At 42.1% G+C, this 257,140-nt stretch overlaps 2 protein-coding genes and 3 long non-coding RNA genes across 5 annotated transcripts; 1 reads left to right on the top strand and 4 right to left on the bottom strand.

Moving 5' to 3' along the window:
* Nucleotides 1-36,049: 36,049 nt before the first annotated feature.
* On the top strand, nt 36,050-37,078 carry LOC117519536. Its single transcript, XR_004563334.1, has 3 exons — nt 36,050-36,078; nt 36,413-36,423; nt 36,954-37,078. It is a non-coding gene; the product is annotated as an uncharacterized LOC117519536 (long non-coding RNA).
* Nucleotides 37,079-39,974: 2,896 nt separating this feature from the next.
* LOC117518881 lies at nt 39,975-43,035 on the bottom strand. The gene is made up of 3 exons (XR_004563110.1): nt 42,911-43,035; nt 41,734-41,868; nt 39,975-40,092 (listed from the first exon to the last, which is right to left on the bottom strand). It is a non-coding gene; the product is annotated as an uncharacterized LOC117518881 (long non-coding RNA).
* An 11,098-nt stretch (nt 43,036-54,133) lies between these two features.
* Nucleotides 54,134-169,185, bottom strand: ptprc (protein tyrosine phosphatase receptor type C). The gene is made up of 30 exons (XM_034180122.1): nt 168,800-169,185; nt 130,497-130,663; nt 130,242-130,344; nt 130,075-130,092; nt 129,669-129,923; nt 125,945-126,175; nt 125,740-125,850; nt 123,695-123,823; nt 123,449-123,589; nt 121,479-121,679; nt 116,269-116,477; nt 110,694-110,754; nt 110,472-110,580; nt 109,220-109,257; nt 104,087-104,196; nt 99,880-99,970; nt 99,673-99,749; nt 98,912-98,948; nt 98,721-98,818; nt 98,388-98,513; nt 98,120-98,277; nt 94,767-94,902; nt 94,321-94,470; nt 90,655-90,745; nt 67,843-67,979; nt 67,556-67,690; nt 58,335-58,457; nt 57,841-58,007; nt 56,654-56,789; nt 54,134-54,985 (listed from the first exon to the last, which is right to left on the bottom strand). The coding sequence occupies exons 5-30, from the start codon at nt 129,685-129,687 to the stop codon at nt 54,701-54,703; spliced, it is 3,306 nt and encodes a 1,101-aa protein (XP_034036013.1). The 5' UTR covers nt 129,688-129,923; nt 130,075-130,092; nt 130,242-130,344; nt 130,497-130,663; nt 168,800-169,185; the 3' UTR covers nt 54,134-54,700.
* Nucleotides 71,686-90,209, bottom strand: LOC117518882. The gene is made up of 3 exons (XR_004563111.1): nt 90,131-90,209; nt 79,390-79,398; nt 71,686-71,695 (listed from the first exon to the last, which is right to left on the bottom strand). It is a non-coding gene; the product is annotated as an uncharacterized LOC117518882 (long non-coding RNA).
* On the bottom strand, nt 72,226-81,614 carry LOC117518879 (receptor-type tyrosine-protein phosphatase C-like). Its single transcript, XM_034180121.1, is given in 9 exon segments — nt 72,226-72,330; nt 75,545-75,702; nt 75,813-75,937; nt 76,144-76,181; nt 76,184-76,240; nt 76,332-76,368; nt 77,093-77,169; nt 77,300-77,389; nt 81,484-81,614. Coding segments are annotated over 7 exon segments (426 nt in total). The 5' UTR covers nt 77,361-77,389; nt 81,484-81,614; the 3' UTR covers nt 72,226-72,330; nt 75,545-75,671.
* Nucleotides 169,186-257,140: the final 87,955 nt, after the last annotated feature.

The raw sequence follows: 257,140 nt of genomic DNA, 5'->3' as shown, positions 1-257,140 counted from the left end.
AGAAAGACAAAAAATACTGTATAATTTGCCAGCATTAATCAACAAGAAAAACAGAAGAAATACTAAGGTGATCGCCGGCCGCTAGCCCTAAGCTTCACTAAAAGACCCAGAATTTAGGTGAAGTTGAGGCCACGGCCCACCCCAATTACTAATAACATGAATTAAAAGAGTAAAAAGCGTAAAACAAAACTGTACCAGTATGCTAGCCATATGAAAGGGAAAATAAGTGCGTCTTAAGTCTGGACTTGAAAGTCTCCACAGAATCTGATTGTTTTATTGATGCAGGGAGACCATGTCCACAGACAGGGGCGCGATAAGAGAAGCTCTGTGACCTACAGACTTCTTATTCGCCCTAGGGACACAGAGTAGTCCTGCACCCTGAGAACATAAGCCTGGGCCGGTACATAAGGTTTAATTAGGTCAACTAGGTAGGGAGGTGCCAGTCCATGAATAATTTTATAGGTTAGTAGCAGAACCTTAAAATCTGATCTCACTGGGACAGGACGCCAGTGAAGAGACGCCAAAATGGGTTTAATGTGGTTGAATATTCTGCTTCGTGTCAAAAGTCTGGCTGCAGCATTTTGAACCAATTGGAGATCCCTAATGCTAGACTGCAGTAAACCAGAAAATAGAACATTGCAGTAGTCCAATCTAGAGGAGATGGATCAGGGTCTCAGCATCAGCCATAGACAGGATGGGACGAATCTTCGCTATATTTCGCCGGTGGAAGAAAGCAGTCCTAGTAATATTTCTAATATGGAGGCCAAAGGACAACAAAGGATCAAAATTTACCCCAAGGTTCCTCACTTTGTCAGTGTGATGTATGACACACAAGCCTAGGCTGAGTGTCATACTGGTCAAATTGATGGCGATGTCTCACTGGACCAAGAACCATCATTTCAGTCTTTTCAGAGTTTAAAAGTAGGAAGTTTCTAGACATCCAACTTCTCGCTGCTGCAAGGCAATCTTCTAAGGATTTTATGTGAACGAGTATACAGCATTATCGGCATATATAACTGAGTATCATCTGCATAGCAGTGAAAGGTAATCCCAATACGCCGCAATATGTGCCCAAGGGGTGCTATATAAAGGGAGAAAAGCAGGGGGCCTAAGAAAGACCCCCGAGGAACCCCAAATTTCATGTCACTAAGGTTAGAGGTAGTGTTGCTGTACAAAACACAGTGAGAACGACTGGTCAAGTATGACATCAGCCATGCAAGGGCACTCCCAGTAATCCCAAAATGATTTCCAGCCTATCAAGTAGAATATGATGATCCACTGTATCAAATGCAGCACTGAGATCTAACAGCAGCAGAACCGTAGCGGTGTCCGAGTCCATTGTAAGTAGAAGATCAATCACCACTTGAGTGAGAGCCGTCTCTGTGGAATGATATTTTCTAAAAGCACACTGCAGTGGCTCAAAGACATTATTCTCAGTAAGATAGTCTATGAGCTGTCGTGACACCACTTTTTCCAGAATTTTAGAGCACAATGATAGATTTGATATCGGCCAATAGTTTTTCAATACACTAGGGTCAAGATTAGGTTTCTTAAGTAATGGTTTAATCACTGCAGATTTGAAACATTTAGGAACAGATCCAGAAGTTGAAGAAAGATTAATAATTTCCAGCACAATTGGCCCAAGAGTGGGCCACAGGTCCTTAAACAGTTTTGTTGGTATAGGATCAAATAAACAGGTTGTGCTTTTTGTTGACATTACAAGTTTTGTCAGCATGTCTAGAGAGATACTATCAAATTCTGTAAATCTAGGTAATACCTCAGTAGTAGCGCCCACCTCAATAGCAGGGTGTAGTGGCTAGGTTAAAGCATGCTGGGATGTGTTCAGCCTAATGTCATCTATTTTCTTCTCAAGGTAATCTAGGAAAATCTTGTGCTATAAAAGGACAGCGAGCTACAGGTGGTTGTCCATGAATAAGTGTTGCCACCATGTCGAACAAGAACTTTGAGTTATGCTTGTTTTTGTTGATCAAATCAGAGTAATAGGTCCGCTTTGTAGCCAATAATGCATGCTTATAGTCTAAGATAGCATCACGCCACGCAAGGTGGAATACTTCTAATTTTGAATGATGCCATTTCCGTTCTAGACCTCTTGCTTTATGCTTGAGGTCACGCAGGTAATCATTGAACCAAGGTGACTGCGATATGCGGGAGCGCAGTTTCAACACAGGTGGTGCAATCATGTCGAGTGTCGTTTTGAGCACTGAGTTTAAATATTCGCAAGTCTGTCTACTGACTGGGTATTTGTCAAAAGTGAGGCTAAGACATCAGGCAGTCTAGCTTCTAGTTCAGTCTTAGTTCAGGAGTTCATGCATCGCTGCAGTGATAAATAAGGTTGTTGTTCCACTAAACATGGCAGCGAAACTGTAAACTTAATAAGTGAGTGATCAGAGACCACTGATGTAAGAGGCATGATGTCAATATTCTTGACAGTAATACCACGTGCAAGAACCAGATCCAGGGTATTTCCACTAATGTGCATCGAGTCCCAAATGCATTGCCGAAATCCTAATGCATCCACAATTTCCATTAATGATTTGCAGAGGGGATCAGAAGGCTTATTTATATAAACATTAAAGTCATCAATGATCAGAATGTTATCTGCACTAGTTGACAAGTTAGAGATGAACGCACTAAATTCATCTAAGAATTCAGAATACGGGCCAGGAGGCCTATATACAGTGACAAAGTAATACGGCTGATTTTATTCTGACCTTGGCAATGCCGTAATATCCTGAGCCTATATACAGTGACAAAGTAATACGGCTGATTTTTATTCTGACCTTGGCAATGCGTAATACCTGAGCAGAGTGGAGAATCAGATGCTCAAACGAGTTATATTTGTGACCCCAACAGCTAATAAGCTAAACCTAGATTTATAAATAAGAGCAACACCCCCACCTTGCTTCGTATCACGAGGGACGTGACTAAATGTATATGCTGGTGGGCAGGCTTCATTTAAGGGGAGGACAGCTGTAGGTTTCACATAACCCAATCATATCTAAGTGATGATCAATAATTAAATCATTAATCAACAATGATTTTGAGGACAGTGATCTTATGTTAATGAGACCCAGTCTAAGGACCTCAGTGGGGTTGACAGTTGAACTGTTTGGGTTTAGGGGTGGTTCCAGAGTAGCATATATAAGATGCCTAGAAGTAGGTTTAGGTTTGAGACATTCCACGCGCGTTGTAGGTAGCAGACACAAAATCTTTGCTATTACTGGAACAACACTGGCCATCCTCAATTTCAACATGATCCAATATAGTAATGGGTATTAAGTTTGCAAAGCATATCCCTCTATGATTTTTATGGACACGTCTACGGGAGCAGGCCACAGACTCAACTTGTTGAATTTCCCTCCCTGGCAGATAAACTGCACTATCACCATAGTGGATTTTCTGCACTAATTTCCCCGCTAAGCTAATGGATTCCACACCCACATTTGTCATAAGCCTTGCAGGGTCTCTAATCACCTGCTCCGTGGCCTGCTGTAGATTCCTAATGTTACCCTGCCTGTAGAGCTCTATATATGTTCGCAGATAAGATGGCGGCGCCTTCCCCAGTAGGGTGGAGGCCATCCAGCATCAGCAGGCCACGGCGGCCCCAGAACGAAGGCCAGTTATCAATAAAGCTAAAGCCTTGCTGTTGACAAAACTGCGCCAGCCACCTATTTAATGATGTCAGCCTGCTAAACGCCTCATCACTACCCCGGGAGGGGAGGGGACCAGAGACTATTAATCGATGCCGACACATCTTTCTGGCAAGGTCACAAGTCCTCTCTGTGTCCAATTTGTGACCTCTGAGTGCTTCATCCTGATATCATTGGTGCCAACGTGAATAACTATGTGACTATATCTCATGTCATGTTCCTTCATCTGGCTTCCCTTCTGCAGCTTCAGCACCCTAAGATGGGATGCAATGTCAGGAGTTCTGGCCCCAGGAATACATTTAACATCAGCCGGTGTCTGTAACCTGACTTTGCGGGTGATAGAATCCCCTATCACTAAAGTCCAGTGTTTCGGCCTGGAGATAGGAGTGGAAGTCACTTGTGGGCTCGGAGAATTCACATCAGGTAAATCCAAGGGGGAGAACTGATTCACAGTTTGCAGTGGCGAGTGTGATCGGGGTGCAACAACCAGGCACCAAGCCCTACGGGGCTTCCTCCGCCTCGCCACAGTCCGAAAACCATCCTCCATAGCCGGCGTTTCTAGGCTGATGCTAATCACTAGCTGGCCCAGCACTAACCTCATCTGGAGTGCCCGTAACATCTAACTCCACTGCGTGAAGAAGCTGCTCTAACTTACGGACACGGCTCTCTAAGAGATCCACCCTATCTTCCAAATCACGTAGGATTTATGGAGGGTGTAAAGTAGGTAAAGTAGTGTACTTTGTGCACTAGGAAATTCAAGAGTATAGCCAAGCAAGCACAAGCTAACCAATAATGGATAAGCTAACCACTCCTAACCAGGTAAAAAGAACCTGTTCTGTGTGCCGACGCGGCCCGGAGGACCCGAACCAGCGTCTGACCGGACCCAGCGTTAAAAGAACAGAGAGCGGTTTAAAGAAAACAGATTTATTAACCAACTGTGTGATAATGTGTAAAAGGGAGCAGCGGTCTGGCGTGGGAGGACGGCGCGCGCAAATGGACCGGAGCCACAAATGTTCTGGACTCAGGAACCCTGCCGACACCCCCCCAGGCGGCTGCACGGACCACCGAGTCTGTGAAGAGGAGAACGAGGTTAGTCAGCCCAAACCTTCAATTCAGAGGGAAGTTCACACAAGCATATACTCAGCAAACACTTCCAGGCTTACGTTAAAGGTAGCCAACCAACACTTTCCATGAACGGCGGTGAGGAGCGAACCAAACAATTAACGTAACACGCTCAATTACAGCTGTTAATTATTAGAAACCATAAACATTAAGGTACCTCAGGAAGTGCGCAGTACAGCTTGAGAACCTCACTTCTCCTCTCTCACAGACACGTGCGTCAAACCCGGAGCGGTCCTCAGCGTCTATTGTAATGAAGCTGATCTCTCCAAGTCAGCCTCACACGGATGGCACAAAGGTAATCCTCTGGCAAAGAAGCCCTGTATCTTCAGGGCTTAAATCCAGCAGGCCTCATCAGGGAATGCACTCCAGCTGTTCTCCTGTTGATCTGCAGGTGTAGACCGGCAGCAGGTGCAGGCAATGAGTAAGGTTCTCTGATCCTCTGCACACTTCACCTCTTCTTAACTCAGGACCAAATGCAAACCACCTGGGGAGACAGAGAAAAACAGGGCCAGCCAAACACCCCCCACTCCATGACAATAACCCCCCCCCCCCCAGAACCACCTGGGGAGACAGAGAAAAACAGGGCCAGCCAAACACCCCCCAATCCATAACAGAACCAGCTATAAAAATAACGACGGGTGGGAAGGGAGGAGACGACCTAGCTAGTGAAAGCTAAATGCTAGCGAATGCTAACTGCTAGCGAATTACAACAGGACTACAGTTAAATAACGTTCAGAGTAGATACAATTAATAACCAGAAGAGTGCTAAACAGAAATAAAAGAAACTTATACAACCATGTGAAGTTCAGAATAGCGTCACAACAACAAACAATCCATCGGAAACAAGTTGCCAGATCTGTGAGCCAGCGTCAGCAGTTCGAGCCTCTTCACACAGTGCAAATTTGGTTGATTTGCGCATAAAGTGCACATGAAGCAGGAATCGTATGCAAAACATGTAAAATCGTAGCTGCCTCGTAATGCTGTTGCTACAACTATCTGCCCACACCAGCGGCTGAAAGACAAGAGTGTGCGCTATAAGAGCCCATCAAACCCTCTCACAGCAGGTGTCGGCCAAATTCCAGGTGCCACACACAAACATCTAACACCGCTCACATGGCACTTAGAAAATGTGTGGCCATTCACACTGTCACCACGAAAACAGTCTGCAGACAATCACTGTCAAAGTCAGCTTTATTGTCAAATATGCTATACATGCTCGACATACAGCACAGAATAAATTTCAGTCCTCTCAGACCCATGGTGCAGAGTATAGAATAAAAACTACTACTAAGCTAAGTAAAAAATTTACCTTAAATATTACTGATTTACAAAATAAAATAAAAATAATATAAAACAGTATAAACAGTGTAGGTCATGTAAGTATAACAGTATGATACTGTTGTGCAAATGGCAAAAGTGTACTATTGTAAACAATACGAACAGTATAGTACAGTGGTGCAAGTGGCAGTAGCTGATGATAGTGCAATGACTGTATACTAATGTACCAGTATCAGTACAGGCGGTCCTGATGTGGATGCAATAGTGCAATGGGGGAGGATAAAGTGAGGTGTGTGTGGGCATGCAGGGTCAGTGGGGGGGGCACAGGGGGGTGAGTGGGGGCAGGGAAGAGAGGGAGTTGAGCATCCTGACTGCCTGGTGGAGGAAACTGTCTTTGAGCCTGCTGGTTTTGGCCCGGAGACTCTGCAGTCTCCTCCCCGATAGCAGAAGGGTAAAAAGACTGTGAGTTGGGTGGGTGGGGTCACCTGTGATCCTGGTGGCTTTGCAGGTGAGGCGGGTGTGGTAGATGTCCAGCAGAGAGGGGAGAGGAACACCGATGATCTTCCCAGCTGCTTTCACAGTGCGCTACAGGGTCTTGCGGCAGGATACGGTACAAGCACCGTACCACACAGTGATGCTGCTGGTCAGGATGCTCTCGATGGTAGCCCTGTAGAAGGAGTACATGATGGGGGTCAGGGCTCTGGGGTAGGGCTACTGTAAGTAGCTGGAAGAGGTGGTCCCTCGCTATAACGCGGTTCACCTTTCACGGCCTCGCAGTTTCGCAGATTTTTTTTTTGTGCAATTTTGCATGCTTTTTTTCTTTTTTAAGCAGCGCATTGTGTTCTGCGTCCATATCAGGCGGGCCGGTCGCGGCACCGGTTGGCATCACCGCGATCACTGCCTCTGATTCGCTTACTGAGTCTGTGGGCTTGGTAAACGCAGCAGCGGGCCACTCACACTGCACTCCTGTCTGCTGTGCGGAGTTGTGGCCAAAATCTGGCAACAGGTCCAGAGACTACGCTCGCTGTTTTCATGCGGATGTTGACCACAGCCGCAGAGCTCCGTGGCCACCGAGAGAGGACTTGGATTCTTTGCGGGTCCCGCATCCGTACCCCTGGAGGCAGTGAGCAAAGGGAGAGTATGCGCATTGTGTTCTGCGTGTGTCTGTTTATAATCTTCTCGCCCAGAAGAAAAAAGAGTGTGTTTACACAGGAGAGAAAAGTGAGAAAATGTTAATGCCTGTTTGAGAAAAGTGTATAAAGTGTGTAGTGAGGGGTTTTACAGCCTTAAAACATCTATAATAATTGTAAAAAATAGCGCTGACTACTTTGCGGATTTTGGTTATCGCGGGTTATTTTTAGAACGTAACTCCCGCGATAAACGAGGGACCACCAAATGTTGATACGGCTGACATCCTGGCATCAACAGGCATGTAGCCTGTTATGCTTGGCCCTATTTACCATTTCCCTCTTCGCTCTGTCTTCTTGAAAAAATATCTGTGAGCTTTGCATACTTGGTAGCATCTTCCTCCAAAGCTTTTCTTTTTCTTAATCTATCTTTTTCAGCTCTAATGAATGCATAGGGGTGTTAAACGTGTAATGGGATGTCTCTGCCTTAGGCTTTGGAAAAGATAACAGCGTTGCAAAAGAAGCAGTCTTATGTTATTTTCTTGTGAATTTTCGTGATTGTAAAACATTTCTAACATTTAATGTCTTCTCTTTAAGATACAGCAGCCCAAGTGTCTTGCTGTGTAGCCTAACAGTTAGTGATGGTCATATAACACCCCCTCACAATGGCCCCAGGTTGGACCAGCCCACCGGGAATTTCCCGACTCTCCCGATTACCCAGCAGGTAGTAGGTAGTCATTGTAGCAGGAGGGAGATGACTTCTTCTGGACCGGGATGATGGTGGTGGCTTTGAGGCATGTCGGGACAACAGCTTGTCTCAGTGAGATGTTGAAGATGTCCGTGAAGACATCTGTGAGCTCCTCAGCACAGTCTCTCAGGACCTGACCAGGAATATCGTCAGGACCAGGGGCTTTCCTCGCGTTGATCCTTCTGAGCATTCGCCTCACACTATCCAAAGGTAGTGACAGCACCTGGACGTCAGAAGGGGGAGGGATCTTCTGTGCTGGAATGTTGTTGTCTACCTCAAAGCGAGCGAAGATCTCAAATTTCTCATTGTGAAATTTTCAAATTTCACATCCACTGTTGAGGTGGATGTGAAATTTGACTAAGTTCCCACGAGTGTGGCTTGCAAACAGACACAGTGGCACGTTGGTATTTGTGCTGAACTGACAGGAGGTGTTCCTGCTGAACAGGAGCAGCTGTGGGGAGCTGTGGATCTGGAAGTCACGGCTGGGGATGGCTGGGGACGCTGTCCTGCGGTGCGCCATCCACAAGACACGCGTGTTGGGTAGGACACACGCGCGGGGCCATCTGCACACACCGACAGCAAATGTGGACATGATAAGAGCACCCTGCTTCTCATTCATGTCATTTCATGACTGTACGTCTGTGACCATGGGTCATCTACAGAGGAACAGATAGATCATATTTGTATTGCCTGCTTGATAAGAGGAATTCAATACAATGCAGTGTTTTTATATGGTTTGTGGTTTTATTTTTTTTTAAAATACATCCATGTCCTTCCTGATATCAGGCAGTTTCCTGCAACTTTCACAGAACAGTGATGGTAGCTCAGTGGTAAAGTTTCTGACTGGCAGTCAGAGCTATTGGAAAGTGCGAGTTTGATTCCTGTGGGTGGCATGTAATTTTTATATTTTTTTTTATTTTCACATCAGCTGTGAAAAGCTGCTGTGTTCCTGCATGCATGGAACTGTCACAGCATGTATTTTTAAAATGTTTTATTTATTGTTTCTTCACAGCAGCTACACGATGTGTGACCTCATTGTGCAGCTGCTGGCATTGTTTTCCCGCGTGCATGAACTGTTGCACCAGGATCGTGCACGCCTGCCCATCGGCGCAATATTTTGTGGTACGCTCATATTTGTTGTTACAATGTGAGTCGCCCTTAGTTGTACATATTCGCCCTATGTGTGAAGGGGTTCTAACAGAAAACCAAAGCTCACTCCATCTGCATCAGCACACCGGTGGAGTGCACAACGGAGCATATGGCAGACTGTCACTTTTCTTACCTTGAAAAAGTACTGCAGACAAAGCCTCTCTGTACTTCTGCTCATTCATGAATTTGTGTGAAAGGTCATCTGAAACAACGTCTTACGTGTACGCCCATGAATATGCAACAGGTTTTAAAGAACACAATATGCTTATGTTGTGTCACCAGAAGTTCTCTCCAGTTTAAAGGGAATAACAGTTGACACTGACTAACTTTATGTTCGACCTGTGACCCTCCCTTGAAGACTGAAGATGATATACCCAAACTTTTTGGTTTGAACTTATGTTAAAAATGTTTCTTAATGAACATGCTTGTTAATGAGGCCTTACTTGATATGTTTTCATAAAATTTTATTCCATTGATTTTGATTACAATCTTGTATGTTAAAGCTATTGTGTGTAAACAATAATGCAAATTAAAATTATTCTGATGGAACTAATTTGATTGTACAAAATGGAACAATACAGGTGCAAATTGTTTGCATTTTAAATGAAACAATAGTTATCCATTTGTTTGACCGTAGCTGAATTTTTAAAATTGTACTGCACATCATCACAATTAAAGTTGCATTTATAGGTTGGGCCTATAGACATTTGTGTAGTGTCTGTAGTTCTCGTTAGCATTTTTTTTTTTTTTTTTTTTTTGAGGCATCTGTTGTGTGGGCCGCTGAAGAGGAGGTACTGCTGGCCCACCACCACCAGAGGGCGCCCTGCCTGGAGTGCGGGCTCCAGGCACCAGAGAGCGCTGCCGCCTCACGAGAGCAGCCAGGGTGACAGCTGTCACCCATCACTGGACACAGCTGTTCCACTCAGCAGGGAGGTATATCAGCAAGACGGCGTCTCCACCTCAGTGCCGAGATATCGCCTTGAGATAGAGGTAACCTTCTCTGCAGCATATTCTGTGTTATCTGATAATACTTGTTAAACCTTTCAGGACAGCTGACTACCGAAAGCCGAATGCTTGGATAAGTACTCACCTTCCTGCTTTAATGTGACGAGAGGTGGAGGCGGCTTCTTCCCTCTCCGTGTTACTGGGTGCAGCCGCATCCACACCTGTGTGTTTATTGCTCTCTCTTGCCAGCAGTACCGGATCCGACGAGCGGAGGCAGTGGCCACCTGGGAATTCGGGACTTGGCGGTTCCAGTACTTCCAGGGTTCGGTGGCAGAGGAGATCTGGGTGGTTCCGGTTCGACTTGGACGGACGTCTCCTACCTTCGAGCCTGCCCACACGACACCAGCAGGATTCGGCTTAACCCCAAATTGTTGATTGTTGTATTGGTTGTGCTCGTTTCACAACAGTAAAACTTGTTATTTACCTTCCTCCATTGTCCGTTCATTTGCGCCCCCCTGTTGTGGGTCTGTGTTCCTACACTTTCACAACAGGATATCTCGGCCAGCGTCATGGATCCCGAGGGGCGTCAACCGGCTGTTGAACGGCCAATGGAAGAACAGGGCGCGTCGGCGTCTTCGGGAGGGGTAATCGGTGAGTTGCAGCGGATCCTCACCGCTTTCACCACTCGGATGGATTTAATGACCGAGCAGAACGTTCTCCTAAACCGCAGGGTGGAGGCTCTCGCCGCACAAGTGGAAGCGCGCCCTCCGGGCGCCGCTGCGGCTCTCCCTCCCGAGGACCCTGCGCGTAATAGTGACGTTCCACTGGTCGTTCAACGGCCCCTCCCTCCGTCCCCAGAAGCATACATAAGCCCTCCAGAACCGTACGGAGGCTGTGTGGAGACGTGCGCAGATTTCCTTATGCAGTGTTCGCTCGTCTTCGCACAGCGTCCCGTGATGTACGCGACTGACGCTAGCAAAGTAGCTTATGTAATAAACCTGCTTCGCGGGGAGGCACGCGCTTGGGCTACAGCGCTCTGGGAGCAGAACTCACGGCTCCTTCATACATACGATGGGTTTGTGCGGGAGCTCAGAACGGTGTTCGATCACCCCAATAGAGGAGAGACCGCTTCAACCGTGCTACTGTCAATGAGACAGGGGCGTCGGAGCGCAGCTGCCTATGCAGTCGCCTTCCGCATCGCGGCTGCGAGGTCCGGCTGGAATAGCACTGCCCTCCGCGCCGCCTTTGTAAACGGACTGTCACTGGTCCTAAAGGAGCACCTGGTGGCGAAGGACGAACCGCGGGATTTAGATGGGCTCATTGATCTAGTAATACGACTTGACAACCGGTTAGAAGAACGCCGTCGGGAACGAGGCGAAGGGCGTGGCCAGGCACGCGTCGTCCCTCTCCCTTCCGGTTCCGACCGAGCTCCGCCCTCCCCACGCTCCCCTGTACCTGCGCTCCGTGCGGCTACGGCCTCCCCCTGCTGACGACGCTATGGACACGAGCAGGGCAACATTTAGGGTGCCTGGAGCACAAAGGAGGCGGGCCCACGGAGCTTGTTTTGTTTGTGGCTCGATTGAGCATCTTGCAAACGACTGCCCCGAGCGGTTAAACTCCAACGCCCGCCCCTAGAGACTGGGCCAGGGGTGGGCCGAACATTCACGTGGGACACACCCACATTGCCACACGACTCCCAGTCACGATCCTGTATGAGGATTCAACCCTGAAGACCCAGCACTGGTGGACACAGGCTCTGAGGGGAATCTGCTAGACAGTAGATGGGCCAGGGAGATAGGGCTCCCTCTGGTGGCTCTTACCTCGCGTGTACAGGTTCGGGCACTAGATGGCTCCCTACTCCCGCCGATCACGCATAAGACACCACCAGTAACTCTGGTGGTGTCAGGTAACCACCGGGAGGTGATCGAGTTCTTGTGACTCAGGCCACCTCCCGTGTGGTTCTGGGTTTTCCCTGGATGTTAAAGCACAATCCCGGATCGATTGGCCGTCCGGGGTAGTGGTGCAGTGGAGCGAGACCTGCCATCGGGAGTGTCCTAGGTTCCTCGGTTTCCTCCCGGCTCCCAAGCTAAGGAGGAGGTCAGAGTCCCGCCCAATCTGAGGACGGTGCCGGCGGAGTACCACGGTCTTGCGGACGTGTTCAGCAAGGATCTGGCTCTCACGCTTCTCCTCACCGCCCGTATGATTGTGCCATTGATTTGGTGCCAGGCAGTGAGTTCCCGTCCCAGTAGACTGTACAACCTCTCACGGCCAGAGCGCGAATCAATGGAGACCTACATCCGGGACTCATTAGCTGCCGGGTTGATCCGGAATTCCACCTCTCCGATGGGTGCTGGTTTCTTTTTTTGTGGGTAAAAAAGATGGCGGGCTTCGTCCATGCATTGATTACAGGGGGTTGAACGAAATCACGGTTCGCAACCGATACCCGTTGCCCTTATTGGATTCAGTGTTCACCCCCTTGCATGGAGGCCAGGATCTTCACCAAGCTTGATCTTAGGAATGCGTACCATCTGGTTCGGATCCGGAAGGGAGACGAGTGGAAGACGGCATTAACACCCCGTTAGGTCATTTTGAGTACACTGGTCATGCCGTTCGGTCTCACTAATGCTCCCGCGACCTTTCCAAGCGTTGGTAAACGATGTCTTGCGGGACTTCCTGCAACGGTTCGTCTTCGTGTATCTAGACGATATACATCTTTTCCCCGGATCCTGAGACTCATGTCCGGCATGTCCGATCAGGTCCTACAGCGGTTGTTGGAGAACCGCCTGTTGTGAAGGGCGAGAAGTGTGAGTTCCACCGCACGTCGTTGTCCTTCTTGGGGTTCATCATCTCCCCGAACTCCGTCGCTCCTGATCCGGCCAAGGTGGCGGGCGGTGAGAGACTGGTCCCAACCCACAAGCCGTAGGAAGCTGCAACAGTTCCTTGGCTTTGCTAATTTCTACAGGAGGTTCATTAAGGCTACAGACAGGTAGGTTAGCCCCTGAACAGCCCCTGACCTCACCAAAAGTACCCTTCACCTGGTCGGACCGGTGCGATGCGCGTTCAAGGAGTTGAAACGGCGCTTCTCGTCTGCACCCGTTCTGGTGCAGCCCGATCCTAGCCGCCAGTTAGTGGTTGAAGTGGACGCCTCGGACTCAGGGATAGGAGCGGTGCTCTCCCAGAGCGGGAGACCGATAAGGTCCTTCACCCGTGTGCCTATTTTTCCCGCAGGTTGACCCCGGCCGAACGGAATTATGACGTCGGCAATCGAGAACTCCTTGCGGTGAAGAGGCCCTCGAAGAGTGGAGGACATCTGTTGGAGGGAACATCCGTGCCATTCCCGGTTTTCACTGACCATCGGAACCTGGAGTACATCAGGACCGCCAAGCGGCTCAACCCCAGGCAAGCCCGCTGGTCACTGTTCTTTGGCCGTTTTGACTTCCGGATTACCTACCGTCCCGGGACCAGGAATCAGAGATCGGATGCATTGTCCCGGGTACACGAAGACGAAGTCAAAGCGGGAACCGTCGGATCCCCCGGATCCCATCATCCCGGAGTCCGCTATCGTGGCCGCCCTCACCTGGGACGTGGAGAAGACCGTCCGGGAGGCCCTGACCCGAGACCCGGACCCCGGAACCGGACCAAAGAACAGACTCTACGTCCCACCGGAAGCCAGAGCTGCAGTGCTGGACTTCTGTCACGGTTCTAAGCTCTCCTGTCACCCTGGGGTGCGAAGGACCGTGGCAGTCGTCCCGGTAGCGCTTCTGGTGGGCGTCCCTGTAGGGCCGACGTCCGGACTACGTCCAGGCCTGTACCACCTGCGCCAGGGGCAAGGCCGACCATCGAAAAGACCTCAGGGCTGCTACAGCCGCTGCCCGTTCCACATCGCCCCTGGTCCCACATCGGCCTGGACTTTGTCACGGGTCTCCCGCCGTCCCAGGGAAAACACCGTCGTCTTCACGATAGTGGACCGTTTCTCCAAGGCGGCCCACTTCGTGGCCCTCCCGAAGCTACCAACGGCCCAGGAGACAGCGGACCTCTTGGTCCACCACGTCGTCCGTCTGCATGGGATACCATCAGACATCGTCTCCGATCGCGGTTCCCCATTTTCCTCGCACGTTTGGAGGAGCTTCTGCCGGGAACTGGGGCCACGGTCAGCCTCTCGTCCGGGTATCACCCCCAGACCAACGGGCAAGCAGTGCGGGCCAGCCAGAACTGGAGCAGACACTACGCTGTTGTGACAGCTGCGCACCCGACGGCCTGAGTACCCACCTGGCCTGGATCGAGTACGCCCACAACAGTCAAGTGTCGTCAGCCACCGGCCTCTCCCCTTTTGAGGTGTGCTTGGGGTATCAGCCCCCCTTGTTTCCGGTGGTTGAGGGAGAGGTCGGTGTGCCCTCGGTCCAGGCCCACCTACGGAAGTGCCGTTGGGTGTGGCGTGCCGCCCGTTCTGCTTTGTTGCAGGCCCCGGACGAGGGCGAAGAAACATGCAGACCGGCGGCGGGCCCCGGCCCCTACGTATCGTCCTGGGCAGGAAGTGTGGTTATCCACCAAGGACATTCCTCTGCAAGTGGACTCCCCAAAACTCCAGGAACGATACATCGGACCCTTCAAGATCCTTAAAATCATCAATCCCGCCGCAGTGAGGCTCCAGCTCCCGGCCTCACTGCGGATCCATCCAGTATTTCATGTTTCCCGGATAAAACCCCATCACACCTCACCCCTCTGCACCCCGGGTCCGGCACCACCTCCTGCCCGGATCATCGACGGGGAACCGGGCTTGGACTGTGCGCCGGCTCCTCGACGTCCGTCGAATGGGCCGGGGTTTTCAGTACCTGGTGGACTGGGAGGGGTACGGTCGAAGAACGCCCTGGGTGAAGACGGGCTTCATCCTGGACCCGGCCCTCCTGGGCCGACTTTCTACCGTCGCCATCCGGACAAGCCCGGTCGTGCGCCAGGAGGCGCCCGTGAGGGGGGGGGTCCTGTGTGTGGGCCGTGAAGAGGAGGTTACTGCTGGCCCACCACCACCAGAGGGCGCCCTGCCTGGAGTGCGGGCTCCAGGCACGACGAGGCGCTGCCGCCTCACGAGAGCAGCCAGGGTGACAGCTGTCACCCATCACTGGACACAGCTGTTTCCACTCAGCAGGGAGGTATATCAGCAGGACGCGTCTCCACCTCAGTGCCGAGATATCGCTTGAGATAGAGGTAACCTTCTCTGCAGCATATTCTGTGTTATCTGATAATACTTGTTAAACTTTCAGGACAGCTGTACATACCGAAAGCGATTGCTTGGATAAGTACTCACCTTCCTGCTTTAATGTGACGAGAGGTGGAGGCGGCTTCTTCCCTCTCCGTGTTACTGGGTGCAGCCTGCCCACACGACACCAGCAGGATTCGGCTTAACCCCAAATTGTTGATTGTTGTATTGGTTGTGCTCGTTTCACAACAGTAAAACTTGTTATTTACCTTCTCCATTGTCCGTTCATTTGCGCCCCCCTGTTGTGGGTCCGTGTTCCTACACTTTCACAACAGCATCCTTGAAATACTGGGAAAGAACAAGAAAAAAGATTTTAGCAAGTCAACTGTTCTTAAGGCTCGGTTCCACTGGCGTTTAAGAAGATTTGCACATGAATGGCGCACACAATTGGTTTATAGGTGCCAAACATCCACATTATCCATGAAACATGCTTGTATGAGTCGGCCGACATCCACACACATCCGCAGTTATCCACAGAGGCACGTTTTTCCATTGCCAGGATTTTTGGGCTTCACAAAATTTTGGTTGTGGATGACAGCCTCCTTACATATGCATAATCTATGCGCTGTATATCCGTCGTTATCCGCTGATATCCGCAACTGACGGCAAATTGCGGCTTGGCAGCAGACTGGGACAGTGTGTAAAATGGTTATATAGCGTGCCTATCACGTCCACATCACAAACTAAAATAAGCTGCAGCGACTGTATACAGATTGGCCACGAATAAAGCGTTTGTATTACGTCTGCTTTGCATCTGATTTGCGGACAATTTGCAGTCCAGCTGTGGAGACGTACAGATGTAGTTATGGATCCCCAAAGACATAGTGTGACAGTTGCTGCCATCCAACAACATACAAATCAACATGTCCAAGTCCAGCAATTGCTCCAGAGGCTGTGGTGTTGGTGTGAATAGTGATGCTGACAGGCCCGAGTGTGCTTCTTTTATGACTGCGATGCAGATGCCAAGCATGTGCAGTACAGCCACTGTTGCCGCAACATGTGCGCGATGCATTCTCATTATGTCTGTAATATTTCCATGATAATCGCAATGCGTCCATTCCGTTTCCTCAATACATGCGTGATACATCCGTTGATTGTGCATCATATATTCGCTATTCATTATTAATGTATCTCAGTAAGTCATACTGAGTAATTTGTCATTATTGGTCAATTTTGTTGCAGACGACAACGAATGCCCGACATTTGTATACTCAATTCTTGTGTAATTAATCCTCTCCCCAGTGGGACTGGGCCTTTAGACCCGGGGACCATCTCGTCACAAAATTTCATGAAAATCTGTACTTTGAGTTATTGTATACACAAACAGCTGACCATCGCAGCCGATCAGCGTCTGATACTGTTAAAATATGGATCTGCTCTTGTTGCTGTGCAGCAAGCCCATTAGCAGTCTTGACAGTTAAAATACTGACTGTGGCAATGAGTGACTTTCATGCTGTAATATAAAGCAGTTATTTAGTTAGAATATTTTCTCTCCTGCAGCATTTAACGATGCAGTAATTGTTTCCAAAATCTTAAGTTTTCATAGAAACAGTCTTAGGAGAAATATTGTACTAATGGAGGCGCAGATTGCTGCAAAATGATGACATATTAAAACTATGCAGTGGTTTTAATAAGCTATTAAAACAGCATGGAAGTGATATTTTGACCTTCTGTGAGGATTTTTAGCTCGTGTGTGTGGAGTTGAAACTATTCAGGGTGAGTGTTTAGATAAATAAGAGGTGTGTCTGTTATTTGACCATTGCAGCCGCGTTGAATGGATTTATATTAACAGTCGTGTTCTGCAATAATTCAGTTATTTAGAATGTGTCACAAACTACTACAGCCAAGAACATCAGATGTTTGTAAAGTGTTGTGGCAAAACTTTTTAAAATTGCTTTCTCAAGCTTTCAATAAGGTCCAATTAATTTCATATATGGATGATGAAATTTTATTTTCTGATAAAGGCTACAGACAGAGCTCAGAGAAGCTGACCAAAGAATCTGCAAATTGATGTCAATGATCTGAAAAATGCAACAAGTGATGTCAAAATAAATATAAAATCAACACTTGTTTTTAACTCCCATTTTACATGAGTTGAAGTCAAAGATCTAAGATGTCTGTTATGCACACAAAAGGTTACATTTCTTAAATTTTGTCCACAAATTTGTTAACATCTGTGAGTGAGTGCTTCATCCTCCTGGCAGGTGTGTATCAAGATGCTGATTAAACAGCACAATTATTGCACAGATGGACTGAAAGGTGAAATGTTGATTAACAATGATTTTAACAAATTTGTGAACAGAAATCAAGAGAAATCTTTAAGTGCATAGAATTTTTTTTTTACTTCAGCTCATGCAAAATGTGAATGAAAACAAGTACCATCTTTGTATTTTTGTTGATTGTATTTAGCTCACAATGTGTTAATAAGTTTATTTCATACAAAGAAAAAAAAAGAAAAAACTTATCAGTACAACATCAAACAAAACAAAACTGATTTCTCTATTAACCTAAGCAACCGAAAGGGTGTACGTGGAAGCAAAAGCTTATATCCATCTACCCCCTTTTACCTCAGTAAATTTTAGTCCTCACAACAAAAGCAAAATGACTAGAACAAAGCAAAGCACAAACATTTAAAGCTAATCAATCAACTTAAATTTCTCATCATAACAAAATAAGTAATAGTAATAAGTAATATCGCACAATCCAAAAATAATAGTACAAAATCCATCCATCCATCTTCTACCGCTTAGTCCAATTAAAGGTCGCGGGGGGCTGGAGCCTATCCCAGCAGTCGTAGGGCGTGAGGCGGGGTACACCCAGGACAGGATGCCAGTCTTCCGCAGGGCCACAAACAGACAAACAAACACAGACACACCCACACGCACACCTAAGGACAATTTAAAGATTTAAATCCACCTAACCCGCATGTCTTTGGATGTAGGAGGAAACCGGAGCACCCGGAGGAAACCCACGCAAACACGGGGAGAACATGCAAACTCCACACAGAAAGGCCACGGGAATTGAACCCACAACCTTCTTGCTGTGAGGCAACAGTGCTAACCACCAAGCCACTTAATTGTCCATACTGTAACCAGAAAAAAAAATGAGGTGGGCTTCATAGATAATTGGCAAAGCTTCTGGGGAAAACCTGGTCTTGTTAGGAGAGACGGCATCCATCCCACTTTGGATGGAGCAGCTCTCATTTCTAGAAATCTGGCCAATTTTCTTAAATCCTCCAAACCGTGACTATCCAGGGTTGGGACCAGGAAGCAGAGTTGTAGTCTTACACACCTCTCTGCAGCTTCTCTCCCCCTGCCATCCCCTCATTACCCCATCCCCGTAGAGACGGTGCCTGCTCCCAGACCACCAATAACCAGCAAAAATCTATTAAGCATAAAATTCAAAAAGAAAAATAATATAGCACCTTCAACTGCACCACAGACTAAAACAGTTAAATGTGGTCTATTAAACATTAGATCTCTCTCTTCTAAGTCCCTGTTAGTAAATGATATAATAATTGATCAACATATTGATTTATTCTGCCTTACAGAAACCTGGTTACAGCAGGATGAATATGTTAGTTTAAATGAGTCAACACCCCCGAGTCACACTAACTGCCAGAACGCTCGTAGCACGGGCCGAGGCGGAGGATTAGCAGCAATCTTCCATTCCAGCTTATTAAGTAATCAAAAACCCAGACAGAGCTTTAATTCATTTGAAAGCTTGACTCTTAGTCTTGTCCATCCAATTTGGAAGTCCCAAAAACCAGTTTTATTTGTTGTTATCTATCGTCCTCCTGGTCGTTACTGTGAGTTTCTCTGTGAATTTTCAGAACTTTTGTCTGACTTAGTGCTTAGCTCAGATAAGATAATTATAGTGGGCGATTTTAACATCCACACAGATGCTGAGAATGACAGCCTCAACACTGCATTTAATCTATTATTAGACTCTATCGGCTTTGCTCAAAATGTAAATGAGTCCACCCACCACTTAATCATATCTTAGATCTTGTTCTGACTTATGGTATGGAAATTGAAGACTTAACAGTATTCCCTGAAAACTCCCTTCTGTCTGATCATTTTTAATAACATTTACATTTACCCTGATGGACTACCCTGCAGTGGGGAATAAGTTTCATTACACTAGAAGTCTTTCAGAAAGCGCTGTAACTAGGTTTAAGGATATGATTCCTTCTTTATGTTCTCTAATGTCATATACCAACACAGAGCAGAGTAGCTACCTAAACTCTGTAAGGGAGTTAGAGTATCTCGTCAATAGTTTTACATCCTCTTTGAAGACAACTTTGGATGCTGTAGCTCCTCTGAAAAAGAGAGCTTTAAATCAGAAGTGTCTGACTCCGTGGTATAACTCACAAACTCGTAGCTTAAAGCAGATAACCCGTAAGTTGGAGAGGAAATGGCGTCTCACTAATTTAGAAGATCTTCACTTAGCCTGGAAAAAGAGTTTGTTGCTCTATAAAAAAGCCCTCCGTAAAGCTAGGACATCTTTCTACTCATCACTAATTGAAGAAAATAAGAACAACCCCAGGTTTCTTTTCAGCACTGTAGCCAGGCTGACAAAGAGTCAGAGCTCTATTGAGCTGAGTATTCCATTAACTTTAACTAGTAATGACTTCATGACTTTCTTTGCTAACAAAATTTTGACTATTAGAGAAAAAATTACTCATAACCATCCCAAAGATGTATCGTTATCTTTGGCTGCTTTCAGTGATGCCGGTATTTGGTTAGACTCTTTCTCTCCGATTGTTCTGTCTGAGCTATTTTCATTAGTTACTTCATCCAAACCATCAACATGTTTATTGGACCCCATTCCTGCCAGGCTGCTCAAGGAAGTCCTACCATTATTCAATGCTTCAATCTTAAATATGATCAATCTATCTTTGTTAGTTGGTTATGTACCACAGGCCTTTAAGGTGGCAGTAATTAAACCATTACTTAAAAAGCCATCACTTGACACAGCTATCTTAGCTAATTATAGGCCAATCTCCAACCTTCCTTTTCTCTCAAAGATTCTTGAGAGGGTAGTTGTAAAACAGCTAACTGATCACCTGCAGAGGAATGGTCTATTTGAAGAGTTTCAGTCAGGTTTTAGAATTCATCATAGTACAGAAACAGCATTAGTGAGGTTACAAATGATCTTCTATGGCTTTGGACAGTGGACTTATCTCTGTGCTTGTTTTGTTGGACCTCAGTGCTGCTTTTGATACTGTTGTCCATAAAATTTTATTACAGAGATTAGAGCATGTCATAGGTATTAAAGGCACTGCGCTGCGGTGGTTTGAATCATATTTGTCTAATAGATTACAGTTTGTTCATGTAAATGGGGAATCTTCTTCACAGACTAAAGTTAATTATGGAGTTCCACAAGGTTCTGTGCTAGGACCAATTTTATTCACTTTATACATGCTTCCCTTAGGCAGTATTATTAGACGGTATTGCTTAAATTTTCATTGTTACGCAGATGATACCCAGCTTTATCTATCCATGAAGCCAGAGGATACACACCAATTAGCTAAACTGCAGGATTGTCTTACAGACATAAAGACATGGATGACCTCTAATTTCCTGCTTTTAAACTCAGATAAAACTGAAGTTATTGTACTTGGCCCCACAAATCTTAGAAGCATGGTGTCTAACCAGATCCTTACTCTGGATGGCATTTCCCTGATCTCTAGTAATACTGTGAGAAATCTTGGAGTCATTTTTGATCAGGATATGTCATTCAAAGCGCATATTAAACAAATATGTAGGACTGCCTTTTTGCATTTACGCAATATCTCTAAAATCAGAAAGGTCTTGTCTCAGAGTGATGCTGAAAAATTAATTCATGCATTTATTTCCTCTAGGCTGGACTATTGTAATTCATTATTATCAGGTTGTCCTAAAAGTTCCCTAAAAGCCTTCAGTTGGTTCAGAATGCTGCAGCTAGAGTACTGACGGGGACTAGCAGGAGAGAGCATATCTCACCCGTGTTGGCCTCCCTTCATTGGCTTCCTGTTAATTCTAGAATAGAATTTAAAATTCTTCTTCTTACTTATAAGGTTTTGAATAATCAGGTCCCATCTTATCTTAGGGACCTCGTAGTACCATATTACCCATTAGAGCGCTTCGCTCTCAGACTGCAGGCTTACTTGTAGTTCCTAGGGTTTGTAAGAGTAGAATGGGAGGCAGAGCCTTCAGCTTTCAGGCTCCTCTCCTGTGGAACCAGCTCCCAATTCAGATCAGGGAGACAGATACCCTCTCTACTTTTAAGATTAGGCTTAAAACTTTCCTTTTCGCTAAGGCTTATAGTTAGGGCTGGATTAGGTGACCCTGGACCATCCCTTGGTTATGCTGCTTTAGACGTAGACTGTGGGGGGGTTCCCATGATGCACTGTTTCTTTCTCTTTTTGCTCCGTATGCATCACTCTGCATTTAATCATTAGTGATCGATCTCTGCCCCCCTTCACAGCATGTCTTTTTCCTGGTTCTTTCCCTCAGCCCCAACCAGTCTCAGCAGAAGACTGCCCCTCCCTGAGCCTGGTTCTGCTGGAGGTTTCTTCCTGTTAAAAGGGAGTTTTTCCTTCCCACTGTAGCCAAGTGCTTGCTCATAGGGGGTCGTTTTGACCGTTGGGGTTTTTCATAATTATTGTATGGCCTTGCCTTACAATATAGAGCGCCTTGGGGCAACTGTTTGTTGTGATTTGGGGCTATATAAGAAAAAAGTTGATTGATTGATTGATCTTACTACTCATCACTAATTGAAGAAAATAAGAACAACCCCAGGTTTCTTTTCAGCACTGTAGCCAAGCTGACAACGAGTCAGAGCTCTATTGAGCCGAGTATTCCTTTAACTTTAACTAGTAATGACTTCATGACTTTCTTTGCTAATAAAATTTTAACTATTAGAGAAAAAATTACTCATAACCATCCCAAAGACGTATCGTTATCTTGGGCTGCTTTCAGTGATGCCGGTATTTGGTTAGACTCTTTCTCTCAGATTGTTCTGTCTGAGTTATTTTCATTAGTTACTTCATCCAAACCATCAACATGTCTATTAGACCCCATTCCTACCAGGCTGCTCAAGGAAGCCCTACCATTATTTAATGCTTCGATCTTAAATATGATCAATCTATCTTTATTAGTTGGCTATGTACCACAGGCTTTAAGGTGGCAGTAATTAAACCATTACTTAAAAGCCATCACTTGACCCAGCTATCTTAGCTAATTATAGGCCAATCTCCAACCTTCCTTTTCTCTCAAAAATTCTTGAAAGGGTAGTTGTAAAACAGCTAACTGATCATCTGCAGAGGAATGGTCTATTTGAAGAGTTTCAGTCAGGTTTTAGAATTCATCATAGTACAGAAACAGCATTAGTGAAGGTTGCAAATGATCTTCTTATGGCCTCAGACAGTGGACTCATCTCTGTGCTTGTTCTGTTAGACCTCAAGTGCTGCTTTTGATACTGTTGACCATAAAATTTTATTACGGAGATTAGAGCATGCCATAGGTATTAAAGGCACTGCGCTGCGGTGGTTTGAATCATATTTATCTAATAGATTACAATTTGTTCATGTAAATGGGGAATCTTCTTCACAGACTAAGGTTAATTATGGAGTTCCACAAGGTTCTGTGCTAGGACCAATTTTATTCACTTTATACATGTTTCCCTTAGGCAGTATTATTAGACGGCATTGCTTAAATTTTCATTGTTACGCAGATGATACCCAGCTTTATCTATCCATGATTTTGGCTCTCTGTTGGGACTGTTTACACAGAGACTGCTACCTGCTGCTTTGGACTTGAATTAACAGTCTTTTTCAAGACTTTTTTACTTTTTTACTTTTTTACCTTTTTACTTTTTTTTTTTTAACTTTTTTACTGTGCTCCAACGCCTAAGGAAGACCTCTAACGGTCGAAACATCGCGACGGAGCACTTTTATCAGCTAACTTTCATCAGCGTTGGCAAGCTAACTAGCTTGCTAACGCTTTCGTTTTTATTGTTTTTATTTTTTTTTTATTTTATTTTTTTTTCTCTTTTAGCAGTGTTGTCGTGCGTTATCTGTGCTGCTCCACAGCGTGTTTAGTTGATTTTTATTTTATTTTAGCACCGTTGTCGTGCGTTCGCTGTTGTCGTGCGTTGCCTGTGCTGCTTCATGGCCTGTTTGGTGCCTTGATTGGGGCACTCCTTCTGCTGAATCACCTTTAAATTATTTACACATTATTCACTTTGTGTGTTTTTAGGAATCCGCTAGGTTGCGTAGCTACTAGCTCTTAGCCGATTTAGCATGGCGGCTTCTCCTGTCTCTCCCGTACTTTTCTGCTCTGGGTGTGAAATGTTTAGTTATTCCTCGGCCTCCTTTAGCAGTAACGGTACTTGTAATAAGTGCAGCTTATTCATAGCTTTGGAGGCCAGGCTGGGCGAATTGGAGACTCGGCTCCGCACCGTGGAAAATTCTACAGCTAGCCAGGCCCCTGTAGTCGGTGCGGACCAAGGTAGCTTAGCCGCCGTTAGTTCCCCCCTGGCAGATCCCGGGCAGTCGGCAAAGCATGCTGACTGGGTGACTGTGAGGAGGAAGCGTAGCCCTAAACAGAAGCCCCGTGTACACCGTCAACCCGTTCACATCTCTAACCGTTTTTCCCCACTTGACGATACACTCGCCGAGGATCAAACTCTGGTTATTGGCGACTCTGTTTTGAGAAATGTGAAGTTAGCGACACCAGCAACCATTGTCAATTGTCTTCCGGGGGCCAGAGCAGGCGACATCGAAGGACATTTGAAATTGCTGGCTAAGGCTAAGCGTAAATTTGGTAAGATTGTAATTCACGTCGGCAGTAATGACACTCGGTTACGCCAATCGGAGGTCACTAAAATTAACATTAAATCGGTGTGTAACTTTGCAAAAACAATGTCGGACTCTGTTGTTTCTCTGGGCCCCTCCCCAATCAGACCGGGAGTGACATGTTTAGCCGCATGTTCTCCTTGAATTGCTGGCTGTCTGAGTGGTGTCCAAAAAATGAGGTGGGCTTCATTGATAATTGGCAAAGCTTCTGGGGAAAACCTGGTCTTGTTAGGAGAGACGGCATCCATCCCACTTTAGATGGAGCAGCTCTCATTTCTAGAAATCTGGCCAATTTTCTTGGATCCTCCAAACTGTGACTGTCCAGCGTTGGGACCAGGAGGCAGAGCTGTGGTCTTATACACCTCTCTGCAGCTTCTCTCCCCCTGCCATCCCCTCGTTGCCCTATCCCCGTAGAGACGGTGCCTGCTCCCAGACCACCAATAACCAGCAAAAATCTATTTAAGCATAAAAATTCAAAAAGAAAAAATAATATAGCACCTTCAGTTGCACCACAGACTAAAACAGTTAAATGTGGTCTATTAAACATTAGGTCTCTCTCTTCTAAGTCCCTGTTGGTAAATGATATAATAATTGATCAACGTATTGATTTATTCTGCCTAACAGAAACCTGGTTACAGCAGGATGAATATGTTAGTTTAAATGAGTCAACACCCCCGAGTCACACTAACTGTCAGAATGCTCGTAGCACGGGCCGTGGCGGAGGATTAGCAGCAATCTTCCATTCCAGCTTATTAATTAATCAAAAACCTAGACAGAGCTTTAATTCATTTGAAAGCTTGTCTCTTAGTCTTGTCCATCCAAATTGGAAGTCCCAAAAACCAGTTTTATTTGTTATTATCTATCGTCCACCTGGTCGTTACTGTGAGTTTCTCTGTGAATTTTCAGACCTTTTGTCTGACTTAGTGCTCAGCTCAGATAAGATAATTATAGTGGGCGATTTTAATATCCACACAGATGCTGAGAATGACAGCCTCAACACTGCATTTAATCTATTATTAGACTCTATTGGCTTTGCTCAAAAAGTAAATGAGTCCACCCACCACTTTAATCATATCTTAGATCTTGTTCTGACTTACGGTATGGAAATAGAAGACTTAACATTATTCCCTGAAAACTCCCTTCTGTCTGATCATTTTTTAATAACATTTACATTTACCCTGATGGACTACCCTGCAGTGGGGAATAAGTTTCATTACACTAGAAGTCTTTCAGAAAGCGCTGTAACTAGGTTTAAGGATATGATTCCTTCGTTATGTTCTCTAATGTCATATACCAACACAGAGCAGAGTAGCTACCTAAACTCTGTAAGGGAGTTAGAGTATCTCGTCAATAGTTTTACATCCTCTTTGAAGACAACTTTGGATGCTGTAGCTCCTCTGAAAAAGAGAGCTTTAAATCAGAAGTGTCTGACTCCGTGGTATAACTCACAAACTCGTAGCTTAAAGCAGATAACCCGTAAGTTGGAGAGGAAATGGCGTCTCACTAATTTAGAAGATCTTCACTTAGCCTGGAAAAAGAGTTTGTTGCTCTATAAAAAAAGCCCTCCGTAAAGCTAGGACATCTTTCTACTCATCACTAATTGAAGAAAATAAGAATAACCTCAGGTTTCTTTTCAGCACTGTAGCTAGGCTGACAAAGAGTCAGAGCTCTATTGAGCTGAGTATTCCATTAACTTTAACTAGTAATGACTTCATGACTTTCTTTGCTAACAAAATTTTGACTATTAGAGAAAAAATTACTCATAACCATCCCAAAGATGTATCGTTATCTTTGGCTGCTTTCAGTGATGCCGGTATTTGGTTAGACTCTTTCTCTCCGGTTGTTCTGTCTGAGTTATTTTCATTGGTTGCTTCGTCCAAACCATCAACATGTTTATTGGACCCCATTCCTGCCAGGCTGCTCAAGGAAGTCCTACCATTATTTAATGCTTTAATCTTAAATATGATCAATCTATCTTTGTTAGTTGGTTATGTACCACAGGCCTTTAAGGTGGCAGTAATTAAACCATTACTTAAAAAGCCATCACTTGACCCAGCTATCTTAGCTAATTATAGGCCAATCTCCAACCTTCCTTTTCTCTCAAAAATTCTTGAAAGGGTAGTTGTAAAACAGCTAACTGATCATCTGCAGAGGAATGGTCTATTTGAAGAGCTGTGGAACCAGCTCCCAATTCAGATCAGGGAGACAGATACCCTCTCTACTTTTAAGATTAGGCTTAAAACTTTCCTTTTCGCTAAGGCTTATAGTTAGGGCTGGATCGGGTGACCCTGGACCATCCCTTGGTTATGCTGCTTTAGACGTAGATTGTGGGGGGGTTCCCATGATGCACTGTTTCTTTCTCTTTTTGCTCCGTATGCATCACTCTGCATTTAATCATTAGTGATCGATCTCTGCCCCCCTTCACGGCATGTCTTTTTCCTGGTTTTTTCCCTCAGCCCCAACCAGTCTTAGCAGAAGACTGCCCCTCCCTGAGCCTGGTTCTGCTGGAGGTTTCTTCCTGTTAAAAGGGAGTTTTTCCTTCCCACTGTTGCCAAGTGCTTGCTCATAGGGGGTCGTTTTGACCGTTGGGGTTTTTCATAATTATTGTATGGCCTTGCCTTACAATATGGAGCGCCTTGGGGCAACTGTTTGTTGTGATTTGGCGCTATATAAGAAAAAAGTTGATTGATTGATTGATTGATTGAAGCCAGAGGACACACACCAATTAGCTAAACTGCAGGATTGTCTTACAGACATAAAGACATGGATGACTTCTAATTTCCTGCTTTTAAACTCAGATAAAACTGAAGTTATTGTACTTGGCCCCACAAATCTTAGAAACATGGTGTCTAATCAGATCCTTACTCTGGATGGCATTACCCTGAGCTCTAGTAATACTGTGAGAAATCTTGGAGTCATTTTTGATCAGGATATGTCATTCAAAGCGCATATTAAACAAATATGTAAGACTGCTTTTTTGCATTTACGCAATATCTCTAAAATCAGAAAGGTCTTGTCTCAGAGTGATGCTGAAAATCTAATTCATGCATTTATTTCCTCTAGGCTGGACTATTGTAATTCATTATTATCAGGTTGTCCTAAAGGTTCCCTGAAAAGCCTTCAGTTGGTTCAAAATGCTGCAGCTAGAGTACTGACAGGGACTAGAAGGAGAGAGCATATCTCAGCCGTGTTGGCCTCTCTTCATTGGCTTCCTGTTAATTCTAGAATAGAATTTAAAATTCTTCTTCTTACTTATAAGGTTTTGAATAATCAGGTCCCATCTTATCTTAGGGACCTCGTAGTACCATATTACCCCATTAGAGCGCTTCGCTCTCAGACTGCGGGCTTACTTGTAGTTCCTAGGGTTTGTAAGAGTAGAATGGGAGGCAGAGCCTTCAGCTTTCAGGCTCCTCTCCTGTGGAACCAGCTCCCAATTCAGATCAGGGAGACAGATACCCTCTCTACTTTTAAGATTAGGCTTAAAACTTTCCTTTTCGCTAAGGCTTATAGTTAGGGCTGGATCGGGTGACCCTGGACCATCCCTTGGTTATGCTGCTTTAGACGTAGATTGTGGGGGGGTTCCCATGATGCACTGTTTCTTTCTCTTTTTGCTCCGTATGCATCACTCTGCATTTAATCATTAGTGATCGATCTCTGCTCCCCTCCACAGCATGTCTTTTTCCTGGTTCTCTCCCTCAGCCCAAACCAGTCCCAGCAGAAGACTGCCCCTCCCTGAGCCTGGTTCTGCTGGAGGTTTCTTCCTGTTAAAGGTGTTGTGTGGGCCGCTGAAGAGGAGGTACTGCTGGCCCACCACCACCAGAGGGCACCCTGCCTGGAGTGCGGGCTCCAGGCACCAGAGGGCGCTGCCGCCTCACAGGAGCAGCCGGGGTGACAGCTGACACTCATCACCTGTGACAGCTGTCACCACTCATCTGATCTGCATCGGTATATCAGCAAGACGTCATCTCCACCTCTTTGCCGAGATATCGTTCTACCTGAAAGGTAATATCCTCAGCCTGACTGCTTGATAGAAAGCCCTTTTTGTGATTTTTCTGAGTGATAACAGACTTTTTCTCCAACGAGAGGTGGAGGTAGCTTCCCTGCCGTGCAGATTGCTGGGTACAGACGCACCCACGTTTAATTGTGTTTTTGTTCCTCGCCAGCAGTACCAGGTCCGACACACGGAGGCAGCGGCCACCTGGGAGTTCGGGACTTGGCGGCTCCAGTATTCCCGGGGTCTGGTGGCGGAGGAAATCGTGTGGTTCCGGTTCTGCTTTGGACAGGCGTCTCCTATCTTCGAGCCTGCCCACACGACACCTTGTAATTTGACCTTTGATCTATTGTGTAATCTGTTGTGTTTGTTGTGCACGTTCGCAACAGTAAAGTGTTGTTATTTGACCTATTCCATTGTCCGTTCATTTGCGCCCCCTGTTGTGGGTCCGTGTACTTACACTTTCCCAACAGGATATCTCGGCCAACGTCATGGATCCCGAGGGGCGTCAACCGGCTGTTGAACGGCCAATGGAAGAACAGGGCGCACAGGCGCCCGCAGGAGGAATGGCAGGAGGAATGATCGGTGAGTTGCAGCGGATCCTCACCGTTTTCACGGCTCGGTTGGATTTAATGACCGAGCAGAACGTCCTCCTTAACCGCAGGGTGGAGGCTCTCGCCGTGCAGGTGGAGGCGCGCCCTCAGGGCGCTGCTGCGGCTCTCCCTCCTGTCGACCCTGTGCGTAACAGTGACGTTCCACTGGTCGTTCAACGACCCCTCCCACCTTCCCCTGAAGCATACATAAGCCCTCCAGAACCGTACGGAGGTTGTGTGGAGACGTGCGCGGACTTCCTTATGCAGTGTTTGCTCGTCTTCGCACAACGTCCTGTCATGTACGCGACTGATTCTAGCAAGATAGCTTATGTAATTAATCTGCTTCGCGGCAAGGCACGCGCTTGGGCTACAGCGCTTTGGGAGCAAAATTCACGGCTCCTTCTGACATATGATGGGTTTGTGAGGGAGTTCAGAACAGTGTTCGATCACCCAAATAGAGGAGAGACCGCTTCAGCCGTGCTGCTGTCAATGAGACAGGGGCGCCGGAGCGCAGCTGCTTATGCAGTCGACTTCCGCATCGCGGCTGCGAGTTCCGGCTGGAATAACACTGCCCTCCGCGCCGCCTTCGTAAACGGACTGTCGTTGGTCCTAAAGGAGCTCCTGGTGGCTAAGGACGAACCGCGGGATTTAGACGGGCTTATTGATCTCGTTATACGATTAGACAATCGGTTAGAGGAACGCCATCGGGAGCGAGGCGAAGGATGTGACCGGATACGCGCCGCCCCTCTCCCTTCCGGGTTCGAAAAGGGGCCGCCCTCCCCACGCTCCACAGCCGCAGCGCTTTGTGGGGCAACAGCTCCCCCTGTTGACGTTGTTAGGGAGACGCACAGGGCCAAAATGGGAAGGCTGATCCGTGGAGAGTGTTTTCTCTGCAGCTCAACAGAGCACACACAGAGAGACTGCCCCAAACGGCCAAAACGTCAACACTCACCCTTAGAGACTGGGCTAAGGGGGGGTCAAGACATTCAAGTGAGACACACACAAATTGCCACACGACTCCCAGTCACAATCCTGAGCGGGGATTTAACCCTTCAAGCCCGAGCACTGGTGGACACGGGGTCAGAAGGGAATCTGCTAGACAGCAGATGGGCAAAGGAGGTAGGGCTCCCTCTGGTGGCGCTTCCTACGCCATTGCAGGTGCGGGCACTAGATGGCACCCTCCTCCCTTTACTCACACACAAGACACCACCAGTAACTCTGGTGGTGTCTGGAAACCACCGGGAGGAGATTGAGTTTTTTGTAACTCCTGCCACCTCCCGCGTGATTTTGGGCATCCCATGGATGTTAAAGCACAATCCCCGGATCGATTGGCCGTCTGGGGTGGTGGTTCAGTGGAGCGAAACCTGCCATCGGGTGTGTTTAGGATCCTCGGTTCCTCCCTGTTCCCAGGCTAAGGAGGAGGTCAAAGTCCCGCCCAATCTGACGGCAGTGCCGGTTGAGTACCACGATCTTGCTGACGTCTTCAGCAAGGATCTGGCACTCACCCTTCCCCCGCACCGTCCGTACGATTGTGCCATTGATTTGGTTCCAGGCGATGAGTTCCCGTCCAGCAGGCTGTACAACCTCTCACGACCTGAGCGCGAATCAATGGAGACCTACATCCGGGACTCATTAGCTGCCGGGCTGATCCGGAACTCCACCTCCCCGATGGGGGCAGGTTTCTTTTTTGTGGGCAAGAAAGATGGCGGACTTCGTCCATGTATTGATTACAGGGGGCTGAATGAGATTACGGTTCGCAACCGATACCCGTTGCCATTATTAGATTCCGTGTTCACCCCCCTGCATGGAGCCAAAATCTTTACTAAACTGGATCTTAGAAATGCGTATCACCTGGTTCGGATCCGGAAGGGAGACGAATGGAAGATGGCATTCAACACCCCATTAGGTCACTTTGAGTACCTGGTCATGCCGTTCGGCCTCACAAACGCCCCCGCGACGTTCCAAGCATTAGTTAATGATGTCTTGCAGGATTTCCTGCACCGATTCGTCTTTGTATATCTAGACGATATACTCATCTTTTCTCCGGATCCTGAGACTCATGTCCGGCATGTACGTCAGGTCCTGCAGCGGTTGTTGGAGAACCGGCTGTTTGTGAAGGGCGAGAAGTGTGAGTTCCACCGCACCTCTTTGTCCTTCCTGGGGTTTATCATCTCCCCCAACTCCGTCGCTCCTGATCCGGCCAAGGTTGCGGCGGTGAGAGACTGGCCCCAACCCACTAGCCGTAGGAAGCTGCAACAGTTCCTCGGCTTTGCTAATTTCTACAGGAGGTTCATTAAGGGCTACAGTCAGGTAGTTAGCCCCCTGACAGCCCTGACCTCACCAAAGTTCCCTTCACCTGGTCGGATCGTTGCGATGCCGCGTTCAAGGAGTTGAAACGGCGCTTCTCGTCTGCACCCGTTCTGGTGCAGCCCGATCCTAGTCGCCAGTTAGTGGTTGAAGTGGACGCCTCGGACTCAGGGATAGGAGCTGTGCTTTCCCAGAGCGGGAAGACCGATAAGGTCCTTCACCCGTGTGCCTATTTTCCCCGCAGGTTGACCCCGGCCGAACGGAACTATGACGTCGGCAATCGAGAACTCCTTGCGGTGAAAGAGGCTCTTGAAGAGTGGAGACATCTGTTGGAGGGAACGTCCGTGCCATTCACGGTTTTCACTGACCACCGGAACCTGGAGTATATCAGGACCGCCAAGCGGCTGAATCCCAGGCAAGCCCGCTGGTCACTGTTCTTCGGCCGTTTGACTTCCGGATCACCTACCGTCCCGGGACCAAAACCAGAGATCGGTATGCCTTGTCCCGGGTACATGAAGATGAAGTCAAAACGGAGTTGTCGGATCCACCAGAACCCATCATCCCGGAGTCCACTATCGTGGCCACCCTCACCTGGGACGTAGAGAGAACCGTCCGGGAGGCCCTGGCACGAAGCCTGGACCCCGTAACTGGGCCGAAGAACAGACTTTACGTCCCACCAGAAGCTAGGGCTGCAGTCCTGGACTTCTGTCACGGCTCTAAGCTCTCCTGTCATCCAGGGGTGCGAAGAACCGTGGCAGTTGTCCGGCAGCGCTTCTGGTGGGTGTCCCTAGAGGCCGACGTCCGGGATTATATCCAGGCCTGCACCACCTGCGCCAGGGGCAAGGCTGACCATCGTAGGGCTTCGGGTCTGCTCCAGCCGCTGCCCGTGCCCCATCACCCCTGGTCCCACATCGGCCTGGATTTTGTCACGGGTCTCCCGCCGTCCCAGGGCAACACCACCATCTTCACGATAGTGGACCGATTCTCCAAGGCGGCCCACTTCGTGGCCCTCCCGAAGCTCCCGACGGCCCAGGAGACAGCGGACCTCCTGGTTCACCACGTCGTCCGGCTGCATGGGATCCCAACAGACATTGTCTCAGATCACGGCCCCCAGTTCTCCTCGCACGTCTGGAGGAGCTTCTGCCGGGAACTGGGGGCCACGGTGAGTCTCTCATCCGGGTACCATCCCCAGACCAACGGGCAAGCAGAACGGGCCAATCAGGAGATGGAGCAGGCCCTGCGTTGCGTGACAGCCGCGCACCCGGCGGCCTGGAGTACCCATCTGGCCTGGATCGAGTATGCCCATAACAGCCAGGTGTCGTCAGCCACCGGCCTCTCCCCTTTCGAGGTATGTCTGGGGTACCAACCGCCTTTGTTTCCAGTGGTTGAGGGAGAGGTCGGTGTGCCCTCGGTCCAGGCCCACCTACGGAAGTGCCGTCGGGTGTGGCGTGCCGCCCGTTCTGCCTTGCTGAGGGCCCGGATGAGGTCAAAGGCCCATGCAGACCGTCGGCGGACCCCGGCCCCTGCGTATCGGCCAGGGCAGGAGGTGTGGTTGTCGACAAAGGACATCCCCCTCAAAGTGGACTCCCCCAAGTTACAGGACCGTTACATCGGTCCCTTCAAAATCCAGAAGGTCATCAGTCCAGCTGCAGTGAGGCTTCAGCTGCCGGCCTCACTGCGGATCCATCCTGTATTTCACGTGTCCCGAATCAAACCACATCACACCTCACCCCTCTGTACTCCGGGTCCGGCACCGCCTCCTGCCCGGATCATCGATGGCGAGCCGGCTTGGACTGTGCGCCGGCTTTTGGATGTCCGTAGGATGGGCCGGGGCTTCCAGTATTTGGTGGACTGGGAGGGTACGGACCTGAAGAACGCTCCTGGGTGAAGAGGAGCTTCATTCTGGACCCGGCCCCTCCTGGCCCGATTTCTACCGCCGCCAACCCGGACAAGCCTGGTCGGGCGCCAGGAGGCGCCCGTTGAGGGGGGGGGTCCTGTTGTGTGGGCCGCTGAAGAGGAGGTACTGCTGGCCCACCACCACCAGAGGGCACCCTGCCTGGAGTGCGGGCTCCAGGCACCAGAGGGCGCTGCCGCCTCACAGGAGCAGCCGGGGTGACAGCTGACACTCATCACCTGTGACAGCTGTCACCACTCATCTGATCTGCATCGGTATATCAGCAAGACGTCATCTCCACCTCTTTGCCGAGATATCGTTCTACCTGAAAGGTAATATCCTCAGCCTGACTGCTTGATAGAAAGCCATTTTTGTGATTTTTCTGAGTGATAACAGACTTTTTCTCCAACGAGAGGTGGAGGTAGCTTCCCTGCCGTGCAGATTGCTGGGTGCAGACGCACCCACGTTTAATTGTGTTTTGTTCCTCGCCAGCAGTACCAGGTCCGACACGCGGAGGCAGTGGCCACCTGGGAGTTCGGGACTTGGCGGCTCCAGTATTCCCGGGGTCTGGTGGCAGAGGAAATCGTGTGGTTCTGGTTCTGCTTTGGACAGGCGTCTCCTATCTTCGAGCCTGCCCAAACGACACCTTGTAATTTGACCTTTGATCTATTGTGTAATCTGTTGTGTTTGTTGTGCACGTTCGCAACAGTAAAGTGTTGTTATTTGACCTATTCCATTGTCCGTTCATTTGCGCCCCCTGTTGTGGGTCCGTGTACTTACACTTTCCCAACAAAAAGGGAGTTTTTCCTTCCACTGTCGCCAAGTGCTTGCTCACAGGGGGTCGTTTTGACCATTGGGGTTTTACGTAATTATTGTATGGCCTTGCCTTACAATATAAAGCGCCTTGGGGCAACTGTTTGTTGTGATTTGGCGCTATATAATAAAATTGATTGATTTGATTGAAATTATACAGTTTTTTATAGTCTTTTAAAGTTGACTAAAGTATAGCATAATTTATACCCTTGTGAAGTTGTTTCAAATGTGTATGCCTTTTACAGAGACACAGTGACTTTTTTACAGTAGATAGAGTCATTGGTTTATCAAATATCAATATTCCTTTCAAATTATAACTGGAGTTCTTCATTTTACACAGATTTTGGACATGTTGTGGTAAAAGTTTATTTTTTGCTTTGTACATATTTGTATTGTAACGTAATCAGCTAAGTCCATGATTTCAGAATATTTAAACAAATAAATAATGGGTGGTTGGCTCACGGTAAGGTTTATACTGATAATTCCTATGGTTTTTCTTTTGCAATATAAATATTGAATTAGTATTTGTTTCATATGTGTTTCCCCCACACCTCAATACAATAAGTCATATATGGAAACTATTCATGCATAATATAAAGTAATCAATGAATATTGAGAGAGGAAATCTTGAGCTTTGTACAGAGTTCCAATAGATTTTGACAGTTTGGATTTAACAGAATTTATGTGTTTTCCAACTTACTTTATTATCAGTAATAACTCCAAAAAATTATTTTCAGTTACAGTTTCACTTTCAGAATCATGTATTATTAGTTTCTACTTGAATTCCTGGGCTTATTTTCAAATATAATACACTTGGTTACCAAGATAAAGTGATAGTTTGTTTGAATTAAACTATTGTTTAAATTTATGTAATTCCTTCTCCACCATGTCCAAAAGCTGACCCAAATGATCCTCACACCAATTGCATCATCAGTAAATAAATTTACTTCAGGGACTTAGAAAGCAAAGTATATGTTAATGTCAATGTCAATGTCAATTTATTTATATAGCACATTTACAAGCAACAGCAGCTGCCCAAAGTGCTTCACAGTAAAAACAATATAAAAAAACCATACCACCAAAACAGAGCATTTAAAATTCCAAAATATACGAAAACACATAAACCAGGACACACACAGTTTAAATGTATTAAAAGCCAAAGCATAAAAATGAGTCTTAAGAACAGATTTAAAAGACTCTAGAGATGGAGCAGCTCTGATATGCAAAGGCAAACTGTTCCAGAGTTTAGGCGCAGGCCACCGAAAAAGCCCGATCACCTCAAGTTTTTAATCGAGATCTGGGCACATTTAATAAAAGCTGGCTTTCTGACCTCACTGATCTGACCGGAACATAAGGAGTCAAAAGCTCAGAGAGGTATTCGGGAGCCAAAACATTTAACACAAGCAGCAGGATCTTAAAATCAATCCTGAATGTGACTGGGAGCCAATGGAGCGAGGCCAACACAGGGGTGATGTGCTCTCATTTCCTCATCCCTGTGAGCAGTTTGTGCAGCAGTGTTCTGAACCTGCTGCAGACGCTTTAGAGACGACGGTCCAGTCCACAGTAGAGTGAGTTACAATAATCTAAACGAGATTTTATAAACAAATGAATAACTCGCTCAAAATCACACGCTGGGAGGTAAGCCTTCACTTTTCTCAAAATTCTAAATTGGTAGAACTGGCCTTTACCACAGAATTAATTTGCTTGTCCATTTTGAAGGAGCTGTCAAAAATGACCCCCAAATTTTTGACAGAATCATGCACGCAGGAAGACAAAGGACCAAGCACATCACATGAACCAGATGATCATGCAGGGCCAAAACTAACTATTTCAGTTTTATTCTCATTGAGAATTAGAAAGTTTTGAGCCAACCAAGTTTTTCACTTCCTGCAGACAATTTACCAAAATAGAGAATTTGATGGGAGCTTAAGTGGCAGATAGATTTGCAGGTCATCAGCATAAAAATGAAAGGCCAAGTTGTATTTTCTGAATATGGTGCCGAGTGGCAGCATATACAGTGAAAAAAGAGCAGGACCCAAAACAGAGCCTTGTGGAACACCGTAATTTAAGGATGCTGAGCTGGACGGGTATATAAGCAGCCCCAGTCTCACATTTTTTTTCGTCCTCCCGTCACGAAATGAATCAAGTTTTTCGTGACTTTTTTTTAAATCCCTATTATTAGCCCTACTCCTACCCCCAACCCTAACCTTAACCATAACCATAACCTAATCCTACTCCTTCTCCCCGCCCTTTATCACCAGATTTGAACAGTGGTATCACTTTGGCTATTTTCATCTTTGAAAGAATTTTTCCCAGTTATTAGTGACAGATTACAAATATAAGAGTTTAGCTGTTATGTGCAGATGCAGGTTGAGGAGCGGTACCAACGTCTGACCGAACCCAGCGCTAATAACCAGAAAGCGGTTCCACAAACAAAACCGATTTTATTTACCCCTCTAGTGCAATATTAGTGTACCACATAAATGTGGTTTGTCTGGTGGAGTGAAGGACGGCGCGCTCTCCAGCGCCCAAAGGATCGAAGCCTCAGCACTTCTGGACTCAGATTCACCGCCAACACCCCCCAGGTGGACACGACAAACTGACTCTGTGAAGGATGGAAAAGGTGAGGTAAGTCAACAGAGCTACAGCAAATATCCCTCAGAGGCACACACTCTCAGCAACACATTAGGTCTGAATTTAAGCTTTATGTAAATGAGCAGCCTTCTCACAACAGGTGGAGGATCATCAGTCCGTACGCCACGGCAGTGAGAAGCAAACTGCACAATTCTCATCAATGTTCAAATACACTGCGCAACAAAATACCAAATTACTATTAACGATCATTCAAACAATAATCACCTCTGATGTGTGCTGACAGCATGTGTCCCTCACCCGTCCTCCTTCACAGGCACGATGTGTCAAACCCTGGCGCGGTCCTCAGCGTCTCACAAACGAACGTCACAAGGTCGAGTTCCCGGCAATTCTGCTTGAACCACTCATGTCTTAAATGCAGAACGCCATCTCATTATCTGCTTCAGCTGAAAGTCTTCAAGTTTACACGTGAGCATCATCCACAGGTGCAGCTAATAATGCTGATGAGGGTGAAGGACTCCTCTGCCAGCCCTTCTCCACAGACAAAACCGTTTGCATACCACCTGGAGAGCAAAGAAAAGAAAACAACACAAAAACATCCAGCCAAACCCCCCAACACAACATTAGCAATACAATCATAATACTTTTTATCAAAGACATATCAAAATTATAACTGTCATTGATTTTTTTAACCTTATAATTCATGAACTATGTCAATTATTTATTTTTCATACGTTTCTTTAATAAACATTGAATCCAAAATTATATTAATTGTATTGTATTATCCCCGTAAAAATTTTAGGGGGTACAATTGAATTGGCTAGATTTTTACCTACATTGACAAAGTACTCATTGAATTGATCTGCTATAAGCTTATTTTCCTTAATGTCAGTAGTTGTATGAAAATAAGCTGGATAATTTTTAACAACTTTTTCTTTTAATGATTTAATTTAAAATCTTCCAAGTGCATTTAGTAGTGATTAATTTTTTCCTAATAATTCACTGTAATACTGCTTCTTGCAAGATCTCATAATACTAGTTAATTTATTTTTGTATTTCTTATATTTACTTTCAGCATCCTTAGTTCTGAATTTTAAAAATTACTTATACAATAGATTTTCTTTTTACACGCCTTCTGTAGCCTCTTTGTTATCCAAGGTTTATAACATACCGTTTGTTACCAACTTTAGCCACAAGTGGGCAGTGCTGATCGTATTATTTGGAAATGATTTAAAGGAATGATTCATATGATTTGTCAATATCCTCAACATGTCATACCAATTTTGATGCAATAAATCTATTCTAAGATTTTCAATAGTTTCATCAGTTATTTTCCTTACTAAATTACTAGTGTCATTATGATCATTTTTATCAACAGGTAATTCAAAGACAGGAAAAACAGGTAAATGATCACTGACATCAGTTATAAGTAATCCACCAGTTGAGTTCCCTTCAGTAACATTTGTTTATATTATCAATAAGTGTGGCTGTATTCTTAGTTATCCTGCTTGGATGTGCCATTGTTGGATACAGTCCCAAACAAAACAGTTAATAAATTTAAAATTAAAAAAAGTTAATAAATTCTGTTATTTATGATTGACTATATGGATTTTAAAACTCTATACTGAAATCTCTACAAACAAACAAAATCTTATTTCTTTTGATGGTGTTATACACTATTAATTTGTCCTCAAAACTATTAATGTTTGAACCAGGAACTCATAAATACAACTTATAATATTTTTTGATTTTTCACACTTAATCTCTGCTGTGATACATTCTATAATATTTTCTAGGTATAAAGGACATACCCTGTTTGTAGAAAAAAATCATATCCCTCAAGCTGGACATCATCCTCCTGGTCATTTTTTAACCATGTCTTGGCAATTGCAATAGCTGAAAAATGTTTATTGGAATTTTTTAAACAGATCTGAATTTTTGGAATGTTCATAGAGTTAGGGTAATCCTTAAATTGTTCCTCAGTGAAGTATTTGTAATAATGAATCATATTGTTTAGGAAAAAACAATCCGAGTCAATATTCAATGTAATGGTGTTCCACATAATAGGTGACCTATTTTGGTGTAGTCAAAAGTTTTCAGATTGAGCTCCCATGCAGAGGGAATCATTGTTCTTAAACTGTTGGACTATTTTTTCACGTAGTTCTTCACAAAGTGGTGATACTCGCCCATCTTTGCTTGTGAACAGCTGAACCTTTTGGGGATGCTCCTTTTATACCCATTCATGACACTCACCTCTTTCCAATTAGGTGTTCTTTGAGCATTCATCAACTTTCCCAGTCTTTTGTTGCCCCGTCCCAACTTTTTTGAAATGTGTTGCAGGCATCCATTTCAAAAGAGCAAATATTGCACAAAAACAATAAAGTTTATCAGTTTAAACATTAAATATCTTTTCTTTGTGGTGTATTCAATTGAATATAGGTTGAAGAGGATTTGCAAATCATTGTATTCTGTTTTTATTTACATTTTACACAATGTCCCAACTTCATTGGATTTGGGGTTTTATTTTGTATGACAGAATTAACTCTTCTTTATTACATGTCTTTATGTGCCTTTGACAACTACTTGTTTCAGAATATTAATTTAATGAAAGTAAATGAATGTGATTTGCAACCTTTATTTTGTGAAGTGTTTTAGATTTTAACTTTGTTCTGTGGATTTTCAATGACCATGTGTTGTTTTATTTTTATTTTAATTTCCGGGGATTTGTTGACCCTCTTTTTAAGTAAAGTAAAAGTTAAGTGCTTTGTCCAAGGGCACTCCAGCAGTGGATGTATTGGCTCCATTAGATCTAAAATTGTTAATCTAGAAGATTCAAACTACTGACCTTTGTGTACAAACCTGCTTTTCTTTTTATTATCACTCATTAAGACCTGCTGTCAAAAACTTAAGATACATAAAAAGAAAGACTTTATTATCTATTTATTTAACAAATTTGATACATAATCCACTTCAACATGCGGCAATAATAATCATCTGTACCTTAAATTTAGCTTTGAGATATTTCTTACAGTAACTCCAAGTAGTTTGACAACAGCATTTCTCAAGGTAAACTTCATCAACAGAAAACATTATTTGCATCCATTTAACGTAAAACTATTTATAAATTACTCTGTAATTTATGCCATATTGATGTTCCCGATTAGAAAAGGTGTCCTCAAATTCTGTAATAAATCTGCCAAACCCACTCTGCATTATAGCTTTACATTGTGCATACATTCATGAAGTAATTTAAAGCAAGAACTCAAATGAAACATATACACACGCGCACACATACACACACACACACACACACACACACCCACCACACACACACACACACACACACCACACACACACACCACACACCACACCCACACACACACACACCACACACACACACACATCTTCAACCTATCCCTGCATGCTCCCTCAAAGAAAAAGGCAAAACGCCCCAGTATCCCCGCCCCTGTAGCCCCGCCCCTCTCAGACCTACAGAGGAACACTGGAACCATTACTGGTGTCCTCCAGTGGTGTCGTTTTGGAGCTGCTGGTCGCCTCAGGCTCATCTTCACTGTCTTCATTTCCTGTGTCTGCTGCCCCCTGCTGTTTGTTGCTCGTATTACCCTGGCTGCTCAGCTTGCTCTGGTGTTTTGGTTTCACTGACAATCTGGATGGAGTCAGGTTGAGAGGCAGACACTGCTTTCAGGTCCCCATTCTGGACTGGGAAGGCCGCCTGCAGCGTGTCATACAAGAACTGGTACTGATCCTGTGGGGGACACAGACATCATCAACATCATCAACACTTCAACATCAATCTTCCGATGATGTAACAACGTCAGAATATAACATGGCTATGACACTGAAATGTGGTTTGGTTGCTCATGTGTATTTTGTTCTATTTTAAATTTCTGTCAGACACCCACAGTAAGTAAGACCCTTCAGCTGCGCCATTGTCTGCACTCGGGGTCGCCACAGCAAATCCAAGATGCATCTGCACATTGATTTGGCACAGGTTTTACATTGGATGCCCTTCCTGACGCAACTCCACTTACATGGAGAAATGTATCATAACAAGTTGCTCTAATGTTAGGATTTCTGCATGGATCCACTTTTCAAATCCAAAGTATTTCCTATGTTGATTCAATGTCAGACTTTCAACGTGGATCAACACAATTTTGCCTGCTGGGAAAATAAGTTTTAAAAGGTCCTCATAACAACCTCCTTCCCTCAGTAAGAGCATTGAAGATGGGTCATGGCTGGGTCTTCCAGCATGACAGTGACCCCAAACACACAGCCAGGGCAACTAAGGAAGGGCTCCACAAGAACATTTCAAGGTCCTACAGGAAGAAGACTACAGGAACTACAGGAAACATCTGACCTCTATAATTGCAAATAAAGGTTTCTGTACCAAATATTAAGGTCTGTTTTTCTATTGTATCAAATACTTATTTAAAATGCAAATTAATTATTTAAAAATCACACAATGTGATTTTCATATATATATATATATATATATATATATATATATATAATATATATATATATGAAATGAAATATATTCTTCTGTCTCACAGTTAGTACCTACAATAAAAATGACAGACCTCTCCATTCTTTGTAGGTGGGAAAACTTGCAAAATCCACAGTGGATCTAATACTTATTTGCCTCACTGTATGAGTGTGATGCTCATTGTATTTTTTTTATCAGACAAACTAATTTCCCTTTATAGGTAATCTGGAACATAATGGTACTTATGTTCACAGACTGACATCTAAAAACAATTTAAACACACCCAGACAAAGTCATCTTCACCGTTCTCCCAGGCGCCCCGTGTGTGTGCAGTGTAGCAATAAATAAACACAACAATGTGCCAGTTCAGTGGTTCTGCACAAATGACCCCAAAACGGCAGCGTATTCTCAATTGTTGTTACTCTGTATAAAGGGACTCTAGTGTTGGTGCATCTGTGCTGCCCCTGCTTGGTCAAAGTGAAAACATCAATGAAAGACTTTTTTAAATTTTTTTTTTTAATAAAATAAAACACTAAATAATGATAATTTTACAATATTCCATTTAAATGGCACAGTAATATGTATTTCATATTGTCATTATTTATTTCATAGCAGAATGTTTCCTCTGAAACATCAGCAACATGAAAAGTTTTAATTGATCCAAAACAACCAATAACAAAACTCCCACTCAACTATTTATTTTTATTTAAACACACACACACACACACCACACACACACACACACACAACACACACACACACACACCACACCACCACACACACCACACACAGTAACAATGATTCCACATGATCATACATTAAAAACTGCTTTGTGTATGAAGTGAAGATGATGATGAGGAAGAGCTCGCCGTTTGTGCAGAGGAGCACAGACGTGCTTACCAGTGAGCTGATCATGCCTTGCTCTCCTTACGCAGAGCTTTGGCCACCTGGAAAACATCCAGCATTTTCTCCATCTTGGCACTGTCCAGCAGGTTCCACAGAGCACAGAAAACTCCAGACTGGCTCGAGCCATCGCTGAGCAGAGAGAGGACACAAAGGTCAAAGTCATGATGATGTCATTCACAGTGAAGTCACAAAGCGAACAGTCCTTCACGCCTAAATCAGCCAGATAACCACACTGTTCCTTCCCTGATACCTCTTACAGCTCCTTTGCAAAGTTACACCAAAGTTGGCACGGGTATGTAGGTGCAGACTGCAACTGACCAAACTAGGTCAAATTGGCCAAAGGTCAATTGTTGGGGTCTGTCTATTTGTTGACCTCCACCTCCCAGGTCCTTTTGCTGATTTCTACCAAAACTTGCTTTGTCAGTGAAGACAGACCCAAAATTGTCCTCAAAGAATGAATTTTGGCAAAGGTTATGGTGAAAGAAATTTTATTTTTAACCAAATGTGTCACACACTTTTGTGAATTCTAAAATTGCTGTGCAAGGTCACTCAGAGGCCGTTTGTATGAAGGTTGGGGTCCTTACAGTCAAATGCCATTTTGCTGTGGCAAGGAACATGGTCTCTTGATGGCTTTTCGATCTGGAGACACCTGTGCCTGGGTTTGTTTAACGTGGAAATGTTGTTGCCCGCCAACAAACATGCAGTCCTGGAGAGCCCCTTAGCCTCGTCTGATGGCTGGGAAATCCCAGATGATCGGGTCTGAGCACATGCTGCAGCCTTGATTCACCTTCACAACTGCTGGGTTACAAACCATCACCACTCCGCCTGAACCGCCTTTGAGGACCTCTTGTTTCACCAGATCCCTGTTAGCAGGCTTGTGTTCAGGGTTCCTGTGGGGCCACGGGGCAAATAATCCCCACCGTATTTCACTCATTCCCCTACTGATCAGCCACCCTGGTGTCACCGTGTGGATGAGAGGTTGGATTCTGACACCCAGCCCCATAGCTAATATACCTAGTTTTTAACATTTTTATGTACTTATGATTTTGGGCTTTGACTTAATGGACAGCTCTGCACAATTAAGTTCATTCCAGTAGGTGCTGTGCACCATAGTATTCACACACAACTGCACGTGAGCTGGTGCACAGCAGAGCGTGTGACGCTGTCTCACCTGCAGTGCACCACGATGGGCGAGCTCCTCTGTGATCTGCTGCTGTCAAAGCCGCTGACCTTCTTCATGTCTTTGATCATGTTGATCAGACCGTCGGGCTTCTCTGGCAGCGCCGTCTTCCCCCATTGTGATTTTTCTGAGTGATAACAGTTTTTCTCCAACGAGAGGTGGAGGTGGCTTCCCTGCCGTGCAGATTGCTGGGTACAGACGCACCCACGTTTAATTGTGTTTTGTTCCTCGCCAGCAGTACCAGGTCCGACACACGGAGGCAGTGGCCACCTGGGAGTTCGGGACTTGGCGGCTCCAGTATTCCCGGGGTCTGGTGGCGGAGGAAATCGTGTGGTTCCGGTTCTGCTTTGGACAGGCGTCTCCTATCTTCGAGCCTGCCCACACGACACCTTGTAATTTGACCTTTGATCTATTGTGTAATCTGTTGTGTTTGTTGTGCACGTTCGCAACAGTAAAGTGTTGTTATTTGACCTATTCCATGTCCGTTCATTTGCGCCCCCTGTTGTGGGTCCGTGTACTTACACTTTCCCAACAGGATATCTCGGCCAACGTCATGGATCCGAGGGGCGTCAACCGGCTGTTGAACGGCCAATGGAAGAACAGGGCGCACAGGCGCCCGCAGGAGGAATGGCAGGAGGAATGATCGGTGAGTTGCAGCGGATCCTCACCGTTTTCACGGCTCGGTTGGATTTAATGACCGAGCAGAACGTCCTCCTTAACCGCAGGGTGGAGGCTCTCGCCGCGCAGGTGGAGGCGCGCCTCAGGGCGCTGCTGCGGCTCTCCCTCCTGTCGACCCTGTGCGTAACAGTGACGTTCCACTGGTCGTTCAACGACCCCTCCCACCTTCCCCTGAAGCATACATAAGCCCTCCAGAACCGTACGGAGGTTGTGTGGAGACGTGCGCGGACTTCCTTATGCAGTGTTCGCTCGTCTTCGCACAACGTCCTGTCATGTACGCGACTGATTCTAGCAAGATAGCTTATGTAATTAATCTGCTTCGCGGCAAGGCACGCGCTTGGGCTACAGCGTTGGGAGCAAATTCACGGCTCCTTCTGACATATGATGGGTTTGTGAGGGAGTTCAGAACAGTGTTCGATCACCCAAATAGAGGAGAGACCGCTTCAGCCGTGCTGCTGTCAATGAGACAGGGGCGCCGGAGCGCAGCTGCTTATGCAGTCGACTTCCGCATCGCGGCTGCGAGTTCCGGCTGGAATAACACTGCCCTCCGCGCCGCCTTCGTAAACGGACTGTCGTTGGTCCTAAAGGAGCTCCTGGTGGCTAAGGACGAACCGCGGGATTTAGACGGGCTTATTGATCTCGTTACGATTAGACAATCGGTTAGAGGAACGCCATCGGGAGCGAGGCGAAGGATGTGACCGGATACGCGCCGCCCTCTCCCTTCCGGGTTCGAAAAGGGGCCGCCCTCCCCACGCTCCACACAGCCGCAGCGCTTTGTGGGGCAACAGCTCCCCCTGTTGACGTTGTTAGGGAGACGCACAGGGCCAAAATGGGAAGGCTGATCCGTGGAGAGTGTTTTCTCTGCAGCTCAACAGAGCACACACAGAGAGACTGCCCCAAACGGCCAAAACGTCAACACTCGCCCTTAGAGACTGGGCTAAGGGGGGGTCAAGACATTCAAGTGAGACACACACAAATTGCCACACGACTCCCAGTCACAATCCTGAGCGGGGATTTAACCCTTCAAGCCCGAGCACTGGTGGACACGGGGTCAGAAGGGAATCTGCTAGACAGCAGATGGGCAAAGGAGGTAGGGCCCCTTGGTGGCGCTTCCTACGCCATTGCAGGTGCGGGCACTAGATGGCACCCTCCTCCCTTTACCACACAAGACACCACCAGTAACTCTGGTGGTGTCTGGAAACCACCGGGAGGAGATTGAGTTTTTTGTAACTCCTGCCACCCCCGCGTGATTTTGGGCATCCCATGGATGTTAAAGCACAATCCCGGATCGATTGGCCGTCTGGGGTGGTGGTTCAGTGGAGCGAAACCTGCCATCGGGTGTGTTAGGATCCTCGGTTCCTCCCTGTTCCCAGGCTAAGGAGGAGGTCAAAGTCCCGCCCAATCTGACGGCAGTGCCGGTTGAGTACCACGATCTTGCTGACGTCTTCAGCAAGGATCTGGCACTCACCCTTCCCCCGCACCGTCCGTACGATTGTGCCATTGATTTGGTTCCAGGCGCTGGAGTCCAGCAGGCTGTACAACCTCTCACGACCTGAGCGCGAATCAATGGAGACCTACATCCGGGACTCATTAGCTGCCGGGCTGATCCGGAACTCCACCTCCCGATGGGGGCAGGTTTCTTTTTGTGGGCAAGAAAGATGGCGGACTTCGTCCATGTATTGATTACAGGGGGCTGAATGAGATTACGGTTCGCAACCGATACCCGTTGCCATTATTAGATTCCGTGTCACCCCCCTGCATGGAGCCAAAATCTTTACTAAACTGGATCTTAGAAATGCGTATCACCTGGTTCGGATCCGGAAGGGAGACGAATGGAAGATGGCATTCAACACCCCATTAGGTCACTTTGAGTACCTGGTCATGCCGTTCGGCCTCACAAACGCCCCCGCGACGTTCCAAGCATTAGTTAATGATGTCTTGCGGGATTTCCTGCACCGATTCGTCTTTGTATATCTAGACGATATACTCATCTTTTCTCCGGATCCTGAGACTCATGTCCGGCATGTACGTCAGGTCCTGCAGCGGTTGTTGGAGAACCGGCTGTTTGTGAAGGGCGAGAAGTGTGAGTTCCACCGCACCTCTTTGTCCTTCCTGGGGTTTATCATCTCCCCCAACTCCGTCGCTCCTGATCCGGCCAAGGTTGCGGCGGTGAGAGACTGGCCCCAACCCACTAGCCGTAGGAAGCTGCAACAGTTCCTCGGCTTTGCTAATTTCTACAGGAGGTTCATTAAGGGCTACAGTCAGGTAGTTAGCCCCTGACAGCCCTGACCTCACCAAAAGTTCCCTTCACCTGGTCGGATCGTTGCGATGCCGCGTTCAAGGAGTTGAAACGGCGCTTCTCGTCTGCACCCGTTCTGGTGCAGCCCGATCCTAGTCGCCAGTTAGTGGTTGAAGTGGACGCCTCGGACTCAGGGATAGGAGCTGTGCTTTCCCAGAGCGGGAAGACGATAAGGTCCTTCACCCGTGTGCCTATTTTTCCCGCAGGTTGACCCCGGCCGAACGGAACTATGACGTCGGCAATCGAGAACTCCTTGCGGTGAAAGAGGCTCTTGAAGAGTGGAGACATCTGTTGGAGGGAACGTCCGTGCCATTCACGGTTTTCACTGACCACCGGAACCTGGAGTATATCAGGACCGCCAAGCGGGTGAATCCCAGGCAAGCCCGCTGGTCACTGTTCTTCGGCCGTTTTGACTTCCGGATCACCTACCGTCCCGGGACCAAGAACCAGAGATCGGATGCCTTGTCCCGGGTACATGAAGATGAAGTCAAAACGGAGTTGTCGGATCCACCAGAACCCATCATCCCGGAGTCCACTGTCGTGGCCACCCTCACCTGGGACGTAGAGAGAACCGTCCGGGAGGCCCTGGCACGAAGCCTGGACCCCGTAACTGGGCCGAAGAACAGACTTTACATCCCACCAGAAGCTAGGGCTGCAGTCCTGGACTTCTGTCACGGCTCTAAGCTCTCCTGTCATCCAGGGGTGCGAAGAACCGTGGCAGTTGTCCGGCAGCGCTTCTGGTGGGTGTCCCTAGAGGCCGACGTCCGGGATTATATCCAGGCCTGCACCACCTGCGCCAGGGGCAAGGCTGACCATCGTAGGGCTTCGGGTCTGCTCCAGCCGCTGCCCGTGCCCCATCACCCCTGGTCCCACATCAGCCTGGATTTTGTCACGGGTCTCCCGCCGTCCCAGGGCAACACCACCATCTTCACGATAGTGGACCGATTCTCCAAGGCGGCCCACTTCGTGGCCCTCCCGAAGCTCCCCGACGGCCCAGGAGACACGGACCTCCTGGTTCACCACGGGTCCGGCTGGCATGGGATCCCAACAGACATTGTCTCAGATCACGGCCCCCAGTTCTCCTCGCACGTCTGGAGGAGATCTCTGCAGGGAACTGGGGGGCCACGGTGAGTCTCTCATCCGGGGTACCATCCCCCCAGACCAACGGGCAAGCAGAACGGGCCAATCAGGAGATGGAGCAGGCCCTGCGTTGCGTGACAGACGCGCACCCGGCGGCCTGGAGAGTACCCATCTGGCCTGGATCGAGTATGCCCATAACAGCCAGGTGTCGTCAGCCACCGGCCTCTCCCCTTTCGAGGTATGTCTGGGGTTACCAACCGCCCTTTGTTTCCAGTGGTTGAGGGAGAGGTCGGTGTTGCCCTCGGTCCAGGCCCAACCTACGGAAAGTGCGTCGGGTTGTGGCGTGCCGCCCGTTCTGCCTTGCTGAGGGCCGGATGAGGTCAAAGGCCCATGCAGACCGTCGGCGGACCCCGGCCCCTGGTATCGGCCAGGGCAGGAGGTGTGGTTGTCGACAAAGGACATCCCCCTCAAAGTGGACTCCCCCAAGTTACAGGACCGTTACATCGGTCCCCTTCAAAATCCAGAAGGTCATCAGTCCAGCTGCAGTGAGGCTTCAGCTGCCGGCCTCACTGCGGAATCCATCCTGTATTTCACGTGTCCCGAATCAAACCACATCACACCTCACCCCTCTGTACTCCGGGTCCGGCACCGCCTCCTGCCCGATCATCGATGGCGAGCCGGCTTGGACTGTGCGCCGGCTTTTGGATGTCCGTAGGATGGGCCGGGCTTCCAGTATTTGGTGGACTGGGAGGGGTACGGACCTGAAGGAACGCTCCGGGTGAAGAGGAGCTTCATTCTGGACCCGGCCCATCCTGGCCGATTTCTTACCGCCGCCACCAGGACAAGCCTGGTCGGGCGCCAGGAGGCGCCCGTTGAGGGGGGGGGTCCTGTTGTTGTGGGCCGCTGAAGAGGAGGTACTGCTGGCCCACACCACCAGAGGGCACCCTGCCGGATGTGCGGGCTCCAGGCACCAGAGGGCGCTGCCGCCTCACAGGAGCAGCCGGGGTGACAGCTGACACTCATCACCTTGTGACAGCTGTCACCACTCATCTGATCTGCATCGGTATATCAGCAAGACGTCATCTCCACCTCTTTGCCGAGATATCGTTCTACCTGAAAGGTAATATCCTCAGCCTGACTGCTTGATATAAAGCCATTTTTGTGATTTTTCTGAGTGATAACAGACTTTTTCTCCAACGAGAGGTGGAGGTATCTTCCCTGCCGTGCAGATTGCTGGGTGCAGACGCACCCACGTTTAATTGTGTTTTTTGTTCTCAGCCAGCAGTACCAGGTCCGACACGGCGGAAGGCAGTGGGCCCACCTGGGACGTTCGGGACTTGGCGGCTCCAGTATTCCCGGGGTCTGGTGGCAGAGAGCATCGTGTTGGTTATGGTTCTGCTTTGGACAGGCGTCTCCTATCTTCGAGCCTGTCCAAACGACACCTTGTAATTTGACCTTTGATCTATTGTGTAATCTGTTGTGTTTGTTGTGCACGTTCGCAACAGTAAAGTGTTGTTATTTGACCTATTCCATTGTCCGTTCATTTGCGCCCCCTGTTGTGGGTCCGTGTACTTACACTTTCCCAACAAAAAGGGAGTTTTTCCTTCCCACTGTCGCCAAGTGCTTGCTCACAGGGGGTCGTTTTGACCATTGGGGTTTTTACGTAATTATTGTATGGCCTTGCCTTACAATATAAAGCGCCTTGGGGCAACTGTTTGTTGTGATTTGGCGCTATATAAATAAAATTGATTGATTGATTGAAATTATACAGTTTTATAGTCTTTTTAAGTTGACTAAAGTATAGCATAATTAATACCCTTGTGAAGTTGTTTTCAAATGTGTATGCCTTTACAGAGACCCAGTGACTTTTTACAGTAGATAGAGTCATTGGTTTATCAAATATCAATATTCCTTTCAAATTATAACTGGAGTTCTTCATTTTACACAGATTTTGGACATGTTGTGGTAAAAGTTTATTTTTTGCTTTGTACATAGTTTGTATTGTAACGTAATCAGCTAAGTCCATGAATTTCAGAATATTTAAACAAATAAATAATGGGTTGGTTGGCTCACGGTAAGGTTTATTACTGATAATTCCTATGGTTTTCTTTTGCAATATAAATATTGAATTAGTATTTGTTTCATATGTGTTTCCCCCACACCTCAATACAATAAGTCATATATGGAACTATTAATGCATAATATAAAGTAATCAATGAATATTGAGAGAGGAAATCTTGAGCTTTGTACAGAGTTCCAATAGATTTTGACAGTTTGGATTTAACAGAATTTATGTGTTTTCCAACTTACTTTATTATCAGTAATAACTCCAAAAAATTATTTTCAGTTACAGTTTCACTTTCAGAATCATGTATTATTAAGTTTCTACTTGAATTCCTGGGCTTATTTTCAAATATAATACACTTTGGTTTACCAAGATAAAGTGATAGTTTGTTTGAATTAAACTATTGTTTAAATTTATGTAATTCCTTCTCCACCATGTCCAAAAGCTGACCCAAATGATCCTCACACAATTGCATCATCAGTAAATAAAATTTAATTCAGGGACTTAGAAAGCAAAGATATATGTTAATGTCAATGTCAATGTCAATTTTATTTATATAGCACATTTACAACAACAGCAGCTGCCCAAAGTGCTTCACAGTAAAAACAATATAAAAAAACCATACCACCAAAACAGAGCATTAAAATTCCAAATATACGAAAACACATAAAACCAGACACACACAGTTTAAATTGTATTAAAAGCCAAAGCATAAAAATGAGTCTTAAGAACAGATTTAAAAGACTCTAGAGATGGAGCAGCTCTGATATGCAAAGGCAAACTGTTCCAGAGTTTAGGCGCAGCCACCGAAAAAGCCCGATCACCTCAAGTTTTTAATCGAGATCTGGGCACATTTAATAAAAGCTGGCTTTCTGACCTCACTGATCTGACCGGAACATAAGGAGTCAAAAGCTCAGAGAGGTATTCGGGAGCCAAACCATTTTAAACACAAGCAGCAGGATCTTAAAATCAATCCTGAATGTGACTGGGAGCCAATGGAGCGAGGCCAACACAGGGGTGATGTGCTCTCATTTCCTCATCCCTGTGAGCAGTTGTGCAGCAGTGTTCTGAACCTGCTGCAGACGCTTTAGAGACGACTGGTCCAGTCCACAGTAGAGTGAGTTACAATAATCTAAACGAGATTTTATAAACAAATGAATAACTCGCTCAAAATCACACGCTGGGAGGTAAGCCTTCACTTTTCTCAAAATTCTAAATTGGTAGAAACTGGCCTTTACCACAGAATTAATTTGCTTGTCCATTTTGAAGGAGCTGTCAAAAATGACCCCCAAATTTTTGACAGAATCATGCACGCAGGAAGACAAAGGACCAAGCACATCACATGAACCAGATGATCATGCAGGGCCAAAACTAACTATTTCAGTTTTATTCTCATTGAGAATTAGAAAGTTTTGAGCCAACCAAGTTTTCACTTCCTGCAGACAATTTACCAAAATAGAGAATTTGATGGGAGCTTAAGTGGCAGATAGATTTGCAGGTCATCAGCATAAAAATGAAAGGCCAAGTTGTATTTTCTGAATATGGTGCCGAGTGGCAGCATATACAGTGAAAAAAGAGCAGGACCCAAAACAGAGCCTTGTGGAACACCGTAATTTAAGGATGCTGAGCTGGACTGGTATATAAGCAGCCCCAGTCTCACATTTTTTTTTTCGTCCTCCCGTCACGAAATGAATCAAGTTTCGTGACTTTTTTTTAAACTCACTATTATTAGCCCTACTCCTACCCCCAACCCTAACCTTAACCATAACCATAACCTAATCCTACTCCTTCTCCCCGCCCCTTTATCACCAGATTTGAACAGTGGTATCACTTGGCTATTTCATCTTTGAAAGAATTTTCCCAGTTATTAGTGACAGATTACAAATATAAGAGTTTAGCTGTTATGTGCAGATGCAGGTTGAGGAGCGGACCAACGTCTGACCGAACCCAGCGCTAAATAACCAGAAAGCGGTTCCACAAACAAAACGATTTTATTTCCCCCTCTAGTGCAATAATTAGTGTACAACATAAATGTGGTTTGTCTGGTGGAGTGAAGGACGGCGCGCTCTCCAGCGCCCAAAAGGATCGAAGCCTCAGCACTTCTGGACTCAGATTCACCGCCAAACACCCCCCAGGTGGACACGACAAACTGACTCTGTGAAGGATGGAAAAGGTGAGGTAAGTCACAGAGCTACAGCAAATATCCCTCAGAGGCACACACTATCAGCAACACATTCAGGTCTGAATTTAAGCTTTATGTAAATGAGCAGCTTCTCACAACAGGTGGAGGATCATCAGTCCGTACGCCACGGCAGTGAGAAGCAAACTGCACAATTCTCATCAATGTTCAAATACACTGCGCAACAAAATACCAAATTACTATTAACGATCATTCAAACAATAATCACCTCTGATGTGTGCTGACAGCATGTGTCCCTCACCCGTCCTCCCTTCACAGGCACGATGTGTCAACCCTGGCGCGGTCCTCAGCGTCTCACAAACGAAGTCACAAGGTCGAGTTCCCGGCAATTCTGCTTGAACCACTCATGTCTTAAATGCAGAACGCCATCTCATTATCTGCTTCAGCTGAAAGTCTTCAAGTTTACACGTGAGCATCATCCACAGGTGCAGCTAATAATGCTGATGAGGGTGAAGGACTCCTCTGCCAGCACCTTCTCCACAGACAAAAACCAGTTTGCATACCACCTGGAGAGCAAAGAAAAGAAACAACACAAAAAACATCCAGCCAAACCCCCCCAACACACAACATTAGCAATACAATCAATAATACTTTTTATCAAAGACATATCAAAATTATAACTGTCATTTGATTTTTTTAACCTTATAATTCATGAACTATGTCAATTATTTATTTTTCATACGTTTCTTTAATAAACATTGAATCCAAAATTATATTAATTGTATTGTTATTATCCCCGTAAAACATTTTAGGGGGTACAATTGAATTGGCTAGATTTTTACCTACATTGACAAAGTACTCATTGAATTGATCTGCTATAAGCTTATTTTCCTTAATGTCAGTAGTTGTATGAAAATAAGCTGGATAATTTTTAACAACTTTTTCTTTTTAATGATTTAATTTAAAATCTTCCAAGTGCATTTAGTAGTGATTAATTTTTTCCTAATAATTCACTGTAATACTGCTTCTTGCAAGATCTCATAATACTAGTTAATTTATTTTTGTATTTCTTATATTTACTTTCAGCATCCTTAGTTCTGAATTTTAAAAATTACTTATACAATAGATTTTTCTTTTTACACGCCTTCTGTAGCCTCTTTGTTATCCAAGGTTTATCAACATACCGTTTGTTACCAACTTTAGCCACAAGTGGGCAGTGCTGATCGTATTATTTGGAAATGATTTAAAGGAATGATTCATATGATTTGTCAATATCCTCAACATAAATGTCATACCAATTTTGATGCAATAAATCTATTCTAAGATTTTCAATAGTTTCATCAGTTATTTTCCTTACTAAATTACTAGTGTCATTATGATCATTTTTATCAACAGGTAATTCAAAGACAGGAAAAACAGGTAAATGATCACTGACATCAGTTATAAGTAATCCACCAGTTGAGTTCCCTTCAGTAACATTTGTTAATATATTATCAATAAGTGTGGCTGTATTCTTAGTTATCCTGCTTGGATGTGCCATTGTTGGATACAGTCCCAAACAAAACAGTTAATAAATTTAAAATTAAAAAAAGTTAATAAATTCTGTTATTTATGATTGACTATATGGATTTTAAAACTCTATACTGAAATCTCTACAAACAAACAAAATCTTATTTCTTTTGATGGTGTTATACACTTCTATTAATTTGTCCTCAAAACTATTAATGTTTGAACCAGGAACTCTATAAATACAACTTATAATTATATTTTTGATTTTTCACACTTAATCTCTGCTGTGATACATTCTATAATATTTTCTAGGTATAAAGGACATACCCTGTTTGTAGAAAAAAATCATATCCCTCAAGCTGGACATCATCCTCCTGGTCATTTTTTAACCATGTCTTGGCAATTGCAATAGCTGAAAAATGTTTATTGGAATTTTTTAAACAGATCTGAATTTTTGGAATGTTCATAGAGTTAGGGTAATCCTTAAATTGTTCCTCAGTGAAGTATTTGTAATAATGAATCATATTGTTTAGGAAAAAACAATCCGAGTCAATATTCAATGTAATGGTGTTCCACATAATAGGTGACCTATTTTGGTGTAGTCAAAAGTTTTCAGATTGAGCTCCCATGCAGAGGGAATCATTGTTCTTAAACTGTTGGACTATTTTTTCACGTAGTTCTTCACAAAGTGGTGATACTCGCCCCATCTTTGCTTGTGAACAGCTGAACCTTTTGGGGATGCTCCTTTTATACCCATTCATGACACTCACCTCTTTCCAATTAGGTGTTCTTTGAGCATTCATCAACTTTCCCAGTCTTTTGTTGCCCCGTCCCAACTTTTTTGAAATGTGTTGCAGGCATCCATTTCAAATGAGCAAATATTTGCACAAAAACAATAAAGTTTATCAGTTTAAACATTAAATATCTTTTCTTTGTGGTGTATTCAATTGAATATAGGTTGAAGAGGATTTGCAAATCATTGTATTCTGTTTTTATTTACATTTTACACAATGTCCCAACTTCATTGGAATTGGGGTTTTATTTTGTATGACAGAATTAACTCTTCTTTATTACATGTCTTTATGTGCCTTTGACAACTACTTGTTTCAGAATATTAATTTAATGAAAGTAAATGAATGTGATTTGCAACCTTTATTTTTGTGAAGTGTTTTAGATTTTAACTTTGTTCTGTGGATTTTCAATGACCATGTGTTGTTTTATTTTTATTTTAATTTCCGGGGATTTGTTGACCCTCTTTTTAAGTAAAGTAAAAGTTAAGTGCTTTGTCCAAGGGCACTCCAGCAGTGGATGTATTGGCTCCATTAGATCTAAAATTGTTAATCTAGAAGATTCAAACTACTGACCTTTGTGTACAAACCTGCTTTTCTTTTATTATCACTCATTAAGACCTGCTGTCAAAAACTTAAGATACATAAAAAGAAAGACTTTATTATCTATTTATTTAACAAATTTGATACATAATCCACTTCAACATGCGGCAATAATAATCATCTGTACCTTAAATTTAGCTTTGAGATATTTCTTACAGTAACTCCAAGTAGTTTGACAACAGCATTTCTCATACAAGGTAAACTTCATCAACAGAAAACATTATTTGCATCCATTTAACGTAAAACTATTTATAAATTACTCTGTAATTTATGCCATATTGATGTTCCCGATTAGAAAAGGTGTCCTCAAATTCTGTAATAAATCTGCCAAACCCACTCTGCATTATAGCTTTACATTGTGCATACATTCATGAAGTAATTTAAAGCAAGAACTCAAATGAAACATATACACACGCGCACACATACACACACACACACACACACACACACACACACACACACACACACACACACACACACACACACACACACACACACACACACACACACACACACACACACACACACACACACACACATCTTCAACCTATCCCTGCATGCTCCCTCAAAGAAAAGGCAAAACGCCCCAGTATCCCCGCCCCCTGTAGCCCCGCCCCTCTCAGACCTCCAGAGGAACACTGGAACCATTACTGGTGTCCTCCAGTGGTGTCGTTTTGGAGCTGCTGGTCGCCTCAGGCTCATCTTCACTGTCTTCATTTCCTGTGTCTGCTGCCCCCTGCTGTTTGTTGCTCGTATTACCAGCTGGCTGCTCAGCTTGCTCTGGTGTTTTGGTTTCACTGACAATCTGGATGGAGTCAGGTTGAGAGGCAGACACTGCTTTCAGGTCCCCATTCTGGACTGGGAAGGCCGCCTGCAGCGTGTCATACAAGAACTGGTACTGATCCTGTGGGGGACACAGACATCATCAACATCATCAACACTTCAACATCAATCTTCCGATGATGTAACAACGTCAGAATATAACATGGCTATGACACTGAAATGTGGTTTGGTTGCTCATGTGTATTTTGTTCTATTTTAAATTTCTGTCAGACACCCACAGTAAGTAAGACCCTTCAGCTGCGCCATTGTCTGCACTCGGGGTCGCCACAGCAAATCCAAGATGCATCTGCACATTGATTTGGCACAGGTTTTACATTGGATGCCCTTCCTGACGCAACTCCACATTACATGGAGAAATGTATCATAACAAGTTGCTCTAATGTTAGGATTTCTGCATGGATCCACTTTTCAAATCCAAAGTATTTCCTATGTTGATTCAATGTCAGACTTTCAACGTGGATCAACACAATTTTGCCTGCTGGGAAAATAAGTTTTAAAAGGTCCTCATAAACAACCTCCTTCCCTCAGTAAGAGCATTGAAGATGGGTCATGGCTGGGTCTTCCAGCATGACAGTGACCCCAAACACACAGCCAGGGCAACTAAGGAAGGGCTCCACAAGAAGCATTTCAAGGTCCTACAGGAAGAACTACAGGAACTACAGGAAACATCTGACCTCTATAATTGCAAATAAAGGTTTCTGTACCAAATATTAAGGTCTGTTTTTCTATTGTATCAAATACTTATTTAAAATGCAAATTAATTATTTAAAAATCACACAATGTGATTTTCATATATATATATATATATATATATATATATATATATATATATATATATATATATGAAATATGAAATATATAGATTCTGTCTCTCACAGTTAGTACCTACAATAAAAATGACAGACCTCTCCATTCTTTGTAGGTGGGAAAACTTGCAAAATCCACAGTGGATCTAATACTTATTTGCCTCACTGTATGAGTGTGATGCTCATTGTATTTTTTTTTATCAGACAAACTAATTTCCCTTTATAGGTAATCTGGAACATAATGGTACTTATGTTCACAGACTGACATCTAAAAACAATTTAAACACACCCAGACAAAGTCATCTTCACCGTTCTCCCAGGCGCCCCGTGTGTGTGCAGTGTAGCAATAAATAAACACAACAATGTGCCAGTTCAGTGGTTCTGCACAAATGACCCCAAAACGGCAGCGTATTCTCAATTGTTGTTACTCTGTATAAAGGGACTCTAGTGTTGGTGCATCTGTGCTGCCCCTGCTTGGTCAAAGTGAAAAACATCAATGAAAGACTTTTTTAAATTTTTTTTTTTAAATAAAATAAAAACACTAAATAATGATAATTTTACAATATTCCATTTAAATGGCACAGTAATATGTATTTCATTATTGTCATTATTTTATTTCATAGCAGAATGTTTCCTCTGAAACATCAGCAACATGAAAAGTTTTAATTGATCCAAAACAACCAATAACAAAACTCCCACTCAACTATTTATTTTTTATTTAAAACACACACACACACACACACACACACACACACACACACACACACACACACACACACACACACACACACACACACACACACACACACACACAGTAACAATGATTCCACATGATCATACATTAAAAACTGCTTTGTGTATGAAGTGAAGATGATGATGAGGAAGAGCTCGCCGTTTGTGCAGAGGAGCACAGACGTGCTTACCAGTGAGCTGATCATGCCTTGTCTCTCCTTACGCAGAGCTTTGGCCACCTGGAAAACATCCAGCATTTTCTCCATCTTGGCACTGTCCAGCAGGTTCCACAGAGCACAGAAAACTCCAGACTGGCTCGAGCCATCGCTGAGCAGAGAGAGGACACAAAGGTCAAAGTCATGATGATGTCATTCACAGTGAAGTCACAAAGCGAACAGTCCTTCACGCCTAAATCAGCCAGATAACCACACTGTTCCTTCCCTGATACCTCTTACAGCTCCTTTGCAAAGTTACACCAAAGTTGGCACGGGTATGTAGGTGCAGACTGCAACTGACCAAACTAGGTCAAATTGGCCAAAGGTCAATTGTTGGGGTCTGTCTATTTGTTGACCTCCACCTCCCAGGTCCTTTTGCTGATTTCTACCAAAACTTGCTTTGTCAGTGAAGACAGACCCAAAATTGTCCTCAAAGAATGAATTTTGGCAAAGGTTATGGTGAAAGAAATTTTATTTTTAACCAAATGTGTCACACACTTTTGTGAATTCTAAAATTGCTGTGCAAGGTCACTCAGAGGTCAGCCGTTTGTATGAAGGTTGGGGTCCTTACAGTCAAATGCCATTTTGCTGTGGCAAGGAACATGGTCTCTTGATGGCTTTTCGATCTGGAGACACCTGTGCCTGGGTTTGTTTAACGTGGAAATGTTGTTGCCCGCCAACAAACATGCAGTCCTGGAGAGCCCCTTAGCCTCGTCTGATGGCTGGGAAATCCCAGATGATCGGGGTCTGAGCACATGCTGCAGCCTTGATTCACCTTCACAACTGCTGGGTTACAAACCATCACCAGCTCCGCCTGAACCGCCTTTGAGGACCTCTTGTTTCACCAGATCCCTGTTAGCAGGCTTGTGTTCAGGGTTCCTGTGGGGCCACGGGGCAAATAATATCCCCACCGTATTTCACTCATTCCCCTACTGATCAGCCACCCTGGTGTCACCGTGTGGATGAGAGGTTGGATTCTGACACCCAGCCCCATAGCTAATATACCTAGTTTTTAACATTTTTATGTACTTATGATTTTGGGCTTTGACTTAATGGACAGCTCTGCACAATTAAGTTCATTCCAGTAGGTGCTGTGCACCATAGTATTCACACACACACTGCACGTGAGCTGGTGCACAGCAGAGCGTGTGACGCTGTCTCACCTGCAGTGCACCACGATGGGCGAGCTCCTCTGTGATCTGCTGCTGTCAAAGCCGCTGACCTTCTTCATGTCTTTGATCATGTTGATCAGACCGTCGGGCTTCTCTGGCAGCGCCGTCTTCCCCCACGGAACAAAGTGGAACTGTTTGACCTGCCGACTCTCTTTCCTCTGAGGATGAAAGTGTGGATCAGTGACATGTTCTGACTTTTGCAAATGTGATTACCGCAATTGTCCAAGAAAAGAAAATATTTCAGCATTAATTTGGCTCAGTTAGTAATTTAAATAGCTGTCTGCTTCATTTAGTGTTTCATTATGTGTTTTGTAAGAGTCACTTTATGAAAGAATTACTGTAGTTCATTTAGGACTTCAAAACACTGTCTAATTCTGAAGCAAAATAAATAAAGAAATAGAACTTTTGGGCCGTGGCTGTGGGTGGCACATTTTGGGAGAGGGTTAAACCTGAAATATCTCTGCCTTTGTTAACGCTGAGCGCACCTTGATGTGACTGATCAGCAGGTTGCGGGTGATGTAGGTCGGGGAGGTGTCTGTACTTGTCACCTCCACCTCAATTTCACCAAATGTTTTCTTCTCTGTTCCCCAGTAGACGCTGTCAGACTCCTATCAACAGAAAAACACACATTCACATTATAGACTATATGAAACATAAAATGTGTCTGTGCACTGTCGTTTGGGGCAGAACCCCTCCCACAACTCTGCAGGCTTCTCTGTATTACTCTGAAACTCTAACACAGCGATGAATCAGGCATTATTAAATATAATGTTTGATTTGGTGTGACGTGGTCGAGTCCGTAGGTTAAGATTTGACATCACGTGTGTCATCAAATGTCTGACTGAACACTCGTGTGCTGTGGATGGAGGCGTTACAAAAACAGACATCGTAGAGGTGATCACTCACAAAACCTGTTTGCATCTCTGTGGGGTTTATTGTTTTAAGTCAATCTCACTTTGGGAGGAAAAGATCAGATTCCATATGAGGTGTTTTTTTGTATTTGACAGTGAAACATGCTAGATATTTAGTTCTCAGTTCATTTTTCAATCACAATTTTTTTTTGTTTTTATGGCCAGTATCTTGATTATATGTTCATCCATTGCACATTGAAAGATACACTCATCATCATCATCTTCAACCGCTTTTCTGGGTTCGGGTCGCGGGGGCAACAGCTCAAGCAGGGGACCCCAGACTTCCCTTTCCTGGGCCACATTTACCACCTCTGACTGGGGGATCCCGAGGCGTTCCCAGGCCGGTGTGGAGATATAATCTCTCCACCGAGTCCTGGGTCTTCCCCGGGGTCTCCTCCCAGGTGGACGTGCCTGGAACACCTCCCTAGGGAGGCACCCAGGGGGCATCCTTACCAAATGCCTGAACCACCTCAGTTGGCTCCTTTCAACGCGAAGGATCAGTGGCTCTACTCCGAGCTCCCCACAGATGACCGAACTTCTCACCCTATCTCTAAGGGAGACCCCAGCCACCCTCCTGAGGAAGCCCATTTCGGCCACTTGTAAGAAAGATTTATTTTATTTATTTTTGTAGTTTAGGGTTTGTTTGTTTTTTTTTTTCCATTGATGAATTGACAAACCAAAGTGTTCATTTTCACATTAGGAACAATTTTGGGGTCAGTGTCTTGCATAGATCCCCAGTGAACTATAGTCACAAAACTGACACTGAAAGGGTAGTTGTAAAACAGCTAACTGATCATTTGCAGAGGAATGGTCTATTTGAAGAGTGTCAGTCAGGTTTTAGAATTCATCATAGTACAGAAACAGCATTAGTGAAGGTTACAAATGATCTTCTTATGGCCTCGGACAGTGGACTCATCTCTGTGCTTGTTCTGTTAGACCTCAGTGCTGCTTTTGATACTGTTGACCATAAAATTTTATTACAGAGATTAGAGCATGCCATAGGTATGGCATTACCCTGACCTCTAGTAATACTGTGAGAAATCTTGGAGTCATTTTCGATCAGGATATGTCATTCAAAGCGCATATTAAACAAATATGTAGGACTGCTTTTTTGCATTTACGCAATATCTCTAAAATCAGAAAGGTCTTGTCTCAGAGTGATGCTGAAAAACTAATTCATGCATTTATTTCCTCTAGGCTGGACTATTGTAATTCATTATTATCAGGTTGTCATAAAAGTTCCCTAAAAAGCCTTCAGTTAATTCAAAATGCTGCAGCTAGAGTACTGACGGGGACTAGAAGGAGAGAGCATATCTCACCCATATTGGCCTCTCTTCATTGGCTTCTTGTTAATTCTAGAATAGAATTTAAAATTCTTCTTCTTACTTATAAGGTTTTGAATAATCAGGTCCCATCTTATCTTAGGGACCTCGTAGTACCATATCACCCCAATAGAGCGCTTCGCTCTCAGACTGCAGGCTTACTTGTAGTTCCTAGGGTTTGTAAGAGTAGAATGGGAGGCAGAGCCTTCAGCTTTCAGGCTCCTCTCCTGTGGAACCAGCTCCCAATTCAGATCAGGGAGACAGACACCCTCTCTACTTTTAAGATTAGGCTTAAAACTTTCCTTTTTGCTAAAGCTTATAGTTAGGGCTGGATCAGGTGACCCTGAACCATCCCTTAGTTATGCTGCTATAGACGTAGACTGCTGGGGGGTTCCCATGATGCACTGTTCTTTCTCTTTTTGCTCTGTATGCACCACTCTGCATTTAATCATTAGTGATCGATCTCTGCTCCCCTCCACAGCATGTCTTTTTCCTGGTTCTCTCCCTCAGCCCCAACCAGTCCTAGCAGAAGACTGCCCCTCCCTGAGCCTGGTTCTGCTGGAGGTTTCTTCCTGTTAAAAGGGAGTTTTTCCTTCCCCCTGTAGCCAGTGCTTGCTCACAGGGGGTCGTTTTGACCGTTGGGGTTTTACATAATTATTGTATGGCCTTGCCTTACAATATAAAGCGCCTTGGGGCAACTGTTTGTTGTGATTTGGCGCTATATAAAAAATTGATTGATTGATTGATTGATTACCCCCCCCCCCCCCCCCCCCCCCACATACCCAGAATTGTCCTCTTTGAGCAGTAATTGATATTTTTCCCGTCTAAATCACTTCATTTGGACTTTAAACATAGTTTTCTCTTTAAATCTTTCTTAAGGAGTCTCCAATTTATTTAATTACATTTTTCCTTTAATTTGTCCCCGATCTCATACCTTAGAAATATTCTTTTTTTTTCATGCTCCCTTTAGGACAGGGTGGTGACCAAGTGGTTAGTACACTTGGTTTCAACCCCCACCACCTTTCTCCATATAATGTGGAGTTGCATCAGGAAGGGCGTCCGGTGTAAAACATGTGCCAATTTAACATGCAGATCCACCTGGGATTAGCTGTGGCGACCCTGAGTGAGAACAAGGGAGCAGCTGAAGGGACTCACTCTTGCTCTCTTTAGGCGTTGCCCTAGTAGAGCATCCCTCTCCATCCCTCCTCTCCACACCACCCATCTGCATGGTCTGCCTGTTTGCCTCCTGCCTGGTGGCTCCATCCTTAGCATCCTTCATCTTTTATAACTGTCGTCCCCCAAACCATCTCAGTCTCACCTTTTTGACTTTATTTCCAAACCATCCTACCAATTTTATCAGCTCGGCCAATTCCAGCTTCACCTCCTATCTTTTTGTTAGAGCCATGGCCGATAAGCCATACACAACATAGTAGCTTGTAACCTTTGATTTTCACTCTTGCAGATACTCTTCTATCATAATCACTCCTGCCCCTCTTCTCTACCTTTCCTGCACTTTCCTCACCTCTCTACCACACTCTTTGAACAGCTGACTCCAAATATTTAAACTCATCTATTGCCACAACATTCACTCATTCACAAACGTACTTTTTCTTGCTCTGACTGACTTTCATCTCCAGAGCATACCTCTACCTCGCCAGGCTTGTCCCAGCCTACTCTCTCCTCTCAATACAGATTACATTGTCATCTGCAAACATCATAGTCCATGGAGACTCCCATCTGATCTTGTCCATTAATCTGTTCATCACCAATACATATAAAGAAAGGGCTCAGAGTTGATCCTTGATGCAATCCCACATCTAGCTTGAGACCAGAGCCCGTAGTCTAGTTTGGGGCGGGCGCTAAAGGGGTAAAATATGACGCATATGACGTAATTTCTCTACTTCTGGGGGACCAACCACGGGATTTTCAATGGGTTTCTGGGCAAATTACACACAAACCAAGTGAAAATGCAAAGAAAAAGTGACGATGCGGTGGAAAGTGGACAAGTGTTGTGGTTTATTTACGATCCGGAGCTCAAAAGTTTAAAAGCAGTTTTGCAGGTGAGAGAACACAGCTAGTCCGGTTAGCTGTGTAGGCTAACACTTACCGACACAACATATCCCACTAGCTTCATCTTTTCTTCTCCACTGGGAACCGAAAACAAAAAAATACTTTTCGCGATTGCTTCAGTGATTGCAGCGGAAAACAAAACAGTACACCATTTATCTATGTGAAGGTATGCTCTGTATATATTAAATGGAGGCCCCCATTAAGTGGCCAAATCCCGCGATATCATGGAGGGTTCAAACGAGATTGCAGTCTCCTATCCCTACTGCGCATTTCACCACTATTACACTGTCCTTATGAATATCCTGCACCACCTTCACATACTTCTCTGGCACTCCAGACATTCTTGTAGAATACCACAACTCCTTTCTTGGCACTCTGTCATAAGCTTTCTCTATGTCCACAATCACATAGTTCAACTGCTTTAAGCCTTCTCTAGTCAGCAATCTCAGCACAAACACTGCATGCGTAGTGCTCTTTCTTGGCATGAAATCACATTGCTGCTTGAAGATATTCACGTCTTTTCTCAGCCTGTCTTCCACTTCCACTCCACTTTCCAAAATGTATTTATTTATTTATTTTAAACAATATGGTTAAAAAAAGCCCTGTGATAGACTAGCATCCTGTCCAGGGGGTACCCTGTGTCACACCCTATGATTGCTGGGATTGGCTCTAGCCCCCCCATGCAGAGGACTCACCCCCAACCGGGGTGCATGCCAGTTTGGGGGCCCCATGTCTCTCTCTGGATGAATTTAATTCATCCAGGAACACCTTAGAGAAAAATCCACACTTTGTGTCTAATCACATTGCACCGTCATCATTTACAAAACGGCCGATTTTTGATTATGACTTGGGAATTGTCTTTACTGAGGGATTGGAATGGAGTGAACGTGGAGTATGTGGTTCTATGGCACCTTCCCTGAGCTCATAATAATGAGATCTGGAACTCATAATAATGAGATCTGGAACTCATAATTACGAGATCATTTCTCTAATTACGAGATAAGGGTTTTAATTATTTTATTTTTTATTCAGTGAATGCAATGTGCTTCCATCGCTGAGGACCTGAGTGAGGAGAGCAGTGATTCACTATAGAGTTAATGTCATGACTTGCTCCTGCTCAGTACTCAACAGTTATGTTTTCTGTCTTTATTGAGTTCTTTTGTCTGCTTTTTTGATCACCTGTTTATTTTGCTTTTGTCACAGCTGCTTGTTTTCTGCTCCTCACACATCAGCCACATCTTGAGTTCCATTCTGGTTTAGATTAATTTAATTTAATTTAATTAGCTTATAATGCACCAAATCACAGCAAAAGCCGCCTCGAGGCACCTTACACAAAATAATTCAACATAAAATTTAAATAAATAATTAAAAATGAATAAAAAATTTCAAATACATAATTAAAAACAGAAGTAAAAGAATAAAACAGATACAAAAAAAAAATATTCATAAGAAAGAGAATAAAAATAGGTTTTCAGTCTTGACTTAAAAATGTCCACGGACTCTGACTGCCTCATGGTCGCAGTTTAGTCTTTGATCCACTGTCTTTGATTTTTGTTCATCATTGCTTTTGCCACAGCTTGTTGCTTTTTGTTCATCACACTTCAGCCACATGTTGAGTTCCATTCTTGTTTAGTTTAATCTTTGATCCAGGGTCTTTCATTTTTGATCATGGTTGCTTTTTGTCACAGGTTTTATTTGTCACGTTGTTCATTTGAGTCGTTAGTTATATTTTGTGTTTTACAGCTCACCACATGTCAGTTCCATTCTAGTTTCAGCTTTTGATTTTCTTGTTGCTTTCTTTTCTATTTATTGTCAAGGATTAATCTGTTCTTGTTATTCCATGCAGACTTTGGTTCGAGTTGTTCTTCTCTGTCTTGCTAGTGTAGTATAGTTTGATTATGGGTTTTAGTCATGTCCATGCTGTCACTGCACTCCCATGTCTGTCTCTTCTCATCTTGTTTCTCATGCGTTCACACGCAGTCTCATTTGTTTCACAGTCTCATCCTTTGATCACTGCACTCTCTTGCCTTTCACCAGTAAATCCTCATCTCTGTTGGCCACACCCCATTTTGTTTGTCATCTCCTCATCCACCTCACACTCTGATGAGCGCCACTAGCTTAGCTTATGACAAGCTAAAAGTGGACTCTCTCGTTATGGCCGAACAACTGTACAGTTTCTGGTTATTCTGTGTTAATACGCGCCCGTGGCCGACGTGCTTGATGAATTCCTGCACAAAAAGTAGTTCCCAGATAATTGTGATATATTCTTGTGAGATAATGAGTATATCTCATCTAAATTAATTCTAAAATTTACCAGTAATAAAATTATAAAGAGAACTGAAGTTTTAAGAGTGGCCATAATAAATATTTAAGAAACTTAAAGTTTATGAGCAACTTCACCTGTTATTGCTCAAGCACACTGTAAACATTGACATGATGGAGTTTGATGCGGAAGAGTTCAGAAAGATACGACTGGAATGGTTTGATGACATTTACATTTGGCAATGAAAGACTTGGGTGTTAACTTTGTGGTAAAGTCAGAACAAGAAGCTGCACTGAAAGAGATCTATCTGGGACAAAGAGACACATTCTGTACATTGTCGCTCCAATGAGAGCGGCACACTGAGCAGGGTACATCCACCTGTCACAGCACTCTCTTGTCTCACAAAGTTGCCTCTCATCTTTGTTAGTCTACGCCCTCCTCCTGCCCGCTCACCACACCTGCTTCAAATCACATCCTAATTAAACCACTGTGTATTTAAGCCCTGCTACTTTTCTTTTCACTTGCTTGTTTGTTCCTATCTCTGTTCCAGCTCATGTACCATAGTTCTTTGTTCCTAGCCATACTTCCTTGTTGCCGACCGTGCCTGTTTTTCTCGACCTCGCCTTTTGTCTTGCCCTTGTAACTTTGACTGCCGTGCTCTGACCTCAGCCTGTATTTTTTGATGACGTTCTTGCTTTACACCTGCCTGTGCCTTTGCCTTGTTGACTGCCTTTTTGTGTACCAGACTCTCTGCCAGTATTTTCGATAAAGCCTTTATATCCTACCACCTGCTTGTGAGTCTGCATTGTGCCTCCTGCCTCCTGCTGTGCCCAGCTCTCCTGAGAATCATGACAGTTAATCATTCACTTGTCTTGAAAAGTCACTATAGCGGCACATAACAACATGGTAAAGGGCTACGCTAGCATGACAATTCGCTAGCATCATATAACATGATGCTAATAGGCTAATGTTAGCATGAAAAAATCACTAGCATAACATAACACTATGCTAATGGCCTAGCAAGAAAAGGGATTTATAATGTGCTTAAAACAAACATACTTAGGATCATAATTTTGCACATTTTTGTTAATTTTACATGCCTCCTGAAAAAATGATGACCTAACTATGGATTCTGGGTTTTCCATAGGACAGAGTAATGAACTAACTAATAACAGACAGACAGATTCAGACAGTTACAGTCTAGACGGGAACTTCCCACTAGTCATGGAGAGGGTCCACTAGTCCCAGTCCTAGTATTAAGGAGAGCATGTTGACATTGTTTTTAATTTATGGTAGGCTATATGTTACACTAAAGTAGGTTAAGTAATGTGACAAAAATCTAAATGAAAAAAACCCCCATTTAATTATGGTGAATTACCATTATTTGTTGAGTTTCAATTCAACAGATTTATAGACAACAGTACAATTAAAGGTGATTAATGGTGTATGTTAACAGAATCATGTTTTTTTGTAAATTGAATAAAACTGGATCTGGTTTGTTAGCTATTTGAAAGTATTATATTTATTTGTGAACTTTAAAATCAGTTTAGGGTTGTAATATACACAATAAAACAATATAAAGAGGCTAGGACCAGTGGACCCTAGGACTAGTACAACCCCTGGCAAAAATGATGGAATCACCGGCCTCGGAGGATGTTCATTCAGTTGTTTAATTTTGTAGAAAAAAAGCAGATCACAGACATGACACAAAACTAAAGTCATTTCAAATGGCAACTTTCTGGCTTTAAGAAACACTATAAGAAATCAAGAAAAAAAGATTGTGGCAGTCAGTAACGGTTACTTTTTTAGACCAAGCAGAAGAAAAAAATATGGAATCACTCCATTCTGAGGAAAAAATTATGGCATCACCCTGTAAATTTTCATCCCCAAAGCTAACACCTGCATCATATCAGATCTGCTCGTTAGTCTGCATCTAAAAAGGAGTGAACACACCTTGGAGAGCTGTTGCACCAAGTGGACTGACATGAATCATGGCTCCAACACGAGAGATGTCAATTGAAACAAAGGAGAGGATTATCAAACTCTTAAAAGAGAGTAAATCATCACGCAATGTTGCAAAAGATGTTGGTTGTTCACAGTCAGCTGTGTCTAAACTCTGGACCAAATACAAACAACAGGGGAAGGTTGTTAAAGGCAAACATACTGGTAGATCAAAGAAGACATCAAAGTGTCAAGACAGAAAACTTAAAGCAACATGTCTCAAAAATCGAAAAATGTACAACAAAACAAATGAGGAACGAATGGGAGGAAACTGGAGTCAACGTCTATGACCGAACTGTAAGAAACCGCCTAAAGGAAATGGGATTTACATACAGAAAAGCTAAACGAAAGGCATCATTAACACCTAAACAGAAAAAAACAAGGTTACAATGGGCTAAGGAAAAGCAATCGTGGACTGTGGATGACTGGATGAAAGTCATATTCAGTGATGAATGTCGAATCTGCATTGGGCAAGGTGATGATGCTGGAACTTTTGTTTGGTGCCTTTCCAATAAGATTTATAAAGATGACTGCCTGAAGAGAACATGTAAATTTCCACAGTCATTGATGATATGGGGCTGCATGTCAGGTAAAGGCACTGGGGAGATGGCTGTCATTACATCATCAATAAATGCACAAGTTTATGTTGATATTTTGGACAATTGAAAGGATGTTTGGGGATGATGAAATCATTTTTCAAGATGATAATGCATCTTGCCATAGAGCAAAAATTGCAAAAACATTCCTTGCAAAAAGACACACAGGGTCAATGTCATGGCATAGGGTCAATGTCAATGAGCAGATCTGATTTGATGCAGGTGTTAATTTGGGGGATGAAAATTTACAGGGTGATTCCATAATTTATTCCTCAGAATTGAGTGAGTCCATATTTTTTTCCTCTGATTGGTCTAAAAAAGTAACTGTTACTGACTGCCACAATCTTTTTTTCTTGATTTCTTATAGTGTTTCTTAAAGCCAGAAAGTTGCCATTTGAAATGATTTTAGTTTTGTGTCATGTCTGTGATCTGCTTTTTTTCTACAAAATTAAACAACTGAATGAACATCCTCCGAGGCCGGTGATTCCATAATTTTTGCCAGGGGTTGTAGACCCTCCCTGTATAAACTGTATGTGTGCACACCTTGTTGTCTTCACTGCCATCAGAAAACATGACAACTATCAAGGTTTTTTTCTGGTAAATCATCATCAAGAAGTCAGCAGTGGTTTCTAGCAGCGGAGTTTGTGCTGTGATGAAGCTGCGTGGGCCCCAGTATCCCTGTGTGGGCAACAAAACACATCCATTCATTGTTGTACATCATGCATACAAATAAGATCTGTCAAGATTTTTGTCACTTGGATTCATATCCAACCAGCCAATTACAGGAATGCGCTGTTAAAGAAACTGTGAGCGTTGATAGAATAACGTACACTGATGTGGGAGGCATTGATATATTTAGTGGACTCCTCGTCATCTTCATCAGAAGAGTATTCCTCGCCGTCTTCGTCATGGTAACTCTCCTCACTCTGCTCCTCGCTGAGCTTCACCAACACTCTGTTGTAATCATCTACACGCATCAGATCAAAGTGAGTACAAAACGAAGACTTTAAAAATGTGTATGAGTATCACTTTTTTATGTATACAGCATCATGTATACGTTTACTCACATGGAATTACAGATGGTGAACGATTTTTCTTTTTGTTTTCTTCTGTCACTCCTGTGTTAAATGTCCTCCAGTTTTTATAGGTGGGGAGTCTCTGCAATGCAAAAGAGATTTTTTAAAAAGTTGGTCTGTATGGAATGAATTGGCGGTGTTCTATACATTAACTTCATTTTAATAATAAGAGAGGTGGGAGATAATCCAAAACTAATATGCAGAAAAGTCACCAATATCCTCAACATCAGAAACAAAAACTGGATTCTTACATTATTTCCTCTGCCCCAGTTATGTTTTCATTGCTGTTTATGTGTTTGTCTGTTTTCAGCACGTTGCCCCATATAAAATTTTCTAAAAGTATGCCCTTTAAGTTATTAGTTAAAATAAATCTCTACAGCATGACATAAATTAAACAACAAAGTCAAAATAATGGAATGCATAAACATGAGCTGTCGTTAGTATATAACATAATCACTTTTACAGACAGTTTTCTTTCAATGACTCAGGGGATGGATACAGTTGTGCTCAAAAGTTTAGATACCCTGGTAGAATTTTTGATTTTGTGGCCACTTTTCAAAGAATATGAATGATAACACAAAAACTTTTTTGCACTCATGGTTAGTGGTTGTGTGAAGCCATTTATTGTCAAACAACTGTGCATACTCTTTTTAAAACATAATGACAACAGAAACTAACCAAATGACCCTGATCAAAACTTTACATCCTCTGGTGATTTTGACCTGATAACATACACACAAGTTGGCACAAATGGGTTTGAATGGCTACTAAAGGTAACCACCCTCACCTGTGATCTGTTTGCTTGTAAATCATTGTGTGTGTATAAAACGTCAGTGAGTTTCTGGGCTCCTGACAGACCCTTGCATCTTTCATCCATTGCTGCACTGATGTTTCTGGTATCTGAGTCATAGGGAAAGCAAAAGAATTGTCAAAGAAAAGGTAATTGAACTGTATACAACAGGAAATGGATATAACATGATATCCAAGGGACTGTGAATACCAATCAGCAGTGTTCAAACTCTAATTAAGAAGTGGAAAATGAGGGATTCTGTTGGAACCAAACCACAGTCAGGTACACCAACAAAAATCTCAGCAACAACTGGCAGGAAAATTGTCCAGGATGCAAAAAACACAACAAAACAAAAAACAAAAACACAAGTAACTTCTGCTGAAATACAGGACTCTCTGAAAAAAAGTGGTGTGGCTGTTTCAAGATTGGCACTTGAAGAAAAATGGGCTGAATGGTGGAGTCGTCAGAAGAAAGCATTTACTACACAAATGCCACAAAGTAACCCACTTACAATATGCCAAACAGCACAGAGAACAAATTCATCTGGAATGATGAGACCAGACTTTATCATTTGGCCACAACCATAAATGTTACATTTGGAGAGGAGTCAACAAGGCCTTTGATGAAAGGTATACCCATTCTACTGTGAAGCACGGAGGTGGATCACTGATGTTTTGGGGATATGTGAGCTACAAAGGCACAGGAAACTTGGTCACAATTAATGGCAGGATGAATGCAGCATGTAACAGAAAATACTGGAGTAAAATTTGCACTCATCATCTCAGAAGCTGCGCATGAGATGTATTTGAACATTCCAACATGGCAATGATCCAAAACACAAGGTCAAGTCGACCTGTCATTGGCTACAGCAGAATAAAGTGAATGTTCTGGAGTGCTCATCTCAGTCTCCTGACCTCAATATCATTGAGCCACTCTGGAGGGATCTCAAATGTGTACTTCATGCAAGACAGCCAAGGAATTTACAGGAACTGGAGGCTTTTTTGCCAAGAAGAATGGGCAGGTTTACCATCAGAGAGCCTCATCCATAACTACCACAAAAGACTCCAAGCTGTCATTGATGTTAAAGGGGGCAATATGTAATTTGCAGCACGGTGGCTTAGTAGTTAGCACTGATGCCTCACAGCAAGAAGGTCATGGGTTCGATTCCCACCTGTGCAGTGGCGCCAGCAAAAAAATTCTAAGGGTGGCTAGTGGGGGTAGGCAAAATCTTAGGGTGGCATACCCGACCAAAAAACAAAAAACAACAAAAAAAAAAAACTATTTGATATACTGAATTTACAGTATATTCATATATTTAAACAAGGTGCGGAGGACCCCATTGTGCTCTGTTTCTTATTCTTATTATATATTATTATTGTTGTTGTTGTTGTTGTTGTTGTTGTTGATGATGTTGCTGTTGCTCTTGTTTTAACACCATTTTCACATTATTAACTGTTGTGATTTAAAATACATTCCCTAAATTCACACAAATCCAATGCGCCCTCATGTGGTGGCTGAGGGGTGGATCAGAGTAATCTCGTGGTGGCTGTAGCCACCCCCAGCCACCACATGGGGGCGCCACTGCACCTGTGGCCTTTCTGTGTGGAGTTTGCATGTTCTCACTGTGTTTGCTTAGGTTTGTTCCAGGTGCTCTGGTTTCCTCCCACATTTAAAGACATGCAGGTTAGGTGAATTAGAAACTTTATAACTGCCCAGGTCTCCCTGCTTAAATGAAATATACGGTATTAAGAATTGGGGTATGTAAACTTTTGATCAGGGTCATTTGGGTAGTTTCTGTTGTTGTTATGATTTAAAAAGCGTAAACACAGTTGTTTGACAATAAATGGCTTCACACAACCACTAACCATGAGTGAAAAAAAGGTTTTGTGTTAGCATTCATATTGTCGGAAAAATGGCAAAAAAAAAAAAAAAAAAAACAACACAAAACAATTCTGCCAGGGTATGTAAACTTTTGATGACAACTGTACATGCACATTCCAGTTCACTGAATATATGACGCCTTTTCGCTGCATGTTATCTTCTCAACTTGATTCATCTGTATCTCCCTATTTTCGGTTTTCCATTGTCCAATCCTGGTACCTAGTACCTGGTCCTGTTATTGGCGTCACCTCCAATATGGTTCCACGTGAGCTGAGAGGAAAGCAAAAGGTGATGTGAAAACAATGCAAACTGCTGACTGGTCAGAGAGATTCGTCACAATTACTGCGTCATCACTGTGCGAGACAGGAGACAAAAGACGTCCTGAAGAAACCTGCCATCTTTAAAATATTGTGATGCAAGTAGACCTGTCCATGCTGTACCATAACACAAAACCTGAACACACTGATTATTGTGTTGCATTGAAGATGATGTCACGGCTGTTTCACCCTGCACTGGCTTGATGAGTTATGTGTAAGAGGTACTTGATACCAAAACCAACTGGAGTTCAGTACAGACTCAACTCTAGTCGCTTGTTGAGTTCAGGTACTATCTGGTGGAAACTGCATGATAAGTCTTGAACTTCATTTCCACAAAGTATTAAGAAAATATAAACAGTATGCGACTGTACCAAAATTCGGCCTGGAGTCGGCAAAACCATGCAAACCAGAGATGGGTACAGCATATACTGCAGTTGTGGCATAATCTCAAGAATCACACCTGATAGTCAGAGCAAGGTCAGGTCTGGGCAAAGGTATGTGCTCTCTGAGTGCCTCTAAGTCTGAGTTTAACTTTCTCCTACATAATCAGACAGATCTAACACAGACTGATGGAGCTCCGTCAGGTTTTTAAGTCAACTCTTACACTTTGTAGAAGCTGCTGAAAGTTGAGCTGCCGCCATCATTAAAATGAGACAAATGCGACTGTGTCTTCACCTCAAACTCGTCCTGCAGTAACATAGGTTCGCTGTCTGAGTTCTCCTGTTTGAGTGTGCTCAGTGTACTGTGCAGATCACAGAGGGCGATCTCAGTCTCTCCAAACTGGTTGTGTTCCAGCAATGCCTGGTGGATCAGGATGTACTGGGCCTAAAAGACAACAAACAGACCCGTGTAAAAACAGACAGATTGTGTACAGTTTGGACAAAGAACTCCATGGGACAACTGCTTTTGACCTGCAGCACCTTATCAAAAATACTGATCTCAAATTGTTGCAAAACAACAATGTGATTAGTGCAGGTTTATTTAATGCACACCAACCTCATCACAGCCATTTGTGCAAACACAGATTTCTTAAAATGAACCATATTTATTTTTAAATAGTTAATAAAATGCATAGCACATGCACGTGTGCCTGAAGCATGATGTAAAATAATGTTTTACCTCCACTTGAACCATGAGGCATCTCTGTTTGCGCAGTCTGACCACATAACCGTAGATGTCCACTCGGCCCTCAGCCTCCAGACCCTCCATCATGGCGTCGATTCCAATGTAGGTGCCGTCCTGCCCACTCCAGCACTACACATCACAGATGGGGTTATTTCAATATTTTTTGTCTGTGTAGTTCTGTAAGAGGCAAGTTTATTTATAACTAAGAAAAGAAGGAAAGTAGATTTGGGAGTCTTGGCTTCTTCTTTTTTTTCTTACTGTTATAAATAATTCAGCTGCCAGTTGTCCAGTTACTTACTGGTCTGTTAAAAACCATGCACAGAAAATGCCGACATTTCTACAAATCCACTTAATTAGGATTTAACTACTGTCAAATTTAAGATGACAGTCTTTGATCCTCTTCATTCTTTGTTTTGAGCATGAATGTGTTGCGATAGACAGCTACAAATGTCCAAATATATTTGGACCAAAATGTATATGTCAGTGGCTACATCATAATTAATCAATAAATAAAATAAAAACACAACTTAGTGTGGAGTGACAAAATAAAGTTGTATAATTGGCTGTCTCAGGTAGGGCAAAAGTCAAATAAATAATACATAAACCAGTGGCGGATCCACGTTTTTTTCTTTGTGTGGTGTGACAGGCTCATGATTATTAAATGGGGGAGTGACAGAATTTGAAATAAATGTGTAAATATGCATTTGTTTTGAAGTACATTTGAAGTGTCTGTGACATACCTGAAGTTCTTTTATGCACATATTACACACAAAAGACAGAATTAACAAAAGCAATAATTGGTTATAACAAAAATTACTCTTCCATGAGGACACAAATGTAAATTTGGACAATCTGAACTAAACTTTATTCATAGAGCACTTTCAAACAGCCAACTGAAACAAAGTGCTGTACCTGGGGTCACAAAAAACAAGGCATCCCAACAACAATAAAAACAGCAAGGAACAAACAAGAACAACTATCATTAAAATTTAGGAGGTTTAGGACCCTGTCCCACTGGGGAGAGGATTAATTGTGCATGAATTGAGTACACAAAGTACCGGCGTTTGTTGTCGTCCGCAACAAAAAAAGGCCAAAAATGACAAATGTCCTAGTATGAATTACGGATATATTAATAATATATAGCGAATATATGATGAACAATCACGGTTGTATAACGCATGTAGTGAGGAAACTGATCAGATGCACTGCGATTATCATGGCAGTATTACAGGTGTATTATGATGCATCGCGCACGTGTTGTGCATGCATGGCATCTGCATTGTGGTCATAAAAGAAGCGTACTCGCTCCTTTCGGCATCACTATTCACACCAGCACCACAGCCTCTGGAGCATTTGCTGGACTTGGACAAGTTGATTGGAGTAAACAAGCAGTGAACAGGGCGAATGATGACGTCAGCAGATCGCACCAGAGCACAGCTCATCTGCACGATTATAACAAGAAGTTAAATCTGTTATAAACAGGAATAAATACTGAACAGCTGCAGACAAGAAGGAACAAACACGCAACTGTTTTATCAAGCCTTGACAATGTAAACAAGTCAAATAATTACTTTTTTAGACGACTCAAAATGCTTTCTGCAGCTGGGCCATCCTCTGTGATGCATGAGGTGATTACAGCCGTTTTCAACAGCCAATTTGCAGAATAAATGATAATGTGCCACGAAATAATTATTTTATATAGGCAGCATCTAGCGCAAAGCGCATGGCAGCCGATAGAACAAAGAACGGCATCAGCTGTGAACACAACACATCTGATTTGCATCCGCCGCAAATCAGATGCAAAGCAGACGTAATAAAAACGCTTTATTCGTGGCCAATCTGTATGCAGTCACTACAACTTACTTTAGTTTGTGATGTGGACATGATGGGCACGCAAAATATCCGTTTTACACACTGTCCCAGTCTGCTGCCAACCCACAAATCCCTGTCAGTTGCGGATATCAGCAGATGACAGCGAATATACAGCGCATAGATTGAGTATGTTTGAGTATGTACTGAGTATGTATGGAGTATGTAAGGCGGATGTCATCCGCAGCCAAAATTTTGTGCAGCTCAAAAATCCTGTTAACGGAAAAACGTGCCTCTGCGGATAACTGTGGACGTGTGTGGGTGTCGGCCAACTCATACAAGCGTGTTTCACGGATATTGCGGATGTTAAGAAAATATGAGTCAATTTTGTGAGCAATCCATACGCAAATCCTCCTAAACACCAGTGGGACAGGGCCCTTAGAGCCATTCAGGCCTTAATATTCTCAAGACATGACAGCAAGGGTTTGAGAGAAAAGGCATCAGGGGGACATATATCTGGGTGTCTCAGCAGAACAGTGAAAAGCGACACCATGTTTTCTGAGGATAGACCCTAGGGGAAGAATTTACTGGGAGAAACGCAAGGGAGATGATGGTCTAGTGGTTAAGGTGTTGGGCTTGAGACTGGAAAATGACTAAGGCCCGCTATTGCTCCCGGTGTGTAGTGAGCGCCTTGTATGGCAGCACCCTGACATCGGGGTGAATATGAGGCATAATTGTAAAGCACTTTGAGCGTCTGATGCAGATGGAAAAGCGCTATATAAATCCAGTCCATTTACCATTTCATTACTAAAATTGAACCCTGTGGGACTCCATTTAAGAGTGGAGTGGAGGAGGATTCACAAACCCCAAGACCAACACTCATAGTGCTGTCTGCTAAGTAGGACCTAAACTGTGAAAACTCTAAAAATATACTATCCTACACAGCTAACAACAAATGGCAAATCAGTATGGGGTTGCTCTCCTGTAGGTGGAGCTATTCTCAATCGCTTCTTTATCATTGTTTGACTGTTATTGTCCATTTCACATTTTGGTCAGATTTTGGTTCTTGGATGGAATTATTTTAGGAGGAAATGATTTATTTTCAAACATAACCAAATAAATGGGATGAGGAAATAAATATAATTCCTGTGGTATGGATTTGCTCACTTGTACAAATAATGTCTCACAGTGGCTTATGGAAATTGAGGGTGGGGGCATTATTGTGTAGCTCCGGTCAGTCAGAGAAGGTGACAAATTGTGGCTGATAATGAAAGATGTTGCATCTCAAATCAGGTTTCAACCTCATAAAGCCCTGCTCAAGTGCCTCCTATGTACCAAATATATTTATTTATATTTAGAATGCAATTATTGGAAAACAGTAGTGAACTCTGTATTGAGCCCTGCTGTGACAAATATTAACATTTTTTTTTTTTGCCACTTTCAGTACTGAATGAAATGATCGTATCATTTACTGTAACTGTGTGCCATTTTAACTGTGCTGATGTTGGTATTTGATACTTTTCTTTGACTGTACCTGCAGTGGATGATGATGGGGCCACTGAACACGTTCTTGAAGGTATTGACACGCCGCCTCAGTTTCAGCAGCAGATGGGGCTCATCTGGAACGCCGTGATCTGGCCAACTCATGAACTGGATGTGGGTCACCTCTCGCTCAGAGTTCTTCTCTCTCTTCTGAGGAGAAACACATTTATTCATCTTCACTGCACAGTTAAATAGATATTTGTGTGCAGCTCCTGCAGTGAAGGTCTTTGGAAGTTGTAATAACCCAAATTTTTTCTCACATAATCAGGTTGAGGTGGCGGATGGTGTAATCAGGACAGCAGCTCTCTGCATTCAGCTTCACAATGAACTCTTCAAAAATCTCAGCCTCTCCTAGCATGGCTGGCCAGTACTGTGCACACTTCACCTTTGAGACAACAAGTGAGAGAAAAGAGTCAAAACTTTCCGACCAGCTTATTAGCAGTCAAGGGAAAAATGTAGGTTAAAGTTGACACGTGGGGCCTAGATTCTGCTCTTGCTTTTGTTTTTATTTAGGTATTTAGTTATTTATTTTTTAATTGACTGCAATAGTGCATCGTCACTAAAATCAACAAAACAAACTGCTGTTCTTACCTTGTTTCCCTCTTCGCAGCGTGTTACCATGACAATATTGAAGACTGCTGCTCCCAAACCATCCTCCAGAATGCACTAACAGTCTCATCCTTTGGTCCTGTACATGCATTTTAATTTTTACCATAAACCTCATACAGGTGCAGTGCATAGGTGTGTTAAAAAGGGGGGTGGGGGGAATCAGTGTTCACCTTGAGCTGCGATATACTTTTTACATTCCTTGAACCCCTGAAGGACAAAAACAGTGAAAGTATAGTTTGTGTTACAAGACATTGACAACATTTACCTACAGATGTGATTTCTGAAATGTAGCATTGTGTACGTTCTGCCAGGAAGACTCAGATTTCAAAGCTTTCATTCAGCTTTACCTAATCAGCTGTACTTCTAATAGGAAGCAGCTGGTATGTATTTTGGTCATCAACTCATGGCCAATAGGAAATGTGCCATGCTATTTAAAAATATCAACTCACCTTTCTGCTGCTTGCAGTCGCTGGCTTGAACGCTACCTCCTCCACACCACCAAAGACTGTTCTAACATTCTGTACTATATCACTGTAGAGCAAAATCTTTTACTGTTTCTTGTCTTCTGACTCTTTATGCCAGAACTTACTCTGCCAACTCTTGCATAAAATGTATTTTATTCATGGGAATACAGGCAGAGGTAGAAAATGTTTGCTGTTAAAGCTCTGACCTCATCACTCCCCACAATATTTATGTAAACTTGTGCAGAAAGAGACAGGGGAGTGACCTGAATACTGTCAGACCATACAGATGGGTGCTTGGGAGGGCAAAATGAATGTGTAGCAGGATAGCAGCATTGTGTTGCATTGGACCTTTTGTACAGCATATTTGCATTAGCAGCGACACTAATAAAAAGATGTCACAGCATTAGTAAATGCAGTACTAATAGTAGCTGATGTAGTACTAGTGTAATACATGTGTTTTTCCATACATCAATGAAGCTGGCGTTGATGTAGTCACATCCTGGTTCACCATTTCCTGTGGTCAGGTGGACTCGGTTCTCATCATCTGAAATAAGAAAACATCAGACACCTCAGTGTGTGCATGGGTGTGTGAGTGCTCCAAACTGCAATGGTATGCAGGAACATGCTCATTGTTCATTACAAACAAACTGATGGCATAAGCAGAAATCACTCACATGGCAGAATATCCACATAGCGGTTCTTGGAAGTGTTGCAGGGCTTTTTAGCATCTTTCATTGGGAACCTGGAGAAATTCTGGGGATGCTCTAGAAAGAGAAGAAGGAAAACGGACCACAGATCGAGAGCAAAGTAACATTCACACCTTTGTAATATGAATGAATGAATGAATTTAGTCGGCACACAAATTCAGCATACAAAACTCACTCACTCACACACGCATCTTCAACTGCTTACTCATATTAAGGGTCACAGGGGGCTGGAGCTTATCCCAGCAGTCATAGGGTGTGAGGTGGGGTACACCCTGGACAGGACACCAATCTGTTGCAGGGCCACATACGAGGTCTGTCAATAAAGTATAGGTCCTTTTCCTGTGGCGGAGCGTCACGGCGGCTGCGAGCCGACGCTGCAATCCGCCCGCACGTCTTTCATTTAAAAAATCTCCTTTAACAGTGGAATATCCGGATAAAATGCTGAAACCGACTTCTTCTGAAACTTCTCTGTTCTCTCATGACGTCCTGGATCAATAGAGCCTGAAATGTGGAGGTTTTCAGCTTGAAACAGGCTGACGACGGCGCCTGAGAGCGCTGCACGACGTCTCCCACCGTGGGAAGTCCTTAAAGCGACAGTATCACCTCAAGATCTCTCATCAGCCGTTAAAATTTTCACTGAAAACCAGCTTAATTTTTCGAACCGTGTCCACTTCGATGTGTCTCACAGGTTTAGAAAAAATTTTGATCAAACAAGCGCCAGTCTCTCAGCAACTTCTCAGACAAAGGAATTCCGACGAGGGGCTGGACGACTCCTCCCACAAGGAGTGCTCACAGGCGAATGACGTCACCGACAGGCGTGGAAAACTCACGCATGCTCACGAGGGTTCAAGCATGTCTGACGTAAAAACATATGAATGAAATCCATATAGTTTTTGAAAAAAATAAAAAGGACCTATACTTTATTGACAGACCTCGTATAAACAAACACATTCGCCACCCACACGCACACATACAGACAATTTTAAAGTTTTTCCAATCCACCTAACCTGCGTTTGGATGTGGGAGGAAGCTGGCGCACCTGGAGGAAACCCACACAAACACGGGGAGAACACACAAACTCCACACAGAAAGGCCAAGGGTGAGAATGAACCCATGACCTTCTTGCTGTGAGGCAACAGTGCTAACCACTAAGCGACCGTGCTGCCAAACAAAACTCATTGTCACAAAAAAAAAAAATACAGTTAATACATGTGGCAGAAAGGGTGTAGGCAGAAACAAAAGCTTATATCCCACCCCTTCTTTTACCATAAATAATATAATATTAATTATAGTAAATACAGTGCATCAGTACATACATTTTCCAGCAGGTAATGATGTGACAGACACCTACATTTGTCAAGTTTTCAGTAAAGTATGAGGTTGTTTTTTCCTTCGAACAGTGCTTCACCGTTTCCACATTTTATGATACAGCCTTATTCCAAAATGGAATAAATTCATTTTTTTCCCCTCAAAATTCTACACACAACACACACCTCATAATGACAACATAATTTTTTTTTTAATTCTTTGTCAATTTATTAAAAATAAAAAACTAAGAAAGCTCCATCAGCTTGGATGAGGAGTGTCAGTGCACAGCCATTTTCAGATCTCTCCAGAGATGTTTAGTCAGATTCAGGTCTGGACTCTGGCTGAACCATTCAAGGACATTCACAGAGTTGTCCTGAATCCATCCATCCATCCATCCATCCATCCATCCATCCATCCATCCATACATACATACATACATACATACATCCATACATCCATTTTCTTCCGCTTTATCCGGAGTCGGGTTGCGGGGGCAGCAGCTCAAGCAAAGCCGCCCAGACCTCCGGATCCACACACACCTCCCCCAGCTCCTCCGGGGGAACCCCAAGGCGTTCCCAAGCCAGCCGAGAGATGTAGTCCCTCCAGCATGTCCTGGGTCTTCCCCGGGGCCTCCTCCCAATGGAATGTGCCCGGAACACCTCTCCAGCGAGGCGTCCAGGGGGCATCTGGAAAAGATGCCCGAGCCACCTCAACTGACTCCTTTCGACGTGGAGGAGCAGCAGCTCGACTCCGAGCTCCTCCCAAGTGACCGAGCTCCTCACCCTATCTCTAAGGGAGCGCCCAGCCACCCTGCGGAGGAAACTCATCTCGGCCGCTTGTACTCGCAATCTCGTTCTTTCGGTCATGAGCCAAATCTCATGACCATAGGTGAGGATCGGAACATAGATCGATCGGTAAATCGAGAGCTTTGCCCCCCAACTCAGCTCTCTCTTCACCACGACGGTCTGATACAGCGACCGCATCACTGCAGATGCTGCACCGATCCATCTATCGATCTCACGCTCCATCCGTCCCTCATCGTGAACAAGACCCGAGATACTTAAACTCCTCCACTTGAGGCAAGGACACTCCACCAACCTGAAGAGGGCAAAGCACCTTTTTCCGGTCGAGAACCATGGCCTCTGATTTGGAGGTGCTGATTTTCATCCCAGACACTTCACACTCGCCTGCAAACCGCCTCAGTGCACGCTGAAGGTCCTGATTTGACGAAGCCAACAGAACCACATCGTCCGCAAACAGCAGAGACGAGATTCTGTGGTTCCCAAACCAGACCTCCTCTACCCTGGCTGCGCCTAGAAATTCTGTCCATAAAATAATGAACAGAACCGGTGACAAAGGGCAGCCCTGGCGGAGGCCAACGTGCACTGGAAACAGGTTTGACTTACTACCGGCAATGCGAACCAAGCTCCTGCTGCGGACGTACAGGGACCGGATAGCCCTTAGCAAAGGACCCTGGACCCCGTACTCCCGGAGCACCCCCCACAGGGTGCCCCGAAGGACACGATCGAATGCCTTCTCCAGATCCACAAAACACATGTGGACTGGTTGGATGAACTCCCATGAACCCTCGAGCACCGATGGAGCATGTAGGACGAAAACCACACTGCTCCTCCTGAATCCGAGGTTCGACCATCGGTCGAATTCTCCTCTCCAGTAGTGGAATAGATCTTAAAGGAGTGGCTTCAGGACAGCGTCCAGCCCCTCCTGAAGCCACTCCTTTGATATCTTGGCTGTGTTCTTAGGGTCACTGTCCTGGTGAAAGTTGAACCATCACTCCAGTCTGAGGTCAAGAGCGCTCTGGAGCAGATTTTCATCTAGGATGTCTCTGTACATTGCTGCATTCATCTTTCCCTCAATCCAAATCATGTCCAATCAACTCAATTTACACCAGCTGTAGAAACATCTCAAGGATGATCAGTGGAAACTGGATGCACCTGAGCTCAATTTTGATCTTCATTGCAAAGACTGTCATATTTAGGGGTATGAAGAAATGGAATTAATTACCGGAATGCATTAAACTTATTTCAAATGAATGTTCTTTTAAGGAACTTCTAAAGCAATATTTACTGAAATAGCTAGCAATCTATTTATTTATTATTTTTATCATTTACAGACAAGTTTTCGTATATATTATATATATATAATATATATATATATATATATATATATATGTATATGTATTATATATATAATATTATATATATATATATATATATATATATATATATATATATATATATATATATTATCTATATATATTGACCAGATGTGATGATTAATTTGATGGAAGTTGATTGGTTTTGTTTTATTTTTTCCTTTATTATTTTTTTTTATATATTTTTGAATGCATTTTTGATTTTTGATATTGTATATTGTGGTTGTTGTTTTGCTTTGCTGCAGCTAATGGGGATCCTAATAAATAAACAAAAACAATAAACTGTGATTACTTATGCACATGAGATTTCTTAGTTTTTATTTATTTTTTTAATTTTCAAAAATCAAAAGAAAAAGGTTCTTTTCATATTGTCATTATGGGGTTTTGTGTGTAGAATTTTGAGGGGAAAAAATTAATTTCATCCATTTTGGAAAAGGCTGTAACATTAAAAAAAATGTGGAAAAAAGTGAAGCGCTGTGAATACTTTCTGGACGCACCGTACACTTGACCTTCAGGGTACAAATCCAATCCTTGAGCTTTATGTGTTATTGCCTTGTTTTTTATGCTATGTCTCCTTATGGGAAACCATCCACCAATTTTAAAAAGCTACCAAAAAAATTACCCCATCTTTCAAAAAACAAATGAACACTGAAAGGCATTAAATTACCTGAAACTCTGCCAGAAAAAGACGCCCATCATCAGCAAGCTTCCTCTTGTAGGTTTCCAGCAATAACTCTGCAGGTATTGGCTGCACATTCATCAAGTTCTCCTCGTCATCTACGAAACAAAACCGCTCAGCCAATCAGAAACCACTTTGAATAGAATTTTTAGTGTCATACAAGCCTTACGTGTTTATCTTAAATGAAACACAGGTAGGTGGGGCTAAAGTCAGTTCAGCTGTACTTTTGTGAGTTTGGCAGTTTACAAAACAATACTGCAACATAAAAAGCGCAATCAACTTTGGAATAACTATGACATTTTCACAAACACACACACTCATCTTCAATGACTTATCAAAGATCAGGTCTCAGGGGGCTGGAGCCTATACCACCAGTCACAGGGTGTGAGGCAGGGTGCACCTTGGACAGGACGCCAGTCTGTCGCAGGGCCACATATAGACAAACACATTCACACCACACTGACAATTTAAAGGTTCCAATCCACCTAACCTGCATGTCTTTGGATGTGGGAGGAAGCTGGAGCACCCAGAGAGAACCAACACAAACACGAGGAGAACATGCAAACTCCACACAGAGAGGCACAGGTGGGAATTGATCCCATGACCTTCTCGCTGTGTGGTAACAGTGCTAACCACAAAGCTACTGTGTTACCTATGACATTTTCAACAAGCTGAAATGAAAGTTAAAGCATAAGTGCAAACAAGATAGTATCTGGCACATGCTAGATGCTAGACAGTGTGGAAGTGATAGCGTCCAGTACTCATGAGACAGAATCTGAATCTACATAATATCCCCGAGTGTATATTATTGACCGTGTACAATGTGTCAGTGCCTCTGTAACAATACCCATAGATTTGATGGAAAAATAGGTTTGAACCTCAAATGGGGTGTTTCCAAATGGTGCCATCTTTGCAGAATGTGACTGCATAAACCCTGGCCAACCCATAAATGAGTAAAGAGGTGGATGGACAAAACCAATGCAACATCGATGTGATGAATGAAGCCAGACCCCCACATCTACAACCCCTGGCACAAATTATGGAATCACCAGCCTCGGACGATGTTCATTCTGTTGTTTAATTTTGTAGAAAAAAAGCAGATCACAGACATGACACAAAACTAAAGTCATTTCAAATGGCAACTTTCTGGCTTTAAGAAACACTATAAGAAATCAAGAAAAAAAGATTGTGGCAGTCAGTAACAGTTACTTTTTAGACCAATCAGAGGAAAAAAATATGGACTCACTCAATTCTGAGGAATAAATTATGGAATCACCCTGTAAATTTTCATCCCCAAAACTAACACCTGCATCAAATCACATCTGCTCGTTGACATTGACCCTATGTCATGAAATTGACCCTATGTGTCTTTTTGCAAGGAATGTTTTCACAGTTTTTGCTCTATGGCAAGATGCATTATTATCTTGGAAAAATGATTTCATCATCCCCAAACATCAGAAAAGTGTCCAAAATATCAACATAGACTTGTGCATTTATTGATGATGTAATGACAGCCATCTCCCCAGTGCCTTTACCTGACAAGCAGCCCCATATCATCAATGACTGTGGAAATTTACATGTTCTCTTCAGGCAGTCATCTTTATAAATCTCATTGGAACGGCACCAAACAAAAGTTCCAGCATCATCACCTTGCCCAATGCAGATTCGAGATTCATCACTGAATATGACTTTCATCCAGTCATCCACAGGCCACGATTGCTTTTCCTTAGCCCACCTTGTTTTTTTTTCTGTTTAGGTGTTAATGATGGCTTTCATTTAGCTTTTCTGTATGTAAATCCCATTTCCTTTAGGCGGTTCTTACAGTTTGGTCACAGACGTTGACTCGTTTCCTCCCATTCGTTCTAAAGCGCCTTGGGGCAACTGTTTGTTGTGATTTGGCGCTATATAAAAAATTGATTGATTGATTGATTGATTACCCCCCCCCCCCCCCCACATACCCAGAATTGTCCTCTTTGAGCAGTAATTGATATTTTTCCCGTCTAAAATCACTTCATTTGGACTTTAAACATAGTTTTCTCTTTAAATCTTTCTTAAGGAGTCTCCAATTTATTTAATTACATTTTTCCTTTAATTTGTCCCCTATCTCATACCTTAGAAATATTCTTTTTTTTTCATGCTCCCTTTAGGACAGGGTGGTGACCAAGTGGTTAGTACACTTGGTTTCAACCCCCACACCTTTCTCCATATAATGTGGAGTTGCATCAGGAAGGGCGTCCGGTGTAAAACATGTGCCAATTTAACATGCAGATCCACCTGGGATTAGCTGTGGCGACCCTGAGTGAGAACAAGGGAGCAGCTGAAGGGACTCACTCTTGCTCTCTTTAGGCGTTGCCCTAGTAGAGCATCCTCTCCATCCCTCCTCTCCACCACCATCTGCATGGTCTGCCTGTTTGCCTCCTGCCTGGTGGCTCCATCCTTAGCATCCTTCATCTTTTATAACTGTCGTCCCCAAACCATCTCAGTCTCACCTTTTTGACTTATTTCCAAACCATCCTACCAATTTTATCAGCTCTGCCAATTCCAGCTTCACCTCCTATCTTTTTATTAGAGCCATGGCCGATAAGCCATACACAACATAGTAGCTTGTAACCTTTGATTTTCACTCTTGCAGATACTCTTCTATCATAATCACTCCTGCCCCTCTTCTCTACCTTTCCTGCACTTTCCTCACCTCTCTACCACACTCTTTGAACAGCTGACTCCAAATATTTAAACTCATCTATTGCCACAACATTCACTCATTCACAAACGTACTTTTTCTTGCTCTGACTGACTTTCATCTCCAGAGCATACCTCTACCTCGCCAGGCTTGTCCCAGCCTACTCTCTCCTCTCAATACAGATTACATTGTCATCTGCAAACATCATAGTCCATGGAGACTCCCATCTGATCTTGTCCATTAATCTGTTCATCACCAATACATATAAAGAAAGGGCTCAGAGTTGATCCTTGATGCAATCCCACATCTAGCTTGAGACCAGAGCCCGTAGTCTAGTTTGGGGGCGGGCGCTAAAGGGGTAAAATATGACGCATATGACGTAATTTCTCTACTTCTGGGGGACCAACCACGGGATTTTCAATGGGTTTCTGGGCAAATTACACACAAACCAAGTGAAAATGCAAAGAAAAAGTGACGATGCGGTGGAAAGTGGACAAGTGTTGTGGTTTATTTACGATCCGGAGCTCAAAAGTTTAAAAGCAGTTTTGCAGGTGAGAGAACACAGCTAGTCCGGTTAGCTGTGTAGGCTAACACTTACCGACACAACATATCCCACTAGCTTCATCTTTTCTTCTCCACTGGGAACCGAAAACAAAAAAATACTTTTCGCGATTGCTTCAGTGATTGCAGCGGAAAACAAAACAGTACACCATTTATCTATGTGAAGGTATGCTCTGTATATATTAAATGGAGGCCCCCATTAAGTGGCCAAATCCCGCGATATCATGGAGGGTTCAAACGAGATTGCAGTCTCCTATCCCTACTGCGCATTTCACCACTATTACACTGTCCTTATGAATATCCTGCACCACCTTCACATACTTCTCTGGCACTCCAGACATTCTTGTAGAATACCACAACTCCTTTCTTGGCACTCTGTCATAAGCTTTCTCTATGTCCACAATCACATAGTTCAACTGCTTTAAGCCTTCTCTAGTCAGCAATCTCAGCACAAACACTGCATGCGTAGTGCTCTTTCTTGGCATGAAATCACATTGCTGCTTGAAGATATTCACGTCTTTTCTCAGCCTGTCTTCCACTTCCACTCCACTTTCCAAAATGTATTTATTTATTTATTTTAAACAATATGGTTAAAAAAAGCCCTGTGATAGACTAGCATCCTGTCCAGGGGGTACCCTGTGTCACACCCTATGATTGCTGGGATTGGCTCTAGCCCCCCCATGCAGAGGACTCACCCCCAACCGGGGTGCATGCCAGTTTGGGGGCCCCATGTCTCTCTCTGGATGAATTTAATTCATCCAGGAACACCTTAGAGAAAAATCCACACTTTGTGTCTAATCACATTGCACCGTCATCATTTACAAAACGGCCGATTTTGATTATGAATTGGGAATTGTCTTTACTGAGGGATTGGAATGGAGTGAACGTGGAGTATGTGGTTCTATGGCACCTTCCCTGAGCTCATAATAATGAGATCTGGAAACTCATAATAATGAGATCTGGAACTCATAATTACGAGATCATTTCTCTAATTACGAGATAAGGGTTTTAATTATTTTAGTTTTTATTCAGTGAATGCAATGTGCTTCCATCGCTGAGGACCTGAGTGAGGAGAGCAGTGATTCACTATAGAGTTAATGTCATGACTTGCTCCTGCTCAGTACTCAACAGTTATGTTTTCTGTCTTTATTGAGTTCTTTTGTCTGCTTTTTTGATCAACCTGTTTATTTTTGCTTTTGTCACAGCTGCTTGTTTTCTGCTCCTCACACATCAGCCACATCTTGAGTTCCATTCTGGTTTAGATTAATTTAATTTAATTTAATTAGCTTATAATGCACCAAATCACAGCAAAAGCCGCCTCGAGGCACCTTACACAAAATAATTCAACATAAATTTAAATAAATAATTAAAAATGAATAAAAAATTTCAAATACATAATTAAAAACAGAAGTAAAAGAATAAAACAGATACAAAAAAAAAATATTCATAAGAAAGAGAATAAAAATAGGTTTTCAGTCTTGACTTAAAAATGTCCACGGACTCTGACTGCCTCATGGTCGCAGTTTAGTCTTTGATCCACTGTCTTTGATTTTTGTTCATCATTGCTTTTGCCACAGCTTGTTGCTTTTGTTCATCACACTTCAGCCACATGTTGAGTTCCATTCTGTTTAGTTTAATCTTTGATCCAGGGTCTTTCATTTTTGATCATGGTTGCTTTTTGTCACAGGTTTTATTTGTCACGTGTTCATTTGAGTCGTTAGTTATATTTTGTGTTTTACAGCTCACCACATGTCAGTTCCATTCTAGTTTCAGCTTTTGATTTTCTTGTTGCTTTCTTTTCTATTTATTGTCAAGGATTAATCTGTTCTTGTTATTCCATGCAGACTTTGGTTCGAGTTGTTCTTCTCTGTCTTGCTAGTGTAGTATGTTTGATTATGGGTTTTAGTCATGTCCATGCTGTCACTGCACTCCCATGTCTGTCTCTTCTCATCTTGTTTCTCATGCGTTCACACGCAGTCTCATTTGTTTCACAGTCTCATCCTTTGATCACTGCACTCTCTTGCCTTTTCACCAGTAAATCCTCATCTCTGTTGGCCACACCCCATTTTGTTTGTCATCTCCTCATCCACCTCACACTCTGATGAGCGCCACTAGCTTAGCTTATGACAAGCTAAAAGTGGACTCTCTCGTTATGGCCGAACAACTGTACAGTTTCTGGTTATTCTGTGTTAATACGCGCCCGTGGCGACTGCTTGATGAATTCCTGCACAAAAAAGTAGTTCCCAGATAATTGTGATATATTCTTGTGAGATAATGAGTATATCTCATCTAAATTAATTCTAAAATTTACCAGTAATAAAATTATAAAGAGAACTGAAGTTTTAAGAGTGGCCATAATAAATATTTAAGAAACTTAAAGTTTATGAGCAACTTCACCTGTTATTGCTCAAGCACACTGTAAACATTGACATGATGGAGTTGATGCGGAAGAGTTCAGAAAGATACGACTGGAATGGTTGATGACATTTACATTTGGCATGAAAGACTTGGGTGTTAACTTTGTGGTAAAGTCAGAACAAGAAGCTGCACTGAAAGAGATCTATCTGGGACAAAGAGACACATTCTGTACATTGTCGCTCCAATGAGAGCGGCACACTGAGCAGGGTACATCCACCTGTCACAGCACTCTCTTGTCTCACAAAGTGCCTCTCATCTTTGTTAGTCTACGCCATCCTCCTGCCCGCATCACCACACACCTGCTTCAAATCACATCCTAATTAAACCACTGTGTATTTAAGCCCTGCTACTTTTCTTTTCACTTGCTTGTTTGTTCTATCTCTGTTCCAGCTCAGTACCATAGTTCTTTGTTCCTAGCCATACTTCCTTGTTGCCGACCGTGCCTGTTTTCTCTACCTCGCCTTTTGTCTTGCCCTTGTAACTTTGAACTGCCGTGCTCTGACCTCAGCCTGTATTTTTGATGACGTTCTTGCTTTACACCTGCCTGTGCCTTGCCTTGTTGACTGCCTTTTTGTGTACCAACCTCTCTGCCAGTATTTCGATAAGCCTTTATATCCTACCACCCTGCTTGTGAGTCTGCATTGTGCCTCCTTGCCTCCTGCTGTGCCCAGCTCTCCTGAGAATCATGACAGTTAATCATTCACTTGTCTTGAAAAGTCCACTATAGCTGCACATAACAACATGGTAAAGGGCTACGCTAGCATGACAATTCGCTAGCATCATATAACATGATGCTAATAGGCTAATGTTAGCATGAAAAAAATCACTAGCATAACATAACACTATGCTAATGGCCTAGCAAGAAAAGGGATTTATAATGTGCTTAAAACAAACATACTTAGGATCATAATTTTGCACATTTTTGTTAATTTTACATGCCTTCCTGAAAAAATGATGACCTAACTATGGATTCTGGTTTTCCATAGGACAGAGTAATGAACTAACTAATAACAGACAGACAGATTCAGACAGTTACAGTCTAGACGGGAACTTCCCACTAGTCATGGAGAGGGTCCACTAGTCCCAGTCCTAGTATTAAGGAGAGCATGTTGACATTGTTTTTAATTTATGGGTAGGCTATATGTTACACTAAAGTAGGTTAAGTAATGTGACAAAAATCTAAATGAAAAAAACCCCCATTTAATTATGGTGAATTACCATTATTTGTTAATTTTTCAGTTCAACAGATTTATAAACAACAATTAAAGGGGATTAATCGTGTATGTCAACAGAATCCAAGTTTTATTTTTGTAAATAGAACAAAACTGGATCTAGTTTGTTAGCTATTTGAAAGTATTATTTATTTGTGAACTTTAAAATCAGTTGGAGTTATAATATACATAATCAAATAATGTATAGAGATTAGGACCAGTGGACCCTAGGACTAGTACAACCCCTGGCAAAATGATGGAATCACCGGCCTCGGAGGATGTTCATTCAGTTGTTTAATTTTGTAGAAAAAAAGCAGATCACAGACATGACACAAAACTAAAGTCATTTCAAATGGCAACTTTCTGGCTTTAAGAAACACTATAAGAAATCAAGAAAAAAAGATTGGTGCAGTCAGTAACGGGTTACTTTTTAGACCAAGCAGAAGAAAAAATATGGAATCACTCCATTCTGAGGAAAAAATTATGGCATCACCCTGTAAATTTTCATCCCCAAAGCTAACACCTGCATCATATCAGATCTGCTCGTTAGTCTGCATCTAAAAAGGAGTGAACACACCTTGGAGAGCTGTTGCACCAAGTGGACTGACATGAATCATGGCTCCAACACGAGAGATGTCAATTGAAACAAAGGAGAGGATTATCAAACTCTTAAAAGAGAGTAAATCATCACGCAATGTTGCAAAGATGTTGGTTGTTCACAGTCAGCTGTGTCTAAACTCTGGACCAAATACAAACAACAGGGGAAGGTTGTTAAAGGCAAACATACTGGTAGATCAAAGAAGACATCAAAGTGTCAAGACAGAAAACTTAAAGCAACATGTCTCAAAAATCGAAAAATGTACAACAAAACAAATGAGGAACGAATGGGAGGAAACTGGAGGTCAACGTCTATGACCGAACTGTAAGAAACCGCCTAAGGAAATGGGATTTACATACAGAAAAGCTAAACGAAAGGCATCATTAACACCTAAACAGAAAAAAACAAGGTTACAATGGGCTAAGGAAAAGCAATCGTGGACTGTGGATGACTGGATGAAAGTCATATTCAGTGATGAATGTCGAATCTGCATTGGGCAAGGTGATGATGCTGGAACTTTTGTTTGGTGCCTTTCCAATAAGATTTATAAAGATGACTGCCTGAAGAGAACATGTAAATTTCCACAGTCATTGATGATTATGGGGCTGCATGTCAGGTAAAGGCACTGGGGAGATGGCTGTCATTACATCATCAATAAATGCACAAGTTTATGTTGATATTTTGGACAATTGAAAGGATGTTTGGGGATGATGAAATCATTTTTCAAGATGATAATGCATCTTGCCATAGAGCAAAAATTGCAAAAACATTCCTTGCAAAAAGACACACAGGGTCAATGTCATGGCATAGGGTCAATGTCAATGAGCAGATCTGATTTGATGCAGGTGTTAATTTGGGGGATGAAAATTTACAGGGTGATTCCATAATTTATTCCTCAGAATTGAGTGAGTCCATATTTTTTTCCTCTGATTGGTCTAAAAAAGTAACTGTTACTGACTGCCACAATCTTTTTTTCTTGATTTCTTATAGTGTTTCTTAAAGCCAGAAAGTTGCCATTTGAAATGATTTTAGTTTTGTGTCATGTCTGTGATCTGCTTTTTTTCTACAAAATTAAAACAACTGAATGAACATCCTCCGAGGCCGGTGATTCCATAATTTTTGCCAGGGGTTGTAGACCCTCCCTGTATAAACTGTATGTGTGCACACCTTGTTTGTCTTCACTGCCATCAGAAACATGACAACTATCAAGGTTTTTTTTCTGGTAAATCATCATCAAGAAGTCAGCAGTGGTTTCTAGCAGCGGAGTTTGTGCTGTGAGAAGCTGCGTGGGCCCCAGTATCCCTGTGTGGGCAACAAAACACATCCATTCATTGTTGTACATCATGCATACAAATAAGATCTGTCAAGATTTTTGTCACTTGGATTCATATCCAACCAGCAATTACAGGAATGCGCTGTTAAAGAAACTGTGAGCGTTGATAGAATAACGTACACTGAGGTGGGAGCATTGATATATTTAGTGGACTCCTCGTCATCTTCATTCAGAAGAGTATTCCTCGCCGTCTTCGTCATGGTAACTCTCCTCACTCTGCTCCTCGCTGAGCTTCACCAACACTCTGTTGTAATCATCTACACCGCATCAGATCAAGTGAGTACAAAACGAAGACTTTAAAAAATGTGTATGAGTATCACTTTTTTATGTATACAGCATCATGTATACGTTTACTCACATGGAATTACAGATGGTGAACGATTTTTCTTTTTGTTTTCTTCTGTCACTCCTGTGTTAAATGTCCTCCAGTTTTTATAGGTGGGGAGTCTCTGCAATGCAAAAGAGATTTTTTAAAAAGTTGGTCTGTATGGAATGAATTGGCGGTGTTCTATACATTAACTTCATTTTAATAATAAGAGAGGTGGGAGATAATCCAAAACTAATATGCAGAAAAGTCACCAATATCCTCAACATCAGAAACAAAAACTGGATTCTTACATTATTTCCTCTGCCCCAGTTATGTTTTCATTGCTGTTTATGTGTTTGTCTGTTTTCAGCACGTTGCCCCATCATATAAAATTTTCTAAAAGTATGGCCCTTTAAGTATTAGTTAAAATAAATCTCTACAGCATGACATAAATTAAACAACAAAGTCAAAATAATGGAATGCATAAACATGAGCTTTCGTTAGTATATAACATAATCACTTTTACAGACAGTTTTCTTCAATGACTCAGGGGATGGATACAGTTGTGCTCAAAAGTTTAGATACCCTGGTAGAATTTTTGATTTTGTGGCCACTTTTCAAAGAATATGAATGATAACACAAAAACTTTTTTGCACTCATGGTTAGTGGTTGTGTGAAGCCATTTATTGTCAAACAACTGTGCATACTCTTTTAAAACATAATGACAACAGAAACTAACCAATGACCCTGATCAAACTTTACATCCTCTGGTGATTTTGACCTGATAACATACACACAAGTTGCACAAATGGGTTTGAATGGCTACTAAAGGTAACCACCCTCACCTGTGATCTGTTGCTTGTAAATCATTGTGTGTGTATAAAACGTCAGTGAGTTTCTGGGCTCCTGACAGACCCTTGCATCTTTCATCCATTGCTGCACTGATGTTTCTGGTATCTGAGTCATAGGGAAAGCAAAAGAATTGTCAAAGAAAAGGTAATTGAACTGTATACAACAGGAAATGGATAACATGATATCCAAGGGACTGTGAATACCAATCAGCAGTGTTCAACTCTAATTAAGAAGTGGAAAAATGAGGGATTCTGTTGGAACCAAACCACAGTCAGGTACACCAACAAAAATCTCAGCAACAACTGGCAGGAAATTGTCCAGGATGCAAAAAAACACAACAAAACAAAAAAACAAAAACACAAGTAACTTCTGCTGAAATACAGGACTCTCTGAAAAAAGTGGTTGTGGCTGTTTCAAGATTGGCACTTGAAGAAAAATGGGCTGAATGGTGGAGTCGTCAGAAGAAAGCATTTACTACACAAATGCCACAAAGTAACCCACTTACAATATGCCAAACAGCACAGAGAACAAATTCATCTGGAATGATGAGACCAGACTTTATCATTTGGCCACAACCTAAATGTTACATTTGGAGAGGAGTCAACAAGGCCTTTGATGAAAGGTATACCCATTCTACTGTGAAGCACGGAGGTGGATCACTGATGTTTTTGGGGATATGTGAGCTACAAAGGCACAGGAAACTTGGTCACAATTAATGGCAGGATGAATGCAGCATGTAACAGAAAATACTGGAGTAAAATTTGCACTCATCATCTCAGAAGCTGCGCATGAGATGTATTTGAACATTCCAACATGGCAATGATCCAAAACACAAGGTCAAGTCGACCTGTCATTGGCTACAGCAGAATAAAGTGAATGTTCTGGAGTGCTCATCTCAGTCTCCTGACCTCAATATCATTGAGCCACTCTGGAGGGATCTCAAATGTGTACTTCATGCAAGACAGCCAAGGAATTTACAGGAACTGGAGGCTTTTTTGCCAAGAAGAATGGGCAGGTTTACCATCAGAGAGCCTCATCCATAACTACCACAAAAGACTCCAAGCTGTCATTGATGTTAAAGGGGGCAATATGTAATTTGCAGCACGGTGGCTTAGTAGTTAGCACTGATGCCTCACAGCCAAGAAGGTCATGGGTTCGATTCCCACCTGTGCAGTGGCGCCAGCAAAAAAAATTCTAAGGGTGGCTAGTGGGGGTAGGCAAAATCTTAGGGTGGCATACCCGACCAAAAAACAAAAACAACAAAAAAAAAAAACTATTGATATACTGAATTTACAGTATATTCATATATTTAAACAAGGTGCGGAGGACCCCATTGTGCTCTTGTTTCTTATTCTTATTATATATTATTATTGTTGTTGTTGTTGTTGTTGTTGATGATGTTCTGTTGCTCTTGTTTTAACACCATTTTCACATTATTAACTGTTGTGATTTAAAATACATTCCCTAAATTCACACAAATCCAATGCGCCCTCATGTGGTGGCTGAGGGGTGGATCAGAGTAATCTCGTGGTGGCTGTAGCCACCCCCAGCCACCACATGGGGGCGCCACTGCACCTGTGGCCTTTCTGTGTGGAGTTTGCATGTTCTCACTGTGTTTGCTTAGGTTTGTTCCAGGTGCTCTGGTTTCCTCCCACATTTAAAGACATGCAGGTTAGGTGAATTAGAAACTTTATAACTGCCCAGGTCTCCCTGCTTAAATGAAATATACGGTATTAAGAATTGGGGTATGTAAACTTTTGATCAGGGTCATTTGGGTAGTTTTCTGTTGTTGTTATGATTTAAAAAGCGTAAACACAGTTGTTTGACAATAAATGGCTTCACACAACCACTAACCATGAGTGAAAAAAAGGTTTTGTGTTAGCATTCATATTGTCGGAAAAATGGCAAAAAAACAAAAAAAAAAAAAACAACACAAAACAATTCTGCCAGGGTATGTAAACTTTTGATGACAACTGTACATGCACATTCCAGTTCACTGAATATATGACGCCTTTTCGCTGCATGTTATCTTCTCAACTTGATTCATCTGTATCTCCCTATTTTCGGTTTTCCATTGTCCAATCCTGGTACCTAGTACCTGGTCCTGTTATTGGCGTCACCCTCCAATATGGTTCCACGTGAGCTGAGAGGAAAGCAAAAGTGATGTGAAAACAATGCAAACTGCTGACTGGTCAGAGAGATTCGTCACAATTACTGCGTCATCACTGTGCGAGACAGGAGACAAAAGACGTCCTGAAGAAACCTGCCATCTTTAAAATATTGTGATGCAAGTAGACCTGTCCATGCTGTACCATAACACAAAACCTGAACACACTGATTATTGTGTTGCATTGAAGATGATGTCACGGCTGTTTCACCCTGCACTGGCTTGATGAGTTATGTGTAAGAGGTACTTGATACCAAAACCAACTGGAGTTCAGTACAGACTCAACTCTAGTCGCTTGTTGAGTTCAGGTACTATCTGGTGGAAACTGCACGATAAGTCTTGAACTTCATTTCCACAAAGTATTAAGAAAATATAAACAGTATGCGACTGTACCAAAATTCGGCCTGGAGTCGGCAAAACCATGCAAACCAGAGATGGAGTACAGCATATACTGCAGTTGGTGCATAATCTCAAGAATCACACCTGATAGTCAGAGCAAGGTCAGGTCTGGGCAAAGGTATGTGCTCTCTGAGTGCCTCTAAGTCTGAGTTTAACTTTCTCCTACATAATCAGACAGATCTAACACAGACTGATGGAGCTCCGTCAGGTTTTTAAGTCAACTCTTACACTTTGTAGAAGCTGCTGAAAGTTGAGCTGCCGCCATCATTAAAATGAGACAAATGCGACTGTGTCTTCACCTCAAACTCGTCCTGCAGTAACATAGGTTCGCTGTCTGAGTTCTCCTGTTTGAGTGTGCTCAGTGTACTGTGCAGATCACAGAGGGCGATCTCAGTCTCTCCAAACTGGTTGTGTTCCAGCAATGCCTGGTGGATCAGGATGTACTGGGCCTAAAAGACAACAAACAGACCCGTGTAAAAACAGACAGATTGTGTACAGTTTGGACAAAGAACTCCATGGGACAAACTGCTTTTGACCTGCAGCACCTTTATCAAAAAATACTGATCTCAAATTGTTGCAAACAACAATGTGATTAGTGCAGGTTTATTTAATGCACACCAACCTCATCACAGCCATTTGTGCAAACACAGATTTCTTAAAATGAACCATATTTATTTTTAAATAGTTAATAAAATGCATAGCACATGCACGTGTGCCTGAAGCATGATGTAAAATAATGTTTTACCTCCACTTGAACCATGAGGCATCTCTGTTTGCGCAGTCTGACCACATAACCGTAGATGTCCACTCTGCCCTCAGCCTCCAGACCCTCCATCATGGCGTCGATTCCAATGTAGGTGCCCGTCCTGCCCACTCCAGCACTACACATCACAGATGGGGTTATTTCAATATTTTTGTCTGTGTAGTTCTGTAAGAGGCAAGTTTATTTATAACTAAGAAAAGAAGGAAAGTAGATTTGGGAGTCTTGGCTTCTTCTTTTTTTTCTTACTGTTATAAATAATTCAGCTGCCAGTTGTCCAGTTACTTACTGGTCTGTTAAAAACCATGCACAGAAAATGCCGACATTTCTACAAATCCACTTAATTAGGATTTAACTACTGTCAAATTTAAGATGACAGTCTTTGATCCTCTTCATTCTTTGTTTTGAGCATGAATGTGTTGCGATAGACAGCTACAAATGTCCAAATATATTTGGACCAAAATGTATATGTCAGTGGCTACATCATAATTAATCAATAAATAAAATAAAAACACAACTTAGTGTGGAGTGACAAAATAAAGTTGTATAATTGGCTGTCTCAGGTAGGGCAAAAGTCAATAAATAATACATAAACCAGTGGCGGATCCACGTTTTTTTCTTTGTGTGGTGTGACAGGCTCATGATTATTAAATGGGGGAGTGACAGAATTTGAAATAAATGTGTAAATATGCATTTGTTTTGAAGTACATTTGAAGTGTCTGTGACATACCTGAAGTTCTTTTATGCACATATTACACACAAAAGACAGAATTAACAAAAGCAATAATTGGTTATAACAAAATTACTCTTCCATGAGGACACAAATGTAAATTTGGACAATCTGAACTAAACTTTATTCATAGAGCACTTTCAAACAGCCAACTGAAACAAAGTGCTGTACCTGGGGTCACAAAAAACAAGGCATCCCAACAACAATAAAAACAGCAAGGAACAAACAAGAACAACTATCATTAAAATTTAGGAGGTTTAGGACCCTGTCCCACTGGGGAGAGGATTAATTGTGCATGAATTGAGTACACAAAGTACCGGCGTTTGTTGTCGTCCGCAACAAAAAAGGCCAAAAATGACAAATGTCCTAGTATGAATTACGGATATATTAATAATATATAGCGAATATATGATGAACAATCACGGTTGTATAACGCATGTAGTGAGGAAACTGATCAGATGCACTGCGATTATCATGGCAGTATTACAGGTGTATTATGATGCATCGCGCACGTGTTGTGCATGCATGGCATCTGCATTGTGGTCATAAAAGAAGCGTACTCGCTCTTTCGGCATCACTATTCACACCAGCACCACAGCCTCTGGAGCATTTGCTGGACTTGGACAAGTTGATTGGAGTAAACAAGCAGTGAACAGGGCGAATGATGACGTCAGCAGATCGCACCAGAGCACAGCTCATCTGCACGATTATAACAAGAAGTTAAATCTGTTATAAACAGGAATAAATACTGGAACAGCTGCAGACAAGAAGGAACAAACACGCAACTGTTTTATCAAGCCTTGACAATGTAAACAAGTCAAATAATTACTTTTTTAGACGACTCAAAATGCTTTCTGCAGCTGGGCCATCCTCTGTGATGCATGAGGTGATTACAGCCGTTTTCAACAGCCAATTTGCAGAATAAAATGATAATGTGCCACGAAATAATTATTTTATATAGGCAGCATCTAGCGCAAAGCGCATGGCAGCCGATAGAACAAAGAACGGCATCCAGCTGTGAACACAACACATCTGATTTGCATCCGCCGCAAATCAGATGCAAAGCAGACGTAATAAAAACGCTTTATTCGTGGCCAATCTGTATGCAGTCACTACAACTTACTTTAGTTTGTGATGTGGACATGATGGGCACGCAAAATATCCGTTTTACACACTGTCCCAGTCTGCTGCCAACCCACAAATCCCTGTCAGTTGCGGATATCAGCAGATGACAGCGAATATACAGCGCATAGATTGAGTATGTTTGAATATGTACTGAGTATGTATGGAGTATGTAAGGCGGATGTCATCCGCAGCCAAAATTTTGTGCAGCTCAAAAATCCTGTTAACGGAAAAACGTGCCTCTGCGGATAACTGTGGACGTGTGTGGGTGTCGGCCAACTCATACAAGCGTGTTTCACGGATATTGCGGATGTTAAGAAAATATGAGTCAATTTTGTGAGCAATCCATACGCAAATCCTCCTAAACACCAGTGGGACAGGGCCCTTAGAGCCATTCAGGCCTTAATATTCTCAAGACATGACAGCAAGGGTTTGAGAGAAAAGGCATCAGGGGGACATATATCTGGGTGTCATCAGCAGAACAGTGAAAAGCGACACCATGTTTTCTGAGGATAGACCCTAGGGGAAGAATTTACTGGGAGAAAAGCAAGGGGAGATGATGGTCTAGTGGTTAAGGTGTTGGGCTTGAGACTGGAAAATGACTAAGGCCCGCTATTGCTCCCGGTGTGTAGTGAGCGCCTTGTATGGCAGCACCCTGACATCGGGGTGAATATGAGGCATAATTGTAAAGCACTTTGAGCGTCTGATGCAGATGGAAAAGCGCTATATAAATCCAGTCCATTTACCATTTCATTACTAAAATTGAACCCTGTGGGACTCCATTTAAGAGTGGAGTGGAGGAGGATTCACAAACCCCAAGACCAACACTCATAGTGCTGTCTGCTAAGTAGGACCTAAAATGTGAAAACTCTAAAAATATACTATCCTACACAGCTAACAACAAATGGCAAAATCAGTATGGGGTTGCTCTCCTGTAGGTGGAGCTATTCTCAATCGCTTCTTTATCATTGTTTGACTGTTATTGTCCATTTCACATTTTGGTCAGATTTTGGTTCTTGGATGGAATTATTTTAGGAGGAAATGATTTATTTTCAAACATAACCAAATAAATGGGATGAGGAAAATAAATATAATTCCTGTGGTATGGATTTGCTCACTTGTACAAATAATGTCTCACAGTGGCTTATGGAAATTGAGGGTGGGGGCATTATTGTGTAGCTCCGGTCAGTCAGAGAAGGTGACAAATTGTGGCTGATAATGAAAGATGTTGCATCTCAAATCAGGTTTCAACCTCATAAAGCCCTGCTCAAGTGCCTCCTATGTACCAAATATATTTATTTATATTTAGAATGCAATTATTGGAAAACAGTAGTGAACTCTGTATTGAGCCCTGCTGTGACAAATATTAACATTTTTTTTTTTTTGCCACTTTCAGTACTGAATGAAATGATCGTATCATTTACTGTAACTGTGTGCCATTTTAACTGTGCTGATGTTGGTATTTGATACTTTTCTTTGACTGTACCTGCAGTGGATGATGATGGGGCCACTGAACACGTTCTTGAAGGTATTGACACGCCGCCTCAGTTTCAGCAGCAGATGGGGCTCATCTGGAACGCCGTGATCTGGCCAACTCATGAACTGGATGTGGGTCACCTCTCGCTCAGAGTTCTTCTCTCTCTTCTGAGGAGAAACACATTTATTCATCTTCACTGCACAGTTAAATAGATATTTGTGTGCAGCTCCTGCAGTGAAGGTCTTTGGAAGTTGTAATAACCCAAATTTTTTCTCACATTAATCAGGTTGAGGTGGCGGATGGTGTAATCAGGACAGCAGCTCTCTGCATTCAGCTTCACAATGAACTCTTCAAAAATCTCAGCCTCTCCTAGCATGGCTGGCCAGTACTGTGCACACTTCACCTTTGAGACAACAAGTGAGAGAAAAGAGTCAAAACTTTCCGACCAGCTTATTTAGCAGTCAAGGGAAAAATGTAGGTTAAAGTTGACACGTGGGGCCTAGATTCTGCTCTTGCTTTTGTTTTTATTTAGGTATTTAGTTATTTATTTTTTAATTGACTGCAATAGTGCATCGTCACTAAAATCAACAAAACAAACTGCTGTTCTTACCTTGTTTCCCTCTTCGCAGCGTGTTACCATGACAATTATTGAAGACTGCTGCTCCCAAACCATCCTCCAGAATGCACTAACAGTCTCATCCTTTGGTCCTGTACATGCATTTTAAATTTTTACCATAAACCTCATACAGGTGCAGTGCATAGGTGTGTTAAAAAAGGGGGGTGGGGGGAATCAGTGTTCACCTTGAGCTGCGATATACTTTTTACATTCCTTGAACCCCTGAAGGACAAAAACAGTGAAAGTATAGTTTGTGTTACAAGACATTGACAACATTTACCTACAGATGTGATTTCTGAAATGTAGCATTGTGTACGTTCTGCCAGGAAGACTCAGATTTCAAAGCTTTCATTCAGCTTTACCTAATCAGCTGTACTTCTAATAGGAAGCAGCTGGTATGTATTTTGGTCATCAACTCATGGCCAATAGGAAATGTGCCATGCTATTTAAAAATATCAACTCACCTTTCTGCTGCTTGCAGTCGCTGGCTTGAACGCTACCTCCTCCACACCACCAAAGACTGTTCTAACATTCTGTACTATATCACTGTAGAGCAAAATCTTTTACTGTTTCTTGTCTTCTGACTCTTTATGCCAGAACTTACTCTGCCAACTCTTGCATAAAATGTATTTTATTCATGGGAATACAGGCAGAGGTAGAAAATGTTTGCTGTTAAAGCTCTGACCTCATCACTCCCCACAATATTTATGTAAACTTGTGCAGAAAGAGACAGGGGAGTGACCTGAATACTGTCAGACCATACAGATGGGTGCTTGGGAGGGCAAAATGAATGTGTAGCAGGATAGCAGCATTGTGTTGCATTGGACCTTTTGTACAGCATATTTGCATTAGCAGCGACACTAATAAAAAGATGTCACAGCATTAGTAAATGCAGTACTAATAGTAGCTGATGTAGTACTAGTGTAATACATGTGTTTTTCCATACATCAATGAAGCTGGCGTTGATGTAGTCACATCCTGGTTCACCATTTCCTGTGGTCAGGTGGACTCGGTTCTCATCATCTGAAATAAGAAAACATCAGACACCTCAGTGTGTGCATGGGTGTGTGAGTGCTCCAAACTGCAATGGTATGCAGGAACATGCTCATTGTTCATTACAAACAAACTGATGGCATAAGCAGAAATCACTCACATGGCAGAATATCCACATAGCGGTTCTTGGAAGTGTTGCAGGGCTTTTTAGCATCTTTCATTGGGAACCTGGAGAAAATTCTGGGGATGCTCTAGAAAGAGAAGAAGAAAACGGACCACAGATCGAGAGCAAAGTAACATTCACACCTTTTGTAATATGAATGAATGAATGAATTTAGTCGGCACACAAATTCAGCATACAAAACTCACTCACTCACACACGCATCTTCAACTGCTTACTCATATTAAGGGTCACAGGGGGCTGGAGCTTATCCCAGCAGTCATAGGGTGTGAGGTGGGGTACACCCTGGACAGGACACCAATCTGTTGCAGGGCCACATACGAGGTCTGTCAATAAAGTATAGGTCCTTTTCCTGTGGCGGAGCGTCACGGCGGCTGCGAGCCGACGCTGCAATCCGCCCGCACGTCTTTCATTTAAAAAAATCTCCTTTAACAGTGGAATATCCGGATAAAATGCTGAAACCGACTTCTTCTGAAACTTCTCTGTTCTCTCATGACGTCCTGGATCAATAGAGCCTGAAATGTGGAGGTTTTCAGCTTGAAACAGGCTGACGACGGCGCCTGAGAGCGCTGCACGACGTCTCCCACCGTGGGAAGTCCTTAAAGCGACAGTATCACCTCAAGATCTCTCATCAGCCGTTAAAATTTTCACTGAAAACCAGCTTAATTTTTCGAACCGTGTCCACTTCGATGTGTCTCACAGGTTTAGAAAAAATTTTGATCAAACAAAGCGCCAGTCTCTCAGCAACTTCTCAGACAAAGGAATTCCGACGAGGGGCTGGACGACTCCTCCCACAAGGAGTGCTCACAGGCGAATGACGTCACCGACAGGCGTGGAAAAACTCACGCATGCTCACGAGGGTTCAAGCATGTCTGACGTAAAAACATATGAATGAAATCCATATAGTTTTTGAAAAAAATAAAAAGGACCTATACTTTATTGACAGACCTCGTATAAACAAACACATTCGCACCCACACGCACACATACAGACAATTTTAAAGTTTCCAATCCACCTAACCTGCGTTTGGATGTGGGAGGAAGCTGGAGCACCTGGAGGAAACCCACACAAACACGGGGAGAACACACAAACTCCACACAGAAAGGCCAAGGGTGAGAATTGAACCCATGACCTTCTTGCTGTGAGGCAACAGTGCTAACCACTAAGCGACCGTGCTGCCAAACAAAACTCATTGTCACAAAAAAAAAAAATACAGTTAATACATGTGGCAGAAAGGGTGTAGGCAGAAACAAAAGCTTATATACCCACCCCTTCTTTTACCATAAATAATATATATATTAATTATAGTAAATATACAGTGCATCAGTACATACATTTTCCAGCAGGTAATGATGTGACAGACACCTACATTTGTCAAGTTTTCAGTAAAGTATGAGGTTGTTTTTTTCCTTCGAACAGTGCTTCACCGTTTCCACATTTTATGATACAGCCTTATTCCAAAATGGAATAAATTCATTTTTTTCCCCTCAAAATTCTACACACAACACACACCTCATAATGACAACATAATTTTTTTTTTTAATTCTTTGTCAATTTATTAAAAATAAAAAACTAAGAAAGCTCCATCAGCTTGGATGAGGAGTGTCAGTGCACAGCCATTTTCAGATCTCTCCAGAGATGTTTAGTCAGATTCAGGTCTGGACTCTGGCTGAACCATTCAAGGACATTCACAGAGTTGTCCTGAATCCATCCATCCATCCATCCATCCATCCATCCATCCATCCATCCATCCATACATACATACATACATACATACATCCATACATCCATTTTCTTCCGCTTTATCCGGAGTCGGGTTGCGGGGGCAGCAGCTCAAGCAAAGCCGCCCAGACCTCCGGATCCACACACACCTCCCCCAGCTCCTCCGGGGGAACCCCAAGGCGTTCCCAAGCCAGCCGAGAGATGTAGTCCCTCCAGCATGTCCTGGGTCTTCCCCGGGGCCTCCTCCCAATGGAATGTGCCCGGAACACCTCTCCAGCGAGGCGTCCAGGGGGCATCTGGAAAAGATGCCCGAGCCACCTCAACTGACTCCTTTCGACGTGGAGGAGCAGCAGCTCGACTCCGAGCTCCTCCCAAGTGACCGAGCTCCTCACCCTATCTCTAAGGGAGCGCCCAGCCACCCTGCGGAGGAAACTCATCTCGGCCGCTTGTACTCGCAATCTCGTTCTTTCGGTCATGAGCCAAATCTCATGACCATAGGTGAGGATCGGAACATAGATCGATCGGTAAATCGAGAGCTTTGCCCCCCAACTCAGCTCTCTCTTCACCACGACGGTCTGATACAGCGACCGCATCACTGCAGATGCTGCACCGATCCATCTATCGATCTCACGCTCCATCCGTCCCTCACTCGTGAACAAGACCCCGAGATACTTAAACTCCTCCACTTGAGGCAAGGACACTCCACCAACCTGAAGAGGGCAAAGCACCTTTTTCCGGTCGAGAACCATGGCCTCTGATTTGGAGGTGCTGATTTTCATCCCAGACACTTCACACTCGCCTGCAAACCGCCTCAGTGCACGCTGAAGGTCCTGATTTGACGAAGCCAACAGAACCACATCGTCCGCAAACAGCAGAGACGAGATTCTGTGGTTCCCAAACCAGACCTCCTCTACACCCTGGCTGCGCCTAGAAATTCTGTCCATAAAAATAATGAACAGAACCGGTGACAAAGGGCAGCCCTGGCGGAGGCCAACGTGCACTGGAAACAGGTTTGACTTACTACCGGCAATGCGAACCAAGCTCCTGCTGCGGACGTACAGGGACCGGATAGCCCTTAGCAAAGGACCCTGGACCCCGTACTCCCGGAGCACCCCCCACAGGGTGCCCCGAAGGACACGATCGAATGCCTTCTCCAGATCCACAAAACACATGTGGACTGGTTGGATGAACTCCCATGAACCCTCGAGCACCCGATGGAGCATGTAGGACGAAAACCACACTGCTCCTCCTGAATCCGAGGTTCGACCATCGGTCGAATTCTCCTCTCCAGTACTGTGGAATAGATCTTAAAGGAGTGGCTTCAGGACAGCGTCCAGCCCCTCCTGAAGCCACTCCTTTGATATCTTGGCTGTGTTCTTAGGGTCACTGTCCTGGTGAAAGTTGAACCATCACTCCAGTCTGAGGTCAAGAGCGCTCTGGAGCAGATTTTCATCTAGGATGTCTCTGTACATTGCTGCATTCATCTTTCCCTCAATCCAAATCATGTCCAATCAACTCAATTTACACCAGCTGTAGAAACATCTCAAGGATGATCAGTGGAAACTGGATGCACCTGAGCTCAATTTTGATCTTCATTGCAAAGACTGTCATATTTAGGGGTATGAAGAAATGGAATTAATTACCGGAATGCATTAAACTTATTTCAAATGAATGTTCTTTTAAGGAACTTCTAAAGCAATATTTACTGAAATAGCTAGCAATCTATTTATTTATTTATTTTTATCATTTACAGACAAGTTTTTCGTATATATATATATATATATATATATATATATATATATATATATATATATATATATATATGTATATGTATATATATATATATATATATATATATATATATATATATATATATATATATATATATATATATATATTGACCAGATGTGATGATTAATTTGACTGGAAGTTGATTGGTTTTGTTTTATTTTTTCCTTTATTATTTTTTTTTATATATTTTTGAATGCATTTTTGATTTTTGATTATTGTATATTGTGGTTGTTGTTTTGCTTTGCTGCAGCTAATGGGGATCCTAATAAATAAACAAAAAACAATAAACTGTGATTACTTATGCACATGAGATTTCTTAGTTTTTATTTATTTTTTTAATTTTCAAAAATCAAAAGAAAAAGGTTCTTTTCATATTGTCATTATGGGGTTTTGTGTGTAGAATTTTGAGGGGAAAAAATTAATTTCATCCATTTTGGAAAAAGGCTGTAACATTAAAAAAAATGTGGAAAAAAGTGAAGCGCTGTGAATACTTTCTGGACGCACCGTACACTTGACCTTCAGGGTACAAATCCAATCCTTGAGCTTTATGTGTTATTGCCTTGTTTTTATGCTATGTCTCCTTATGGGAAACCATCCACCAATTTTAAAAAGCTACCAAAAAAATTACCCCATCTTTCAAAAAACAAATGAACACTGAAAGGCATTAAATTACCTGAAACTCTGCCAGAAAAAGACGCCCATCATCAGCAAGCTTCCTCTTGTAGGTTTCCAGCAATAACTCTGCAGGTATTGGCTGCACATTCATCAAGTTCTCCTCGTCATCTACGAAACAAAACCGCTCAGCCAATCAGAAACACTTTGAATAGAATTTTTAGTGTCATACAAGCCTTACGTGTTTATCTTAAATGAAACACAGGTAGGTGGGGCTAAAGTCAGTTCAGCTGTACTTTTGTGAGTTTGGCAGTTTACAAAACAATACTGCAACATAAAAAGCGCAATCAACTTTGGAATAACTATGACATTTTCACAAACACACACACTCATCTTCAATGACTTATCAAAGATCAGGTCTCAGGGGGCTGGAGCCTATACCACCAGTCACAGGGTGTGAGGCAGGGTGCACCTTGGACAGGACGCCAGTCTGTCGCAGGGCCACATATAGACAAACACATTCACACCCACACTGACAATTTAAAGGTTCCAATCCACCTAACCTGCATGTCTTTGGATGTGGGAGGAAGCTGGAGCACCCAGAGAGAACCAACACAAACACGAGGAGAACATGCAAACTCCACACAGAGAGGCCACAGGTGGGAATTGATCCCATGACCTTCTCGCTGTGTGGTAACAGTGCTAACCACAAAGCTACTGTGTTACCTATGACATTTTCAACAAAGCTGAAATGAAAGTTAAAGCATAAGTGCAAACAAGATAGTATCTGGCACATGCTAGATGCTAGACAGTGTGGAAGTGATAGCGTCCAGTACTCATGAGACAGAATCTGAATCTACATAATATCCCCGAGTGTATATTATTGACCGTGTACAATGTGTCAGTGCCTCTGTAACAATACCCATAGATTTGATGGAAAAATAGGTTTGAACCTCAAATGGGGTGTTTCCAAATGGTGCCATCTTTGCAGAATGTGACTGCATAAACCCTGGCCAACCCATAAATGAGTAAAGAGGTGGATGGACAAAACCAATGCAACATCGATGTGATGAATGAAGCCAGACCCCCACATCTACAACCCCTGGCACAAATTATGGAATCACCAGCCTCGGACGATGTTCATTCTGTTGTTTAATTTTGTAGAAAAAAAGCAGATCACAGACATGACACAAAACTAAAGTCATTTCAAATGGCAACTTTCTGGCTTTAAGAAACACTATAAGAAATCAAGAAAAAAAGATTGTGGCAGTCAGTAACAGTTACTTTTTAGACCAATCAGAGGAAAAAAATATGGACTCACTCAATTCTGAGGAATAAATTATGGAATCACCCTGTAAATTTTCATCCCCAAAACTAACACCTGCATCAAATCACATCTGCTCGTTGACATTGACCCTATGTCATGAAATTGACCCTATGTGTCTTTTTGCAAGGAATGTTTTCACAGTTTTTGCTCTATGGCAAGATGCATTATTATCTTGGAAAAATGATTTCATCATCCCCAAACATCAGAAAAGTGTCCAAAATATCAACATAGACTTGTGCATTTATTGATGATGTAATGACAGCCATCTCCCCAGTGCCTTTACCTGACAAGCAGCCCCATATCATCAATGACTGTGGAAATTTACATGTTCTCTTCAGGCAGTCATCTTTATAAATCTCATTGGAACGGCACCAAACAAAAGTTCCAGCATCATCACCTTGCCCAATGCAGATTCGAGATTCATCACTGAATATGACTTTCATCCAGTCATCCACAGGCCACGATTGCTTTTCCTTAGCCCACCTTGTTTTTTTTTTCTGTTTAGGTGTTAATGATGGCTTTCATTTAGCTTTTCTGTATGTAAATCCCATTTCCTTTAGGCGGTTTCTTACAGTTTGGTCACAGACGTTGACTCGTTTCCTCCCATTCGTTCCTGATTTGTTTTGTTGTGCATTTTCAATTTTTGAGACATATTGCTTTAAGTTTTCTGTCTTGATGCTTTGATGTCTTCCTTGGTCTACCAGTATGTTTGCCTTTAACAACCTTCCCATGTTGTTTGTATTAGGTCCAGAGTTTAGACACAGCTGACTGTGAACAACCAACATCTTTTGCAACATTGCGTGATGATTTACCCTCTTTTAAGAGTTTGATAATCCTCTCCTTTGTTTCAATTGACATCTCTCGTGTTGGAGCCATGATTCATGTCAGTCCACTTGGTGCAACAGCTCTCCAAGGTGTGATCACTCCTTTTTAGATGCAGACTAATGAGTAGATCTGATTTGATGCAGGTGTCAGTTTTGGGGATGAAAATTTACAGGGTGATTCCATAATTTATTCCTCAGAATTGAGTGATTCCATATTTTTTTCCTCTGCTTGGTCTAAAAACGTAACCGTTACTGACTGCCACAATCTTTTTTTCTTGATTTCTTATAGTGTTTCTTAAAGCCAGAAAGTTGCCATTTGAAATGATTTTAGTTTTGTGTCATGTCTGTGATCTGCTTTTTTCTACAAAATTAAACAACTGAATGAACATCCTCCGAGGCCAGTGATTCCATAATTATTGCCAGGGGTTGTACTGTTAAGTCTTCAATCTCCAAACCATAAGTCAGAACAAGATCTAAAGTATGATTAAAGTGGTGGGTGGACTCATTTACATTTTGAGTGAAGCCAACTGAGTCTAATAATAGATTAAATGCAGTGTTGAGGTTGTCATTCTCAGCATCTGTGTGGATGTTAAAATCGGCCACTATAATTATCTTATCTGAGCTAAGCACTAAGTCAGACAAAAGGTCTGAAAATTGACAGAGAAACTAACAGTAATGACCAGGTGGACGATAGATAACACCAAATAAAACTGGTTTTTGGGACTTCCAATTTGGATGGACAAGACTAAGAGTCAAGCTTTCAAATGAATTAAAGCTCTGTCTGGGTTTTTGATTAATTAATAAGCTGGAGTGGAAGATTGCTGCTAATCCTCCCCCTCGGCCCATGCTACGAGCATTCTGACAGTTAGTGTGAGTCGGGGCTGTTGACTCATTTAAACTAACATATTCATCCTGCTGTAACCAGGTTTATGTAACGCAGAATAAATCAATATGTTGATCAATTATTATATCATTTACTAACAGGGACTTAGTAAATGACAAGGGTTGTAGTACTTACCAAACAAGCAGAGGCTAACAGATTCATTTTGGCTTAAGTATTTAATTAACACATGTTTTTGTGGACTGGATGGTGGTTTTCATAACTGGTGGTGGCTTGGGTGCAGGTGTTAACAATTATGACCAGAATATTGCCTCAGTAACAACAACCAGAGCGACCATATCACCAGCTATCAATACCTGCTAATGTTGCCAGTGGCGGTCCTAGAGTGATTTACTCCCCGGGCAAAACCCCCTGCGTGCGCCCCCCCCACCCGCGCACACTAACGTGGCCACCACCTCTGCCCCACCACCCATGAAAACACTAACTTCGTCTAGAACCCCCACAATCCCACAAATTAACTCACAACAGCTATTTTCAAGAACAAATTTCCAGTTTTAATGAATACTGCAATAACAAACACAAAGAAATTGGCACAGTCTAATGTGTCATCACCCATGGACTTATCTGCAATGATCATCTCAAACGTTTGCAGGAGGGCATCATAATTGTTTGCCACAGTGCTCACTATCCGTGATGTGAAATTCCATCGAGTAGGAGCATTTCTGGGCAACCTTGAGCAGCCTGCAGACTCAAGAAAAGACATCCTCTTTGTGGATTTTGAGAAAAATGTGGCAAACCCATAGAGTGTTGCAAAAAATATTCTGCACTCAGATAAGCATTTAGCCCCCTGAGACAGAACCAGGTTCAGTCTGTGTGCATAGCAATGCACAAACATTGCACTGGGGGCTATTGCTTTAACTTTGGCCTGCAAACCATTGAGAGATGAAGCCATGACAGCAGCCATGGCTTCTTCGTAAGGAAGACTATCAAATGGCTTTGCCAAAATCCGGTCCACAACATTCAAATTGTCTGCCATTATATGCAGTTTGCTACCTAGCTAGCTCATTAGCTGGGACTGGCACGAGGCTAATGTGAAGTTTGTCCGCCTGTGAGTGCTTTGTGACGGTGAAGGAGCTCAGCAGCACCCGCTGCTCAGTAGGGACAGAAACTGCGATAGAAGTCAGAGTGATAGAAGTCAGTCAACAAACACAAGCAGCTACAAAAAAAACACCAGAAATAGAAGCTCGATTTGTCGCTAGTCGTTTTTAACAAAGAAAATGCCGCTAAGAGGATTAGGAAAGTCTCCGGTTCAACTCATAAAAGAATGAAAATTAAAAAATGCTCCCACGGATGTTTACACCAAAAGATCGCTGATTCGCTCATTTTGCTGTCAATCAAAAAGGGATTCAGCCTCAGACAGATCAGCCAATCATCATGCAGAAGCTGAGCGTCCGGGTCAGCCGAGGCCAGCCCACTGCCCCATAGACCCCCAGACACGCTGAGCGTCCGATGGGCGGGACAAAGCCCAGCATTTATCCAATGACTCGTCTCGTTTCGCTGCAGTCTTTGTTTCGCTACCGTTTATAGCACTGTGAAGCTGCGGGAATGAGTGAGAGGAAAGCCGCCATGGGACGGGAAGGTGGGGGGCGCCGCTCTGCCGTAACGTAACGTAACCACGAACCCCCCCGTCAGGACAACCCCCCCACCCCCTTTTTTTTTTTTTGACCGTTTTTTTTTTCCGCACGGTCGTGCCGCCTCCAGGACCGCCCCTGAATGTTGCTAACATACAAATTAAGTAATAGTAAAATTTCAATAAAAGGAAATACTGGAGCACAGATGTCTTTGATGGTGTGTTAGTACAATTAACTACACAGAAAGCCATATTATCTTAGATACTTGTAATAAAAAGCTCAGAACGGGAAAACACAGCTGAGTGTACAGCAACTAGCAGTGGCTTCAACCCCCTGATACGCTAGCTGTCACTGAAAAGGACTACATCACTAATTATTTCCAACTTTATGGCTTAAAATAACTAGATGAGCTATAATAAAATCTCCCCCACGTGTAGAATTATACAATTGCTATATGTAAGCTAAACCATCACAGTAAGGACTAAAAAGTTGTGCAAAGTTTCTCAATATCACCACTAGGAGTCACCAAAAGCACTACTACAGTACAAAGAAGAATCTAAATCAAACTCACTTGCTGTCTGAATGAGCATCATGCTTTCAGTCATGTCACTGTGAAGAAATCAAAATGTTTCACGGAACTTAATTTATACAGAATATAAAACAGAATAAACTGGTCAGCATGACACATTTTTAAGGCATCCACATGAACAACAGACATGAATACTGCCTAATGCCGCGCTCACACCGGGCGCGACGCGAGCGACAGCAGCGACAGGTTGCCATGTAATCCCTATGGAAGGAGGTGTTGTGGCGCCAAGCCACGCAATGCGATGCAATGGCCGCGAATGAAGCGACGCGAGTGAAGCGATTTTGAGTGATTGGCGCATTTGTGGCGCGATATTGTGTTGCGTCACATTGTGTTGCGTCACATTGTGTTGCCCTCCTCCCCAAGTTGAAAAATCTGAACTTTTTCATCTTGTCGTGCCGCGATGACCAATCAGGGACTGGATATGTAGTGACGTGGAGATGTCTGGAGTGTGACTGAGTTGGATGTGAACATGTCCTGTCTCTGGTAGCCAGCCTGTGAGCAGGACTTATGTCCCTTTTGTCCTTTATTTCACAATTATGACAGAGTTTGGGGGAAGAGCGAGCTGCAGCTCCGCAGCAGACAGCGGAGAGTTTCTTTGGTCTTTCACATGCGCATGCGAGCGAATCATCCGTGAAGATTTTATTTATTAACTACACAGATGTGTAATAAAACCAATGGTGACTGGTTTATAACACAATTATGACAGACTTTGGGGGAAGAGCGAGGAGCAGCCCCACAGCAGGGGCAGCGGAGTTTTTTTTTTTATTGTTTACATGTGCGTGCGTGAACGGGACAGGAGGTCCTCAAACTGCGTCCTGCAGAGGCGGAAGGACCGCTGAAAGCGGCCGTCATCCAGACACAGCTCCTGCAGCAAATAATGATACTCCCCGTGAGGATGTTTTGAATCCAGAAATGGCGCCGCTGGCGACATTTGTCAGCTTTCCACAACAATTAAGAGCACAGCAAGGTCTGTCATGCTAACTTGACTGACAACCGGAGCTGGTGAGTGGAATGGAAGCTCCTCCTATTTGATGATGCACTGGGGTGAATTTTTGCAGCGAAACGCGATGGACGCAAATTTATGGCGTCTGGTCGCGCCCGGTGTGAACGCGGCATAACAATGCAATCAAACGCCATTCAGTGGAAAGCCACAAACACGAACTCACAGAGGGGGTTTTTTGTGTACAAAAATCAAAGCATAAACAATGAGACTGAGGAACAAAACGATCTTTACTGGGACTTTCTGTGCTTCAGAATGAAGATCTTGTAGATGACCAGAAGAAGAGCCACAGATGTGAGGATGATGAGGAAGATCAGAAAACCAATGACAGCTTTGTTATTGTCTGTAAAATAATAACCATAAGAACAGAAAATCATCAAAGGGTTGGCTGAGATCTACACTGTTTGAATGAATTAATGTGAAGAAAATAGTGACATGACATTAAATAGAACATACAGGTAGTTGAAACAGTAGTTCTCTTGGAGTGGCTCATAAAGCGCCCATTGAAGGCAAACACCTGGGTGGGGGATTAGAGAAGCATATTTCTTTATTATGTGTTACTACAGTTACAGCAGCATTCAAACATTTGGGACCTTTTGGATTTTTACATATTTGAATTTCTTGATGACATCAAATTACAAGAAAGAGAAAATAATTCACCCGGTCTCACACAAGTAAATCTGTACTTTTACAACCAGATTTTTCAGGCAAGTCAGGGGATGGATACATTAACATTTCAAAGTCACAAAATACATTTATGGCTTCATTTGCGTCAATTAGGGATGCACCGAGCACTTTTTTACAGACTGCGTACAAGTACATACATTTGAGTACTCGTCGATACCGAGTACCGACAAGAAAACTCAATGATACCATTACAGTTTTATGATGACTTTAAAAACATGCTTTATTCATCAGTTGTTCCTTACTTTTTGACTGTAACTGCTATCAATATCATTAGCTTTGTTTTTATTTACAAACATTTCACTTAAATCATGTAAATTCACTTTTTGATGACAACATGCATTTCTCCTGTCGTGAATGTACTGAAAATACCCATAATGCACTGGACACAGCATGTCTACACTAAAACCTTAAAAATTAGTGCATTACTTTAAAACTAAAACATATATCAGATATTTTCACTTTACAAAACTTCAGAAGTGACGTTAATTTAAATAACGTATCCGAAATTAGTTTGGTTAAAATTTTAAACATAAGTTAAAACTGTATGCCTCTGGATGACTTGGGTGATATTGCCAGCAACCCAGTATACAACCCCTGGCAAAAATTATGGAATCACCGGCCTCGGAGGATGTTCATTCAGTTGTTTAATTTTGTAGAAAAAAAGCAGATCACAGACATGACACAAAACTAAAGTCATTTCTAATGGCAACTTTCTGGCTTTAAGAAACACTATAAGAAATCAGGAAAAAAAAATTGTGGCAGTCAGTAACGGTTACTTTTTTAGACCAAGCAGAGGGAAAAAAATATGGAATCACTCAATTCTGAGAAAAAAAAAAATGGAATCATGAAAAACAAAAGAACGTTCCAACACATCACTAGTATTTTGTTGCACCACCTCTGGCTTTTATAACAGCTTGCAGTCTCTGAGGCATGGACTTAATGAGTGACAAACAGTACTCTTCATCAATCTGGCTCCAACTTTCTCTGATTGCTGTTGCCAGATCAGCTTTGCAGGTTGGAGCCTTGTCATGGACCATTTTCTTCAACTTCCACCAAAGATTTTCAATTGGATTAAGATCCGGACTATTTGCAGGCCATGACATTGACCCTATGTGTCTTTTTGCAAGGAATGTTTTCACAGTTTTTGCTCTATGGCAAGATGCATTATCATCTTGAAAAATGATTTCATCATCCCCAAACATCCTTTAAATTGATGGGATAAGAAAAGTGTTCAAAATATCAACGTAAACTTGTGCATTTATTGATAATGTAATGACAGCCATCCATTGATAATGTAATGACAGCCATCTCCCCAGTGCCTTTACCTGACATGCAGCCCCATATCATCAATGACTGTGGAAATTTACATGTTCTCTGCAGGCAGTCATCTTTATAAATCATTGGAACGGCACAAACAAAAGTTCCAGCATCATCACCTTGCCCAATGCAGATTCGAGATTCATCACTGAATATGACTTTCATCCAGTCATCCACAGTCCACGATTGCTTTTCCTTAGCCAATTGTAACCTTGTTTTTTTCTGTTTAGGTGTTAATGATGGCTTTCGTTTAGCTTTTCTGTATGTAAATCCCATTTCCTTTAGGCGGTTTCTTACAGTTTGGTCACAGACGTTGACTCCAGTTTCCTCCCATTCGTTCCTCATTTGTTTTGTTGTGCATTTTCAATTTTTGAGACATATTGCTTTAAGTTTTCCATCTTGACACTTTGATGTCTTCCTTGGTCTACCAGTATGTTTGCCTTTAACAACCTTCCTATGTTGTTTGTATTTGGTCCAGAGTTTAGACACAGCTGACTGTGAACAACCAACATCTTTTGCAACATTGCGTGATGATTTACCCTCTTTTAAGAGTTTGATAATCCTCTCCTTTGTTTCAGTTGACATCTCTCATGTTGGAGCCATGATTCATGTCAGTCCACTTGGTGCAACAGCTCTCCAAGGTGTGATCACTCCTTTTTAGATGCAGACTAACGAGCAGATCTGATTTGATGCAGGTGTTAGTTTTGGAGATGAAAATTTACAGGGTGATTCCATAATTTATTCCTCAGAATTGAATGCGTTCATATTTTTTTCCCTCTGCTTGGTCTAAAAAAGTAACCGTTACTGACTGCCACAATTTTTTTTCTTGATTTCTTATAGTGTTTCTTAAAGCCAGAAAGTTGCCATTTGAAATGACTTTAGTTTTGTGTCATGTCTGTGATCTGCTTTTTTTCTACAAAATTAAACAACTGAATGAACATCCTCTGTGGCCGGTGATTCCATAATTATTGCCAGGGGTTGTAGGGAAAGAAATTAGCTTTTTTTTTCTGTGACCAGTTTTCCTTTGTCTGCAGAGGATAGAGTGATTTCTCCTGGAACCAGCTCTCCTCTGTTTGCAGAGGATAAAATTGTACATCTACTACAAAACATTGAACAGGTAGGTACTCAAATCTTTGATACCAGACTTCATAAATATTTGCAACTGTAAAGCTTTGTTCACCACACTTACAAAAATATGTTAGTGATTTAAAAATTATCAGACCAAAATTTATCGGAAGATAATTAGTCTGCTGATGGTTTTCAAAATTAACTGAAAAGCTAATCCGATAATGAAAACATCAGCTTCGATAATTAGCGGTTAGCGGATTAGCGGAACTGTGCCCACCACTGCTGTTGACATTAATCGTGTTTTTTTTTTTTTAAACAGACATGACACTGCCAGACATTTCACTGAACCTGTGGACTTCAACACAACAAAATATGCCACACCAGGAACAGAACTGAAACTGTCCATCAATAACTTCATTTATGTCTGTGAGGACTAAAAGCCTTTTTTGAAAACGTGAGGGACAGATTCTTTTTGATGAAAAGAAATTTCTCTGCGTTATCAGCTGTGAGCCTGTTTCTGTTTTATCTGCAATCTACAATGTGAGACACTGAGCTAAACAGCCTTTCACTCTCCACACTATTTTTTTAAAACTTTTAATTAGATACGTACTGGTAACATACACAAACACAAACCGTATGTTTTTTTGACAGACACATTGACAGACACATTTCAACATATGAGTAAATTACATGAAAGCCTGTAAAAATCCATAAATTAGCTGCATCATTGTTAAGCCGCAGTGTTCAAAACGTATAGAAAAAAGTAGCAGCTTATGGTCCGGAAATTACGGAGCGTGTGTGAAAATCCCAGCCCAGTCTCACGTTTTTTTTTTTATGCTCCTGACACGAAATGATTCAAATTTTCGTGACAGGTTTTTTTTTTTTAACTCACTATTATTAACCCTACTCCTACCCCCACCCTAACCAAAACTACCCCAACCCCCCGCTTCACTTTTAATTTCATGCAGCCATCATGGAATGTATTAGAATGAATTTGTGCTGCCGTGATGAAAATGTGGCGCTTTTCATCAGAATATCACAAACCAATAGATTAATGTTATGTGTCGGACGCAGCTCGGAGAACCGACCAGCGTTTGAAGGACCCAGTATGAAATAAGCAGAGCACGGTACAAAGGATAACTGAATTTAATACATAACAGTGATACAAAAAATAACAAAAGAAAGTGCGGTCTGGCGTGGTGCGCTCCCAGCAGCGCTAACGGTCCGGAGCCAGAAGCTGTTCGGACCCAAGGACCCCGCCGACACCCCCCAGGTGGCTGCAACAAACCGAGTCTGTGAAAGAAGGAACCATTATGTGAGTCCACACTCTACACACAGAGAGAACACTTAAAGGTGTACAAACAGCAAACACTTCCTGGCTTGATTACTAATCAGCTTCCCAACCTGCAGGCATGGAACATCCAGTTCACAAAACTCCACTGCAGTGGAAGCCGATACATGACTAACGTACAGCTCAATATAATAAGGTGTGAGGGACACCACATTTACTGACTGTATAAACGTTAGTCACAAAATCTAACATACCTCAGGAAGTGTGCTGACGAGCGTGAGACCTCACCCCCTCCTCTTTCACAGACCGTGCATCAAACCCTGGACGTTCTCTGCATCCACTGATGATGAGATGGCTCCTGAGACGACGATCTCACCCGTCTGGTCACAAGGTCGAGTCTCTGGCAAATACACACTGTATACTCCAGTCTTAAATGCCACCATGTTCCAATCCATATAGATGCACCTCAGCTGTGAGTCCTGACGAGCCGCAGGTGATCAGGGTGAGGTCCTGATAACCTCAGCAACACAGCCACTCAGTCCCAAATGCAAGCCACCTGGAAGGAAAAACAAAAGACAGAAACAAAAAGGCAGCCAGGCCCCCCAGCCATACAACAGATTAATGTATGTTTTGTGCTGCTGAATCATGACTTGCCGTGAGACTGGGTTGGAAAATCCTCCACTGAGAGGTTGACGTCATGCTGCTGTAAAGAGGTATCAGGTGTCGTAGTATCGGAGAAGTTTTATGATTACAAGTACAAGTAAATGGATACAGGATCGGGACAATACCCAATACTGGTATCAGGATCAGTGCATCCCTAATGTCAGTCATTTAAAAATAGAAACAGTATGGTACTGCTGGGTAAATCTGTCTGGAGTAGACAGTTCTGTGACTGTGCAGGAAGGAAACTCATGAGAGAAGCCACTGAGATACCCATGACAATTCTGAAGGAGTTATAGGCTTTTTGTGGCTGTGATTGGAGAGACTGTGCAAAATGCAACTTTTGTATGTTGCACCACCACTTACACAACTTCGTGGTGATGTGGAACAGAGAAGGACTTTGTTGAAACAAAACAGATCAAATCTAGCATCCAGTGTCCTGTGTGTCAAACAGCAAACAGCAGCTGAAAAGTCAGAGGTTCTTTTTAAGAAAATCCTTCTCTAATCCACTAAACCGTGAAGATGAAGTTACACTGTTTGCAGTTTCTCCAATTACAGCCACAGAATCCTATATCTTCTTCAGAGTTGTCAAGTGTGTCTTGGTGACTTCCTTCACAAGTCATCTTCCACAGTCAGTCAGTTCAGTGACGTGGAAGTGTTCCTTTATCCATCCTGTGACTTGTCTTCAAAAAAAGCAAAAAAAAAAAAAAAAAAGTCTGTAAAAGTGAAATTTTTGTTCTCATACACAATACTCCCCATATATGCATTCCATTCCATTGCCATAAAGATTTGATTTAAATTGCATTGTGTGGTTGAGATTTTTTGTCACTGTGTGTTTAAAGGACATAAGGTTTTTAACATTGTAATATTTTTAACACTTATGGTTAAAAATGTACACGTGTAAAGCACGAAGGTTCCCAAATGTTTGTATGCAACAGGTAAACAAATGTGAGGAAAACTTACAAAAAATATTTTGTAGCAAAGAGCAAAAAGTGAAATTATACAAACCTCCACTGTGTAGGTGGTGTGGTAGCTTAGATCCCGGAATTCAAATTGGCATTCTGTTTGGTTATTTGTTTTTAAAAATGTGTTATCATCATAAATTTTTGCCATTAATTTCCCATCAGATGCATAAAAGGTTCCGGAATGCAAACAGGATACTGATGCCGCATTGTTGTCTGACAGTTTCGCTGACAGATTTTCAACAGGGTCTGGCACTGCATCAACATAAAGAGGAGTTCCACACTTACTGTCAGATAAACTGAGTTAACATTTTACAATGGTATTAAACAGTAACTTCAACTATAATCAGCAAATACTCAAAAAAAAAATGCTTCTTGGCATTAGTTTGTATAAATTGAATTACTGAGTATTTCAGCATGAAAAAACAAGGTTTTTGCATATTCACATTTGAGCAAGTTGATAGCTTAGAAAATGTTCACCATTTTAAAAAATATTCACCATTTTTAAAAATAGTTGGACATAGGTTGACAATGGTTTTAAAATAAAAAGTTCTATTCTAACACTGGAATTGCAGCGTATAATTCCTTCTGATTTAAGTGAAATAAATTTAAAACAAAAAAAATTTAACATAATTTGCATGGACATTTCTAAGTAGACTGGAAATAAAATAAAGAAGTTAGAATAACTTAAATTAAATAAGTTGGCTACCTAATGACACCAAAACCATTTAATTAAGTTGCTACAACTTAGTTAACCTTGTGGAGGACAAAGCAAATCAAGTGTATCAAACCACTTAATGAAATATTTTGCCAAACTTGAGTTAGTCTGATGATAAAAGTCTCATGGCATGACCTGGAATTACTTAAAGATTCATGCAATTTATTCCATATTTTTAAAAAATGAGCAGTGTAACATTTTTAGAGTGAAGTTGATCCAGCAAATATAAGCATATAAACTAAAACTTAGTTATTTAGCATTCAGTTTTTGTCTATATTTTGTCTGCTCTCTCAGTTCAGTATTAAGAACCTACAGAATTAGAATGCATATTTCTATGTTGTCCTGATTGTAAATACTGCATTTCAGACACAACACTAAAACCTGAGAAGTTAGTTGTACTCATAAATACTGAGGACAGCGGTACCTCAAATGTTTTGAATTCAATAAACTCAAATGATTTGAGAATCAAAATGTATTTTATTATTTAAAACAAACTTGGTTAATTAGTGCTGAATTAACTTAGAGGAGCAAGACAATGCTCCTCTAATACGAGGAAGAGGAAACCTTGACCTGGCCGGAGGAAGTCCGGGGCCCCATCTGGAGCCAGGCCCGGATGGAGGGCCCGTCAGCGAACACCTGGTAGCCGGGCTTGCCACGGAGCCTGGTTGGGCACAGCCCGAAAATGCAATGTGGATTTTCTGTGTCCACAGGAACCGCTGGGGTCAGGTGCGTGGTCCCATAGATGGCAATGAAAGTTGAGGGCCTCGATGGACCAGACCTGGGCGGCAGAAGCTATCTCTGGGGGCATGGAACGTCACATCAATGTGGGGGAAGGAACCAGAGGTTTGCGGGGGTGGACGCTATCTGGTGGGCCTCGCCTCCATGCACAGCTGCGGCTCTAGAACCAGTCTCCTTGATAGGGGTTAGACCTTATTCCTCTGTGGAGTTGCCAAAGGGTGTGAGGCACCGGGCGGGCGTGGCGATATTCACAAGTACCCGGCTGAGCGGTGCTACATTGGAATTTAGATGAGAGCGCCACCTCTCTGCACCTTCGGGTGGCAGCGGGAAAACTCTGACTGTTGTTTGTGCATATGCACCAAACAGCATTTTGGAGTATTTGGCATTGTTGGAGTCCCTGAATGGAGTCCTGTATGAGGGTCCAATAGAGGAACTCCATTGTCCATTGTTCTGCTGCAGGACTTCAACGTATACATGGGCATTGACAGAGACGCCTAGAGAGGCATGATTAGGAAGAACGGCCTCCTTAACTGTATCTTAACTGGAGCAGTTGTTTGCTGTTGGACTTCTGTGCTAGTCATGGCTGTCCATAATGAACAAGGATGCTCATAAGTGTATATGGTACCAGAGCACCCTAGCCCGAAGGTCTCTGACTGATTTTGTGATTGGATCATCTGATCTGAGGACACATGTTCTGGACACTCAATGAAGAGTGAGGCAGAGCTGTCAACTGATCACCATCTGGTAGTGAGTTGGATCAGAGGGTGGGGGAGGACTTTGCACAGACCTTGCAAGCCCAAACAGATAGTGCGGGTGAACTGGGAACGTCTGGAGGAGCCCCACTGTCCAACAGATCTTCAAGTCACACCTTCGGAGGAGCTTGTTTGACATCCCTGTGGAGGTTGGGGGCATTGAATCAGAATGGGCAATGTTAAAAGCTTCCACTGCTGAAACTGCAGCAGGGAGCTGTGACCTGAAGGTCTTAGGTGCCTCAAGGGGTGGCAACCCTCAAACACTGTGGTGGACACCGGTGGTCAGGGAAGCCATCCAAATGAATAAGGAGTCCTTCCGGGATATGCTATCTAGGAGGACTACGGAGGCAGTTGCAAGGTACCGACAGGTCCAAAGGGCGGCAACCTTTGCTGTGAGGGGTGCAAAGCAGCGAGTGCGGGAGGAGTTCAGAGTAACCATGGAGAAGGACTTTCTGTCGGCACCAAGGTGCTTCTAGCGCACCGTGAGGCACCTCAGGAAGGGAAAACTGGGAACCATCCAAGCTGTCTACAGTAAAGATGGGACTCTGTTGACCTCAACTGAGGAGGTAATTGGGCACTGGAAGAAACATTTTTGAGGAACTCCTGCATCAGACTGGAGTGCCCTCTATAGTTGGGGCAGAGCTGGAAGCTGATGGGGGATCATTATCAATTTCTCTGGTGGAAGTCACTGAGGTAGTCAAACAACTCCACAATGGCAAAGTCCCTGGGGTTGATGAGAACCATCAAGAAATACTGAAGGCTCTGGGTGTGGAGGGACTGCCTTAGATGAGATGTCTCTTCAACATTGTGTTGAGGTCTGGGACAGTGTCTAAGGAGTGGCAAACTGGGGTGGTGGTCCCCATATTTAAAAAAGGGGACCAGAGAGTGTGTTCCAATTACAGGGTCATCACACTAATCAGCCTCCCTGATAAAGTCTACACTAGGGTGCTGGAAAGGAGGGGTTCGGCCAATAGTTGAACCTCAGATTGAAGAGGAACAATGTGGGTTCCATCCTGGACCAACCAACCAGCTCTTCACTTTCACAAGGATCCTAGAGGGGCCTGGGAGTATGTCCATCCGCATGTGTTTGTGAATTTGGAGAAGGCATATGATTGGGTACCCCGGGAGATACTGTGGGAGGTGCTGTGGGAGCATGGAGTGGGGGGGGGGGTCCCCTTCTCAGGGCCATCCAATCTCTGTACTCACAAATTGAGAACTGTATTTAGAACCTCGGCAGTAAGTCGGACTCGTTTCCGGTGGGGGTTGGCCTCCGCCAGGTCTGCGCCTCGCCACCAATCTTGTTTGTGAATTCATGGACAGGATAACAAGGCGTAGTCGGGGGGAGGAGGGTCTTCAGTTTGGTGGGCTCAGGGTCTCATCACTGCTTTTTGCAGATGATGTGGTCCTGTGGGCTTCATCGGCCTGTGACCTCCAGCACTCACTGGGTCAGCTTGCAGCCAAGTGTGAAGCAGCTGGGATGAGGATCAGCACCTCTAAATCTGAGGCCATGGTTCTCAGCAGGAAGCCGATGGATTGCCTACTCTCGGAACGGAATGACGTCTTGCCCCAATTGAAGGAGTTCAAGTACCTCGGGTCTTGTTCATGAGTGAGAGGACAATGGAGCGTGAGATTGGCTGGAGAATCAGCACAGCAGGGGCGGTGTTGCATTCGCATTGCCATAGTGTTGTGACAAAAAGGGAGCTGAGCCAAAACGTGAAGCTCTCGATCTACTGGTCAATCTTCACTCCTACTCTCACCTATGGTCATGAGGGTTGGGTCATGACTGAAGGAACTAGATCACAGGTACAAGCGGCCAAAATGAGTTTCCTCAGGAGGGTGGCTGGTGTCTCCCTTAGAGATGAGGGGAGAAGCACAGTCATCTGTGAAAGGCTGACAGTACAGCAGCTGTTCCTTAGTTTTGAAAAGACCCAGCTGAGGTGTTTTGGGCATCTGGTAAGGATGCCCCTGGGCTCCTCCCAATCTGAGGAGTTCCAGCCACGTCCATCTTGGAGGAGTCCCCGGGGAAGACCCAGGACTAGGTGGAGAAATTATATCTCCACACTGGGCCGGGAACGTCTCGGGATCCCCCAGTCAGAGATGGTTAATGCGGCACGGGAGAGGGAAGTTTGGGGTCCCCTGCTGGAGCTGTTGCCCCTGCGACCCAACCCTGGATAAGCAGTTGAAGCTGATGATGAGCATGAGCAAGACAATGCTAAAGTCCCAATAATTTTAACCATTTCGACATAAACGTGGAAACAGGCAGATATTGAGATGATGGCCTTTTGGACTGAGGACAAACTGTAGCACCAACTGAATCATAGTCATCAATTTTGAAATTAATTTCTTCCACATCTGTTTCTTTTTTACATGTCTTAGTGAGGCAGGAAAAAAATTCAAATAGATGTAACAATTTTGGCACAATAGTTCTCAAAGGTATTCTGGTCAAATCTGCCATGCCGGGACCAGTGCTAGGTGTCTCTTCATAAATAAATAAATAAATAACTAAATAACATAAATTTTATATATATATAAAATTATAAAATATATATATATATATATATATATATATATATATATATATATATATATATATATATATATATATATATATATATATATGTGTGTGTGTGTGTGTGTGTGTGTGTGTAAATTTAAAATTGATCTTCACTAACACTCACTGTAGCTGTTGCTGAAGTCAAATTTAACTAAATATGTTTACTTTAATTGTAGTGAGACATATATGATGAATATTCAGATGGATTCAAGAGAATTTTTGAGTGTTTTCAGAAGGATGTTTATTTGACATTGTACATTATCCTATTTCAATATTTTGTATTTATTTATTTATTGTTTATTATTTAGTTATTATTTAATTTTATTAATTTTTATTTATATGTATTATTCATGCTAAGCTATGATAAGAATTGTCCACAATGCTTAGAACATTTCTTGCCACTAGGAGGGCGCTGTTATATTCTTGAGCATAGCTAACTAATCACTGATTAATCTTTTTACTACATAGGTCATGAAAGTATGGTGATTACTTACCTCCAATATCAGTTTTGGTGTCCAATTCTTTACGTTCGGCAACTTTTTCATCATTGTAGAACGGTTGAACAAAACACTTATAATCGATGAATGGTGTCAGTCCAGGGACCTTACATGTTCCTTCGTTTGGATTTTTGCTCTCTGCATCTGTCATAGAGTTTGGATCTTTGCTCTCTGCATCTGTCATTGAATTTCCATGAACTGTTTTGTGTGGAAAAACAAAATAAAAATTTTGAGAGATTTCAATCAACAAAGCAAAGATTGGTCTTTTGTTATTTTGCACATTAAATATGAAGCTCTGCAGTTCTGTAACAGACTATTCACCGTAATGATTAATAGCAGGTGTTATGGCATGACTTCAAATTCATAAGAACTTTAAGTGTGCAATATTCAAGATCTACTCCACTTAAAAATATATAAGGATTTTAACATATTTCTTTTTTGCTGTGATGTTGGACCGGACAATGACAAAAAGTGCCTTCAAATAAGTCAATACGCTATTGTAATAATTTCCCTTCAAATTATGAATATGGCTTTGTGTCAGTAATGACTTCATAAATAATTTAAACAATTATAATAATGTAAAATGCGTGAGTTTTATGCAGTATTATTAGAATGAGCTTTCCAAGTAAGATGTCTGATGTTACTAGCGTTATGAGAAATCAGCTTCTCTGTTTTCTTTGTGGTAATGTTTGAATGTGACTGTATTTGCTCACCAATGAAAACTACATTATTATACTTTAATGTAAATTTGGAAGTGGGTCAAATAAAACACACTAGATTTCAGAAATTAGCTGAAGAAACTGGCAAAAAGGCAGGTGCCACTAACAACGTGTGTCTGGGAATTAAGTAGCTAACACTACCATAAACAACAACGTTACCATTAGCAATTCATTGAAAATGTCATCATCAGCTTGTAAAAGTGGCATTAACATCAGCAGTTTTTTAATTTGCTCATTGACTTTCAAACTCTCACCTTTTGGAGAAAGTTAGATAACATTCGTTTGATAATAGAAGGAGCTAACTCACAGATGGACAAATTAATTAAAATTTTTTTGTTGTGCTGCATTTCAATAAGAGTGTGATGAACTGTCTTTGGAATTTTGTTTTATGTACATCCTCTGTGTCATGTTAATGTATTAGATTATACAGTTGAAATTGGTCTTTTATGGATCAGATATAGTAGATTAAGTCCTTGGTGAAGTTTATAATTATTTGTTTTTAGCCTAGGCTATAATTCATTAGTATGATACCACCTCCAATAGGAGGTCTATGGATAGCGTTTTAATCCTAGACCCTGAAAAACAAAGTCTGCTCTTAAAGTTGGCCCCATGCTGGATAAGTGTGGATTATCTCAGTTAGCTGCAGTTGGGTTGGTGGGTTAAGACGTAGTTATTCTGCATTCATATGGATATTTTAATCCATGCATTTGTCATTGGTGTAGACATAGCAGAACATATGTGCTCAGGTTGATATAATACAAAAGCAACTATGCAAACTAAAGTATGTGATACAAAATCATAGTTGTAAATGTTGGCTTGTGGGCTTTAGAAATATAGTTCTGACATTTTTAAATATATGGCCACAAGAGAGAACATTATAACAACAACAACAAAAAAAAATTAAAAAACTATTTCTGCAGTGGCTCATTAATTAGCCATGCGTAAATGCTTATGTTGTTCAAACAGGTTAACTCTGAGGAGTACATTTGTGTCATATTTCACCTATATTTTCTTAATCTCCTACAAACAACAAATCTATCATGTAGAGAATGATCTCAGACAACTTGCACCTGATGGTCACTCAGCATGTGAACGCTTTAGTACTAACGGCCTGGAGACAATTAACTGTCTCTGAGTCACTTATTGAGTAAGTTGACAAGCAAGCCTACTTACAAAAAAAAAAACCTTGCAAGGTGTGTTCCTGTTCAGTGAGAAACATAACTGAAAAGTAAATATAAAATATTTCACCTGAATGACTTGTTTTGCGATCACAAAAACATTTATATGAAAGCCCCTGCAGACCAGAAAGTTGACAATTCTTGCTGTCCGTGGTCCAGTCCAGTGCAATGGAGGTATTGGAAGGAGTAGCAATTACGTTTATGTTTAGATCTGTTATAACAAAAGGTGTGACATCATTGATCAACTGTCATTTATGACACAGCATTCGATGGCATGAGCTATCACTTCAAGGACATAAAGTGAGAATCAACTTACCACATTTAATGTAGACAGGGATTTCTGCTACATTTCCTATTACAGCATTGTCTTTCTTGAGCTGACCCTTGCAAGAGTAATTTGTAAATGGCTCCAGTTCAGACACATTTTTGTGAGAAATCTTCGGTCCTAAGGAGACAAAATAAGCGTGACACCATGGATTAACTTATGAATGTAATTTCAGACACCCCTAAAGTGGATAAAGTGTACCATACTATTTGTTAATGAGGTGATGGCCAAGTGGTTTAAGCAGTGGCCTTGTGACCAGAGGATCCTCAGTTCAAATCACTCAGAACCTTTGGACAAGGTTCTCAATCATCAAGTTGCTCCTGGTATGTAATGAGTTCCTCACATTAACACCCTGACAATGGTGTGTGAAAGTGAGGCACCGCTGTAGTTTCTAACTCTTCACTGAAGTCATAGTTTAACACACACTTGCACACAATTTGTTGTGACAATCTCCACCCATGTTCCCAACTGGATGCCGTGCTTTGTTCCACTGGATGCCCTGCACTGTGTGCTGGATGCTGCATATATAAAATAAATATTTCGTAGCGGATTAATCATTTTGTCTTTGAGGTGGCTGTTGACAATGGCTCTAATCACTTCCAGAATCAGAGAGGGCTGTTCCAGCTGCCGCTTCTCTCTCTCTCTCTCTCTCTCTCTCTCTCTCTCTCTCTCTCTCTCTCTCTCTCTCTCTCTCTCTCTCTCGTGCGCTTAATGAGGTGGAGAATGTACTTGGAAGCACCTAAAAGGTAATTATTTGTAATGTTTATATTGTAATAGCTTGGTAAAACAGTTGCATGTTCTTCCCTTCTTGTGTGCAGCTGTAAAAGTACATTTATGATAGATTTAACATCTCATTATAATCGTTCAGATGAGCTGCGCTGTGATGTGGTGCGCTGACGCAATCACTCGCATTCACATGCAGTGTTTTTGAATTGTTTGCGCAATGTTCACTTGAAGTTCACATAATTAATGCGCAATGGCGCGATTGTACATGCCGATAACTGCGGGAAATCTCACTCCCATAAAATCCCTGGAGGACTGTCTTCTATCAGTGAGAAGTTGGATGTCTAGTAACTTCCAACTTTTAAACTTTGATAAGACTGAATTGATGGTTCTTGGTCCAGCGGGACATTGGCATCAGTTTGACCAGCTGGCGCTCGGCCTGGGTTCGTGTGTCTTACATCATAAAATGAGGAAACTTGGGGTAATTTTTGATCTCACGCTGTCTTTTGACCTCGGACTGCTTTTTTCCATCTGTGAAAGATAGCGAGGATCTGCCCCATCCTGTCTATGGCTGATGCTGAGACCCTGATTCATGCTTTTGTTTCTTCTAGATTAGATTATTGTAATGTTTTATTTTCAGGGTTACCGCAGTCCAGCATTAGAGGTCTTCAGCTGGTTCAGAACGCTGCCGCCAGACTTCTGACACATAGCAGAAGGTCTGAACATATCACACCCATTTTGGCATGTTTGTACTGGCTCCCTGTCTCTGTGAGAGCAGATTTTAAGGTTTTGTTATTGACTTATAAAGTTGTTCATGGACTGGCGCCTTCTTATTTGTCTGATCTGGTGGAACCTTACATGCCGGCCCGGGCTTTGCGGTCGCAGGATGCGGGACTTCTCTGTGTTCCCAGGGTGAAGAAGAAGTCAGCAGGTCAAAGAGCCTTTTCTCATTGTGCACCCACCCTGTGGAACAGTCTTCCTGTGACCGTGAGGCAGTTGGAGTCCGTGGACATTTTTAAGTCAAGACTGAAAACCTATTTTTATTCTCTTTCTTATGAATAGTTTTTTTTTTTTTAATCTGTTTTATTCTTTTACATATGCTTTTAATTGTGTATTTGAAATTTTTTTTTATTTATTTTAATTAATTTATTTAAATTTTATGTTGAATTGCTCCGGTAAGGCGCCTTGAGATGGCTTTTGCTCATGCTAGCTTTGTCATTGTATAAGTTACATTCCTCCTGACAGCTTGTCTTCATCAACAGGTGGTGGCACCTCATCACGTGAAACTATCTGAGAGTCTGAATCTCACTCACCCTGACAGGTGTAATCTACAGTGAGATTTGCACAGTTAGGTAAATCTGTTGATATGGTTGCAGGAATTGTTTCGTTGACAGTCGGAGTTAATGCAGTCACATCCAAGAAATCTGTGAGAGGGGAAAAAGCAGCAAAGTAAAATATGAAAAAATGAGAGTTATGTCACGTGCAATTCAAAATGCACTTAGACTATGCTCTACCTACCGATCGTGATGTTTTCAGTGATTTCAAAAGAACAGTTTGCACCGGGTCCTGGAGTGAATCTTACAGGTAATACTGAGCAAATTTGATCCTTCTTAGGACTGACACAGATTACGTTTTTATTAGTTTGGCATGATTTAGCTGTGGATACTGCAGACATGATGTTCCACTCACTCGAGTAACAAATATGTTTAACCATGTCGGCACAGCTGACATATTTAATGTCATCTTTATCTGGAAAAAAATAAAACAAAAACAAATGGTGAAGCACTACATTTAATCAAATTGCTTTTTGTTCTTTAACAAGAAGGTTATGTGATAAACTCACCAGACAGTAAATATAAATTGATATAATACAAAGATTACATGCTAAAAATAAAACCATTGCCACATCTTTAAGAAAAAACCTGCTCAAGAAACAATCTGTCTGACACTTTAAAGGGAAAGGAGCTGCAACTGGACACCTCCCCCCCTCCTAGGGGATTTTTAGGGGGGACTACTCGGTCAGTGTCACCAGAGAGTATTCACAGTGCTTCACTTTTAACACATTTTGTTATGTTACAGCCTTATTCCAAAACAGAGTAAAATTCATTTTCCCCTCAAAATTCTAGTCACAACACCCCATAATGAAAAGGTTCTTTAAAAAAAACTTTTTCATATTGTCATTTTGGGGTATTGTGTGTGCAAAAAAAAAAAACGATTTTTACCCATCTTGTAATACGGCTATCATAACATAAAATGTGGAAAAAAGTGAAGGGCTGTGAATACTCTCTGGATGCACTGTACGAGGACTGTGAGAAAAGTATCCGACCTTATTATTTTTTTAAAACCCATATGGATTTGAATCACGTGTGATTACATCAGCCAAGCTTGAACCCTCGTGCGCATGCGTGAGTTTTTTCACGCCTGTCGGTGATGTCATTCGCCTGTGAGCACGCCTTGTGGGAGGAGTGGTCCAGCTCCCTCGTCGGATTTTCATTGTCTGAGAAGTTGCTGAGAGACTGGCGCTGTGCTTGATCAAAATTTTTTCAAAAACTGTGAGGCACATCCGAGTGGACACCATTCGAGAAATTCAGCTGGTTTTCGGTGAAACTTTTAACGGCTGATGAGAGATTTTGGATTGTTTCTATCGCTGTAAGGACTTCCCACGGAGCGGGACATCGCGCAGCACTCCGAGGCGACGTCGTCATCCTGTTTCAAGCTGAAAACCTCCAAATTTAAGCCTCTGTTGACCCAGGACGTCGTGAGAGAACAGAGAACTTTCAGAAGAGGTCGGAATCAGCAGTTTATCCAGACATTCCACTGTTAAAGGAGATTTTTTTAATGAAAGACGTGCGAAACGGATTGGCGCGTTGGCTCGTAGCCGGCGCGGCAAAGCCCCGCCACAGGAAAAACAACCTCCGTTGGAAACCTTAAGGACAAGTTGGAACATGCCCTGCTGTTAAACAATTCTCAGATACTCACTCAACTGAAAACCACCAAAAGCCGCCTGGATTTACAAAATGGTTAACACGGAGGTGTTTTTTCTTGTGGTGGGCGCGCCGCACCGGCTGCGAGCCGACGCGCCAATCCGTCCGCACATCTTCTTTTAAAAATCTCCTTTAACAGTGGAATGTCTGGATAAACTGTTGATTCCAACCTCTTCTGAAAGTTCTCTGTTTCTCTCACGACGTCCTGGGTCAACAGAGGCTTAAATTTGGAGGTTTTCAGCTTGAAACAGGATGACGACGTCGCCTCGGAGTGCTGCGCGACGTCCCGCTTCGTGGAAGTACCTTACAGCGATAGAAACAATCCAAATCTCTCATCAGCCATTAAAATTTTCACCGAAAACCAGCTGAATTTCTCGAATGGTGTCCACTCGGATGTGCCTCACAGTTTTTGAAAAATTTGATCAAGCACAGCGCCAGTCTCTCAGCAACTTCTCAGACAATGAAAATCCGACGAGGGGGGCTGGACCACTCCTTCCACAAGGCGTGCTCACAGGCGAATGACATCACCGACAGGCATGAAAAAACTCACGCATGCGCACGAGGGTTCAAGCTTGGCTGATGTAATCACACGTGATTCAAATCCATATAGTTTAAAAAAATAATAAAACTGTCGGTTTCTTTTCTCGCAGACCTCGTATACAGTTGAAAATAATATAATATTTATAAATAACATAAATAAGTACTGAAAATGATTACTAAGCTAAGGGTTACACCCGCTACTCTAGCTTGGAGCATGCAGCCATCAAGAGGCGGCAAGGAGTAGGGGTGGAAAAACATAATGACATAACAACAAATGCTCTGTAGTCTAGACTTTGTCATTTTTTAGCAGTTTGTTTCAGCCTTCGCTGTCGCTGTCATGAAGCCTGAAGAGCTTTGTAGGACACAACCTCTAAGAAGTATGCGGACTCTGAATTGGGACACAGCCACAAGCTATTGGATGTAAAGTTGGCGGCCATAATGTGAGGGCCAAATGACAAAGAAACACATGATTGTCCATTAAATTTGTTGTACAGCCAAACAATGACATATGGCTTATTTAAAAGTTCATTCCCTTTCTATACCCACTTATTTCAATTAAGAGTCATGGGTGTTTGGAGTTTATAGGGTAAGAGGCAGGGTACCACCCTGGACAGGGCGCCAGTCTATCACAGGGCCACATGTAGGCAGGAAAACACATTCACACGTGCACGCACATCTACGGATAATGTAAAGTTTTCACTTCACCTAACCTGCATGTCTTTGGGTTGTGGGAACCCACGTGAACACGGGGAGAACATGTGAACTCCACACAGAAAGGTGGGAGGCGATCCCAGTTCTAACCACTCAGCCACCAAGCCACATTTATGTAAATTCAATTTCTCGGTATAAGTTGAGCAGTGTAACAGACTTTGATGCTAAGTAGTGACCTCAGCCAAGGACGAGATTCTTTGGTTCAAGGTCTCTTTGGAGGATCCTTGGGTACCACAGAAATGACTTTAGTCAAACGAATGAACACTTTGGGAACTCAGACAAGGAGCATCACTTATATTGTGAGGATCCTCAGCAACTGTATGACATTTGTGACGATTGGCATGTACCCTGGAATGATCTGGCAGCAGAGGTGTCAAATCCACTTCAGAAAGTAAAACACCTCCCATGTGTTGCTTCTACATGTGTCACCTAAAACAGGTGATCTCAATAATTAGCTCATCCACCCCCTGCCTGAAGAGCTGAACTAATTACAATCAGTTGGTTTATTGGGAAGATGGAATAAAAATGTGTCTGGACTTTTTACTTTCTGAAGCTGATTTGACACCTCTGTCGGCATCAGGTATCTCGGTGTTGAACACAGCAACCGAGCAGGTATGCACCATCAACACGGCCCCAGCCTGATTCAGCATAATTTGTAGAGTTGGAATTTAAAACGGAAAAAAAAGCCCTTTTCAGTTTCAAAAATTTGGGGTAAATTAATATGTTTTAAACAGAGGTGGGAGTAAGTCACCATCCAGTCACTCTCAACTCATCAATCTGCAAGTCCCAAGTCATAATGACCACCAATGTTTTGGAAGCTGACTTGGGACTTGCAGATTGATGACTTGAGAATGACTTGACAGTGACCTACCCTCACCTCTGGTTTTAAAGCTCTTGTATGAAATCCAACCACATTTAACTGTAAAAGGTGGCCAAAAATGTATTTTACACATTATGGCCGTTTTAAACTTAAAAGAAATTACAATGTAATAAATTGCTTTACTCACCCATTTTAGTTGTCTTCATAGTATTTGTTTCCGTTACAGTGGGTTATCATTCCACCATTGATCAATGGTCATTTCATGTTTGTACTCGGTGCAAGGTTTCATATTTTTACATCACATGGGATTCCTCTCCAGGGATGAGATGAATTGTCATTTTTTCTTCAGTGAGGTGTCAAACAAGGTGATGCTGTAGGTGCCAGGGCTTGCATTTATGAATCGACCTTGAAGCCATATTGACCGCTTTAATATTGTAATCACCTGCACAAATACAAAGACATAAACACACAAAAAGTTTTAAATCTCTTGCATTCTGCTCATGCTGGAAACAGACTGTATAATCTATTTCAATGGGATCCTATCACAAACCTCAGAGTATTGTAAAATGATAATGTAAAAAATATTTACTTACATGTCGGAAGACCTGAGGCTGATTGTCAAATGAGATGATAGAGTAGAAAAACACAGAAACCCAATAGATGATTATATCTCAAGTGATTTAAAAAAAGTATTTCTTTACCTGCAGTGCTAGTGCATGATCGGTAAGAAAATATCAGCTTAAATGAGGAAAATGCCAACCTTTGGTGGTGTGGCTAATCGAGGTCATGGTGGTCTGAGCAGTTATGGGCTCGGGAGATTGTGGTTGGAGTAGTGACTGAGGTATCTGTAGCAGCAGTAATGGCTGTATAATGGGAAGACATGCTTGCTGTCACGTTCAGACAAAGACACTTTAGTTTTCAAAAGCCTTAAATAAGATGACACTAAGCGAATATTTCAGGTAATCCGGTACTGACATTGGAATAAAAAACTTCAATCTGAGGCTGAATACTTTACCAGACGTGGTATTGGCTATTTGGACTCCTGAGCTGGAAAGTCTGAGTGAGATTTTGAAGAGGTGCGTGGAGGATTGTGGGCAGGGTGTTGGTGGTGAGTGGACGGGTAGCTGAGGAAGTGGCAGCTATGGTAGAATGTGTGGAGGAGGGTGGAGGTGTGGGGCTTTGCTACCAGGACAACAAAAGGACAAACAATATCACAAACACCCTGTTAACTCATTCGAGGTGATACCTAGAAATGTCTTTCACTGTTTTAATACAACAGCGTTGATCTTTGTGTAACCTTTCCTGGCAGAGAGCTCATAAGGTGTGTCTCAATTCCAGGCCACATCCTTTGAAGGCTGCATTCTTTGTGCAGTCTTAGGTGGCACGGCTAGGTTATCTAATTTTTGAAGGCTCCTTGGAATACGAATGATGAATGCAGCCTTCTTCCCCCGAATGAAAGATACATAGGCCATCCCAAGAGTCATTTCACAATTTGTTGTTTGTTTGTTTATTATTTAAGACAAAATGTTGGTAAATTCCAAAACAACTAAATAAATAAAACCTAAAAAAGGACAATTTCCGGTGTTGCCGCACGAACAGTCCCCCTAAAAATCGGTTTCGCCCTGCCTGCACTGTGCATACATCATTTCTGTGCGTCAGCCGCGTTTCACGGATATCACATCGTTTCTGCTTAAAAACTGCACTCAGTCATCATCGATCTCAGCGACAGATATCTGAAACTTTTGTACAACAATCATTTCCACATAAATTCAGCGTTATTTCATCATAAAAGATGAAGGATCAGAGCGTCGCAGCCAGAGATTGCTGTTGATGCTGCATTTCACTGTGCCTCCGTCATTTCAAGTGTCAGCAGCGACTCACAATTATCGCCTCGTTTCTGCTTAAAACTGACTTTAGAATGATTAAGAGGTTTTACCTTGTTATCTGATGGTTAATAATCACATTATTCCTTTTGATCGCTTTGGGTGTAGAGAGTCAGACGAACTGCTATGGTACCAATGATGCATGCTCAGTGAAGCAGGCGGACCAATTTGTAGGGGGGGCCGTTCAGTCTATGACACTGGCTCATATGTACAATTATAATAAGCAATTTTATAAGTAAAGTATGAACAAATATGAAAAGGAGCTAAGTCAAATCAATTAAAGATGATTACTTACACCCACACTGCTAGGTTGTCACGTACAGCTGTCAAGGTTTGCTGGGTTGAGAGTGGTGGGAAGGGGCAAGGGTAATGATACAATTACAAAATGCTCTGTTAGCTAGAACATCTCATTTAAGAACGGCTGATTTGGCCTCCATGACCTCAGAAGGCCAGATCTTCATAGACTGCAGCCTTCAAAGGATGTGGGCCCTGAATTGACGGCACTGCCAGAGTGTTTATTGGTTATTGTTTATTGTTTGTTTGGATCCCCATTACTCTTCCTGGGGTCAAACAAATTTACAATATAGTAAATCAAAATACATTCAAAAAATATATAAAAATAAATGAAAATATAAATCACATGTCAAAACCAAAAACATATTCAAATCAAATTTATCATGGTGAAAGGGTTGACTCAGATTACTCCTTATACCGATAAATACTGTTTCAGATGTTTTTAAAGAAACATTCATTGCAATGAGTTTGATGTGATCCGGTAATAAATTCCATTCCTTCATACCCCTAAATATGACAGTGTTCTTGCTGGCATTGGTTCTAGCTACAGGTAACATAAAATTTTTCCACCACAGCATGTCTGATTCTGTAGTATGATTTTCTGAATTAAAAGAAAATTCCTAAACAAAATATAAAGGTAACTTATTGACAATAATCTTTCTAACAAAATGATCAGCGGATATAAAAGTCTGTCTTTGACTAACAACCAGTTTAATTTTATATTCATTGTGATGATATTTGTCCTGTAACTGTAACCAAGTGCCAACGAGCAGCCCTATTCTGAATAATCTGCAATCTGTTTATAATTTCTCCAGTAGCATTTGACAAACTACTGGGCAATAGTCCAAATATACTGATATAATGTGTAATAGCAGTTTCCTTGGAGTGCAACTTAGATAACCTTGCATGTCTTCTCATAACTGATATTCCCCGGCCCATTTTTACAAAAATATTATTTATAATATATAATATTATTTATTTTGAATCTACCACTACACCCAGCAGCTTGGTCTCATGCACTTGATTTATTATCATATTATTAATCTTAATGTCTAATATGGGGTTTTTCATAACAACACAGCTAGATCGAATAACCATGCAGTTACTCTTCTCTGTATTTAACACTAACTTATAGATGTTACCACTCACCATATTATGCAGTTCCAATTTAAAAACAATTTTGAGATCATTGCGTGAGTGTGCTGGTGTATAAATGGTTTGAATCATCTGCATACATTGCTATACTAGTTTTATGTAAAATATATGGTAAATCATGCATGAAAATTGTGAATAATAAGGACCGGGCAACTCCTTGTGGCACTCTGCATAATACCCTTCCTGGTATTCGAAAAATTGCCATTAAAAAACGTGTTCTGTTAGATAAGTAACTATAGAGCCAAGTCAGAAGCTATAGCGCAAAACCATAAGAGGCAAGTTTTTTCAATAACAAATCATGATCAATAATATCAAAAGCAGCAGAGAGATCGAGAAACACTGTACCAACTATGTTCTTCCTCTTTCAACCTCTCTGAACCAATTATCCGACATATGAGTCAACGTCGTGGCAGTTAGTGACTCTTCTGTACGCAGGTTGAAAATCAGTGATTAAGTTCTTAGAAGTAAAATAGTTATTAATTTGTTCATATACAACAGATTCCATCAATTTTTGCTTACAGTTCTTCTAAGCGGCTCTGTACTTTATCCAGGCAACACAACAACAACAACAACATTGTTAAAATAATCAAATAGAATAGAATAAATTATTTTTTGCACATTGTGAGCCCCAACATTGGTACCACAACAAAAGCTGTAGAAATAGCATTTGTCATGCGTGAACAATATGGACACGATGAAAAGAAAGACAGGCAGTGATAAAAAGAAAGGCACGCGAGGAAATGTAAACAATTACAAACTTTGTGAGTGGTTCAACAGGTTAAATAGTGTAACAGTGGAGAAGCATAAGAGGACAGCAGTGGCAGGTGTGTGCTAATTAGCTAACATTTACTTTAGCCAAGTAATACCAATGTATTGAGCCAACTAACAGTACTTCTGTTATAGTTAGCTTGCTAATTTTAGTGAATTTGGAAAACAACATCAATGAAATATTTGTGGTATTTGACTGAAATCTAAGAGATTTAGAAGGAGAAAACATTTCTGGAGTTGTAAGTTGATATACCATAATTTGGAACTATAGAGCAACACCGTGAATATTAGCGCACCACCAATTATAAAAAGAAAAAAGAAAGGTGTACATAAATAGGCCACTGTCTACAACCCCTGGCAAAAATTATGGAATCACCGGCCTCAGAGGATGTTCATTCAGTTGTTTAATTTTATAGAACAAAAGCAGATCACAGACATGACACAAAACTAAAGTCATTTCAAATGGCAACTTTCTGGCTTTAAGAAACACTATAAGAAATCAAGAAAAAAAGATTGTGGCAGTCAGTAACGGTTACTTTTAGACCAAGCAGAGGAAAAAAATATGGAATCACTCAATTCTGAGGAAAAAATTATGGAATCACCCTGTAAATTTTCATCCCCAAAACTAACACCGCATCCATATCAGATCTGCTCGTTAGTCTGCAGCTAAAAAGAGTGAACACACCTTGAGAGCTGTTTGCACCAAGTGGACTGACATGAATCATGGCTCCAACATGAGAGATGTCAATTGAAACAAAGGAGAGGATTATCAAACTCTTAAAAGAGAGTAAATCATCACGCAATGTTGCAAAAGATGTTGGTTGTTCACAGTCAGCTGTGTCTAAACTCTGGACCAAATACAAACAACATGGGAAGGTTGTTAAAGGCAAACATACTGGTAGACCAAGGAAGACAAAGCGTGTCTCAAAAATCAAAAAATGTACAACAAAACAAATGAGGAACGAATGGGAGGAAACTGGAGTCAACGTCTGTGACCGAACTGTAAGAAACTGCCTAAAGGAAATGGGATTTACATACAGAAAAGCTAAACGAAAGGCATCATTAACACCTAAACAGAAAAAAAACAAGGTTACAATGGGCTAAGGAAAAGCAATTGTGGACTGTGGATGACTGGATGAAAGTCATATTCAGTGATGAATCTCAAATCTGCATTGGGCAAGGTGATGATGCTGGAACTTTTGTTTGGTGCCTTTCCAATGAGATTTATAAAGATGACTGCCTGAAGAGAACATGTAAATTTCCACAGTCATTGATGATATGGGGCTGCATGTCAGGGAAAGGCACTGGGGAGATGGCTGTCATTATATCATCAATAAATGCACAAGTTTATGTTGATATTTTGGACAATTGAAAGGATGTTTGGGGATGATGAAATCATTTTTCAAGATGATAATGCATCTTGCCATAGAGCAAAAACTGCAAAAACATTCCTTGCAAAAAGACACATAGGGTCAATGTCAATGAGCAGATCTGATTTGATGCAGGTGTTAATTTGGGGATGAAAATTTACAGGGTGATTCCATAATTGTTTCCTCAGAATTGAATGATTCCATATTTTTTTCCTCTGCTTGGTCTAAAAAAGTAACCGTTACTGACTGCCACAATCTTTTTTTTTTGATTTCTTATAGTGTTTCTTAAAGCCAGAAAGTTGCCATTTGAAATGACTTTAGTTTTGTGTCATGTCTGTGATCTGCTTTTTTTCTACAAAATTAAACAACTGAATGAACATCCTCCGAGGCCGGTGATTCCATAATTTTTGCCAGGGGTTGTATAAGCCGCAGATCTCCACGTTGTAACATGAGATATTTACACATAAAGATGTTAGAAAGATTTTTTAACTTTTAATTAAATACGTACTGTAAATGCTTTTTCCCTGAAGTGTTACACATAAATATTGACGTGCATGTTATCCAGCACGCACACGGTGTCTCTGCTCCACACAGAGAACTGAGTAATTTTAACTTTTCCTTTTTCTAACTTTCATTGCGTGCAGCCAGGATTGGATGGAGTTTGTGGTAAATGAGACGTTAATGAGGCGCTGTGACTTTTTCGACTTGTTGCGCCAAGACAGAGAACCAGTTTGGAAGGGTGGGGGGGTGGGGGGGAGGCTCCGCTCCGCTGATCTTACGGAGCAACTGTGGAGCAAAGTGCCAGAGAAGGACTTTAATTTCTTCACTAAAACAAACAGGTAAGACCTTATATTTACACTGTCTGCAGCTTTCAGGAAATCAATTGACAGCATCAACTGACGTACACTCAACAAAAATATAAACGCAACACTTTTGGTTTTGCTCCCATTTTGTATGAGATGAACTCAAAGATCTAAAACTTTTTCCACATACACAATATCACCATTTCCCTCAAATATTGTTCACAAACCAGTCTAAATCTGTGATAGTGAGCACTTCTCCTTTGCTGAGATAATCCATCCCACCTCACAGGTGTGCCATATCAAGATGCTGATTAGACACCATGATTAGTGCACAGGTGTGCCTTAGACTGCCCACAATAAAAGACCACTCTGAAAGGTGCAGTTTTGTTTTATTAGGGGGGGATACCAGTCAGTATCTGGTGTGACCACCATTTGCCTCATGCAGTGCAACACATCTCCTTCGCATAGAGTTGATCAGGTTGTCAATTGTGGCCTGTGGAATGTTGGTCCACTCCTCTTCAATGCCTGTGCGAAGTTGCTGGATATTGGCAGGAACTGGTACATGCTGTCGTATACGCCGGTCCAGAGCATCCCAAACATGCTCAATGGGTGACATGTCCGGTGAGTATGCCGGCCATGCAAGAACTGGGACATTTTCAGCTTCCAAGAATTGTGTACAGATCCTTGCAACATGGGGCCGTGCATTATACTGCTGCAACATGAGGTGATGTTCTTGGATTGGCACAACAATGGGCCTCAGGATCTCGTCACGGTATCTCTGTGCATTCAAAATGCCATCAATAAAATGCACCTGTGTTCTTCGTCCATAACAGACGCCTGCCCATACCATAACCCCACCGCCACCATGGGCCACTCGATCCACAACATTGACATCAGAAAACCGCTCACCCACACGACGCCACACAAATGCTGTCTGCCATCTGCCTTGGACAGTGTGAACCAGGATTCATCCCTGAAGAGAACACCTCTCCAACGTGCCAAACGTCAGTGAATGTGAGCATTTGCCCACTCAAGTCGGTTACGACGACGAACTGGAGTCAGGTCGAGACCCCGATGAGGACGATGAGCATGCAGATGAGCTTCCCTGAGACGGTTTCTGACAGTTTGTGCAGAAATTCTTTGGTTATGCAAACCGATTGTTTCAGCAGCTATCCGAGTGGCTTTTCTCAGACGATCTTGGAGGTGAACATGCTGGATGTGGAGGTCCTGGGCTGGTGTGGTTACACGTGGTCTGCGGTTGTGAGGCTGGTTGGATGTACTGCCAAATTCTCTGAAACGCCTTTGGAGACGGCTTATGGTAGAGAAATGAACATTCAATACACGAGCAACAGCTCTGGTTGACATTCCTGCTGTCAGCATGCCAACTGCATGCTCCCTCAAATCTTGCGACATCTGTGGCATTGTGCTGTGTGATAAAACTGCACCTTTCAGAGTGGCCTTTTATTGTGGGCAGTCTAAGGCACACCTGTGCACTAATCATGGTGTCTAATCAGCATCTTGATATGGCACACCTGTGAGGTGGGATGGATTATCTCAGCAAAGGAGAAGTGCTCACTATCACAGATTTAGACTGGTTTGTGAACAATATTTGAGGGAAATGGTGATATTGTGTATGTGGAAAAAGTTTTAGATCTTTGAGTTCATCTCATACAAAATGGGAGCAAAACCAAAAGTGTTGCGTTTATATTTTTGTTGAGTGTATTTCAACTTATGAAAAAGCCTGTAAAAATCCATAAATTAGCCGCATCATTGTAAAAGCCACAGTGTTCAAAGTGTGTAGTCCGGAAATTACGGTACATTATTATGACTGATATAGTGTACCTAATTTTAGGTTTATAGAAATTACACAGTATTGTCAATTAAGGTTCTACTTAGTATAACATTGGTTACAGAACCCCAGGGATTAAAATAGGCTTCCACTCTCTGCCATAATCAATTGGTACTTCTATGTACTGTTGGCCTGGTTCAGTCACTGGTTTCTTCAGCAATGAGGCATGTCACATGCAACACTTTGCTACACATTGCCAGCGTGACAGAGACCAGCAGGAATTGCTGTGCAATAGCAAACCTCACTCTCAAACAGCTAAAAGGATTCTCTGGTCACAAGGTCAGAGCTCTGGGTTTTAGCATTCTGGTTAGAGAGTGCACTTCTCAAGCCGGAGGGGAGCGAGTGTGAGCGGGAGGAGTCAAAATCACAACACAATGCAGAGCATACCGCTATACTAGCAACTGTCATTGCTAGTTTCCAGTAGATAAAGTTGTCATTTTCATACCCACATTGTCTACAGCACAGGTGGCCAAGTTCGGTCCTTGAGAGCTACCTTCCTGACACTCTTAGTTGTCTCCCTGCTCCAACACACCTGAATCCAATGAAAGACTCGTTAGGAGACTTTTAATGAGCCTTTCATTGGATTCAGGTGTGTTGGAGCAGGGAGACAACTAAGAGTGTCAGTAAGGTAGCTCTCAAGGACGAAACTTGGCCACCCGTGCTGTAGACAATGTGGGTATGAAAATGACATCTTTATTCGCTTCGTTCGGTCGGCGATCAAATATTATCCCAGCAGAGCAAAATGTACTGTGTAGAATCTGTAGGCACCTGTACCTCCAACAATATTTAATTGAAACAAAATTTAAAATGAATAAAAGTGCAAACTAAAGTTGTAAGAATATTTTCAGGAAGCTTTGATGGCTGCTCCTGTAAATGATCCACCCATGCACTTTGACATTTTGCATGCAGTTCTGTTTTCTCGCCAGAAAAACCTTTCACACCTAAGTAGCAATGCACCCGGTACCAGCACCCCTGACGCTTAAAGGAAATGACAGGTGACAGTCTGATTCTTTATTTCATGTTATGTCCAACACACACAATACAACCTTTTTCTGCTTTGCACCTGATTTTGCAGCCCAAATGTACTTGTGCAATGCTTTATACCTTGCACTATAGATCATCAAGGTAGTTCCCTTCATCTGGCCCTCCTGAAGTAACCAGTGGTAGGATTCTCCAGAGGTACCTATGTGATAAAATGACATATCTTTGTGGCAGGGCCACAGTGGGGGTTGAACACCAGACTGCTCATATTTAAGACCAAGGCTCTACCTGGTCAGCCAAAGGGAGATTCCTCACTAGCCAAGCCAGCACGGACATCTTTTCAATCTCACTCACTCATTCATCTTCAGCCTTCAATATTCAAGGGTTGCGGGGGGCTTGAGCCTATCCCAGCAGTCACAGAGCGGAAGGTGTGTCTGTCGCAGGGCCACATATAGACAAACAAACACACTCACACCCGCACACACCTCTACTGACAATTTAAAGTTTCCAGTCCTTGGATTCAGGTGTGTTGGAGCAGGGAGACATCTAAGAGTATCAGGAAGGTAGCTCTCGAGGACCGAACTTGAGCACCCCTGGTATACGCTGTGGCATTCATGACTTGTCGTCGTTATGTGTAAACGCAGCATAAGCTGCCATTCAATAAAAGTCTATAATCGCTAAGTGGTGGTTTAATTTGTTTGGCATCATATTGTCACCTTTAAACACTGCTCTAGTTTTACAGGAGTCTGATCCCGAAGATGAATATTCTCGAGGTCAGCGCCATGTTGGCAGGTTTCAGCCCTGATCTGGGTTATGATTTTGTTTATTCTGGGTTATGATTCTCTTTCTTTGCATCTTACTTTTGTCCTTAGTTTTGTCCTTGGTTCATCAGTTATTCTCTGTCTAGTTTTGCGTTGCCATTTTGTATTTTTATTACTTTTTAGTCGTTAGCCAGTCTGTTTTCATTGTGTTATCATTAGTTTTATCCCTTGTTTGTTTTTGTTTATTTTTGTTTGTTCTTGTGTGATATTATCTGTTATACTGTAGTCTCGCCCTAGCCCTGTCTGTACCATTGCTTCGCTGATTGATAACCTGTGTACTGTTCCTTGGCCTGAATTAAAGATTACAAATTCTTTTACTCCAACACCTGGTCTGGGAGTCTGCATAGTCCACCCACTTCTGGTGCCATGCATCCTCACAGCCCGACAGAACAAACTGGCCATAACATGGACTCTGCGGACTCCACCCTTGCCATGAACTCTTTCACCATGAACCAGGACATTGGGGTGGCTAGGCTTTATGACATTTTTGCACGTCACCACTGGTGGTCCCTACTGGGGGAACCTTGACACAGTCCCCTGCAGAGACCTCCACCTCATCTGCTCTACCTGCCAGCTCAGCCTCAGCGTGCATGGCTGTAGCTTCACCTGCGGTACCGCCCAGATCAGCTTCCTCGGCAGCGTCAGCCAGCTCTGCCTCAGCGCGCACAGTGGTAGCTATACCGGTGGCGCCACCTGGCATCACCTCGTTCAGCTGGTTCCATCTCAGCGCGCACCACAGCGCCTCATCTTCACCATCTACTGAATCGTCACCTGCACACTCTGGCTCATTGTCGCCTGCTCTCGACTCAGCTTCCACACACACTGCCACAGTTTCACCCATGGCACCAGCTAGGGAAGCCTCTACATGCTCTGCTTCACAGCCAGCGGTAGCACCTGTGGGTGTGATTCACACGCACATGCTGTCAAACAGTCCCAGAGCTTTCTCATCCAGCTCCAGCTTCTGTGTCGATCCTGAAAACGACCACTGAGAACAGTAAAAATGGGATGGTTAGTAATTTTTCATTTTTGCATATGGTTTATGCTGTCCTGTTTTGTACTTCATGCATTTGAATCTTTTGGTAATCTGTTTAAGGCATAATGCCAGAGTCTCAGATGGTTTCCATGTAAGCTTCTCATGAAATGAATGTGCTTAATGATGAGCTACAGAATTGTTTCATTCTTCGGGTCCTCTCCGTGGGCAAGGTGCCATTTTGTGGGAAAGAACTCCACTCATGGTAGAGAAGCTTGAATCTTCGACTGGACTGGGTTGCTTGACGTGAGGACGTTTCGCTTCAAATCACAGAAGCTTCCTCAGCTAAAATTCTTGCTCTGGTAGTCTGACTTCTGTCTTGACTCTTGTAGAAAAGAATAAACCAGAAGCCAACAAAAGCTGGAGTTTTTAACCTAACCAGACCCCTCCTACCGAGAGGCCGACTGCTATAGGCTAAACAACAGCTCTAATTAGCACCTATTGTGCACTCTCCTAATGATGGGATGGAAGCCTCCCTGATGGCTCCCTTGACGACTCTCCTGATGACGTGAATGACTCATTACCATGCCTTGTTGGCTTCTGGTTTATTCTTCTCTACAAGAGTCAAGACAGAAGTCAGACTACCAGAGCAAGAATTTTAGCTGAGGATGCTTCTGTGATTTGAAGCGAAACGTCCTAACGTCAAGCAACCCAGTCCAGTCGAAGATTCAAGCTTCTCTACTATGGAAACCACCTGGACAACTGAGAGCCTACACAGAAACTCCACTCATGCTTTAGCAGAGTCTTTTCACTGATTCCCAAATTGTTTTTCCTCTTTTGAGTATGCTATAGATTTTTCTGGGCGAAAACTTTATTTTTCACACTTTTTCAGGGAAAAGGATTTCCAAAATAGCTCACTGGCTGGTGGGATTTCTTTTCTTTGGCTGGGTACCAAGTCATGCAATTGGGTGCTGTACTTTTTGTGTTTTTGGATTAAGCATCTTTGTGTCTCATATAAGCTTTCCCTTGGTGTTCACCTTAGCACTTTAATTAAACTGTTAAGGCCTCATCTGGATGCATTAGATTACTGGTTCCCATACAAATTGTGATTTTTCCTCTCATTGGGTGTATGGGATGATCTGGGTTCTGCTTCTTCATCTATTTCAATGGCTTCCCCGTGTGGTGAGCCTCACCTTTAAGTGACTGGTTCTCTCCCTTTGTGGTGCCAGGTGTTTCGGCCTTAAGTCTGTTCCTCGATGTTCCTCTGACTCCACCTTAAAGGTCAGTCTCCCCAATAGTCAGTACCCTGAGTCAGTCTTGCGCTTTGATAAGCCTCATGGCCGCCCTCCAGACCTAGCCTTAAGCCGGTTCCCTGGCATACCGATGCACCAAGTTAAGCCTGGTGGCCGACCTCCTGCTTGGACCTCACACCCTGTTTGCTGCCCAGTGGTTCCCGTACCTTTATTTTGTAGTGTTGTCAGTCATCCTTCTGGTTCCCCGTCTTATAGGCCTTTTTGTATGGATTGGGTCTCTGTTTGCCCTCCGTCCTGTTTCCCTCACCTGCTGTCCAGTGTCGGTGTGCCTGTTGTGGGTTTGGGTGGCCGTTGGGGATGTCTGCCTAGGGGAGGGTATTGTAAATCGACTGCAATTACATAGTGCTTTTTCATCTGCATCAGAAACTCAAAGCACTTTACATATTAAGGCCTCACATTCACCCCGCTGTCAGGCTGCTGCCATGCAAGGCGCCCACTACACACCGGGAGCAACTAGGGGATTAAGGACCTTGCCCAAGGGCCCTTAGTGAGCTGGATACAAAGACCACTGAAATGTGAAAACAAAAGCCATGTACATACAGTGCATCCAGAAAGTATTCACAGCACTTCACTTTTTTCCACATTTTATGAAACAGCTTGTTTCCAAGATCAAATCAAATCAAATCAATTGTATTTATATAGCGCCAAATCACAATAAACAGTTGCCCCAAGGCGCTTTATATTGTAAGGCAAAGCCATACAATAATTACAGAAAAACCCCAACGGTCAAAACGACCCCCTGTGAGCAAGCACTTGGTGACAGTGGGAAGGAAAAACTCCCTTTTAACAGGAAGAAACTTCCAGCAGAACCAGGCTTAGGGAGGGGCAGTCTTCTGCTGGGACTGGTTGGGGCTGAGGGAGAGAACCAGGAAAAAGACATGCTGTGGAGGGGAGCAGAGATCGATCACTAATGATTAAATGCAGAGTGGTGCATACAGAGCAAAAAGAGAAAGAAACACTCAGTGCATCATGGGAACCCCCCAGCAGTCTAAGTGTATAGCAGCATAACTAAGGGATGGTTCAGGGTCACCTCATCCAGCCCTAACTATAAGCTTTAGCAAAAAGGAAAGTTTTAAGCCTAACTTAAAAGTAGAGAGGGTGTCTGTCTCACTGATCCGAATTGGGAGCTGGTTCCACAGGAGAGAAGCCTGAAAGCTGAAGGCTCTGCCTCCCATTCTACTTTTACAAACCCTAGGAACTACAAGTAAGCCTGCAGTCTGAGAGCGAAGCGCTCTATTGGGGTGATATGGTACTATGAGGTCCCTAAGATAAGATGGGACCTGATTATTCAAAACCTTATAAGTAAGAAGAAGAATTTTAAATTCTATTCTAGAATTAACAGGAAGCCAATGAAGAGAGGCCAATATGGGTGAGATATGCTCTCTCCTTCTAGTCCCTGTCAGTACTCTAGCTGCAGCATTTTGAATTAACTGAAGGCTTTTCAGGGAACCTTTAGGACAACCTGATAATAATGAATTACAGTAGTCCAGCCTAGAGGAAATAAATGCATGAATTAGTTTTTCAGCATCACTCTGAGACAAGACCTTTCTAATTTTAGAGATATTGCGCAAATGCAAAAAAGCAGTCCTACATATTTGTTTAATATGCGCATTAAATGACATATCCTGATCAAAAATGACTCCAAGATTTCTCACAGTATTACTAGAGGTCAGGGTAATGCCATCCAGAGTAAGGATCTGGTTAGACACCATGTTTCTAAGATTTGTGGGGCCAAGTACAATAACATCAGTTTTATCTGAGTTTAAAAGCAGGAAATTAGAGGTCATCCATCTCTTTATGTCTGTAAGACAATCCTGCAGTTTAGCTAATTGGTGTGTGTCCTCTGGCTTCATGGATAGATAAAGCTGGGTATCATCTGCGTAACAATGAAAATTTAAGCAATGCTGTCTAATAATACTGCCTAAGGGAAGCATGTATAAAGTGAATAAAATTGGTCCTAGCATAGAACCTTGTGGAACTCCATAATTAACCTTAGTCTGTGAAGAAGATTGCCCATTTACATGAACAAATTGTAATCTATTAGATAAATATGATTCAAACCACCGCAGCGCAGTGCCTTTAATACCTATGACATGCTCTAATCTCTGCAATAAAATTTTATGGTCAACAGTATCAAAAGCAGCACTGAGGTCTAACAGAACAAGCACAGAGATGAGTCCACTGTCTGAGGCCATAAGAAGATCATTTGTAACCTTCACTAATGCTGTTTCTGTACTATGATGAATTCTAAAACCTGACTGAAACTCTTCAAATAGACCATTCCTCTGTAGATGATCAGTTAGCTGTTTTACAACTACCCTTTCAAGAATTTCTGAGAGAAAAGGAAGGTTGGAGATTGGCCTATAATTAGCTAAGATAGCTGGGTCAAGTGATGGCTTTTTAAGTAATGGTTTAATTACTGCCACCTTAAAAGCCTGTGGTAGATAGCCAACTAATAAAGATAGATTGATCATATTTAAGATCGAAGCATTAATTAATGGTAGGGCTTCCTTGAGCAGCCTGGTAGGAATGGGGTCTAATAGACATGTTGATGGTTTGGAGGAAGTAACTAATGAAAATAACTCAGACAGAACAATCGGAGAGAAAGAGTCTAACCAAATACCGGCATCACTGAAAGCAGCCAAAGATAACGATATGTCTTTGGGATGGTTATGAATAATTTTTTCTCTAATAGTTAAAATTTTATTAGCAAAGAAAGTCATGAAGTCATTACTAGTTAAAGTTAAAGGAATACTTGGCTCAATAGAGCTCTGACTCTTTGTCAGCCTGGCTACAGTGCTGAAAAGAAACCCGGGGTTGTTCTTATTTTCTTCAATTAGTGATGAGTAGTAAGATGTCCTAGCTTTACGGAGGGCTTTTTTATAGAGCAACAGACTCTTTTTCCAGGCTAAGTGAAGATCTTCTAAATTAGTGAGACGCCATTTCCTCTCCAACTTACGGGTTATCTGCTTTAAGCTGCGAGTTTGTGAGTTATACCACGGAGTCAGGCACTTCAGATTTAAGGCTCTCTTTTTCAGAGGAGCTTTATTGTGGACAGTCTAAGGCACATCTGTGCACTAATCATGGTGTCTAATCAGCATCTTGGTATGGCACACCTGTGAGGTGGGATGGATTATCTCAGCAAAGGAGAAGTGCTCACTATCACAGATTTAGACTGGTTTGTGAACAATATTTGAGGGAAATGGTGATATTGTGTATGTGGAAAAAGTTTTAGATCTTTGAGTTCATCTCATACAAAATGGGAGCAAAACCAAAAGTGTTGCGTTTATATTTTTGTTGAGTATATCTTTGAGTAGTTTTGCTCATTCCTCTGTGCAGCACCTCTCAAGCTCCATCAGGTTGGATGGGGAGCGTCGGTTCACAGCCATTTTCAGATCTCTCCAGAGATGTTCAATCAGGTTCAAGTCTGGGCTCTGGCATTCACAGAGTTGTCCTGAAGCCACTCCTTTGATATCTTGGCTGTGCGCTTAGGGTCATGGTCCTGCTGAAAGATGAACTGTCACCCCAGTCTGAGGTGGAGCAGGTTTTCATCCAGAATGTCTCTGTACATTGCTGCCTTCATCTTTCTCTCAATCCTGACTAGTCACCCAGTTCCTGCCGCTGAAAAACATCCCCACAGCATGATGCTGTCACCACCATGCTTCACTGTAGGGATGGTACCTGGTTTCCTCAAAACATGACACCTCACATTCACACCATAGAGTTCAATCTTTGTCTCATCAGACCAGAGAATTTTGTTTCTCATGGTCTGAGAGTCCTTCAGGTGCCTTTTGGCAAACTCCAGGCGGGCTGCCATTTTGCTAAGCAGTGGCTTCTGTCTGGCCACTCTACCATACAGGCCTGATTGGTGGATTGCTGCAGAGATGGTTGTCCTTCTGGACCTAAGCAGTGGGTCACTTCCAGTCTGGTCTGCTTGAGGTTTCTTCCACAATACCATCAAAGGGAGTTCTTCTTTCCCACTGTTTATTATCATCATTATTATTATTATTATCATTAACACGTTTATTAATAAAGCATATCAAATTTTCACAAAGTTTGACTCCATACATTGCTTTTGCTTTATCAAGTACAAATTTTGGTTTCAAAGAACACTCAAACCTGGGAGGGGGTGGTGGGGCCAAGGCAGCCAAACCACAATCATACCACAAGCATTAAGATGTGTACATCATCAATGATATAAAGCAGTGGTGTTCACAGAGAGTCAGACCTAATAGGCTTTACATATTTCGTCCACTAGGGCCATATGCAGTAGAAAATGTCCATCTGTACTTTGAGGGAGAAGGACAGTTTTTCCATAGTGTATATCTCTTGGACAATGTTTATTCATTTCTCGATTGTTGGTGGCTCTGGTTTAAGCCATCTACTTGTGAGGGCCTTCTTACTTGCTGCCAGTAAAATATATAGAAGCTTCTTATCTTTAGAAATCAATATGATTTCCTTACCACTGTCTCCTGTGTGCTTGCTCTAGGGGTTGGTAAGGTTAGACCTTACTCCTATGAAGCGCCTTCAAGCAACTTTCTTGAGATTTGGCGCTATATAAATGAAATAAATTGAAAGTTAAATTGAAGTGATATCCTGTACTGTCAATCACTCTACCGTTTCAGACACATTTTGACCTGGAACTGAAAAGACAAAAAAAATCTAAATCAACTGCAGATGTTGCAGAATTTTTGACATTGCAGATGCCATAAAAGCTGCCTTTTCTCTAAAAGTGTCACACTTTACAATATTTTGCCATTCAAACCAAAAAGGACTTTCTTTAGCTTAACTATAAATTTGTTGTGTTTGTGTTTAAATTAAGGATTTCAAATCTTATATCATGAATATGAACATAATTTACCTCATGTGCCCATGTGGATTAAAATTCAGTGACAAACACAATAACACACTTTCTGTGGTGATGTCATAAATGACTTGGGTGTGGTTTTTCACCATCGAATAGCAAGCTAGGTGAAGCCCCTTACGATTTTCAACAAAATGGAATTTCTATTGAACTCTCGTTATTATTACACTTTTGTTTCTGTGGTGTATTGGAAATCTACAGCTAATATTATTGTTAGTAATAGATATATTTTGGTGGGAATTTGTGACAAATATCGTGACTTTACTCTGTGTGATCTCAAACTTACATCTTGGAAAAATACATACCAGTGCATATTGTTGTTGGTCAACCCACAAACAGCATGGTGTCTCTGCATGCCTTTCACCGATCAATCAGCGCTGCTAAGCTACTTATGCTAGTGTTAGCAACATGGAGGTGAAGGAATACAGTAGACTTTCAAATGCAATTTAAAGTGCAAAAACAAAGAAACAAACAAAGGACATAAAATTAAAAATTAAAGCAGAAAGCAAACTATGGACACAACTAATAAACACAGACAACCAGAGATTCTGTTGTCAACAATCAGGATTAAACTCTGGACAAATATCACACACACATTTTCCAGGACAGATAAGACAAAAACACTCAAAGAGCCAGTTGTCAATACAAACATCAGTTACAGTACCAATTTTTAATTTTTTTAATTTTAAGTTCTTTTTTTTTTTTTTTTTGACTGCACAATGAAGTGGCTTTTCATGGCGTTTAAACAGCCTCGGAACAGTGACGTGGTCGGTCCCATCCCTAACTAGTATACCATATCTCCTTGGAGTATTGAATACAATCTTGGATAGAACCATATAAACTTCTAAATTTTTGAAAATTACTAGGCCTAGAATTGAGCACAATATGTGCGGTCTTTCTAAGGGCCTTACACCAGGAAATACAAATCTCATTGTAGTCAATATGGCAAAATAAATAAATAAATAAATAAATCACTGAGTAATATATTAAATTGTTTTCAAAACTGACCAATTGCCACTCTAGCCATACCTGTGATATCCACAGAGCTGAGTGTATGTCCAAGGTGGACTGCCTTATCTGTTTTATAAATGTTTGAATCATTAACACTCACAAGCCTATTGTATTATAAACTGCAAAACTAATTCAAATCCTATATTTTTGCTTCAAAAGAAGGCTATAAGAATTATTAGTAAGAAATCATATCATGATCCGACAAATCCATTGGTTGTCCTGTTGCATATTTTGAAATTTTGGTATTTGATTGACTATATCATAATACAAATTATGTTTAAAGTTAAAAATAAACTTCTACCACAACATGTCCAGGACATTTAAAAAGAGGGACTCCAGTTGTTGTTTGCGAGGAACATTATTATTTCAGAAATCCTTTAAACACCATAAATATACTCTTTTTGCCTTTAAATGTAAGATAAAAATTTTGAGGCATAATTTTCAGATTTAAATGAGATTTTGAAGACCCCATTTTGGTAGTAGGGTTAAATCATTAGCGTAAATCAAACAACCGACAAAATTTTTAACAATTCATCGTTGTGTACAGAGAAAGGAATGGGAGAAAGAGCATAGTGAGACCATTTTACTTTAAGTACCTGATTGGTGGACACAAAAAAATAAGCTAAGTACAATAGGAGAAATGAGTCATTCCACAAAAATGGCACAATTTGAGTCCCTCTCATCTCTTGAGGTGTATTTCATCTATTGGGTCACTGAAATTTATATTTAAAAAGCTTGATATAAACTTTTAAATATGTCCTTTAAAACATTTTAAAAACATGGACCAAATTAAAATTTTTTTATGAGAAATAAAAACATTTTTTCAGTTAACACCATCCATTTTGTCACGTCCCTCATGACCTCAGTGAAAGTATACTTAATAAATTTTGATATCAATGAAAACATATATTTGTGTTTTTGCTGGTGATGTTTTTGTTTTAATTGTTACCTAATCCTGAAAGAAGAGAGAGATACCTGCAGTGTGAACATGAGCGATGGAAAAAGAATGTAGAGGTACAGCAAAAGAAAGCAATCAAAGACCTGAGCGAAAGAGAACAGCTGTCCAGATCAGGGAGATCAGCCAGAGCAGCTCTGCAGCAAAGATCTTTGAGGTTAGGGTAATGGGTAGTAATGGTGTTGTCGATATGCTGTTGAAGATGTTTTTACTTTAGGTTAATAAAACTCAATTCACTTTGCAATTTATATCTGTTGTCCTTCTTATGGCTGCATAATGAGATATAACGCTAATAGAAAATCCTACACACTGAATTTGAGAGTAATGTTTGTTGACTACTGTCTAAAATGTTGAGAGCTATCATAAGATCACTGATTTTGATTGCAATACTTCAACTACACTACATTTTTGGTGAAAAATCCCAAGAGTGCTTTCACACAAAAGCACATTTCAGGCTTTAGGATAAAAAAAGGGAGATTTTATGTTATTTTTATGTATAAAAATGATTGAATCAGGGTGGGGGGACAACTGATTTACATTTAATGACCATATTTAGACAGCTTCCATAGTGTACATAAAGGGGTTGAAGAATAACAGAGACCACATTTTGAAATTATGACAAAAATAATAAAACTAATGCCTGACATAGAAAAATATTTTTGTGATAGTCAAATATGTGCTTAATTCTGCGGGATATAGATACAAATAATACAATTTGGTAAAAAATGTGAAAATGTTGAAGTCCAATTCTAACCATTCTCAGGGAATGACTCAAATATTTCTGCCGAATGATTCTCGAAATAATTTGCTGTGGTTCAATTTATCAAAAGTTTTGGTTGCATTGAGCATGTTTACAAAAACATTACTTTTCTTGTAGTTATCACAGCTTATGACCTCATTCATGACAAAGGTACACTGAGTAGTGGAGACACCTGGTTTAAAACCAAACTGCAGGTCACAACTCATCAAGACTTGTTTTTCTTTAACTAGAATGATAAATAATTTTTGCAATAACACTGCTCAAGGCAATATATATATATATATATATATATATATATATATATATATATATATATATATATATATATATATATATATAGATAGATAGATAGATAGATAGATAGATAGATAGATAGATAGATAGATAGATAGATAGATAGATAGATATCACTCTTTTCAAAATACTCATATGGGACAGTGTTGTTCAAATTTTTATATTTATTACTAAAAATTCCAGTAATTTCAGCATTAAAGAATACCCATCAATACTGCTTGGTGATGCATTATTTCTGCCTTTAAATTTTCTAACCTTAAAGAATATCCATCTTATTTTTGTAAAAATACTGACATGATGCCCTGGGTCTCAGATTTATTGCAAACAAGATTCCCTTAAACCGCTCCCATATCAATTGTGCAAAGTTAAAGCTCTGTTTTGAGTCTCCAGGTGATGCTAAAATGGTTTCACCCGAAGAATTGGATCCTGATGCCATTGGACCATACTCTGTGGAGACATCACCTCCTTCCACCTGATATAGACAGAATAGGGTCTACGATTAGGGCCTACATTAACTGATCTCATTTTGTTGCTAAAGCGATCACATGGTTACACTGTGCTCATGGACTCCTCAGAAATGTTTAATTATATTCTATCCTAGCTTTCTGACACTACTTAATGTTTATTTCCACCGTATAGCCACACATCATTAGCTGTAGCATGGCCCAAGCAGAGGGTCACCCCTTGAGTCTGGTCTGCTCGAGGTTTCTTCCTCAAATCATTCATTCATCTAATCATCAAAGCTTGACGTTTGTCATTCATTCATTCAAATCATCAGAGGGAGTTTTCCTTGCCAATGTTGCCACCTCCTGGCTTGCTCTGAGGGTAGGTAAGGTTAGACCTTACCTTTTTAGTTGTGATTCAATGCTACATAAATGGAAAATAAAATGAAATAGAAGTAATTAAAATTGTACTAGCTACGGGCACATGTACCTTTGGGAGTTTTTGTTATTTTCGTATTTAATTGTAATTTTTTTCTTCTTTTCTCCATTTAGTTGTTTTGTTTTGTTTTTGCACCTCAATTTTATTTTTTCTTTTGTTCTTTAGTGACATGACTAAGGTCACATCAACAGGGGGAGTTGTAAGAGTTTTTCCATGATGAACAATACAAAATGGCTGACGTACATCCAAAATGTCCTTGTAACTATCTGATCTTAACCTAACTGCCTTTCAAAATGGCTGATGCACAAAATGTTCTTGTATTTGGTAAAACTATCAGATCCTTTTACAGCTGTCTAATTGATAAAACCATCTGATCTTTTTATATATGTTTAATTGATAAAACCAAAGTATTCATGTCTATTTGGAAAAATAATCAGCATGATGGAACACTGTTTTTATTGCGTGAAACTACACTACATACATAAACACACACTAAGATTTTTACATAACAACCATGAACACACCGCTAACAGACATCACCCACTTTCAGCACCCTGCAGACAGCTCACATAGACACTGATTCAAGCCAAGTTAAGGACCGCCCATATGGGGGTGGCTTAGGCTAAGGTAATAAAAGAGAACAAAGGAAGTCGGGGTTCTTTGCACTGAACTCTACACTACTGCAATTAATTGCAGCGCAAGACAGCATCTTGCACTGCAAACAAAGCTAAATCAAATCAAACAAAGCTAAATCAAATCAAAAAAGCTAAATCAAATCAAAAAAGCTAAATCAAATCAAACAAAGTTAAATCAGCGAATATTAATACGAGCGTCTTTTTTATATCGGCGTTCGAAGTTCTGGGGGACACAAGATGGCGTTTTCTGTACTTCCGCCGGCTTCACACCTCAGCGGCCACTCAAGGTGCGATCGATCGGGCCCATTCCACGTAGTGTAGAGTTCAGTGGTTCTTTGTTCTTGGTGTTTGCATGCGACTGGTTCAAGATCCCAGCGCTGAGATAACTCTGTATCGGTGTAACAACTCTTTACAATACAACATCTAAACTTTGAAGTCCGTTTCCTGTTCAATTATTTTTTGAGGTCTCACCGTGATAAAAGAACCGAACAGAAAATTTCTTTCTTCAAAAATTATTAAGTCAGAAAAAAGAAAAAAAAAAAAACAAGCATTTTCATTTGAAGTGTGATGCAATCTGGTTGCTATGACAAAGAGTTACAGTTGCTATTTCAGAAAGCAAACCACGATTTCCTGCCTTGCACTGGAACCAAGAAACTCCCCAAACTTACAAAAGTGCTTTCAGTTTGATGAAACCTCTGGTTCATTTCAAAGCACAAACACATTTCAAAATAGAGGTTTTCTATTAAAGAGGCAAACAACAACACAATATATTTAATGTGTGTAATGCCAGACCACCTGCATTTTTTAAAATCAAACTTACTGAGAATAAGTTCATACATGTTAAATTGTTTAAAAAATGAACTCCACTTTTTTTGTTATATTTTATTATTTATTTATTATATGTATAATTCATGATTAATATAGCTTTTACTTTTATGTCTTTAAAACACAGAGAACCGTTTCACTCAAGCTTGGTGGTACCCCTGAGTGAACTGTGCTCTCACAATGCAGGTCATATCAACAACATAGGTCTAAAGTCAAGGTCAAATCAGAGGTCACTGTGTAAAATACATTAATGTCCATATGTGAGGAGCCAGATTAAACACTGAAATGTAGTTTTCTGCATAGACCTCTGCTCTTCTACACCCCTGTCACACCTTGAGGATTTAGCCAGTATATGGCCACCGTATTAGAAACGCTGGCATACGCTAGCGTATGTCTAAAAAGTTATTGGTAATTTTTATTTTCATTTTTAAGTTCAGAGCATGTTGAAGCATGCTGATATATGTTGTAATATGTGGAGTACCTCGAAAAATTTTGGACATGCACGATATTTTCGACGTATGCCAGCATATGTCTCATACATCCCACACATGTGGGACATAATTTGTAGGTAAGTTATGTGATTGTTGACACTTTTCTTGTAAGTTACTCTTAAGTTGAAATACATCCATTGATGCTATCCATTGATTGGCTGAAAGCTGCAGTCCTCATGTGAACAGACTATTTCAAATATTAAAATCATTCACACAGGGGGTAAATATAAAGTCTTAATCTTACCTGTTCATTTCACTTTGATTCATCATCACAGCCTGACGAAAACATATCCACATAAAGCCTCCTGATTTTGGAAAACACCTGAAAATACTTGAATTGCTTGTCATGGCTGAAGAAACGTAGTGTTTTACAGCAAGTCCCTCTGTAGTTTTTCTGATCCAGGTGCGTTTCTCAGCCTGAACGAGAGAACACTGGCTCTTTGCACCACAACGAGACAATTAACTAATTTCAAAAGTGGAGAGAGTCACAGTACCTCATTCATTCACGACAGCATTTATCACAGACAATCGATTCTTCACAGCAGTCTGCATGCGATGAAAATAAATACCATGATCCACGAAGACAAAAATAAAATAATGTTAAATGACTGTTTTGCCTCCCGGTATAAAAGAGATGCTGCGCAACAGTGTACATACACTCGATGACGTGCTCGTCAATATTTAAGTGCTCTACCTGTCAAACAAAAGGCTTCTGCCAGTGGTGGAAATGCAAACTAAGCCAGACTTAAGTGTTCCCGACATGTATCTAGCATGGAGTATACCGACCCACACCACTTGGTGGAAATGGGACTGTCAGGATACACTGGCTAAATCATTGTACTGTGACAGTTGCATAATTTATTAGATCTACATCCGCGTATGCCAGCGTTTTTACTACGGTCGGCATATGCTGACTAAATGGTCAAGGTGTGACAGGTTGACAGCAGCATGGCATGTTAATCGTCTCGATGCCGTGTTATTATTACTTGCAGAAATATCTGTTGGTTAGAATGCATACAACCCCTGGCAAAAATTATGGAATCACCGGCCTCGGAGGATGTTCATTCAGTTGTTTAATTTTGTAGAAAAAAAAACAGATCACAGACATGACACAAAACTAAAGTCATTTCAAATGGCAACTTTCTGGCTTTAAGAAACACTATAAGAAATCAGGAAAAAAATTGTGGCAGTCAGTAACGGTTACTTTTTTAGACCAAGCAGAGGGAGAAAAATATGGAATCACTCAATTCTGAGGAAAAAATTATGGAATCATGAAAAACAAAAGAACGCTCCAACACATCACTAGTATTTTGTTGCACCACCTCTGGCTTTTATAACAGCTTGCAGTCTCTGAGACATGGACTTAATGAGTGACAAACAGTACTCTTCATCAGTCTGGCTCCAACTTTCTCTGATTGCTGTTGCCAGATCAGCTTTGCAGGTTGGAGCCTTGTCATGGACCATTTTCTTCAACTTCCACCAAAGATTTTCAATTGGATTAAGACTATTTGCAGGCCATGACATTGACCCTATGTGTCTTTTTGCAAGGAATGTTTTCACAGTTTTTGCTCTATGGCAAGATGCATTATCATCTTGAAAAATGATTTCATCATCCCCAAACATCCTTTCAATTGATGGGATAAGAAAAAGTGTCCAAAATATCAACGTAAACGTGCATTTATTGATGATGTAATGACAGCCATCTCCCCAGTGCCCTTTACCTGACATGCAGCCCCATATGCATCAATGACTGTGGAAATTTACATGTTCTCTTCACGCAGTCATCTTTACAAATCTCATTGGAACGGCACCAAACAAAAGTTCCAGCATCATCACCTTGCCCAATGCAGATTCGAGATTCATCACTGAATATGACTTTCATCCAGTCATCCACAGTCCACGATTGCTTTTCCTTAGCCCATTGTAACCTTGTTTTTTTCTGTTTAGGGGTTAATGGTGGCTTTCGTTTAGCTTTTCTGTACATCTCTCGTGTTGGAGCCATGATTCATGTCACTCCACTTGGTGCAACAGCTCTCCAAGGTGTGATCACTCCTTTTTAGATGCAGACTAACGAGCAGATCTGATTTGATGCAGGTGTTAGTTTGGGGATGAAAATTTACAGGGTGATTCCATATTTATTCCTCAGATTGAGTGAGTCCATATTTTTTTCCCTCTGCTTGGTCTAAAAAAGTAACTGTTACTGACTGCCACAAATTTTTTTCTTGATTTCTTATAGTGTTTCTTAAAGCCAGAAAGTTGCCATCTGAAATGACTTTAGTTTTGTGTCATGTCTGTGATCTGTTTTTTTTCTACAAAATTAAACAACTGAATGAACATCCTCCAAGGCCGGTGATTCCATAATTATTGCCAGGGTTGTAATGCAAAAGATAAAAATAAATAAACAAATGCAGTGACCATATTATATTAGAGAATGAACTGTTCAAAAAAGACTGTAAATACTGGCCATGGGTGCTGTCATTTCTTTTTTAATTTTGTCATAATCTTTGATTGTAAAGCCCAGTTTCCTAACACTTTAGGGGCATCGCTGCTTTGAGTGAGCACTCGTGTGCTGTCACTGCAGTCGGTCAGATAGATGTGGGCGATACCGGGAATTTTGGTATCGAGCCGATACCAAGTAAATACAGGCCCAGTATCGCCGATATCGATATCGATACTTTTTCATATTTATGCTTCATAGATCCAAAGGATCTAAAAGACCTAGGATAAAATTTAACCAAACATTGTACATGACAACAAAATACTTTATTATTACAATCAAAATTTTTGTTTAAAAAAAAAATCACTGAACACAACTTAAAACAAAATCTCCTGAGGTAGAGGGCTGACAAACCACAATACAACAAAATTAACACACCACAACAAAATTGGCTGGCGCCGATGAGCCATGTGACGGTGCAACAACAAAAGACCAGAGGGGGGAGGGTGCACTGCTCCATGTTGTGTGACACAGAACAGCGCTGCTCTTACAGACAGAGAGTAGACTTGAATCTACATGAATCTACATGCGCAGCAGTCTGTGTGGGAGAGAAAAAAAGCTTGAGTATCGATCTTTTTACACGAGGCTCGTTCAATATCAATACCAGCATGGGTATCGATATTATCGATATTAGTATCGATCCGCTCACCTCTACTGTCAGAAGCTGCTAACTGCAGTTGCTGTGAAGGCCTTTATTTGATAATTTTATCAGAAATATCTGTAAGAATATGGCTTGTTGTGTGATTAAGTCTCTGAACGAATCATCTAAGACGTGTGTGCCGGTATTTGTGTCAAATGAAATGATCATGTGATGCAAATTTGGGATGCTAATGGTGTTAACATTTTTAGCAGCTATAGGTAGCTTTATGACATTAGGACATTGATCCACAATCACTGAAGAACAGTCTTGGGTGTAACGTGTTACTTTGAAAGTAGCACACATACTACAACCCCTGGCAAAAATTATGGAATCACCGGCCTCGGAGGATGTTCATTCAGTTGTTTAATTTTGTAGAAAAAAAGCAGATCACAGACATGACACAAAACTAAAGTAATTTCAAATGGCAACTTTCTGGCTTTAAGAAACACTATAAGAAATCAAGAAAAAAAGATTGTGGCAGTCAGTAACGGTTACTTTTTTAGACCAAGCAGAGGAAAAAAATATGGAATCATTCAATTCTGAGGAAAAAATTATGGAATCACCCTGTAAATTTTCATCCCCCAAATTAACACCTGCATCAAATCAGATCTGCTCATTGACATTGACCCTATGCCATGACATTGACCCTATGTGTCTTTTTGCAAGGAATGTTTTTGCAGTTTTTGCTCTATGGCAAGATGCATTATCATCTTGAAAAATGATTTCATCATCCCCAAACATCCTTTCAATTGTCCAAAATATCAATATAAACTTGTGCATTTATTGATGATGTAATGACAGCCATCTCCCCAGTGCCTTTACCTGACATGCAGCCCCATATCATCAATGACTGTGGAAATTTACATGTTCTGTTCAGGCAGTCATCTTTATAAATCTCATTGGAACGGCACCAAACAAAAGTTCCAGCATCATCACCTTGCCCAATGCAGATTCGAGATTCATCACTGAATATGACTTTCATCCAGTCATCCACAGTCCACGATTGCTTTTCCTTAGCCCACTGTAACCTTGTTTTTTTTCTGTTTAGGTGTTAATGATGGCTTTCGTTTAGCTTTTCTGTATGTAAATCCCATTTCCTTTAGGCGGTTTCTTATAGTTCGGTCACAGACGTTGACTCCAGTTTCCTCCCATTCATTCCTCATTTGTTTTGTTGTGCATTTTCAATTTTTGAGACATATTGCTTTAAGTTTTCCGTCTTGACACTTTGATGTCTTCCTTGGTCTACCAGTATGTTTGCCTTTAACAACCTTCCCATGTTGTTTGTATTTGGTCCAGAGTTTAGACACAGCTGACTGTGAACAACCAACATCTTTTGCAACATTGCGTGATGATTTACTCTCTTTTAAGAGTTTGATAATTCTCTCCTTTGTTTCAATTGACATCTCTCGTGTTGGAGCCATGATTCATGTCAGTCCACTTGGTGCAACAGCTCTCCTTTTTAGATGCAGACTAACGAGCAGATCTGATATGATGCAGGTGTTAGTTTTGGGGATGAAAATTTACAGGGTGATTCCATAATTTTTTCCTCAGAATTGAGTGATTCCATATTTTTTTCCTCTGCTTGGTCTAAAAAAGTAACCGTTACTGACTGCCACAATCTTTTTTTTCTTGATTTCTTATAGTGTTTCTTAAAGCCAGAAAGTTGCCATTTGAAATGACTTTAGTTTTGTGTCATGTCTGTGATCTGCTTTTTTTCTACAAAATTAAACAACTGAATGAACATCCTCCGAGGCCGGTGATTCCATATTTTTTGCCAGGGGTTGTATAATCACATTGCATGTGTCTGTAATTACAGTAACGTAATAATAATTTCCCTTGAATGTAGCATGAACAGCACCCTGAGAGTTTGACACAGTGATGGTGGAGCACAGGAGAACTTTGCCTGTGTTCACCCCGAGGGAATATTCAAAGGACAGTGCACTCTTTCGTGGAAAGTTGGATGCAAAAAGTGTTTTAAAAGTACCTTTACTTTAAGAACCATTAGAAAATAAATGTATGTGCGTGTGTGTGTGTGTGTGTGTGTGTGTGTGTGTGTGTGTGTGTGTGTGTGTGTGTGTGTGTGTGTGTGTGTGTGTGTGTGTGAGAGAGAGAGAGAGAGAGACTTCCTTTTAAAAATAGGAACTTGTTATAAGTGTGGCTTTAAGGTTTAGCTGTGGTCTGTGAGTAATGTAACAAGTTACTTTTCACAGCCAGTGAAGAAGTTAAAAAAAAGTATCTAAAGTAGCGAGTAATGTGTAATGTATTACCTTTTTGAGTAATGACCCAAACACTGCTGTCAATTCAATGCAATTCAACCAGCTGCCGTGTTCGCTTGTCCTGCCAACCCAAGTTATACACGGTCTCACCCACACGCCGCCTTTTCGCAGACACAGACAGATTGTGGTTTTTAAAAATTATTTTTAGACTAGTCTAGATATGGTTTGACTCGGAAAAAATTGCAAAAGTAATGTCTTTGGTGTCATTTGGAACCCCCCAAAAGTGTACAATAACATACTAAGTCATGGAAAATCAGAGTCGTGGAACAGCCACAAAATACAAGACAGCCGCCCAAAAACAGATACTTTTTGGGTTTTTCAGCCTTAAGTTGAAAAATATTCATTTTAAGCCCTATAGATGTATTGAAGTTGAATATAACATTGGGTATTGCAGACATTTTGGTACCTCATTTGTTTCTATATCTCTGTTGGTTGTAGAGGTATGGCATCTATATATACTCCTACTGACGTGAAATCACGCAAAAACGGTTCTTAGCAGATATCATCAAAACTATTCAACATACACCCCATAAATGTATTAAAGTTTAATAGAAATATGTATACTGTGCACATTCTGACATCAAAACCATCTCTATCTGCTGTGGTTCCTTAGTTACCAATGACGGCAAATTCTTAAACCACCAAAAATTTCCAGAAATATGTCATTTGTGTGGTTTGCAATCAAATTTTGAAAAAAAAAATTCAAAATTGTTTAGATTTTAATCAAAAATTCAACACTTTGGTACCTTGAATGAATATTTACCCATTTCTATGAGAGAAAATCAAAAGTTTCAACAAATGAGGATTGTTATCACTGGACGTTGAGGAAATAACATTACTACAAAACCCACAACACTGACCACATGCAGTTGAACACTGAAGGCCATGCTTTCGGCAAGTGCACATGTGACTTGAGGATCTGTTTTGCATGAGCACCTGATGATATACAGCAATGCTGTTGGTGCTGGGCTCATGTCTGTGTGATTCTGAAGTAATTTTCCATCTCTCAGCAGCCATCCCCACTTCTGAGGGTCCCGATCATTTCCCATCCAATGCTGAACTTGGTGGTAAACTCTCAGACTATGAAATTTAGCTGAAGCTGCTGTTGGTGGCAGGTTTTCAGGCTGGACAGCTGCAAGACCTGTGCTTACTTTCTGATGGAAGCATTCCAGTCTGAGGGTGTTCAAGCTCTTGACATCTTTGCTGCCATATAACAGTACCAGGGCATGTTCGCCAGAAGCAATCACCTTCTTCTGTGACTAGTTGGGAGCTGTAAAGACTTGTGTATCCCGTTTGAATGCTGTATGTTTCATTAACACCTTCAGGGATGCAGGTTTGCCTATGCCATAAACATGAGAGCTAGTGTCGCATCTTAGGACTGCATGGACAAAGAGAATATTCTTGCATACATCTGGGCTACGGCTACACTTCAGTTTGTAGATGTTCCAGAACTTTGTGGTTTTGCTGTTATTTCTCTTTGGCTCAGGACAAAGGAACAAATTCTTCACATCGAGACGAACATGATAGCACAACAGAATCTAGATATCAGTGTCATCTGCAACAACAACTGTTGACTGCTGTTCTTGCAATCAGCAAGTCTGCATCAGCAGATGCATGCTCAATATTGCATCCATTCTCCTACAGCAGTTGCCCCAGAATAGTCACAAACTGTTGCTTGTTGTGTATGTTTGTCAAGAAGTCTTCCTTCTTTCCCTGGAATAACCTTGAGCCAAGGACTTGCACAGATGAGCCAGTGCGACCTTTGGTCCTCCTGAGCAACGTGGTTGGTTGATGGACCTAAGACATAGCCATCAAATACAACTGTTGGCTTTCCATAATGGGCTGAGACATAGCTGAAATATTACTGACATATTTGATGGTACGTATGTCCTTGGTTCCAAGGGATTCTGTGCAGCAATGCTCCACCATCTAAGACATAAACTTTGCTGTCAGTTATGCCTGTGTCCTTCACTGTAGCGGAATGCTTCCACATTGCATCAGCAAGTGTGGCTTTGTTTGCTGGATGGGGAAGGGTCTTGTTCTCAAACAGTGATGGTGGAAAGCTGCAGAGCTCATATTTTAAGATGTTCTCCACATTCTCTTGTTGATTTCCTGCCATGACCAGTCACTGGAATAGAATCTGTGGATCAGTGTGAACAATGTCATCCTGGATTTGGACAACAGAGCCACTGTCCATTGTCACCACTTGATGTTTCTTCTTGAAGGAGTGACTCGAGATGGTTTTGTCCAACATGGACATGATGATCTCATTTCCGATGTCAACTGAGTGAAGAGCATTTACTGTAGCCTGTGCAGCTACACCAGTTACAATGTTGCACAGTGTTTGCTCCTCCTCATGGAAAGGGTTTCTTGGCAGGAGAAATGAAATGAGGCTACATGTGTCCTCTGTGTCCTTCTTAGTGCATGACTGTGACATGTCCTTGTGCTGCTTACTGGCTCACTGACATTAGTGAGCTCCTGCATGTCCAGGTTCACAGCAGAACATGCACCTGAGGACAATGCCCACACCAGCCTCTGAGTCTCAGTCATACCTGTGTCATGAGTCAGGCCACCAGAAGTCTTCAGACTTTGCATTAGGACCTGCTCTACAATCAGATCTGCAGAGAGGCCATCCCAGTAGCGATCTGATCTGTGCACAACATGAAACCCTTGACTTAAAAAGCTGTAAACATCAGTAGATGTGTGCTGCAAATGTGCCATCCTCTGCAGATAGAGGTAGAGGGATCTGGTGTAGTGGTTGTGCCCTGCAGAAGCTAGGAATGGGAACATTTCTCTGAGGGACTTCATCTGCAAGTGCCAGTTGCCTATTTCAGTTTACTACATTTGTGTTGCTTGAATTCATATATTTCATGGTACACGAGCTAAGCCCTTTTTTGCATGATTATGCTTGTATAAAGGCACAAAAATACAATATCTCAACAACTGCAATAGCTATAGACATAAATTTGGTACCAAATTGTCCACAACACCCAACTTTATATTCAACTTCCATACATTTATGTGGCTTAAAAATAAATACTTTGTGAGAGCTGAAAAACCGAAAAATTGCCTGTTTTCGGGTGGCGGTCTTGGATTTTGGGGCTGTTCCACAACTCTGATTTTCCAGACTTTTGGGGGGTTCAAATGGCACCAGTGGCATTACTTTTGCAGTCTGTTCCGGGTGGACCTCTATTTCACTGTATCTTGACTAGCCTGCTAAGTCTTTTGTGGCAACACATTTGTACAAGTGATCTGGTGAAGTTCCAATATATGAACAAACACACAGCCACAGCATTGTAATAATCACCACAGCAATCTAACAAAAGCAGTGCAACGTAGCGAAGAACTGCAAACAATCATCGTAATGTACTAACGTTCAGCTTCAGGCTTGCACTGTGCACACATCAGCACCTGAAATGTGATTGAGTTATCATGTGGTTTGTATCCAAAATGTGAGCTCCACCTGACCTCTTAGGATATAGCGTGGGTTTGTTTTATGTAATGAAATACAAGTTACTGCAAATTTTTTATGGGCCATCTGTCTTAATAAACATTTTAAACACATTAACATGTATGTAAAAGAAAACAATAGCAAGTATGCCTTTATAATATGCTTTAAAATTTGTACATTGTTTCCCCTCAAAAAAAAAAAAAAACTTAAATGAAAGGCTATTTAAATTATTATTATTATTATTATTATTATTATTATTATTATTATTATTATTATTATTGACAAAAACAGTGGAAACTATCATAGCCAAGTGAAGCCCAAATGGGTTATAATGTGCTTCTTATGCAAATGTACTTGTGCATTTAACAGTAAAATTAGTGCAGCAAACTTTCCTAAATCATGTTGCATGATTCATTTAGGTACTCTCCTCCCTCAAAATTTGCAGCCTGAAAGGGTAGCTCTGAGAAATACACATAGAATGAGGCAAGCTGCAAAAACTGTCGGTGTCCACGTTTCCCGTGCTGCTTTCACTGCACGTTTTTTTTTTTTTTTTTTAAAGTGGCTTTGCACTATCAGATATTTTTTGATTGAGAATAAAAATGAAGAAAAAAATACATAAATGAAATTAAATTATCTATATAAGCCTGATTATGTTATTCAAATCAGACTGATTAAAATGTAATCATTTTATGTAAATGTAATCATTTTAATGAAACATTTCATAAATATTAAATACCTCTGTTGGGAAGGAGACTCAACAGTTTTCTTTTAGTTCTAAAGTAGTGATGAAAAAGTTTTGAGACCCACTGATAACTACAGCATAAATGCTAATGTATATCAAGCAGCTGCTATGACTTTTCTAGCACATTAAAATAAAAGCAACATGCAACACGTCCCAGTGCAGCACTGTCAGGATGTGGTTTCTTGTAGGTTTAGCACATCCTCTCTCTACTGCAGAGCAGAGACACAGACTAACTGAACTGACATTTTACCACTTTCTACAAAAGATTATCAGCCATTCTGCTCATCAGAGACACACACAGGCCATAAAATAGCTGCACATTACTCTTTTTATCATCAATTATTTTTATTGTTAGTGATATGGCCATTGTGCATTGATTATTTCTTAACCCTTTATGACCAGTCCTTATGTTTGAGCATTTTGTGACAAATACCAGAATTCCACAGGCTCCTCAGGTTCATTTGAAAAGGTGAGAAAAGACTGATTGTCTGTGTGGGTTCTGGATGGCACCCAGTTCCATGGTGTGCTGGATGTGGACCAGCACATGTTCTCAGACTTGACTTGATATGAAGAAGAATCCATTAGTTTGGACTAACTGATTAAAAAAAAAAGTTTAAAAAAATTCAGGAAAATACATTTACGTCAAGTTTACACATTCTCAGGTTCAACAATGATGCTTAAAACCTGAGAACACATTTAATTTCAACTTCTGGAACACAAATCTTGGAAATTCTTTCTTTCTTTTAGCTTCTGTCATTTCTGCTTGTGGTCACTACAGGAGCACTGATCACTATATTGGCACTGTGTTGATTTGGCATTGATACAACACCAAATGTGCACAGGAAATGGGCCATGGGTGACCTTGAACCAAGAACTTTCTACTTAATAAACAAGTAGAGCAACCACTTACACCGCTGTACTGACCCATCTTGGATTAGCTTTTGTGATGTTGAAAATATGTAAATAAAATTTCAAGCATATCTTACACACAAAAGCAAGCCTGTTGCTACAGCCAAACATAAACTGATCAAGCAAAGCTCTGCTAGTTTACTGTTGAAGTACAGAGAAGGACTTTCAAATTTAAAGCCCTGATCAAAAAGCGTCACTTCAGCATGCAGGCTATCCTGTGCATTTGTTGGATTTATATCAGGATTGCAATGTTATAAAATGTGCTTGAGCTCATTTTATAATGGAGAAAGAAACATTTCCACAGATATTCAAGATAGGCAGTTTATTGATGATGATGATTGCAAAACATTGCAAACTACTTCCAAGACACTGCATCCACCCCCAGCCACTTTGGTTTTAAGGGATTCAGTCTTCTCTGAGAATTTCAATCCATCCATCCATTTTCCATACTCGCTTACTCCAATTAAGGGTTCTCTGAGAATTTCTAATTTTCAATTCAACCAGCTTTAGGAGGGGCTGTGGCCTTTCCAAACATCTCCCAATTAAGAATTACGGAGGGCACTGCACACTCGGGAATGTTCCATACATTAATTTTCTATACCCGCTTACCTCAATCAACAGCCACAGGGGAGGGTTGGGGGTGGAGCCTATTGTAGCAGACATAGGGTGAAAGGTGGTGTGCACCCTGGAGAAGAGATCAGTCTATTGCAGGGCCACATATAGACAGACAAACACATTCACACCTATGGACAATTTCAAGTTTCCAGTCCACCTAACCTGCATATCTTTGGATGTGGGAGGAAGCCAGAGCACCCAGAGGAAACCCATGCAAACACGGGGAGAACATGCAAACTCCACACAGAAAGGACCCAGGTGGGAAGCAATCCCAATGACCTTCTTGCTATGAGGAAACAGTGATAGCCACCAAGCCACCGCACTGCCTATATTCAATGCAACACATAGTTTTTGTTTTTTATAAAGTGAAGTGGTCAAAGTTTTAACAAGAACAAGAAATCAAATTTAAAATAATTAAAACCCTGTTTGCATGAACAGCAAACTGGAAAAATGAAGTTCTGTTTTGAAATTACCTACGTTTACATAATTACCTCTGCCAAGGAGGTTGTATTTTCATTATGTTTTTTTGCTGTCAGCAGGATTACACAAAAATGACTCAACTGATTTTCAAGCAATTTGGTGGCGAGGTTGACCGCAGGCTAACAAAGGACATTTTGTAGTGGACCCAAAACAAAGAGGTTGATCCAGGAAGTTTTTCACTTCCTTTAACATTATACTGAGCATTTTTAACATTTTCATTCAAAGAAAATATGACATACCTCTTTATGAAAATATTTATATGATATTAGTGAGAATCCAAAATGAAGCATCTTTGTGTTTTCCTTTTGAAGGTTTTGAGGCCAGAGTTTGAAGAAAGGCGTGTTATTTACACCATTTCATGCTGAAGGTCTTGTGTCAAAATGTGACAACAGCGGCAGTTCAGTTCTGTGTTTATTGTCTCTGCTACATCTTTAGTTTCATGTTTTGCATTTACCACATTCTGTCCCCTGTTCAAATCATCCTACTGCTCCCACAAACTGTTTTAATTGCGCAGCATGCTTAAAATGTCTGACCTCACTTCTTCATTTTGAAGCGTGTGCTTCCTCTTTTTATATGAATTCTCAAGTCATTTACTTATTGTCCGCCTGCTCAGCCCGCGCAGCTTTGCCAGGAAGTGAAGACAACTCACAACGGAATACAGAATTGGTCAACTTTTGATCGCACAACTGTGTAGAACTGAAGATAAGTTGAATGTCAAAATCCATATCTGAAATTCACCTTCTTCATCTGTAATTTTAAGATGATGTGACCTTTGGTTTTATAAGTGGTCTGAGACTACATTTATTCATACTAGCACGCTTGTCCCTGGTTTAATGTGACCCATTCTCCATGTCCATCTGGAGCTGCACCAGGAAGGACAACCAGTGTAAAACCTGTGAAAAATTAACACGTGGAGCCACGTTGGATCTGCTGAGGTGACCCAGAGCCAAAATGGGAGCAGCCAAAAGAAAATAGTTTTTAATTGATTTGAGAGAAATAACATGGTGAGACCCTTCGGCTGCTCTCAACCAGGGTCACCACAGCAGATCCAAAGTGTACCTGCACGCTGAATTACACCGGATGCCCTTCCTGACTCAACACCACATTACGTGGAGAAACGTGGCAGGGGTAGGGTTTGAACCAGGGTCACAGACCGAACGCCCCCCACCCTCCACCAGAAAATCAGTATAATAATGTGATTATTGACCATCAGATGACAAAGTAAAACCTCTTAAATCATTCTAAAGTCAGTTTTAAGCAGAAACTAGGCTGTTTTAAGCAGAAAATGAGGCGATAATCGGTGAGTTGCGACTGATTCACTGAAATGACATAGGCGCAGCAGCAGCACTTTTATTATGAAATAAAGCTGAATTTTTGTGGAAATAATTGTTGTGCAAAAGCTTGAGATATATGTTGATGAGATAGATGATGACTGGAGTGCAGCTTGAAACAGAAACAAGGTGACACTCAGAAATGACACTGCTGATCTCTGAAATGACGCATGCGCACGCAGTGAAGGCAGGGCAGACCGATTTTTAGGGAGGACCGTTCGGTCGGCGACACCGGAAACCTTCCACACTGAAACCAAATGCGCTAACCACCACCCCTGCTTGAGAGCAACAACATACAATGTTAATATCCAAGTTAAAATGATTTGCCATCCTGTCAGTGTTATTGTAGAGCAGGTGACTAAAGAGATGAAATGCCAATATGTAGACATAGGTTTGAATCCCAGTCGTGTGTCTGTGTCTTTGGACAAGACATTTAATTTGCATTGTCTCCATCCATCATGTTGTAAATGGGTAAAGGCCTTAGCTGGGGAAGTAACCTGTGACGGTCCAGGGGGAGTCACAAATTCTCATCCTTTTGTTGCTATAGAATCTGGCACCTCAGGGTCTCAATAGGATTTTTGACATAAACTAGATGAGCACGCATAAAAGTGTAGACCTCACTGCCAATGCACAAAATTATGAATGTCATTAATGCCCCCAATTTGGTGTAAAAAATGTATTCACAAAGTCTGAAACAGTAACAGTCACAATAACCAATGCACAAAATCTTACAGTGCCATTAACGCCCCTGGCTCCACCCCTTTAACGCCTTTCTACCTCAGTCTGAGCCTGCCATCTATTCCATGTGAAATCCAAACTTGTCACATGCTATTGTAAAAACATGTTTACCAGTTTTTGAGCAATCCTGCAAATATACAAAGTATACAAAAAAGGCAAAGCTTCCAAATATCAAATCACTTGTAATAGCAAGAGCTAAGAATTACTGTACAAATTAAATATATTCAGCTTTGAAACTGATTTCATTTAGGTAAACCAAGTATCTCATCATTTTAAAAATAACTCCACATTGTTGTCTTTGCTGAATGAATGTAAACCTACAAACTAATCAAGTTTTCGTTCACCTCTAAAGGTTTACTTTCTTTTTTTAAAAAAATTGAAAATTTGTCTCTTTTTTAATAACTGAAAATTTTAAATTTGGTGTTTTACTGACATGCTAAAAATAAAAACATGACATTTACAGAGTAACATTAAGATGATGAAGGAAACCATATATATTAAATGAAATTATACCAATAAGATGACTTTCATTCATTCAAAAAAAGGAAACAAGCAAATAAACAAAAAAAATACCATAACTTCAAGGCACCCACAGAATAAAATATTGAAAATGTTGATGTGCTCATGCTGACGTTGTGCAACATGGTTCCATTGAGGATTCAGAATGTTTCCATTATCATCCGTGCACAGCCCCATCAACTAAGATCCAAAGGGAATTTTACTTTCTGTGAAGTCTAAAAAGTTATTATTAATTTATTTTTCTTACACTGGTGAGACAAACCCCGTGACCCAATCCTGGATAAGCAGTTGAAGATGAGTGAGTGGTGAGAGGAAAATCATCCCTAACACTTTTCTATGCATTTCTCCAATGTGAAAAACAAAATACATTTACCTTTTTTTTTTTTTTTTTTTTTTGCAAAAATACATTTTACAAACATCCTGGTGTTTTTTTTTTGTTGTTGTTTTTGTGGAGGACATAGAAATAACACCATGTTGATCAACTCATTAAACTAATACATTAATTAAGAAAAATGTTTTGGTTGTAATGTTGTAGTTATTAATGTGAATATTAAAAACAGTACTGTGGAATCTTTTGGCAAATTTAATGAGCTTTTAACATTTGAAAAAAAAAAATGCTAATGAAGATAAAATAAATAAATAAATAAATAAGTGTGGCCACATGTCATTTGTGAAGATACATAATTTATTTTAGGTCAAGTCAAGTCGGAAGGATGCACTGGTGCTGCATTCACAGAACCACATTGGGTCCTGGATGGCAACCACCCAGGCAGACAACCAGTTCACTCCCACATTTCTAATATAACCATCTATTTGCCACAGCCAAGTGGGGCACTGGGGTCCTCAACACTTAGGCCCTTGCATGATGGATGACACACAGAGAAACGCACCACATGGCCAAAATGGTGAAGCTGACACTCCCTCATAATGCAATGCAACACAATGCTGTTTGAGGTGGTCTCCTGTAATTTATAAGAAAATCATCTTATATTATATATGGTTTTCACACTTATTACTGAACCATCATTGGCAACACTCTTTATGTTGTCATGTATGAGGAAGTACACGTACAAAATATATTAAATATATTTGAATGTTTTAAATAGGGTATGTAAATTAAAGCCAATTAACAAATGCATTTTGTTAATTGGTTTGCTGCTTAAATAAAATACAAAAAAAAAATCTCTTTGATTTTGTTGGAATTATAATGTTTGAGCATTTAAAATTTGATTTAATCTTGAAACAATGATATTGAAAAAAAATAGAAATATGGCATTTTTCTCCCAAGATATAGGGAGCAAAAAACTTTTTCAAAGTTACTGTTCCCCCCCTTAGTCAGTTGGTCTTCCAATACACTGCACCATGGTAAATTATAAATGATTGCTGACCCTAAATAATTACAATAATAGATAAATAACAAATGCAAAAAAAAATTCAGCTCCTGTTAACTGATGTGTAAACCTGAAAGCTTTAGTCACAGGAACAGAACTGTGATGCTGCAGGCAGTAAGGTGTGTCTTTCGTGTGCACACTCATACATGTCACACACACACACACACACACACACACAAGCTCTGAAAGCAGAATGAAACATGACTGCATAAAAAGAAAAAAAAAATCCCAAAGCTTTGCACCGAATGAAAGAGTGCATTTAAAGAGTGCGTTCCTATTACGAGGCGTCTTTGATTGAACACAGCTTCTTAGACTTCTGCCAGTGGGGCTTACAAACCTGTCATTTTTTTTTTTTTTTTTTTTTGGTGTCTCGCATCACAAATGTGTGCGCTTCTGTCTTGTGTTCTTGGGTTTAAAAAGTGTAAGAAATGCAGACGAGTACAATAGGAGGCACGAGACAAAGGTGTGATGTCGTCTGTCATTTATGCTTTCAGATTTGACTCAGAATTATTATCCTTGTTATGTTTTTCCAAATGTCAAATAACAAAATTGTCTTGTCTTTATCTCAGGCAAAGAAAAACGACCACCTGCCCCAAAGCAAGAAGCGACAAGTTCACAAACGTATTCAAATGAACATTTTAGACTCATTTATAGTTTGTTATTGTTTACATTTTGCATGATTTGCATCAGCAATCAGCCTCCCCCCAACCTCTGGAGGCAGACAGAAACAAGAACCAGCTCTTCATACTGACTTCATAAAGAATCTATTGACTTAGAAAAAAAAAATCTTTACATTTGTACTCACATTTCACCAAAGTGATGATTCCAGCCCAGAGCAGCAGCACCTTAAGACCTTCCATCTCCAGCAGTCAGGGTGTATGCACTCACACACACACACAAACACACACACTGTACGTCCGTTTAGGACGGACAGATATCAACACTCCAAAAGACAAAGATCTATTTCTACTTTTTACCGAATGCTGCCAGTGCAATAACCCAAAGTGCTGTCTTATTTGAAGCTACATATGTTTTCTTATCGCTCGCGACAGCTTCCTGGACTTGTTCCCCAAACCCTAAACCTCGCCTCTAGGTTTCAAGTTGAGCAAATTACAGTGACGTCACAGCAAGGCGTCTATACCTTGACTTTTAGGGGCAGGAAGCTACTTTTCAGCAACGCCACTCAGAACAGGAAGTCATCTCTGAGACTTTCTCAAGTGTGAAAATGCAGTGGCCAATTACAAGAGAGTTAAAAGATGGAAGATTTTTTTTTGATGCATGGGTTTTGTTCGAGGTGTTTTAAAGGCATGATCAATTCACAAGTCTTGAAATTCAGTTGAATCCAAATCAGCAACATACTATAGAGAGATCATAGCTTTGGTGAGTTTAACTTTGAGGCCTCAAGGTTAGTTCGCCTGTTAAAAATCAATTAGTTCTCTCATTTGAGTGTATACCTCCATGAATGTATTAACGTTGCAAGACAAGTGGTTCTATCTGGTTAGTCTGTGTCAGTCAGAAGCAGCGTTGTGATCTGGTGGAATGCAGTCTTGAGGTGTTTGCAACAAAGACCAGCATAAACCCGCTCTAAAGTCTAATTTGCTTTGTTTTAAATTTGCTTAATTTGCTCTGTTTGCGAACTTCATACCTGTAACAGTCATCTCGGCTTAAAAAACAAACAAAAACAGGGCGTGCAGATCTTAGAAATCTGCAAAATGTGGTGTGCCAGAAAAAGTGTGCCTTGCTTGTGTTTCTCTACAGACACTTTAGGATCAAATAGAGTGAGTTAAGTGTCACTGGTTTACAACACACCCATAAATAATTAGGTGACTTCATCCACCCCCCCGGGCCTGGTTTATTATTTAATATTACATAAACAGCACAACCAGCAGACATGCACACCCAAAAAACACTTACACTTTGTGTTTCTCTCCATACTTAACAGACCGCCAACATAGAGCTCAAATTCATTCTATTGGATATTTAGTCTAAATAAGACAAGAAAGCCATTTTTATGAATTTGACTGAAAATGAATTGTGGGTATCACCAATTAGAGAGGCACCAGTTAAACTCCAAGTGTGTATTTAAGAACCTTAAAATTCAAAGTGTAGTTAACAGGTTATTGTATTTTATAATTACTTACACTGTGCAGTACATTGCTGTGGTGATGTTACAGGTACTCTCAACCCACTGGTGAATGGTAACTGGACTGCATTTATATAGAGCTTTTCCATCTGAATCAACAGCTCAAAGTGCTTTTCATTGAGCAAGATGCTTACTACACACCGAGGGCAACTTGGGGATTAAGGACCTTGCCCAAGGTCCATAGTGTTTTTCCAGCCTGACAGGGATTTGACCCACGGATGTTCTGGACCACGTAACCACAAGACCATCACCTCCCCAACAGCTGAAGAAGATGCAGCACCACTTTTGCTGTTCATTGTTAAATTCAAAAGCTGTGCTCGCTGGTTCAGCCAAAAGTAAACAAGTGTCACTTCTGACTTCACCATCTTCCCACTTTTATGACGGCATTTTAAGTTGCACCTCTGTTATTTATATTAGCTGATTTTGGTTTTATTCTATTTTTTGATATACCACATGTTCAGTCTATTATCAATAACATTTTTCAAAAGACTTTCAGGGAAAGATACATGCAAATGAAGGTTAAAAAAATTCTGAGAGTGGTACAGTAAAGTAGTTGATATTTGCTTTTAAACTGAGTCCTACTTTCAAGGTCAAAAACAGACTCTACTGTCTCAGGTTTTAATTTTCCAAACTTCATTTCCAAACACTCAAAAACAACTGGTTCTGTCCCGAAGATTTGAACTTTATTTTGTTTTTCTCTCTGTGTTTAAAGAGAAAAAAACCACTGGCCACTGGCTCCAGAAGTGAATTTGTTCATCTTTGTAATTTCTTCTTTAAAATCCTTTTGTGTGTGTGGATGTTGGATCTCATCAAAGTCATTGATCACACTCTATTTGATCATCAATTTCTGCCTCAAAGGCCAAAAAAAAAAAAGAAAAAAAAAAAAAGCTTTACTTCTGTTTACATGTGGAGGAAAATGGAGGATAAAAAAGGAAAGTGAGAGAGAGCAGAGAAAGCCTCCAGGGAGTGTAATACACACTGGGCAGTGAGCTGATGTTGTAGATGAAACACAGTCAGCTGTATGAAATAACACATCCAGTCAAACCGCTGTGTTTATTATGGTCCTTTTGATTTCTCACTCATCTGTTTTCACACTGCTTCTGTCACTCCTCTTCATTTATGATGTATTGCTTCTGTTTTATGTTAATGAGTCCTCAGCATTGGCACTTGGCCAGATATTTAAGTTAGCCAAATGTGATACAACAAAACCTTTTTGCCATCCTGTGTCACATGAGGTCAAAGAAAATAATCAGTTTCGGATCACTACAGACAATAATGTGAACGTGAGGCAGGCACGCTCACATACTTGTTGCTTACTTTCTCAAGTAATTGTGACGAGGTTTATCCTGGAAGCCCAGAGCATTTTACAAATAAGCGCTCACATTTGGAGTATGAAATCTAAATGCAGACTTCCTGTTTGCCCTGTGACATGTGAGCTACTGGGCTGTTTCTACTTCTTGGCACTGCAGACTTCTGATAATAAGGAAGTACTCATTAAGCAAATGACTTCATGCAACTGGAAAGAAGAAGACGAAAAATAAAACCAAAAAACTGTTTTTTGTACTCTTACAAAGAACACACATCATGTAGCATTGTTCTAAATACTACAGTACAATCACCATGCTCATCCATTGCAAATTATTTGGACATTTTCTTCTATTTCTCGTTTTTAAAAGAGGGAGGAAAAGAAGAAGAAGAAATAACAAAGAAAGAAAAAGCTTCCATGATGACATATTTCTGATGTGAAACAGGATGTGTGGGACCTGAACCGATGAATCATAGAGTGTACAGAAACAGGTCCATATTCACTTCTCAACAACTCGTCCTCCCTCATCTCTTACTATGATTTAACATGAAGCTGTGAGCTGGCAAATCCACCACCCAGCTCTGACTAAAATTCTGCACAGGATGACTTTGGTACACATATAACTGACACAGTAAGGTCACCTGGTATCTAGCGGGTGGCTTGTTTGTGTGCCTGCCTCAAGGAATATTCAGGCTGTTTTCCAATTCTGCGGCGGCACAATTCTAAGGCTGTGTCCTAAGAAGATCTGTCCTTCCGGAGACAGTGGAAGCTGAAGCAGCCGTTCTGAAATGAGACAGTCTGGCATTTTGCTATTGCCTCATTAGCTTTTCTCACCCCTACCCCCTGTCACCAAGCAACCTTGACACCTGAACACAAGCTAGTGTAGTGGGCATAACCCGTAGTTCAGTAATTATTTTTTAGTACTTATTTATACTCATCAAAATTACTTCTTTATAATTGTACATATGGAGCACCAAATTGTCCTTTTGATTTTTAATTGCCAATTTCACCCCCCCCCCAAAAAAAAAAAAAAAAAAAAAACTCATGGGATTGTTGGGTTCTTATATGATACACCTGTTGAAGAAGGCTGCATTCCTCAGCCATATTCCAAGGAATCTTCGAAATCAGACAGCCTTATTATTATGTCACGCATGACATATGTGGACAACAAATGCAGCCTTATTCAGCAGCTGCTGAATTGGGACATAACCACAGTTTCCATGAGGTAAAATATGACTTTAGCTTATCGAGCTACCCTGTGACATAATAGATATGCAAATCAGGTCACTATTGTTGTGGTGATTGGTCCATCAATTTGAACTATCCATCCGCCATCTTTGGTTAGTCTGGGTGTAAAGTTTTGATGTCAAAACTCAAAGGTAATAATTTATTGAGAATGTGCATTAAAAAAGCTTTACTTCTGTTTACATGCAGAGGAAAGTGAAGGATCAAAAAGGAAAAACAGAGAGAGCAGAGAAAGCCCCATTTTTGTGTTCTTTGAACCTGGTCTGTAAGTAATGGAAAAATTAAAACCAATAAACTGGGCCCACCTGGCTTGATGGGCATTGAGTCTCTTGGCATTCTGTATGTATGTGAGGTTTTTGAAATCAGTCCAGACAATGAACGGTATGATAGAGTCCTCCAACCAGTGATGCCACTGCTCCGAGGCCTCCTTGATGACTAACAGTTCCCGGTTGCCAATGTTGTAATTGACCCAGCTGGGGACAGGCAGTGTGAAAAGAACACACAAGGATGGAAATGGTTATCAACTCTGCTCTGTGAGAGAGCCGCCCCAATCCCACTATCAGAGGCATCAACCTCCACTGTAAACTGGAATATTGGCACTGTGGTAAACAGGTGTTTCAGGCATGTGAACGCCTGGGTAGCGACAGGTGTCCAACTAAAGGGAGTTTTGGAAGAGGTGAGCGCTGGATGGGTGAGGCTACCTGACTATAGTTGCAAATGAATTTGTGATAGAAATTTGTGAAACTGAGGAAGCATTGCAATTGCTTAAGTTTGATTGGGGCTGGCCTTCTGGCCACGGCATAGATCTTCTCAGGGTCGAGACGTATCTACCTATGAATGTTAATGAACCAGAGGAAGGATGCTGATGGTTGATGAAAGGTACATTTCTCTGCCTTCATGGACAGCTGTTTCTCACACAGCTGCTGGAGGACCCGACGAACATGTGTCTGATGTTCTATTAGGTCTTTAGGAAAAATGAGGATGTTGTCAAGATAGACAACCATGAATCAGTCAGTGAAATTGCACAGTACATCATTGACAAGGGCCTGAAAGGTTGTAGGAGCATTGATGAGCCCGAAGGGCATTACCAGGTATTCAAAATGGCCAAGAGGAATCTTAAAAGCCGTCTTCCACTCATCTTCCTCTCTCATGCAGACTAAATGGTAGGCATGTGCAGAGGTCCAGTTTTGTGAAAATTGATGCTCCGTGCAAGGGCTCAAAAGTGGAGCTAAGGAGGGGCAGCGGATACTTGTTTTTGATGGTTAGCTTGAGCCCTCTGTAATCCACAGCACGGACAGAGGGTGCGGTCCTTCTTCACCATGAAGCAGAAGCCGACACCCACCGGGAGGAGGAGAGCTGGATGATACCTGACGTGAGGGATTGTATATACTGTTCCACTGATTCGTGTTCCTCGTGGTTGAGAATGAATAACCTGCTCGATAGTAAGGTGGCGCCGGGAAGCAAATCGATGGAACAGTCATAGGGATGATGACAGAGTAGTGACAGGGCCCTGTTTTTTACAAAAGACAGAGGTGAGGTTGTAATAAATGGCAGGGATCAAATCCAGCAGGGAATCTACAGAGGGAGGAACGGGGGACTGGGTACTGGGAAAGGTGGAATGTAAGCAGAGGGAGTGGCACCTGTTGCTCCACCGGGCAGTAGTGCCAGTCGACCAATGGGGATGGATTGTGAAGGGTGTCCTAAAACTATGGGTGTGGAAGAGGAGAGTAAATAGAACTGCATCTCCTCATGGTGTATGATGGAGGTGAGGGGAGAACTGTCTAATGCCTGTCTTAATGGCTGGGCAGTTCCTCTAGGAGATCCTAAGTCTGTCAACAACACCCTGGTTAATAAAGCTGGCCTCCGCTCTAGAATCAATCAAGGCGGAGGTGGAAAAACGATTCTGGTTAAACTGAAGGGTGGCCGGGGTCTGTATCTCAGAAGCGGAGTCACCCATAGTACATTTTCCGTTCACCAACAACCTGGACGCAGTTGGTGAGCACTCTTTTTTGGCTGAACAGAGCAATCCTTTCGGATATGCCCCTTAAGGCCACAATGAATACACTCCCCAACCTGTAGGTGGCGTGCTCTCTCCTCAGGCAAAAGCCGGCACCTACCAATCTGCATGGAGTGTCACAGCACTGGGAAGTGATGGACTGGTGGAGGGAGAGGTGACCTGTGGGACTGGAGAAAGGGAGGACAAAGATGGCTGACTCTGGGCTTGTTGCCTATTCTGCTCCTGCAATCAGTTGTCGAGGCGGATGCACAGTGTGATTAGATTGTACAGCAAGTGTGGTTCCTCCCTAGCCACCAGCTCATTCCACAGTCTGTCCAAGAGACTGTTGCTAAGGGCCCCTTCACACATAGTACGAATAAGTACAACTCAGGGTGACTCGCGGCGAACCACAAAAACATCCAACAGCCAACGGGCAGGCGTGTACGATCCCGGTGCGACCGTTCGTGCACGCGACAGTGTCTTTCGAGCAGGAACACAGTGCGAGCAGCTGCACCATATCACGCTGCTGATATGGAGAACAATAAAATAAAAATCAGCTGCATAATTAGTGAATATCACTGGGTTGATATAAATAATACATTAAAGGGAACACAATACAGAACCGCGGTTAAATAACCCTGGTTAAAAAAAAATGTCACTCACAGGGTTTGAACCCATAAGCTCTGATTACTAGACAGAAACTTTACCACTGCACTACCATCACTGGCCTGTAATCAGTGCGGAAAAATGCCTCAAATCAACAGAGACATGGACGAGGTGTGCTGTGTCCAGCTGCTGCAGCCCGGCAGAAAGGCAAAAGATGTTTTATATATTTCCACGTGAAGACAGCAGGCAGAACACATGCCTCATAGAGGAATGATGTCAGTTCATGTCCTTCCAAACACGGAACGTGTTCTCAAGCTGGGACATCCAGGAGCAGAGATCTTTACAGCCGCGGCTGTGAGCAGACATGCCCCCCCATCCGTTCAGCGCCAAGATCAACGTGTCACTCTGTGTTATGTGGTCATTCATTTTCATTATTTGTTATGTAATTGTGTATGTAGGTTTTGTCGTAATTATTTATATACCTGTCCTGGTGGTGGTGTCTGTGTTTGTTATGGGTGCACTGAGCTGTCATCCAGCTGTCAGTGTGCTGTGATTAGCTGACAGGCCCCTTCCCATGCTGTGTGCGATCAAGACCTCGCTGTCTGGCCCCCATATGATCAGATAATAATAATACATTTTATTTATATTGCACTTTACATTTGTAAACAAATCTCAAAGTGCCACAGAGGTTAAACAAAAAGCATAAAACAACAATAAAAATAAAACAAGATCAATTAATAATCAGTTAAAATTAGCAACTATAATTCATAAGCTTTCTGAAATAAAAACGTTTTAAGATTTGATTTAAAAGAGTCCACTGACTGGCGCCCTCAGGTGGATGGGCAGGGCATTCCACAGGTCTGTACATACATATAAGCATTTTATGCAAGTATGCCCCCCAGCACGCCAGATGTGTTGGGGAGAGCAGGGGTGGGGGCACGACACATGTGCACACGTGCGAGACACATACACCACATGTGTGTGGCTTTTTGCAACTCCACAGTCGCGGGGCACTTAGACAAATTTCACATCCACCTCGACAGTGATCGTCTGCTGACTGTTTTCGTGACAATAGTGTGAATGGCCACACATTTTCTAAGTGCGAAATGAACAGTGTTCAATGTTCATGTGTTTCAGCTGGAATTTGACCAACACCTGCTGTGAGAGGGTTTGATGGGCTCTCACAGCGCACACTCTGTCTTTCAGCCACTGGTGTGCCCAAATAGTTGTAGCAACAGGTGTACGAGGTGTTGGAAGCAGCTACGATTTATCATGTTTTGCACACCTCTTTCCAAATGTTATAATACAAACAAACTACAACTGACCAAATCCGTTTTTTCCCCCCAAAATGAGACATCCTCTGTTTCTTATGAATTACATCCTGATGTGCAGTGCAGCCGGCTGTAAGAGCTCAGCTCAGAGGCTATGGAGTTACATTTGTGTCAGTAATATCTGAAAGGAAATGCTTTTGACAAAACCTAGATTTTGTTTATTTCTATTTCTGCCCAGAGATCAAGGATCCATCATGTACACATTTTATTTATATCCAGGGATAAAGGATCCAGTAACCAATTTCATAATTATTTACTTTAAGACTCAATAAAATGTTGTTGACATAGAAAACCTGTAAAGCCTATTTTTAGTACACAGAAAATTCACAAGAGGTACTGATAAGGCAATCGACAAGGAATCGGATCGATAAGCGGAATTGATATCGATAAAATCTTATCAATTCCCATCATTAATCGTCGTGCACAAAATTGCATTGTGAGGAATTGAATCGCCATCAAATGCCTATCAAATCACATTGAATCAGGAACAGGGGTGAATCGTATAGCATCGTATCGCTGGTAGTGTATCGAGGTGCATATCGAATCATTGTAAATGATGAGATTCACATGTCTAGTAAGCATACCTCTCTGGGAGGAGAGCGCATGGTGGATAGATCCTGCCTCAGCTGAATCCATGTTATGTCCAGATATTTCTGCTGTGGCAGACCGGAAACTGGAGACAGACTCAAAACAATGAGGTAGTTTTGGTGTCAAGAATCAAAGGTAACAATTTATTGAGAATGTGCAGTAGGTGTGGATGAAATGGAGACCAGGAGGTGGAATCACTGGAGGACGGGTCACAGCTGCAGGTTACCAGGTGGTCCAGTGGAATGGGTGGTGGCTGCAGACTGCAAAAAGTGACAAAACACAGTGATGAGTGCACAAGGAAACAACACCAGGGAAATGCACGGAAAAGCAAGCAAGCAGACTTTAGCACAATTTAGAGGCCTGGGACCTCATGTACAAAGACTTGCATTGACTTTCTACTAAAAGTTGGCATTCGTCAATACCCCGGTGTAAGCACAAGGATATTCAGATGTATCAAAGTGTGCATAGGCATGAATCCGCGCACGTTCATTTTGTACATCCCACTGAACGTGGAATTTAGCGCACGTGCACACATACCAAACTCGTCCCTGGCCACGCCTCTATCTGAATATGCAGATATATTCAAATAGTTTGGTTGTGTTGTGCTGATGGCACCATAAGTGTAGAGTGTTGTGTGTTTGATGACACCCGCCATTGTCTCTGTGTTGTTGTGTGTAAAAATTAAAGAACTTTCAGAGACAACGTGCAAAAACAACTAAAGCTGTGGTTAGATTGTCGTTCTCTCAGCTCGCTGTAATGTAAAACGGAAATTAAATAAGTACGTTTGTGTGTGTAAATGCTGAACTGAGCTGCGCGCACACACACACACACACACACACACACTGAACTAAAAGATATTAGGTGCACGGCGGCTGACAATGTGTGACATTAACATTACTATATGGATCTGAATGACGTGCGATTACACCAATCATGCTTGAACCCTCGTGCGCATGCGTGCGTTTTTTCACGCGTCAGTGACATCATTTCCCTGTGGGCATGTGAGATGTGGTCCCGCCCTCTCGGCTGAATTCCTTTGTTTCACACGCTGCTCGAGACGGCGCGCGTTGCTTTATCAAAATTTTTTCTGGACCTGTGAGGAATACCCGAGTGGACACTATTCGAGAAATTTAGCTGGTTTTCGGTGAAAAGTTAAATGGCTGATGAGAGATTATGGGGTGTTTCTGTCGCTGTAAGGACTTCCCATGGAGCGGGACGTCGCACAGCGCTTCCAGGCGCCAGGACGTCGTGAGAGAACAGAGAAGATTCAGAAGAGGCTGGCATGAGGACTTTATGCGGACATTCCACTGTTTAAGGACATTTTGTAATGAAAGACGTGCGCGCAAATTCGACGACTCGGCGAATCTGTGTGCGCCGCGACAGGAAAAACACCTCCGTGTTGAAAACCATTTGTAAAATTCAGGCGGCTTTTGATGGCTTTCAACAAGTGAGTAACTGAGAAATTGTTTAACAGCTTGGGCATGTTCCAACTTGCCCGTTAAGGTTTCCAACGGAGGTGTTTTTCCTGTCGCGAGCCCCCGCGGTCGGGTTCGGCCCGACATGCGACTCTGCCCGCACGTTCTTTCATTACAAAATGTCCGTTAACAATGGAATGTCCGAATAAACTCCTCATGCCGACGTCTTCTGAAAGTTCTCTGACGACTTACTGGGTCAACAGAGCCTGAAATGTGGAAGTTTTCAACTTGACACCGCGAGACGCTGCTGCTTCGAAGCACAGATCGCCATCAGGCGCCGTGGGCCATCCTTAAAGCGACACTACCAGACCAAAATCTCTCATCAGCCGTTAAAATTTTTACCGAAAACCAGCTGAATTTATCGAATGGTGTCCACTCAGTTGTGCCTTACAGTTTTTGAAAAAATTTTTATCAAACAAAGCAACAGTCTCTAAGCCATTCCTAAATAATGAAAAAACGACGAGAGGGTGGGCGACTCCTCACTCAAAGACTGCCCACAGGCGAATGACGTAACTGACAGGCGTGAAAAAACTCTCACATGCCCACGAGGGTTCAAGCATGTCTGATGTAATCACACGTGATTCAAATCCATATGGTTTTTGAAAAAAAAAATAAAGTTGTATACTTTTCTAACAGACCTCGTATGTGTGCAGTTAATAGCACCGATTAGATTTTGGAAACCAGCTAGCAAAATGTGCTAGAATGTTGGAATGTACCTGGATGAGATTTGGATGTTTGCATTCCACACAGCTGGTGGCTCAGCTCAAGGTTGAATGGCACATGCCTGACTGATCAGCCAGCTAACGCTGGAATGCCCATGATGCCAGGATGCCCAGCATGGTCAGCACCTGTGTGGGCACAGACAACTCCTGGCTTCTCGCCGCATTGCGCTCTGGGCCGACTGCAGTTCTGCATGCAATTGCAGTCACAGTGGCCTTGGTAATCTAAATCGGTTTATGAGCCAATTATCGTCATTTGCAAGTAAATCCTCGTGTTCCCTGGGTACACGCTCATGTCAGATTGGACCATTTGCAAGGTGCTTTAACAACGCTAATGCAGCCACTGTTTGTGCCATTTTACGCATCACTTTGCGCATGCTTTTATATCTACCTACTGTAAACACCTGGGTGCGTTAATTGCTCATCAATGTGTCGCTGATGTGCACAACACTCTGATGACTTCTTGTTTTCACATTATTAATGGTTCCCAGCACCAATTTTACATGTTCACAGTGGAACAATACCTGTAGAAACGTGCGTACACTAGCCAGGATTTTTGCGTGACGCACCGCACATTTCCAGGGTAATTTCAGTTTTGATACAGCTGAACATTGGTGTGGAGATGGATGTACGCCGGGTTTTTGTGGGTAAGCACACTTTGCACATGAGGCCCCAGGTTACCACTTCCATGGATGGAAAGATCTGGCAGCGTCCTCCAGTTCAACCCAGGCTTAAATAGGATGTAAGGGATTATGGGATACATGAAAACCCTGGATAACCCCAGACTGATTCTCCAGACGACAACAACAAGGGCATATCTGTTAGTTAGGTTTTTTCCTATCCTTTCATTAATTTTCCTTGGTTTAAACCAAGGAAATGTTATGATGAAAGTTTGATTTTTTCACTCGGCACAGTTCTTTGTTTAGCAGTTCTTAGCATTAGCCTGTTGTCGCTATCAGCTTTGTACAGTTGTACTCAAAGGTTTACATACTCTAGCAGAATTTTAGATTTTTTTGGGGGGCCATTTTTCAGAGAAAATGAATAACACAAAAACCTTTTTTTCAATCATGGTTAGTGGTCGTGTAAAGCCATTTATTGTCAAACTGTGTTTACGCTTTTTAAATCATAATGAAAACAGAAACTATCCAAATGACCCTGTTCAAACCTTTACATACCCCAGTTCTTAATACCATCTATTACCCCCTTTAACATCAATGACACCTTGGAGTCTTTTGTGGTAGTTGTGGACGAGGCTCTTTATGTACACTGATGGTAAAGCTGCCCCATTCCTCTTGGCAAAAAGCCTCCAGTTCCTGTAAATTCCTTGGCTGTCTTGCATGAACTGCACATTTGAGATTTCCCCAGAGTGGCTCAATGATATTGAGCTCAGGAGACTGAGATGGCCACTCCAGAACATTCACTTTATTCTGCTGTAGCCAATGACAGGTTGACTTGTCCTTGTGTTTTGGATCATTGTCATGTTGAAACATCCAAGTACATCTCATGCACAGCTTCCGGGCTGATGAGTGCAAATTTTCCCCAGTATTTTCTGATAACATGCTGCATACATCCTGTTATCAATTGTGACCAAGTTTCCTGTGCCTTTGTAGCTCACACATCCCCAAAACATCAGTGATCTGCTCTGTGTTTCACAGTAGGAATAGTATACCTTTCATCATAGGCCTTGTTGACTCCTCTCGAAATGTAACGTTTATGGCTGTGGCCAAAAAATTCCATTCTGGTCTCATTAGCCCAAATGACTTTGTTCTCTGTGCTGTTTGGCATATTGTAAGCAGGTTAATGCGTGGCATTTGTGTAGTAAATGCTTTCCTCTGGCGACTCGACCATTCAGCCCATTTTTCGTCAAGTGCCTCCTTATAGTGCATCTTGAAACAGCCACACCGGTTTAGTCAGAGAGTCCTCTATTTCCCATCAATTTCTTTATAAGGTTTTCACATATAACAAACAGTGCAATATGTATAATGACACTTGGAAAATAGAATACACCAATTTACAATAACAAAATGTATGTGAAATTATAAAAAAACAAACAAAAAAAATAAACCCCCCAAAAACACACAAACACACACACGCCAACAAAAATGAAATGTGTAGAAAATTTGAGAGCTGCTGGTGAAAGAGAGGCTCATATCTAAGACATAAATGAAAAAAAGTTATTCGAGATTATCTGGGAAGACCAGCTTCCCAACATATTGAAAAAATGGATCCCAAGTCTTTGAGAATTTTGCATTGGAGCCCTTCAACATATAACAGATTTTTTTCTAATTTGGTAAAATAAATTACATCTTTGATCCAATGAAAATATGATGGAGGGGTGGGTGACTTCCATTTTTGCAAGCAAAGTTGTAAATGCTACAAAGGACTTTTCTGCTGTAGTAAAAGAAGTGCCTCTGTTATGTGTCGGACGCAGCTCGGAGAACCGACCAGCGTTTGAAGGACCCAGTATGAAATAAGCAGAGCACGGTACAAAGGCTAACTGAATTTAATACATAACAGTGATAATAATAATAAAAGGTGCGGTCTGGCGTGGTGCGCTCCCAGCAGCGCTAACGGTCCGGAGCCAGAAGCTGTTTCGGACCCAAGGACCCCGCCGACACCCCCCAGGTGGCCGCAACAACCGAGTCTGTGAAAGAAGGAACCATTATGTGAGTCCACACTCTACACACAGAACACTTAAAGGTGTACAAACAGCAAACACTTCCTGGCTTGATTACTGATCAGCTTCCAACCTGCAGGCATGGAACATCCCGTTCACAAATCACCACCGCAGTGGAAGCTGATACATGACTAACATACAGCTCAATACAATAAGGTGTGAGGGACACCACATTTACTGACTGTATAACTGTTAGTCACAAAATCCAACGTACCTCAGGAAGTGTGCTGATGAGCGTGAGACCTCACCCCCTCCTCTTTCACAGACCGTGCATCAAACCTGGACGTTCTCAGCGTCCGCTGCTGATGAGATGGCTCCCAAGACGACGATCTCACCCGTCTGGTCACAAGGTCGAGTCTCTGGCAAATGCACACTGTGCACTTCAGTCTTAAATGCCAACATACTCCAATCCCTCCAGATGCACCTCAGCTGTGAGTCCTGACGAGTCGCAGGTGATCAGGGTGAAGTCCTAACAGCCTCAGCAACACAGCCACTCAGTCCCAAATGCATGCCACCTGGGAGGAAACACAAAAGGCAAACAAACCGGCAGCCAGGCCCCCCAGCCATACAACAGTACCCCACCCTCACGGGAAGCCTCCCGGCGACCACACACACCTGGCCCAGGAGAAACACCCCCCTCCAGGGACCATGGCTGGAAACCACGTCCGCGCTCGTCCTCCAACAGACTGCCCGAACTGGCTGCATATTTGCCCTTGGTTCTAACAGTCTTAGCACAGGTGTGGCCAGGAGTTCCTACACCTGTGCGGTCAGCCTTTAACCAAAACATGTGTGATTAGTCAAAAAACAAAACAACCAAAACATCCCCCCCCCTCCCCAGGGGACCGTCCCATCAAACCCCAGGGAAGGGGAGAAAGGAAAAACAACCCACATGTAAACACAAACAAAAATGCCAAAAGACCCCCCCTCCTCCCCCCCAAACGACACGCAGGGACCAACACCCCCCAGAGGGCCACCCGCCAGCTCCAGGAGTAATAACCACGGCCGAGGTCCCTCTGGGATCCACCGTCACCCACGGGGACTACCAGCGCCCCCCAGAGGACCACTCGTCAACCCCAGGAGACGCCTCCCCACACGACCAATGGACCCAGCCCCGGCCGCCCACGGCTAGATGGACCCAACGCCTTTTCCCCCCCAGAGGACACCACAGTCAAACCCTGAGGGTGGAAACTGGGGGAGGAAAAACAAAACAAAAACCCCAAACCCCCCCCCCCTCCCCTCCCGGGTGCAGAGGCCACCTGGGAAACGCCCAGTACAACCTAACTGCACCCCTCCAGCAATGCCGACACAACGGCACCCCCGGCTGGAGTCAGAGGAGAAGAGAGGGCATAACAAAAAACAAAGAGAAAAAACAACCCAAATACCACCCCATCACCCCCCAGGGGACCGTTCCATCTAACCCCGGGGAGGGGGGAAACAAAAAGAAACAAAGAAAAAAAAAAACAGACCAACACAGTTATTTGGGTCCCCGTCTTTCCTTTTTCTTTTTTTTTTGTGTAGCAAAGGCTGCAGGATCACACCCCCAGACAAACAGTGGACAACAAAAAACAAAAACCCACTCAAAAAACACCCACACAAAATGAACCAACACAAAACAAATCAGTGAGTTATACCGTCAAGCTCAACCACATGGAACACACCTGTTCCAACTCAAGAGCTTGACGGTACCGTGATTCAGTCACCACAAGGGGGAACCAGAGTGCTAAAAAATGAAAAACCCCCTTTGGTGACAAAAAACAAACGAGCTGCATCTTCGTGCGCAGCTGAGTGCAACACAATCAAAATGTGCTCAACTAAATAACGCCGGAGCTGAAACAACAGACGCAGTAGTTACCTTTTATCCGGGGAAACGGGGCTACGACTGTAGCACAGGAAGCTCAGCGACCCGTGCTAACAGAGCTCCGCCGTGCGCGTGAACCCATTACAAACGCACTCTTGCAGCTCCCGTTTAAACCTCTTATCCGGTCGGAGTGTGACGCGAAGCTGTCGCCAGTCACACTCCACCACGACCCACGGATAAGGCACAAACACAGGACACGGCTGCAAGAGAGCACAAATCAGTATCCAGTAATGGGTTCTCAAACACGCACCTTCCGGGCGGAGAGCCCCGCAACTGATCCGGATAACCACTGAACGTCTGCTGCCGCCTTCCCGGCGCGTTACCGTCTCTGCTACCGCTGGGTCCGTGATGTTTGGCCAGAGACTACTGTTATGTGTCGGACGCAGCTCGTTTGTTGAACCGACCAGCGTTTGAAGGACCCAGTATGAAATAAGCAGAGCACGGTACAAAGGCTAACTGAATTTAATACATAACAGTGATAATAATAAAAGGTGCGGTCTGGCGTGGTGCGCTCCCAGCAGCGCTAACGGTCCGGAGCCAGAAGCTGTTTCGGACCCAAGGACCCCGCCGACACCCCCCAGGTGGCCGCAACAACCGAGTCTGTGAAAGAAGGAACCATTATGTGAGTCCACACTCTACACACAGAACACTTAAAGGTGTACAAACAGCAAACACTTCCTGGCTTGATTACTGATCAGCTTCCAACCTGCAGGCATGGAACATCCCGTTCACAAATCACCACCGCAGTGGAAGCTGATACATGACTAACATACAGCTCAATACAATAAGGTGTGAGGGACACCACATTTACTGACTGTATAACTGTTAGTCACAAAATCCAACGTACCTCAGGAAGTGTGCTGATGAGCGTGAGACCTCACCCCCTCCTCTTTCACAGACCGTGCATCAAACCTGGACGTTCTCAGCGTCCGCTGCTGATGAGATGGCTCCCAAGACGACGATCTCACCCGTCTGGTCACAAGGTCGAGTCTCTGGCAAATGCACACTGTGCACTTCAGTCTTAAATGCCAACATACTCCAATCCCTCCAGATGCACCTCAGCTGTGAGTCCTGACGAGTCGCAGGTGATCAGGGTGAAGTCCTAACAGCCTCAGCAACACAGCCACTCAGTCCCAAATGCATGCCACCTGGGAGGAAACACAAAAGGCAAACAAACCGGCAGCCAGGCCCCCCAGCCATACAACAGCCTCTTAATATGTGACCAAAAATTGCTGTAACTGCATGAGGATGAAGTGATTTTCCTGTAACTGTAGATAAAGTGTCAAAAATGTTGTTCCAAAAAGATGACAAGGCTGAACAAGACCAAAACATATGAATATGAGAAGCTGTGGTTTCACGGCATCTATCACAAACTGGATCAATATTGTGGTATATTTTGGAAAGCCTAACTTTTGTATAATGTGTTTGGTGCAATATTTTACATTGTATCACACCATGCTTAGCACAAATTGAGGAATGGTGCACCCTATCCAAGATATTCCTCCACATGTCACCATCAAGAATGACTTCCAAGTCAGCTTCCTAACGTGACTTGATAGAGGCTAATGAAGTCATTTTTAGAGAGTGAATGTCAGAATACATAACTGATATCATCCCCTTTAGTGTAGGCATTGGTTCAAGAAATTAATCAAATGCGGAATCAGGGGGCCAAACAGGAAACTGAGGGAATCTAGTAGCAACAAAGCTACGAACCTGTAGATACCTAAAAAAGTGCTGTTTGGGGAGGGAAAATTTTTCAGATAATTGTTGAAATGTAGCAAATGAGTAGTCAATATATACATCTTTAAATGATTTAATGCCCAGATCAAACCAGATGATAAAAGATTGATCAATCAGTGAAGGAGGAAAAGCATGATTGCATTTAATTGGTGCCAAAATTGAATATGTTTGTAATCCAAAGCAGCGCCTAAATTGATTCCAAATTTTTAGCGTAGATTTTACAATCAAATTTTTAGTGCGCATTTTGCCAATAGGTTGATTTAATGAATGAATTAATGCTGCAAGAGATACTCCTCCAGATTAATTTTGTTCCATCTCCAACCAAACATGGGTTGAATGATATGAATCAGAATGTAGCCAAAATTGTAATATTTTCAAACAAGATGACCAATAATAAAATTTGAAGTAGGGTAATGCCATACCTCCTAATTGTTTAGGTCTCTGCAAAAATTGTTTGCGGATCCTAGGCGTTTTATTATTCCAAATGAAACTGGATATGATTGTATCCAGTTTTGTAAAAAAGGATTGTGGAAGAAAGACTGGAAGGCACTGAAATAAATAAAGGAACCTAGGAAGAACATTCATTTTAATGCTGTTTATACGAGCAGGCAATGATAAAGTGAGCAGTGACCAGCGTTCCAAATCTTTTTGTACCTGGGACAAAAGAGGGATGTAATTTGCACTAAATAAATTTCTCAGACTCTTTGTTACCTGAATCCCAAGATATTTGAGTTGATCCGTAATGATTTTAAATGGTAAGGTGTTTAGTGGGTATTCAGAGGCAGCCTTATTAAGTGGAAGAAGCTCACTTTTTCCCAAATTTAACTTATAACCTGAAATAGATCCAAATGAATTTAGCGAGAAAGGGCAGTTGGGATGGAGAGGGAAATATATGTAATATAAAGAAGAAGATCGTCGGCGTACAGAGACACCTTTTGTTCCTGTCCACAACTCACAATGCCTTTAATCTGAGGGTGGTTACGAAAAGCAATGGAAAGTGGTTCAATGGTAAGTGCGAATAGAAGTGGACTGAGAGGACAGCCCTGATGAGTTGAGCAAAATAGGGAAAAATATGAAGATTGATTATTATTTGTTCGAACCGAAGCCAGGGGAGATGAATACAAAAGCCGAACCTAGGAAATAAATTTTTCTTTAAAACCAAATTTCTGTAAGGTATAAAATAAATAAGTCCACTCAACTTGATCAAAGGCCTTCTCAGCATCCAAAGAGATTATAGCTTGTGGGATATTAGATGAGGGGAGATTGTAAATTGTGTTAAAAAGACGTCTCAAATTAAAAAAAGAATGTCTGTTCTTGATGAACCCCGTTTGATCAGGAGAAATTACACCTGGCAAAATAGTCTCCAGACGAAGTGCCAGTGACTTTGATAATATTTTAAAATCCACATTCAAAAGACTAATTGGTCTGTAAGAGGAACAACTAAGAGGATCCTTGTCTTTTTTTAAGATGAGAGAAACTGAAGCTTGGTTAAGAGTGGGAGGAAGTTTTGAGACAGTGTAGGATTCATTGAACATATCAATCATAACTGGAAGTAGCTTATGTTGGAAGCATCTGTAAAATTCCAGTGGATAACCATCGGGCCCTGGGCAACTGCCACCCTGCATTGACTTAATAGCACCTGATAATTCTGACACAGTCACTGGCATTTCCAATCGTTCAAGTAAATCTGGATTAACCTGTGGGATTTCTAAAGAGGAAAAGAAAAGATCTAATTCGTGATTACTTGGGTTAACCTCAGATGAATAAAGTGAAATATAGAATTGTTTAAATTCATCATTAATCTCAACTTGATTTATCGTGGTGCCAGAATGAGTACGAATTTGTAAAATTTGATGAGAGGAGGCAGTCTGCCTCAGTTTATGTGCCAGAAGCCTGCCCGCTTTATCACCTTGCTCAAAATATGTACTCCTGGATTTGATTAACAATTGGACAGCCTGGTCTGAAGTCAAAATATTGAATTCTGATTGTGCAATTAGACGTTCTTTGTATATATTGGAGCTAGGCGAGATTGCATATAAAGCATCTAGTTCAGCTATATGATTGGTGAGAGCAGTGATCTTTTCCTTCTTTTTCTTTCTCTCATTACTTACATAAGAAATTACTTGTCCTCTAATATACGCTTTAAGTGCTTCCCATAATACAGATTTGGATACATCAGGGGTGTTACTGACAGACAGATAAAAATCTATTTGATCAGAAATTGTACCAATAAAATTTTCATCAGACAAAAGTGATGTATTGAAACACCAGGGGGATCGTGAGTGGACATCCTTATCAAAATGAATTTTGAGTGTAACTGGGGAGTGATCTGAGATGACAATCGGTTCATAAGAACAAGAACTGGGGGTGTTTTTAGGAAGAAGCCGATTATCAAGTAAGAAATAATCAATTCTAGTAAAAGAGTGATGTACAGGTGAGAAAAATGAATAAACTCTTGCTGTAGGATTAAAAAATGAAAAGGGTCTAAAATAGAAAACTCAGCCATGAAGTTTTTCAGGATCTTAGCAGATTTTGAAATGGTAGTAGGTTTTGTGGATGAGCGGTCAAGATTTGGGGAAAGCCAGCAATTAAAGTCACCAGCTAATATGAGACGATGGGATGACATGTCAGGAAATCTTGAAAAAAGTTGCCTAAAGAAGCCCTCATTGTCCCAGGAAATATGTGCATATTAAAATAAAAAGAATTATGAAATCACAATCAACCAATAATTTTTAACATCATTTACTATATATAATACTTAAGTCATTGTGCAAACCTTACAGGAGGGAATAGCATCATCGTTATCAATGGAAATAATGTAAGTCCCCACCCATTACCTGCATCAAATATCAATGTTCATTATTTCAAGTTCTTTTGGATGAAGTCGGCAGCCTGAGAGGGGTCCACAAACCGTCGTGAAGTGCCATCTGGTAAGGTGATTTTTAGGGTAGAAGAGTAGAAGAGCCCGTATTTCACCTCCGGAAACATGCGTAGTGTGCGCTTCACAGGACCAAAAGCAGCCCGACTCTTTGCAACTGCAGCAGTGAAATCAGGAAATATGAAAACCTTTTGGCCCTTGTAGAAAAGTGGAGATGCTTCACCAGCACAACGTAGAATTAAGTTGCGGACATGAAAATAGTGCACCCGAGCCACAAAGGGCCGAGGGGGAGCACCTTCCATAGGTTGTGCTTGTGTGAGCACGGTCAAGCAGTGGCTTCTCATCCAAATTAAACAAGTCCTGTAATAAGCCTGCAACAAAATCAGTAACTCGGGGCCCTTCGACCTGCTCAACCACTCCGACCATACGAATATTGTTTCTTCTCGATCTACTTTCCAAATCTTCACATTTCTCACCCAAACGCCCCACTTGTGTAACTAACTGCTCAACTTTAACTTACAGCTCAGTAATGCGAAAGACGTGGTCGTTAGCGGCCTCCTCTAGCTCCCGCACAGCCACCGGGGAGTTAACTTTCTGCTGGAGTGGTTCAATTGTCGATTTCAGTTCTGCCCTCACGGTCATGATGTCAAATCCCAGTTTAATAGAAACTCCATCTATCTTCGCAAATATCTCATCTTTGAGAGCATCCATCATAGTTTGTAGCATTGGGCGCACAGCATCGCTAGCGCTCTCCGTGGTTGGCGTGCCGCTAGCTTTAGCAAGTCCACTTGCTGTATCTTCAGGCGGTCCAAGCGAGTCAGGAGGCGGCGAGGCTTTGTGGCCTTCCTTAGCTTCTTGTTGTGGTTGGCATTTTGCTTTCTGCATTTTGAGTCCAAATGTCAGAAAAGTGGTCTAAGTAATTCAAAAGCACTTTAGAAGTAAGAATAAATCACTGAGATGACAAAGTACTTGCAAAATATATAAAAGAAAGTCAAGTTTTCACGGAGCTCGCGGAAGACACGTCTAACCTCTATCTCGCTCCATAGCGCCCCCCTCCAGAGTCCTGTATTTCAGCCGAAGTTATTTGTGGGCTTTTCTTTGCATCCCGAACAATTTTCCTGACAGTTGTTGCTGAAATTTAGTTGGTCTTAATGAAAGTTTGAACACTGCTGATTGGCATTCTCAGTCCCTTGGATATCTTTTTATAACCCTTTCCTGTTTTATACAGTTCAAGTAAGGAAGTCCCTTCGGCTGCTCCCTCGTTCACACTCAGGGTCGCCACAGCAAATCCAAGGAGGTGTTATGTGCTGACGCGGGTCAGAGAACCGAACCAGCATCTGACAATGGCCCAGCGCTAAATAACCAGAAAGCGGTTCCAAGAAACAAATTTATTCCCCCTCATGTGCAATAATTCGTGTATAACATAAATATTCAGCTGTCTTGGCAAGGTGAAGGACGGCGCGCTCTCCAGTGCACAAATGGATCAAAGCCCGGCACTTCTGGACTCAGATTCACCGCCGAACACCCCCCAGGTGGATACGACAAACTGACTCTGTGAAGGACGGAAAAGGTGAGGTAAGTCAACAGAGCTACAACAAATATCCTTCAGAGGCACACACTATCAGCAACACATTCAGGTCTGAATTTAAGCTTTATGTAAATGAGCAGCTTCTCACAACAGGTGGAGGATCATCAATCCGTACGCCACGGCAGTGAGAAGCAAACTGCACAATTCTCATCAATGTTCAAATATACTGCGTAACAAAACGCCAAATTACTATTAACAATTATTCAGACAATAATCACCTCCGATGTGTGCTGACAGCATGTGTCCCTCACCCGTCCTCCTTCACAGGCACGATGTGTCAAACCCTGGCGCGGTCCTCAGCGTCTCACAACCGAACGTCACAAGGTCGAGTTCCCGGCAATTCTGCTCAAATCACTCATGGCTTAAATGCAGAACGCCATCTCATTATCTGCTTCAGCTGAAAGTCTTTAAGTCTGCACGTGAGCATCCTCCACAGGTGCAGCCAATAGTTCTGATGAGGGTGAAGGACTCTTCCGCCAGCACCTTCTCCACAGAAAAAAACAGTTTGCATACCACCTGGAGAGCAAAGAAAAGAAAACAGCACCCAAATGTCCAGCCAAACCCCCCAACACACAACAGGAGGATCTGCATGTTGAAATGGCACAAGTTCTACGCTGGATGCCCTTCCTGACGCAACCCCACGTTTCATGGAGAAACCTACAGGGGTGGGGTTTGAACCAGGAACCTTCCACACTGAAGCCAAGCATCCTAACCACTTGGTCACCATCTCTACTTTTTACAGTTCAAGTATCTTTTCTTTTTACTTTGACAATTCTTTCTTGTGGCTTAACTGGATTAAAATAACACCTTCAGAGAGTAAACACTGACTTGATTAACTTTGAGAAACAACTCAAACATTGTGTGAGGTTTAACACTGTATTTGACAGATTTTAATACTTCAGATTTTAGCTGTCTTATGCAACAGATGTTTCAGAACCACACAAAGGCAATGAAAAATTAGCCTGTTTTTTCATATGTAACAGAACCTCCCAGTTGTCAGCATATCTAAGGAAATGCTTACCGAAAACATTTAGTTTACACGATAGGTACCGTGGTTGTTGGCGTTAGCAGCATTTCTATTTTAAGAAGTCACTCTTTTTTATAGGGGCTGGGGAAGTGGGTGAGGCTTAGATGAGAAACTGTGCCACTTCCCTAATTAATCAATCAAATGGAAGATCTAGATTTTGTTTGTTGTTGTTTTGTAAATTTGCTGGAGCTTCTTTTCCCTTCCAGTATTAATGTCAGCAGGTCCTTAATGACATGACAGTGAGGTTTGAGAAAGAGAGAGACCTCAGAAAACAATTGAAATTTCAGCTGTCAGTTCTTTTGTGCACTCACAGCTGTGACCACAGTGAGGTGAGAAAAATGGGTTGCAAGTGATGCATGTGTATGTCTGTGAGAGCTACACCCAGACGCATGCAATTTTCCCCTTCACTTTGCACGGTGCATCTACATTTTGTGTGTGGGTAACGAGTTTCATTTTGTGTCAGCCTTCAGTTGACTTTATACAAAATGTGCCCATTTCCTCAACCCAATTTTGAACTTTTTTTAAATAGGTGTGCTAATTCATCAGCAATGATGTAAATGTTGTGTATTTCATGATAGATTTGCACATTTAGTGTATATATATATATATATATATATATATATATATATATATATATATATATATATATATATATATATATATATATATACACACACACAGTAGTGTTCAGAATAATAGTAGTGCTATGTGACTAAAAAGATTAATCCAGGTTTTGAGTATATTTCTTATTGTTACATGGGAAACAAGGTACCAGTAGATTCAGTAAATTCTCACAAATCCAACAAGACCAAGCATTCATGATATGCATACTCTTAAGGCTATGAAATTGGGCCATTAGTAAAAAAAAAAAAGTAGAAAAGGGGGTGTTCACAATAATAGTAGCATCTGCTGTTGACACTACATACTCAAAACTATTATGTTCAAACTGCTTTTTTAGCAATCCTGTGAATCACTAAACTAGTATTTAGTTGTATAACCACAGTTTTTCATGATTTCTTCATATCTGTGAGGCATTAATTTTGTTGGTTTTTAACCAAGATTTTGCTCGTTTACTAGTGTGCTTGGGGTCATTGTCTTGTTGAAACACCCATTTCAAGGGCATGTCCTCTTCAGCATAAGGCAACATGACCTCTTCAAGTATTTTGACATATCCAAACTGATCCATGATACCTGGTATGCGATATATAGGCCCAACACCATAGTAGGAGAAACATGCCCATATCATGATGCTTGCACCACCATGCTTCACTGTCTTCACTGTGAACTGTGGCTTGAATTCAGAGTTTGGGGGTTGTCTCACAAACTGTCTGTCACCCTTGGACCCAAAAAGAACAATTTTATTCTCATCAGTCCACAAAATATTCCTCCATTTCTCTTTAGGCCAGTTGATGTGTTCTTTGGCAAATTGTAACCTCTTCTGCACACGTATTTTATTTAACAGAGGGACTTTGCGGAGGATTCTTGCAAATAAATTAGCTTCACACAGGCGTCTTCTAACTGTCACAGCACTTACAGGTAACTCCAGACTGTCTTTGATCATCCTGGAGCTGATCAATGGGTGAGCCTTTGCCATTCTGGTTATTCTTCTATCCATTTTGATGGTTGTTTTCCATTTTCTTCCATGTCTCTGTTTTTTGTCCATTTTAAAGCATTGGAGATCATTGTAGATGAACAGCCTATAATTTTTTACACCTGTGTATAAGTTTTCCCCTCTCCAATCAACTTTTTAATCAAACTACGCTCTTCTTCTGAACAATGTCCTGAACATCCCATTTTCCTCAGGCTTTCAAAGAGAAAAGCATGTTCAACAGGTGCTGGCTTCATCCTTAAATAGGATTGATTGATTCACACCTGTTTGTTCCACAAAAGTGACGAACTCACTGACTGAATGCCACACTACTATTATTGTGAACATCCCCTTTTCTACTTTTCTTACTAATAGCCCAATTTCATAGCCTTAAGAGTGTGCATATCATGAATGCTCGGTCTTGTTGGATTTGTGAGAATCTACTGAATCTACTGGCACTTTGTTTCCCATGTAACAATAAGAAATATACTCAAAACCTGGAAGAGAAAGTTAGTGTTTGTAATGCGTCTTGCTTTTGATACGATCATTATTGTATCAAGTGCCTAAGGAGTGGCAAACTGGAGTGGTGGTCACCATATTTAAAAAATGGGGACCAGAGAGTGTGTGCCAATTACAGGGGCATCACACTAATCAGCCTCCCTGGTAAAGTCTACTCCAGGGTGCTGGAAAGGAGGGTTTGGCTGATAGTCAAACCTCTGATTGAAGAGGAACAGTGTGGGTTCCCTCCTGGTCGTGGAACAACCGACCATCTCTTCACTCTCACAAGGATCCTGGAGGGGGCCTGGGAGTATGTCCATCTAGTCTACATGTGTTTTGTGGACTTGGAGAAGGCATATGATCAGGTACCCTGGGAGAAACTGTGGGAGGTGCTGCAGGAGTATGAAGTGAGTGGGCCCCTTCTCAGGGCCATCCAATCTCTGTAGTCACAAAGCGAGAGCTGTGTTCAAGTGCTCGCAGTAAGTCTGACTCATTTCCAGTGGGGGTTGTCCTCCGCCAGGGCTGCGCCTTGTCACCAATCCTGTTTGTGACATTCATGGTCAGGATATTGAGGGGTAGTCGGGGGAGGAGGGTTTCCGCTTTCTTGGGCTCAGGGTCTCATCACTGCTTTTTGCAGATGATGTGGTCCTGTTGGCTTCATCAGCCTGTGACCCCCAACACTCACTGGATCAGTTTGTGAAGGGGCTGGGATGCGGATCAGCACCTCTAAATGTGAGGCCATGGTTCTCAGCAGATGGATTGCCTACTCCGGGTAGGGAATGTGGTCTTGTCCCAAGTGAAGGAATTCAAGTACCTCGGGGTCTTGTTCATAAGTGAGGGTATAATGGAGCCTGAGATTGGCTGGAGAATTGGCGCAGGGGCGATGTTGCATTCTCTCTGCCGTACAGTTGTGAAGAAAAGGGAACTGAGCCAAAAGGTGAAGTTCTCAATCTCCTGATCAATCTTCATTCCTACTCTCACCTATGGTCATGAGGGTTGGGTCATGACTGAAAGAACTAGATTGCGGGTACAAGTGGCCGAAGTGGGCTTCCTAAAGAGGGTGGCTAGTGTCTCCCTTAGAGGTAGGGTGAGAAGCTCGGTCATCCGTGGGGAACTCGGAGTAGAGCCGCTGCTCCTTCGTGTTGAAAGGAGCCAGTTGTGGTGGTCTGGGCATCTGGTAAGGATGCTCCCTGGACACCTCCAGGCATGTCCGTCTGGGAGGAGACCCCGGGGAAGACCCAGGACTAAGTGGAGAGATTATATCTACCCACTGGCTTGGGAACGCCTCGGGATCCCCCAGTCAGAGGTAGTCCTGGGAAAGGGAAGTCTGGGATTCCCTGCTGGAGCTGTTGTCCCTGCAACCCCATCCTGGAAAAAAGCAGCTGAAGATGAGTGATGAGTGAGTGACAAGTTATTGTTCTCATTTTGGTCAATTACACTGAGCAAGCGGCATAAGAATTAGCAACATTAAGTAAAAGTGTTTTTTTTTTCTTTTTGTTAAGGATTGTCAAATCAGATGAAAATCAACACACAAAAAATGACAACCACCATGAGTGCTAGCCAAACATCAGACCCACCACCAACATGTGAGGAGCCTTCGCCCAAGGTGAGCACCACAACACTGATCCGCGAGGTGACTCAAAACTTCAACAACATATTGGAAGAGGAATTCTCCAAGTTTATGGAGACTTTGGGAAAATTATATACGACACTGGAGAGCTACTCAAACTGCATTACCGCAGCAGAACAGAGCGTCTCAGATGTGGAGGATGTGAAGCCCAGGTTGGAGGGGAAACTCGCTGAAGCCAAGAAAAGAAAGTACTGCTGCTAACATGGGTGATATGGAGAACTAGCGCAGATGAGATAGGATCCGGATTGTTAATTTGGGAGAAGTAACGGAGGAGAAATGCCCTGTTTTTTTTACGCATCATTCGTCATCGGTAAAAAAAAAGAAATCTTGAATAATCCCGAATAGTGCTGAATGTGTCCCCGCGGTAAACACAGCTTTTCAGTGGTTTTCATGTCAACCTATAGTCTGTAAATTATACAGATTTTTCCGAGTTTCAGAGTCATACGAACATACAAATAAAGTCGGATATTCAGGGTTTGGTCTGCAGCGGGTCTGTAATCAACCATTTCTGCAGCGCGACTCCACTTTGAAGCCGTGAACCATTTAAGCAATGCTTCGATCCACTAGCTTGTTGGTTCTTTGATTTGCTGCTCTTCAGAAACGGCAAGTCCGCTTCTTAACCCCTCTCAAAGCCATTAAAATACCGTGAGTCACTTTTGTGTGGATTAACTGTCTTGCAGTCAAGAAATGAGAATCATCCTCCGTTCCATTGGCACAGCTCCAAATGCTGCGCGGCTCTCTGCTGAGACAGAGTCCAGTCGGAATAACTTCAAAACAAATTGCTGCTTTAAATAAAATGACACCTCTTACAAACGTTGTAATACAGACAAGAAACTACAATCGACTAAAATGTTTTTTCCTCCCAAAATGAGACGTGCTGTATTTTTTTTTACAAATTACATCCTGAAGTGAAGCACAGCAGCTGTAAGACATTTATGCCCATAATGTCTGAAAGGAAATGCTTTTGACAAAAACTACAGATTTTTAAACTACAGATGTTTATTCCTATTTATGTCCAGAGATCAAGGATCCACCATGTAGAGTTTATTATGTCCAAAGTTTAAGGATCCAGTCACCAATTTCATATTTATTTACTTTAAGACTAAATAAAATGTTCAATTTCAATTCACTTTCAATTTAATCGGCTTATAAAGTGCCAAATAACAACAAAATCTAAATATACTAAAACAAATACATCACAGTTGTACACAATCACAATCGTGATGTATTTGTTTTAGTATATTTAGTCATGGACATGATGAATATTGTTACCTGCTGGACAGTTTCTAATTTTGATTGGTATCAATGGAAAATGTCTTCTGTGAACTGTCTGTATCTCAATATATTATTATTAAGAATATATGCAGTCATATTTTTATTTATTTTATCAACTGAAAAAAATCATATATCGATTCAGCTATAACTGAAAGATTTTGGCAATAAATTTCATCCTGTTTACAGTCAGTTTTTGTTATAGTGTTATTTTTTTAGGACATCATATTTATACAAATAAGAAATGTTCACTATGGTCCATGAAGTATAATAAATATATTAAAAGAAGTGTGACAGTATATGTTGCACACAAATAAAAGAATGAAGATTATTGAATAACAAGACACGTACGATTTTTATCTTATTGTTGGGCAAAAATGCATCTGTCAGATTTTCACTCTGGATCCAGCCCTGGTTATGAATGTTCCTGTGTGGATGCTCTTGAACCTTATTGTAGCATTGCATTGAAAGTTGGGGCCAAGCTTTATGTAACCTTGAGGAAATATCTGTGCAGAACTACATTGATGATGGAAATCCTATATCATGTTACAAATAGATTTTGCTTCCTCGTGTGGTATAAACAATCCATTGTCAGTATCCTAGCCATGTGCATAAAGAGGTTACCAACTGATAAAGTCCAAGGCCACTATGTGAAAGCTGGTACATATTATTGGGGATTGATGTTAAGAAAATAAACAACTGGTATTTCCAGAAATATTTGTGTGGGGCAGGAGATGTCACACAACACTAAATATTATTTACTCCACATCCATTATTACCACCAGAATTATTTTTCTACACCTAAGTGTACTGTAACCATTTGTTTGCAATGTACCCCAATCAAAGAAAAAAAATAGCTCAATCCATTTTTAAAGTATTTCTCTTGCCTCGAGAAGTGCCCTCAAATATTTCTGGAACTGTGGTTAAATAAAGCAAGCAAAACACTTGTACCAAATTAAATTTTTAATATCTAGAATGTGTTCATCCACTCTTTTCGGAGCTCCATCAATTGGCTTTGTTTACACACATCCAACATCATCAATTCCCATCCCCACTCCTCCAGAGTTCTGCATGTGCACTATACAGTTTAAGATTTAACTTTGCTCATTGCGCCCATCTGCAGCACCTCCATCTGCACGCTGTGAAATGGCTGAGCGCAAAGCAACTTTATCCCATAAAGAGAAATAATACATTTATAAACATTTTGCAATTCAGTCCCAGGAATTCAAAACATATCAAGTTCATTAGGGACATTGCCTTCACCATTCTTACACTTGTCTGGCCCAGATACAACAGTTAGGTTGCGTCCATTTCAGTTACATAATAGTCTTGTGCAAGCCGCTTATAAAGTTCAAAACTACAATCTGGATGGTCTTTTTCCATGATTTCCAAAAACAATTTGAAATGTGGACTCATCAGACCACAGCACACTTTTCCACTTTGCGTCTGTCCATTTCAAATGAGCTCGGGCCCAGAGAAGGCAGCGGCGTTTCGGGATGTTGTTGATGTTTGGCTTTCGCTTTGCATGGTAGAGTTTTAACTTGCACTTGGAGATGTCGCGACGAACTGTATTAACTGACAATGGTTTTCTGAAGTGTTCCTGAGCTGAACTGAACTGAACTGTTCCTTTGCACAATGATCATGGCCCCAGTTAAGTGAAGAAAACCCACAAAATATAACCACAGTCCTATTCCATTATTCCTAGCTGGGATATCCAGGTGGCTGAGGTCATCTACCCCAAATACAGCTGATGCGTGTGAACGGTGTAATTTAAATCCAATTTCTCTGTTTATCAGTATTTTGTGTCTGTCTGTTGCCAGCAGCTGGGGTAATAAAGTTGCTGCAATTAAGAAGCTTGTAGCTGGATCTCAGTGCTCTAGCTGAATGTCCCATGGGGTCCGAAGCGGCTTTTTTTTTTTTTACTTTATTAGAACAAAACAGAACAAAGGAATACAGTGACAACTCACTATATACAAGGAATCAGATGTAATAACGAATCGATTATGAACCTCCAAAGACAATACAATCTGCATTACAGCATTTTCTCACTGAGTCTGGTGGATTGTATCCATGAGAGTTGTTTTATACATATATATATATAGAGAGAGAGAGAGAGAGAGAGAGAGAGAGAGAGAGAGAGAGAGAGAGAGAGAGAGAGAGAGAGAGAGATTTTTTTTAACGTCCCTGCAACGTTCTGCTAACGTTACACCAGAACTAGAATTTTGAAGTAAGTTATCATCTGGATTTTACAAAATAAAAAGATGCACTAATTACAGATGATGCTTTTAAATTATTATGTTCCTCTTCCCATTTGATTTACTTCAGAAAAAAATTATTTTAAGGATCAATTCAAATGTTCTGAGAACATTCTCATAACATTACAAAACCAGTGACATTCATGACCTTGTGAGAACCATAGGGTAATGTTATGATAACATTTGCTGTTAGCTGGGAAACTATCAACAAACTAGAATAAAGTCAGACAGGAGTCCCTGTCAATCTATAACTTTTCATTACTTTTGAGGGACAACATTAAGGATTACATCAGTTTGTTTGCCTCATATCAGTGGATCTGTCTTGAGAGAACACCTCAAAATAAGACTTTTACAGGTATAAACAGGAACTTGGCCCCATAATGCCTTTTCCTTTTATTTATGCCCTATTTTTTTTCTCAAGGGTTGTCATGTAATATAGTTATCTGTTTTGTTTGTTTGTTTGTTTTTTTTGGGGGGGGGGGGGTGCTCACTCTAATATCTCAGTTCATGAGAGGCATATTTTGGGTTGTCTAGTGGCCCAGGTGTTAACAGACAGGTAATATTCTAATGTTGTGGGAGCAGGGGCGGGATGTGGAGCGTTTTTTTTTTTGTTTTTTTTTGCTCCAGAAGTGAAAGTCCTTTTAGTAGCATGTGCACCAACAGTACTACTCGATGGGCGGCTTTTTGTTTTTTTGTTTTCTGATTGTTCATAATTCCTACTTTGTGAGGTTATCTTCATTTTTAAATTGTTTTCTGAGCATGAAGACAGTTGCAGTTGTTTTTCCATCAGTAGAGGTTGGGAATGTTCATATTAGCACAGGTCACCTGCTCATGGGCCAAATAATAAGGTACTATACTATCTTAGTTATGATGGGTCATTTATCTGTTTATTCAGATCATTCTTTTATTAGTTAGCTAATCAATCAACCACTTAATACGTAACACAAGAATTGTAACATTGAATGTCAAAGGAATTAACCGTGCCGTGAACAGACACAAAATACTCTCCATGCTCAAAAGAGATAAGGTACAAGTGGCACTGTTGTCAGAGACTCACCTTACAGACTCAAAACATTTAGAATTAAAGCCAAATTTAGTCTTAAATGGACTGCATTTATATAGCGTATTTCCATCTGCATCAGACGCTCAAAGCACTTTACAATAATGCCTCATATTCACTCAGATGTGCGGGAGCTGCCATACAAGGTACTCACTACACATCGGGAATAACTTGGGGATTAAGGAACAACAAGACAACATCGGGGCACAGCACAAGTTCATCACAGGTGCTACACCTCCTCCAGATAATCCTCGCTGGGTCAACGCCATCCACATCATCGTTTGCCACTGTTTAGGGCCCCTTCACACATAACACAATTGAAGCCAACTAGCGCACGGAGGAACTGCATGCCAGTCATGAAAATTCAGAGCTGCCTCCAACGCCTCATACACCTGTTGCTACAACTATTCGCGCAAACCAGCGGCAGAAAGACAGAGAGTGCCCTGTAAAATCCCATTCAATCCCTCTCGTGGCAGGTGTCAGCCAAATTCCAGGTGACACACACAAGCATCCTACACCTCTCGCTGGGCACTCAGAATTTGTCTGACTGCCCCTACGACTGTGGAGTTGCCATGCAAAACACATGTGGCGTGCCAGAGTGTTGGCTCCCCCCTCAACACATGTGCTGTGCGTGTGTTGCCCCCCACCACCACCCCCCACAACACATGGGTGCATGTGTATCACCAAAAATACAGCATAACAAATGCCATTTTTCAGTTATTACGGTGAAAATTAAAGACTTTCTCTTCATCTGCATCATCTAATTTTTAAAAATATATATATATTTATCCCCTGGTTGATTTCAGGCATTTTAGTTCAGTTGTAAAGTTTCTGTCTATTGTTTCTGTAAATTGCAGAATTGAATCCCGCAGGTGGCATCTATTTTTTATTTTCTGTTTCTCCACAGCCGGCGCGATGTGGTTCCACATGTTCCAGCTGGTTTTTCTTTTTTCTTTTTCTCCACATCAGCGGTGCGATGTGGTACAACATGTTCCAGCTGCTCGCACTGTGTTCATGCTCGCGCACGAGCCAGCAAAAAATACGAAAAAACTGAAAAAATGGAAAACTAAATATGACTTTGATCCTAAATTAGAAGTGACCATCTGCACTGTATTGGCCAAGAAAATAAAAATAAAATCAAAAGACAATCAAAAGACAGGTATTCTTGCTTGTATGAATAAGAATAACATTAAGGCAGGGTAAAGTGCTGGTAACTGGCAATGTAACAAAATTATCAAATGTAAACACTAAACATCAGACGTGTAGTACCTGAGGAAATGTATAAGTGTCTCATGGGTTTTTCTTTAGAGTGAATTTCACTGTAAACCTTTAAAAGTATCAGTCATTTGCTTGTGTTTGAAGTGCAAACATGTAAAATCACACTTTAAACCTGAACTGTAAACTGTTATGGCCCCTTCACACATAGTGCGAAGTTTGGACGATGTTTGGACGAAAATGGCGAAACAGCACGAAACAGTTTGAAATTAGCGCACGAAACATCGTGCCGATGGGCAGGTGTGCACAAACCCAGTGCGAGAGTTCGTGCACACACCGGTGTCCGCTAAGCAGGAACAGTGACAGGTGCACCATATGGCACCGCTTATGTGAAAGAAATAAAAACCAGCTGGTACATATGGAACCACATCGCGCCGCTTATGTGGAATAAATAAAAATAATAAAAACCAGCCGGTACCTGTGGGACCACGTTGCACCGCTTATGTGGAATAATTAAAAAAAAAAAAACACCAACCAGGACGCAAACTCGTGCCTTTCAAAAGCTCTGATTCCCAGTCAGAGACTTTACCACTGAGCTACAGAGCTGTTCTTTGAAAGCTGCAGGAAGCTGCCTCATATCAGGAAGGCCATGGAAGTATTACAAAAAAAGTTAAAATCCCACACCATATAAAAACACAGCATTTATCACAAGAACAATACAAATATGATCCTTCTGTTCCTCTGGTGATGACCCATGGTCACTGACATACAGTTATGAAATGACATGAATGAGAAGCAGTATGCTCTGACCATGTCCACATCTATTGGTCAGGTGCGTCCAGTCGGCCGCACGTGTGTTCTGCCCAACATGCGACGTGTCTTGTGGATGGCGCACCGCAGCACAGACACCGCGTCATGTGGAACAGAGCTCATGTGGGTGACGTGACGGTCAGATCGCCCGCTGCATGTTCTGATCTGACGGTCCGTTTCAACCTAGGGGGCTGTCAGTGTCCGCTCCGTGTGAGCACTCGCTTGCTGCAGCTTGTCGCCACCACAGCGATATACGTTTTTATTTATGTCCACGTAAATACAGCAATCAGACACACACACCTCACAGTGGACAGTTGTTAGTCCATGACTGTCCAAACACAGTAGCTGTTGTGTAGCTGGAATGTCCAGAATGACAGATCACCAGAGCTGCTTCTGTCGGAAGCCACGCCTCCCATGAGTGGAGCGCACACACCCGCATGTCAGTGTCACACTCGTGGGGAACTTATACAAATTTCACAGCAATACGACAGTGATTGTCTGCAGTCTGTTGTCGTGCCAAGAGTGTGGCTGGCCACACATTTTCTAATTGCCATATGAGCAGTGTTACATGTTCATGTGTGTCACCTGGAATTTGGCCGGCACCTGCCATGAGAGGGTGCGATGGGTTCGCACAACGCACACTTTATCTTTCAGGCGCTTGTGTGCACAAATAGTTGTAGCAACAGGTGTAAGAGGTGTTGGTGGCAGGGACGACATGACACGGTTAGCACAGATTCCTGCGTCATGTTCACTAAGTGAGCACTTCCTCCAAACTTTGCGCTATGTGTGAAAGGGCCCTTACATTTAAACTGTGTTTACATTTAAAGTGCACAGCATTAGACGTAGAGGTGCAAATATACATGAATTGAACTGGACAGGCTGTAAGTGTAACCTGTCCCTATGTCATAACTGTTACCCTAGCCTTTGGGGATGTCATAAATTTTGGATTTCAGACACTCTATTACAATACCATGGGCGTTATCTTTTGCGAGCTTTTAAAGAGACAGTGGGTTCTCCGGACAGATGCCAGATTTCATTGCTTGGCACCAGAGTGGATGGGCCCCTGGCAAGTGGCTGACGTAGTCTGCCACACAGTTACCATGTGGCTAGAGGAAAAAGAATTAAGTAATTATTTATATTGGATCCATAAAACTGAGCAATTATTTATATCGGATAGACAAAATTGAGTAATTATTCATACATTTAATTGCTGCAAATCACAAAACAATAGATATGTCAGATATATAAGGGAACACTTAATTGAAATTGCAAAAAAAAAACAGGAAGAAGAACAGTGTGAAGTTTTTGAAGAATAGCTAAACAGCAGTTGTAATTGAAGTAAAATAGAACATATAGATATTATCTTAGGTACCCACATTAGACAAAGAAATAATCCAGATTATATCTTTGATGAATATAATATACAGGGCACATAGATGGAGACCAAAATCTTATAATAGTCATAATTTTGATATACTTTTGTGGGACTTGTTATTTGGGTGAATGTTATAGCATGATTGTATTGGTACCATTTTTAGAATTATTGGGGATGTTCAAAAAGGACCCTGGTAACATTTATGTGGGTGCAGTAAAATAATGGATGTAATCTCATGGAGAAACACCACCAAGTTAGTGCAGGTTTGTGCTGATTTATATTTGTATTGAGGGAGGACACATATATTAAGACATACCCTTCCAGAAAATTTAAATGGAATATCAACCATCTTTCTTTATTGCTTCATTAATCACTATTAATATGATGGGAAAGGACTTAATTTAGTATTCTAAGGATTATAGAGTAAAAAAGAGGCCCGCTAGTATTTTAGAATATTGCCACATTTTGGCCCTGATCTGGGCTTTGATCCTATTTTTTCCCTCTTTCTTTTTCCACCATCTGCTCCCGCTTTGAGTTATTAGTTGTTTATTTTCATAATGTGTTAATTCTGTGTTCTATTTTTCTTTGCCACCTTGTTTCTTTGTCTCTTTGTATACTTCAGCCATGGTTCAGTTCCATTCTAGTTTTGATCTCAGTTTGTGTGCTCATTATTGCTCATTTATTCTTCACTTGTTTATTTTGCTCATCTCATTTGTGTTATCAGTTATGCTGTTATGTCGGGTTTTGTTTTTGTTATGTAGTCACTGTTTTTCTTATAGTTTGTTTAACCACTTTGTTTCTTAGTCAGTTTCTGTTTAGTTTAGGTTTAGTAGTTATTTTCTATGTATTCTCTGATTAGTTCTCATGTTCATGCCCGGTTCATTGTTATATTTCATTCTGTCCTCGGTCTCTGTTTATAGTTCTCTGTTTCCCTCACGCCCCTCTGATCATGTTCTCACTCCCCTGCACCTGTGTCTCTGTCTCACACTTTGCTTCAGTCTGCTTTGTGTTTTCCTTCACTCACGCACTCTGCACCTGCTCATGCAAATTTGATTATTACATCACTCCATTTGGTGCACTCCCTTCCTCACTATCTTGCACTTTGCTTAGCCTTTGTTCACTAGCCACGCCACTTTCTAGATGTGCACCTAATTAACACCTGCCTTAGGGCCCTGTCCCATTGGCGTTTAGGAGGATTTGCATATGGATTGCACACAAAATTGGCTCATATTCGCTTAACATCCGCAATATCCGTGAAACATGCTTGTATGAGTCGGCCGACACCCACACACATCCGCAATTATCCGCAGAGGCACGTTTTTCCGTTTCCAGGATTTTTGAGCTGCACAAAATTTTGGCTGCGGATGACATCCGCCTTACATACTCCATACATACACAATACATACACAATACATACACAATCTATGCGCTGTATATTCACCGTCATCTGCTGATATCCGCAGCTGACAGGGATTTGTGGCTTGGCAGCGGACTGGGACATTGTGTAAAATGGATATTTTGCGTGCCCATCATGTCCACATCACGAACTAAAAGAAGTTGAATCGACTGCATACAGATTGGCCACGAATAAAGCATTTTTATTATGTCTGCATCTGATTTGCAGCAGATGCAAATCAGATGCGCTGTGTTCACAGCCATTCTTTGTTCTACCGGCTGCCACGCACTCTGCGCTGGATGCTGCCTATATAAAATAATTATTTCGTGGCGGATTAATCATTTTATTCTGCAAATTGGCTGTTGAAAGCGGCTCTAATCACTTCCTGAATTACAGAGGAAGCTGCAGCTGGACTCCAGCTGCAGAAAGCATTTTGAAACGTCTAAAAAGGTAATTATTTGGCTTGTTTACATTGTCAAGGCTTGATAAAACAGTTGCGTGTTTTTTCCTTCTTGTCTGCAGCTGTTACAGTATTTATTCCTATGTTTATAACAGATTTAACTTCTTGTTATAATCGTTCAGACGAGCTGCGCTCTGGTGCGATGTTACAGCACTCTCTTAACAAAACAATACTCATAATCTCCCCTTCTGAGGCAACCGATTTGGAAAAGAACCTGGAAGAAGATGAGAAAGAAGACCGGTGTGTTTTTATTGCCTAATTAAAATGTTGTGCTGCTAAGTGTTAACATACGAGGTCTGTCCGTAAAGTATAGGTCCTTTTTATTTTTTTCAAAAACTATATGGATTTCATTCATATGTTTTTACGTCAGACATGCTTGAACCCTCGTGCGCATGCGTGAGTTTTTCCACGCCTGTCGGTGACGTCATTCGCCTGTGAGCACTCCTTGTGGGAGGAGTCGTCCAGCCCCTCGTCGGAATTCCTTTGTCTGAGAAGTTGCTGAGAGACTGGCGCTTTGTTTGATCAAAATTTTTTCTAAACCTGTGAGACACATCGAAGTGGACATGGTTCGAAAAATTAAGCTGGTTTTCAGTGAAAATTTTAACAGCTGATGAGAGATTTTGAGGTGATTCTGTCGCTTTAAGGACTTTTCACGGTGCGAGACATCGCGCAGCTCTCAGGCAGCATCATCAGCCTGTTTCAAGCTTAAAACCTCCACATTTCAGGCTCTATTGATCCAGGACGTCGTGAGAGAACAGAGAAGTTTCAGAAGAAGTCGGTTTCAGCATTTTATCCGGATATTCCACTGTTAAAGGAGATTTTTTTAATGAAAGACGTGCGGGCGGATTGCAGCGTCGGCTCGCAGCCGCCGCGACGCTCTGTCACAGGAAAACCACCTCTGCTGGAAGCCTTAAGGACAAGTTGGAACATCTCCAGCTGATAAACAATTTCTCATATATTCACTCCACTGAAAGCCATCAAAAGCCAACTGGATTTTAACAAATGGTTATCAACACGGAGGTGTTTTTCCTGTGCCACCGCGCCGCATCGGCTGCGTCCCGACGCGCGGACCCGTCCGCACGTCTTTCATTAAAAAAATCTCCTTTAACAGTGGAATATCCGGATAAAATGCTGAAACCGACTTCTTCTGAAATGTCTCTGTTCTCTCACGACGTCCTGGATCAATAGAGCCTGAAATGTGAATGAATGAATGAAAACTGTTTATTTCGAACATTTGATACAACAACAATTACAAGATAGATCAGTAAAGACAACAACAAAAAAGTTCCTACTGTGTACCCAACATGTCCGAAAAGGGGTAGGGTGAAGCATCAGCTTATTTATCCCTACCCCTTCTTCCCCACAACCAGTAATACCCTTTGCCACATATACACATAAATTCCTACACACCTAAACCGATATCAATATATATATATACATATATATACACACACATACATATACACATCAACATACACATATACACATATACATATATACACGTATATATACACAAACATAAATATACACCTACACATACCTACTTACATACAAAATACTATATATTTACAAGCCGAAGCAAACAACAAAAACACCCTAACCCTCATTACCCTTCCTCCTCCCTATACCCAGAAAAAACCATATTTTGTACCGCTGTTTGAACTGGTTCATGCTTGGACATTGCTTGAGCCCCACTCCCAATCTGTTCCACATCCTCACCCCACACACAGAAATACAGAAACCTTTTAATGTTGTTCGTGCCCACTGATGCTTTAAATTAAATTTCCCCCTCAGACTGTAATCCCCTGATCTGTTAAAAAACATATTTTTAATATTTGCTGGAAGTAAATTGTTTATTGCTTTATACACAATTTGTACTGTTTGAAAATGAACCAAGTCTGTGAATTTTAATAATTTGGATTGTAAAAATAGTGGATTTGTATGATCTCTATAGCCAGTATTATGAATAATTCTTATAGCTCTTTTCTGCATTACTGATAGTGATTGTGTTGTACCTTTATAAGTATTACCCCATACCTCTGCACAGTACTGTAAATATGGTAAAACCAGTGAGCAGTAAAGAATGCGGAGTGAGTTGTGGTCCAGAATATGTTTCGCTTTGTTTAGAACTGAAATGCTTCTTGACAGTTTACTTTGTATATGTTTTATATGAGTCTTCCAGTTTATCTTATCATCTATTATCACCCCCAGAAACTTATTTTCATGTACCCTTTCAATATCTACCCCCCTCGACTTGTAACTGAACCTGTATGTCTGTATTACAATAGCCAAATAACATGTATTTTGTTTTACTTAAGTTTAATGATAATTTATTTCTGTCAAACCATATTTTCAATTTTCCCATTTCTATACTGATCCTCCTCAATAACTCCTGCAAATCCCCCCCTGAACAAAAAATGTGGAGGTTTTCAGCTTGAAACAGGCTGATGACGCTGCCTGAGAGCGCTGCGCAACGTCTCGCACCGTGGGAAGTCCTTAAAGCGACAGAATCACCTCAAAATCTCTCATCAGCTGTTAAAATTTTCACTGAAAACCAGCTTAATTTTTCGAACCATGTCCACTTCGATGTGTCTCACAGGTTTAGAAAACATTTTGATCAAACAAAGCGCCAGTCTCTCAGCAACTTCTCAGACAAAGGAATTCTGACGAGGGGCTGGACGACTCCTCCCACAAGGAGTGCTCACAGGCGAATGACGTCACCGACAGGCGTGGAAAAACTCACGCATGCGCACGAGGGTTCAAGCATGTCTGACGTAAAAACATATGAATGAAATCCATATAGTTTTTGAAAAAATAAAAAGGACCTATACTTTACGGACAGCCCTCGTATATAGGCCATGGTTCTTTTTTGGAGATGAATTCTGTTTTAATTTTTTTCTTTTATCAATTTTGTTAATTTTGATTCACTGATATGCTGTTATTCACTGATTTTTTTCCACTATATACTGGGCAATGATGAATCCTTGCTGCTATTAATATGGTAATGAAGTCCTGCATACATCATTTTTGCTCTTGATATAAGTATTGCAATGAACTAACTGTTTATACACCATAGGGCAGGGGTGGCCAAGTTCGGTCCTCGAGAGCCACATTCCTGACACTCTTAGTTGTCTCTCTGCTCCAACACACCTGAATCCAATGAAAGGCTCATTAAATGTCTGCTAACGAGTCTTTCATTGGATTCAGGTGTGCTGGAGCAGGGAGACAACTAAGAGTGTCAGGAATGTGGCTCTCGAGGACCGAACTTGGCCACCCCTGCCATAGGGGGTGCAGGAGTATGGGACTTTGTTTTGTCTAAAAGGGGGATTAGCTAGTGTGCCTATAATTTGATTTGCCTGTACATGGAGAGACTCTGACTTCATACATTTGTATAATTTTTTTCAATGTTTTATCATATGTTGCAACTGACAAAAGATGATGTTAAGAGAGATCGATGACCACTCCATCAACGTGGATAACCTGTATAATTTTATAGTTGTTTGTTTTGTTATGCTCATTCAGGCAATTTCATGATGAACACTAAGAGAGTCCCGTGAACCTGGTTTTAACTGGTTCAAAGTCTCAACAGACACTTAAGTTGCACTCCCATTATGCATGTGCAAGCTTCAGATATTGTCTTTTATAAAAACCATTTGTTGACTTAGTTCGGGGTCTCTCACTAGATGGAGCCCCTGTGTGGGACACATGTCTGGGGACCCAGGCCTATTTTTCACAGTGACTTGATCTGCAGTGACTAAACCATTACTTAGAGCCCCTTCACACATAACATGATTGAGGCAGAATCGCGGACGAAGAATGCCACTCGTGAAAAATCTGAGCTGCCTCAAACGCCTCATACAGCTGTCGCCACAACCATTCGCGCACACCAGCGGCTGAAAGACAGCAAGGGCCCTGCAAGTGCCCATTCAATCCACCTCTCGGCAGGTCTCAGCTGAATTCCAGGTGCTACATACGAACATCCAACATCCCTTGCTGGAAACTTAGAAAAGGTGGGGCGACTCGTGCTCCCAGCATGAGAGTAGAGTGAAGATAAACACATTTGAGCTGTCTGTGAAAATTGTCTAAGTGCCCTACGAGTGTCGCATTGCCAAGCAACACACACGGGTGTGACTGTGCCAAACTCCCCCCCGCCCCCACACTCTACAAACACGTGGCGTGCCAGTGTGTCGACTTGCCCCTCAACACGTGGCCTGCGTGTTTGTCGTGCCCACTTGCATGATATGCTGATATCTATGTACAGACAAGATTACATGGGGAGCGACCAGCCACATTTGAGCGCACACAGCACCGCAAAGTGCCTCGTAGCTGATCACCGGCCAGCCACTCACTGACAGCTGGAAATGACGGCTCAGTTCACACAACGTGTTAAATTAAAAACACAGAGAACACAGCCAGGACAAGTATATAGATAAATACTACAATAGTTACATACACAATTACATAACAAATAACTATTTGTGTTGAAAACCCTCCTGTCCTGTGCACCAACAGCATTTCTTGTATATTTGTTTTGTGAGGCTCATTTGTGTCTGTAGCATGGCCCAAGCAGAGGGTCACCCCTTTGAGTCTGGTCTGCTTGAGGTTTCTTCCTCAGAGGGAGTTTTTCCTTACCACTGTTGCTCTGGGGGTTGGTAAGGTTAGACCTTACTTGTGTGAAGCGCCTTGAGGCAATTCTGTTGTGATTTGGTGCTATACAAATGAAAAGAAATTGAAATTGAATTGAAACTGAATTAAAATAAATAATCACAGAACACAGAAACAGAGAGTGACACTTTGTTCTGTGGGCTGAATGAACAGGTAAGCGTGTCTGCAAACAGCAGCAGCTGTTGAGATCTCTGGACATGCAAGTCACAGCTGGAGAACACACACCGTGTTATGAAGGACATGACATTACAACTCTATACCGTGAAGTGCGTGCGTGTACTTGCTGTCTATCCCCACTTTAAGTATTCATGTATCTTCTCCAATCACGTCAAACACGAGTGTCCCCATGACCTTTTTCAGGTGCTGGGTTCCTCAACACTGAGGCATCTGTGTGCTGGATATGCCAAGGGAAGTGGGCGACACGGCCAAAGTGTCATAGCTAATGTTCACTTACGATGCAAGAAATAGACCTCATCAAAGTGTCCCAAAGTAAACATTTATTTCACACAAAGTCAGTCCAGCAGTACTCAAGGAATCCTCCAAAGAGACCGGTTATCAATGACATCCAGTCGTCACCTTTGGTCACTAGTTATGTCCAAGTCACACAACCATACAGTAAGACAGGAATCACCAGAGGCCTCATGCACAAAGTGTGCGTATGCACAAAAACGTGTTCATACGAGGTCTGTCCATAAAGTATAGGTCCTTTTTATTTTTTTCAAAAACTATATGGATTTCATTCATATGTTTTTACGTCAGACATGCTTGAACCCTCGTGCGCATGCGTGAGTTTTTCCACGCCTGTCGGTGACGTCATTCGCCTGTGAGCACTCCTTGTGGGAGGAGTCGTCCAGCCCCTCGTCGGAATTCCTTTGTCTGAGAAGTTGCTGAGAGACTGGCGCTTTGTTTGATCAAAATTTTTTCTAAACCTGTGAGACACATCGAAGTGGACATGGTTCGAAAAATTAAGCTGGTTTTCAGTGAAAATTTTAACGGCTGATGAGAGATTTTGAGGTGACACTGTCGCTTTAAGGACTTCCCACAGTGCGAGACGTCGCACAGCGCTCTCAGGCACCGTCGTCAGCCTGTTTCAAGCTGAAAACCTTCACATTTCAGGCTCTATTGATCCAGGACGTCGTGAGAGAACAGAGAAGTTTCAGAAGAAGTCGGTTTCAGCATTTTATCCGGATATTCCACTGTTAAAGGAGATTTTTTTAATGAAAGACGTGCGGACAGGTCCGCGCGTCGGCTCGCAGCCGCCGCGACGCTCCGCCACAGGAAAAACACCTCTGTTGGAAGCCTTAAGGACAAGTTGGAACATGTCCAGCTGTTAAACAATTTCTCATATACTCACTCCACTGAAAGCCATCAAAAGCCGCCTGGATTTTACAAATGGTTATCAACACGGAGGTGTTTTTCCTGTGCTGCCGCTCCGCGCCAGCTGCGTCCCGACGCGCGGACCCGTCCACACGTCTTTCATTAAAAAAATCTCCTTTAACAGTGGAATATCCGGATAAAATGCTGAAACCGACTTCTTCTGAAACGTCTCTGTTCTCTCACGACGTTCTGGATCAATAGAGCCTGAAATGTGGAGGTTTTCAGCTTGAAACAGGCTGATGACGCCGCCTGAGAGCGCAGCGCGACGTCTCGCACCGTGGGAAGTCCTTAAAGCGACAGTGTCACCTCAAAATCTCTCATCAGCCGTTAAAAGTTTCACTGAAAACCAGCTTAATTTTTCGAACCATGTCCACTTCGATGTGTCTCACAGGTTTAGAAAAAATTTTGATCAAACAAAGCGCCAGTCTCTCAGCAACTTCTCAGACAAAGGAATTCCGACGAGGGGCTGGACGACTCCTCCCACAAGGAGTGCTCACAGGCGAATGACGTCACCGACAGGCGTGGAAAAACTCACGCATGCGCACAAGGGTTCATGCATGTCTGACGTAAAAACATATGAATGAAATCCATATAGTTTTTGAAAAAAATAAAAAGGACCTATACTTTATGGACAGACCTCGTATGTCTGTCTCCACGCCAACATTCAGATGTATCAAAAGTGAAATGAGTGTGGAAATGTGTGATGCATCACGCAAAAATCCTGGCCAGTGTACGCACTTTTCAGCAGCTATTGTTCCACTGCCGACAGAGACACACTTATGCAATTATATGGGTAGACATAAAAGCATGCACAAACTGATGCGTAAAATGGCACCAACAATGGGCGGATTAGCGTTGTTAGAGGACCTTGCAAATGGTGCAATCCGATGTGTGTATTTAGGGAATGCATTGGTTTTCTTGCAAATGACGATAATTAGCTCATAAGCCAATGTTGACTACCAAGACCGCTGTTACTGGGGTTGTGCGCAGCACTACGGCCAGCCCAGAGCGCAATACGGCGAGGAGCCAGGGGTTGTCTGTGCCCACACAGATGCTGTCCCTTGCAACAGTGGTGTTCCAACGGGAACTCGCCGATCGGTCAAGAGTGTGCCAGTCAACCCTGAGGTGAGCCATGCCAGCTGTGTGGAACGCAATCATCTGAATGTCATCCAAGTACATCACATTCTAACATGAAAGTGCAATTTGCAGTGAGAGCCAGTTTTCCTAATGTAATTAGAGGTATTTATTGCACACATATTGCTATAAAGGTAACATCACATGATGAATTTGTTTTTATTAATCAGAAACAATTTAATAATAATACATTTTATCTATAAAGTGCTTTTCAAAACATTCAAAGATGCTGTACAGTACAATTTAAATCACCATAAAAACAGGATAAAAATCATTTTGAATATTAAAAGCACATCTGAACAAGTGGGTTTTGAGTCCTTTCTTGAAAGTGGGGAGGTCTGGGCAGTCGTGGAGTTGTTGGGGCAATGAATTCCAGAGGGTGAGGGCGGCAATGAAGAAGGCTCTGTCACCCCTGGTTCAGTGCTTGGTCCTACAGGGGAGGGACAGAAAGTTGGCGTCGGAGGAGCGGAGGGAGCAAGATGGAGTGTGGTGATGGAGCAGGTCAGTGAGGTACAGAGGGGCCAGATTGTGAAGGGCTTTGAACGTGAGAAGGACTTTGAACTGGATGCGGTAAGGAACAGGGAGCCAGTGGAGGTTCTGAAGGACTGGGATGATGTGTTCACGTGAGCGGGTGTGAGTGAGGAGGTGGGCTGCAGAATTCTGAATGTATTGTAGTTTGTTGAGTGATTTGGATGGAATGCCGTAGCAGTGGTGCTCAATATTGGTCCTCGAGAGCTACCTTCCTGATACTCTTAGTTGTCTCCCTGCTCCAACATACCTGAATCCAATGAAAGGCTCATTAAAAGCCTGCTAACAAGTCTTTCATTGGATTCAGGTGTGTTGGAGCAGGGAGACAACTAAGAGTATCAGGAAGGTAGCTCTCAAGGACCGAACTTGAGCACCCCTGCCGTAGAGGATGCTATTGATTATAAACACCACCAAGACCAAGAAGATGATTACTGACTTCAGAAGAAGGCCCTTCCACACACCAGTCACCATCAACGGTGAGGTGATAGAGGTTGTCCATTGCTATACATTTTTGGGAGTCCATCTGGACAACAAGCTGGACTGGTCGGTACATGCGGAAAGGCCTTGTATAAGAAAGAACAGAGTAGACTGTACTTCCTGAGGAGGTTCAGATTGTTTAATGTCAGCAGTGAAATGTTGTACATTTTTTATCAATCTGTCGTAGCCAGTGTTGTGTTTTCTAGGGTTGTCTGTTGGACCCTGAGAGACAGTAATCGGCTGGATAAGCTGATAAGGAAGTGTGGATCAGTGATGGGGAGGAGGACAGACTCTGTGGGAGCTGTGCTGGAGAGGAGGAAGAGGAGCAACCACAGCAACAGACTCCTTTCCCTGCGCTGCAGAACAGAACGATATAAAAAGTCTTTTGTCCCCTATGCTATAAGAATTTATTACAGTTCGGTCTGAACAGTTGCGCTTTATTTGTTAGTGTTTTTTTTTTTTTTTTTTTTTAATTTAACTATGTATGTTTTTATCTGTTTTTATGTGTCTATGCATGGATGTGTTGCTGCTGGACAGCTGAATTTCTCCTTCAGGGGATCAATAAAGTATTTATCTATCTATCTATCTATCTATTGCAGTAATCGATTCTGGAAGTGATGAAAGCGTGGATGAGAGTTTCAGATGAGGAAAATGAAAGGGATGGGCGGAGTCTAGCAATGTTTTTGATATGAAAGAAGGCAGTCCAGGTGATTTGTTTAATGTCATGTTCGAAGGTGAGCTGTGGATCAAAGTAAATACCAAGGTTTCGGATGGGGGGGGGGGGGGGGGTGAGAGAGTGATGATGTCAGTGTGCAGAGTGAAGTTGTGTGCGGATTTAATGGTGTTTTTTGGTCCAATCCTGATGATGTCTGTCTTGTCACTGTTAAGTTTGAGAAAATTGTGATTCATCCAGTTTTCGATTTCTGTAAGGCAGTGAGTGAGTGTGGACTGTGTTTTGGTGTTTATGGATTTTGTGGAGATGTACAGTTGTATATCATCAGCATAGCAGCGAAAGTGGAGACCATGGTGGCGGATGATGTGACCGAGAGGAAGGATGTAGATAATGAACTGGAGAGGGCCAAGTAGCAGAGGAGCAATGAAGGAGGAGCAGTTGTTTATATGGACATATTGTTACTGGTTTGTGAGGTAGGACTTAAGCCAGATCAGAGCAGTTCCAGTGATGTTCAGGGTGTTCTTGAGGCGGGAATGGAGGATGGAGTGCCTGATGGTGTCAAATGCAGTGGTGAGGTTCAGGAGGATAAGAATCTTTAGGTGGCCAGAGTCCGAGGTGAGAAGGAGGTCATTTGTGACTTTAAGTAGAGCTCTTTCTGTGCTGTGTTTTGGTCTGAAGTCGGATTGGAAAGGTTCAAATAAACTGCTGGAGTTTAGGTGTGTTTGAGGTTGTGCAGCTACGACACGGTCAAGGATTTTAGACAGAAATGTTAAGTTGGAAATAGGTCGGAAATTAGTGGGATTGTCAGTGTCAAGGCCAGGTTTTTTGATTATGGGGTGATAGCTGCCACCTTGAGAGACTGCAGGACCATACCTGAGGAAAGTGAAGAGTATTATTATGGCTGTGATCAAGGGAGAGATTTTTGGAAGACATTTCATTCCATCAATGTTCAAATCATATGTGATGCACAAATGCTTTGGGTTGGGTTGGGAACAGGCTGGCATGGTGCACGGTGGATGGCTGCTTGGGTACATATACAGTCATTCTCACTGTGTTTTGTACAATAACACTACCTCTAACCTTAATGACCTGAAATTTGGTGATGATACCCAGTTATACAACCCCAATTGCAATGAAGTTGGGATGTTGTGAAAAATGTAAATATAAACAGAATACAATGATTTGCAAATCCTCTTCAACCTATATTCAATTAAATACACCACAAAGACAAGATATTTAATGTTCAAACTGATAAACTTTAATGTTTTTGTGGAACTATTTGCTAATTTTGAAATAGATGCCTGCGACATGTTTCAACAAAGCTGGGACAGTGGTATGTTTACCACTGTGTTACATCACCTTTCCTTCTAACAACACTCAATAAGCGTTTGAGAACTGAGGACACTAATTGTTGAAGCTTTGTAGGTGGAATTCTTTCCCATTCTTGCTTGATGTACGACTTCAGTTGTTCAACAGTCCGGGGTCTGTGTTGTCGTATTTGTGCCATCACAGATGTGTAAGTTGCCCATGCCATGGGCACTAACACACCCCCATACCATCACAGATGCTGGCTTTTGAACTTTGCGCTGCTAACAATCTGGATGGTCTTTTTCCTCTTTTGTCCAGAGGACACAACGTTCATGATTTCCAAAAACAGAAATCAGAACCAGAAAAATCAGACCACTCCACACTTTTCCACTTTGTTTCTGTCCGTTTCAAATTAGCTCGGGCCCAGAGAAGGTGGTGGCGTTTCTGGATGTTGTTGATATGTGGCTTTCAGTTTGCATGGCAGAGTTTTAACTTGCACTTGTAGATGTAGTAATAAACTGTGTTAACTGACAATGGTTTTCTGAAGTGTTCCTGAGCCCATGCGGTTTACACAATGATGTCGGTTTATAATGCGGTGCCCCCTGAGGGATCGAAGGTAACAGGCATTCATTGTTGTTTTTTGGACTTGTCACTTACGTGTATAAAGTTCTCCAGATTCTCTGAATCTATTGATTATATTATGGACTGTAGATGATGGAATCCCTAAATTCCTTGCAATTGAATGTTGAGAAACATTGTTCTTAAACTATTGGACTATTTTTTCAGGCAGTTGTTCACAAAGTGGTGATCCTCACCCCATCTTTGCTTGTGAACAGCTGAGCCTTTTGGGGATGCTCATTTTATACCCAATCATGACACTCACCTGTTTTCAGTTAACCTGTTCACCTGTGGAATGTCCCAAACAGGTGTTCTTTCAGCATTCATCAACTTTCCCAGTCTTTTGTTGCCACTGTCCCAGCTTTTTTGAAACATGTTGCAGACATCCATTTCAAAATGAGCAAATATTTGCACAAAAACAATGAAGGTTTTCAGTTTGAACATTAAATATCTTGTCTTTGTGGTGTATTCAATTGAATATAGGTTGAAGAGGATTTGCAAATCATTGTATTCTGTTTTTATTTACATTTTACACAACGTCCCAACTTCATTGGAATTGGGGTTGTACATTAAAGACACGTGTCACTTTTATGCATGAAGAGGCCATAGAAGATTGCAAAAACTAGAACAACCTCTTTCACACTTCCCCTTTGTCCTTCCTGTGTTGCTGTGCAGTCTTACACTTTAAGTTGTGAATGTACTGAGTTCACCTTTTACCTGAAGGCATAACACGCAGATTTCACAGTGATAAACATTCCTTCCTTATTTTGTCTGCATGTTGTGTTATTCACACGTCTGAGAGCAACACAGAGCCACTGGAGGGCAGTGTGGGTTCATGTTGCACAACTGCTGTTCCCAATTCACACACACTCTCCTGTCCTCACTTTTTTTTTTCTTCTTTTTTTTTGTGCAGTGGGGGGAATAGCCAAGTGGCTGAATACATTTTATATACACACACAAACACGTGTAAGCACACATGCACGCAGGCTCAGTGTTGCGATTTGGACTGCTTTTGGTTCCTCTCCACCGATGACTGACAGGTTCTTAACGAGAGCAGCCTAGAGCGTTTGCCCTCCAGGCCTGTACATCAACCATAAACATACAACGCACACGCACACATGCACACATGTACTCCCATATTTATACACGTACACAAACCGCCATCTCTGCAGACATTCTCAGCCCTATTTCCCAGGCTCGATCAGTTTGTCCACCGCTCAGGGAGCGTTTGAGTCGCCGGCTTTAGCAGCATCATGGCTCTAATAGGAGGCAGCTTTATTCAGCACAGCAACAATGAGATTCCACACAACCACGACAGCGCTAAGGGCCAGCTGCAGTAAATGTGCATAACTTGTGTGTAGTTACTCTAAGGGTCACTGTGATGAGGCAGCATAGCTGGAAAGGTAAATGGAAACCAAGAGCAGCACGTCCCCCACCACCCCCACCCATTCCTTGCGTGTTTCATCCCTCTTCTCGCCTCTGTTCACTCTCTCCTTCTGCAGAGGAGTGAAAACCCAATTAAAATACTATGTGGATGGATACGATGAAGAAAGACATACCTCCTCCATGACATTCTCTCTACCCCCCGCGCAGTGACAGATCTGGTGCATTCAAACCAGGGTGAAAAAATGTGCAGCTCCGCCCTCCTGCTGCCATTAAATGTTGATGTATAATATCAAAACACACACACACACACACACACACACAAACAATGGACAAAAATGACTATAAATCAAGTTGCTGTGGATTTTTTCCTCATACTACTTTATGTTTGTACGTGGTTGTGAGATCCCTTCCCACATGACACACAAATACCAGATTTCTGCAGGAGGCAAAGGATGCAATAAGGATGATCCGTGTCTTTCCTCTCTCTCACCCCTCTACCCTTGTTTTCTTTTCTTCTTGACCCAACATATCCGCTGTCCCAGGGGATGCCGCTTTCTACTGGTACAGCGGCCCAGTATGGTATACGCACATATTCACGGGCTTTGCCTCTCTGTGGAGCTGCCAGTCAATCCAGGAGAAGCTCAGCACAGACCTCTCTGCTCTCCAGTCAGGCCTTTACTAAATACTGCATGCTCCACCAGCAGAGAATCACAGCAGCCCGTGCACGTAGGCTCACTGGTGTCGTCACTTCCGGCTAACCCACCCGCTGCCATAATAAGGGTCAAACAATAAAACGGTAGCCAAAGTTTAAATAAAAAGCTAAAAAAAAAAAAGTGGAACGCTGGATTTAATCCCTTTAACAAGGAGCAGCCTGGTGATCTGTCCAGCCACTTGGAAGTAGCACTGAGATGTTTTAGGATTGCTGTTTCTCAACAAACTAGCAACATATGAAGATCTGCTCAGTGCTCGCTTCACCCAGAAAAAACACAACATTTCATGATGACACAGACATGGCATAAATTCTTTACAAGTACTCATACAATTTGGGAACTGTGGCAAAACCTGATTTTTTTTTTTTTTTTTTTTTGAGTACTCCTGAGTCGGATCACCATTTCTGGAAGGGCGATGCACACCTCCAGTGTTGGAATGATACTCTAAACCTGATGTCTCAGCTGTCTCTCAACCTTGGAAATGATTTTATTTTATATTGTTTTGGGTTTGGGTTTAATTTACATCAAACGAATAAAAAAAAAAAAAAAGAAATGGAAACGCTAACAATACCTCTCCTTCCAGACCACAGCTTTGTGCACTTCAGGGAGTAGCACAGTAGAACAATTACAATATGGTCCACATCCAATTCACCAATATTTCCGATTTGCAAACTGCAGGGAAGATGATAATCTCCAGACTAAAGAACAGCTTTGTTACGTTTTGGTGAGGTCACTTTAAATATTAAAGTCATGGTGCGCCATGTGTCCAAAGCAACAGTAAACTCACACAACAGAAGTTGTGGAACTTCCAATTTTCAAAAAGCATTTCACTTAATCAGAATGGAAAACAATATGAATGCTCGCAGTAACATATTTGCAATTTGGCTTTTGTCATTATGGAAAAACATACAGAAGTTATTACAGCTGATTGCTGTAGGTGAACAAATGTGTTTCCAATGAGTCCATTTCTACTTCTCGTCTCCACTGAGTGACAATACCAATTATTACTGACATGTTTCCAAAAACTGTAATACAAGTAACACCACTACAGTAATATATGAAGAATGCAAACATATCATACACGCACACAAGTAAATGATTTGTACAAAGTAATTAACCCCTTAACGCCTGAATTTATACAGCTGTATATAAAAAAAATGTTTTGTGTGTGTTTTTGCCTTTAAGTAGATGGTAAATAATGTTGAGATTATTAATTTCACTTTTGCACAAAAAATAGTAATTTTGGTATTTTGGTAATGACTTTATGTTATAATGTTATAATAATAATAATGATGGTATGTTGCAAATTTGCAACAACAGGCATACTGGTCAATTTGGTATGTTGCATATTTGAGTCAAATATTGTAGCATATATGCGACAATAGGCGTTAAGGGGTTAAATAACATTTGTAATGTTACTGTCTCAACAGTCATGACGGAGGACGGCATGGTTATGTCCTCAAGTTGGATAAATCAGGCCTTTAGAGTTTCTGAGCAAAAAAATCCAACGCTTTCAAATCATTTTGTCTGAGTTGGAGCTCGTAATTTCCCACTTGCCAGCATGTCATGAACGCAGCACTATCTTCCACTAAAGCAGCACGTGTGAAACGTCAGCAAGTTTGCCAGAAGCTACATGGAGTCTAATCCTGTTTTCTTGTTTTAAAATCCACCTCGACTCCATTCCACCAAAAGGCCGTGACTGGTGCTGCAACAGACAGAAGTTGCGTTTTTCCCAGTTTCACTTGTCACAGCCACAGAAACCAAAGTGCTTGTATTCCCTCTGTAGCTCTGAAGCTGTTAATGTGATACTTTTGCTAAACCCCTTCATTTAAAAGGTGCAAGTCAACACTTCTTCTTTCATTCCAACTCAGTGAAGTACAGAGTAAAAGTACAAAAACAGTCAATGTTCAAATACTTATGGACCTAAATGTGTAATCAGTGATACAACTGCACAATATGGACACTGAGGATCTCAATGGTTGGAGAAACCTAAAGACATGCCCACATTTCACTTGGCTACATCAGATAGATGGTTGTTTTCAAGAGGTGGGGATGGACCTGTTATCTTTCTGGGCAGTTGCCCTCTCGGACCCAAGGCACTCCTGTGGTGTAGTGGATATAGTGACACACAACTCGAGCATATGCTCCCAGACTTGACAAGATGACAGCATTTCTTATTTTACTGCGTCCACAAACCGCAACGCAATGACTCATCTGTGTCTGTTCATTCAAGCTTTATCAAAGTCTAGGCATAACTATGACCTGTGTAAGGAAAAACTCTCAAGCTATAAGCAAGACCAGAACATTTGACCTGACTCAATAAATTCTCTCCTCACTTCTTTGATTTCCAGAATTCATGAGACCATAAAAGGATGTTTAAAGGGTGTTTTTAACATGTAAAAAACCAGAAGAGCAGGGCGCTCTGTGGCACACAAGTTGGACTACCAACTTGGACTTCAGGCTATCTGTGTCTATCCTTGGACAAACCGCTTCATCTGCATTGTCATAGTCTAAACACAGACATGGTGCTGCACTGCACCACCACACCACAGAACCAGGCAGACAACCTGTCCATCCTTACCTCTTAAAAGTATCCATCTATCTGCAGCAGCCAAGTGTAAGGTAGACGTGTCCCTGGCCTTCTCCAGCTGCTGATGTCATAAACACTGTGTGCTGGATAATGCACAGAGAAATGCTGCACAGCCATTTCACCTTTGTAGCCCAAAGTTGAAAAAGAACTCAGCAAGTTTACAGGATGTTTTCTTATTTTGCTCCTTTTATCTGGAATGAATAACCCATCTACTGAGATATTCTGATTTTGTGGAGTCCTTTAAATCCAGACTGAAAACACGTGTTCTTTAACCTACAGTTAGCTGTGCCGAACTACGTGTGCGCATACACAAAAAAAATGCACGCCAGTTAGACATGGAATTCTCACTGACCATGGTATAAAAGCTGTTATATAACGGCTGAATAGATCCTTGTCATTTGATTGGTGGTTTGTAGGTCACGTAATATTGATCATTCATCCCATTTGCCATTGAGCTCCATTTAGCGTTCAAATTAGGTTCCATATGATTTGTACCATTGCACATACCCTGACCACTAAGCGTGCACACTAGCAGCTATAGCACTTAGCAGCTTATTGATGCTGCACATTCTTCTAACACAAAAGAAAAAACAAATGCACTACGCTGTAAGACGTCTGGAGGTATTTGCAATATTCGCTGGGACGTCTCGAGCTAAGTAGAACAGCTGTCGGACAAGGAGCTCAACAAATTCCTGTTGCAAATTTTTGCTGGACTGAGAAAAGCAGATGGCAGTGTAGAAGACGTCAGTACACGGCCTCAGCTACGGGCTACATTGTCAGGATTGTTTTTTGCACTATTGGACTGTTTTTGCAAGTTGACTGAGAACAATTTTGGATTGGATTGGACTGCTATTAAAATTTGTGTTGGACTCTTCGGAATCTCTTGATGTCATAGGACGAGTGACACGCAACCAAAATTTAAGTTCCTTTTCTCTTGTTTATAATTAATACAATATCAAATGGTATCTATTTTAGCCATCATATAAAAACAAATAAGGAATGTTTTTTCATTCATTCAATGGGACAAATTTTTCATGAGGTTCCCTCATTGAATGGAACATTCTATATTTCACCTGATGAAATATTCGTACCATTGCAGTCATAAACATTCATTATTTATATACTGTCACACCGATGAGCACCGTCAGGTTCAGATTTAACTAGGACATTGACCCATTGGGAACCACGGGTTATAGATGTGGTCATTTGTAGTATATACAGAGGACAGGTGACTTTTGGAGAAAAAAAGTATTGACATAGAAAAAACTGTTTTGTGAATAATATTTATTATTTTACAAATTATCTGTTATTATGGCTGACAACTGTTACTGTTGAGATATTTTATATTTGGTATGTTGTTCACAGTACTTGAGGACTGACAAAGCTCTGTGTTACTAATATGTTATCAGAAATGTCTTGGCTTTTATGAAAGTCTTTATTGAAGGTTTCATCTGTTTTCAGTTGTGTTCCGTTTTCTAAAATGGATTTTTGTTATCAATAAACTTTTCTGAAGGTGCTTAACCCAGTACAATATTCCATGTAAAGAAATTACAAATAACTGAAGTTTATATTGCACTGTGACAGTGCTCACATTAGATCAAATTTGTTTTTTTTTTGTTGTTGTTGTTGTTGTTTGAGCCTGTATGAGACAATGTTTAGGCACAATTCTGCTGTTTTGTCCGGAGTGTGAACATGTTAATTCTGGGTTTGTGGTCACATACACACAGTAAATGTCCAGATTTGAATCTGCTGTCTGGGCTGCTACAGGATGGACAGACTGAATTCTGTCAGTTCTGCAGCAGCAGGCTTTTTTTTTTTTAAAATAGAGGCTCTATTGTGGAAGTGCGACATAACAGGCTTGAATTCAAAACAAAAATTACTGATATCTCAAAATTATTGGTTCGATCACATTGCTGTTTTCACGACTTGAGTCCTCATGAAAAAATACATGAGTATGCCAAAGGATGAAAGTCAGCTCTTTCTGGATTTCAACTGACACTCTGGATATCAAACACAGAGGCCACTTACCTTTAATTATATGGATTCTCAATGTACTGACATCCTTCTGTCGATCATGATATTAAAATGGTTTAAATGCTTTCACACTGTTAGTTTTTCCTGCCCTTTCCCATCCCCATTCTCTTCCCAACCTCCACTTAACATGTTGTGTTGTTATGGAAAATGTAAAGTCCACTAAGACCATTTGTTGATTTGGGGCACATCATGACGGATCCCCATTTTCCTCACTGTGTAATTCTGACAGTTTACTGCAGTGAACTGGACGCCTTCAGTGACAAAGTCCAGAGAACCGGCAGCAACAACGCTTTCACACATACACTCCCAGAAATCCAGCTCTGCCATTTGAGCAGCCATTTAGAAATCTGGACGGCAGTTCACTGACCCAACACTAACGAGGAAGCTAGGTTAGCCTCAGAGGAGTACCAGCTCTTATCTGGTGACCACACAGCGCTGGTTATCTCATGACCCTGTTTGTCCACTGGTCAAACTGATTAGGCCATCACCCCATCAAGTTTATGTTACACTAAGCACAGATACGCCGCTGCACATGCAGGATGGGACTTTCTGAACCAACTGTGGAATTTGTTTTGTGTATGCTCCAGAAGTCTGGAATGGCACACTGCCGCTTACTGTAAGAGTGTCTGATATGATAGCAGTGTGGGAAAATGCCATACGAGCGCTCTGAGAGACATACAATAAGACAATGGCTTAAGGACTGTCTGTCCAGTTGGATCAGACAAATAGAGAAATGGCGGCGTGAACGCTAGATGGCAAAAGTGTCAGGGACCGAGGACTCAGCCATTAATGAGAATCTATGCCTTGGACTGATAAAGGGCCCGGCCACGGGCAGCCTGACTGAGAGGCTGTGACAAGGCCGAATGCTCACATGTATAAATGACAGTGGCTGTGGGGTGTCGTGGTGGTTCATCGCTGTATGGAGTCAGTCCTCAGAGAGCAGAGGTGGTGTTTAAGAACAGCCCAGTGACTGACAAATGGTGGAGAACAGAAAACTACAGGCTCCACGCCCCCCGGAGGAGAAAACTCAGGAAATCAAGGTTAAAGGAACGTTGAAAACCAATAAATTAAGAAAAAAGAAGCAGAGAAATGACTCAAACTTTAAGGGTGCAGAAGGTAAACATGCAGATTGTAGATTTATTTTGATTTTCACTGAAGAAGCGACATGTTTGTATTCCCATGTGCAACTATTCATCAGGATACACACACACACACACACACACACCACACACACACAGCACACACACACACACACACACACACACACACACACACACACACACACACACACAGGTCCTTTGTTGAGAGCATTTGTCTCCATACGTCTCCAGCAGAGAATGGTAAAATCCGATTGAGTCGATATCACTGGAGAATAGCACATTCAACACAAAGTGTGTGTGTGTGGTGTGTGTGTGTGTGGTGTGTGTGTGTGTGTGTGTGTGTGTGTGTGTGTGTGTGTGTGTGTGTTGTGTGTGTGTGTGTTGTGTGCAACACAGAGCCAACAGGGACTTCATCCCTCTCCATCTGCAGCCCTCAGTTGAAATAGAATTGAATAGTCTGAATTCTCAGTGGTAAACGTTCACAAAGTCAATACCAACTGTTAAGTCTCCCCTGCATTGGGGTTAAGGGCATTACCATTTCTGAGACTTCAGGAAGACACGCACACAGCATAGATGTGCTCACCGGATGCCCCATGAGATGATTTTTTTGAATCTTTTGTAAAATACTTACTATACATTCTGCTTAAAATTCCCTTTCACAATAACTTATTCATTGAAGGCTTGTTTTCGGTTTTGTTCACTAATCTCTTAACAACACTCCTGAAGGTCTGCGGCATTCCTGAACATGACATTGGCGTCTAGAGGAACGCTGCACTGCACACTGATCTAAGAAACAATTTCAAGAATGTGTGCAACAAGGAAAGAAGAATTTTATAATATACAGTTTGAAGTAGATCATCCCAAAAAGGTTTGGTTGAGGTTAACTGACAGAACACAAGCAATGACTTGTTTCTCTGACCTTATACATACTGACCTTATACATACTGACATACATTTTTTATATTAATCTGCATGTATTAGTTATACACTTTAGGGATAGTTGGGAAGTACATGACATGAGTTGTTAAATCAATGGCTCATTTACATTCAGTGTTAAATATGTTATACACACTCTGTGTACATTCCATCTGCATTTTTGTATATTTTCAGAAAGTTTACAGATGCGAACAAAACAGAGCAGTACCACCAGAAACCATAGGGGCAGTGTAGCCCAAGTTCAAGAGAGTCAAAACAAATCAAAAGGACATGAAGAAGACGACAAAGTAGTAGAATATTTTGATGAGAGTTATTCAGAGTGTTGCATCTCTTCCTTATAAAATGAATCAGGAACATTACTTTTTATTATGCTACAATTTTCCACAATAAATCAGAATAAGCCAAAATTGGTGTTGCTTACCTTCAAATACATCCATCCATTTTCTATACTCGCTGACTCCAATTAAGAGTCGGGGGGGGGGGGGGTGCTAGAGGCTATCCCAGCAGTCATGGGATCATGCACCCACAGGCACACTTATGGTCAATTTAACATTTTCAATTCACCTAACCTGCATGTCTTTGATTGTGGGAGGAAGTCAGACCACCCAGAGAGAACCCACATACACATGGGGAGAACATGCAAGTTCCACACAGAAGACCCCAGGTCGGAACCAAACCAATGACCTTCTTGCTGTGAGGCAACAGTGCTACACCACTAAGCCAACATGCTGCCCTAGAGTCCCTTATACAGAGAGTAGCGACATGACAAGCCGAAAAAAAAAAAAAACCCATTTTGGGGCCAAAATAGCGTTCGCTGTTAATCTCTCTGCATGTCAACCAGCTTATTTATTTATTTATTCACTGAAAATGCAGAGTTGTTGTGCATTTGGATGCACAAGTAGACACAACAAGGGCTTCAAGATGTACAGATTCCCTTCAGATCTGAACAGAAGAAAAATTTGGGAAAATAAAGTCACCCATGGGGATATAGCAGACTTCATCTTCAAAGGTTTGCCAAGATAGGTAAATTTACTGTTTCAGTCCCATGTACAGTAAACTCGTCTAAACTGTTATCATATAAACTGGATGTTTTCGTATGGTTTTCCGTGTACTAACACCGTATATAACGGATGTTTTCTCAGCTCTGACAAAACCTCTGACCACAATGTACTTCCATTAAAAACCCTTGCAATATTACGGACAGAGCAGTCTGGACATGCACAGTAACAGAGGTACAAAATTACAGTTCAGTGCTGACATTCACATGAGTCATTTCCGTGGTTAAAATCCCAATTGTTTGTTTTTTTTTCAAACCATGCTCAGACACGGATCCGCAGCCTGACATGCACCTGTTATATCAGACACAACAAAAGGCTGTGATTTGACACTTTTGTTGTTTCACTCTTTCCAATCATATTTCAAAAGATTTTGCAGTGCGCACGCTGATTACATTTCAATAATGGATCAAATAAGTTTGGCAGAAAAGTCCAAAAAATCAAAACATGGAGTCGGAAAAAGAGGAAATTGTACACCTTACCTTTGAATTGGAGGTGATGATTGTAGAAAGAAAAGCTTGTTGAGGGACAAATTAATCCATAATAAAGCATAGTCCAGTGACAGATAACTTTAAAACTGTCAGGCACAAAGTTACAGAGTTGCAGAAGCAATCATAAATCAGGCTTTAGTTTAATTAAATAAACCACCATAAACTGTAAATTTATGTAAATAATGGGTGTGTTGCTGTATGTGGTTAACTGATTAAAAAAATGTTGAAAACACAAAAGGTTAGTTCAGTAGTTCAGCACAACTGGCCCCAAAATGGTGCTGTGTTCTCAGTTGTTGCTCCTCTCTATATGAAAGGACTCTATGCTGCCTCTTTAAATGCATATTTCATGAAAAACCAGGGACCTTCTTCAGGTTTTTGCTATGGTGCTGTAGCACTGTCACTACCTCTGCTTGCCTTTTGTTCACCACTGGGGGCAGCACCATACATAGTACCAGAAAGCATAGCATAGAAGCAGCCCAGAAGAAAAAGCCATCTCTTGTTAGTATAGCATAAATGTAATGGAAGTGTGCACGACTCTGAGTTAAAGTCCAGCGAAGTTTATTCTCACAAGCTTTTGGGACCTTCATCTCATGACAGGTGACATTTGTCAATGCTGTTAAACTTTAACTCGGTATCGTGCACTTTTCCATAATGCACAGTCTAACATTGGTGTCGCCGACCGAACGGTCCCCCCTAAAAATCGGTCCACCCTGACTTCACTGTGCATGCGTCATTTCTGTGCATCGGCCGCGGTTCATCAATTATCACCTCGTTTCTGCTTAAAACTGCACTCCAGTCATCATCTGTCTCAGCAACAGATATCTAAAGTTTTTGTACAACAATCATTTCCATATAAAATCAGCATTATTTCATCATAAAAGATGGAGGAAGCATTCAGAGTGGCGCAGCAGCATGAGCTGCTGGTGCTACAATCAATATCGACTCACCGATTGTCACCTCGTTTCTGCTTAAAACTGACTCTGGAATGATTTAAGAGGTTTTACTTTGTCATCTGATGGTTAATAATCACATTATCCCCTTTGATCGCTCTGGGTCTAGAGACTCAGTCTCAGATGAGCTGCTGTGGTCCCAAATGATGGATCTGCAGTGAAGGCAGGGCAGACCAATTTTTAGGGGGGGCATTCAGTCTATGACACGGTACCTCTCCATCATAGCATAAATGTCATAGCATAACTCCCATTCTGAACTGGTATAATCGTATTCACAAATTGTGAATTGCACATAAAGTTGAAACAGGTATATTTATCTGTTATACTGCCCAGTATGTTGAATTTTCTTTTACCTCTCAGGCAAGTTAATGTTCCCATGATCAGTCTCGTGAGACTCCTTTGCTGACCTATGAACTTTTACAAGAGTTTGAAGATGTGGAAATATGGTGGAACGTAGTGCCATAAAATAAATCTGAATGGTGTATATGAAAGTGTTTATATTTAAGAAGTAGAAAGTCCTACACAGGTACATAACCCCAGCTTCATGTATGGTTTTGATACCTGTGCACATCAAACAGGCAATTTCACTGATGACCTCATCTACCTGCCTGAGTAATTGAACTAATCAGCATGGACTGGTTTAGTGGGTGGATGGAACAAATATGTGGTTCAACTTTTACTCACTGAAGCTGGAGTTACCTACCTCTGTATACTAATGCCGGTACTTATACCCAAACTCCACAGCATTAAGTGGATGTCTGTCCACATCTCCCACTAGATGGGATTCCATACCAGCACAAGTTACTTCCCCAGCCAAGGCTGGTACCCATTTAAAAGTGGATGGAATGGGACAAAACAGATTAAGTATCTTGACCAAAGACGGGTAATGCCACGAGGAATCAAACCCAAGAATACATATCCTCCTGACTACCAGGATACACACACACACACACACATATATATATATATATATATATATATATATATATATATATATATATATATATATACACACAACCCCAATTCCAGTGAAGTTGGGATGTTGTGTAAAATGTAAATTAAAACAGAATACAATGAATTGCAAATCCTCTTCAACCTATGTTCAATTGAATAACACCACAGAGACAAGATATTTTAATGTTCAAACTGATAAACTTTGTTTTTGTGTAAATATTTGCTTATTTTGAAATGGATGCCTGCAAAACATTTCAAAAAAGTTGGGATGGGGCAACAAAAGACAGTTGATGAATGCTCAAAGAACACCTTATTGGAAACAGGTGAGTGTCATAATTGGGGTGAGAATCACCACTTTGTGAACAACTGCATGAAAAAATAGTCCAACAGTTTAAGAACAATGTTTCTCAATGTTCAATTGCAAAGACTTTAGGGATTCCATCATCTACAGTACATAATATAATCAGAAGATTCAGAGAATCTGGAGAACTTTCTACACGTAAGCAGCAAGGCCGAAAACCAACATTGAATGCTCGTGACCTTCGATCCCTCAGGTGTCACTACATTAAAAACCAACATCATTGTGGAACATTTCAGGAACACTTCAGAAAACCATTGTCAGTTAACACAGTTCATCACTACATCGACAAATGCAAGTTAAAACTCGACCATGCAAAGCCAAAACCATACATCAACAACATCCAGAAACACCGTCACCTTCTCTGGGCCCAAGCTCATTTGAAATGGACAAACACAAAGTCCGTCCCCACCGCCGCTCGCACCTCCCTCCGGGGTCGTGGGCGGGGAGGTTCTGGGCCCCCCTCCTCTTGGTGGGCCCTGCCGGCGCCCTGCGTGCTTCCCTCGGGTGTGGGGTTACTTCCTGTGCCTCCATTGGGGGGGGGGGTCGTGGGGGTGTTCTGGCGCCGTTGGGCCGCTCCCTTGTTGGTCCGTTCTGGCCCCTGTGCCCTTCCGCTTCCCTTTTTCGCCTGGTTCCTCCTGGGGCCCTGCGTCCTGGGCTCTTTTCCGTTGTCGCTTGCGGTCGGCCGCATGGCTTCCGACGTGCCGGAGTGGTCCATGTCTTATGGTAGGGTTTTGTACTTTTATTGGCCCAACACACCAGCCACAGTAGTGATCGGATATATAGCTGTGGTCTGGGTCTCTGTGGTGGTTATGTGTTTGTGGCCAACACCACAATTCGGTTTTGGTTGCTCTCAAGGGGATCAAGACTCTGGTGTCCTAGATTAGGAATGAATGCTCACTAACTAGACAACAGACTGTCGCTGTCACTGCTTGTTCATGTGTGGTGGTTTGTTCCACCATGTTTTATGTTGGGGACCCATCTCCTCGATGTCTCACTTCACAGTTATTGCTTTTACCACTTGTCTTTCGTTTTTGTCTGTCTTCGTGTTGTTTTGGTGGTCGGTCCCTCCTGATAGAAGTTGTCAGTCGGCTATGAGTAGGATCTTGTAGGGTGATCGGGAAGGGTGGATGAGGGTCACACACGCACACCACATTCACTCACGCACTACATACCTTCTGTCCTGCAAGAATAAATTGCATATATGTGTATTAATGTTCATACGAGGTCTGTTAGAAAAGTATCTGACCTTTTTTTTTTTTTGCAAAAACCTGATGGATTTGAATCACGTGTGCTTGCATGAGCCCACCTTGAACCTTCGTGCGCATGTGTGAACTTTTTCACACCTGTCGATTGCGTCAGTTGCTGGCAATCAGCCTTTGTGTGAGGCCGTGTGTAGTGCTCTTAACGGATTTTCATTGCAAGGAAAATGACAGAACGACTGGAGCAGCGCTACTGAATCAAATTTTGCCAGAAACTGGGCAACAGCCAGGTGGAAACCATTCGGATTATTCAGACGGCTTTCGGTGACAATACTATGGGTCTCACACAGATTAAGGAGCGGTACAACTGGTTTAAAGACATCTGCACAGCAGTGGAGAGCGAGCCACGCTCCGGTCAGCCATCAGCATGCTGAAATGACCAGGTCATTTCCAAAGTGAACACTGTGGTGATGCGGGACCGTCATGTGACTATCTGAGAAATTGCGGAAGAGGTGGACATCAGCACTTTTTTAGCACATTCCACTGTGACAGAAGATTTGGCCATGAAAAGAGTGGCGGTGAAATTCGTGCCGAAGCTGCTAACGGCGGAGCAAAAGCACCTTCATGTTGAAGTCTCACAGGACATGCTGGACTCCGAAAAATGATGCCCACCTCTTCCACAATTTCTCGGAAAGTCACACAACTGAAAAGCCACCGAAAGTCGTCTGAATCTTCCGAATGGTTTTCACCTGGCTGTCGCCCAGTTTCTGGCAAAATTTGATTCAGTAGCACTGCTCCAGTCATTCCGTCATTTTCCTTGCAATAAAAATCTGTCGAGAGCACTACACACGTCCTCACACAAAGGCTGCTTGCCAGCAACTGATGCAATCGACAGGCGTGAAAAAGTTCATGCATGCGCACAAAGGTTCAAGGTTGGCTCATGCAAGCACACGTGATTCAAATCCATCAGGTTTATGCAAAAAAAAAAAAAAAAAGGTCGGATACTTTTCTAACAGACCTCATAAATGGTTCTGCCAGTGTGGCATTTACCATTACTATATATGCAGACATGGGAAGAAGAAGAAGAAGAAGAAAAAAAAAACGCAAAGTGGAAAAGTGTGCTGTGGTCTGATGAGTCCACATTTCAAATTGTTTTTGAAAATCATGGACGTTGTGTCCTCCAGGCAAAAGAGGAAAAAGAGCATCCAAATTGTTACTAGCACACAGTTCAAAAGCCAGCATCTGCAACAAGGCCAAAAACCAACACTGAATGCCCGTGACCTTCGACCTCTCAGACGGCACTGCATTAAAAACCGACATCATTGTGTAAAGGATCTTACCGTGTGGGCTTAGGAACACTTCAGAAAACCACTGTCAGTTAAAACAGTTCGTCGCTACATCTACAAGTGCAAGTTAAAACTCTACCATGCAAAGTGAAAGCCATACATCAACAACATCCAGAAACGCTGATGCCTTCTCTGGGCCCGAACTCATTTGAAATGGACAGACGCAAAATGGAAAAGTGTACTGTGGTCTGATGAGTCCACATTTCAAATTGTTTTGGAAATTATGGATGTCGTGTCCTCTGGACAAAAGAGAAAGAAGACCATCCAGATTGTTACCAGCACAAAGTTCAAAAGCCAGCATCTGTGATGGTATGGGGGTGTGTTAGTGCCCATGGCATGGGCAACTTACACATCTGTGATGGCACCATCAATGCTGAAAGGTACATCCAGGTTTTGGAGCAACACATGCTGCCATCCAAGCAATGTCTTTTTCAGGGATGTCACTGATTATTTCAGCAAGACAATGCCAAGCCACATTCTGCACGTGTTAGAACAGCATGGCTTCTAGGGGTGCCGGAAAAAATTGATTCACGTCCGAGTCGTAATTCTTATTTATTACGATTCTGAATCGATCCAAAATGGCCGAGAATCGATTTTTAAAAAGCATTTTTTAAAACATTTTCTTGGTTACTCGCTGCATGTACTGTTTGTCAGGCAACAACCTCCGTACTACAGCGTCCCCGCGAGGGGAGGGTCCGGCATGCTTCAAACATTTGTGATCTGCAGCTTAGCATGGCAGACGAAGAGCTAATTCAGCCAGCAACGTCTTTGCTGAAGGCAAATGTTTGGGTGCGTTTTGGATTTTATTATTTGCTGCATAAGAAGGAGCTTGATATTACTTATGCAGTGTGCAAAATGAAAGTCAAGTACTTCAGAAACACTTCAAATCCACAAGCCCACATGCTACGTCATCACACGGAGCTAAAAGAAGTGGAGCAGCGGTTTCTGCCGACTACTGACCAGCGCTTCGCTAAACTGCCAGCCAACTCTGAACGAGCAAAGCAGATAAGTAAATTTACATCAGTAACTTGATTAACCTTGTAAAGCTGCATTTTCTTAAACATAAACATTTTTTAAGTAATATAACTATTTCTCAGAGCTCTTTGAATCAAAAATCGATTCTGAATCGAATAGTTACCCCAAGAATTGGAATCGAATTGAATCGTGAGTTGTTGTACGATTCACATCCCTAGTGGCTTTGTAGTAAAAGAGTGTGGGTACTAGTCTGGCCTGCCTGCAGTCCAGACTTGTCGCCCATTGAAAATGTGTGGTGCATTATGAAGCACAAAATACAACAACGGAGACCCCGGACTGTTAAACAACTAAAGTTGTACATCAAGTAAGAATGGGAAAGAATTCCACCAACAAAGCTTCAACAATTAGTGTCCTTAGTTCCCAAACGCTTATTGAGTGTTGTTAGTAGGAAAGGTGATGTAACACAGTGGTAAACATACCACTGTCCCAGCTTTTTTGAAACATATTGCAGGAATCCATTTCAAATGAGCAAATATTTGCAGCAGAAAAACAATAAATGTGATCAGTTTGAACATTAAATATCTTGTCTTTGTGGTGTATTCAATTGAATATAGGTTAAAGAGGATTTGCAAAATCTGTTGTATTGTTATTTACATTTTACACTATTATATATATATATATATACGAGGTCTGTCCATAAAGTATAGGTCCTTTTTATTTTTTTCAAAAACTATATGGATTTCATTCATATGTTTTTACGTCAGACATGCTTGAACCCTCGTGCGCATGCGTGAGTTTTTCCACGCCTGTCGGTGACGTCATTCGCCTGTGAGCACTCCTTGTGGGAGGAGTCGTCCAGCCCCTCGTCGGAATTCCTTTGTCTGAGAAGTTGCTGAGAGACTGGCGCTTTGTTTGATCAAAATTTTTTCTAAACCTGTGAGACACATCGAAGTGGACACGGTTCGAAAAATTAAGCTGGTTTTCAGTGAAAATTTTAACGGCTGATGAGAGATTTTGAGGTGATACTGTCGCTTTAAGGACTTCCTACGGTGCGAGACGTCGTGCAGCGCTCTCAGGCGCCGTTGTCAGCCTGTTCAAGCTGAAAACCTCCACATTTCAGGCTCTATTGATCCAGGACGTCGTGAGAGAACAGAGAAGTTTCAGAAGAAGTCGGTTTCAGCATTTTATCCGGATATTCCACTGTTAAAGGAGATTTTTTTAATGAAAGATGTGCGGATGGATTGCAGCGTCGGCTCGCAGCCGCCGCGATGTTCTGCCACAGGAAAAACACCTCTGTTGGAAGCCTTAAGGACAAGTTGGAACATGTCCAGCTGTTAAACAATTTCTCATATACTCACTCCACTGAAAGCCATCAAAAGCTGCCTGGATTTTACAAATGGTTATCAACATGGAGGTGTTTTTCCTGTGCCGCCGCACCACGTCGGCTGCGTCCCGACGCGCGGACCCATTATTAAAATCTCCTTTATATATATATATATATATATATATATATATATATGCATGTGTGTGTGTGTATGTCCTGGTAGCCAGGAGGACATTAGAAATCCAACTCCTCATCGCATTGAAATACCCACTGTGCAACATCAACCTCAATTTCCCTGAGGGAATCTTCCCAAGGGATTAATAAAGTTCTATGTAATCTAATCTAATCTAATCTAGCCAACATCTTTAATCTTTACAATTGCTGTATTTCTGAATGTGGAGTGCATCTTTTATACTGGACATTGGTATGTTGACAAGCTACGTTTGGTTATTGATAAGACACAAGTCAATGTAACAATAACTGATGGCGCATTTCACATGAAGAAATTCTGTAGAAATCTTTCATCACTGAAAATGTAACCTGCAGTTAATTTTTCTCCTCTGATCAAGATACATTTATAGTATGTTGTAGTTTCCTTGTATGTTTTGTCAACAGTCATTTCACTTTCCAAATTGGTCGTTCATTCTTTATGAACGGTGCAGCGTCTAACACATCCTGCTGGCCATTAACGATGGACCAAACTGGACCTTTTACCGCGGTGCGGTGTCTCATTTGAACAGCAATAAAACCCCAGGCTCCGTCATTCAGTGTCATTTAAAGCAGGAATGATTTGGTCTATCTTTGGCCTTTGCTTTTCCACCTTACTCCCCGCTTGTTCTTTCCTGGCCGGTTCATGAATAATGAATGAGGATATATGCAGGCTGGAGCTCAGATATTAATGGAGCTGAAAAACAGAGGGAGAATGATCCTTTGTGCTGCTAGCCATTGCTTCCCTACCCCGCTGAAGATGCCCCTGCCTGGTCACCCCTTTTTCTCATCCCTGTTCCTTCTGTATTTTTCCTTCTGCTGCAGGTGGGCTGAGATGAGATAATGCTTAATCTCATGTTTCTCTCTTGCCCACAGATACTCTTTTCCTTCTTGTCTATCGTGGTATTGTTGAAGGTTGGACAGTGACTTTGAAATGACAAGTTTAACATGTAAAATATTCATTCTTTCATTTTCTGTACCTGCTTATGCAAATCAAGTGTCATGAGGACTTAAAAAATGTATACAACCAACTTGGCAAAACTCTGTAAGATAATCAAAAAGCTGACTTGGTTGAAAGCAAGTCGGACAACAGCTCGCTGTCTATTCGACAAGTTCTCCCTCATCCGAGGGCATGGCAGGAATGTTCTCCTTTGTTTGTCCCCATCCTGTCTTTCTTCCAGCCCGTCCATAATCTGTTGACTCTGGCCAAATAAGCCTCTGGCAAAAATTTGACAGTCAAGAGCCTGAGGTGCAGCAGAAAGGAGGGCAAATGAGTGAACACTGGCTTCAACACGCAGCTCTGCTGAAGACCTACTCCAATTTGTTGTACTTTTTAACACTCACTAATCAGTATACCTTTTGCAAATTTAAAATCTGTATTGCTTTGTTTACACTAACTGACAAATGCTTCTCAACACTGAGCACGTGACACAAGCAGGCTGCTAGTTAGAGGCGCCTGGCAGAATCGTGCCATCCTTGGATGACTCACCCAAACAGGCCAGAGGGTATGGGCACGGCCAGAGTCTTCTAACCCCTTTTTGTGCCAGAATGTCTCCACATTCAGCAACGGTACACATCCAGCGCTTATGTGGACAGATGCAGACACAGCATTTACAATTCAGTGATCCACAGAAAGAGGACTTGGCTGCTGAGGGAGAGTTTGGGTAGGCTGGCCATGCCAGGCCACACTGCCCTTAACCTCTGACCTAGACCTTCATCATCTGCTGTACAGTGCAAGTATTCACAGTGCTTCTCTTTATCCACATTTTGTTATGTTACAGCATCATTCCAAAATGAATGAAATTAATTTTTTTCCTCAAAATTCTACACACAATACCCCACAATGACAATGTGAAAAAAGGCTTTTGCAAAGTTATTAAAAAAAAAAATAAGAAATCACATGTACATAAGCATTCACAGTCTTTGCCATGAAGATCAAAATTGAGCTCAGTTTCATCCAGTTTCCACTGATCATCCTTGAGATGTTTCTACAGCTTAATTGGAGTCCACCTGGGGAAATTCACTTGATTGGACATGATTTGGAAAGACACACACCTGTGTACATACAACCCCTGGCCAAAATTATGGAATCACCGGCCTTGGAGGATGTTCATTCAGTTGTTTAATTTTGTAGAAAAAAAGCAGATCACAGACATGACACAAAACTAAAGTCATTTCAAATGGCAACTTTCTGGCTTTAAGAAACACTATAAGAAATCAGGAAAAAAAATTGTGGCAGTCAGTAACGGTTACTTTTTTAGACCAAGCAGAGGGGAAAATTCTGAGGAATAAATTATGGAATCATGAAAAACAAAAGAACGCTCCAACACATCACTAGTATTTTGTTGCACCACCTCTGGCTTTTATAACAGCTTGCAGTCTCTGAGGCATGGACTTAATGAGTGACAAACAGTACTCTTCAACAGTCTGTCTCCAGCTTTCTCTGCTTGCTGTTGCCAGATCAGCTTTGCAGGTTGGAGCCTTGTCATGGACCATTTTCTTCAACTTCCACCAAAGATTTTCATTTGGATTAAGATCCGGACTGTTTGCAGGCCATGGCATTGACCCTATGTGTCCTTTTGCAAGGAATGTTTTCACAGTTTTTGCTCTATGGCAAGATGCATTATCATCTTGAAAAATTATTTCATCATCCCCAAACATCCTTTCAATTGATGGGATAAGAAAAGTGTCCAAAATATCAACGTAAACTTGTGCATTTATTGATGATGTAATGACAGCCATCTCCCCAGTGCCTTTACCTGACATGCAGCCCCATATCATCAATGACTGTGGAAATTTACATGTTCTCTTCAGGCAGTCATCTTTACAAATCTCATTGGAACGGCACCAAACAAAAGTTCCAGCATCATCACCTTGCCCAGTGCAGATTCGAGATTCATCACTGAATATGACTTTCATCCAGTCATCCACAGTCCACGACTGCTTTTCCTTAGCCCATTGTAACCTTGTTTTTTTCTGTTTAGGTGTTAATGATGGCTTTCGTTTAGCTTTTCTGTATGTAAATCCCATTTCCTTTAGGCGGTTTCTTACAGTTCGGTCACAGACATTGATTCCAGTTTCCTCCCATTCGTTCCTCATTTGTTTTGTTGTGCATTTTCGATTTTTGAGACATATTGCTTTAAGTTTTCTGTCTTGACGCTTTAACGTCTTTTTGGTCTACCAGTATTGTTTCTTTAACAACCTTCCCATGTTGTTTGTATTTGGTCCATAGTTTAGACACAGCTGACTGTGAACAACCAACATCTTTTGCAACATTGCGTGATGATTTACCCTCTTTTAAGAGTTTGATAATCCTCTCCTTTGTTTCAATTGACATCTCTCGTGTTGGAGCCATGATTCATGTCAGTCCACTTGGTGCAACAGCTATCCAAGGTGTGATCACTCCTTTTTAGATGCAGACTAACAAGCAGATCTGATTTGATGCAGGTGTTAGTTTTGGGGATGAAAATTTACAGGGTGATTCCATAATTTATTCCTCAGAATTGAGTGAGTCCATATTTTTTTTCCCTCTGCTTGGTCTAAAAAAGTAACCGTTACTAACTGCCACAATTTTTTTTTCTTGATTTCTTATAGTGTTTCTTAAAGCCAGAAAGTTGCCATTTGAAATGACTTTACTTTGTGTCATGTCTGTGATCTGCTTTTTTTCTACAAAATTAAACAACTGAATGAACATCCTCTGAGGCCGGTGATTCCATAATTATTGCCAGGGGTTGTATAAGGTACCACAGTTGACAGAGCATGTCAGAGCACAAACCAAGCATGAAGTCAAAGGAACTGTCTGTAGACCTCCAAGACAGGATTGTTTTGAAGCACAAATCTGGGGAAGGGAGAATGAGAAAAGGAAAATGGCTGGGTGGAAAAGGTGCGCGACAACAGCTATAAGTATTGTAAGTATTGTTTACTTTTCAGACTTTATTTTTTGCACTTTTTATTACACTAAATGTGTAAATGTGCACTGTTACATTGTTTTGGATGATGCAAATTTTCAATTGTTTTTTTGTTAATTTATACAATTTTAAGTTAAACAATAGAACTACAGAGAGATTGATTTTGAAATAATTTTTTTTAATTTTATGCTTTGAAGCAGGACAGAATGCTCATATTGAAATTGTGAGTGAAAATTAATTTTACACTAAAAATAAATTGCTAAATAATAATTTGTTTTCCACGTGTTCATATCAGAACAAATGCATGTATGCATCTACCTAAATTCAGGGTCAAGTCAACAGTCAAATGGTTAAAAATCATTTCACACAGACACTGGGAAGGGTGAAGGCAATGGTCGGTCGGCCCTGGCGGTGAGGTGTCCCTTATTTATTTTTCAGAGAGTTGGCAACCCTATTACCCAGAGACCCCAAGATTATATTTTTTTACATTTGAACTTTTAAATCTCCAGAATCACTTGTTTTTAATTTTGATCCAGATAAAATTCTCCATTGCCATGTCCTAATAAACACAAAAGCTCAGATCTAAAGCTTAAAGTACTCAGAGATCCCAAGTTTCTATTTACTCCAACTCAGCTTTTTGCTTGAAAATCTCCAGAATCAGTTGTTGTGACCTTGATCCAGATAAAATTCTCTATTGCCATGCCCTAATAAACACACAAGCTCAGATATAAGGCTTAAAGTACTCAGCAACCCCAAGTTTCTATTTGCTCCAACTGAACTTTTTGCTTGAAAAGCTTCAGAATCACTTGTTTTGACCTTTGATCCAGTTGAAATTCTCCATTACCATGCCCCAATAAACACAAAAGCTAGAAATCAGAGTGAATGCTTTAATTATTCAGAGACCCCAAGTTTCAATTCATTCCAAATGAAATATTTGTCTCACTGAGCAAAAACACAGTTTGACCTCTGACCCATATGAAATCACCCACTGCGATAATTGAAGATAATTAGCATATTTTGGACTTAATTAATTAACTCTGATTCTAAGTTTGTTTTATTATTATTATTCACATTAAACACTTATGAACTGGCAGCACGTGACACCAGCATCAAGACTATACAACCTGTCCACAAATCCACTTGAGGTGCAGGATGCAAGAAACTGGCTCATGGATTGCAAGTTTTTTTTTTTAACATGGTTAAATTCAGTAATTGCCATGTCATTTTACCTTTAAAAATACCCTTGAAAACCCATTTTTAAGCTCTGCTAAGTAAAGTAATAACCATCAACACTTCTCAAGAGCCAAACTTACAAATGCTGCAGAGCCAAACATTTTGTTTCAGTGGAACCTGAGCTGTCCGACTTCACAGTACAGCGTACATCATAGACGAGGAGGGACTGCACATTTTTAAAACAGTGGTCACCGGCTCCAATTACTCCATCTGTCACCATGTTAACAATTCATCAATATATTCATATAGTCTCACAGTCATGGACTTTTTTCATGCCTACACTTTGCACAATTTTAAGTTTGCACAACTTGCTAATGGGCCTTGCAAGTTGGCAGTGCTGTTTTTGCTGTCCATGTACTAAAAAAAAAGAAGACTCAAAGTATATTTCTACCGTGAAGAAAGGTTTTGATCTTAGAAGTGAAGCAGAGTGTCAGTGAAATACCGTGAAAAAAAGGAGTACAGTTCAAAAAGTTTAAAATTTAACTTTTTGTGCTTGCTTGGGTGAGCGTTTCAGCTAATTACGCACAAATCCCTCAAGCTCACAGCTCCAATCCACTGGCACCGCTGTCTCGGCAGAGGACAAAGAAAACAAAGGAGACTGACAAACAAACAGTGAGTGAAAAAAAAACTATAAAAGGGAGGAAGGCTTTCTTTCCATATAGCAGCGGAGCTGAGGTGACAGTGGCGTTTAATCAGTTGGTTTTTGCAGCGCCGTCAGCGCGAGCAGCCTCGGTGGTGCAGCCCTCTGATCAGCACTGGGAGAGGAGCTCCCCGCTGAGCTGCCGCCCCTGAACCACAGGTCAGTCCTCGGCGAGTAGGTTCCATTCTGCTGTCGCCTTCACAGTTCCATCTCCTTCGCTCATTAAGATACAGCATGCGCCCATGTGTGTGTGTGTGTGTGTGTGCATGCGCGCACGTGCATGATAGAGTAAATGCACCCCAGGACTAGCCTAAAGGGGATGAGGATTCCCGGCCTCCACTGAGATCTGATAGCACAACTTGGAGTTCTGCCGGTGGGAGGGGGGTGTTTGTGTGGGTGTGTATATTTGTGCATGTAAATGTGTGTTAGACAGAGAGAGATGCAAGATGCATCAAGTGACTTGGCGCCTCGGGGTCAGACACGCACACGCAGAGCCGGAGCTGGTGCTGCAGCAGGGTAAACAAGAGCAGCCTCTTAGATCTCATCAGCCTCATCACATGCTTTATTATGCTGATTTGGGAGCAAACTGTAAACTCATCAAGAAGCTGGCAGTCACAGGGGGGCACTCGGCTGAAAGGTGAGGTGGAAGGAAAGGAAAACTTGCTCTGCCTCCAAGTTCTGCACATTCCCGATCCTGCCACAAACACAGGAAGGCCCACTGGCTGAAAGGTCATGACCTCTCCCGTGGGTGCGGGCAGCCCAGCCTGTGTCACCCTCACTTTATTTGGGAGATGTGTCCATTCTGGATGGGAGTCAGGACTCTGCACTGTCTGTTGCTATATGTTAATACTGGCCTTTAAGGAAATTCACCAAACACACGTCCAGACGTGCGTTTGTTCGCCTGCATAAATGCATATGATTCTCATTCTACGCTGAACACCTACTCGGCCTCAGACAACAACGAGACAGAGGAACGCTATAAAGTTCACGACGCCTATTAATTCTGAGGCATGTGCATAATATCTCAGTTTTTATTAGACCTGGTGGCACGCTTCATAAATAATGAATAAAAGCGTTCTTTTGTTGCCTTCTCTCTTGTGGACATGACTTCTTATAAACATTGCTGTTTGGGAAGATTTTTTAAAAATAAAACGCTGCTTCTTTTCACCTTTTCTAAACACAGCTGTGAAAGAAACATATACAGTTTTAATTTGGCTTTCTGTGCATTCGCATACTTGCCAATGACAGCAGCCATACAGAAGGAATGCACGCACACGTAGCAGACGAACAAGACTGGAAACAAGCAAACGAGTGAAGAGACGATGCGTTCACCTTTCCTGGGAAATCGCACATGGGAGTTGCATCATTTGCAACCTCTGTATATTTGAGCAAATTAAACATGAATTCTGCTTTGTTTGATAAAGGTAAGTCAACACTTAAATGGTTCTCAGAAAAATGCAAACTATTTTAAAGAGGCCATGTGCAAAAACCATCTTTATCTACATTTTAAACTGACTTTTCATGTGAAACATCCTCAAATTCCCATGATTCTGAGTCTGTGTCTTGAAGATGTTTTGCAGCTTTTCCTGAAATTTAGCTGTGAAAATGTTACACTTTAGAGGTGACACGGTATGTTACACAAACCAGTTTCTGGATTCTTGTAGCCTTCTGCTTCATGTGACACGACCTCACAGTCTGTCAAAGAATGCTGTTTTTTTTTGTTTTGTTTTGTTTTCCAGGAAAACAAAATTAGGAGGTCTGTCCATAAAGTATCGTACCTTTTTATTTTTTTTTTTTAAACTATGGATTTGATTCATATGTTTTCACGTCAGACATGCTTGAACCCTTGTGCACATGCGTGAGTTTTTCCACACCTGTCGGTGACGTCATTCGCCTGTGAGCATGCCTTGTGGAAGGAGTGGTCCCGCCAACGTCGTCGGGTTTTCATTGTCTGGAAATGGCGGAATGATTTGGGGGTTTTTTTCCATCAGAATTTTTTCAGAAGCTGTTAGAGACTGGCACCTGAAAACCATTCGAAAAATTTATCTGGCTTTCGGTGAAAATTTTACGGGCTTTCTTAATTCTTTCTTAATTTCTTAATTCTGAAATTGCCACCTGATTTTGTGAAAGCACACATTCTGTCACATTCTCACATTCTGTCAGTTTGTTGCTAAGGCAGAACTATGGAACTGATTGCAGAATGACATTGTGTTTGGTGAGCATGTTTTAACAGTGAAGGATTTGAGTGTAAAAACTTGGTACATTTGTGTGTGAATGGTTCTGCTCAAGTGGAACAAAACATGGTACCTGCATGAGGACAGTTCATGCTGTGAAGCTAGAAGCTCATGTAAGGGTCAGCTGGTGGAGGAGCCTGAACAAGGCTGTTAATTTGGGTCATTACATGTCATGTGGTTTGCAGACAGAAAAACAAATCAGCACATAAATACATGGACTCCAGCTCTAAATAAACATTGCACCAATGTGTGTGTGTGTGTGTGTGTGTGTGTGTGTGTGTGTGTGTGTGTGTGTGTGTGTGTGTGTGTGTGTGTGTGTGTACACGCTGCTCTGTAAATTCAGTGGTGATGCACTGAGGTACGCAGACGACACCTGTAGTCTGTCATTGCAGCAGTGCTTTGTGGTACAATAAACGTGCACGCTGTCAGGTGCTTGTTTTTCTGCACTATGCTGTCCTCTGACACAGGAGACACCATCAGTGCACTCTGACCTTATGGGCCAAGTTTAAAAAACAGTACAGGCAGCAGTTTCCGTTCAGAGATAAACACAAAGAGAACAGAATAGGAGAGATCACATGAAAAGAACAAAAAGACAAAAAAAAAAAAAACGTGACAACAAAAGTTATAATCAGACAACCCCAAAGGAGGACAAGGAAGAGAAAAAAGTGCAGAAAAAGTGATCGTGAGACAGAAGGAGACAAGACAGTAACACAGGAAAAGAAGACTGGAATAGAATAAATTAAGAGGAAAGAGACAAGAAGTGATGAATGAAAAGAACACAAGGAAAAAAAGAAACAGAATGAAAAGATCGCCACAAAAAATGCAAAATCTGACCAAATTTACCAAATTTTTGAGTTAAAATATTGAGCTGTGTTTAATATAAGACACAAAAATAAACAAGTAAATTTAAATAGATATAAAGACTTGTTTTTTGAGAAATACATCTTAAAAATCTATGAAGTGAAAGTGTCTTTGACACATTTTTGAGTCATATCCAGTGGTGGGTACAGTTCGGCTAATCCACTAACCGCTGAATATCAAAAGATTATGTTTTCATTATCAGATTAGCTTTTCAGATAACTTTGAAAAACCATTATACGTTCAGAGCGCACGATTTATGTTCTGCACACTATACGGCCTGATGCTCTGATGCGATCTGACTGCTCACATTGTATGTTCAAAAAACCACACGTCGGACTCGGTTTTCCAGAAGCAAAACCTAACAGAAGCTTTTTTTTTTTCAAACTTTATTTACATTTCTTATTTTTTACAAAACTCCTCGATGGGAGACATCAAAGTTTTAACAAAAAAACAAACAAACAAACAAATAAAAAAATACAACAAGTTTACTGAGTTGGGGGGGGGGTGGGGGCAGAAGCTGCTCTCCCAAAGAGATGATCAATGTTTATGCTCTCTGCCATTCCGCATCGGGTGTTTGCACATGCACAGTGTGAGAGGTTGGACTCTTGTAGCACTTCAGCAGCGGGATACACCTCACGACAGCCGACCAGAATATCAAACAGGTTTGATTTCATCCGACCATACGATTGCGATCAGGAGGTGGTCGTGAGAGGTTAAAGCAGCTCGTTACTCCATGTATACTACATGATTCAGGACGTGCGATTTAAGCTGAAACTCGGCGCGATCCAAAAAATTCTCGCACGAGTGAAAAATCGGCTGAAAAAAGGGCCAAAACCTCGCACAGTATAAGCCCAACTTAAGTACTGAGCGTCTGGGCACCAGTAGTTGGCGTGTTCTGTTTATTTTGACACCGGTTATCTAATTACAACATGGCTTTTTTTTTTTTGAAAATGCTTTTTTTTTTTCTTTACAAATAAAAATGGCATATTTTACAAAAGTACATTTACCTGTAAACCACCAACACACGACACACCTCACATTAACATGCTGGTTTACATTATTCAACCAATCCTAGTGTTAGCGGGAGGCACATTTTACACATAATCCCTTTGGCATCTGTCTGTGTTTGTTACAAAACTTCAGATGGAGTTATTCTGTCAGTATTAATTTTATTTATAACCCAAACCATAAGTCAGCACTACTTTATTTTCCAAGACCTCCGCCTCACGGCACCGGTGTTATTGAGTAGAGAGTTGTGCTTCGCTACTCCTCTCAACTTCTTCGCTGCTGGAAGCTATGCAATAAACAGGAGCTTCCAGCAGTGGGCAGGGTGCACAAAGACAGAAATGCTGACTCATTGTTTGGGTCTGTCGTCACCTTTGATGCTACCAGAAGCGATTGTAGTGCTAAAACTCAAAATCAGCTTGTTAGTAGTTGCAAGTGTTACCGGAGACAATATTGGAAGTTATTGGTTATCTGTAGCTTCACAAAGTTTTGGGTGGTTTATCGGTTTAGCTTTATAAAAGATAACTTTTCAGTTAGCTGATTATCTGTTATTGAAGCTAATTTTTTGGTTAGCTATGCCCACCACTGGTCACCAAGCAAGATTTTTTTTGACTCACCACAGGATTTTTAACCTGCTGTCTTATTTGTAAAAGATGCAACACTTCTGGATACTAGTAAAATAAATCTCTTAGGGTTCATTTAACAGACTATTTAAATTTAATGTTTTTACCCGATTGCCATCGGGTATTGTGAAGACTTTGCATCTGTCCATCCATTTGCCCGTCTGTGCGCAGTATGAGTCCAGTCCTATTACTGCCAGAGTCTTCAACTTCACAGGGAACCTTCTTGGGACACAGACCTTGGACAAATTCAAAGATGGCTAACCTTGACCTATTTTAAGAGGTTAAAAAGTCACGTTTCATTCTGTTCTGTTCTTTTTTTTTTTTTTTTTTTTTTGAGGAGCGAGGGTTATTTCCTGTTAATTATGTATTTTTAATGTTAATTTACTGTTGTAATGTATTTAAAAATTGTTTAGGTTCTTGTTATCATTTACACACTATTATTATTGTTATTATTATTATTATTATTATTGTTATTATTTTATTTTAACCTTCTATTTTGTCATTGATTTTTAAATGGACCACAGTGGAAATAACTGTTTTCACTTTCTTGTGTCATCCATGTATTTTTAACGTATTCACAATTATATTATGTACTTACATTGAACTTATTAAATAAAATCAGTCAGCGCACTCACACTTTTAATGTAGTTAGCAACATCCATTGTTCAATGTTGTTAGCTAATATCTGTAGGTTCTCCAAAAATGTTTGTCCTATCAGCATTCCATTTTGGTGACATTCATCCTTGACCCATAATATATAAGCATACAGATTCTCTGTGATCAACACACACACACACACACAGTGTTTTGTCATTCCCACATTCTGCCACAAGTAGGTATTTCAAATTTTAGACAGGCGGAAAAAAATATGGTGGCGGAAGTAATCTAACACTGCAGTTTTCATTCAGGGTAATGGCAACATGAGACTTAACTAAACTGACTAAACCAACTGAACTACAAAAATACAATAAATCATTAACACTACTAGATGGCAAATTTCCAATTTGCCTGGGTGTAATTGGAAGCAAACTCAAAAGACTCAAAAACCACAGATAATGGACTTCAATTTTAGATGTTGTATTAAACAGAAGTCTTTCCTGGACAGCAAGTTGCTAACTCAGCCTGGAGGCTGACCAACTCCGTCCCCCGCCTGCCTTTTTCCCCCCTGTCCTCCCGCTACACCCCCAGACGGGTGGTGCCATCACCCTCAGCATGAATCAGTAAAGTTATGTGTTTGCATGAAACATGTTGCATTTAACATTTGACATTTATGTGCGGTGTGCTGCTCGCATTGTTATATAAATATAAACATTATGTGTAAAAGTAAAACTGTTTGTCTGTGTGGCCTGATAAGCAGATGAACAGTATGCCCCATGGCGTTCCAGAGGAAATTTTTCTCTCAAAAATTCTTGAAAGGATAGTTGTAAAACAGCTAACTGATCATCTGCAGAGGAATGGTCTATTTGAAGAGTTTCAGTCAGGTTTTAGAATTCATCATAGTACAGAAACAGCATTAGTGAAGGTTACAAATGATCTTCTTATGGCCTCGGACAGTGGACTCATCTCTGTGCTTGTTCTGTTAGACCTCAGTGCTGCTTTTGATACTGTTGACCATAAAATTTTATTACAGAGATTAGAGCATGCCATAGGTATTAAAGGCACTGCGCTGCGGTGGTTTGAATCAGCTTTATCTATCCATGAAGCCAGAGGACACACACCAATTAGCTAAACTGCAGGATTGTCTTACAGACATAAAGACATGGATGACCTCTAATTTCCTGCTTTTAAACTCAGATAAAACTGAAGTTATTGTACTTGGCCCCACAAATCTTAGAAACATGGTGTCTAACCAGATCCTTACTGTGGATGGCATTACCCTGACCTCTAGTAATACTGTGAGAAATCTTGGAGTCATTTTTGATCAGGATATGTCATTCAAAGCGCATATTAAACAAATATGTAGGACTGCTTTTTTGCATTTACGCAATATCTCTAAAATCAGAAAGGTCTTGTCTCAGAGTGATGCTGAAAAACTAATTCATGCATTTATTTCCTCTAGGCTGGACTATTGTAATTCATTATTATCAGGTTGTCCTAAAAGTTCCCTAAAAAGCCTTCAGTTAATTCAAAATGCTGCAGCTAGAGTACTGACGGGGACTAGAAGGAGAGAGCATATCTCACCCATATTGGCCTCTCTTCATTGGCTTCCTGTTAATTCTAGAATAGAATTTAAAATTCTTCTTCTTACTTATAAGGTTTTGAATAATCAGGTCCCATCTTATCTTAGGGACCTCGTAGTACCATATCACCCCAATAGAGCGCTTCGCTCTCAGACTGCAGGCTTACTTGTAGTTCCTAGGGTTTGTAAGAGTAGAATGGGAGGCAGAGCCTTCAGCTTTCAGGCTCCTCTCCTGTGGAACCAGCTCCCAATTCAGATCAGGGAGACAGACACCCTCTCTACTTTTAAGATTAGGCTTAAAACTTTCCTTTTTGCTAAAGCTTATAGTTAGGGCTGGATCAGGTGACCCTGAACCATCCCTTAGTTATGCTGCTATAGACGTAGACTGCTGGGGGGTTCCCATGATGCACTGTTTCTTTCTCTTTTTGCTCTGTATGCACCACTCTGCATTTAATCATTAGTGATCGATCTCTGCTCCCCTCCACAGCATGTCTTTTTCCTGGTTCTCTCCCTCAGCCCCAACCAGTCCCAGCAGAGGACTGCCCCTCCCTGGGCCTGGTTCTGCTGGAGGTTTCTTCCTGTTAAAAGGGAGTTTTTCCTTCCCACTGTAGCCAAGTGCTTGCTCACAGGGGGTCGTTTTTGACCGTTGGGGTTTTACATAATTATTGTATGGCCTTGCCTTACAATATAAAGCGCCTTGGGGCAACTGTTTGTTGTGATTTGGCGCTATATAAAAAAATTGATTGATTGATTGATTGATTGATATTATTATTATCATTATAAGGAGATTTGAAGGTATTAGCAAGTTATATTATGATTTATATCACAGACAAATTAGCCATGAAACATAATATCCAACAACACTGTTAAACTAACATGAACCACAATAACAACATTTAAAACCCAAAAACCCTGAACTCCCATGGTGCATTGCATCACAACATCCATTGTTTACTGGTTAGATAAAACTGTTAATTTCGCCAAAAATATTTGTCCTATCAGCTTTCTGTTTTCACAACATTCATCCTTGACCCAAAACACATAATGGCAAATATCAGCTGTCTTTGTTTTTTGCATGATCGAAGCCATAAACACACACACACTTTGCACTGGGATACAAATTAAACAACTGTAAATTATAAAGAAATCAGTGCTTATACAGCTGAAGGTATTTTAGCATTGTGTTATATTTAAGACTTATTCTTAAATATCTTATTCTTAAATCTTACTGAAATTCTACTAACGTGATTGTGTCTTACATTAAGTGAAGATTCGATTTTTAACTCCAAATTAGGCAAATTTTTCACTACAAATTAGACAAAGATTTTGTTTTTGTTTTTTTACAGAGTAATAAAATAAATCTAAAGCAGGCCAGGAAAAAGAATTAAATGACATCATGGGATGTAAACAGCACAGAAGAAAATAAAATCGACAGAAAATAGACAACAATAAAGCATGAAATGAAACACAACACAAAGACAGAAAACAGAACAGAATAAAAAGACCTGAAAATGACAGGAGAGAAAGTATGAGGAAAAACAGGAGAAAATGTAAAGAGGATAGAAGAGAACAAAAGACGAGAGGGAAAAAACTTCATAGAGGAGAATTTAGAGTAAGATAAAACTCAAGAGAACAATAAACGGACAGACGTGGACAGGACAGTCCCCTGGAAGTGCACAATAACACAGAATGAGACTGCAGAGTCAGACAGAGGACAGCAGCTCGTGACGGCTGACAACTAAAAATTCATATCCTGTCTGTCTGTGATTCCTATAAAAGGTGCCGTTGTGTGTGAAGGCACGCACACGCGCGCGCGCACACACACACACACACACACACATCTGGCTCACCTGGAGGTGGTGGGTGGGAGTGGGAGGATGGGGTCTGTGTTTAGCTGTGGGCCCTGCAGACAGGGCGATCAAAGGCTCCTCAGTCTTTGTCTGCTAACGTTGAATAGACAATAGTAAAGAGGGTCTGCTTTGATTTCGGCTCACTTTTATTGATCACAGAGGTGCGGGGATTGAAATATGAGACACAACCCTGAACTGGATTCTTCTTAGCTATTGATTATATCCAGAACAGACGGCATTTCACCAAGATGATTTTATCTTATCCTCTTTTCTTCTTTTTTTATAAACCATAAAAACTGTCTAACTCATCGCATGTCGTTCAGGTGAAGCGTGTAAAACATCATGTACCCACCGCTCTTATTTTACCAAACAAAGCCTCATCTTTCTTACGTCTAATTTTTAAAACTACTTCTTAGAGCTGACAGACAAAACTTATCTGAGATTTACTGACAGCAAACCCTCCTCCTCCTCCTTCTCCAATCATTTGGAGGACACTGTATTTCCTTAATTTTGAACATGGTTTGAACATAGTGCAACTTGCTTCTGACGGATTGTTTGTTGCTGTGACGGCACTCTGAATTTCACACGGTTGTATACGCTTCTTTTATTTCTGTTTATCACTCTTCTGGTTATTAATTGTATCTACTCTGAACGTTATTTAACAACAGTCCTGTTGTGAATCGCTAGCAGTTAGCATTCACTAGCAGTTAGCATTCACTAGCAGTTAGCATTCGCTAGTGGTTAGCATTCGCTAGCTAGGTCGACACCTCCCCTCTCCATTGTGACTTTTTATAGCTGTTTCTTTTCTACCCTTTTAATACTTCTGTTCGTTTTTCAAGTTGAACTGCTGTGAATTTTAAGTAATTTTTACTCCTGTGTAAAATCTTAGGAGCAGCTAGCATTTTCACTAGCGGTTAGCTTGCGTTAGCTATTTCTGACTCTTCTCATTTTTTCATTTCACTTTTTACACTCCTGTTAGTTAATTAACTGTTTAGTGTATTTTATAACTGCTGCTTTTTTACCTGTTTAATACTTCTGTTAGTTTTTCAGTGTAACTGCTGTGAATTTTAATTCATTTATCTGCGTCTGTGTGAGCCTTAGGAATGGTTAGCTTATCCATTATTGGTTAGCTCGTGTTTGCTTAGCTACATTTTTGAATTTCTTAGTGCACAAAGTACACTACTTATTATAATTTACACCCTCCGTAAATCCTGCGTGATGTTGGAAGAAAGGGTAGCTCTCTTAGAGAGCCGTATCCATAAGTTAGAGCAGCTTCTTAGCACAGTGGAGTTAGATGTTACGGGCACTCCAGAGGAGGTTAGTGTTGGGCCGGCTAGAGAGCCCATTAGCATCAGCTTAGAAACGCCGGCTGTGGAGGACAGCTTTCGGACTGTGGCTAGGCGGAGGAAGCCCCGTAGGGCTTGGTGCCCGGTTGTGGCACCCCGATCACACTCGCCAGTGCGAACTGTGAATCGGTTCTCCCCCTTGGATTTGCCAGATGTGAATTCTCTGAGCGCATGAGTGACTTCCACTCCTGTCTCCAGGCCGAAACACCGGACTTTAGTGATAGGGGATTCTATCACCCGCAAAGTCAGGTTACAGACGCCGGCTGACGTTAAATGTATTCCTGGGACCAGAGCTCCCGACATTACATCTCATCTTAGGGTGTTGACACTGCAGAAGGGAAGACAGACGAAGGAACATGACATGAGATATAGTCACATAGTTATTCACGTTGGCACCAATGATATCAGGAAGAAGCACTCAGAGGTCACAAAAATGGACATAGAGAGGAATTGTGACCTTGCCAGAAAGATGTGTCTGCATCGATTAATAGTCTCTGGTCCCCTCCCCTCCCGGGGTACTGATGAGGCGTTTAGTAGGCTGACATCATTAAATAGTGGCTGGCGCAGTTTTGTAGACAGCAAGGCTTTAGCTTTATTGATAACTGGCCTTCGTTCTGGGGCCACCGTGGCTTGCTGATGCCGGACGGCCTCCACCCTACTGGGGAAGGCGCCGCCATCTTGTCTGCGAACATAGATAGAGCTCTACAGGGAGGGTAACATTAGGAATCTACAGCAGGCCACGGAGCAGGTGATTAGAGACCCTGCAAGGCTTATGACAAATGTGGGTGTGGAATCCATTAGCTTAGCGGGAAATTTAGTGCAGAAAATCCACTATGGTGATAGTGCAGTTTATTTGCCAGGGAGGGAATTTCAACAAGTTGAGACTGTGGCCTGCTTCCGTAGTCATGTCCATAAAAATCATAGAGGGATATGCTTTCCAAACTTAATACCCATTACTATATTGGATGATGTTGAAATTGAGGATGGCCCAGTGGTTGTTCCAATAATAGCAAAGAAGTGTCTGCTACCTACAACGTGCGTGGAATGTCTTAAACCCAAACCTACTTCTAGGCATCTTATATATGCTACTCTGGAACCACCACAAAACCCAAACAGTTCAACTGTCAACCCCACTGAGGTCCTTAGACTGGGTCTCATTAACATAAGATCACTGTCCTCAAAATCATTGTTGATCAATGATCTAATTATTGATCAACACTTAGATATGATTGGGTTATGTGAAACCTGGCTTTAAACCTACAGCTGTCCGCCCCTAAATGAGGCCTGCACACCAGCATATACATTTAGTCACGTCCCTCGTGATGCGAAGCAAGGCGGGGGTGTTGCTCTTATTTATAAATCTAGGTTTAGCTTATTAGCTGTTGGGGGTTACAAATATCACTCATTTGAGCATCTGATTCTCCTCTCTGCTCAGGATATTACACATTGCCAAGGTCAGAAGAATAAAATCAGTCGTATTACCTTGTCACTGTATATAGGCCTCCTGGCCCATATTCTGAATTCTTAGGTGAATTTGGTGCGTTCATCTCTAACTTGTCAACTAGTGTAGATAACATTCTGATCATTGGAGACTTTAACATTCATATAAATAAGCCTTCTGATCCCCTCTGCAAATCATTTATGGAAATTGTGGATGCATTAGGATTTCGGCAATGCATTCGGGATTCGACTCACATTAGTGGAAATACCCTGGATCTGGTTCTTGCATGTGGTATTGCTGTCACGAATATTGACATTATGCCTCTTACATCAGTGGTGTCTGATCACTCACTTATTAAGTTTACAGTTTCGCTGCCGTGTTTAGTGGAACAACAAACCTTATATATCTTTACGGCGATGCATCAACTCCTCAACTAAGACTGAACTCGAAGCTAGACTGCCTGATGTCTTAGCTTCACATTTGACAAATACCCAGTCAGTAGACAGACTTGTGGATAGTTTAAAGTCAGTGCTCAAAACTACACTCGACATGATTGCACCACCTGTGTTAAAACCGCGCTCCCCCAAATCACAGTCACCTTGGTTCAATGATTATCTGCGTGACCTCAAGCATAAAGCAAGAGGTCTAGAACGGAAATGGCGTCGTTCAAAATTAGAAGTATTTCACCTTGCGTGGCGTCATGCTATCTTAGACTATAAGCATGCATTATTGGCTACAAAGTGGACTTACTACTCTGACTTGATCAACAAAAACAAGCATAACTCAAAGTTCTTGTTCGACACGGTGGCAACACTTTTGCATGGACAACCACCTGTAGTTCGCTCTTCTTTTACAGCACAAGATTTCCTGGATTACTTTGAGAGAAAATAGAAGACATCAGGTTAAACATATCCCAGCATGCCTTAATCCAGCCACTACACCCTGCTATTGATGTGGGCGCCACTACTGAGGTATTACCTAGTTTTACAGAATTTGACAGTATCTCACTAGGCATGTTGACAAAGCTCGTAATGTCAACAAAAAGCACAACCTGTTTATTTGATCCTATACCAACCTATACCAACCTTGCCAGCTTGACATACACTCCAACCACACACACACACACCACACACACACACACACACACACACACACACACACACACACACACACACACACACACACACACACACACACACATCTTCAACCGCTTATCCAAGATTGGGTGGCAGGGGCTGGAGCCTATCACAGCAGTCATAGGGCATTAGGCGAGGTACACCCTGGACAGGACGCCAGTCTGTCGCAGGGCTAAATATTGACAGACAAACACAATCACATCTGCACGCACATCTACGGACAATTTTTAAAGTTTCCAATCCACCTAAACTGCATATCTTTGGATGTGGGAGGAAGCCGGAGCACCCGGAGGAAACCCAAGCAAACATGATGAGAACATGCAAACGCCACACAGAAAGGCCACAGCTGGAAATCGATCCCATGGCCTTCTTGCTGTGAGACAACAGTGCTAACCACTAATCCACCGTGCTGCCCCACTCCAACCTCAGCCTTAACTCAAAAGGTAATTAACAGATTTCAATGAAATTTGGTGAGCAGATAGATAATGCTCTGGGAAGTAAGTGATTCAATTTTGGATGTGGTCCAGAATATACTCTGGAACTGAGATCCAGAAACATGTTTAGCACATAGCAGCATTTAACTCAAAAAGTTGTGAGGGGACGGACATGAAATTTGCAAGCAGATGGATAATGTCATATAAATAATATATTTTAGATCCGGATGAAAAAAAAATGTTTTAAGCATGTGGCCTTGGCGGAGGTATGCACTTTCTGTGCTCAGTCACAAAATCAGACGTCGAGGCACCTGTTCTTGTGCTGATTGGTGCCTAGCAGCGTGCAGATGGACGCTGCCATGGTGCTGCTCAGAGATGGGGGGTGGCAGTGGGGGGGAGCTCGGCATTGAACTCAGCCACATGTAAGAGCTGCTTCGGGTGTCGTCACGCGTCTCCAGTTGAGGGGGGTCTCCAGTTGAAAACTCAAGGTCGGTTTTGACTCCTGTGCTGCTGCACGTTAACAGTTTTATGGCTGAGGCAGAGAACATCATGTTGGGCAATGAAGTGATACAGATGCTTTTTTTGGTACGTTGACATGCACCCCTGCTAAGTCGTAACAATGTGTTCTCGATGCTACACAGTGGGCATGAACTGCAACACATTAACAAGCAATCTTGAGTTGGAGGTTGTTTTGTTTTTTAAATGGCAAACAAATCAGCTCTTCTTGGGATCAAGGTCAAAGATCACACACCAGTGCACAGCTACACGAGGCTGGACTATTGTTACATCAGTAGTACAGAGAAAACCCACACCTGTGACAGTATGACAGACATACCATCAGAATTCGCCAGTCTGATAAATGGGTGTGCTATGTGCAAGCTGATGTTCGGCAGACAGCAGTTGGTGCTGTATTTTTGCAGCGTTAATTAGACAGCAAGTCTTCTTCCTCTATCGACTGCTCCCATTAGTGGTCGCCACAATCAATCGTTTCCATCTCACCCTGTCTTCTGTATCTTCCTGCCACACCAACCACCTGCATGTCCTCCTTCACCACATCTATAAACCTTCTCTTTGTCCTCCCTCTTTTCCTCCTCCCTGGTTGCTCCATTCTCAGCATCCTTCTCCATATATACCCTGGTCACTCCTCTGCACATCCAAACCATCATAATTTCGCCTTTCTGACTCCAAACCGACCCACCTGACCTGTCCCTCTGATATGTTTATTCCTAATCCTGTCCATTCTCATCACTCCTAGAGAGAATCTCAACATTTTCAGCTCTGCCACCTCCAGCTCTGCCTCCTGTGTTTTTGTTAGTACCACTGTCTCTAAGCCATACAACATAGCTGGTCTCACTACTGTCTTGTAAACTCACAGATCCTCACCTGTTTTCTAAGTGTAGCTTCTACTACTCTTTCCCATAACTTCATACTGTGACTGATCAGCTTAATGCCTCTGTAGTTACTGCGCCTCTACACATCACCCTTATTCTTAAAAAAGGAACCAGCACACTTCGTCTCCACTCCTCAGGCATCCTCTCACTTAACAAAATTTTATTAAACACTCTGGTTAGAAACTCCACTGCCATGTCATCTAAACATTCCCATGCTTACACTGGAATGTCATCTGGACCAACTGCCTTTCTGTTCTTCATCCTCTTCATAGCTGCCCTCACTTCATCCTTATTCATTTCTTGCACTTCCTGATGTACTCTCTCCACATCATACAGCCTTTTCTTTCTCTCTCATTTTCTTCATTCATCAACACTTCAAAATATTCCCTCCACCTTCTCAACACACTCTCCACACTTGTCAGCACATTACCATCTGTATTCTTTATGACCCTGACCTACTGCAGATCCTTTCCAGCTCTGTCCCTTTGTCTGGCCAATTGTTACAAGTCCTTTTCTCCTTTCTTCCAGTTCTGGTTCATGTACAGCTCACTATATGCCTTTTCCTTAGCTTTTGCCACTTCTCTTTTAGCCTTACTCCACATCTCCTTGTACTCTTGTCTACATTCTTCATCTCTGAGACTATTCCAATTCTTTTTCACCAACCTCTTTCTCCTTATACACTCAACAAAAATATAAACGCAACACTTTTGGTTTTGCTCCCATTTTGTATGAGATGAACTCAAAGATCTAAAACTTTTTCCACATACACAATATCACCATTTCCCTCAAATATTGTTCACAAACCAGTCTAAATCTGTGCTAGTGAGCACTTCTTCTTTGCTGAGATAATCCATCCCACCTCACAGGTGTGCCATATCAAGATGCTGATTAGACACCATGATTAGTGCACAGGTGTGCCTTAGGAGCGCCTTGGGGCAACTGTTTGTTGTGATTTGGCGCTATATAAGAAAAAAGTTGATTGATTGATTGATTAGACTGCCCACAATAAAAGGCCACTCTGAAAGGTGCAGTTTTATCACACAGCACAATGCCACAGATGTCGCAAGATTTGAGGGAGCGTGCAATTGTCATGCTGACAGCAGGAATGTCAACCAGAGCTGTTGCTTGTGTATTGAATGTTCATTTCTCTACCATAAACCGTCTCCAAAGGCGTTTCAGAGAATTTGGCAGTACATCCAACCAGCCTCACAACCGCAGACCACGTGTAACCACACCAGCCCAGGACCTCCACATCCAGCATGTTCACCTCCAAGATCGTCTGAGACCAGCCACTCGGACAGCTGCTGAAACAATCGGTTTGCATAACCAAAGAATTTCTGCACAAACTGTCAGAAACCGTCTCAGGGAAGCTCATCTGCATGCTCGTCATCCTCATTGGGGTCTCGACCTGACTCCAGTTCATAGTCGCAACTTCGCACAGCCATTGAAGAGGAGTGGACCAACATTCCAGGCGGAGGAAGGAGGAAGACGTTGCATCAGAATTTTGGCTCTCTGTTGGGACTGTTTACACAGAGACTGCTACCTGCTGCTTTGGACTTTGAACTAACAGTCTTTTTCAAGACTTTTTTACCTTTTTACTTTTTTTTTTTTAACTTTTTTACTGTGCTCCAACGCCTAAGGAAGACCTCTAACGGTCGAAACATCGCGACGGAGCACTTTTATCAGCTAACTTTCATCAGCGTTGGCAAGCTAACTAGCTTGCTAACGCTTTCATTTTTATTTTTTTTTAGCACTGTTGTCGTGCGTTACCTGTGCTGCTCCACAGCGTGTTTAGTCGATTTTTATTTTATTTTAGCACCGTTGTCGTGCGTTCGCTGTTGTCGTGCATTACCTGTGCTGCTTCATGGCCTGTCTGGTGCCTTAATTAAGGCACTCCTTCTGCTGAATCACCTCTAAATTATTTACACATTATTCACTTCGTGTGTTTTTAGGAATCCGCTAGGTTGCGTAGCTACTAGCTCTTAGCCGATTTAGCATGGTGGCTTCTCCTGTCTCTCCCGTACTTTTCTGCTCTGGGTGTGAAATGTTTAGTTATTCCTCGGCCTCCTTTAGCAGTAACGGTACTTGTAATAAGTGCAGCTTATTCGTAGCTTTGGAGGCCAGGCTGGGCGAATTGGAGACTCGGCTCCGCACCGTGGAAAATTCTACAGCTAGCCAGGCCCCTGTAGTCGGTGCGGACCAAGGTAGCTTAGCCGCCGTTAGTTCCCCCCTGGCAGATCCCGGGCAGTCGGGAAAGCAGGCTGACTGGGTGACTGTGAGGAGGAAGCGTAGCCCTAAACAGAAGCCCCGTGTACACCGTCAACCCGTTCACATCTCTAACCATTTTTCCCCACTCGACGATACACTCGCCGAGGATCAAACTCTGGTTATTGGCGACTCTGTTTTGAGAAATGTGAAGTTAGCGACACCAGCAACCATTGTCAATTGTCTTCCGGGGGCCAGAGCAGGCGACATCGAAGGACATTTGAAATTGCTGGCTAAGGCTAAGCGTAAATTTGGTAAGATTGTAATTCACGTCGGCAGTAATGACACTCGGTTACGCCAATCGGAGGTCACTAAAATTAACATTAAATCGGTGTGTAACTTTGCAAAAACAATGTCGGACTCTGTTGTTTTCTCTGGGCCCCTCCCCAATCAGACCGGGAGTGACATGTTTAGCCGCATGTTCTCCTTGAATTGCTGGCTGTCTGAGTGGTGTCCAAAAAATGAGGTTGGCTTCATAGATAATTGGCAAAGCTTCTGGGGAAAACCTGGTCTTGTTAGGAGAGACGGCATCCATCCCACTTTGGATGGAGCAGCTCTCATTTCTAGAAATCTGGCCAATTTTCTTGGATCCTCCAAACTGTGACTGTCCAGCGTTGGGACCAGGAGGCAGAGCTGTGGTCTTATACACCTCTCTGCAGCTTCTCTCCCCCTGCCATCCCCTCATTACCCCATCCCCGTAGAGACGGTGCCTGCTCCCAGACCACCAATAACCAGCAAAAATCTATTTAAGCATAAAAATTCAAAAAGAAAAAATAATATAGCACCTTCAACTGCACCACAGACTAAAACAGTTAAATGTGGTCTATTAAACATTAGGTCTCTCTCTTCTAAGTCCCTGTTGGTAAATGATATAATAATTGATCAACGTATTGATTTATTCTGCCTAACAGAAACCTGGTTACAGCAGGATGAATATGTTAGTTTAAATGAGTCAACACCCCCGAGTCACACTAACTGTCAGAATGCTCGTAGCACGGGCCGGGGTGGAGGATTAGCAGCAATCTTCCATTCCAGCTTATTAATTAATCAAAAACCTAGACAGAGCTTTAATTCATTTGAAAGCTTGTCTCTTAGTCTTGTCCATCCAAATTGGAAGTCCCAAAAACCAGTTTTATTTGTTATTATCTATCGTCCACCTGGTCGTTACTGTGAGTTTCTCTGTGAATTTTCAGACCTTTTGTCTGACTTAGTGCTTAGCTCAGATAAGATAATTATAGTGGGCGATTTTAACATCCACACAGATGCTGAGAATGACAGCCTCAACACTGCATTTAATCTATTATTAGACTCTACTGGCTTTGCTCAAAAAGTAAATGAGTCCACCCACCACTTTAATCATATCTTAGATCTTGTTCTGACTTATGGTATGGAAATAGAAGACTTAACAGTATTCCCTGAAAACTCCCTTCTGTCTGATCATTTTTTAATAACATTTACATTTACCC

Source organism: Thalassophryne amazonica, chromosome 10, assembly GCF_902500255.1.
Source record: "Thalassophryne amazonica chromosome 10, fThaAma1.1, whole genome shotgun sequence".
In the NCBI taxonomy this organism is placed as follows: Eukaryota; Metazoa; Chordata; class Actinopteri; order Batrachoidiformes; family Batrachoididae; genus Thalassophryne; species Thalassophryne amazonica.
The sequence above is the reverse complement of the archived record's forward strand: the minus strand, read 5'-3'. Positions and strand labels throughout refer to the sequence as shown.

Excerpts from the sequence above, each read along its gene's own strand:
- ptprc (XM_034180122.1), bottom strand. Across the intron at positions 98,949-99,672 it reads TCAACGCCAGCTTCATTGAT|GGGTTCAAGGAATGTAAAAA; the intron begins GTATGGAAAAAC and ends TTTGTCCTTCAG. Across the intron at positions 67,691-67,842 it reads TCAATGCCTCCCACATCAGT|GGATACTGGGGCCCACGCAG; the intron begins GTACGTTATTCT and ends TTGCCCACACAG.